The sequence below is a fragment of the Acanthopagrus latus genome, chromosome 16 (assembly GCF_904848185.1).
Source record: "Acanthopagrus latus isolate v.2019 chromosome 16, fAcaLat1.1, whole genome shotgun sequence".
NCBI classification, from domain to species: Eukaryota; Metazoa; Chordata; class Actinopteri; order Spariformes; family Sparidae; genus Acanthopagrus; species Acanthopagrus latus.
The window spans coordinates 645,001-857,500 of NC_051054.1; the positions used below are offsets into that span (position 1 = coordinate 645,001).

General features: G+C 46.5%; 12 protein-coding genes and 1 long non-coding RNA gene across 28 annotated transcripts in view; 6 read left to right on the plus strand and 7 right to left on the minus strand.

Annotated features, from left to right (window-relative positions):
* hectd1 (HECT domain containing 1) overlaps positions 1 to 14,058 on the minus strand; it is a 28,817-nt gene extending 14,759 nt beyond the window's left edge. For both annotated transcript variants that reach the window (XM_037071089.1, XM_037071090.1), the window contains exons 1-21: positions 13,830 to 14,058; positions 7,853 to 8,019; positions 7,190 to 7,339; positions 6,877 to 7,111; positions 6,038 to 6,265; positions 5,384 to 5,665; positions 5,001 to 5,271; positions 4,809 to 4,885; positions 4,390 to 4,488; positions 4,096 to 4,210; positions 3,616 to 3,790; positions 3,316 to 3,454; positions 2,972 to 3,142; positions 2,575 to 2,797; positions 2,224 to 2,487; positions 1,529 to 1,740; positions 1,288 to 1,434; positions 1,065 to 1,159; positions 526 to 631; positions 296 to 430; positions 75 to 214 (exon numbers count right to left, since the gene is read on the minus strand). In XM_037071089.1, coding sequence (XP_036926984.1) covers positions 75 to 214; positions 296 to 430; positions 526 to 631; positions 1,065 to 1,159; positions 1,288 to 1,434; positions 1,529 to 1,740; positions 2,224 to 2,487; positions 2,575 to 2,797; positions 2,972 to 3,142; positions 3,316 to 3,454; positions 3,616 to 3,790; positions 4,096 to 4,210; positions 4,390 to 4,488; positions 4,809 to 4,885; positions 5,001 to 5,271; positions 5,384 to 5,665; positions 6,038 to 6,265; positions 6,877 to 7,111; positions 7,190 to 7,329 — 3,254 coding nt within the window. In that variant the 5' untranslated portion in view covers positions 7,330 to 7,339; positions 7,853 to 8,019; positions 13,830 to 14,058. The remainder of the gene's footprint in view (positions 1 to 74; positions 215 to 295; positions 431 to 525; positions 632 to 1,064; positions 1,160 to 1,287; positions 1,435 to 1,528; positions 1,741 to 2,223; positions 2,488 to 2,574; positions 2,798 to 2,971; positions 3,143 to 3,315; positions 3,455 to 3,615; positions 3,791 to 4,095; positions 4,211 to 4,389; positions 4,489 to 4,808; positions 4,886 to 5,000; positions 5,272 to 5,383; positions 5,666 to 6,037; positions 6,266 to 6,876; positions 7,112 to 7,189; positions 7,340 to 7,852; positions 8,020 to 13,829) is intronic.
* Positions 14,059 to 15,455: 1,397 nt separating this feature from the next.
* On the minus strand, positions 15,456 to 38,049 carry heatr5a (HEAT repeat containing 5a). Of its 8 annotated transcripts, XM_037072678.1 has the most exons (43): positions 37,866 to 38,049; positions 36,803 to 36,865; positions 34,956 to 35,189; positions 34,667 to 34,878; positions 34,411 to 34,519; positions 33,054 to 33,203; positions 32,775 to 32,946; positions 32,314 to 32,477; positions 31,805 to 32,054; positions 31,356 to 31,511; positions 30,996 to 31,246; positions 30,797 to 30,908; positions 30,332 to 30,484; positions 30,124 to 30,223; positions 29,636 to 29,745; positions 29,132 to 29,301; positions 28,883 to 29,046; positions 28,176 to 28,281; positions 27,847 to 28,037; positions 26,429 to 26,588; positions 26,125 to 26,314; positions 25,869 to 26,038; positions 25,239 to 25,265; positions 24,272 to 24,416; positions 23,909 to 24,091; positions 23,294 to 23,533; positions 23,035 to 23,213; positions 22,597 to 22,665; positions 22,242 to 22,421; positions 21,875 to 22,109; positions 21,570 to 21,674; positions 21,357 to 21,491; positions 21,144 to 21,271; positions 20,611 to 20,758; positions 20,228 to 20,401; positions 20,038 to 20,139; positions 19,619 to 19,717; positions 19,316 to 19,492; positions 18,993 to 19,138; positions 18,703 to 18,810; positions 18,181 to 18,283; positions 17,866 to 18,019; positions 15,456 to 17,770 (listed from the first exon to the last, which is right to left on the minus strand). In XM_037072678.1, the coding sequence occupies exons 3-43, from the start codon at positions 35,082 to 35,084 to the stop codon at positions 17,611 to 17,613; spliced, it is 6,216 nt and encodes a 2,071-aa protein (XP_036928573.1). In that variant the 5' UTR covers positions 35,085 to 35,189; positions 36,803 to 36,865; positions 37,866 to 38,049; the 3' UTR covers positions 15,456 to 17,610. The 8 variants fall into 8 exon arrangements, with proteins under 8 accessions (XP_036928573.1, XP_036928575.1, XP_036928576.1 ...); XM_037072680.1 differs by lacking the exon at positions 36,803 to 36,865 and having other exon boundaries at positions 32,314 to 32,474; XM_037072681.1 differs by lacking the exon at positions 36,803 to 36,865 and having other exon boundaries at positions 19,634 to 19,717.
* A 306-nt stretch (positions 38,050 to 38,355) lies between these two features.
* hikeshi (heat shock protein nuclear import factor hikeshi) lies at positions 38,356 to 40,924 on the plus strand. Its single transcript, XM_037072692.1, has one exon. It carries the CDS (start codon positions 40,259 to 40,261, stop codon positions 40,853 to 40,855), a length of 597 nt encoding a protein of 198 aa, XP_036928587.1. The 5' UTR covers positions 38,356 to 40,258; the 3' UTR covers positions 40,856 to 40,924.
* A 917-nt stretch (positions 40,925 to 41,841) lies between these two features.
* Positions 41,842 to 45,566, plus strand: LOC119005149 (dehydrogenase/reductase SDR family member 13-like). The gene is made up of 5 exons (XM_037072689.1): positions 41,842 to 42,550; positions 43,501 to 43,619; positions 43,811 to 43,934; positions 44,219 to 44,545; positions 44,802 to 45,566. The coding sequence occupies exons 1-5, from the start codon at positions 42,427 to 42,429 to the stop codon at positions 45,062 to 45,064; spliced, it is 957 nt and encodes a 318-aa protein (XP_036928584.1). The 5' UTR covers positions 41,842 to 42,426; the 3' UTR covers positions 45,065 to 45,566.
* Positions 45,567 to 45,708: 142 nt separating this feature from the next.
* LOC119005150 (dehydrogenase/reductase SDR family member 13-like) lies at positions 45,709 to 49,917 on the plus strand. Of its 2 annotated transcripts, XR_005070396.1 has the most exons (7): positions 45,709 to 46,030; positions 46,719 to 46,837; positions 47,325 to 47,448; positions 47,546 to 47,718; positions 48,619 to 48,772; positions 49,176 to 49,853; positions 49,902 to 49,917. XR_005070396.1 is itself a non-coding variant. In XM_037072691.1 (6 exons), the coding sequence occupies exons 1-6, from the start codon at positions 45,904 to 45,906 to the stop codon at positions 49,433 to 49,435; spliced, it is 957 nt and encodes a 318-aa protein (XP_036928586.1). In that variant the 5' UTR covers positions 45,709 to 45,903; the 3' UTR covers positions 49,436 to 49,895. The 2 variants fall into 2 exon arrangements, 1 of the variants encoding a protein (XP_036928586.1); XM_037072691.1 differs by lacking the exon at positions 49,902 to 49,917 and having other exon boundaries at positions 49,176 to 49,895.
* A 3,134-nt stretch (positions 49,918 to 53,051) lies between these two features.
* ccdc65 (coiled-coil domain containing 65) lies at positions 53,052 to 58,247 on the minus strand. Of its 4 annotated transcripts, XM_037072686.1 has the most exons (10): positions 58,111 to 58,151; positions 57,791 to 57,927; positions 57,130 to 57,322; positions 56,537 to 56,704; positions 56,290 to 56,459; positions 55,251 to 55,401; positions 54,985 to 55,158; positions 54,579 to 54,797; positions 54,355 to 54,504; positions 53,052 to 53,722 (listed from the first exon to the last, which is right to left on the minus strand). In XM_037072686.1, exons 3-10 carry the CDS (start codon positions 57,268 to 57,270, stop codon positions 53,435 to 53,437), a joined length of 1,461 nt encoding a protein of 486 aa, XP_036928581.1. In that variant the 5' UTR covers positions 57,271 to 57,322; positions 57,791 to 57,927; positions 58,111 to 58,151; the 3' UTR covers positions 53,052 to 53,434. The 4 variants fall into 4 exon arrangements, with proteins under 4 accessions (XP_036928581.1, XP_036928582.1, XP_036928580.1 ...); XM_037072687.1 differs by lacking the exon at positions 57,791 to 57,927 and having other exon boundaries at positions 54,388 to 54,504; positions 58,111 to 58,247; XM_037072685.1 differs by lacking the exon at positions 57,791 to 57,927 and having other exon boundaries at positions 58,111 to 58,247.
* A 544-nt stretch (positions 58,248 to 58,791) lies between these two features.
* On the minus strand, positions 58,792 to 82,956 carry coch (coagulation factor C homolog, cochlin (Limulus polyphemus)). Its single transcript, XM_037071178.1, has 16 exons — positions 82,103 to 82,956; positions 67,659 to 67,899; positions 66,110 to 66,154; positions 65,954 to 65,998; positions 64,189 to 64,345; positions 63,364 to 63,497; positions 62,668 to 62,739; positions 62,004 to 62,060; positions 61,686 to 61,833; positions 61,502 to 61,605; positions 61,108 to 61,334; positions 60,877 to 60,991; positions 60,647 to 60,790; positions 60,410 to 60,566; positions 60,127 to 60,221; positions 58,792 to 60,053 (listed from the first exon to the last, which is right to left on the minus strand). Exons 3-16 carry the CDS (start codon positions 66,141 to 66,143, stop codon positions 59,881 to 59,883), a joined length of 1,662 nt encoding a protein of 553 aa, XP_036927073.1. The 5' UTR covers positions 66,144 to 66,154; positions 67,659 to 67,899; positions 82,103 to 82,956; the 3' UTR covers positions 58,792 to 59,880.
* Positions 78,568 to 102,061, minus strand: scfd1 (sec1 family domain containing 1). Its single transcript, XM_037071177.1, has 25 exons — positions 101,921 to 102,061; positions 99,922 to 99,992; positions 99,702 to 99,790; positions 99,486 to 99,576; positions 99,126 to 99,248; positions 98,755 to 98,842; positions 98,566 to 98,655; positions 98,026 to 98,081; positions 97,772 to 97,857; positions 97,399 to 97,498; positions 95,362 to 95,501; positions 94,837 to 94,927; positions 94,292 to 94,365; positions 92,437 to 92,518; positions 92,013 to 92,109; positions 91,864 to 91,934; positions 86,421 to 86,500; positions 86,096 to 86,158; positions 85,445 to 85,520; positions 81,981 to 82,034; positions 80,541 to 80,593; positions 80,394 to 80,427; positions 79,484 to 79,549; positions 79,152 to 79,220; positions 78,568 to 78,723 (listed from the first exon to the last, which is right to left on the minus strand). The coding sequence occupies exons 1-25, from the start codon at positions 101,949 to 101,951 to the stop codon at positions 78,700 to 78,702; spliced, it is 1,899 nt and encodes a 632-aa protein (XP_036927072.1). The 5' UTR covers positions 101,952 to 102,061; the 3' UTR covers positions 78,568 to 78,699.
* A 1,966-nt stretch (positions 102,062 to 104,027) lies between these two features.
* g2e3 (G2/M-phase specific E3 ubiquitin protein ligase) lies at positions 104,028 to 112,299 on the minus strand. Its single transcript, XM_037071176.1, has 17 exons — positions 112,134 to 112,299; positions 111,110 to 111,184; positions 110,590 to 110,687; positions 110,390 to 110,491; positions 110,127 to 110,251; positions 109,306 to 109,474; positions 108,966 to 109,072; positions 108,726 to 108,842; positions 108,432 to 108,556; positions 108,169 to 108,313; positions 107,798 to 107,968; positions 107,564 to 107,718; positions 107,293 to 107,477; positions 107,034 to 107,206; positions 106,718 to 106,757; positions 106,465 to 106,636; positions 104,028 to 105,824 (listed from the first exon to the last, which is right to left on the minus strand). Exons 2-17 carry the CDS (start codon positions 111,165 to 111,167, stop codon positions 105,505 to 105,507), a joined length of 2,262 nt encoding a protein of 753 aa, XP_036927071.1. The 5' UTR covers positions 111,168 to 111,184; positions 112,134 to 112,299; the 3' UTR covers positions 104,028 to 105,504.
* A 1,825-nt stretch (positions 112,300 to 114,124) lies between these two features.
* ehd4 (EH-domain containing 4) lies at positions 114,125 to 135,940 on the plus strand. Of its 2 annotated transcripts, XM_037072132.1 has the most exons (9): positions 114,125 to 114,257; positions 114,290 to 114,653; positions 119,282 to 119,458; positions 122,543 to 122,640; positions 131,409 to 131,575; positions 131,660 to 131,793; positions 131,880 to 131,991; positions 133,686 to 133,850; positions 135,152 to 135,940. In XM_037072132.1, the coding sequence occupies exons 2-9, from the start codon at positions 114,424 to 114,426 to the stop codon at positions 135,707 to 135,709; spliced, it is 1,641 nt and encodes a 546-aa protein (XP_036928027.1). In that variant the 5' UTR covers positions 114,125 to 114,257; positions 114,290 to 114,423; the 3' UTR covers positions 135,710 to 135,940. The 2 variants fall into 2 exon arrangements, with proteins under 2 accessions (XP_036928027.1, XP_036928026.1); XM_037072131.1 differs by having other exon boundaries at positions 114,163 to 114,653.
* A 3,417-nt stretch (positions 135,941 to 139,357) lies between these two features.
* sptbn5 (spectrin, beta, non-erythrocytic 5) lies at positions 139,358 to 176,891 on the plus strand. 2 transcript variants are annotated; one of them, XM_037071438.1, is made up of 79 exons: positions 139,358 to 139,474; positions 140,961 to 141,083; positions 143,357 to 143,524; positions 144,123 to 144,239; positions 144,593 to 144,747; positions 144,855 to 145,083; positions 147,049 to 147,135; positions 147,232 to 147,339; positions 147,551 to 147,635; positions 148,035 to 148,168; positions 148,283 to 148,503; positions 148,579 to 148,717; positions 148,790 to 148,924; positions 149,035 to 149,123; positions 149,217 to 149,370; positions 149,459 to 149,662; positions 149,950 to 150,165; positions 150,343 to 150,505; positions 150,816 to 150,952; positions 151,070 to 151,279; positions 151,372 to 151,524; positions 151,850 to 151,980; positions 152,070 to 152,321; positions 152,635 to 152,710; positions 152,846 to 153,057; positions 153,180 to 153,429; positions 153,514 to 153,653; positions 154,013 to 154,112; positions 154,332 to 154,502; positions 154,592 to 154,756; positions 155,011 to 155,100; positions 155,190 to 155,326; positions 155,408 to 155,594; positions 155,714 to 155,823; positions 155,916 to 156,006; positions 156,094 to 156,210; positions 156,409 to 156,566; positions 156,655 to 156,787; positions 156,888 to 157,033; positions 157,437 to 157,551; positions 157,630 to 157,740; positions 157,881 to 158,060; positions 158,149 to 158,352; positions 158,431 to 158,580; positions 158,684 to 158,788; positions 158,942 to 159,130; positions 159,214 to 159,561; positions 159,650 to 159,745; positions 159,822 to 159,943; positions 160,019 to 160,133; positions 160,211 to 160,324; positions 160,466 to 160,587; positions 160,670 to 160,832; positions 160,907 to 161,095; positions 161,518 to 161,595; positions 161,676 to 161,848; positions 162,540 to 162,630; positions 162,785 to 162,931; positions 163,294 to 163,431; positions 163,547 to 163,714; positions 163,842 to 163,930; positions 164,577 to 164,763; positions 164,857 to 164,925; positions 165,427 to 165,570; positions 165,643 to 165,839; positions 165,936 to 166,140; positions 166,276 to 166,455; positions 166,528 to 166,677; positions 166,803 to 167,020; positions 167,353 to 167,542; positions 167,619 to 167,795; positions 168,865 to 168,972; positions 169,050 to 170,162; positions 170,246 to 170,314; positions 170,549 to 170,632; positions 171,632 to 171,723; positions 171,934 to 172,050; positions 174,559 to 174,749; positions 174,840 to 176,891. In XM_037071438.1, exons 2-79 carry the CDS (start codon positions 140,970 to 140,972, stop codon positions 175,013 to 175,015), a joined length of 12,558 nt encoding a protein of 4,185 aa, XP_036927333.1. In that variant the 5' UTR covers positions 139,358 to 139,474; positions 140,961 to 140,969; the 3' UTR covers positions 175,016 to 176,891. The 2 variants fall into 2 exon arrangements, with proteins under 2 accessions (XP_036927333.1, XP_036927334.1); XM_037071439.1 differs by having other exon boundaries at positions 149,950 to 150,156.
* Positions 176,892 to 186,985: 10,094 nt separating this feature from the next.
* foxg1a (forkhead box G1a) lies at positions 186,986 to 190,344 on the plus strand. Its single transcript, XM_037125090.1, has one exon. It carries the CDS (start codon positions 187,286 to 187,288, stop codon positions 188,594 to 188,596), a length of 1,311 nt encoding a protein of 436 aa, XP_036980985.1. The 5' UTR covers positions 186,986 to 187,285; the 3' UTR covers positions 188,597 to 190,344.
* Positions 190,345 to 208,939: 18,595 nt separating this feature from the next.
* Positions 208,940 to 211,652, minus strand: LOC119004736. 2 transcript variants are annotated; one of them, XR_005070291.1, is made up of 3 exons: positions 209,916 to 211,652; positions 209,706 to 209,806; positions 208,940 to 209,633 (listed from the first exon to the last, which is right to left on the minus strand). It is a non-coding gene; the product is annotated as an uncharacterized LOC119004736 (long non-coding RNA). The 2 variants fall into 2 exon arrangements; XR_005070292.1 differs by having other exon boundaries at positions 209,479 to 209,574.
* Positions 211,653 to 212,500: the final 848 nt, after the last annotated feature.

A 212,500-nucleotide genomic window follows, 5' to 3' on the forward strand; every position in this document is an offset into this window, starting at 1 on the left:
GCTTCATGATGCTACAGAAGCTCCTCAGTTTGTCTTCAAGGTAGAAATAGTACAAAAATTATAAAATAACTTACTTGGCATTGGTTCCGACCCAGTAGATGATTCCGTTCTCGTCGAAGTCGTGTTGGTGTCTGAAGGTGAAGGTCTGTCCTTCCCTCAGCTTCCTCACGAAGACGAAGGACGAGCGCTCGAAGTCGTACCACTGCTTCGCCACCTGGAGGAGAGGAGGTGGAGGAAGGAGGTCAGACCTGAACTGTATCACACATTAAAGTAAAACAAGCGGAGGTGTTCTCACCATCTTCAGCAGGTACTGCTCCAGAGACTCCACAGTCGCGAGCGGTTCCATCTTCAACATGCGACCCGTCCGGTCGATCAGCGCCGTCTCGCCCGGCGCTCGCTCCAGACGGAACCGCAGCCTCCTCGTCAAGATCTGATGAGCAAAAGAACTCGTCAAGTTTTTCCCCTCTGACATCACCCACCAGATTCCTGAAAACACACCTGGATCCAGAGCACACAGTGACTCACCTGCAGGTTGTATGAGGAGCCTGGAGTGTCGTACAGGTGCAGAGGTAGACGTTCTATTGACTCCAGGACAGCTATCAGTTTACGGATTAAGGCAACAGCTGGTCGGCTGTAAACACACACACACACACACACACACACACACAGGTCAGTTGTAATCTGACAGTACTCACAGTAATCTATTACAACCCCCCTCACACCCTGTACATCTGTGTTATCTTAGTATTTTGTTGAACTTGTCATCTTTGTGATCATTGTCATGATTTTCTAACAGCTCCTGACAGATTCAACGTGTAGTTTAAACACTCTAACAGTAATCTGGATACAATCTGGATGTGTCAAAGGAAACAGATTTGGGCAGTCTGAACAAACTAAGTGTGTCTGTCAGTTTGTAAGATCATTTGTGAGATGCAGCCTCCCTGATGCCGATCTGTTTAAGTTTACTGACACAACATAATTCTAATCTGACCATCAGTCTCATTATCAGAGGAATCCAACACCTGTGGGGATCTGCAGAAGGTGGACATGTTTGTCACGGTTACCTTTCATCATCTTCATTCTCGCTGAAAGCCGCCTTAAAGACATTGATCCTCTCCATTAAAGGCTTACAATCATGTTTCAGGTCCAGTTCCACACTCTGCGCACACACAGACACAAGAACTCACTTTACAAGACGTCTGAGTGATTTTCACAGCCATGAATCAAGCTGAAGACACAGCACACCACAGGTGTGACCAGAGGATCCTGTTTAAGAGGATCACTCACACTGTTGAGGACAGTGAACAGCGCCTGGACCAGGCCGCTGCTACACATCTCATACGGAGAAATCGTGTTTTCATCCTTCAAAACTACGATCAGGTTCTCCAGGGCCGTCTTCATCAGGTCCCTCCATGTGTTCTCCCCTTCAATACACTGCAAACACACAGAAACAAACCACACAGCTGACCAGGATGATCTCTAAAACCCTGCGTTAAGTCAGGATTGTAGGCGGTGTGTGTTTGTGTACCTGTCGGTTGGTGTGCAGCTCCCAGGCGGACTCCAGCTGTGTGGAGATGTTCCTCAGGGTGACCACCACCCCTCTGGGCATGCTCTCCACAGCTTTGAAGTGGTCGTCGTACAGCTCCCTCGCCATGCTCTTCACCTTCTGCTTCGTCTTCTCCAGCTTCGACTTCAGCTTCCTGCCTCGCTTCCCCGTCCAGCCCGTCACAAACTCTGAGCCTGCACACAAAAACACACAATGTCAACACAAACCTGGACTGTCGTGCTACAACTTGATGTGAGTGTTGCTGTTGACTGTATTTTTTTTAGTGCCTTTTACCGCTTTTGTTTGTTTATTTGTAATTCATTATCCTTTATCATTTCTATGGCTCTTTATCCGTTTATATTTCCTCTCGTCTTATTACAGATCGGTGAACTGTTGAATGTTTGTGTCATATTATCTTCCTGCGTTTGTTTGTTAACGTACTTTGTGAACTCGTCTTTACAGACGCTGTATAAATAAACTTATGACTATTATTGTCATTATTAAAGAATTCAAGCGAGCGTGTGAATTAGATGAAACTAACTTAAACACAGCTGTTTCTGGTGTGAAGTCTAACTACAAGATTTAAAACGTTCCGTAGTTTTTACAGTTCATGTTGATGTGTTGCTGTAACAGCAGCAGCAGGACTCGTGGAGCGGCAGGGATTTGCTGACACACACCCAGTGAGGTCTCTGCGGTGAACGAGTGTTTGGTTCCTCTGTTGGACTCAAAGACGAAGCCCGGTAGGTCTTCCTTCAGGATGGTGGCCTGCTGCCCATCAGAGTTGTGGATGGCGATCTCTCCGTCCTTCAGGCAGGTCAGAGACCAGTTACCCACCGTCAGCTTAGTGGGACCCACGCTGGACAGGATGGGCTGACTGGCTGTGACCGGCTTCACCTGACTCCGCGCCCGCTGCAGCTTCTCCAGGAACTCACTGCGAGACTCTGCTCAGGAGGAGAGGAAGGAGACGTGTCAGCGAAACAAAGACGACATGAGATGAAAAGAACCTTCTGTGTGTTCTGTTTTCCTACCAGAACTGTCCGACCCGCCCTCTGGACTCCCACTAGAATACATGGTGGCCAGCTTCCCATCCAGGATGAACCTGAACCAGCCGTTGGAGCCGTTGGAGAGCTCCAGTGCAGCAGCGTCGGACCAGATGTAGAGACAGTCCCTCCCTCTGATGATGGACCAGTCCTTCCAGTGATACGGCTTCCCCTGCTGGATCTCCCTCGCGTCCTCCTGCACCTCCTCCTCCTGCACACACGACAAATGGTATTCAGTTCATTTCTGCTTCCTTGTTGAGAATCAAACAGACTCATTTCCACAGGTTTTGTTTCAGTAAATGCTTTTTGATTTATACAGAATTAGAGACTATATTCGAGAAAAGACACCCACAAACACACACACCCACACACAAACACACACGACCTTCTCAGGTTTAGCCTCATCCTCGTTCTCGTCATCAGACGCCGGTCCAGCCAGAGTGGACACCTTGTTGATGACTCCCAGTCGAGCCAGCTGATCGAGGAAAACGTCTCCTCCTTTATCCACCAAGTCTCTGATGATCTGCAGAGCCAGCAGGTGACCGTCGTCGTCGTCCTGACACACAATGAAAACATTTCACGTCACTCTACGTGGACATGAGCCCTCAGTTCTGATAGCAAGTTAAATGGCCTTAAGAATGGCACTGGAATCACAGATATACAATCTGGTCTGATCGCCTGTCGGAGAGCAGGAGGATGAAAAAGCGTCATGAAGTCATAATATTGTACCTCCTGGTCCAGGACAGTCGCAGTGATCTCCACCAGCACAGTGGGAAGGTTGTGTCCCGTCTCACTGTCACACACCTCCTTCAGCAGAACCTCACTGCTGTAGTGAACCATCTTCCTGATCAGAGCCAGACTGGCTTTCCTAAACACACAAAAACACACTCAGCTGCCATAACATTTCTTTTGATTACATCAACGATAGACGGGCTTGTTCTCCCACTTCAGCTTCTGTCTGCTCATTGACATCACCTCTCATCTCCTCTAAATAAATTAAGATTCAGTTCACAGTGACGGAGGGGTTACCTTATAGAAGGCAGCATGGTTTGCTGAAAGGTTTGTGCAAAAACAGGCAGAAGTCTCCTCAGGTAGATGGGAGCCATCTCTGGGTCTCCTTTGGGCTCGCTGCCCTCCTCCTCCTCCTTGTTCACATCTTTCTTCTTCTTGTCGTCACCCTTGTTCACCGGACACATCCAGTCTCCTGAAACACAAACACATTAGTGTGACCTCACTGGTGCTTTGTGAACAGCTCCAAGTACTTCACCTGATCTACAGTTCTTATCTGTGTCAGATAAGATTTACAGCTGTTTTCAAAGTGTTGACGTCTGAAGCAGAGTCACTGTAGGAGAAGCATTTCCATTCAAAAGATAATCAGGACGTTTAAGGATGAAAAAGAGTGCTTAAAGACTAGAAGAAGGACGAGGAGGAGAGGAGAGGAGGACAAGGAAGACAAAGAAGAGGAAAGGAGAAGAAGAAGACGGAGAAAGAGGAGGACTCCTCACTCACCAGGCGACTGCAGTATAGCCACCACCTCACTGTGTCCTCTCTCCCTCGCCTTGTCCAGAGGAGTTTTCCCGTCCTCGTCTCTCAGGTCAGGGTTAGCTCCGTGACGCAGCAGAGTCTGCACACACACACACACACACACACACACACACACACACACACACACAAACACACACACGAACACAAGAAATCAGAACGCAGAGACGATTAAATGTTTGTAAATCCAGCAGTCACGACTGACATCCATTGAGACAACTCTCAACTTGAGTCGCGTTCCTTCCAGTGTGTATGTGTTACCTTGGCTACTTGTGGGCGTCCAAAACAGGCAGCGTAGTGTAGTGAGGACGACCTCTGACCTCTGTTGACGTCCGCCCCCCTCTCACACAGAAACTCCACCTGGAACAACAACAAACACACGGAGATCACAGCCATGAAATAGAAGATAGAAGTCAGATCTGGAATATTACACACACACACACAATTTCTTTCATTTATTATCAGTTTACACCAAAAAACTTCAGCATCTCTCAACTGTAAAAGAGGCAGGATGTCTTTCTCTTCTGTCAAAATGTTTGATAATCACATTTGATGGATTATTGCACAAAATGTGAGTGCCATTATATTGAGTTCAGACCTTTTCTACAGCTAGTGTGGCTCGTAAATCATAAAAGATTTAGACGACGGTCAGAATCTGTGTTCATTGTTTTTGTTTTTACCATTTCCTGTGTGCCAAAAGCTGAAGCCCAGTTGAGCAGCGTCTGTCCAACATCGTCCATGAAGTTCACCTCAAAAGCTGCAACAGAAAGCAGGAAGGTGAACAAGAACCTTTACAACAACAAAACATGATTCATTAGGATGCAGATAACAATAACCATCAGTGATAAAGACGTCTTTCTGTGTGTTCGTACCTCCGGTGTCGATGGCGTCGATCAGAGCGTCGGTGTCTTTGCTGCGGATACAGTCTATGAGCTGTCGGTGTGATCTCTCCCCTGAACTGTCGAGGCGTCGCAGGCCGGGGATCCGGCCCGTCGACCCCGCCGTGGATTTGGGCAGCGCCTTTCGTCCCTCGAACAGGAGCACCAGCAGGAGGTCCACCAGCCGCATGGTGTCCAGCACACAGCGCTCGTCTCCTCCCAGAGCCGACTCCATCGAGTCAGGCAGGGCTGAACGCAACAGGTCCTGAGGACGAGACAAGAGAGAGATCACATCAGACGACCTGTAAATCTGAAGTTCATGTTCCTTCTGTCTGGAAATATTTGTTACTCTTCCTGTTTCAGTTGTTTCGACCTACATGTGTGACAAGCGGTGACCCTCTGCACAGCGTGGACAGCAGGCTGACGATGGTCGACACCTGGTTGCTTAGTTTGGAGTCGGGAGCCGAGGGAGCGGCGCCGGTTGAGGTCCGGCCAGGCTTACAGGAAGAGGCGGGACCCGACACCGTGCCACCGGCGGCAGCCATGCGGGACAGCAGCTCCTCCGTCAGGCCATGTTTGGCTAAAGGGGCGGGGTCCACACCCCGGCGTGTGAACCGGTCAGCCAATGAGGCGAAGCAGCGCAGAGCACCATCTGACACCTGGAGGACAAGAAGGGTTTAGTTCTTCTGAAACCTCTTTTCAATCCAGAACCAAGAACCACTTACATCTGGGCCTGGGGGCGGGGCTATTGTGACCAAGGAACAAATAAAACTGACATTTTTGAAAATATTTTTTTTTACTGTGTTCACTAACTGAACGATGTTCAGACACCATAAGCAACAACTAAGATTTGATGTAGTCGCTGTAGTTTGTCCAAACATTGCAGGAAACTGGAGACATGAAGTGACTGAATGAAGCAACTCTGTGGTGGAAAGCAGACTGGTTCTGAAAAGGTTCACAGGTTGATCCATCTCTGAACCAGCACTTGGTTTACTGCTGCATAAAAAAAACTGGGCCTCGTCTGTAGTCACCTGGTGGTCCTCGTGTTTGAGGAGGCTGGACAGAGACTCGACGCAGGTCTCCAGAGACGAGTCCTGAGGCTCCATCTTGCTGCAGAGTCGGGACACCACGGCCATGGCCGAGTGCAGAGTGTCTTTGTGAACCAGGTGACCGCTGTCTCTGATGAAACTCAGCACACAGTTCAGACCGCCAGCCTCGAACACGGCACCAGACTCCCGGGTACAGATCAGCTCCAGCACCTGGACCACAAACACACATTACAGTCCATTAGATAACTCAGGGACAGATGTCAAACCTGAGATCTGAATATAAAGAAAAAGCTTCAGTTGAAACAAATTTGTGTTTCAGGCGTCCCTGAATTCACAGTTTCAAATGAACAAACTCCTTAAAGACACAAAACAGGAAATATTGTCACTATTTACTGGAGCAAACCTAAGAAACTTAAAACACCAGGAGATGAAAAAGCACCTGACAAGATAAAAATAGCTGAAGAGATCAGCAGGACAGATCAGTGATCAGTGTGGAGACATGAGACACAGACAGAAGAAAGACCACGACTGTCCTGTGATGGTTATTAATAAACCCCTGGGAGCACATGCTCGTGGACCTCCTGCCTGTGGTGTGGCTCCGGTCCAAAACTCAACAACACAAACACAGGAGCCGGCTGAGCTCCGACCAGTTCTCGTCATCATGTCTGCAGTTCAGTACCAGGATCACACACACACTCTGATGACATCACGGCCTTCAACAGCACAATAACAAGAAAAAAAACACTGGAAAAAAAAACATGCATTCTCATCCTGAATGATGTCATCCCTCTGATCACGTGCAGCAGCTCCCTGTCACCCACCTTGACACACTGCTCGGCGAGATCTCTGCTGGTCCTGTTGTTGAGCTCCACCACCACCAGCCGGTTGCACAGCGCCTTGATGGCCCCGTCCACTCCCACAATCCTCCGGGTGCACTCGGCAGACACGTCCAGGTAGTAGGTGATAGCTCTGGCTGTGACCTCCAGCACGTTATCTGGAGCGCTCTCGTCCAGGAAGATCTTACAGAGCGCCGGCAGGAACGTCCGAGGAGGACACCTGGGACAGGAGAGAGACGGTCAGTCCACCAATCGCTGACCTCCAGACTACGCTCATCATTCGGAATCATATACTCACGTCTCGAAGCAGCGGTCGACGTTGTCCGACATGAGCAGCAGCATGCAGAGCTGCTCCAGAGCGATGAGCTGCATGTCGCGCTCATCGCCCTGACCCATCTGCAGCCACTCCAGCAGGGTGTCTGGGTCCACGTCCGCCATGATGGCTAGCCTAAAAAATACACAAAGTGCACCCAGTAACAGCAGTTAGTGCGAATTCTGTCAGTGTTATTATGATGATACATGTTCCATTGATATACGTCAGAATACTGCAAAGTAATGACAAGTTATCAACATCCGGTGGTGGCACGTAAATACAAAGGAACTTGGGATTTGGTCTCTTGTTGTTCCCTGTTTCTGGCTGCCTTGTCTGCAGGAAGTGGGAACAGGGTCAACAGGCAGGTTTAAAAAAAACCTGTGTAGAGCCGCTAATTCTGATGGAAAAGTGGCCTGTTATAGTGTTTCTACTGTAAAAAAGACACTTTACTGTGAAAACACAGTAGATTTAATGTAGCATCACAGGAAAAACTGTGTTAGCCTGCTGTCAGCATGTTAGCCTGCTGTCAGCATGTTAGCCTGCTGTCAGCATGTTAGCCTGTGTATCTTGCTGGACCACTTGTAGTTCTATGGTTTAATAATTAGATACACCTCATTACTGCACCAACAGCATCACATGACTTCTCACCTGGCTCCCCGTTGGCTACCCGGTCTGGCTCAGCGCCCAATCACTGCTCAAAGTTCTGTTGCTGTTTGGGACTCATCCAACCAACCAAACGGAAGGAGAGAGGAAATGAGGACGAGGATGAAGTAGCTGGCTCTCACAGGGGCTTCTGGGACATGTAGTCTCTTCACCTGCAGCAGACACAAAGAGAGGAAGTAAAGAAGACATGTAAACAACTGACAACACAGAGACAGGACAACATAATGATGTCATTCACACAGGGGGTAAATATTGAGTTAATCATTGTTTATACAGGGAAGTGGATAATTCCTGGATGACTCAAGCATAAATTTGTTTATGTAAAGGAACCGATTAATTCCTGGATAACTGTAGCTTGTGCAGTTTAAACAGGGCAGTTGGATCATTTCCGGACTACTGCAGCTCGTAAACTGGTATCAGATAATTCCTGGATGCCTGCAGCTTGTTAATGTGACTTCAGTTTGGATCCGGTTCCAATTTGGTGAAATCCGTTTTAACTTCTGAGGATCGTCTCCTGCAACTAACTCCTTATTTACTGTCAGAAGACACAAAGACAGATCAGAAGCTCTTCAGCCTCTCTCTGACTCTACAGGCGTCTGCAAAGAAAAGTAAACAAACAGGTGCTGACTCAGCGACACACAACATGGCCGACCACCTCAACTAGACTTTCACAGTGGGGAGACGCTTCACAGTCAAACAAGCAACCGACAAATATTGACTTTAGCAGCCGTCTATCACTGACTTGATATGTGGTCGCCATCAGTCTACCAGACTTGGTGACCTGCTGTAACAGTTTCCTGCATCAAGCGTCAGTAAATCTGATAGGCTGGGTTGATATTTGTGTGTTTGCTGCTGGGTTCAAGGAAGCTGGACTCCTTTGAGCTCAGCAGAGTCTCTGTGGTTTAAGTTTTAAACTGAGGGACACAAAAACACCACCAAGCCGACGAAATGACCTCGTCACTGTATATGGACGTGGGTAATTCCTGGATGACACCCCAGCTACCAAAGCTTCCAGGCAGAATTTATGTTCCTCGCATGCTGAGATGAACGCCTAATTAGAGCGTAGAGGTAATTATTCAGTTCAAAGGGTGAGCTGAAGCCGAACCGAAGGGAAGAACAGAACAAAGCGATCTGCGCTGAATGGTTACAAAAATCAGGATGAATAAAAACATTTTCCCCTGTTTGATTCTTGTGCAACAAACAACTGACAGAAGTTATAAAATGTGAACCGCAGCACGTGTGTGAGAGGAAGTTCAGGAACTGACGAGCTCGTTTAACTCCGTGTTGTCGTCACAGACAAACTACTGAACTCTGATGTGGTTTTTCCTTCAAACAGAGACAGACGGGAGGCGTTCACAGCTGAAAAACTCCACCGGCGACTGAAATCAGCTGACATGCAAATGAAGCACCTCGATATGAAAAGCTGGAGCTGAGCAGACAGACGCAGGCAGGCCTGAACCCTCCAGGACAAAAAACTGAAGACACATTTTATACTTTTATATTTTGTCTGCAGACACTGAAACGCTTCCTGGTCCAGTTAATAATGTCAGAAAAAAAATAAATCAACACAAAATGTAAAAGATCTTTCTGGGTCGGGGGATGTGGTTTGGCGGGCTGCCTGGGAAAATAATCTGACAGTCCTTCATGTCTGCGGTTACACTTCTGTTTTCATGACACAGAAACACATTAAACGTCTCTTCATCATTCAGAGACGCTGGAACATCTGACATCAACAAAAGGACCAACAACAGCTGCTTCTGTCATTTTTCTGATTGACAGAACATGGAAGTCGGTGTTGGGTCGGGAGAAACAGAGAGTTGGTTTAAAATGTTTGTTGAGACAAAATACATTTTAACATTATGTCCTTGATTAATGGCCTCGTTGTTTGGGCCATTAAAGGAGCAGAACAGGAGAAACTGTTTGTTATTTCAGTCATGAAAACAGATTTGATTCTTGGGTTTGTTTCAGGCGGTGAACATGTTTCTCTTCTCAGGAACATTCGACTACATGCAAGTGTCACAACATGTTGATCCGTCCACAACATAAAAGATGTTCAGTCAACTGTCAGAGGAAAGAAACCATGAAATAAATATTCACTTTTAACAAACTGACAGAATTATGAAGTTATTTCTCTTGTAAAATTGCACAAAAACATGAATTGACGACTACTTTTAATTTTAGTTGACTATCAGGGTTAGGGCAGTTTATACAGATGTAATATAGCTAAAGAAGTGTCCACACACTGTGGCAGCAGACAGCACAGGTAGACTTATTATCAGCTGATTGTTGAGGATAACATTAAACATTTTTTCCTGACAATCCGTATTTCTTGTGTCCAACTGCCAATAAAAGTAAGATTATTATGAATATTATTTAGATCCTAAATGATTCATGTAAAGTAAAACGTCCAAAGGTTTTCCAACATCACGTCTGTATCACAATTAAAGTCCACTCATGTTCTGAATGTTTGGACGGGCCCTCAGGACTCAAGAACACGACCGCAGAGTCTGTGTTGAAGACGGGACGTCTGGCAGCATCCCAACACTCAACGACCGCCTGAGACCGTCGACCACAACATCCAGTCTGCTGATATCCAGATTAGAACCCCCCAAACAACCCACAGGTTTTGAACGTCAAGTGACAATTACTGAATATCAAACATCCATTTTCTTCAACAGAGGATCAGACAGCAGTGAATCCTGAGGATATTAAGTTAAAATCACTTCTTCAGACGTCCGTCAGATACTCAGTTACTCCAACATGTGAGAATCTGTAACCGTCCACATGTTCACACACATCAATAACCAGGTGGAGGTGACATTTTTCCTGACGTCCCATTATATCAGGAACATGGCAGCAATGCATGCTGGGAGTCTGATGGTCCAGGCTAAGTTGATTAGGGCCTAATTTGAAGCCACCCGACCTGACAGTCTGTCTGTGTGTGTGTGTGTGTGTTAGAAACAGGCTGAGCAGGACAGATCCTCTTATCAACAGATTAATCATCACAGCGTCCTGACCTCCTCCTCCCCCGTCAGGCCCGGGGCGACACAGCAGGACCGGGTGAGCCCGACCCAGCTCGCTCAGTCACCCCTTTAACCCCTCACAGCCCCCAGTGTCCACTTTCTAAGTCCAGACTGAAGTCAACCATCAGCAGAAAACACACACACTAATTTCCTCGTCCTTTTACAGACGGTTCAGGTCTTATTGTGAGCAACAGAACAAAAGCCGTCATCTCACAACATTCAGCTGAGAGGAGAACCAGGTCCAGTTCAAACACACAGCGCCGTCTGCACAGAACCAACTGAGCCCAGTATGAATACTCTGACTGAAAACTTCGCCCTAATCTGATTTTAGCACATTCATTAATTCATTCAGACAGATTTCTGTGGCTAATCTCAAAGTTAGCATCGACCAGAAGCCTGCCGGATTACTGAACTGGATTTTGGAGGATTGCAGAAAATAATCTGAAGTTTATGATACTTCTGATCACAATGAACTTCACAGATGAACAACACTTTTGTGACTGTCGAAGGATAAATTAAATCTCTAGCAGTAAAAAGCTAACGCTCGACTCTAAACAGACGATCACAGTCACGATTTAAAACTCACCACTGAGTTGTTTCCTTTCCTGTTTCCTAAATCAACACTTGCCTTCGTCCTCACGACAAAATCTAGTTTTAATCTGTATAAGCACGTCTACAACATGGATAACTAACTAACAATTAACTTCTGCAGCGACTAACAACTGCTCATCACCATTTCAACTCAACTGGATTATAAACTGAAGAAAATACTCATCACCAGCTGCAACCAACCAATACTTTCATCGCCGACTATTCTGTTGATTGTTTTCTACATTTATTGATTATTTGTTTGGTCAAAATACTCACATGTAACAAGCTGACATCAGAGAGTGACGACTTCCTCTCTCAAACCAATAAATCAATTATTACAATAGTTTGCGATTAATTTATTAGTTAATAAGCAGCCAATTAACAGCTGTAGCTCTGATTCCTGAAGCCTCAAACATTTTGTCTGATGCAGATTAAGAACAAGATCCAGATGTTAAAGCAGCAGATGTTCTGATGATCGATGATACCGGGAGGGAAACTCATCAATCACAGACAAAAACAAACCTGTAAGTAGGTCAATTATGAGAAGGGTTGTAGGTGTTCAATAATATGTGATAATCACTTAAATTAACATTCTGTGATGATCACTTTGGATTAAAGGTTAATTTACTATTACAATACTGAAGAAATGTCTAGATTAGGGGCCAATATCAATAATCAATGATGGAGGAGATGCTAACAGGCAACAGGAAACGATACACCTTTACACGAAAAATAAAATTCAGCTTTGCTTCAGTATTTACATTTTCATACTTTCACTGCATTTCATTTATAAATCACCTGCAGAGATAATAAGCTGTGACGGAGCCTCAGAACTGAAGCCTGACATTTATTTTACCAGTGATCAGACAGCTGAACACAGGCCCTGGTAACAGGCCCAGTTCTGATGTTATAAGACAAAGTTTAAGTTTAAAACCAACTCGTACAAAAGTCCACAAAGTCCTCAGATAGAAACAAAAACTTTAACATGTATAATTCCTCTTTAACAGGAGGAAGTCATGACAGAAAGCTCCAGAACAGCTGACAGCTGGCTGAGGGTTTGAGAGGAAGAAGAGATCTGATGAGTACTGTCATTTGTCTTCAGTGAAGGAGGACGGTGGTCTGAATAAACATGTGAGACTGTTAAAGAAAACAAGATGATGGAATGATTAGCTGGATTAATTTTGACATAATTATTACAAAGGAAATATTTTTCATCTTGCTTGCTGTTCAAATATTTCTTCTTTAATGGCAGAAACGAGCTTCCACAGGCGTCTCTGTGTTTCCACCTCAGCACGAACCTCAATTATTCTAGATTATAAATCGTCCTGTGGCTGGACTCAGTCTGTCGGACTCAGTCTGTCGGACTCAGTCTGTCGGACTCAGTCTGTTGCCAGCTTAATGAAGCTGATTATGAAATCATACGACAGGCAGATGAATCAGCAGCAGCTGTTGTAGAAATCCTAAAACTAAGTCCTCTGTTACTCGTGATTATTTCCATATTCTGCGGCCCGACGTGAACAAACCTTCTTTGTTTGAGGCTTCGAACTTGTCCGACGTCAGAAACTGACGCCACAGACACACTTGTTACGAGCGAACTGGGAAAATTACATAGTTCAGTTCAGCCTTATCTGACAAAGATAGCTGTGTGACCCCGAGTTTCGTCATCTGTCCGGGGTATAAAGAGCCTAATTATTTCATCAGACACACATCAACATAAGAGGATATAGCAGGGAGACGTTACTGGTGACGTTAAGCCCCCCAGCTAGCTGTCCAGACGGGTAACCAGGCTTTAATGGCCAAGTTACACACAGTTTATAAGCGTTAGCTGTTAGCATTGGCGTGCTAACGTTACGCTGATTAGCAACAGCGATGTTGTCAGGCCTGTAAAACAAACTGCAACTCCTGGAAAATATCCTCAACATATAACCAGGATCCCAACAGTCCGAGGAGAAGTTCTCTGTTGGTTTGTAATCCAGCACCCAAATTAATGACGAGCCACGAAACCCGGCTGATGCCGGCTAGCACCATGCTAGCTCCTCCTAACACTGCCGTCAGCTGAAACAGCAGCGTCTTCATGTTTCTGAGATTAAACCGAGTTTGTTACCGACAGGAAACCTTCACTAACACGCCGCCTCGTTGATAAATACTAACGTTATCCCAGCGTGTGAGCTGTACGTGCGGCCTTACTGTCCACTTAATAAGCTACCTACATCCGCGGCCTCGGGCTCCAAACGCGATCCGCGGGGCTCGAGTTCCGGGAGATCCGGCAGGCCGCAGCTCAGCCGCGGACTCTCACCACGAGCGACACCGGCCCGGACTCGCTTTCACCTGCGGGATGAGCCACTCACCGTTTTTTTCTTTTCGGCACAGAGACGATGAGCAGAGCTATGAATCAGAATCTTCTGGGTCCAACTGAAGGGGGATGAGCTGTATCTATCGCCGATGCCGGGGGTTAAATCAAGGCGTTCCCATTTCTCCGGAACGGGTGTAAAAAGGTCAGAGTGGACGGCGAGGCGATAAACAGAGCGGAGCGGACTGAAATGGAGAGGAGCCGACTGCTGCTGCCGAGTTCAGGAGCCGACTGGGAGCTCGGAAAGACGATACACGACAACGTGCATCATTTTAGATCATTTATTTTTAATGTCTTTTCCCAGCATCTCCTTATTTTCTTTTTTATAGTCAGTTGTCATTGTGACTGGTACACAAGATAATTATTTGAACATTTTTTTCCCGATAATGGGTCATTCCATGCCAATCGCCCCAAAACAAAACTTTCCCAAGTTCATGTCAGAGATTTTCTTGAAAAATGCATGTTAAAACTTAACTTTAATTAATGAAACTCTGTAAAACCCAACAGCTGTGCTCCTTATTTAAGTTTGATCCTTTTAAATGTATGCCTTTTAGTGAGTCTCTGTATTCTTAACCTCACCAACATCCAAGAGACCCTGATGATAATTTACAACATGTATTCATTTGAGTAGTTGTTGAATGGCAACAATCATCAAATCAATAAGAGAAGGTAATTTTTCTTACCAGAGAAAAGGATAAGTCACTTTCTAAAATTCATATCTCCACTAGTTTTCACTTTCTGGCAACCAAATTTCACTTTTCATGTAGTATTAATGCAGTTCTGTGTAGTATTAATGCAGTTATGTCACGTCTCGAAGTTATTTGGTCCTGAATTAAAACCTGAGTGCCACAGATAATAGTTTCACATTTTGGGATATTTTGACTGTGGATTTTCCCAAGAATGATGATAAATTGATTTGGTTGAAGCTTAAGTTTGTTAAAGTAATTATATTGGTAGGTGTATGTATGTATATATTGTTATTTTTTACCATGCGTGTGTGAAATCCCTGTGTGAAGTCCCTGGTGGATTGATAATCTATCTAAAAAAAAAAAAAAAAAAAAAAAACTGTAATCACGCTTCATCTTGATTATTCCAGGGTTCACGACGGTACCTGAAGGCAGCACGTGGAGGCGATGCAGCTGACGTCAGGGGGCGCTGCTCCATGTTTGTGTCTCAGTCAGAGATAAAGTTTCCAAAAACAGAAAAACAAGTGGACATGGAGACAGTCAGCTGTGTGACGTGTTTCAAAATCCTCTTTTATACTTTTTTAATTATTATATTTATGATTAAGAGCTCAGAAGCTTCTGTAACTGCTGGTTGGACCAGAACTTTAAACTGGAGCTGAACTAGTCTCAGGTTGATACTGAGCCTCCACATGACCCAGATAAACAACTGAGAGGTCAGAGAGAAGATGGCTGGTTCTCCACTCTTACTGCAGTTATTCTTACTGTCTGATGGGTCGATTGTGAAATTCAGCCTTCCCTTTTCTCTCTTTGCTGTTTTTGCTGACCTGTAAAGTTTAAAAAGTCTCTTTATCTTCTATATCTGAAGATTACAGTAACATCATCATCATCATCATCATCATCATCATCACCACAACAAATAAAGACAAGTACAAACTGAATATGAAGAAAAGTTTTTATTCACTGGCTGCTGTTAGAAAACAACATGTTAACTCATTCCTACAGTTGCGAGCCAGGTGAGCTCACACACCTGTCAGAGAGGAGCTGGAAGCACACAGCTCACCTGGTCAACACCTGGTCAACACTGACTGCAGCAGGTGACTCGTTAGTGTTTGATTATGATCAGATATGAACATTAACATTTAGACGAGAAAGTTCCCGCTCTGACAAACATGATGTGTAGTGTTGTTAAACTAAAGTGCTGATGACCACTTTGTCCCTCACAGGCCACCGTACCATCACTAACCACCGCAGCCTTCACGTTGTGTTTGTGTCATTTGTCAGATGAAGTTAAAACACAACAAATTGACATTTTACTAAAAAAATAAAATCCTCTTCATCGCTCGTTCAGTTTCTCTCACTCGGGGGTCAGAAGACGATGCATCGCCGTGACCTCTGACCTCCGCTTGTTGTTAGTGACACAGCTTATTCAGATTGTTCTCCTACATTTAATCCATCAGGTACACACAGTTATCCTAAATAAAAGTGACTGAGTTTTCCCTTCCACTGACAGACCGGATCAAACTGCTGCTCTGCGTCTCATCTGATGATGAAACCAAACATTTTACTTTGAGTCTGTTTAAATCAGGCTGGGTGACGTATCGATACATCAGTACTGTGATATGAGACTATGTACACTGCTACATGTTGGACATGATTATAGAGATGATGTCACAACACCTTAATACAGGTGAGAAAAATAATGTTTTGATCCTGTTTGAATTGTGTCAAGCTATTCAATAGATTGATTGATCATCTTGAAGGTGCAATATGTAAGATTTTCAGTTGAAAACATTTAAAAATGATGCATGCTAACTGGCTAGCCCTGACCTGTCCGGTCAGAAGCTCTCGTGCTAGTGATGTAAACACAGAAGCTGCGTCCAAACCCCCAAACCTCAGACTGCTGGTCTGAGCTCTGGCTGGCTTCAGTCGTACGTACCGTGACGTGTTCACTGTCATCACGTCAAGTCTGCGAGTGTGTGAGACCACGAGGTAAATATACAGCGGACAGAAGCCCTAAAGACAGAAATGACATCAGTCTTCTTCCCTCTACAACCTTCACGTCTACATGTTTCTGTATCATGATGAGGTTGGATATTATTTCTGGCCCACACAGTTCAAGTAAAGTAACTGTATTACACATTCATAACAAGCTCAACAACCTCACGCCTGCATCACAATGAATTGTGGGTAATTAAATCAGTATGTCCCGGGAAGTCTGCACCCAAGTGTACTCTGAAAGTCCACAGCCCCCAAGACTCGCAAAGTCAGCAAGTGTGATGAAGTCCGGACGTTTGGATGCAGCCTCACACTCCTGTGGTGCTCTGAGCTGCCAGTCCAGACCGCTAACCGAGCTAACTAGCTAACAGCAGCTGCAGTTAGCAGCTGTGATGTGCTGCCCCCTTTACAAATCTGTCACATGGACTTTTATCACAGGTGGTAAAACAAGTCTCTTCTGCGATGCGTTCAAGGACACTCAAACATGAGACGTAATTATGAGCAGCTGACACTGATGATGATTAAAGGAGCACTATGTAATATTTACAATATCAATGAGGTAATAATACAAACTTTTCCCCATCAGTGAATAAACCAGCTGTTCTGAGGAAAATAAGGTCCCAGAACACTGTTTGAAGCCAGAGAGGTGGCAGGGTCCGCCACATACAAACACAGTAAAACAGTATAAACTGTGTCGTTTATTTCAAGATCTTCTCCCCCCCAAAACTACATAATGCTCCTTTAAAATTCTCATATTGCTATCTCATATTCCAGAAGTCAAAGACTCCTCCTCTTATTTTGATAGAGATGAACTGACAGCAGTGACTTCCTGTACAGAGGCAAATCTAAAACTGAAGGGTGAAGATATAAATCAGCAGAACTGATCCTTCAATAATCAAACGATCAATAACTCATGTGATTCAGTGACATGCAGAGATCGCTCGAGCGTCCTCTCAGAGAAACACACTACCATGTTGGATGATGACATAAAATGATGTCATCCTTCCAACACGACAGCGTGCTCAGATTCTGTACCATTTGTCTCAGAGGACAGTGAACGCAGCACGTCAGTGACGCTAACGTGTGGCGTTGCGTCTTTCACAGGAAGTTGGTTTTGAGTCTGATGCTGGGAGAGGACTTGGCCGCGCTGCGGGCGGCGGCATTAGCACTGCTAGCTTTGGCGTTCAGACTCTCCTGGTTTCCTTTGACGGCGGCTTCCAGGCGAGACTTCAGGTGAGGAGACGATGCGATGAGGGACCTGATGGACGCAAAGACAAATAATAAAACTGAGTTACACATGTTTTATATTTTTACTTTATCTGATTTGTAAATGCTAACTGTGTCACGTGTTACCTGAAGATGGCGGAGTGCTGCGGGCCGAGACGCATCAGGTCTTTGAGCGCCGCCTCATGGAGAGAGCGGGACATGGCGGGGGCGGAGCCAAGGGCGTTTTCATCCAAAAGGAAAGAGATGAGGAGGGGCAACAAGACGGCGACCAGCTGAGGACCTGAAGGGTCAGAGAGCAGAGAGGGGCTGCTGCTGAAAGTGTTTCATCTGAGTGTTATTGTGTCCATCTTCGAATGTCTGTGACCAGCTGCCACACCGGTTGTGTGTGTGTGTGTGTGTGTGTGTGTGTGCATGCGTGCGTGTGTGTGCGTGCGTTCTCACGCTGCGTCTCGTCTGCAGCCTGGACCACGGCCTCCAGGGCTCGGACTCCCTCCAGGACTCCCGTCAGCTCCTCCTGACTCTGAGGTCGACTCCTCTCCACCGTCTGAGGAACACACACATCAGATTGATAACCAATCATCTGATCAATACGATCATCTGTCTGATCAAACGGCAGCTGCACAGACAGACGAGGACGCATCGAGACTCTCTTCAAGATAAAATATTTGGATCTTATCAGGATTACATTTTCATTTCTTGTTTCTTTCGAAACTTCGAGAAAAAGATGCGACTTTCTTCGAGACCAAATCATGATAACGACCTGACAAACACTCAACGCTGTTTAACAACTACTACTGCATTAAGTCAGATACCACGTGTAAGATATATAATCTTTAGATGTTCTGGTCCTGTGATTCCTCCTGGGGAGTCAAAGACACATTAAAGGTATTTTAATCTATCTAATATCTAATTCCATCTGGGTGAAAAACTGAAACATGGACAAACACTCAGACTCTTCAGTACCTGCAGGAAGCGAACCAGCGGCGGTCCGAGTGCTTGGATGTACGGGACGGCCACGCTGGGCGGAGCCTGAAACACCGACGTCAACAGCTGATAACAGCGACTCACAACCTGCAGAGAAAGTTTATTATTAATGAGGAAGTGATCAAACTATCACACGTATCTGCGGAAGTGTCTCTGACGTCTGAGGCTGTTGGAGTCGGACTGACGCTCACAGACACTTTCTGTTTCTCAGTTAATAAATCATTTAGATTTTCTCTTCCTGTCTGGATTTTCCTCTCAGTGGTACTGACCTGCGGATCTTTGGCGTCCATGCTGGCGGTGAAGCGCTGCAGACAGAGCGTGTGCAGCGGCTCGACAGCGCAGACGTCCGGACCGGCAGACAGCAGGAAGACAGTGAGCACTGTGAGCAGGCTGACCCGGTCCACAGCACCGTCTGCTGAAACACACCATCAGTCAGAGGATGCCATGTAAACACATTTCTATCTTACTGCAGCTGATCTGTATTTCTGCGTGGATGTTATGAACACCTTCGTGATTTCATACTTTCACTCCACACAATATTTTGTCTCAGCTAATTGATTGTTGTGCGTTAGCGATGATTAAGGTGTGGTACCGGCGTCCCAGAGGCCCAGCAGAGTGTTCAGAGCGGATCTCAGCAGCAGGTTCCAGGCTCCTCGGCTCTTCTCCTGTCGACTCATCGGAGACGTCACGACTGACTTCAGGGCCTGAAGAACCGCCTGGACCACCGAACTCAGACCAGCGCCACCTGCTAAGCCAGCTGCCGGGGCACCTGGGAAAAAAAACACATATAGTGACAATGGCTCCGGCTCAAAAACACATTCCTCATTATTTTCAAATAAACCATGAGTGAAACCTCAAGCATCCTAACTTTAACGTGTGTGTGTGTGTGTGTCACCTGTGTGTGTGTCACCTGTGTGTGTGCTGGGCAGGTGGACCAGCTCTCGGAGGACTCCCAGCAGCAGGTAGAGGACCGTGGGGAGGATGGAGACGCTGCCTGCAGGACAACACAGAGGGGAAAAAATACAGTCAACTGATTTAAAATCAAAAGTAGAAGTAAAAGTAACTATAGCATGTAATTTGTAACTAATGTAATCAGATAAATGTAATGAAGTGGAAGTATAAAGTAGCAGAAAAAGGAAATACTCAAGTACAAATACATGGAAACATTTCTAAAATACGGTATTTCGGTGAATGTACTTACATTCCATCAATGAGGACAGACAACAAGACAGTCAAAGACATAAAAATGCTAATGCTAATGTTATTGCTAACATGCTAACACGAACATTAGCATATGAAGGTTTGTGCTCTGACCTTCAGGTGAGCAGACGGACGGCAGCTCAGAGAGGACGAACACAGCCGACGACACCAGCTGACAGTCGCTGTCCGTCAGACTCCAGACTGATCCTCCAGGACCTGAACACACACACACACACACACAGTTTAGCTCATTGATCTAATGTATATTATTATGTTATAATAACTTGACTTCTCCTCTTCGTACCAGTTGGACTGGTTCCGGCCAGTTTGGGGCTGAGCTGTGGGAGTTTCCGGACCAGAACACAGAGGCAGAGCTCCAGCGCTCCGAACACGAGCGAGCGCCCAGGAATCAAACCGCCGGTGTCCCGACCCTCACCGAACTCTGGCAGCGTCTCCTTCTCTGCCGCACCGTCATCCACTGTGGAACAATAAAGTTTGAAACATGGGACACATGGAGGACAGAGGACAGGAGGTGTTGGAGTGGAGTTTACACAGCCTGACTGATGAAGAGCTTAAAATCTGATTGAAAGCTCTGGATAAACCTGCCAGTGACTCAACAACAACCACATCTGAGTGTTGGTCCTCATGGGCACCCGTCCAGTCTCACAGAGTCGGTACAGCGCTCACCCTCGGCACTGTGGCGTTTCTCCCTGACGTGCTCCTGAGCCGCCGTCACAATCTGTCTCAGTAAATCCAACACGGCGAGCTGGACCGGCACCGACTCTCTGGTCACCATCAGCCTGTGGAGGACGCTCAGCAGCTCCACACTCAGCGCCTGCAGACGGACAGACAGGGTGAGACATCTCCGGGACCGACTGTCGGACCATGTCCTGATTCTGGTCAACTCTGAATCCAAGTCAAATTTCTGGTCTTTAAGGTCTGAATGTTACTTCATGCCTGGATTCTAACCTGTGCTGGTCTCTATTCTGAATTATAGCCCAGACTGTAGTCTGGATTTGTCGTCTCATCTCTCTATTAATTTGGCCTTAGTTGGAACTCTAGCCTGGAATCTGGTTCTGATTGATTTTTGCCTGGATTCAGATTCTGGTCTTGAATTCTGTCCTGGGTCTAGTTTCTATTCTAGCCTGGAATCAGACCTTGGTTCATGCCTTGATTTTCGTCTGAATTAATGGCAGGATTCTGGTTCAGGTGTGTCTCACCTGGTCATTTCCGATCTTGGCTCGGGGCCAGGCGACGTCCAGCAGCGCCTGCAGAGCTCGCAGACAGGAAGTGATGTTCTCCATCTGATCCTCGGAGTGCGGAGAACACAGAAACTCGATGCTGATCCCTGACAGGAACACACGACCAGCACAATACTGAAATAAACACACGTTTCCCAGTCTGGTCGATTTGTACTAAAACCAGTTTCCTACCCAGTATGAGATGCAGTCTGTCGGAGCTGATATCCTCGGGACTCTTGGCTCCGCCCACGGAGCCAGTGTGTCCCATGGAGGTGGGCGTGGCCGGTCTGGACAGGCTGGCAGGTGTGTCGTCTGCCATCACAAAACCTGTAAAACCAAACCACACATGAACCACATGTGTAGATCAAATACAGAACAGTGAGGAGGAGGAGGAGGAGCACTGACCGGTGCTGTGGAGCCAGAGGGAGGTGGCGTGGAGGATAGGAGCCCAGGAGGAGGAGTAATGAGCTCTGGCCTGGTTCAAGGTCTCTGCTGTGTAGAAAGAACCTCCTGGAGGAGAAACAGAACAAAACAAAAATGGTTTCTGTTGTTGAATCTCTTTAATTCAGTCATGATTACATTTTAATCTTAATTTTACTAAAACACTGCCATCAAAAAGCTGACCCCAACACAAATCAAACATTTTACAAGATCTGAACAAATGACAGAACGCCTCCTCCCTCCTCGTCTCCTCCCTCCTCGTCTCCTACCTGTTGTAGGTAGCTGTGATGCGTACTCCTGTGGGAGGGTCAGCAGGGCGTAGTCCTGCAGCGCCGCCAACCAAAGCCGGCTCAGCGTCGACAGATCTGATTGGACCAACTTCAGAAGGCCCGCCCCTCCTGACTCAGAGCCTGAGCTGTCATTGGCTGGAGAGGAGAGTGACGTGTCGGCCATGCTGCCGGGGCTCTCCTTCTGTCTGCTCCTCTGAACGGCGACAATGTAAACCTGAAGAAGAAGAAGAATCAGTTATTTCTTAAACATCTCTGAAGATATCGTGTTAGAACTTTTGAAATAAATGAAAACACAATCTCCATGGCAACAGAGATTAACTGAATGAAGACATCAAACAGTAAACACCTCAGCCCAGGCCTTCAGGACGGCCAGTGTTTCCATGGTAGCAGTGGCCTCGTTGTACAGCTGGCTGGACGTGTCCCTCCCAGCCTGGACTTTAGCCAATGAGGAGGCCAGAAGCTGATGGACGCGCCGCAGGTCTCGCAGGTCGCTGACCACACCGCTGGCAATCCAGGCACTGCACACCTGGAGACGTGTTCGGACATTTACATCTCAATACTTCAAATTCACCTTCAGCAGCTGTTCAGATGCTGTTTGGTTACCAGGACAACAGACTGAGTCAGCAGCCGCAGGTGAACGTTTACCTGAGACGAGCTGGATTCTAACAGTAAAAGTTGATTATTGATGAGTGATTGATCACCTGGCAGGCCTTAGCCGTGATGTCAGGAGAAGCATCAGCAGTGAAAGCTGGTCTGAGAGCAGCTCCGACCTACACACACACACACACACACACACACACACACACACACACACACACACACACACACACACACACACACACACACACACACACACACACACACACACACACACACACACACACACACACATACACCCACACACACACACACACACACACACACACACACGTAAATCTATTTAACAGTTACTGTTTCTGGTACTTTTCATACTTGAGTACATTTAATATCAGATAGTTTGAGATTTTTACTGGAGTACTCTTCATACGAGTGACTTTCACTGTCACCAAAGTAATATTTTAACACCATATCGTTATTTTTACTCGAGTACAACTACTGAGTACTTTTTACATCTGACTAACTCAGTGAGCATTCCTTACGTTTGCCTGGTACTGCTCCAGGATCACATGACCCGGGAACTCCGGTTCTGGGATGGCTGAGAAGCGTCTGATGATCACCAGCAGCGTCTGGAGACCTGCCAGCCGCAGCTGGTCGCTGTGGTCTGTCGCCGCCATGAACGCCATGCGGACCAGGTCACCAAGGTGGAGGACCAGGAAGTCTGTGGAGAGCGAGGCGAGACGGGTCAGCAGCGTCCACAGACACAAGGTGAAGGCGGCCGCTGCAGGTCGGGGGTCTTACCTGTGGACTCATGTAGGCGTCGCTCCTGAGCCAGAACCATGTCGAAGTGGGCCGGGTCTGAAGTGCCACACTGAGCGATGATGCGACACACACACTCCATAGCAAAGCGGCGTGTGGCCCAGCGCAGGGCCGTGAACGGGCCGCTGGATTCTGACCGAGCTCTGAAAGCAGAGGAGTCGTCGTCTCTGGCGGGGTCCGCCTCCTCGTCCTCCTGACTCGCCTCAACTGGAGCCAGAGAGTCTGAAGGAGAGTCCGCAAGAGAGTTCATTCATGTCCACAGGATTTAACTGAGATTTAAAGATTATAAGCCTCATAACTGACATCATCACGAACATGAAACCATCTGTTAACACTTCAGCTAATGAAGACCTCGACATGCAGTTTTCACCAAACAGACGCTGGTCAAGATTTATTTTTGCGTTTTACCCGGACTTGATCTGAGGTTTGGTACCAACAACAGCATCACAATCAGAACACAAACGAGTGAGATGAGATTTAACTTCCTGAGAGCCTCTGAGCACGGGACGACATCCTGCTGAAGATTTCTAATTTTCATGGACTCACGCTGAAGCTCTAGAAACACGATCAAACAAAAGCTCTGCCGACTCGACCCACCGGTGGTTGCAGACAGGACGTCCTTGCAGAGTTTGAGCCAGTGTCCCAGCTTCCCGCTGGTGGCGCTGGACGCCATCATGTGGACCAGAGTCTCCTGGATGTCCCTCCTCAGACCTGGATCTGACTCCCGGTCCAGCAGAGTGAACAGGGCTCCTTCCAGACCCACCTCCTTAATGGTGACGTCTGCAACAGGAAATAAACGGTAAAATCTAGTATTAACTAACATTTTTAGCAGAATGTGTCTGTTATTTTGGAGTTTGTGTCATTCTGAAGCCATTAATGTATTTAAATCTAAGCTTTTATGATTTCTTGATAATAACATAATCAATGAGCTAACTATGAGCAGCAGTGTCTCCGTCTCACCCAGCTGTGTGTTGTCTCGTCTCGGCAGCTCTTTCACCAGCGTCACGGCGTGTTCAGAAACCTCCAGAGCTTCACGCTGCACGAGCTGCCGCAGACACGCCACCACGGCCCGACGCAGGCTCAGGTAGGAGCTGCACAGGTTGGCCTGAAACACACACACACACACACACACACACGATCAATACGGGTGGGACCAACAGACTCGAGGTTTATCAGGAGGCATGCAGCTACACACTGTTTCCTCCACACTCAGACACTGAACAGGGTTTACAATTCAGTATGTTTTAATCAATTAATTACTGACTGAAGTTCTATAATGTCATAAAATAGTGACAAATGATTAAAATTACAGGTGATATCTTCAAATCTATTGTTATATATTCTCACAGCTAAGAAACTGGATGAAGAAATATTTGATATTTTTGCACATTTCTAGAAATATCTTAAGCAATTTCACTAATTGTTTCAGGTGAAATTAGAAGATTGTTATTTCGCAACTAACAGAAATGATTCCCATCAATTAATCCTCTGATTAACTTTTGAATACCTATTTATTCCATCTTTTAAAAAAATATCGTGTAACAAGTTCTGAAATGTTGCAGTCATTAAATTTTAATATATCAGTCGACTGATTTGTGAGGAAACACTGAGTAGTTTTACTGCAGGTGATAAAAACAGGCAGCAGGACGTTAAAGCAACACTGTGAGGAAGGTTGTTGAACAGCTGGTGTTACAGAGTTAGCTTCAACGTTCAAACATTAAGCAACAACAGTGAGTTAATAACGTAAAAAACAAACAGCAAGAAAATGTTAAAAAGCTCAACGGAAAACTGTTCGATAATCCTCAGATTGTTATGATGCATTAAAAAGTATTTCAGTGACAGAAAACTGTGTTAAAAACAGTAAAAGAAGCTGAAAACAAAGTGTGACAAACAGCAGCTTCAGGCCTCAGACAGACAGAAAACCTACCAACAGGGAATAATCCAACAAGATCTCCTGCAAGACACAACACAGGGTCAAAAACACACACCGGCCTCACTGCACATCAGACACCGTCAGGATAATGAACCGTCTTTATTACACAGATGCTTTAACGCCTCCAAATCAGTATTTAAATGAAGAAGACAGAAGACTCATGAAGACTGCGACACATGGAGATAAAAACTATCGAGGAAGCTTTTTTGCTACTAATGATCACTTTCTCGATCAGTCGCTTTTAGCTATTCTGGTTTTTAGTTTGGATCGTTTTGAACAGCATCATGTAAGCGATGTTCTCCCGTTTTTCCCTCGTACGTCACTTGATTTGATGACGTGATCAAACGTGTGCGACAGGATTAGACAGAAAACCAAAGTCTCCTGAAGTCTCCTGATATTTCAGATCCATTTAAACAGGATCATGTAAACAACAATCTGAGGCCTGTTTTCATCCGGTTCATTTAATGGTCGATTAATCGCTGCAGCTTTAGGCTCCGACTTGACAACTGTTGTGTTATGAGCACGAGGCTGAAACGAGCGCGAACTCCAACTGCTCAGCACTCGTCTTTCTTTACGATCAAATGTCCACAATCTGGACAAAAGATTGTAGTCGGGCGTACTCACACAGAGTGCAGGAACGAGGCTGGCCAGGTTGACGTGTGGCGGTGAGAACATGTGGAGCTGCTGCAGACAGGAAATGGATCGGGCCTGAACCAGACAGTCCGGACCGGCCTGCATCACCGAACATCCAACCAGACAGCTGGAGCGCAGAGCGGACACCGCTGCACCCTCACCTGATGAAAACACACACATCAGTAACACACACACACACACACACACACACACACACACACACACACACACACACACACACACACACCTTGCAGGTCAGGGCCCAGGCAGGTGATGAGGCCGTGCAGGCAGCGTCCCAGGCTGTGGTGCACCTCGGGGTGGGTGGGTGGAGCCGACAGCAGCAGGCGGAGCACCAGAGTGAAGGACGGCTCGGCGTGAGCGCGGTACAACCCTCCGGACAGGTCGACCACCAGAGACAGACTGTGGAGAGACCAGGTCTGTGGACACACGGGGGGACAGTTCAGAAACAGAAAGGCTCAGGTGACATCCTCAAAACAAAGTCAGGTTCAGCTCAGGTAGACAGACTATCGTGTGTGTGTGTGTGTTTGTACCTGAACCTCAGGTGAGGTGCTGTCCTGGCTCAGGGTGAAAAGGACTCCCAGACAGGTGGACAGGTGTTGAGGTGAGCTGATTCCTCCGGTGTAGCGGTACAGCGCCCCCAGAGCCAGAGCGTAGCCACTGCGAGAGGCTGCGTCCCGAGCCGTCTTCATCCTGAACAGTCGGGATCAAAACTGTCAGCAGCAGCAGGAAGAATCTCTTCTCTAAATCTGACCTGAACTACTTTCTCTCCTGCGTTCATAACTTCTGATCTGCTGGGGGAAAGTTTTTCAAGTAAAATCGTTCCACATTCCTTAATCACTAAATCTATTTTTCTTTGTGAGGCTCATTTTTCTTAGTGTTTGTTTTTGTAATTCTCATTTTGACCACAAGAGGCAGAAGGTCACGACTATCCCCACGTCCTAAAGAGGATGAAAAGCATCCATGTTCTTCCAGGTGAGTTTCAGCTTCTTTGTGCACGTCTGTTGTGTTACAGCAGGCGATGGAACATTAAGATTAGGATTAAGATTTTATGGCCTCATACACGTCGTATTACTCAGATTCTGACATAGGAGTGTTTCTTTCTGTATGTGTAGCAGTTTTAATAAGAGACGAGAACAGGAGGTGTGTTTGTGTAGCCAAGACAGACACCAGTCAGAATGCTTCACATGCGACAAAGACATGAAGAACCACACAAAGGAAACCGGCAACGAGGAATATCAGAAACAAGACCGACAGCATCCTTCAGTCGAGACAGGAGATGAACCTCCAGACAGAGCAGGAATCTAAAGAAACTGTCTAAATGTAAAAGTACCTCCACAAACTGACAGTGAATACAACACAAGATGTTTTAACAACTAACGTTCTACACACACACAGTTATATTTAGATTCTTCCACTCGCTGTTATTTAAAGCTTCTCTGGACTATTTCTGCTTTGTAATGTGTCTGACTGTTTCGTGAGGAATATTTCTGGATCATCATCTGATTTTGATTCTGATGTTACTGCCAGAGCTTCAAAAGTCCACGAGTTCAGATACTAAAACAGACTCGTGTAAAAGCAGAAGTTCTGATCCAGCTTGTTTCCTCCAGCACAGTAACAGAGTTCAGGCTCTGACATGGACTCAGAGTATCAGAGTAAAAAGTCTCCCTCTGAAGGACATTTGTGCTCAAAGCTAACTGAAGCTCACGTCATATTAATAGAATTCAAAGACTATTAAAGTTAAAGGTAGAATCAGTAGGATTTGTCCCAGCTGTTCCTGAACGCACCACAAAGACAGCTGATTGTTGAGTCTCATTCCCAGGACGTCAAATAGACACATGTTGGGTTGGTAAAGCGTCTGAATTTCATAAATAAACATCTTTCCATCGATGTGTGACGTGAATCTGTAAGCAAGTGCTCCCAAATATCTTCAGTGTTAACATCCTCCTACCTGTCGAAGCAGAGCAGAGAGACGGAGACGGTGAAGCCCGGATCACCGACCACCTGAACCAGCCGGGCCAGACCTTCTGCAGCCAGACAGCGCAGCAGAGGACTGCTGCTCTCCAGCGCCCCCATCAGGAGGGACAACGCCGGGGAACGCACCTCCTCCGGACCCAGAGAGCCCCGAATACCACCCTGGTGCTGAGGAAGAGAGGATGAAACTTTATAAGCTGATAATATGTCAGAGGTTTATGTTTTCCAGCTCGTTGTGGAGCTCTGCTGCCCCCAAGTGGACGTCAACAAACACACACTGGGTCTTTAAGCGGGCAGGTGTAGTACCTTGAGCAGACTGCAGAGGGCAGCACAGACGTGTGTCTGGACGCTCTGCTGCCGTTGACCCTTCAGCTGGTTCACAGTTTCTACAAACTGCTCCAAGATCTTCACTCTGACAAACACACAGAGAGAAGACGTTAGTCAGGTTTAGAAACAGATTCACCTGCTGTAGAGGTGTTCACAGGTCCACCTGAACCCGGGATCAGGGGGCTTACGAGTTCCCATTCGAGGATCAATAAGCCAATTCAGATTCATCCATCATCATGACAGCAGGCTATAATAACCAATGAATTAGCCGCCCTGTGTGAATCAGTGAGAGGACTAACAGAAACCCTGGAGGTAGGACGGATTACCTGCGTCACCGCTGGGCGCCGAGGACAAGATGGCTGACATCTCCTTACATCTAACTGCTTTCTTTCTCTCTCTCCGCCCCTTTTGTTTTCTCTTTTTCACTCCTCCTGTCCTTCCTTTATTCATCTTTACCTTCTCCAGCCTTCTCTGTCTGTCTTACTTTATATACTGAGGAAGTGGTTCATTAATAGGTATGATGAAACTATGAGTAAAAGGAAAACAGCATCCTGAACTTGATACATGAAAGACTCATAGATGGGTCGGGTCGGTTCTGGGGACACATTAATGATCCTTTTCTGATTTAGGAAAACATTTTTGGACCTGTGAAGACGTCACCGTCCAGCTGACAGCAGCTGAGTTACCTCTGAGCCGAGATGACGTGAGGGTAGAGCGACCCGAAGAGGCAGACGGCAGCGGCGGTGAGAGCGACAGGAGGAGGAAGAGGAGCGGGAGCTTCATCTCTCCGCTCACACAGACTGAAGGCGTCGTTGTCCAGAGAGCCTCCACCCACACTGCTGCCGTGGAGCTGAAAACAAACACACCCTCCTCCATCACGATGCTCTGTGGTGTACTGCGTGTGACATCATCAGGATCACCTCCAGCAGTCTCACCTGTTCCTCGATGTATCTGTGGTCGGTGTCGTGGAGCGCGGCGCCGACCAGCTGCAGGTCGTCATGGTGACAGAGAGGCGGCAGCAGGGTGAGCTCCGAACACGGGTGGTTCAGGTTGTCCTGGCCCGAAAGATCCGTCACCAGCTGGTTCATCACCAAACCAAAACTCTCTACAGGACGAGCAGACAGGAGACTTTAGTTCAGCTGATTGTTCTGAAGGAAACATCATGATCAATTATTATCATTAATTAATGTCATTATTATTGAAGTTACTGACACTAAAGGAAGGAGACAGAAAGAAAGGCACATTCAGGACTCGTGCACGTGTATTTATATATATCCAAAAAACCTGCTGATGTCCAAGTTTCACATTTAGCATCAATAACATGTTGTCAGTCTTCTTTAAAGGAAAGTAACAACTAACTGTTTAACATTTAAAGAGAAACAGAGACTGGAAAGACGCAGGAAGGGAGGAAGGACGGAGTGAAGGAGGCGTGTTGTTACCTTGGTAGTTGTGTGGCGGCAGCAGAGCGAGCAGCTCGTAGACTCTCAGTCTGTACACGACTGAAAAGCTACGAACTGAGCTGCTGTAGGATCGGACCAGAGCCGGCAACCTGCACACATACAGAACACGAGGTTCCAACTGACGCACTCAAGTAGGAAGTGATGGATCACAAAATACTGGATTTTAATGTGTTATCTTATATTCTACATGAAATACAGTATATTTTTTATTGTCAACCCACCGGTGTGTCACACCTTGAGGCTCTAACCAGATGTTAATATTAACATTCACTTGACGTAGATTATGATTATAAACAAAACAGTTAATTTCCTCAGAAACTCACAAATCTTTAGTCTCAAGTTTAAAAAGGTTCATGATGGAGTTGTTGGGATGATTTCCTGCTCAGGTGTTTGTGGCAGCAGGACCGTGTGTAGATAATCTCAGGTGTGTGTGTTCATGTGTTCTGCACGAGGTAAAAAGTACTGACTTGGTGAGCAGTGCCACGGCGCAGGCCAATGGCGTGAGCAGGCGGCTGATGATGTCATCCGTGACGAGCTCCCTGCAGTGCAGCAGGAGGTTCTTCATCGCTGTTCAGACGCAAAGACATTTTTAATTTATTTAACAAACGAAGTGATTGACAGGTGACAGACTGACTGAACTGAGACTCAGTAAGGGAGAGTGATGTGTGGACCGACCGCAGAGCGCCCCGGCTCGTCCCTCCAGAGTAACCTGCCACGTAAAGTAGTCCCCTCGCCGCAGCTCCATCTCCTGCTCCCTGAGTGAAGCAGGAAACACACACCGCCACAGGAGGAGGAGGCGGGACAGGTGGTGCTCCACTACAGCTGGGCCTGGACACACACATGCAAATAAACATCAGTGGCACAAACAAACTCCATGTTTCCACTCAAAGACAGAAAGAAGTTCATGTAGAACATTTGCTGAATTTACAAGAAGGTCCAAATAATGCAGAATGAGTCAGAGACAGAGTTTCACAGAGTTTATAAAGTGTCTCCAACTCAACAACTCACTAAACTGACACATTTGTTAAGGGAGTCTGGTGATATTGTGGTGTTGGATCAGTTGGAACAGACATGGCTGCTGCTCGTCTGCGATTGTTTCAGTCTCACGACAGTCAGGTCGACAGAGTTCTCATGTTGTACCTAAAGTGATGAGCGAGGAGACGAGCAGCCAGCCGGCCTGAGTCCTCTGCAGAGAGATGCGACTGTTCTGAGAGGCTGAACGCAGCAGGTCTTCAGCCAGACTCAGCACCACCTGCACACACAGGTAGATAAACTCACACATACTGTAGACACGTACTGCTACGTGGTGATGTCACACGTGCCATGGTCTGCTACCCACCATGCCTTTGGTGTGTGGTATTCCCAGGGGGCAGTGCTGCACTGAAGCCACCAGGGCGGCGACGGCGGCTCCGTACCCGGCCACGGCTTCAGGAGAAGACTTCAGCGCCACCAGCCGCTCCACACAGCGGTCCAGCAGCAAGGAACCTTGGGACGGCATCGCCATGGCCACACAGCGAAGGCACCAGGCAGCAGCCAGTCGGGCCGAGGCGACCGGGTGGAGGAGGACGGAGACGACTGTGTCAAGGAGGGCTGAACGAACCGAAACACACAGTACACAGAGTTATCATGTCAGTCTGCTGATCGGCTCTTATTGATCCAGATACGTGTGTGTGTGTGTGTGTGTGTGTGTGTGTCAGACCTGTGCTGCTGTCGGTGAGGAGGGGGGCGGCGGTGGAGCCCAGTCCCCGTACCAGCGCTCCCAGTTCCAGCAGGCAGCAGACCAACACGTGCTGAGAGGCTGATACGTCTGCAGACGAAACTCTGGTCTCTACGTTCCCATCAGTCAGAGCTGCATCTACACACACACACACACACACACACACACACACACACACACACACACACACAGCTGACTCACAGTTTATACTTACAGTAAATACATGGATCAGTTACTCTACTGATAGTTTTGATACATTTATCATCAGATCCTTTGAGACATTTTCTCGAGTTTGTTGGATACTTTTTACAACACTGTCAGTTTATCACAAACACCCAACACATCTGGATTTGAGGTTAAATGCACTTAATTATCAAAAGTAGTAATGAAAATAAAAGTGACTGTGATGTCTTTCTGTCCTCTCTGCTCACCGATGGCTCGTTTCTGTGCAGACACGACGAGGCACAGCTGTTTGGCGGCGTTGGTCTGAGCCTTCTCCCCCAGCAGAGACCCCAGGGTGCTCCTCAAAATGAAAGAGACGCAGCGGCGGGTCACTGCGGCGTCGCCCGGCGTCTGCGTGGCCCTGCCGTGGGATGCCAACTCCATCAGCAGGGACAGGAAGGCCGGGAGGTTGGCCTCCAACCAGGAGCTGCCCAGGGTGGAGACCAAGACCACACAGGCCTGAGGAGGAGGAGGAGGAGGAGGAGGAAGAGGAGGAAGAGGAGGAGGAAAAGGAAAGAAGAGGAGGAGGAGGAGGAGGAAGAGGAGGAGGAGGAGGAGGAGGAAGAGGAGGAAGAGGAGGAGGAAAAGGAAAGAAGAGGAGGAAGAGGAGGAGGAAGAGGAGGAGAGGAGGAGGAAGAGGAGGAGGAGGAGGAGGAGGAGGAGGAGTCATTATTCTGAGTCAAGCTCTTCAAATCCGACAGTTTCCACAGTGAACTACCTGTGTGACGCCGATTCGGACGTCCTTGCTGACCGAGCTCGTCCCCTTCAGCATGTCCCCGCTGGCTCGGAGGAAACCAGCCCCGCCCCGCAGGAAGCCCCCAGACAACAAATCCATCACCTCCTCCAGGGAGCTCCGACCACGCCCACTCTGTCTGGGGGCTGCTGGGAAAAGAGAGAAAGAGGAGGAAAAGCAGCAGGTGACTGAGTGCTTCTAGTTTTACTCTCAGTCCTCTCAAGTTGAACAACAATTCGGAATGTCAGAGAAAATGTTGGTCAAAGAGTTGACGTCATTTTCACTGAGTAAATGTTCACTGGGAGTTAAAAGGTTTCCTTTTGTTTCCATTCTTTGAGCTAAACTAGGCTAAACACAGAGAGTCAGTCCCTCTTTAGAGCTGCAGAGGATAACAGAATATGAACTCGTGGTGTTGTAACCCCTGCTCTCCTCTCTCAGGGTCGTACCGGTGTTCTGTCTGGGCTCCACAGCAGCAGCCAGCAGAGTTCCCAGCAGTTTGGAGACCGACACCCTGACGGTGTAGTTGGACCCTTCAAAGGCTCTGAAGCACAGCGTGGCCACGTTCTCCAACTCGCTGCTCCACAGGAACGCCGCCTCCCTCTGCAGCTCCAGCAAACACTGACGGGTCCAAACAGAAACGTTAAAACACTCAAGTCTGAACTCGAACTCGTCTGATCGGGGATGAAACTTTTCACTGAGGCTGAAGATGATCTGGTTGTGGTTACCTTGGCGGCGGCACAGCGGACCGCCATCGATCGGTCCGTCAGACACGTTCTCGCCGCCTTATAGACATCACGGTGACACTGCACAGCGCTGACACCCAAACCTCTGAGGATCTTCTCCAGGCTCAACATGATCTCATATCGGCCCTGAGACTGAGAGACGAAGAGGAGGAAGAGGAGGAAAACATTGAGCACTGATTTTTATGGATTTATTGGTCATATCTATGAACTTGAAGGTAACTGACCAGGAAATACAATGAAATAAAAGTAAAACTAGCTTGAAGCTTGTGTGTTTTCCTGTTTCAGGTCTCTGTGGAGAAAATTTGTGTATCTAAATAAATGTGTGGTTCCATTTTAATAACTGACAACTAATGTGACACAAATCTAAGCAAAATCATCTCCAAAATGTCCAAGTTTTTTCCAACGTCTTTTCTAACAGGGTTCAAAATTAAAGTTCAACATGATGTCTTTGGTCATCAAACCTTCATCAAGTAAGCTAATGTTAACACCTCAGTGCTACGTTGGGGCGGCAGAAGCTCAGTCAGTAGAGACTTGGCTTCGGGACTGGAGGGTGGCCGGTTCAAGTCCAGCTACAGACCAGAGTATGGTACATTACTACCGAGGTGCCCTTGAGCAAGGCTCTGAACCCCCCCATGTGTGCTCCCTGGGTGCTGACATAGCAGCCCACCGTTCCTAGCTTGTGTGTATGTGTATACTTAGAATGTGCAGCTAGTGGTGGGTTCAATGCAGAGGACAAATTTCGGGTGTGTTTACAACTAAAGATTCTTCTTCTTCTATTTTTCTGTCAAATCAATATATCTATATATATCTATATCTATATCTATATCTATATATCTATATCTATATCTATATCTATATATCTATATATATCTATATCTATATCTATATATATCTATATCTATATCTATCTATATCTATATCTATATATATCTATATCTATATCTATCTATATATATCTATATCTATATCTATATATCTATATCTATATCTATATCTATATCTATATCTATATATATATATAAATAATAACATCTGGACGACCAAATATGGAGTGTAATAAAGCTCTCCTGGTCAACGCCGCTGGGTTTGAATCCTCTCTGTAGTTTTTGCCTCATGAGGTAAAATTCGGCATCATAAAAAGGGGATTTTGAACTACAAGAAGTTCTTCAGACGTCTGAGGCTGAAGCTGAAAGACGTTAAAAATCAAACTGCGAGAACTTTGCTTCTGAACCCTGTCAGGACGTCAGCTGGGCGTCAACAGTCTACTGGCTGTCTTTTTCAGCGTCGTCACAGACACTCAGTGTTTTCGCTCAGTGCGAAAACGTTGCAGCAGACAAACCTCGGCGCTCTTCATGGCCTTCAGCAGGTTGGCGAGCGTCTCTTTGAAACAGCCGACGAGCATCCGACCGAGCTGCTCGAACAGAGCGCCGAGACACGCAACGGCTGCCCTGAAACACACAGACAGATAATGTTTATCATTTCAAACTCCACTAAACGGCCTTAAACTTGCTGGTAGGTTAAACGTTTATAAGTCTAATCTGGGAAGTATTTTTTCCCATCTTTCCCGCGTGCCCTGAACGCAGCCTCAGACTCACAGGCGGGTCGGGAGGCCTGACGGGGAGTCGTCTTTGCTGCGGATGATGTCATTGCACCTGTCCACCAATAGGCTGGAAGGGACGGTGTCTCCCAGGCGATAGAGCAGGGCCAAGCAGTGGGCCAGCAGCCAGCGGGTCGGTGGGCCCGGGGAGCCAACCAGAACACCTGACAGCTGGTCGCTCAGACGCCGCTGGTTCTGTTTGATGTCGGCCTGGAGGGACAGAGAGGTTAAAGATCAGAACATGTTCAGGTGGATTCTTCAGACTCGGGACCTCACACAGTTCTCACCCTGTCGGTGGCAGGAAGCAGCTTCTTCAGGTGGTTCAGCCATTCAAAGACAAACTCCGCCCTCTGATGTTCACTCAGCTCACTGCACGCCTCCTCGTTCAGCAGGAGGGTGTGAGCGCGCTCCATCATGAACCTGCTGCTCCTCCTCCTGCTCCTCCTCCTGCTCCTCCTGCTCCTCCTGCTCCTCTCAGTTCAACTCAAATCTTCTGTGCTGCTTTGCCATTCTTCTAAATCCTGTCAGACACACAGCGAGGGAGTGAAAGGAGGAATAAATGGAGAGAAAACATGGGCTAATGGGAGACACAGGATCCTACATTTCCCATAATGCCTTGTTAACAGCCACATACTGAACAGAGCTGTCTGCTAACAAAGTTAAAGCTGCTTGTGAGGGTGAAGGTGAAAAAGACGCATAGGAACAGTTAGGCTTTCATCCTGACAGACTGAAGTTAGAGCCAATCAGAATCCTCTGAGGCCCACCTGGCAGCTGTGGGCGGGGTTTATCTGTGACAAGCAGCAAGAGGATAAACATGGTGGCCCCTCCAGAGGTTAGCTTAGCTGCTGTAGCATCACTTCTATCAGAACTGTAGAGTTCAGAACACTGAACAATTTTCTTTTTACCATCTGGCCTCGCTTGTCTATTCTTGATCTGGTTGAACTTAGCCTGTGATAGATGACACATGATTCGTCCAATCAGCTACCATGATTTTTAAAGTGCCCGTCCTTCTACAAACAGCTTCTAGCAGCTCCTTCAGGACGCCCGGGTCCTGAGACGTCCAGAGACATCAGACAGATTGTTTAAGAGGCCGGATGAAAACCAGGCGTCTGTGACATCCACCTCAGCTGCTGCATTCATGTTCTGTGGGAAAAAACCCAACACAAAACAACCTGTTGGAGCTGCTGCGAGCTGCACCGAGACACGTCCAGCCTTTAAAACAGAACCGCTCAGTGTTGGTGTCCCATTGAGGGCTAACAGAGCGGATCAGACCGGAACAGGACGGGACAGAAGAGACGCTGGCAGCTCAGCCTGCCGTCACACACCGGAGGAATAACAGAGAGAGAGAGCGGCTCATCAATTATTCAACAGCACAACTCAGACTCAGAGTTCACAAAGACTAAAAATAACCTTCTGTCCCGCAGAAACACTCTTCACTGCAGAGAGCTGCGAGGTTCAATGAAGGAGGAACATCTTCACGAGTGTGTTAAAGACGTTCAGTAAAAACCTGTTTGTAATAAGACAACACTGTCACACACCACCACAGAAGGGAATCATTTTAAAAACACAAACCTCAAAATGATCCCTTTAGAAAAACAAAACAAGTTTAATAAGCTGGAGTTTCTTTGTCGCCATGGTTACGAAACAGATCACATCATCTTCCCTCACATCCATTACAGCCTCTAAATAAAATCAGTGTTCCATCGACATTTTTAAATCTCTTTAAAAGATCGTCACAAATCAAATATAATATTTTTCAACAAATACCACAATATTGATATTGTGACAGTATTGTGGTGCTTTGTCAAACTATGAACATGAACACTATGAATTTCTGATCGATAATCATCAGTAATGTGGACATAAAGACTCAGACGGGTATCAGAGCATGAAGTCATGTTGCTGTAATGAGCCTTTAAACGCAGGAAACACAAAACAGAGATCAATATCTGTCAGCATCTCACACCATGATAACAGTATATATTATATATATTAGAGGTGTTAAAGCTTCTCAGTTATAAGATGCATCAGGAGGTGGACGTGTAGACTATCGTTACTGATGTGAAGGATGTCAGACGACACTGGATGAGAATTCTGCCTCACAACAATTACTGATCATGTGATCCATTTTCACCTGAAGCTGAAGTCTGCAGCTATAAATAACAAGTTACAGCGAGTCCGACACATCAGCCGAGATCTGAGGAAGAAACAAACATCAGACTGTCACGTTCAATACCTGAGATTCAGCATCTCCTCCAATCACAACCTGAACCTGAACGCTGCAGACGCACAGTAATAAACCAGAGTAACATTTATACAGTCGTTAGTCGTTAACGGGCAAAAACATGGAAAAGTTTTATGTTCCAGCTCCTTTAATGTCTCAGGTTTTATCTCCATGAAAACTGAAAATCTTTAAATGACACATGTAAAGACACTTTACAGACTTGATTTATTAAACAAATGGTCGTTTGCTTAATGATTACAAGAAGCAATAGTTGCTACATCAAACTGAATCAATATATCGTATCAATCATCAACGATCAAATAACATCGCTGCAAATTGAAAACATCGATTCATATCGTCAATTTGTTAAGATACGCCTGAAGTGATGTCAGATCATGTTAACTGCATTTTGTTTTTGCTGCTATGATGACCTACTAATAAAGTTATCAATATATTATATAGATGTTTCTGATTGTGTTAAATGAACATATGATATCATCTCAAATCGATCACAGACTTTGTGATATCACCAATATCATATCCGTATATCGTATCGTTGTCCACAGAATCAATATAATATCATATCATGATGGAAGTTTTCTTGATTTTACAGATGACTTTAAGCTCTCTCAACACATCCGTCACCAGTGATCCAGATATAGTATCAATAAATAAAAACATGGATTATTATAGTTAATATTTTAATGCTTCAATTCCTCCTCCAGAACCACACAGTCCCACTTTAAATGACCCAGAACACCATAACAACCTTGTCCTGTGTGCTAACAGCTCGCATGTAAACACAGCTTCTTCTTCTTCTTCTTCTTCTTCTTCTTCTTCTTCTTCTTCTTCTTCTTCTTCTTCTTCAGCTACAGGCTCCGCTGCTCTGCTGCTAGCATCGGGTGGCTAACCGGTTAGCTAGTTAACGACCAAAAGTTTGGAGACAAACGGATTTAAAACGAAGACAGTTTACCTGCCGGCGTCCCGTGAAGCTCGTTGACCCGAACAGAAGCGTGTCGGTCCAGAAGGAAGCGGGCTCAAAGTTTATTTCAGTTTATTTAGATGCTCTTTATGGTTCCGCTCTGACGGCTGAGCTGCAACTGGACCGACCCGCTGAAAGTCACCGTCAAGATGGCGGAAAATACAGGACCGCACATCCGGTAACCGCTTTTCAAAATAAAACAATCTAGGTTTGTTTAAAAAAAAAAAATCTGAAATCAATCTGATGGATGAAGTGAAACTAACCAGGACGGCAGATTATATTTCTGTGTGTTAGAAATGTGCCATTCCTATAATAAAGACGTTCAGAGGGAGAAACTCAAACTCAGAATTTTAATTGCAACTTTAATAGTAATAAGGTAATAATAGCCTGCACTTTTTGTGTCTTTTTAATTGATTTTCTTTCAATTAATATTCTACACACAGACATATGACTTATAAAAGAGGAACAGAGTCTGTAATGATGAGGGAAACACTTCACAGATGCACACACACACTGTTAGTAAAGACAAACCAGCCATCACAGAAAGTGTTTGTCTGGTTGATTTGAGACAGTCAGTTTCAGAAGACGCAGCTTGTGTCACTAATCTGATCCATTCAGTGAATTCTGGGGTTCTGGTGTATTTCTCTTGCTCTTCCTCCTGCAGTAATGAAACCATTTACCAACAAACCAAACTGAACTTTACAGACGTCTGCTGGCAAGAAAAGTTTCATCCACCAACAAAACAACCGAGAGGAGAGATGCGTGTTATAAAGAGTCCTCAGCTGCCACCTATGTTCATCTGAACTGGAAACAGACATCTGACTTCACTCTGTTGTTAAAAGAAAAGTTAAAAGATGTTTCTCAGATTCACTTTACGAGGCTCTCTTGACAAACTCCAGAAGACTTGGCAGCTTTGTTTAGATTATGTACCGGCTGGGAGGTGAATATCCTCCTACACTTGTGGATCCAGCTGGATGTCAGTGATTACATGTGAAGCAGCCTTGTGCCTTTGTTAACATTTACCCTGGATAGAGTTCATGTTTCCTGTAGTTTGTGATGTTCTGTGTCTGAACTCTTCTAGAACTGAAGTGTGTGTAAACAGAGCTGACGTCAGCCAGCAGCTGAATGTAACATCTCAACAGTCCATGAGCCCGACAGTGTTACAGGAGTGTGACTGCTTTTTAAAAGCTGCTGCCTACATTACCCACAGTGCAACTCAGCCACTGAGTGACATCACTGGGAGCCTTATACCACTTTTACTACTCCCCAACACTTGTAACACACGTTAGTAAGAAAAAGCAGTTTATTTCATAATCTGAAGTGAGAATCCAAGTAAGTGTTCAGTATTCTACAGGTGGTTGTTTCTTGTGCAGCGCCCACCGTTAGCGACACAGACAGTCACTGAGAAGTGGAGACGGGTCAGAACCAGAGCAGAAAGATGGTGTACAGGCTGTGGATCATTGCAATGAACTTTTTTAACATCTTAAAATCTATCTAATTAAATATAAATAATTAACTAATAAAATGCAAGAATAATCAGTAATGAGAGAATAATGGTAATACTTGTTAGTCGCAGTTCAACATTATTCTGCATACAAATATCATTTTGATTAACATAAAACACATATTCTGAAATTATATACAAATATTTTCTTCCCACAGTTGGTCAACAACTCACTGATCAGTTTCTCGTGATGACGTAACGGTTGTATGTTTCCTGTTATTATTTTGTGTATGTGAAATTAATTAACTTTATTTTTTGTGAGAGAAAGTACCACTTCCGGTCTGATTCACGCTTCCTCTCTCTAACTTCACTGCCCTGCTGTCATCAACAAGTCGACTAACGAATCATCGAACGTGTAAATGGCCAACAACAAACCAGTGATCGATTAGTTCCCCCTGTGTTTGGTCTCCAAGGCTACAACTTCAACAAGTACCATCCACGCTAAACTCGTAAAGTGCTGAATGTTATGAGACGGTTTGGTTGGACTTCTGGTCTGTTAATGTAGGAGGAAAAAGCCCACATCGGACAGAATCGTGTGGCTGTCAGCACAAATATTGGGCCGAACTTTCGCTCTTACTCATCCAGGACGTTGGGTCGATAGCAGAGCAGCAGATCGGCAGAGGGCAGAACCAACATGTCAGACTGTACTAGAAGTTTCCACCGGTCTGGTTCAGCTTCCTTAACAAACAATATCAGCGGCAGAAGAATCGTCTGCTTCGTCTCGCACCAGATAAACAGGTTCTGTTGAGTTTCTCCGTGATCCGGATTGTTGGCGGGTCGGAGGACTGAAGCTAGCTAGCTAGCGGCGGAGCTACAGACCGTTGACAGCAGCGCGGGCTGGCTAACAGCGAGGCTAACAGCTAGCGGCCGGGCTGCAGGCATGTTCGGGTGTTTGGTCGCCGGCAGGTTGGTGCAGACGGACGCGGTGCAGGTCGCCTCGGACAAGTTCGTGTTCAACCTGCCGGACTACGAGAACGTGAACCATGTGGTGGTGTTCATGCTGGGCACGGTGCCGTTCCCCGCCGGGATGGGCGGCGCAGTCTACTTCTCCTTCCCGGACCCGGCGAGCGGCGGCCCGGTGTGGCAGCTGCTCGGGTTCATCACCAACGACAAGCCGAGCGCCATCTTCAAGATCTCCGGGCTGAAGGCCGGGGTGGGCGGGACGCACCCGTTCGGCATGATGGCCTCCTCCTCGTCTCCCTCCGTGGCTCAGGTCGGGGTGTCGGTGGAGGTTCTGGAGCAGCTGGCCCAGCAGATCCCGGTGTCCAGCGCCGCCGTGTCCACCGTGGACTCCTTCCTGCAGTTCACCCAGAAGATGCTGGACAGTCTCTACAACTTCGCCTCGTCTTTCGCCGTGTCGCAGGCGCAGATGACGCCGAACCCGACCGAGACCTTCATCCCGTCAAGCTGCGTCCACAAGTGGTACGAGAACTTCCAGAGGAGGATGGCACAGAACCCGAACTTCTGGAAGAACTGAAGGCAGAGAGCCTGAGGACGATAACGACTCAGACTGGACAGTTCGAATAAAAGTGTGTGAATGTTTTCATCCGGCTGCAGTTTGTCTTCTTCTCACAATCTGAAGCTGTTGCAGTGTATGTTGTTAGCTGTAGCTCATTAGCTGGTGTGTGTGTGTGTGTGTGTGTGTGTGTGTGTGTGTGTGTGTGTGTGTGTGTGTCTATATATATATATATATATATATATATATATATATATATAGATATATATATATATATATAGATATATATATATATATATATATATGATCCAAATAAGATTAGATTTAATAGTTTACAAGTAACACACTATCGGAGAATAAACTGCTAAAGAAAGAGGGAGAAGAAGGATCACGTGATCTGAGAGCTACAGAACAACATGCTGACTTCAGACGGAACCTCATGAGAAAAATGCAGATTTTGCATTCAGAATATTAATCAATCATGTGACTAATATTACAATCCAGTAAAAACATGTGTCTCATTAAACCGGTACAAGAACACATTTCGGCATGTGCCACGTGACCTGAAAGCTATTTTAAAATATTAATATATAATTTCTGGATTCTTGCAGGAGCTCTCAGGTTTCACGGGACAGTTTAAAGGGACAGTTCAGGTGTTTTAGAGGTGGAGTTTCATCATCAGCTCACCACCATGTTGTCCTCCCACCAGACTCTGTTCTAAAAACGGCCATTTTAAGCTGCAGAACATTATAAGTCTTATTGTGTGACTTAGTTCAGATTCACTGAAGTCTAATACACACACACACACACACACACACACACACACACACACACACACACACACTCCTCTATGTCCTCTGAGGGAAAGACCGAAATCACTGGAATGTTGTTGGGTTTTGTGAAATGTCATGTTTTGACCCTCAGGGACTCTGTGTGTGTGTGTGTGTGTGTGTGTGTGTGTGTGTGTGTGTGTCTTGCACTGTGCTGTAACTGACATTATTAACAGGTTGCTTGGCTGCAATCAACTGTGAAAGCGTTCAGAGTTTTAATCTGTCCAGTCAGAGAACATTTAGACATAAAACTTAAAACTGCAAATACAAGAAACTGAACCATTACACTGATGTCAGGAACAATTGGCCACCAGGTGGTGCTGCAGAGGTTCTGCAGTGGTTCCGTGGGGGTTCTGCAGTGTGTGCTGGAATTCAGGGTTCTGTCTTTGTGCCAACATACAGCAGCAGACAGGATTTATCTGCAGGAAGGTTCTGATCCGGTTTTTCTCTCCACAAACAGAATCCGTCCTTTTCCTCCTCTGCTCACTTTCGCTCACTGGTTTCCTGATGATGTCACCTCTGACCCGAGCGGGTCTTTCAGGTTTTGGTGCAGAAAGTTTGTGGACATTTGAAGCTTTGAGTTGAGCAACAGTGGAGTGAAGTCAGAGAGAAGCTGGCTGAGGGTGAAGGGAGTGGAGCTGATTATCTGTTACATAACACACACACACACACACACACACACACACACAGGCAGCTGCTCACACATCAACGGCTGCATTCTTCCCTCGCTGCTGGTTCTGATCCGCTGTGTCTGCTGTCAGGATGCTGCTGCTGCTGCTGGCAGTTCTGTTAGTTGGAGGTTATTTTCTTTTTTACGTGACTTTCATCAAACTTCCGCAATGTAAAAGTTCTGCTAAGCTGCACGGGAAGACTGCCATCGTCACCGGTGAGTTCACAGCCTTCACCTCATTGTGACACTGTTAAATATTCATGTTTACTCCCAGAAACTATTGCAGATACGCTGAGTGGAACCAGCTGAGGTCTCTGAGTGGAGACGAGTTTCTGAACCAGACCACAGAAGAGTTCAGAGGCTGTAAACTTTGAACTCTGAACCTTTTAGTTCAGCTTCAGCCTAAAGGAGTCGGCCTGCGGTGGCTCATGTGTTCACTGTTGTTGAAGAAATCACTCATGTCCTGTTGAGCAGTTTGCTGTGGTGAAGTGTTGATTCAGAGAGTACCTGAATTAACCTGCAGCATCTTCTACAGTGAGAACAAGGAAGGTTCAGACAACAGGTAGCAACAGACATGCAGAGGAGGGACTGTGAGCAGCAGGTGGGACTCAGGTAACATCCAGGTAACAACCAGGTCCAGATGCACTTTGATTAACTGTGTTACACACACGTGTATCTGCAGGATTCAGAGACAGACGTCTGGAGATCACAGGACTCCAACATGTCACTCTAAATGTGTGTTTTCTCCCTCAGTGTCACTAACTGGACCAGAACAGAACTTCAGGGGAGACACTGATCAGAATCAGAGTCCAGCTCCTCCTCTCTCCAGCAGCTGGACTTTGACTGTGTCGCTGCACAGAGAAGATAACAAACCTAATCGCTCAGATATCAGTCTGCTGTTCAGAGCTTCATTATCCTGAAACATGGGCAGCAGATGTCAGTGTTGGGAGAGAAACCTGAGCTTCAGTCTGCACACTGTGTTTATTCTGAGGACTAAACTGTTGGACAGAACACGATGAAGCTCAGAGAAACCCTCTAATCCTACTAATGATGAATAATGATGATTAACACTCACACTCAGTTCTAAAGTTTCTAGGTGAAACGTGTTTCTATAGTTACTTCAGCGATCACGTCGTCCTCCCTCTGACGCCGCCTGTCCTCTGTAGGAGCCAACACCGGCATCGGAAAGACCACAGCACTGGACCTGGCCCGGCGGGGGGCGAGGGTGATCATGGCCTGCAGGGACAGACGGCGAGCTGAGGCCGCCATCCAGCACATCGTCCAGGTAAAGACCAGAACCAGGTCCAAAATTCACAATGAATTCACCTCAGGGCGAAGTCCTCCATCCTGTCCTCTGAGGACACGCTGCTCATCTACGACATGATGCTGACGACTCACACTTGTTCATCACACTTACATCTGCACGTTCCAGTCGCGTTTACTGCTGTCAGCCCTGTCTTTGTTCCTTGTGATCAGGAGACAGGTAACAACCAGGTGATCTTCATGCAGCTCGACCTGGCCAGTCTGAAGTCGGTTCGCTCCTTCGCTGAAAACTTCCTGCAGTCCGAATCTCGACTGGATCTGCTCATCAACAACGCCGGTCAGTCATCAACAGTCCTGTATGAGATCACCTGGCAGGTTTTAATGTGGTCAGTTAGATTTAGATTTAAACAGGAAGTGATTTAGCTCGATTGATTATAAATGACTGATTTCAATGTTCCGTTGGGTTAGTTAGTCTTTGTGACAAAGGCTCAAAACTTCCCGGACCGTCTATGAACCAGACGCACGGAGACAAAACATGCGACTCAGCAGCTAACAGGAAGTTAAGCGTGTTTCTAAATGTATTCAGGTGTGACTCTGCTGTCCTGGTGTTTCTGTCTTCAGGTCTGATGAACGGTGGAAAGACGGAGGACGGCTTCGGGATGATCTTCGGCGTCAATCACCTGGGTCACTTCCTGCTGACGGTGCTGCTCCTGGACCGGCTGAAGGCGAGCGGGCCGAGCCGCGTGGTGACCGTGGCCTCCAAAGCGTACGAGTTTGGGAAGGTGGATTTCAACTGTCTGACCGCTCACAGAGATCTGCGTCTGGGTGAGAACGACTATCAGCTCTGGTGGAAGTACTGTCACAGCAAACTGTGCAACGTCCTCTTCACCTATGAGCTCGCCAAGAGGCTGCAGGGCTCCGACGTCACCTGCTACAGCCTCCATCCGGGTCAGTACACATCAGCCACGCTCACAGACCAGGAAAAGAAATAAATCAAATGAAATGTTAAAGAAAAGAGATCATTTTAACATCCACAGCAAGTCAAAGACGAGAGTTTTACTTCTGAACCGAAGTTATGTGAACATGTAATGTGAATGTATAGTTGGTGAATATTTAACATTTTAAACTTACAATCTTTTTATTTTAACTCATGAAGATTATTTCTACCTCGTCTGTTTGGTTGTTTTTCTTCTTCTCTGTTCAGGAGGCATCAAAACAGAGATCGGTCGCTACACCAGCTTCTTGTGGAGACTCTTCATCACGCCCATCATCTTCCTTTTCTTCGTGGACGCCGAGCTCGGAGCTCAGACCACGCTCCACTGTGCCCTGGAGCCAGGCATCGAGCACCTCAGCGGACACTACTTCACCCAGTGTGCACCGGTGCTGAACATCGCCAGGAAGGCGAGAGACGCCGCCGCCGCCAAGAAGCTGTGGGAGCTCAGCGAGAGTTTCTGTGGCCTGTCCTAGAACCAGACCAGAACCCCGAACATCCGTCTCACATCCAGGACTGAAACACTTTGTGCATGTTATTCTATTACATCCTGTTCTGACATCAGCATGTTAGCATGACTTTAGCATTTAGCTCAAAGGAATGTTGTGTTTATGTGTAAATATGTAATTCAGAGGACTTCATGCATCGATCTGCATCACTGAATCTTCTTCTGACGAGGTGTTTGAGTGTGTCGCTCTGTTCCAGCAGCAGGTTGTGAAGAGGCGTTACAGGAACGGTTTCAGACACGACGCCTCACAGCAGCCATCACGATGTCACGAGGTCATCGTGTCTGAGCTGGTGGACAAATCAGATTTCCTTTAAAAAATGCAACAAATGATCTAAAATTAAAATTAAAGGTTCTTTGATCTTTGTGAGTGCAGACTTTAAAACATGTTAATAAATCTCCCTCTGTATACTCTCACACATTAGATTCTACTTTAGGAACACAGACACTCACAATAAATGAGTCTGTCACTACCTGCCTGCTACTTGTGTTTAATATGAAGGTTTTAAACAGAAAAGTCCAGCCTACCTGTTTTATTTTGAAGGTTTGGACAGGAAGTGCAGCCTGTCTGTGGGGTTCAGGTGAATCAGTGGGTGAGAAGTCAAACAGCAGCAGAGTTTCAGACAAACTTCATTGCTGTTTGATGAGGAGAGGCAGCGGAACCGGTCGGACCGGCCCAAACTGTGACACGCCTGCCCGGCCTCAGGCAGGTCCAACTGGTCCGACAGGTGAGTCCCATCAGGTGAATAAAAGACAGAGCTGAGCTCAGAGCCAGTCAGAGATTCTCAGGAGGACCAGACAGTCTGAGACATGCTTCACCTGCTGCTGCTGGCCGGGGTGGTTCTGGGAGGATACGTCCTGCTCACACAGACGCTCTTCAAGAGGTCCAAATGTAAAGGGAACGCAGCCATGGCCGGGAAGACTGTCATCATCACAGGTGAGTGTGTGTGTGTGTGTGTGTGTGTGTGGAGATATCACTGCATCAGTGCAGGTAAATACAGTGTGTGTCTGTTCTTGATCAGGTTTGTGGATCACAGAGAGAATCTGGTGTCAGACAAACAATCAGAAGATGATTAAATATCTTGTTGACGTGAAGACGAACACACTGACTGTTCACACAGACACTTGATGATGTCACAAATGACTGACGACAACTTCAACATTTGGGACTTAAATACATATCTTTGATTTGAATATGTGCTGTGATCCATTGAAACTCTCATGTTACACTCGTTAGTCATTAGGCAGAAACACAGTGAAAGCTTTCCTGTCGGTAACGTCTCTTTACAACCTGCTGCTGGAACAGAGCGAGACACTCAAACACGTCAGAAGAAGATTCAGTGATGCAGATCGATGCATGAAGTCCTCTGAATTACATAAAGGCACTTTAACCAGTTTCAGAGTTCATATTCACACGTACACAACACAAAATTCCTTTGAGCTAAATGCTAAAGTCAGCACACTAACATGCTGATAGAAGTTCTGATTATGAGACTAACGGTCATAATTACCGGATGATGTCGCTGGATGAAGCAGAGCATCACCTCAGCTGTTCTGGTTCATCCTGAGGGGAACATGAACGTCTCTCATGTTGGTGCTGATGCGTTCATGTGCTCTCTCTGCAGGAGGAAACACCGGCATCGGTAAAGCCACGGCTCTGCACCTGGCCCAGAGGGGAGCCAGAGTGATCCTGGCCTGCAGGAACCGGGACAAGGCGGAGTCCGCCATCGCTGACATACAACAGGTAGAGAAGAAGAAGAAGAAGCAGATCAGCTGCCTCAGGCTGTTCATCTGCAGCGTGTGATTACTTGTTAACTGTAACTCTGAGATCTGCTGCTGGTTCTCACACAGTCAACAGGTCGGACAGAGTGAGGACTGTTTCATACAGAACTCGAGGTTCTGACTGAACTCTGGGCCCGATGATGATGATGATGTTCTGCTGGTCAGGACGAATTAGAGCTGCTGTGATACAGAGTGAACACAGGGAGGGAAACAGGAAATGGTCCAAAGTGTTCTGACGGAGAATGGACCGTCAGTTGTGATGTGAGGTTCTGACATGTGCCGGGTCAGTCAGGAGCTAGTGATTAATATGCAGACAACATTATGAGACAAAGTGAGAAATGATGAGATAAAAAGTCAGAATTATAATTCAAACATTGGAGGTCCGACGTCGTGTTCCCTCTAAAGTAAACCTCCCTCACGGTTCTGACCCGATGATGATGTTGTTCCAGGAAACAGGAAGTACTGACGTGCTCTACATGCAGTTGGACCTGGCCAGTCTGAAGTCGGTCCGCTGCTTCGCTGAGACGTTCCTGAAGTCCGAGTCCAGACTGGACCTGCTCATCAACAACGCCGGTACACAAACACACAAACACTCGACACGACACGACACTCAAGGACCCTTACAAAATAAAACCAGGATGTCTAACATGAGGCTCTGTGTGTCCTGCAGGTCTGGTGGCTGACGGCCGGACCGAGGACGGGTTCGGCATCCAGTTCGGTGTGAACCACCTGGGTCACTTCCTGCTGACCTGCCTGCTGCTGGAGCGCCTGAAGGAGGCGGGCGGAGGACGGGTGGTCACCGTGTCCTCCATGGCTCACCGCTGGGGACACGTGGACTTTGAGGTGATGACAGGAAACTTCAGCTCACACTTATTTCTTCTTCTTCTCTCCTAAATGATTCTGACTTCACCTTCAGCTCAGTCCAGTCTGAGTCCAGCTGCTGGAGGAACCAGAACTTTCTGTCCTGTCAGTGAACAGAACCTTACTGTCCTCTTCTTCTCCACATGTCAGAGGGAAACACTGAACTTTCTTCTGAACTACTTCTACTTAAAAGCATTCTGATCTTATAAAAACACAGCAGCAGGTAACTGTGTGTGTGATGTCATCATCTGATGTCATCATCTGAACCTGAGAACAGATTAAATCTGGACCTCAAGCGAGACATTTGAAAGATGTGGATAAGCTCGTCTCTGTCGTCCAGATTCTGAAACAGTGACAAGAGTTTGTGACTTCAGAGTCTCAGTCAGATATCAAACATCCTGCAGAACTAAATCTAAACATTTCACCATCCTTCTGGCTCGAGGTCGACTAAACTGGACTTCATCCAGCCGAGCCATGAAGCTCAGTACCGAACATCAGCCATCAGTCGTCTCCCGTCACGTTTCTGAGTTTCTGAGTTTCTGAGTTTCACAGATCAGACAAACATCCAGAAACTGAACCAAGTTGTTCCTTCGTTCCTCTCATGATCGGTGTGAGATTCACCTGTTGACACCTGGTGCTTGAAGCTGACTGTCGACTGTGACGATGTTCAGAATGCACACCTGGCTCAGACTCAAATGTCTGCTGATGTCACACCTGAGCACGCAGGTACATTCAGTTCCTGTGTTCAGGTGTGATAGTGCGTCATCACAGCTCACATGAAGGGATTCCTTCACACACATGAGGACATTCCTCTCATGTCTCACCTGGACAGGTGATGTAACTGAATGTCACCTGTGCTCATCAGGCTGTTTGTGTGTTCAGGCTCTGGCGGCAAACAAACACCTGGGCACCGGCAGGTACAGCTGGCAGTTCTTCGCTGCCTACTGCAGCAGCAAGCTGTGTAACGTGCTCTTCACCCACGAGCTCGCCAAGAGGCTGAAAGGAACCAACGTCACCTGCTACAGCGTCCACCCAGGTAACAAGACACACCTGCTGCACACACACACACACACACACACACACGCTCATGAAACACCACGTGGACCTGGACTCAGTTCAGGAGGTGTGACATCCTGCAGCAGTCGGTCCTGAGAGGAGCTGAAGTACTGATCCAAACTGAACCTACAGCTTCAACATTCAGACTACATTTCTTTGTCTTTGATTGAAACATCACTGTGACATGTTTTTAATCTGCAGGGTTAAAAATGTGTGTAACACCAGACGCTGGGTTGTGTGTGTGGTCCTGTTGGAACATGTGTTCTCCCTGATGACCTCAGTGTGTCTGTAATAGCTGTGGACCTGCTCACAGGTACAACAGAACACACCTGAGTCGATCCTTCAGTTTAACTCAGGTGTGACTCCGCCCTCTCGCCCTGCAGGTGTGGTCCGCACCCAGCTGTCGCGTCACGTCAGCCTGTGGCAGAAGGTTTTCATCGAGCCCATCGCCCAGCTGCTGTTCCTGGACCCGCAGGACGGAGCTCAGACCACGCTGCACTGCTGCCTGCAGCAGGGAATCGAACCTCTGAGCGGGCGCTACTTCTCCTGCTGCGCCGTGCAGGAAGTAGGCGCCCGGGCCCGAGACGACACCGTGGCCCGGAAGCTGTGGGAGGTCAGCGAGATGTACTGTGGACTCTCTTAAGGTGGAATGACTACAAAGCACTTTGTGTCCACCTTAACTGGACTGTGAGGACTGGACTCATTCTCTGCTGTACTGTGATGTTAGAGCAGAGCTGTAGAAGCTGTGACGCCGCAGCTCAGCAGCCTCAACCTGTCAATTTAATAAACACGTCAGACAATAAAGAACCTTTTCCATCATTCTGTGATCCGATCAGTCCGGCACACTCACAGCAGGTGGAGACCCGGCAGTGGGTCCGTGTAGGAGACAGGATGATGGACCGGAACCAAACAGATGGTTAGATATTCCACAGAAACATTCTCTCACATGTTTACAAGCTTTGATCAGTGATTTCACACTCTGTTAGACCAAATGATCCAGATGTGGATCTCATGACCTGCTGCATCTTCAGAGGGAGGACAGACAGGAGGACAGACAGCAGGTAGGACAGACAGGAGGACAGACAGGAGGGAGGGAGGACAGACAGCAGGTAGGACAGACAGGAGGGAGGACAGACAGGAGGGAGGACAGACAGGAGGAGAACAGACAGGAGGACAGGCAGGAGGGAGGACAGACAGGAGGACAGACAGGAGGACAGACAGGAGGGAGGACAGACAGGAGGGAGGACAGACAGGAGGAGAACAGACAGGAGGACAGGCAGGAGGGAGGACAGACAGGAGGACAGGCAGGAGGGAGAACAGACAGGAGGACAGACAGGAGGGAGGACAGACAGGAGGACAGACAGGAGGGAGGGAGGACAGACAGCAGGTAGGACAGACAGGAGGGAGGACAGACAGGAGGACAGACAGGAGAACAGACAGGAGGACAGGCAGGAGGGAGAACAGACAGGAGGGAGGACAGACAGGAGGACAGGCAGGAGGGAGGACAGACAGGAGGGAGAACAGACAGGAGGACAGGCAGGAGGGAGGACAGACAGGAGGACAGACAGGATGACAGACAGGAGGGAGGGAGGACAGGAGGACAGGCAGGAGGGAGGACAGACAGGATGACAGACAGGAGGGAGGACAGACAGGAGGACAGACAGGAGGACAGGCAGGAGGGAGGACAGACAGGAGGACAGACAGGATGACAGACAGGAGGGAGGGAGGACACCTGCTGGAGGTTTTACAGGTTAACTCAGGGGCAGAAACACGACTCCAGGAAAGTGAGCTGACGTCCTGGAGTTGTGCTTTAAATGTGGACAAAACAAGAGACGTCATGTGTGAATGTAATGACATCAGAACATTTTGAGGTCCAATATAAGATGGAAGAACTGTTTCTGTACCAGAACCGGCCCGAGGCTTCATGGGGCCCTGAGCAGGCTCTGGTTCCAGGTAAAGGCTCCACCCACCTCAGCACCGTCAGTCTGAACTCTTTCTGAACTCCATCGTTTGTCCGTCCAGCAGCAGCGTCATCAGGACCGACTGGTGACGACACGTTCACTGTCAACTAGTTTCAGAACAGAACACATCGTTTCTTACGTAAAGATAATAAATGTAAAGTGTGTTAAATGTCAGTAAAATGCAAATGTAAAGAAATAATAAACCATATGAAATAAATGAAACAGAAACTTAAATAATGACATTAAATGAGCTGAAATGATTGACGCAGCATTCGGACCTGCAGAGTGTTTTGGGCCCTCAGTCAGAACCTGAGACGACTGACGCTCCTCTGAGGATGAAGCCCGGCACGCCTCACATGATGTCCACGGTACAGTGAGAGGAAAATGGACTTTTGTGCTGACGGACTGCAGCAGAAACAGGTTCTGGTTCTGTTGATTTAATAATGAGCGTTTCTGTTTTCTGTGGCTGGAATTTGTCATCATGTTGTTTCTTTACTGAAAAGACAATAAAGAAAATGAAGAAGGCAGTTTGTGTGTGAACATCTGGTTCTCACAGGACTCTCATCCACACAGAGGAAGAGGCATGAAGAGTCTTCCTCTGGAGACTCGTGATGTAAAACCTGCTGTGCTGACGCCACCTAGTGGCTGATGTGAGACAGTTTGGACTCAGTTCATTTCTCCTCTAATGAGTCACACAGCTCCCACCTGAGCTTATCTGAATTTAACTGCAGTGTTTTACCTCTAAACCACTGTGAATTCAGCGCACTTATAATTGTTAATATTTTCATGTACTGCAAAACAAACAAAATTAAACTTACCATACTGGTCAGGTACCGTCAGCCGCTGTACAAATTAAATCTGATTGAATCCGCTGGTTCTGTTTCCCATCGCGGCAGAGAAGGAAGCTGCACACCTGGTCTACAGGTGAACCAGCAGGTTCAGCCTCTCCGTTTCTGCCTTTTTCTTTTGTGACTTCCCGTTCGGTTCAATCACAAGTAGCGTAGTCAGCGTGTAGTGACAGTAGCGGTGGTTTGTGGGCTGTTGGGTGATGAGAAGACACCTGACCTCAGACCCGCCATGTGGTCACGTGTTGACCATTAAATGAATACCGATGCTTGGCCTGGCGGTGGGAGAGCGCAGTGCACTGTGGGAGACCCTGTTCCCTGGTCCTGCTTCACTTACAGTCTGAATCTATCTAGTAAACTTTACAGATGTGTGTGTATAAACTGTGAGCTGTGCTCGACCAATCACTGCGTCTGATATTCAGCATCTTTCTAATTATTGGAGTCACTGTTTGTTTTTAATGAAATAAATGGATATGAAAATCATTTACTTTTGTCTCTGATGTTGCCTGTAATCTGAAAAGTAACTTAGTGGAGTGGAAGTAAAAAGTATGAGAAAACAGAAACACTCAGGTGAAGTACAAGTACCTCAACAATGTACTTGAGTAGATGTACTCAGTTACATTCCATCACTGTTTATAACATGAAATACTCAAAGTAAAATCTGTAAACTTGAGACATTACTGAAGTAATTTAACTGCCGTAAATGACTTTGATACTTGAACACCTAAGTATCAAATTACTTTGATATTTACTAATAAATGAATATTATTCCATGTAACCTTTGAGAAGTAACACTGTTTGTGGATTCTGTGAGGTCCGAGCCCGTCAGCCGCCTGAGCGGTACTGCTCATGTGCAACAATCAGAGATAGGAGAGAAGACAGATGTCTCACTCCTCAGCAGCTTCAGTGCTGTAAAACAGAATATTATCGATGAAAACTTTTTAAAACAAGCGTACTGTCGTCTGGAAGTGTTGTGATGACTGTCAGTACAGTTTCCTCTGGACTCATACTGCTAACAACGACTAGAACAAGTAGTAGAAAGGTCACCTGACTGATGCGGGAGAAGAGTCCCTGAAGCAGCTGCAGGTGTGCTGCTGAGGCTGCTCACACAGGTGAGTCTGCTCAGGTGAGTGAGTGCAGCTCTGAGCCCCACATGGTCTCCTGACTGCTCGGTGGGAAGTTTCAACATCTGATTTCATGTTTCTTTGTAATTAAACAGTTAATGACATAACTGAGGTCAGTGCAGGTGTTGGTGTTCTGGTTCTGACCCAAAATAATGTGACACCGGTACTGTTGGATGTTTCTTTCACTTGTACAAAACAGAAAGTGTGTGTTCCTCCACACCGGCTCAGCTCAGCTACTTCTATTAATTAAACTGTAAAAAGTAAGTACATCATTCAGTTTAATCAGTTCCTCTTGTAAGAAACCTGATTAATCCAAACCAGAACTATGATGCGTTCAGGAACACCCAGCAGTTTATTTGTTTCAGCTTTGATCAAACATGTTCAGATTTGAGACAATGAAACAAAGTTGGACACACCTGACGAAGGTGATCTGACGACGGCCTTCAGATGTTAATTCATAACCTTTAACATGAGTAAAATTTATTTAATACGTCATGAAAGAAAACGTTCAATCAAACTGAGTGTTAACAACAAACTGACCCAACTGTAGATGGTTGCTTGTCTCATCTAAAATACTGACGCTTTGGCCCGATCGACCAATCCAGAGTCAGTATGTGACGAGTTGGGATGAGACTCAACAATCCGCCATCGCTCAGTTGGACCTTTAACAGCTGGTGAAGTCGTGCTGTTTAAGTCATGGTGAACAGGAGTTCTACAGTGAGTGTTTGACGGCGTGGACGCCCTCGATGACAGTGTGGCGTCTCTTGTTGTCCAGTGGAGTCGTGGTGGTCGGCGCCTGGCTCACGGCGAGCAGACCGCGGGGTCCATCGAGGGCGCTGTCGCTGACCGTAATGTTGTCCAGGTGCTGACGCAGCAGAAGTCTCAGCTGCTGGTTCTCTCTGGTCAGGTCGTGTTTGTGTTTCTTGAGAGCTTCTCGCTGCAGCACGGCAGAGTTGATGCTCCTCGTCACCTGCTGCAGCTCCGGGAACGCTGGCGCCCCCTACAGGTGGAAACAGGTCATAGAGGACGACACACCTGCTGCTCACCTGCTTCTGTCTGTTTGTCTCAACTGTTCTCTCTTTGTTGCTGCTCGGGACGCTTTACCAACCCAACATGTGTCTATTTGACGTCCTGGGAATGAGACTCAACAATCAACTGTCTTTGTGGTGCGTTCAGGAACAGCTGGGACAAATCCTACTGATTCTACCTTTAACTTTAATAGTCTTTGAATTCTATTAATATGACGTGAGCTTCAGTTAGCTTTGAGCACAAATGTCCTTCAGAGGGAGACTTTTTACTCTGATACTCTGAGTCCATGTCAGAGCCTGAACTCTGTTACTGGACTGGAGGAAACAAGATGGATCAGAACTTCTACTGTCACCAGAGTCTGTTTTTACACTGTGAGGACTTTGTGGTAATCTGTCGATTATTGTCTCAACTCATGAATTAGTTGTTTGGTCTCTAAAATGTGATAAAAACATGTTGATCAGAGTTTCAACAACAGCACAAAGATCTTCAGTTTACTGTCACAGAGGACAGAAACCACTAAATATTTGGTGACATCACAGACTGGAGAGTTTTTGCTCCTCACAAATTATTCAAACTAATCAATAATTAAAATATCACCCTCACCGTTGAATGGTTGCAGCTCGGATCACGTCCTACCTCTGCTGGATCCTGCGTCTGTGTTCTATGATCCTCTGCAGAGAACAATGCTGAGAGGTTCCTCTGCCTGTTCTCCAGCTTCTGACACATGTCAGCCACGTTCAGAACCTTCTCCCCCTGCAGCCCACAGAGAGACAAGGTGAACGAGAGCAGACAGCAGACAGCTGACAACAAGCAGAGAGAGGCCTCACCTTGGCGATGACGGCCTCCAGTCTCTTGGTGGCGTTGTGGCCCTGGACGGAGAGGTCGACGAGCTGTTTCCTCGCCTCCTTCTGAGTCCGAGTCAGCTGCTCCCGGAGCTCCAGAGTCTTTCTTTTCATCTGGTCTCTGGCGGCCGTCAGGTCCTGCTCCACCAGCTGGTTCTTTTTCTTTCTGGAGTTCAGCCTGTCCCTCAGCTGGATGACAAGATCCTGACAGAGGAAGGAAACAAGATGGAGGCTGCGATTAGAAACCAAACCAACATTACATCATGCTAAACGTCTTGTGGACCCATCGCTGTTCAACTTCACGTCTGAGTCTGAAGATGTGAAGCCACGTTGCAGATACATTTGTGGATGCATCTTCAAACCGGATCACTGATTAAGCGGCTCCACCGACCTGCAGATTCTTGACGTTCCTCATGTCTGCGTTGGTCTTCTGGATGAGTCGTTGGTTGTTGGCGATCAGATCATCGACCTTCTTAGCTTCATCACTGCAGATCTGCACTAGCTCCTGGTTCTGGAGGTTCTTCTCCTCCAGCTTGTGCTCGTTCTCCTGGACCAGAGCAGCTACCTGTCCACAGAGAGGAGACAGGAGACACACCTGTCTGTCAGACACCTGTACGTCAGCCTGGAGGAGCAGAGGGAGCTGCTTCTGTCAGATACCCTGTCGTCATGAGCGCTCTCGTACGCCGCGATGCTGTCTTTGTACAGCGTGTGGATCTCGTCCATCGCCGCTTTGTGTTGCTGCTCTAAAGAGAACATGGCGTCCTCCAGATCAGCTCGCTGCTGCAGACGGCTGGCCTGCGTCTGTTTCCTGAAACACAGAGATTACAGATCAGCATGCAGCACAGTGATGCTAACTGAGGATTTCAGGTACAGCACCACCTTTTCTTCCTCTTGTAAAGAAGGATTTGACTCTGAATCTAAATGTCCTCCATCATCACTCAGAGTGATGTTACAGACGACCGCCACCTGCTGGCGTGGAGAGTTTTCTTCTTTCATGGTGCGTTTAGATGAACCATGAAGAAACATTTCTGTAACGTCATGATGTCAGTGTGAACATCAGCGCTGATACTTTCAGACACACCGTCACCAGAAATCCTCGACTGACTTCACTGTTTTCACCTCTGCACATAAACACGAGTTTGTGCCTTTTTGAGTCGTTATGACTTTGTCTGTAATCAAGACGCCTGAATAATTTGCCTCATGTTTGTTCTGGAGAACGTACGAGCTGGCTGACTATCAGCTGTAGTCTTTGTGGTGCGTTCAAATGCAGCTTTTTGGCAGAGACACAGGAGACATGTGTTCATTGTTCACTGTTGGTTTGGTGAGTTTGGACCCTAAAACTCATGATGGACAGTTTTTCAACACAGCAGAACCAGATTTCCTCTTTTGTATTCAACACATTGTTCTTGTCAACCTGGTTCCTACATTACCCACAATGCAGATGTGCTACAGAGGTCTGCTCAGCTCACTTCTCTCCACACCAACACACTGTTAACATTTCAAACTTGATCCTTCAAGTTGAGGCAGTCTGAGCCTTCACACGGCTCCTCTGGACACTGAAGGGTTAACAGTACTTCAAACATGGAAACAGACGGATCACTGGAGTGTTTAACCATCAGTGTGTTGGTGGTTCTGGTGCTGCTGTAATGGGCCCTGCGGTCCGTCTGTAGGTGGCGCTGTGAAGCCTCACACTGACCTCTCAGAGCTGAACATGGAGCTGAGGTGCTGCAGGCCGTCCTCCCACTGCTGCTGCACAAACATCAGCCGTTTGTCTCGCTGAGCACGCAGACGCTCCAAATGCTGCAGGTGAAGCCGCCGCACCTGAGCTGCCTGACGCTCCGCCTCCTGCAGGTCGCCCTCCAGATTCTGCAACACAAACAAACAGGAAGTCAGACCAGTTGATGTCCAGCAATTAGAGTCAGAAGGAGGAGCTGATCGTTCACCCTGATGATGCTGTCCAGGGCGTCCAGGCGTCTCTCAAACGTCTGACTGAGCACCGCGATGTCTTCACGCAGCTCGACGGTCCGAGTCTGACGCAGGATCGACCTCCAGCCTTCGTTCAGCTTCAGCAGGTTCACCGCCGTGTTCCTCTCCTCCCTCTGCAACTTGTCCTGGTGTCAGACACAGAAAATACTGATTTGGTTCTGGTTTTGGTTGGATAGTTTATTGGCTTCATGCTTGAATATGAAAAACTTAATATTAGTTTGATAGAGCAACATTTTATTCTGAAAATTTGGTGAGAAATTACACAAAACATTGAAACTTTAGATTCTTCATGAAACTAACAGTGTTTAAAATGTCACAGTTACATCTGAACTACTGAAAGGAGTTAAAGTGTCAGCTGAAGGTTGATCAGTTCGTTTCTTCATGTGAATTAAAGTGATTGAAAACAGTTGAACTGCTACTTAAATATTAATGAGCTGTTAAATCTAAGCAGACTGTCAGCTGAGTCGGACCTGAACACCAGTCGATGAGATGACAGCTGAGCTCTTCACCTGTCGGCTCACCTGGAAATACAAGTTTCCACCTGAGTTACCTTCAGGAACTGTGTGAGGATCTCCTCTTTCTGCCTGGCCATCTCCTCCTCCGCCTGAGCTTTCTGCTGCAGGTACAGCAGCCTCTCCTCCTCCGTCTTTCCTCCACCTTTACCTCCACCTTTCTTCGCTTTCTTCGGCATGATCCCTCCTCTTCCTCTTCACTCTGCTGCTTTATATCCGACCACAGAACACCTGAATTGAGTTGTTAAGGTTAATACTTTAAATGATTTGGACAAAATCACATTTCAGAAAACTCATTCAGCTGTTCACAGTCGGATTACATTCGCTCCACACAATGACCCGCAAAGAGAAAACATTTAAGAATATCTTATAAGAGGAATATTTTACATAAAATATAAGAAATGTCTCCATTTCTCTTATAAAAACACATTTTTAAGTCAAAAACGAATTAAAATTAAGTTTTCAGACTGAATTGATCTGATGTGTCTTGTTTGCTTTGATTGATGATGAAATAAATAAAAATGACAAGAACTAAATCTGAACTCAGTTTAAATTGTCACGATGAAACATTCAGACTAAATATCATTTACATGTTCTTAAGCTTTATATAAACATTTTCTATTTATTAAACTTTGGACCCAGAAAATCCCCAGAATATATTTTGATGAATGATGAATCTCTGGTTTCAGTGAAACACACCTGAAGGGTCCATACGTCATCTCTCAGGTGAGTTTCCACCAGGTGAGCGCAGCAGGAAACATATCAGACTCACATGTTCTTTATGACGTACACAGGTACACAAACATACCGCAGAGTGACGTCAGCGTCGAGCTCAGCTGCGTGCAGACCAACATTGAGAGCTAATGCTAATGTAGCCACCGTGAGCTAGCTAGCTACAGTAACGAGTCTTTTTGATGTTCATATTTAAATTATCCGACAGAAGGTTAAACTAAGAGCACGTGACGTCATCAGACATGAAGCAGCGTCGTGTGAAACACCTGAGAGCGTCTCAAACTCACCTGCACACCGGAGAGAAGACGAGCCGAGAGACGGACACGATGTTTGTGCTCCGTCTCCACGGCAACGGCTCAATGGACGAGCCGCCATGTTGGGTCCGTACCGACTCAGTGCATCCGCCATGTTGGATCCAAACCACCTTTAAAGTATTCGTATTTAATCAGATTAAAATGGACTGATTTTTTATATTCAGATATATTTTTTGTTTGTTTGAAGGTGATGAACTGTCATGGCGTCCAAACACGATCTGAACATATAAAAACAAGTAGTTCCTTCAGACTGATTACACCTGATGATCACGTCATGTTTAGATCAAGTCTGCATCAGTTTTTTATTTTCTTCTTGTTGAAATATTTATTTAAAACTTGATATTTATACATAAAGATAAGATGGATATAGATACAGTATGTTTAAATATATATAGCTATATATCAATATTAACAGCCTGTGACAAATGACAGATGAATTTTACATTTATAAACCATATGAAGAGATGATCAGAGTTGAGCCACATGTCTGATAATGTCTCAGTGTGTCTGGTCTGATCAGTTCACTGCAGTCAGACTGAAGCTGAACTGAACTTCTGACAGTTTTTATTCTGTAAAACTCATTATGTTCTCTGTGTTCTGCAGTTCAGTTCACTGATCCAGCTGCAGTCGGATGAAGACATCGACGTCATGACAAGGTGTAAAAATAACTACTCTTTATTGAGAGACAAGGAAAACAGGTAATAAATACAGAAAACAGACAGAATCACCATTAAACATCCAGATCGTATAGAAGGTTTAATTTACACAATGTTTTCTGTCTCCTCCACAACACCACCACGACTCAAGAGCCAGCGGTCGTTTAGACACAAAGCATCAGCTTCAGTTCAGTTCTACACAAAGCAACTCTTAGACAACTGAAACATATTTTTCCAAAGTTGAAAAGAAAAAGAGAATCTCACTCATGCATATGAAGTATTGAACTGTGTGGAGACGGTGAAACGAGGAGCCGGGAATCGAACTGTGGACGTTTCAGTGACGTGTGCTGTGACAACGTGTCTCCGTCAGAGACTTCTGTCAGACATCCGTCCAAAATCTGTTATCGATTGATTGTTAGTGATTCACCAGGGTCAGAAGAAGAAACTGCAGCCGTGAATCAAAGAATTTAAGTCGTCTAACATCCGGTTCTGTTGGCTCTGATCAGCAGTTTGTGGATCCGGTCGGGTTGGTTTCATCTCTATCTGATGTGAATTAGCTTCCTTAGCTTCAGATGAACTCTGCAGGACAAAGCGTCTCTGCCTCAGCCAATCACACGAGAGCTTATTCCAGTTCCTTTAAAGTTAAACTAAATTAATTTGAGCTACAAAACGTGACATTGGATGTTGACTGTAGTTTTTATTGTACATCAGGTGATCTGAGGATTAAACTCAGTGACAGGATGGTTTTATTGACGTCTCCTTCATTAAATAGAAAGAAAGGCTGTTTGGTTTATACGTGACTTCCTATGTTGTGTCTTTATATACAAGTGTGTGGTGTGTATCAGCACTGGTGTGTATGTGTGCAGGATATATACAGTGTGTGCTTCTAACTCTGTGAAAACATTTTGTCAGGTTTTAACTTTAAAGGTTGTTTGAAAGTTCAGACCGAGTTGTGCAGAAGTACAAACGTGTCCTCTCCCGCTCGGAGGACGTTTCTCTACCTGTGAAGTCGTCCGGCTGTTCGAAGGTTCAGACTTTAAGTTTTGTGTTACGTCATCATCACATGTACAGAAGAACACACGTGACCTCAGTTGTTCTCTGTGAAGTCTCGGCAGATGCCTCGGACCAGCGGGGGGACGAAGTCGGCCAGGCCGGTGAACTCTCTGGTGAAGAAGGTGTGGCTGTCCTTCGGCTCCGACGCCATCGCTCTGAGGTCATCCAGGGGAGCCCAGGCCACGCCCACCGAGAACATGGTGATGCCTGGTGGTTTGAAGGAGATACAGGTTTTAGAAGGAACCAACACAAACTGTCGTTTCTTTATTTGAACACGCACCTTGTTTCTGTGCAGCAGCTGCCGGGCGCGTGACGTCGTCGTATGATTGGCCGTCTGTCACAACAATGAGGAAGTTGCGGCCCGGTCCCGTTCGCCTGGTGGAGAAAATGAACATGAACCAGAACCGTCTCGGACCTCCAGACAAACTTCCTCCAGCAGTGAGAAGTCTCTCCAGTTATTTCAGCTCACGTCTACGTTTAGTCTGACGAGGTGGAGTTACCTGAACAGGATGGTGTGAGGTAATGGCGCCCAGGCGGGACGTGTTGGTGTGAGGTGGCGTTACCTGAACAGGTTCTGGGTGGCGTAGCTGATGGCTCCTCCTGTGGCCGTTCCTCCGCTCATGTAGGAGATCCTCTTCAGAGCGTTGATGGCGTCGTCCTTGGTCGAGTGGTCGTACAGGCCGAACTCTAGTCTCTGATCGTAGGTGAACTGCACCGCACCTAAACATCCAGCACACAGTCAGTCAGCCTATCAGCTCGTCAATCAGTCAATCAAATGGTTGTGATGGCGTGAAGCTGACCGATGCGAGCGCCCACGTCTGAGATGTCAAAGCTTCTGGCGATTCCTGCGAGGAAGTCCAGGACCAGCTGGAAGTTTCCGTCTCCGACGCTGGATGAGCCGTCGATGAGGAACCCGATGTTTACAGAGTTGTAGCAGGTTTTACCTTAAAAACACATTTTCTCAGCTGCACTCGACTTTTTACCATCGTGAATGAATCAGTACAGACGACATGTTGTGTTTGTGTCTTACTGCAGAGCAAGCTGTCCAGCGCACAGAGTCTCTGACTGAGAGGTTTGACATGTTTGGTGGTGCTGAACCAGCTGGGGATGGAATACGTGAAGAAACCGTTGTCTTTACACACGGCCTGCAGGAGGAAGAGGAGGAAGAGGAGGAGACGTGTGTCGTCATGGAAACATGTTAGAGATCAAAACCCTCAGCTGAACTTTAATAACTGACACAGAATGTGAACGCAGCGCCGACCTTCCTCGTGAAGTCTTTGTCTCGCACCATGCTGAGCTCCTCCGGCGCCGGTTTGGCCACCGACACCAGGAACACGTTGATGCCAGACTCTCTGGCCAACATGGCCGCCTGCTCCAGGTCGTCAGACGGCCAGCCATCAATCAGCACCATCATCACCCGCGGGTGGCCTCGCCGCCCGCCGTTCTCCTGGGTGAAGAAGGTCTCCGCCGTGTGCATGATGGCTTTACCTGCACCGGGACGGGAAGCCAGTCAGACATGTTCACTCAGTGTTAACATCATTAACATGCTCCAAAGGCTCATGGGAAGTGTAGTTGATGGATGTTAAAGTAATTCTTTGATTGAAGACGAGCAGGGGGACAGTGCTCACCTGATGTTCAGGTTGTCTGTGTCTCACCTGTGTTGGTGTCTCCTCCCAGGTAGGCGAGCTCCTTGATGGCAAACAGCAGCTCTTTGGGCTGAGTGAAGTTACTCAGTAAGAACTCAGTCCGGGGAGAGTCGCTGCAAACACACAGGACATACTGACAAATCTCCAATCAGCTGTGTGTGTGTGTGTGTGTGTGCGTGTGTGCGTCTCTCACCTGGCCTGGATCAGTCCTATATGTGGTCCTGTTTGTCCGACTCGCAACATGGCCGCCAGTTTGGTGACAAAGTTCTTCTGCAGGTTGAACCGCCGCTGCCCGATGTTGTTACTGCTGTCGATCACCATGGCGATGTCCATCTGACAGTCTGCACACACACACACACACACACACACACACACACACACACACACACACACACACACACACACACACACACACACACACTCTTACTTGCTGCTGTTTATCTTGACTGTTAATGCACCACAACACAAAGAAAACTCCCGTGTGTGAGAAGGCAGTAAAACTTCAGAGTACCTTTGTTTCCGCCGGTCGGAGGTTTCTTGGCTGATGTCTTCTTCACTGGTTTCTTTGCTGCAACACAAACACACAGAAGTCATCGTCTCACAGTCGTCTGGAGGAAACATCACACTCCTGTTGTGTCTGGAAGCTGCAGGAGAAGAAGGCGACTGACTGCAGCAGGAAGCGTCTGTTTGTTTCTCTCTGGCTCTCTGAGCTGGAGTCTCCAAACACTCCTGCTATTGAAATAAAGCCTCAGATAACAGAAGCATGAAGATGAAGGACTGATCTGTACTTTAACCTCATAACGCACATTGTCACCTCCAGCTGTTTCTAATGAGCTGCACTTCTTCACCTCTGCTGAACTATCACCAACTAAACTTCCTGCAGATGTTTCACATTAAAAGTTAAAATGCTTCTTGAGCTCGATGTGGTTTTAAATCCGAAATCTTTCAGCTCATTAACAATCAAAAGTTGGTAAACCTGCACTGGGTGGAGTTAATCACTGAGAACTCTGCTGGACTGATGGAATTTATCCAGTTGACAATTCATCACCAGCAGGTTGGAAAACAGGAAGGACTCTTATTAAAATACCATCAAACAGAAAGCAGGAAATCTAATATTCAAACAAAGGCCCGGTCCAGAAGAGTTCCAGTATTTACAGAGTTCTGTAACATCAGACCTGGTTGTGCAGCTGCAGGCAGAGCGGTGGTGCTGGTGTCACTGGTCAACTCCAGAGGAACATTAACTGGTTCTGGTCACACACACACACACACACACACACACACACACACACACACACACACACACACACACACACAATGTAAGGACCATATGAAACCATAAACAATAACTCCATCTGCCCAGTAGGAGGCAGTAGAGCTGATACACTCACTGGACACCTGATTGTTAATAATCCAGTTCAGATTTAACAGACGAACTTCAGCCATCTTTAATTTCATTCTTTCATTTTATAATCTTTGGACACAAACACTGAATAATGTTCAGGATTAGTAACATTCATATCTGTGTTCAGCTGAGCGTTACAGAGGCTGAACATGAGATAAACTCTTAAAGCTGAGTGAACTGTGTTTCAGCCTGCAGGGGGCAGCAAAGCTCCAACAACAACGTCTGCTGGAGCTACAGAGGAAGTCTGAGCTCTGAGGGTCCGTTTGTTTTTGAGCAAAATTCTGGTTCTGGAGTTTAAAAAAATTAATTTTTAATCTCAAATTTAAAGCAAATATGGACAAAAAAGTGAAGAAGTCGGTGAGAATCTGTTGGAAGCGTGTCCTTCACGACGTGATTTTATGATTAATCAATTCTTGATCTATAAATTATAAAACATAAATCCATTACTGACAGAAACAGCTCCACCTACTGCTGAGGCTGAAGGAGGCGGTCCAGCGGGTCAGCGCCTGTGATTGGATGCCATGTGAGAATGAGCTGACGTAGTTGATTTGTCCCTTCTGCTTGTGAACTCGGACCGGACCTCCGGACGGACCGAGCAGCCCCCTGAAGAACCCAGACACCAAACAGGAAACAGTTATCTTCTGGCAGTAAAAGTATCAAAGTATCAGTAATAACTGATCAATACATAGACGTGTGTGTAAACTGTGAGTCAGCTGATCAACACGATTATGTTGATCATATGTTGATCACGAGTGAATGAAATTTATCTCTGCTGGTCTGATCTGGATCAGAACACAGTCCGTCTAAACCAAAGTGACCGAGCTGAACCTTGTTGTGGCTCCACACTGATCTGGATCTGTGAGAACAGGAAGGTTCTGGTTCAGAGCGGTTTAAAACCCAGACTCAGACTTCAGAGTGAGACGTGTGGAACGCCAGCAGACGACTGCACAGGAGATGTGAAGGATGAAGTCGGTGTTTTCCTGTCGGGGGCCCGCGGGCCTCTGCAGAGGAGGAGGAGGTCGTTCAGGGTTGAAGGATTAATCCTCGGCTGCTGCACATTCCTTCATGGTGTTGGTGTTTTGTTGAGGTTCAGCAGACAGCAGGACTCACGCTGCTCCTTATTATGTCACGTCTGCAGCTGGCAGCTCAACAGTGTTGGTCCACGTGTCTGTAGAGCTCGACCCAACCGCACCAGAACAACTCCAACCAAACCTCCACACCTTCAGTCAGAACCTGGAGTCAAACCTCGCTGTGGAGGAGACCAGAGAGCGTGGACGGACCGCAGGTGTCTCACCTGTGGACAGCAGCTCCACAGACGGTGGAGATGGAGGCGTAGATCCCCGTCCCGAACACGGGCACTCTGCCGCGGGCGCAGTCAGGAGGACACAGAACCAGCACGCTGTTCTCCATCAGCTCAGCTCCGCGGGTCGCACAGGTCACCGGGTACGCCACTGATCAATACACAACAGCAACGTTAACCATCGACAGGAAGTGTGGTAAAGAATCTGTGATGAGTCAGCAGAAGTTGAAATAAGATCGTTTTATTTTATATGTTGGACCAGAAAACCCACCGCAAACCTTCCTGTTAATATTCAGGCTGAAGCTCAACTCAGAGTTTGATGTTCATGGTAATAACACCAAAGTTTAATAAATAGTCTCATACTGTCTGTTTACACCACATCACCAGACTCCCTTAAGAAAAGGCTTCATTTAGTGAGTGGCTGAGTTAAAGAGAAACGCCGTCTCTGATCAATTCTCCACAGTTTGTCCCAGTGATGGACGGGTGGACACTCCATCCGTCAGTGATGACACACAATTATGATAATTAATGAACTAAAACTAATTTACAGCTCACTGTAGAATAAACTGCTGAGAGTCTCCATTAGTGACGCGCCTGCAGGACGCAGCTTTATACTTTAAATTACTGCCACAGTAAAATGTTTCAGCAGGTTTTTAGATAGTGATACATTTATAGTTTATAATACACAGAAATGTAAAAAAAGGATAAAAGTGACTCACACTGGGAGAGATGAAGAGGATTTATGAGCGAGGGTAAAAAGGGTTTACTGTTACATAACAGTATTCATGAGAGACGGTAATTCATTGAAATAGAGTCAGAAAAACAAATGTGCTCTGTGAGCGACGGACGCAGGATGAAAGGAGCGATTCATCTGTTTCATCTATCAGAGAAAGACCGGAAACATTTTAAACCTCAGACAGCTTCATGATTCAGGCTCAGCATAAACACAGAAAGAAGTTCTGAGGACGAATCACACGGGAGGTTTAAGGTTACTGCTGGCCGTCCACAGAGCCACAGAGACAATCCATCAAAGAAGAGAAGAAGAAGGAGGGGAGGAGGAGGAAGAAGAAGAAGAAGAAGGAGAAGGAGAAGAAGGAGAAGAAGAAGGAGAAGGAGAAGGAGAAGAAGAAGAAGAAGAAGGAGAAGAAGAAGGAGAAGGAGAAGAAGAAGAAGAAGAAGAAGAAGAAGAAGGAGAAGGAGAAGAAGAAGTGTCAAGTCCTAATTCTGACTAACATGGTTTAAAATGTTTAAAATGTTTAAAATGTTTAAAATGTTTAAAATAGCCCTAATTTACAAAAATGTCTTCACACTCAGGCTGGCTGAAGCAACAAAGATTCATTTAATCTGAGATTTAAATCCAGATTTAACATGAAGCAGAACTCTGTTGCACCATTAAGAATGAATCATAGTCAGTTTATTATCATTTTACAGAGTTTAATCGGTGTGTGTGTGTGTGTGTGTGTGGACCTGGTGAGTTCACTTTCTGCTGCTTCTCTTAATAAAATGTCATGTTGTTCACTGTTTAACTAAAAGAGGCAGAAGTGAGTGAGCTGGTACCTGATGTAAAGGTTCAGCAGCATCAACACTCCTGTGGTTTGAGTCGTCTCCTCGTCTGATCCACTAACTGATTATTCTGCTCAGTTCATTTAACTTCGACCGCCTCGTTAAGAGTTAAACCTCCTGACAGTTTGAACTGGAGTTTAAATCAAATCTAATCTAGTTTGGTGCAACAGAAGACAGGCAGGCAGGTAACACTGACCGCTGGACTGTGAGCCGAACGTGGAGGACATCAGGAACAACAGGCCTGCAGGGAAACACGGAGAGACAGGTCATCAGTCTGCACAGTCACTACAGCAGGTGTGGAGCTGCTCCGTGCTGATTGGCTGACGGAGAGCACGACTGATAAACAGCGTACCTGTGAGAGGCAGCGAGACAGACAGCCGAGACATTTCTGAAGCACCTGGAACAAACAAACAGTCAGTAAACACGTCAATACAGCTGTCCCACGAAAACCAGGCAGCAAACAGTCTGACCAGATCGTAAACACACAAGGTCATTATTAGACAAAATACACAATTATGTTGTGAATGACAGTCAGTCAGGGAAGACATATAAAACTAGGCTGTAAACAGTCAGTAAACAGTCAGTAAACGATGATTGTTGACAGACTGTTACTGTCCCACCCTGCTGCCACTAGAGGGCGCTCTGACCGCAGCTGAATGTCAACACATTAAAACTGGGAATCTCATCAAACGTGAAGTTTTGGAGCAGATTTGATTTCATGTGACGTCGAGTTTCATCAACGTTCCTTCAACAAACCGAAGCTGAAGGACGAGTTCGCCAACAGAAAACACAAAATGGCCGACTCAGTGCTGCGTGCAGGCTGCAGCACCAACAGTTTCTGCAGGTGATGTGAAACATACCTGTGAATTTCACGCATGTGTGTGAAACCAGCTGCAGTGATGTCGCGCTGCCAGCAGGTGGAGATGTGACCGACAGTCCTCAGGTGGGTTTTTGTGATCGCAAATCAGATTTAACGAGCAAAATGTTCGATGGAAACAGATTCGCTGAATAAACTCGACTGACGCGGTGTGAAGCAGCCGCGCAGCTTCACCGCGTCACGCTCCACGTTCATTCAGTCAAACAGTTCACAGGTTTAGTTTTTAAATTTGCGTGACATCTTATCAGACGTCTCATTAACGTTTGGTGCAGATCGGAACATCGACAGCAGAGATTTGTTATCTAAAGGAACTTTTCATGGTCGGCTCATGTTATTAAAAATGATTCAGACACAACAAAGCAGCAGGAATCAAACAGGAGTCCAGTTCAGAAAGCTCGACACCACACGCAGCAGCAAACACTGATATCAGTCACCAAGCCAGGCTGCGAAACAGTCAGTCAGACAAGTTATTAACTACTGTGTTCACCAACAACCAGCCGACCGGCAGATAACTGGTTCACACACACGACACATGAGCTGAAGATGGATACACTGGATTTAAATCAGTCACTCACTCAGTGGGCAAACCAGCCGGTAACCAGGCAGTAAATACTTAAACAAGGTCAACCAACATAACTGTCAATCAATAATCAACCTAAAAATAATCATTCAAGTACAAGTACACACATGACAGGAGACTACGATACAGAAGGCAGTTCACTCAGTAAACAGTCAGTCACTGGCTAAACCAGTCAGTAAAAAAAGTGAAACACCAAGTTAGTGAACTGCAAACACTGATTAAACCAGCCTACAAATTATTGGTCAGTCAGTAAATCAGCCGGCTGGTGAACCAGTTAGTTAGTTAGTAGTCAGAGGTATGAGCAGGAAAGAAAACAGTCATTCAGTCCATTATGACACTTTAACTGACTGCCAGTCAGAAAGTCTCTCTGGATTTAAATCAGTCAGTCAACCATTAAATGAAAAAGTCACAGTCAGTCAGTCAGACAGACAGAAAGCTTCTTACTGGCTGTTTCTCCAGCAGACGTCTCTGAGGAAAACTGTTCAGACTTTATTCCCTGGAAGCAGCAGGCGGTAAACTGATGATGCTGAGCTGGTGTCGATCGCCCAGCGAGGGAGTCAGCCCTTTAAATAAGCTCTCTCTCTCTCACACTCACACACACACACACACTCACACACACACACACACACACACACACACACACACACACACACACACACACACACACACACACACACACACACACCTTGCAGTGTGACATCAGAGGAGGAGGTGGGAGGGGCTTCAGTGACAGGTCGACCTGAGAGAGAGAGAGACAGAGAGAGAGAGACAGAGAGAGAGACAGAGAGAGAGACAGAGAGAGAGACAGAGAGAGAGACAGAGAGAGACAGAGAGAGAGAGAGAGACAGAGAGAGAGAGAGAGAGAGAGAGAGAGAGAGAGAGAGAGACAGAGAGAGAGAGAGAGACAGAGAGAGACAGAGAGAGAGAGAGACAGAGAGAGACAGAGAGACAGAGAGAGAGACAGAGAGAGAGACAGAGAGAGACAGAGAGAGAGACAGAGACAGAGAGAGACAGAGAGAGAGAGAGACAGAGAGAGACAGAGAGAGAGAGAGAGAGACAGAGAGAGACAGAGAGAGAGACAGAGAGAGAGAGAGAGAGACAGAGAGACAGAGAGAGACAGAGAGAGAGAGAGAGACAGAGAGAGAGACAGAGAGAGAGAGAGAGACAGAGACAGAGAGAGAGAGAGAGAGAGAGAGAGAGACAGAGAGAGAGACAGAGAGAGAGAGAGAGACAGAGAGAGACAGAGAGAGAGACAGAGAGAGAGAGAGAGAGAGAGAGAGAGACAGAGAGAGACAGAGAGAGAGACAGAGAGACAGAGAGACAGAGAGAGAGAGGGGAGGAACGTCCATGAAGTTTGACTTATTAATTTAAACTAATAATTAAGTTTGTTTAAAGTTTGTTTCTCTGGTCTCTGGTCAGTTTTCTCCTCAGGAACGTCTCCTGGAGTTTTATTTAAACTGTTTATTTGACTGAAACACCTGCAGTCGTCGACGGTGTTGTTGTTGCCTTGACAACAGCCACTTTAGTTTGAGGACTGGCGTTTTTTATTTCTGCCGACTGAAACATTTAAAGGATCTCGTTGATCTGGATGGTTCGACCGGTCTGATTATTTTATGTTCCGTCTCACTTTCATGAAAATGAGAGAAAATGTGCTGCACAGCTTGACGACCGCTGTCTGATCGACGCTTCGACGTTCACTGTCCGTTTTGTTTTTGTGCGACATGAGGACGTCAGGCGAGCAGGACGTGGCCGAGGACGCCAGGAGGAAGAACAGCAGCCACAGTGACGTCAGCAGAGTCAAAGTACAGTTCAGCTGCACAGCTCCTGTCCACCCTCGAGGGACAGACTGGAGTCAGGAGACGTGACGTGTCAGAGCTAGCTGTTAGCATGCTAGCTTCACACGTCTGCAGTCAACATTATTGTGAAACTGTGATAATCAACTCCAGAGTCTGAGTCTGAGTCCGGCTATACGTGAGATCAGGTTAGTAATAATCAGGTCCGACTGGGTCAGAACTATCAACAGACTCTGAGGGCAGATGTTGGTACCAGAAGTGTTCTGGTTCCGTCTGCAGTCTGAGAGGAGGCTGAACACTTCTGGTCTCGTCGGTTCTTTATGAACTCGATCTGAGATCAGCTGGAAGTCATCTGGATATAAAACACCGCGTCTCAAGTTGCTGATCGGACTTTAGACAGTTAGCAACACTAAGAAGAGGAAGTCCAGGCCCAGATATCTGTTATCAGAACATCCAGTCCAGAGGATCAGTCATCTTCAAATGATAGTTAATGGGTCCAAAGTCGGTTCTGTTCAGTTGTACTGAGTCCTCTGATGGAGCTGGCTCAGGAGGTTTGATGTTGATTGACTTTGATAACCTGGAGGTGAACATGAGAGCAGAACCGGTGCTGCTGAGAGTTCAGAGGCAGCGAACAGAACCAGCTTCTGTTTCCTGTTTGTTCGGGTCGCTCTGTCAACGAGACGTCTGACTGAAGGAGGACAGACCGGAGACGAAACACGGCACAAAGGAGGACTGGACATATCAGATATCACCTGCAGGTGTTCTGCTGTCATGACATCAGTGACGCCTGAAGGTTCATCTGCAGTTACAGAACCTGCAGGCCCGGTTTATACGTTCAGAATCCACGTCTGAAGGTCCAGACCTCTGAGAGTGAGAGCAGCTGGTCCGTGTGCTGTCAAAGCGTCTGCTGGGATCATATTTGACCCTGACGCCGTCTCTAACGGATCCAAAGTGCTGGAGGTGCTGAAGGCCGAGTTCCTTTGCAGGGATCAAACTACACAACAGAGTAATCTCTTAATCTGCTCACTCACCAGATTAACTGATTACAGAAATACTAAATTCTTGTTGTGATTTGGCCAACAGACACGGCCGACCCAATCAGAGCTCGCCGTCCTCTGAGGTTTACGGAGGCGATCAGTCACAACGTCAGGTCTCTTTCTTCTGTCTGCAGGGAGTGTTGCTCTGTTCTCTGACAGGTGAGCTGAACTGAGCACCTGAGCGCTCATCAACAGGGTGGAGCTGCTGCTCTGATGACGCCAGCTGCAGCGGATCAACATCTGGATCAGAGCGTGGAGTCACAGGACCCGACACATTCAGGGATCCAAGTTTAATATCAACTCAGTTACATCAGGCCACAACACCTGCAAGAATAAGTCAAATGAGAGCAGCAACAATCAACTTAAAGCTTTATTTTGAAAGGTCTGTGTGGAGACAGAGGAAGTGCTCAGACATCTGGACCGAGCCGAGCGGCCGCCAGGATAAAACGTTGGCTGTTTTATTCTGCAAAACTTTAACGTGTTGTTGTATAATCATAGTTTTGACAAAGGATTTCTTCAGTCGTGTGCGTCAGTGATAAACTTTGGTATTTTTAACCAGAACATGTCAGCTGTGTTGGTGGTAACAGACGGATGTTTGTGACGAGACGTCGGGACACTCGTGTTTTTGATACCTCCTGATACCTTCAGCTGTGACGCTGACCTACAGGTGTTTCAGCCCACATGTAATACTTTCCTATCACAAGCCACATGATGTTTGTGCCTAAACCTGACTCGACCATAAAGCCCGTCGAACTGAACGGCCTGAGTAAATATAATTATCAGATGAGTTGAGTGTTGCAGTCAGACTCACAGCTGACCTCCATGTTTCTGTCCCGGACATTTAGCCTCACTCTGTCGACTCGCCGCCGCAGGACTCGTCACGTTAGCCTCATTCTATCACCTGTGAGGCTCGGCTTGGTGTGGAGGGCCAGGCGGAGCTCAGGGTCAGCTCGGTAACGTTACCTGTGTGCAGGTATACAGGCCGAGCAGACGGCAGCCGGCAGGAATTCAGCTTGGCCAGCTCCCAGCATGCAGCTGGTAAAATGAGAAGGGCGAAGAAAATGTCTCGGGGAGGAATGTAACTGGAGCAGGGAGAACGTTCCTGAAGGTTTCATACAAACATACATACGTACAGCTTCAGACCGACACACAGAGACGGACGATTAGATATCAGAGATTAATATCAACAACTCCTGAAGTCAAAGTTCTGCATGCAGCTCAGGTCTCATCAGGTTCTGATGGAAATCACTCACTTGTTGGACTGGAACTCAAGCACTGATAGTCTCTCTTCACAGGGGTCTGTACGATGGAAGCTCGGGTCGGAACAGTTCTGTTGCCAGGCAGATTTGGAGCTGATCGGTATCAGGACCGTTCTGCAGCTCAGAGGTTCTGTGGTGAGATGATATGAGAGTACTGGATGGTTTATTATATCTGAGCAGCAGGATGTGATCAGGCTGATTTCTCCTCCCAGATTAAAACAACATGCAGCCGCTAACGAAGCTGCAGACAAGATTCATCCAATCAGCAGTCAGCTCACATCAGACTCCATTTTGTCTGTAAGTTCAGTAGTTTGACTGTTTTGCCTCTTTGTGACATCACGAGGACAACGATGTCGTTTCAAGTCCTGCGTGCAAATAAACTCTTGTGGGAGCTGTTGCATGCTGGGATATTCTCCTGACAACTGTATCTGGTATGAGCTGTAACCTTCAGGTCAGACAGCAGTGGTGATCCGCTGATGGACCCGGTGGCAGAATCCCCTCCAGGTTCTGGGTCCGTCCGTCTGTCTTCAGAACATTTTGTTCTGCAGCACAGCAGCTAAACGGTCCTGCTACTAATCTGAAGCTAATGGAGAGAAGCTAATGGATCTGCTGTGTTTGTTTTCATGGACTGACATGTTGTTATTACCTTTACATAACTGGCTCCAGGCGCTCTAATTGAAATGAGGAGCAGATGTTGTGAATGTGGTATCAGATGGGCGTCCCGCGTGTCCGGGGCAGGAATGTGATCTCCCACCGAGCTGCTGCCGTCCTGCAGCTCCTCTCACAGTCTGAACGCTGCAGACGTGTTGCCAAGTGTTCAGTCAAATCAACAGGAACTACGAAGAGAAATGATGGAAAGTTAAACAGCATTTCTCTGTTTACTGCTATTTGTTGATGTAATATTACTTGAATTAGCTGCAGTGTTTTAATGGACCTCTGTTAGCTGCCTGCTGTCGTGCAGTCGGCAGGTGACACAGATGTTTTCTGCTGCAGTTTCCTGGTAAACACACCGACCTCTTCGGCCTCCTTCCTCTTCTTCGCTCGTCCTCTGGTGTCCACTGCTGCTGCCGGTTGTCCTGCAGACTCAGAATTTAGTTCTTGGGACAAGAAGAAGGAACCTGTTAGTTCAGTTTCTTCACTTTCTCACCTTCTCTCGACTCAACATGTTGGATCCATCACAACACCGAGCTACAGCTCAGAAATCCACCTCTATAAAATGGATGTTTGTTGGTTTATTTGTGTGTGAAATCAATGATACAACGTTTCAGAAAGTTACTCAGGAATCAGTCCGACAGAGGAAACTGGTTCTTTTGTAAAAATGCCTAAAAGTCTGTGTTTGCTTAGTTGGAGTGCCGTCAGTTTAATTTCTGTCAACACAACTCATAAATACATCAACAGCTGAATCACAAGCGCTGGACGGTCAGACTGTCCTTGAATGCATCAGCAGCTCAGTTGTGTGGACGGTCAGCGGTGAGACCAGCAGACAACAGAGCCGCTCAGTCCACAGAAACACTGCAGATCTGATGGACTGGAGGAGAGAAACCAGCCGCTGCCTGCAGGGAAGGAACCAGTCAGACGGATGAATCTGAACACAGTCTGAGCAGGTGGATCATCTTCCACCTGGATTAGTGTAAATGCTCCAAATAACTTTCCCCTGATATCAAAAGCTGCTCTCTCCTCATCACCTGAGACGATGCTTTCAGAGAGAGAAAAGCTGCCGACACCTGATCCATGTGTGTCACGGTCCAGAACAACAATCGGGTCTTTGTGCGGGCCGGACTCCGCCTGATCCGGCCTGTGGAAACCTGGTGTGGACAGTGTGACTGCTGAGCCGCCGCGAGCTGAAACATCAGATCAGGACGACAGATTCAAGTGTTTACATGGTTCAAAGAACACATCTGATGGTCAGCTGAGGTCAGGACAGGAGCCAGTCACAGCGCTTACATCAAATAAGGGGCGGGGCTACGAGGCTGACCACTGACGGCGGTGACGGCAGAAGGAAACATCCTGAATCCTGAATATTCCTCCAAAGTAACATCACAGAGTTCATGTGTAAAGTCACTTTCTGATGCAGGAAACTCATCACAAACCATTTGACACTTTAATGAGCTGCAGTCCATTCAACACATTATCTTAACATGTTAATTCATCTGCAGCTGAAGTTTATTCAGACCCATAAGTCAGTTAAACTGCTTCAGCAGTTTATGAAGGGCATTAAAGAGTTTAATCCTTAAATCCTGCACACTGGACCTAATGAAGGTTATTCTAAGGGACTGTGGTTTCATTGTGTCTGTGTTGTGTTTCTCTCCTCTCAGGTGTTGTCTCGGCTCTGAAGCTCCTGGACGACGTTCAGGTGAGAGACAAAGACGAGGAGGACGGACAGGAAGACGAGTCGTGAGAGCAGACGAGCAGAAAACAAAAGAAACTCAAACCTGACCTGGTTTGTTCCTCAGCAGGACGACACACATGACACAGCCATTGTGTCCGGAGTGAAGCTGTAACTGATATGACTGCAGAGACAGCTGACGGTCAGACAGGTGGACACATGTCACATTCTGCTGCCAGGAACAGTCATGCAGTCAAAGATGAACTTTAGAATAATGTGTATCTGTCTATTATAAATATATAATCACTGATGCATTCATGTGCTCATCAGCTCAGTGATCAGCTGAAGACAGTCAGACTGCTTCAGTTTATCTGCTGGGTTTCAGTTTGTTTCTCCTCAGAGAGACTAAACCAGAACCACGTCCTACAGAACCACGTCCTGCAGAACCACGTCCTACAGAACCACGTCCTGCAGAACCACGTCCTACAGAACCACACCCACATCCTACAGAACCACGTCCTGCAGAACCACGTCCTGCAGAACCACGTCCTGCAGAACCACGTCCTACAGAACCACGTCCTGCAGAACCACGTCCTGCAGAACCACGTCCTACAGAACCACGTCCTGTTCCCTCGTCTCAGTTATCGGGGTGTTGGATGCTGTGGTTCCACAGGCTGAACATATTCACATGTTTCATTCATCATTAATGTCCCACAGTTTAATCCTGAAGCTCTTCATGTGCTAACAACAGTTAGCGGTTGCTAACAAGTGTCTGAATGAGACTACAGAGGTTGTCGGGGACATTAAACGTCCTCACAGCAACACGGAGACTCATCTACTCACTAGTCCGTCTTTACAGGCCACTTTAGTTCCACACTGTTCTAACTCTGACTTTACAACTTGGACACTGATCAGTTTATAGAAAACCTGGATAGTAATTGTGCAGTAAGACTCTTAGTGGAGACGAGTGACTTCATTCAAACAAACTCTTTAAATCAACACTGCAGTTTAATTTCTGTCGCCTGTCGTCGGGCAGATTAACCTCTCAGTGGTCAGCCGGGTCAGAACTCATGTTTCTCCAGCTGATGAAGCAGAAAAGCTTCTCTACAGTTTGTTCTCTGATACAAGCAGAGCTCAGCTCACAGAAATCTGTTCATGTCTTTTGGATTTTCTGTTTGACTTTCAGAACCAGAACTAGTTTTGTTTTCATTCAGTTGTTTGAGGCAAAGTTCTCAGTTTCAGCAAAACAACACGCGAGTCAGCACATTTTTCTCTCGGCGCTCCTCGCGGTGTGATCTTTGGACGTCCTGACGGAAGCAGACGGTTCTGAAGGAAAATCTTTTCTCGTCTCTGATTTGAGTTCTGGAGATTGAAGTTATGACAGCTCAGTGACGTGACGATGAGCTTTAACCAACAAATACAAACAAGCAGATCAGAACACAAACTGCTGTTCTGATGATTCTGACATGAAGAAACTACAAAAACACCCAACAGATGAAACTAGAAGTGACTTAACATTTGGACCTGAGCAGGTACAAACTGTTTTAATTTCAGGTCGTCCTCACAGCTGTCGGGGGTTTTGGACTCTTCACAGATAATAATTCTTATTATCACGTCCTCATTCTGCTGCTTCACATCCAAGTCTATGTTTTATTTTATTATATTTTGGTATGAAACTAAAAGAAACCTGAGGCCGATGAAGCAGCTTCACATCAGTCAAGTCTTCTTCAGAGTCTTTCCCTCTTTTCTTGAATCTCTGTGACGTTGCTCGTCAGTGTCGATCCTGACGGGAGGAACGTTCACGTGTTGAGCTGTGAGGCGGAAAATCACTCAAACGTTTGTTCAGGCAGAAGAATCTTGTGCTCCAACTTCACCTCAGCAGGAATCTCACCAGTGTGAGCTTCACTTTGGTACCGAGACACAATCCAGCAGTTCTCAGAGAACTCAGATGTTCAGTTTCTTCTCAGGTTAAAGTCTCAGTTGTGTTCAGAAGCAGAAGAATCGCTGCGTTTCATCCATCTTTAGTTCTGTGGGCTGTACCGACCACGTCTGCCTCCAGGGGGCGCTGCTATAGTCTGTCTCTGACCCTGAGAAGACTCTTTTATCTGTTTTATATAACACTCTTATCATCAGAACTAACTGGATGAGATCAGAGGAGGAATTAAGAGAGAATTACAGAGTTTCTGATGTTTTTCCTCCCGTTGGTTCCGAACATCACAGAGAATTTCTGGACGTCTGAACGCCCATGATGAGCTGCAGGCGGCTGACAGTCACGAGGGTGTGTGTGTGTGTGTGTGTGTGTGTGTGTGTAGATGGAGATCAGTTTAGCTTAGCTTAGCACAAAGACTGAAAGCGGGGGGAAACCGCTAGCGTGGCTGTGTTGAAGGAGACACGCTGCACCTCCCAGCGAGGCCTCCTAAGAACACAGCAGGAGCCTCTCTGATTGGCTCTCAGGGCTGTGATGTCACTCTGGTCTACCTTCAGTCGTCAAAGTTTGGTGAAAACAAAAGAACCAGCTGAGAGTCTCTGAGCTCATCGACCTCTGCTATCCTCCTTTTTCCTCACTTTCTTCTTCTCCTTCTCAAATGTCTGTTTCATTCTTGTCCTCGTTACCTTTTCTCCTCCTCTTCATCTCCTCCTAAAAAAACCTCTAATTTCTCCTCCTCCTCTTTTCTAAACCTCCCTTATTTCCTTCCTCTTCTTCCTTTTGCTGAAAATCTGGGTACAGATAATGTTTAACCGTCTTCCTCTTCTCCTTTCTGTATTTTTCATTGTATCGATTCCATCAATCCTCCTCTTTCTCATTTTCCTTATTTTTCTTTCCACCTCCTTCTATTCCTCCCTTTATTCTCCGTTCCCATTTTTCCCCGATTTTGGCTGAAAGTTTCCCACATCTTTCCTCTTCATCACCTCCTTGTAAACCTCCTCCTCCTCCTTCACACCTCCACCCTGGTCATGTTCTCCCTCCTGTTCTCCTTCTTGCTCCTCATTATTTCAGCTCCCGGGTCATTAAGTCAACATAACAGAGTCAACATGGCCGACACTGAGCCAGGATTAACTCTGTGTGTGTGTGTGTGTGTGTGTGAGAGAGAGAGAGAGTGTGTGTGTGTGAGTGAGTGTGTGTGTGAGAGTGTGTGTGTGGTCTCTGCAGTAGGATAACAACAGAAGCACGTGAAGTTTCACACTGAGCTGAACTTTGTGTTTCTGTTGGAATATCTCAGAACTCGACGAGAAACGTTTCATCAATAACTCAGATTTCTGGTCGAGAAACACAGAAATGCTTCATTAATCTTCCTCTAAACATTAGTTAGCCTGTAAAACGAGTTAACGAGGCGTTTAAGATCGTCAGCAGAGAGAAACTTGAACCAGACGGTTGTTTTTCTGTTTCTGAGGAAAATCAGTGTCAAAATATTTCCTTTCTTGTCATTTTGAGAGATTATTTTGTCAGTTTAAAATAATAAGTGTTGAACTGGCTTCTACATCACCGAGCTGAAACTCTCTGCAGGCACAGAGTCAGAGAGGGCCGGGGCTAGCATTAGCATGCTAACTTCAGTTGACAGAGAACTGCAGTGTAACCAGCAGCACAGTGTTCACCATACGACTACTGAAACACACACACACACACACACACACACACACACACACACACACACACACACACACACACACACACACACACACACACACACACACACACACACACACACACACACACACAGATTAAAATGCCACGATGACATAATCCTCAGATTGATCTCTTTGTTTTGGTGTTGGAGGAACATGGCAGCAGCAGCTGTACCTCACTGTGCCAGGCTGCCTTTAAAGTGATGGATGAGGTGTGTGTGTGTGTGTGTGTGTGTGTGTGTGTGTGTGTGGTACCACAGTTGTCCTGCTCCTCTGAGTTGAGAAACTTTCCATTCTGAAGGAAAATTCAGTCAGCGAGAGTTAAACGAGGCGAGGAAGAGAAAGAAAAAAATGCTTCAAACTTCAGTTTTATCAAATCAGAATTCATTTACATTACAATACATCTCAGGGCTGATGAGAGGCGGGGCCTAAACAGAAGGTTCTGATTGGTCTGTTTAATGCATCTCAGTCAGTCTCATCCTGCTCCAGAGAGGATGAACACTGTGTTTACTGGTTAAACTGGGTCAGAACTGAGCTGAAGAAGAAATATATGACTCGCGCGTCTTGAAGATCGTCTCCGGTTTGATATCTGCTGCATCACTGTGGATCAGAACCAGCTCCAGCACAGTGATAAAACAGACCAGACATGCTGGAAATAAACCTGCGTGATGGCGTTAATACAAGACAAATGATTTCAGAGACGTTTGTGACTCTGCAGCCTCAGATCTGACGGGTCCTGACTGGTAAACCAGGTCTCTCATGTCTTTAGTTCTGATCCAGGACCAGCAGAGTCCAGCCTGAAGATCTGAGACTGTCACAGTGTTTCCACACTGATCAGTAAAAATGCACAAAAATGAGGCGTGAAGCTGCCGTGAGCTGAGACCGTTTAGCTTTATTAGTGCTGAGACAGAAAATACAACGAGGACAGGAAATGTTTTAATCAATTTACAGAAGTGAGTTTAATAAAAAACAGCTGGAATAAAGGGCGAGCGAGAGAGAGAGAGAGAGAGAGAGAGAGAGAGAGAGACAGAGAGAGAGAGAGAGAGAGAGAGAGAGAGAGAGAGAGAGAGAGAGACAGAGAGAGAGAGAGACAGAGAGACAGAGAGAGAGAGAGAGAGAGAGAGAGACAGAGAGAGAGAGAGAGAGAGAGAGAGAGAGAGACAGAGAGAGAGACAGAGAGAGACAGAGAGAGAGAGAGAGAGACAGAGAGAGACAGAGAGAGAGAGAGAGAGAGAGAGAGAGAGAGAGAGAGATAGAGAGAGAGAGAGAGAGAGAGAGAGAGAGAGAGAGAGAGAGAGAGACAGAGAGAGAGAGAGAGACAGAGAGAGAGAGAGACAGAGAGAGAGAGAGAGAGAGAGAGAGAGAGAGAGAGAGAGAGAGACAGAGAGAGACAGAGAGAGAGACAGAGAGAGAGAGAGAGGGGTTCACATCTTGTCAGGGTCCACGTCACTTTTGGCCAAGTTGGGAGAGCTGTGGAAGAAGTAATCAGATACTTTACTTCAGTAAAAGCATCATCAGCAACATGAACTTTATTACTCAACGTTAGAGTATCGATGATTTCCTAAAATGTTCCCGTCACACAATCATCATCCTCAGGGATCAAATATGTCTTCAGAGTTTTACAGAAATGAAAAAAGGGGAAATAAACGTTTTCTACTTCTTCTAAAGTGACGATATCGTTTCTGAATAAAAGACATTTTCAATGAGGCTTCATGTGAATAAATAAAGATGGAGAAGAAGAAGCGGGATGATCATTTAAAGGTTCAATCATAAACAATATCGGCAGTTTCTACAGTTAATATTCCAAATACGTATTTTGTTTGAGTCGGACCATTTAAACAGCCGTGTGGTTCCAGATGAAGCCACTGGTTCTGAGAGGCAGATGTGTTGTGACTCACCTGTTTGATGAACTGAGACGCGTTGAAGAGCTCGCTGCAGCCGTAAACCACCTTCTTCCCCTGTTTGAACTGAAACACAGGAAGTGACATCATCACGTTTCTGCTGCAGAACCAGAAGAAATAATTAAGCAAACTGAAACCGGATCAACAGGAAACCAGCATGTCGCACATGAGATCCAACATTTATCTAAACAGTCTGCAACATTTTATATTGTTAATAACATTTCTATAACAAACTGCTCAGACTGGAAGAAGAAGAAGAAGAGGAAGAGGAAGAGGAAGAGGAAGAAGAAGTCTGTCACAGTATCCTGCAGCAGTGGTACCAACGGTACCTTTGCGTAGTCCACCAGGTTCTGGTACTCGATGTAGTTCCCTCCTCCCACCACGAACACGATGGCCTGAAGACAGATCCGAAGTTTTTCAATGTTAAGAGCTTTTTCTGTCTCTGTTGTGGTTTTTCAAAATAAAAGCACAGAGAGGAAGATGGCTGATGGTGTCCTTTACTGTGAAGAAACCTCTTTTACATGTACGTGAACACAAATGACAGCTGGAGGTAACGAACATCTGTCCTACAGCTAATCACAGCTAATCACAGCTAATCACAGCTAATCACAGCTAATCACAGCTAATCACGGCGTTTCCTGACCAACACTGTGGAGGAACGTGTCCGGCTGCTCGAGCTGCTCAGGAGGAAGAGAAGAAGAACGATGTGTCATAAATAGGTTCTTCTCCCTCCTGTGCAGCTTCAGGTGTTTACAGTGGAGTCACTCCTCTGAGCCACAGGGGGCAGTACTGAGCCAGGAAACAACAATGTGCCAGTAATAACTGAGAAGAAGAAGACTGTCATCAACATGCTGTCAACAGTCTCCTGCCGACATGATGGAATAACCATTAACTGTTGAGTCATCATTTTATTATGATTCATCGAATGAAGTTTGAAACCGTGAATAAAAGTTCTTCATGTCACTTTTCCTCCTGAAGAAGATTTTCTGTTGGTTGTAAATCTGAAGTTACATCAGTGATAAACTGCTGATTTATTCAGACCGGCTCAAACTGTAAACTTCTACCTGAAGACGTGTTCTGAGTCTGAATCATGAGTGAAGAGAGAAAAAAATGTCTATCTGTCAGCAGATTTCTGCTGCGCAGCATCGTTTCCAGTCTTCAAACTCTGTTTGTCCTGGAAATACCTGAGACTGAAACTCATCCATCAAACTTCAACCCAGAGACAGAAACTCTGCTCACCTCCTGAAACGGGTTCTTGTTCCTGGGAATGGAGCTGCAGAAGAGGAGGAAGAGGAAGAGGAGGAAGAAGAGTGAGGATGGTGAGACATTCCTGAGTTTGATACAGACTGAGCTGATCAGAAGTGATTATAAATGTTGGAGTGGTACCTCTCGCTGCCTCGCAGCATCTTTGGGTCGAAGTATCGATAGTCGTCTGTTTCCTGAAAGATGAAAACATCAGTCAGCTGATTCATCACTTCTGCACACGAGATGTCTCCAGGTGAATCATCAGGACGAGAGCGGCAGAACGATCAGTCTCATGATGAATCTTTACATCAGAACATTTTAGAACATTGTAGAAAAAACTCAAAACTATTTCCCACAGCTCAAATTCAGCAAATCCTCACATATAAAGTTTGTCCTCAAAAATGATCGAAGTCATTTAAAGTTATTTAAAGTCATTATTTCACCTGCAGACAACATATCTAAAATAAGCGTGAAATGACATAACTCCAAAAATGTTTTTTTTTTGTATTTCAACATTTTCCTGAATGATTTCTTTTCAGTGACACTTTATATTATAATGCAGATATTTACAGTTAACTAGCTGCTCACTAGAATCCATATTACCCCTTTATTAGACATTATAATGCAGATATTCTGCAACACTGAGATGTTATTTACTACTTCACTTTACTGAACCTGATTATTAATCCTCAGAAAGTCTCTCCTCACATGTTTCAAGCTGCCAGCATGACGCTTCTACTCTTTATGCTGAGACAAACACAACCTGAATAATTTCTCATCAGAAACAGTAACCGAACAACACACACACACACACACACACACACACGCAGAATAGAATGTGCTCTTCGAATTTCTTTCATCTTCATCCCACTCCTGTCGACCCTCCTCCTCAGATTCACAACAACAGGATCTTTGTTGGTCGTCTGTAACTCCAGACGCTGAGAAACCTGCAGCGTGTGTGTGTGTGTGTGTGTGTGTGTGTGTGAAGCCGAATCAAACTTTTCACTCATTCATCATCTTCATCATCACTGACCTGTGTGTGTGTGTGTGTGTGTGTGTGTGTGTGTGTGTAATATAATCACTCTCTCACACACAAACAGGTTAATATGAAGATTTCCTTGAGTGCAGCTGTTTGTGTGTGTGTGTGTGTGTGTGTGTGTGTGTGTGTGTGTGTGTGTGTGTGTGTGTGTGTGTGTGTGTGTGTGTGTGTGTGTCTGTCACTGTCACCGACACCTGCCGGCCCGGTTCTACTCGGTCTGACTCGCTTCAGCAGGGTTTTGCATTTCCACCACACCTGGTCTACCTGCTTGAAGGTGTGTCTCAATAAATTCAGCTACAAACAAACAGGACGTTTCCTCCGACTCAACATCTCATCCAGTCACATCGCATCTCGCTGCTCCGTCTTCTTGTTTCTCATCTCCTCGTACAGATTCAACACTCAGTGTTCACGTCTAAACGTGAGGCTACTATTAATATTCTTTAAGAAAATCATCAACAAAAAAAGTTCTTTGTTCAAACAGTTCTCTGAAATCAGTTTATATGTCGTCTTTGACAAACGATGACGATGAGAAGAAAACTCACAGGGTTGGACTTCATCTCCATCAGGTTGTCCAGGATCCGAGTGACCGGAAGGTTCTGGAAGAAGAGCAGAAACAAATTATCACAGCGATGAGTTATTATTCATCACCTACGATAAAATCAACACACACACACACACACACACACACACACACACACACACACGCTGCAGTGGAAGAACTCATCAGTCTTTAGATTGTGTCCTTCATTTAGTGATTAGCTGTTCCTCCTCCTCTTCAGTCTCATTTTGTCTAAAAACTTAAAAATATTTAGTTAACTGTCAGCGGAGGAATGAAACCAGGAAACACTCAGCGAGCTGACATCAGGATCAAGGCTTCTCTCTGAAGATCACTCAAACTGATTCCCGACGATCAAAATAATTGGCCATTAATTCAGAAGTCACTCAGCGCTGCAGATCGACGGAGCGACAAATCTTAATCCACCAAAATCTCTTGTTTTCGCATGAAAGTTAATTTTGGAGGTCTGAAGAGGAGATGATGTCGACACGTCAGATTCAGGAGGAGCTGAACTTCAGATCTCAGACTTCACACACGTGAAACAGGATCAACATCACCTCAGATCCAGAACCTGTTCTGCTGGATGTAACACCTGACAACACGGCAGACAGAGATTCAATCTCTCCAACAAGAATTTAAATTTTAATAGCAAAGACAATATTAACAATGGTGACAACAGTTAAACCACCGTACACAAACATAACAGAGAGACAGAGTGTCTTTATCATGAAGGTTAATGAAACATGGTCAATAATCAATAATCACCTTCAGTATGTTTATTTTGTGTTACTTTCATGAATTTATTTGTATTTTTCCACATTAACAGTGAGGAGATTCTGATTCAGAGGAACGAGGACTGTGAATGTCAGGAGGAGCGTTTCACTCACAGTTCGGTTGAAAACAGCCAGAAAAACAACAATAAATGCATCTCCTCCCTCCTCCTCCTCCTCTCTCCTCCTCCCTCTTCCTCCTCCACCTCCCTCCTCCTCCTCCTCTCTCCTCCTCCTCCACCTCCTCCCTCCTCCTCCTCTCCTCCTCCCTCCTCCTCCTCCTCCTCTCTCCTCCTCCCTCCTCCTCCCTCCTCCTCCCTCCTCCTCCTCCTCCTCTCTCCTCCTCCCTCTTCCTCCTCCACCTCCCTCCTCCTCCTCCTCTCCTCCTCCCTCTTCCTCCTCCACCTCCCTCCTCCTCCTCCTCTCTCCTCCTCCTCCTCCTCCCTCCTCCTCCTCCTCCTCTCTCCTCCCCTCCTCCTCCTCCTCCTCTCTCCTCCTCCTCCACCTCCTCCCTCCTCCTCCTCTCCTCCTCCTCCTCCTCTCTTCCTCCTCCACCTCCTCCCTCCTCCCCCCGCCTCCTCCTCCGCCCCTCCCCCGCCTCCTCCGCGCTCCTCCTCCCTCGTCCGCATCCTCCTCCACCTCTCCTCCTCTCTCCGCCTCCTCCTCTCTCCTCCCCCTCCTCCTCTCTCCTCGTCCTCCACCTCCTCCTCTCCCCCTCCTCCTCCTCTCTCCTCCTCCTCCTCCTCCTCCTCCTCCTCCTCCTCCTCCTCCTCCATCTCTCCTCCTCCACCTCCTCCTCCTCTCCCTCCTCTCTCCTCCTCCACCTCCTCCTCTCCCTCCTCCTCTCCTCCTCCACCTCCCCTCCACCTCCCCCTCCTCCTCCTCCTCTCTCCTCCTCCACCTCCTCCTCTCCCTCCACCTCTCCTCCTCCACCTCCCCTCCTCCTCCTCCCCTTTCACCTCCTCCTCTCTCCTCCCCCTCCTCCTCCTCTCTCCACCTCCTCCTCCCCCTCCCCTCCTCCTCCTCCCCTTTCACCTCCTCCTCTCTCTCCACCTCCTCCTCCTCTCTCCACCTCCTCCTCCCCCTCCTCCTGCTCCTCCTCCTCTCTCCTCCCCTCCTCCTCTCTCCTCCTCTCCTCCTCCCTCTTCCTCCTCCTCCTCTCTCCTCTCCTCCTCTCTCCTCCTCCTCCCTCCTCCACCTCTCTCCTCTCCTCCTCTCTCCTCCTCCTCCTCTCTCCTCTCCTCCCTCCTCCTCCTCTCTCCTCCTTCACCTCCACCTCCTCCTAATTAGTAATTTCATTTCACGTCTGGAATAAAAAAGCAGAATCTGAACTATCAGCCGCTCAGGTTCGAGTCTAAATGTATCAATTTATCTCCAGTCTCAAGTTTCATCAGTTTAAACCAGAATCTTCTCACCTTCAGGTTCATTTAAGGTTTCGATGGTTTTAATCTTCAGAAGTCTTTGTTTTGTTTGGATTCAGTTTGATGAACGTCTTTTTTTTAAATATTGGAGACGTGTGCTTGGAAGAAGTGTGTAAATATCTCAGCTGTCAGAGTGTCAACAGCTCGTGTCTGTAATGTTCTGGCAGCTTCCAGGTCCGACTCAGCTGGTCTCAGTTCAGCTTCTGTATGAAGAAAACAGACACCACCTCTGTGTGTGTGTGTGTGTGTGTGATGGTAATAAATGACTCCATGTTGGTGCCAGTTTGACTCTGAAACATCCCATCATCCTCCTTGTTGTCATCGTCGTTGCTGCCGTCCAGGAAAAAAGACTGCCAACATTAGGTGCGCTTGATTTAACGTCCTGCCAGACGCAGGCGGGTGGAGCGAGGCATTTTGATGGTTGAGCAGGTTAAATAAAGCGCGCAGACGTATGAAGGAATGTTTGGAGGCTGGTTACAGGTGACGAGCCGTCGTGTTGGAGGACGACCAACAGAAGGAAAGACACGAAGAGGAAAGAAACGGATGAAATGAAAAACAAGGAAAAGTTCTAATAACTCATGAGGAAGCAGAAGAGATGAGGGATACAGTCTTCCTCCTCCAACATGGCGGCTCGTCACTGCTCAACCACTGATCATAAAACTGAGTTTCTGTTCAGCTTGACTGCTAGAAGAGAAAAGACCAAAAGACTAAATATGGACGATTTCAGATGAAAATATACAAGAATGAATTAAAAATCACCAGCAGAATGTGAGGAAATAAAAGTTTTGACGTTATGATTTTATGTTCTGTGTTGAACAGATATCTACTGAAGTTAGCATGCTAACAGCTAGCCCTGCCTGTCTCGGTCCACAGCGTCTGACCCCCAGGGCACCATGGGACTGCTAGCTGCACGGCTAACTGAGCTAACTAGCTAACAACAGCTACATCCAGCAGCAATTAGCGGTTACATTAGCGATAAGCTGCCCCTGACTGTATGAGAATGAATCCGACAGGTGGTGAACTCTCACGTATCGCAGCTTCAACATGCAGACCGAGCTGATGCTGTCGTCGTGATTTCATTTTTACTCTTCAGTGTTTATTTTTTGTCATCAACCTGCCGACAGAGAGCGCAGGTGGAAATAATCCTGACGATTAAAAGTTGTTTCAGTTTAATCAGTGACGTCCCTCCACGTTCAGTCTGACCTTCAGGTTTGAACGTGAGCAGGTTTGTTATTGTTTAATGTCCCAGTTTGACTCACATGTTGCTTGAGCACCAGGTTCTTCACTCCCTCCATGACGAACTGCGAGCCGGTATTCATCACTCTGGAAAACAGCCTGCAGAGGAAGGAGGGCAGGAGAGGAGAGGAGAGGAGAGGAGAGGGGGAGGAAACAAAGGGGACAAATAGAAGGAGGGGGATTAAGGAGGGAGGGAGGAGGTAAGGCAGCGAGGAGGAGGAGGAGGAGGAGGAGGAGGACAGGGTAAGGCTGGTAGTCTGAACACAAACACTGCTGAAACCACTCTGCTGCTCCTAGAAACAATAAGTAACAAGTCAAGTCTGGATGTTCTGGAGTTCTTAGAACTGATCCAGACGGGCTGACGTGTTCTGAGTGGACTCGACACGAACTGTAAAATATTCTAACTTCATTAATGAAGACTGTCGTATCAATGACCTGCTGAGTTTATAGAAGTCTCTGCAGCATTGTAACATTTCTTTGAATAAACAGAGAATAGAAACTTTAAAAAAAACATATTGTAAGATTAAAGGTGCCATCTGTAAGAAAAGTTGATTTTCAAACAGTGACTCAGGTCTGAGATAAGAACTGGTCATGGAACTTGCCATCGGTGCATCTCTATCTAAAACTCTTTCTATCAAACTGTGTCACAAAACTCATCTTGTATTCAAACTTACCCCATGGGTTTGACGCCACTGTTGCCGTAGTTGGCTGGGGTGGCGGCCATCTTGGTAAACGCCCTGAAAAAGTTGGAGGAAACCAGAACGAGTCAACGTGACGAAGTGTTCTGCTCAGCAGACACTGAATCACTCTGGACACAGACGACACATGACTGACGGTGCTTTAGTGAACGAACAAATAAAATGTGTGATGAAACAGATGAAAATAAGTCGACTGGAGGATCAGAAGATACAAAAACTGTTCAAGACTAAAGTTGTGGTTTTAAGGTTACAAAGACATTCGACAGTATGATCAGACGACTCTAACAGCAGACTGACTCACTTCCACTGCTTGATGTAGTTGAGAGGTGAAAGGTCACAGCCTGCGTCCAACAGAGCCGTCTTATACTGCTCCAAGTCCGACTGAAACACACACACATCAACACAAACCTCAACACATGGACAACATTCAGCAACTCTGGTGTTACGGAGCGATCTGAACAGTTAGTCGATCATCATGTCCGACAGAATTCACCTGTAACTTTGGTGGTTATCATCAACACTAAACTGGATACTCAGGAAAAGTTCTGTCAGTTTACAGATGGAATTTAAAACAGAGTTACAGTGATGAGTTCTTCGGTTTGTTCTCGTCATGTGACCTGTGACGATGATGAGTGAGATGAGTGTCGAGATGGCTGCCGCACTCCAAAGTCCTCGACATGGTTACAGTTAGAGGAGGTGAAGCACGAAGACAGCAGGAACCAGACAAACGTTGTGGTGATGCCTTTCAGGTACCAGTGAGATAAAGTGAAAGCAGAGTAAACACACTTAATGCTGCAAACTTAAACATCAGCTCAACTACGATGAGAAGCCCGGACGCTCGAGCTGCTGTTACTGCTGTTAAAGTTACTGTGACATCATCAGTCACGCCCAGAAAACATGGAGGAAACGTCAGAGTACAGTCTGTCTGATTCTGCCTACAGCGAGTGGAGGCGACGTAGATCAACTACACACCGTTTCCTCTTTAATAAGACTGGCTGCTCAGCGGGAGCCGGTGAAGGATTTCACAACTGAGCCACATCAGAGTGTGTGGAGGTGATTCTGTACCTGTGAACTCCCAACACATCAGTCTGAAAGTGTAGAGGGAGATCAGAGAGAGAGAGGAGGAGGAGAGGAGGAGAGGAGGAGAGGAGGAGGAGAGGAGGAGGAGAGAGAGGAGGAGAGGAGGAGAGAGAGGAGAGGAGGAGAGGAGAGGAAAGGAGGAGAGAGGAGGAGAGAGGAAAGGAGGAGAGAGAGGAGGAGAGAGAGGAGAGGAGGAGAGGAGAAGACAGGAGGAGGAGAGGAGAGGAGGAGAGGAGAGGAGGAGAGGAGGAGAGGAGGAGGAGAGGAGGAGGAGAGGACGAGGAGAGGAGGAGAGGAGGAGAGGACGAAGAGAGGAGAGAGGAGGAGGAGAGGAGGAGGAGAGGAAGAGGAGAGGAAGAGAGGAGGAGGAGAGGAGGAGGAGAGGAGGAGGAGAGGAGGAGAGGAGGAGGAGAGGAAGAGAGGAGGAGAGGAGGAGAGGAGGAAGAGAGGAGGAGGAGAGGAGAGGAGGAGGAGAGGAGAGGAGGAGAGGAGGAGGAGAGGAGGAGAGGAGGAGGAGAGGAGGAGGAGAGGAGGAAGAGAGGAGGAGGAGAGGAAGAGAGGAGGAGGAGAGGAGGAGGAGAGGAGGAGAGGAGGAGAGGAGGAGAGGAGGAGGAGAGGAGGAGAGAGAGGAGGAGAGGAGGAGAGGAGGAGAGGAGGAGGAGAGAGAGGAGGAGAGGAGGAGAGGAGGAGGAGAGGAGGAGGAGAGGAGGAGAGGAGGAGGAGGAGGAGAGGAGGAGGAGGAGAGGAGGAGGAGAGAGAGGAGGAGAGGAGGAGAGAAGGATAGGAGGTAGAGGAGGTGAGGAGGTGAGAGAGGAGGAGATGATGAGAGGAGGAGGAGAGGAGGAGAGGTGGAGAGGAGGAGGAGAGGAGGAGGAGAGGAGGAGAGGAGGAGGAGAGGAGGAGAGGAGGAGAGGAGGAGGAGAGAGAGGAGGAGAGGAGGAGAGGAGGAGGAGAGGAGGAGAGGAGGAGAGGAGGAGTGGAGGAGGAGAGGGGGAGGAGAGGGGGAGGAGGAGAGGAGGAGAGGAGGAGAGGAGGAGAGAGAGAGAGGAGGAGAGGAGGAGGAGAGGAGGAGAGGAGGAGAGGAGGAGGAGAGGAGGAGGAGAGGAGGAGAGGAGGAGGAGGAGGAGAGGAGGAGGAGAGGAGGAGGAGGAGAGGAGGAGAGGAGGAGAGGAGGAGAGGAGGAGAGGAGGAGAGGGAGCTGATGGAGGCTGAGCGGATGATCCCCAGCTGTCACACCACCCGTCAGCAGAGGAAGCCGAGGCCTCGCTGTGCTACGTCTCCACCCTCTTCACACTGTGATTGGTCAGGTGTGGAGATATTAAAGTGGGCGGAGTTTAACAGTATGTTAATCCTATCAGTGAAAACAACAAATGAATCAATCATTTCTCTCCGAATACAAAGTCTTATACAACCACCTGCATATATTTACAGAGCCACACTGTTAATGCTCCTGTTCATACAGAACGTCCATGTCTCGGCCAAAACGCTGCACTTGAACGCACCACGAAGACAAACAAGGGCAAACAAAGACCAGCGTGGGAAAGATGGAGGAAGACTTCACTACTATTAAAGCTTTTCACAAACCTCAGCAAAGATATCCAAAACATGAAACCTGAGCTCCAGCAGGAACTTTTGGACTTCTGGACACAATAAACAGAGTTCAACAGCTTCAAGATGGAGATAAACCACAAGTCCAGCCCTCAACCACGACACGAGGTTGAGACAGAGGACACGGAGCTGCAGGACGCTCTGCTTCACCCTCTCACACAGCGGTGACACTGACCTGAATACATCTGAGGTTCAACTGAAGACGTTTGAGGACGAGACACTGATCGACACTTTACATCATTTACTGATATTTAGACTGAACGACTAATGGAGGGAATAATCAACAACCTTTGACGTGATCAGCTGCAGCCTCAGAAAACTGAGCCTCAACTTCACAAAGTTGACCTGATATGCTGACGCGAGAATCAGACGGCCTGATTTGACTGTGACACAGAAGCGTGACTGATGTGACTGACAACAGATAACCTGAGTTTTTATTGGAGAGGTTTAACAGCGTCCCTGATAAATGGCCATGACTTCAGCTGCTGGCCTGCACCTGCTTCATGGATGTTGACTGATCACTGCCTGAATAATTGAGACAGATTGTCAGATGAGTTGTGCAGGCGCAGCAGCTGGAGGCCTGGACGTGGACACCGATTGAAGTTTGAGAGTTTAAACCTGCAGATCTCTTTGTGTAATGAGTGCAAACATTGTCACACAGTTCTCACACAGACTGACCTCCTGGTGCATCAGGTCTTTGACGCCAAACTCAAACTAATAGCAACTGCAGTCGCTGTCATGTCATAATGGATGAGAGGCGACTTCTGCCAAACTAAACCTGATCCAGCTGTGTTTGTTACAGTGACTCTGACCAGGAGGAACGCTGGCTCACACATCTTGGTTCCGCCACCGGCTCATAATGATATTAGAAATGTGGCAGAGCCAAGAAGACGTGTCCAAAACGATGCTATTGATCAGAACGATGTGGTTTTGAGGACACAGCTGACTTGAAACCATCTGTCTAAACCATTTGGACTGTGGTGATGTAAGCGTCCCCTGTGCTATTTCAGTTTGAGCGGAGGTGAAGAGGCCTGGCCGGGCCGATGGGAAGATCTGGAGGACTGTCATCTGAGACGCCAGGAGAATCTAGAATTGATCCAAACGATACAAATCTCAGGAGGAATTTCTACAATCCCAGAAATAAAGAGCGTCTTCACTCCAACTGAGGAGAAACCACCAAAGGCCAAAGCTTCACAAAGCAGATGAAATGTTTGAACGGCCGTCTGGGCGCAGAGATCGTGTCCTCGATGGCTAACAACGCGTTACAACCAGTTCCACTCAGCGATGTACCATCGATTTGATCTTCAGATGATGTGGGACACGTAGTCGAGGCTGCTGGGGGAAATTAACCACCCTAACCCTAACCAACCCTAACGTTTTTATGTCAACAATCAAAATGTAGATTAAAAACCGAGGCAGACACCATCAAAAAACCTTTGTATAAATTTTGGCCTAAATTAGACCACGTTCAGACAAAAGTATACAAATTCTGTGCTGGTTAACCATCACGACATGGTGCTTTCAAGTTCTTTTAGTGAAGACACAGTGGAGCATAATTAACCATCAGGCTGTACGCACGGACCGACCACCTGGGAACAGAAAACCTCCAGCCGAGGCCGGCGCTGCCAGAGACACAGTAAAACTAAATATAGTGTAAAAAGGTGATAAATGATGATAAGAGACGGACCAGCTGTCTGTGTCTACGTGACAACACTGAACTCAACAGAGGCTTTTGTTACGTTACAGGTTGTAAACATTGTGTGTGACAGAGCGAGAGTCTCGAGCTGGATGGAAACAACACAACACCTGTCGAGTTCGGCCAGAACGACATGCAGCAGTGTGATCATGAGGTGTGCTCGTCGCTGTGAGCTGGAAATATTCATCAGATCGACTCATTCAGCAGCTTCTGACCGTTCAGACGACTCTGATACTTCCTGATCAACAACACAACAGGCTCATACAGATGGTTTTGTTTGGAACATCTGTGTTTCTGTCGTCGACCTTTACTTTGCTTTAAAGGCAAAAGGAACAAAAGTTGCTCTATAAGCAGAAAGATGATGGTGAGATTAGAACACAGCTCCTGACAAGCAGAGGGTCTGAAGAATGAGCAGCATTGTTCTGCTGTGGTTCTGATTTCCCCGAGTCTGTTTTGTTCCTGAGCCACAGGACGATCACAGAACTCCCTCGACACTCATCTTCACTGTGAGGTCTGAACTGAACCAGAACCCTCACATCACTGTCACTCTGATGAGAAGTTCACCTCAGAACATACACGTCTACAGACTCCTGAACATCAGCTCCGGCTCCTCGCTGCAGCTCTGCTGATGTTGAAGCCCACCGTGACTGAAGATAACTGCTGTTTGTGTTCCTGCTGTGCGTCGGCTTCAGAGGTCAACTCCTCCTGAACGTTCTTCACTCGTGCGGCTCGACTTCATGACAGCAGCGAGACGTGCGAGCCAAGCGGTGAGGGTTTTGGTGAAGAGGCTGGTGCAGCGGTGGTTTGGTGACTCACACTGGTCTTCTGTCTCTTCACTGAATCAAACATGATGACAGATCCAGTAACACACATCTGAAGGTGCCCGCTGTCATCCAACAGAGCAGCGGTTTGGAAACACTCACAGTTTGGAGTTGCAAAGTGAAAACAGCTCATCTGTCTTGAAAAATATTTGAATATTTCCTCAAAGAGCCAAACTTTACTCATGGATATTATTAGCCACACTTAGCTTGTTGTCAAAGGATTCATTGTTAGTCTGCGAGGAACTGACAGATAAACTCCAAAACATTGTGACGTTAATGAAGGATGAGACACACGGGGACGTCTCCACGACTTCAAAGACTTCATGGAAACATTGTGGTGAAGATGAAAATCTATTTTCTTATAAATCTGCTGCCTGTCTGAACCCAAACCTTCAAAATAAAACTTGTAACACAGTCAGATGTCGAGACCTGCTCTACAGAGGAGAGGTCGGATCATCGTCAGATCTCTGATTCTGTCTTTATCTACAGATTCTGTCATGTTGGTTTATCAGTGGTCTTAATGTTCACGTGTGTTTTACCTCTGACGGCGCCTGCTGAGCAGTGATGTAGTAGATGATGAAAAGTCTCATTTTGTCTTCTGGAGTCCCAGCTGAGAAACAAACACGTCCACAGTTTAGTTCATCTGGTGAATCTACCTGTGTGTGTGTGTGTGTGTGTGTGTTCGTACCATCAGGGTCACTGATGATGTCCAGCAGCGATTTGTCTAAAGTCGACTTGCTCATCAGCTTCTCTTCGTACTCAAAGTAAACGTCCAGTTTACGACTCTGAGGACACAAACAGCTGCAGTGAGTACTCCAGCGTTGTACTGTTACTGTTACTGTGTACTGTTATTGTGTACTATGTACAGTTACTGTGTACTGTTACTGAGTATTGTTACTGTGTACTGTGTACCGTTACTGTGTACTGTGACTGTGTACTGTTACTGAGTATTGTTACTGTGTACTGTGTACCGTTACTGTGTACTGTGACTGTGTACTGTTACTGTGTACTGTTACTGAGTATTGTTACTGTGTACCGTTACCGTTATCAATTTTCTATTGATCGATAAATGTTGCTGCTGTACATTCGATCGGACGGTGACGGCGGCGTACCTTGATGTGGTCGAGGACGGCCGTGGCGACGTTGGTGTGCAGGTCGATGAGTCGTTTCTTCTCCAGCAGCTCCGGCAGAGAGCTGCGGGTCAGAACCAGAACACAGGGGACCTTTTCAATCTGCTCCTGATTAACCAACAATAAGTCTAATCTTCTCCAGTATCTCACAGTTTGATCTGCTGGAGGAGATGATTATCTGTCACACTCCTCCACTCTCCGGCTGCTGGTCCACCCAACAACAACATCCCTGTGCTGCAGTTCTACAGTTTAAACTGAGTTCTGGACTCGGACCGGCAGCTTGTTTGGGTTGAGCAGGACGAGAGTCTCTATCACAGTTTCACAGTTACATCCTGAGAGACGGATCACAACTGAAGATCCAGCCAGGTGTTGTGTGCCTCTGGGCTCGTCTGTCCTCTGGACGTCAGAGAAGTTCATTCTTTACTTATTGAGTTACTGAGAAACAGGCGATGTTGTTCCAGAGCCGGAGAGATTTTAAATCTGACGATCATCTGTGAAGATGTGAAAGTTTAATTTCTGTATGCAAACAGAAAAATGTGTTTCATTCGTTTTGAGTTCAGTGTTTTTTGAAGCCGTCTCTGGACGCACACACAAAAGATGTGGAGTGTTTCTATCCTTAGTCGCCATGAAACCAAATTTTATGGATTTGTTTTCATTTCTTTGGTTGAACTGAACTTTTTTTGTGTTCAAGAGTCATTCAGACCAAACATGAGGAGAATTATTCACACATCTGGATTACAATGAATTGAAAACAGTGAACTGGAGGATTTCAGGTGACGTCGTGTCTGAAAGTATCAGCACTGACGTTCACACTGACGTCATGATGTTAACGTCTCTGATGTCCAGACAGTCATGAACAACAATGGAGGACAACAATCAGTAATCATGGCCGCCTGCCGACACCTGGAGCTGTACGATGACACATCTGTCACATCTGAGCTGGAAAGTCTGAACTCCATTCAGTGAACAAACATTTTAAAAGTAGTTCATCTGTCGTCTGGCCGACAGACGTGACGCAGCATGATGTTGTTGTTATTTCAGCTTCTGACTGATGAACTGATCCCGATCACAGAGGAACCTCTTGGGTCTCTTGGTTCTGGTTCATACTGACGTGTTGAGACAGATTCACTCAGTCTACCAGGAGCAGATGAAGCTGCTGAACTCCATCTGGTTTATTCATGAGCTGATTTCACTTCGTGTAGATGTTTTCTATGTTTCTAACAAAGAAATCTGTTGAGCCGACTTTCTGTTTGTTTCTCTCGCTGGATCTTTGAGTAGTGAAGATGCTTTGGTAGTTTTAGAAAATAAATTACAGCCCTATCTTTTTAATTAGGAGGACTCACAGCTCTTTATTGTTGTTTAATGTGTCACTAAACTGTGTCGTTATTGTTTGTGTCTCCTGCTTCAAACTTGTTTCTGATCCTGTTCGTGTGAAGACTCGAGGACGACATGAGCAGAGCTGTGAAGTGATCTTGGTGTCGTGTTTGCCAGAAACTCCTGCATTTGTCCTGAGAGTCACAGCCGCCTCGTACTGAACTTTCTGAATTTACCTTACAGGAAAAAAAGCAGCTGTAAAAGAAATGAGCATCATAAACTACCTGTTGAGTCGTTTAATTATCACTATAACATTTGGAAGTGTAGCATGTTTGGTTAAATTACTTTACAGAGGAAGTTAAGCTCGGCTACAGAAACTGGAGACGGACTCTACTGAGCATGCCCAGTAGCCCTGAACATGTGGAGACTTTTTCAGTGTTAGTTTGTGATATTTAATGTAGAGAAATGTTTGTTGTAAGACTTTAAGCAGCATCAACAGCTGGAGGCTCTGCTGGATCAGTACCTGACGGCCGAGGTGAGCTTGGCTGTGTTGTCTGACAACATGCTGATGGCTCCTTCATCCTCTCCCTCTAAACCCTGCAGACACAAACACACACAGCACAATACAAAAACCTTTTACATTCAAACCATCATCGAACATCAACATAACAGACTGATAAACAAGACGTGTTCCGTGTTTTCACTGATTTCTGTGAGTTGAGATGACGATGATATAAAGTTCCTAACGTATCTCATAAAAGAGGCTCAGGATCAGTTGAGCCAACTTGTCGGTGAACAGTCGGTGTGTTAATGACTGATCCTGTTCGTATCTCAGGGTTTGTACACTGTAGAGGGACACAGTCAGATCAGATGATCTTTATCGTCGCTCAGACACGATGCTGAAGATCGTGAACATGCTGTTGAAACCTCAGACAGCTGATGAGATTACAAAGACACTGGACTCTTAGAGACTCTCATGTGGCCTGCAGGACTTTCAAGGGTCCTGCAGAGACGTCGGGAAGTTTGTCCCTGACCTCAGAACGAACTAGACGAGCTGTTGCGTCTCACCATGATGCTCTTGAGGCGTTTGACCTCGTCCTCCTGGGCTCTGTAGGTGTCCAGCTCCTCCTGGACCGACTCAGCCACCTCAGGGAACGGACTGAAACACACAGCACACACACACACGCACACACACGCACACACACACTGCACAGTGAACTTCTGACCAATCACTTCACTTAATCAATTAATCTGTTCAGTGAAAGAAAATCAACCGAACAACTACTTTGTAAATCTGTGAACTGGTCTGGTTGTTTCTGACACTGAACAAAGGTTCTTTGGGTTTCAGATGGTCGATCGGACAAAAGAAGTGACGTCTCTTTGTTCTCTGAGATACTGAAGAACATTTCATAGACGAACTGATAATGAAATCAACATTATTGTCCTACAAACTAAGATTCTCTTCTTTGTTATTTTCTGTCACTGAGCGTCGGAGCAGCTGAACTCTGGATGAATTAAATTCTTGCTGTTGGCAGAATGCAGATTAATAATGAACCAACCACATCACTGAACCTTTCCTCCACATGGACTGACCTGCCCTTGTGTTTCTGCCAGAACTTGTCGGCGGCCGTCAGGTCGTACATCTTTCTGTTCTTCTTCTTTGGTCTGGCGCCGGCAGGAGATGGCTCCGCCCCCGCGCCCTCTTCCATCACCACCCTGTTGAGCTGGAAGTCCTGGTGGAGAGAAAACACATTTATTAAGATTTATTCCACCTTCTGTCAGGTGATCCTTGACGTTGGCTGTTTTGGCAGGTTATCGTCGACACGTCTGCCAGCAGCTGTGAGGAGCTCGTCACAAACCCACAGCTGAGGCCATTTTCTCTATTATTAATTGTTTTTCCTGCGTTAAATTATCTAAATCATCTCTTCCAAGTTCCGTACCCATGATGAAACCACCAAGAAAAACCAAAGACGTCATCATCCACCTCCTATTTACAGTTCTGACTGATTTTGAGACACTGACTGAATGTGAAAGCTGATCCAGGAGCAGCGGAGGAGGCCTGCTGTGTTAAAGATATCTGGGATAACGTCCAGACCCGTCCTACAGCGCATCACTGCTAATTACAGCACGGTGGCTCCTGACTGAGGCTGACGGGGAGCAGATCCTCGTCCCAAACGCAGAAACCAACAGCAGATCATAATATCGCTGTTGCCATGGGAACCGGCCCGGGATGAGACGGGAGGTTTAGCGCTGGGATCGCATCTCCTGCTGGGTGGTAGACGGCGGCGTTCAGAGCCTGACATGTTTATAGGAAAGCGAGCATGCTGCCATCTGGACCACGTCGCACCCACAGAGACCAGAACAGAGTCTGGATTCTGGACCTGGACGACCCGACTGAGCGACGCTCAAAAAGTCTAAAAATATGGAGACATAATTTCAGCTGTTTTCAAAACAAATCAACTTGTTGAAGCGTCTCCGGACTTATTCTGAGGTGTTTCGAGGTGCCGACGCTTCACGTGGAAAACAGTTACATCACGTAATGAAGAAGAGAAAAATAATCTGGTAGCTCAGAATTTATTTCCTAAAGTGTCAAATGTCCCGTTAATAAAAACACTCTGCTGCGAGTCCTTCCTGCAAGTCTGCTGCGGCTCTTTACTCTGCTGCAATATTTACTGCACACGACCGTCTGACTTCACTCTGCTGGTGCTGCAGGTCTCCTCAGCAACAGGCTTCATCTGATATTTGGATCAAATAGCTCATCAAAAATAGGATGTGTCAGATCTATTAGCTGTAGCTGTTACCTTGATGTGTCAGATGCAGATTTAATCAACATTAATGTAAAATTAATTATCCATTTGAACTATCAGCAGATATCCAGTAAAAAAAAGAATCACAAAATGTCCAAGAAAAAAAACCCAAGTTGTGGATCCTGAGCTCAAGTTAATGTTTATATGAAGCTGTAGAAGATAATCAGATGTTTTCACAGCTCAAATATCAGCGTGAGCCTTAAAACCAGCGTGAGAACAGAAGAAACTCGACTTCTCTCTGATGAAGGAAAATTAGACCTGATGGACAAAATGAGATTTGAGGAGTTGTTAAGAGAGACGTCGTGGATTTGCCAAATTCTGGTCTGCTGGTGCCAGCAGCTATGTGTGTGTGTGTGTGTGTGTGTGTGTGTGTGTGTGTGTGCCGATGACATGTTACATAACACATCCGTGTAATTCTACATTCCAGTGCTGTCAGTATTAACCTCAGCACCTCCCCAGCTGACACGGCTATGCATGAACACATGAGTGTGTGTGTGTGTGTGTGTGTGTGTGTGTGTGTGTGTGTGCGTTCAGGTTTCACTACAGCACCAAATTTGGGGAAAATAGTCCCAAACAATGTTTGACTTCCTGTTTATTCTATAAGCCTTCAGTGAGCTTCAGTTTGAAGACACAAGTAAATGTTGAACTTTACACCTGATCTTTAACATTCATCTTTAAAAAGGAACCAACGAGCCACAAACAGGAAGTCAAAGTAACAACACAAAGTTGTTGATGATAAAATGTGGACAGAAGAAAATGTGCATCGATCTGTTTCTGAATATAAAATGTGTGTCGGCTCCATCAGAGAGGAGTGACTGCTCACCAGCACGTCGTGGATCAGCGCCTGATAGGTCCAGGTGTGGTGGAGGGGCGTGGCCATGTCCACGTTACGGTCCGCCAGGACGAACAGAGGCCTCTGGAAACTGGAGACAAGAGAGACCAGGCGATGAGTGTGAAGCTCTGATGGTCTCAACACTCGTTCTGCATTTTATCACTGAGCGTTTAAACAACACGCTGCAGCAGGAAACAGCTGATTCAAATTGTTGCTCGTTGGAAAAATGCTTCTCTGATTCTTCTGACAACACATGAACACACCAGAGTTGCACACAAGGCTGTGCAGTGATGCACCCTGGGAAGTTGTGTTTCACATGAGCCGACAGTGTTGAACTGTATCTTTCATCACAGGAGCTGTTTACCTGAACTGTCCGGCGGCCATGTTGTCTCCTGTGAAGAGACTGTTTCTGGCGTCCCGCAGGTTCTCACGGAGCTTCTTATCCAACTTCTACACACACACACACACACACACACACACACACACACACACACACACACACACACACACACACACACACACACACACACAGTCTGTTAAAACTGTAACTTTGGTTCTTAACTGGTTGAGACTTTAGGATGGAAACTACAAACATGGCTGACATTAGTATGAACTCACCACAGCGACCATCTCTGCTGCGTTTCCACGGGGACAGCGAATGATCGGCACCGCACCTGATCAACAACAACAACACAAGCTTTAATTTCAAATTTTATACGAACCTTGAAAATCTTGTGTTGATGTTGAGATGAACAGAAAGAGTTAAAAGAACAGCGGCTCACAGTCAGTATACTGATAAATAAAGATACTACAGATAATCAGATAATCAGCTCTGTAAGAAGATCGATCATCCTGCTGAAAAGAGAAGTTCTGTGTCGCTCCAACAGAAAGTGAATGTTTCCATCTAGTGGACGAGAACGAGTGAGCAGGACAGATGAACCACAAACATTCAGCTGGTTATTATATTTACACTTTACTGTATTCATGACGATACACTGAAGTCCTGAATCGTTCTATTTTAATCTAACCTTTGTTTCATCATCCAGACAGATCAGAGGACTGAAGACTTTTCTTTAGTTTTTCCAATAACGTACATTTCAATTTGTTTAGATTTTGACAAAAATAATCAGAATCTGTGAGAAGAAGCCGAGAACTGACCGAGAGTGACGAAGAAACAGAAGAGACTGTCCACGATGGTGTCCATGATGGCCTCCATGTCTGTGTCCTGGATGTCCGCTCTGTTGATGGCTGCAGGAGACACACACACGCACACACACACACACAGGTGAGACACACCTGTTGCAGTAGAGTAAAGCAGATGACAGGAGACAGAGGAGTTGAAGTTACCGTGGTACGAGATGAGCTCCTTGTTCTGATGGCAGAGGACGAACATGTCGTCTTCTAGAGTGATGAAGTTCAGGTACTGATCATACACCTGAGACACACACACACACACACATTTATCCTGTTTGTACGGATCAATATAATATTTAGATCTGAAATAGAATAATTTATAACTTTACTCAGATTTAATGATTTAAAACATAAAGATATAAAGTGCTAAGTAGATTTATGATCAGGAAGACTCCAAACAACACAATGCTACACTTCTAGTAAAGCAGCCATATGTAGCTCTGGTGCTCATCCATGACATTGCTCTATGATGTCATCACACCGTCAGCAGATCAGGGTTACCATGGTTACCATGGCATGGTTACCTTGGTGACTTGGGTGACAGCGTTGGCAGCCAGAGCAGCGCTGGCGATGTCCTCCAGTTTACTGCGACTGATGGCGGAGATGAAGTTCAGAAAGTACGACTCATACAGCTGGTTCCTCAGGTCCTACACACACACACACGCACGCACGCGCGCGCACACACACACACACTTATATAAACTACAGTCACAGGATCTATTTGATTATAACAAGAAGAAAAGCTGCATTTGAGAGTGGGAATGTGCTAAAACATCAACAACAATAGTGTGTGCGTGTGTGTGTGATGTGCGTAGTGTCTGTGTGTGTGTGATGTGCGTAGTGTCTGTGTGTGTGTGATGTGCGTAGTGTGTGTGAGTGTGTACCTGGCATATCCGGTCGATGTTCTCCTCTGTGGGCATGACAAAGTAGATGGCTGGAACATCTGGGATTGGATCTCTGTCTGAGTGAAGCAGACTGACACACAGACGGGTTCAGTCTTGGTTCAGTGGAGGAAGCACTCGAATACTTTACTTATATAAAAGTATTAATATCACAGTGTAGAGATCAGGTAATGAGGTGTGAACAGGTGAGTGTCTTACAGGTGCAGCGTGATGCCCATGTCTCTCAGCTCTTTGACCGACAGCAGCGGGGAGATGATGTCCTGACCGAACCGGTCGTATATCAGCACCTGCACGCACGCACGCACGCACGCGCACACACACACACATAAAACATTTCAAATTTATTCATGCATATGAAATTAATCATTTCCTGAGGTCTTGATATATGTGTGTGTGTGTGTGTGTGTGTGTGTGTTACCTTCCATACTGGTTCAGCCGCCGTGTTCTTCAGAGGAGGAGCATTAAAGTTCAGCATCCGCTTCAGAGCGACTGAGGGGACAGACAGACAGGTGTCAGACAGGTGACAGACAGGTGTCAGACAGGTGACAGACAGGTGACAGACAGGTGTCAGACAGGTGACAGACAGGTGTCAGACAGGTGACAGACAGGTGACAGACAGGTGTCAGACAGGTGTCAGACAGGTGTCAGACAGGTGACAGACAGGTGTCAGACAGGTGTCAGACAGGTGTCAGACAGGTGTCAGACAGGTGACAGACAGGTGTCAGACAGGTGACAGACAGGTGACACGTCTTCAGGCTGCTGGTGATGTCAGAGCTCATAATCATCTTTCATCGTCTCATAAACCAGCAAACAATCAGGAAGTGATATTTTATTCTCAGCTAAGTGTCTCAGCATCGAGGGGGGTTCCTGCGTCCCACTGTGAGACTTTACTGTCTCTGTTCTGGGCTGAGCTTCGTGGCCCGTCTGGACTGACTGCAGTGGATCCAGATCACCTGAGGGCAGCTGAGGACACTGAGTCCTGATTAATGAGTGGAAGCAGCTTGGAGTGTCGCCCTCACAGCCAATCAGGGAGCAACGACGCCCCTTTCATGAAGGCTTGAGTCCCGGCCACCCTGCAGACCTCATCCTGATGGATCACCAGTCAGAAACTTGGGTCTGTTTCGGCCGTCGTAGGATTCTTTCCTGCCCCATGTTGTTGTATTTGAGGGAAGTTGTGTTGATTCTTCAGCCCAGTTGAGAGAACGAGGCGACCTGCGTCAGGAACGTCTTCATTTTTGTTGCTCACCTTCCAATTATCAGGACGCCTGCAGTTTTATTATCTTCAGTTTATCTGACCAGAACACCAGAACTCCAGAACCCCCCACACATCTTCAGCTTTAACACTTTCCCTGAAGAGGCTTGAATGTTTTATCTGTATAGTTGACAGCTGGCTCTCTGTACATATACAGATTATTTGTTTTTATCTTTATGCTGATTTGTAGCTTTTTACTGCCACATTGACACTTGTGTCCCAGAACAGGTTCTGGCCCTGAAAACAAACCCAGATCTGCTGCATGTGCACACAGAACATTCATGTGGAGCTCTGCTGATTCAACAGTGTTTGAGTCAATCATTTAGGTCCCAATGAAAATATACTGAGCTGCCTGTCAGTATATGAAATAACTGTGGTGGTGGTTCTGGTTCTGGTCCTGCTAACTGAGTAAAGTCCTTTATTCAGTTGTTTGGTTGATGTTCAGCAGCAGATTCTCAGGATTTCAGCAGGATGTTGATGAAGCTTCTCTATGATATAAGTATTCTCTTCACATTAAAAATCTCTTACATACAGTTATTATCGTTACTGTTAGAACAGCGGACTTGAATTTGACCCTTTACAAGTTTTCTTGTAAAATATGAACTGAGGTTCATTCGTCAGGAACAGTGTGAAACAAAAAGTGGAGCAGCAAGCCGACAAAACCGGGATATTTTGTGAAACAACATGTATTAGAGATTAAAGGAGGAATGATCCAGTTTCAGTCAGATGGGCTGAAACTTCAGGAAGTCTCTGACATCTTCAGAAATGCAAAGAATTACAGAAAACGACAGATTTCTTCACCGATAGCAACAAGCTAGCTTAACCTAGCTAACACTGGCATTAGAGAGCTAACAGCACAGTTAACTAACAAGCTAAGCAGCTGGTTCGGTTTCCAGTTAACTAGCTGGTTAACAGCTGGTTAATTAACAAGTCTGTGTGGTTGAATATGAAGAGTTTCTGTAGTGAAACTGAAACACTCGCTAATCATCAGCTCCAGCAGCGGCTACACGAGATAAAGAGCGGTTAGTTAGCTGTTTATCAGGATGACAGTTCTGAATAAATCTCCTCCGACAGACTGAGGGCCGTTTAAACTCCCTGCAGCCGGTTCCCGCCGCTGTCCGCCGCTGAAAACAAGCTTTAATGAAGAAAAAGCAGTTAAACGAACCTGTCTGCTTCTCCCGGACGGACGCCGCCATGTTTGATGTTGTTCGTGGTGACGGAGCGGCTGATGACGTGGCAGCAGCCCGGCGCGAGGCGACCGCCAGAGAGGGGGGGAAGAAGACGAGGTGTCACTCCGCCGAGGTTTCCAAAGACCAACTGTCGTTTAGAGAGAGAGGAGGGGGAGGTTGAAGAGGTCTCACTCTGCCGCTGTTTCCAGAAACCAACATGCATATAACTGTCAGAGATTAGGGATGGATTACCGGGGAGCATACATACAGTACCATCCCATGAATGTACATAAAGAATCTATAAATCAATTGTACTAACAGTTAGAGAGGAGGTCAAATTACAGACGTCTCACTCTGCACACGAGTCAAGATAAATCCACTGTTTGATCCAAGAAGTTAATCTCTGAGCTCTCCTGTCAGAGAACTCTAATCACAGACTGCATGTCTGACGTTTCTATCGTTCATTAACAGTTTGACTTGTCTACTTGTGTGTTTGCATGTTGTTTATTTAAGTTCTCTGATGAATAAATGTTTAAAATGTACTCTGAGCAGATAAATATCAGTCAGGAAGTCAAAGAAACACATGAAGCTGCATTTCTGTGTGTTCAATTATTTGAAGTTGAAGAAAATCAGGACAACAAAATGGTTTGTTTCTGCATTTATGACCCACAACAACAAAAACAAAAGTTATATCTGAACAAACATGCAGCAAACACAGAGCGGATATAACAGATATACAAGGAGATACACTATATTACCAAAAGTATTCGCTCACCCATTCAAATGATCAGAATCAGGTGTTCTAATCACTTGGCCTGGCCCCAGGTGTATAAATTCAAGCACTCAGGCATGCAGACTGTGAAACAAGACATTTGTGAAAGAATGGGCCGCTCTCAGGAGCTCAGTGAATTCCAGCGTGGAACTGTCATAGGATGCCACTTGTGCAACAAATCCAGTCGTGAAATTTCCTCGCTCCTAAATATTCCACAGTCAACTGTCAGCTCTATTATAACAAAATGGAAGCGTTTGGGAACAACAGCAACTCAGCCACGAAGTGGTAGGCCACGTAAAGTGACGGAGAGGGGTCAGCGGATGCTGAAGCGCATAGTGCAAAGAGGTCGCCGACTTTCTGCACAGTCAATTGCTAGAGAGCTACAAACTTCATGTGACCTTCAGATTAGCCCAAGTACAGTACGCAGAGAGCTTCATGGAATGGGTTTCCATGGCCGAGCAGCTGCAGCCAAGCCACACATCACCAAGTGCAATGCAAGGCGTCGGATGCAATGGTGTAAAGCACGCCGTCACTGGCCTCTAGAGCAGTGGAGACGCGTTCTCTGGAGTGATGAATCACGCTTTTCCATCTGGCAATCTGATGGACGAGTCTGGGTTTGGAGGTTGCCAGGAGAACGGTACATTTCAGATTGCATTGTGCCAACTGTGAAATTTGGTGGAGGAGGAATTATGGTATGGGGTTGTTTTTCAGGAGCTGGGCTTGGCCCCTTAGTTCCAGTGAAAGGAACATTGAATGCTTCAGGATACCAAAACATTTTGGACAATTCCATGCTCCCAACCTTGTGGGAACAGTTTGGAGCGGGCCCCTTCCTCTTCCAACATGACTGTGCACCAGTGCACAAAGCAAGGTCCATAAAGACGTGGATGACAGAGTCTGGTGTGGATGAACTTGACTGGCCTGCACAGAGTCCTGACCTGAACCCGATAGAACACCTTTGGGATGAATTAGAGCGGAGACTGAGAGCCAGGCCTTCTCGACCAACATCAGTGTGTGACCTCACCAATGCGCTTTTGGAAGAATGGTCAAAAATTCCTATAAACACTCTCCTCAACCTTGTGGACAGTCTTCCCAGAAGAGTTGAAGCTGTAATAGCTGCAAAAGGTGGACCGACATCATATTGAATTCTATGAGTTAGGAATGGGATGGCACTTCAGTTCATAGAATGAGTAAAGGCAGGTGAGCGAATACTTTTGGTAATATAGTGTATATAATGTTCGATAGAAATCCACCAACAGAGAAAGAAATCAGTAGAAGAGCAGATGATGTATAATAATACTGCTTCTAATAATAATAATAATAATAAGAGCTGATCCTGGTTGTTCGGTTTATTGTGTCGAGCTAAATGTGAAAGAGACAGAAAACAAATCTCTTGGTCTTTACTTCCCATGTCCATTAATAACAACATAATCAGGTTGCTTAATTAAGATTCTAAGTGTTTAATGGATGAATGAGTGGACTGTAATATATTTGTCTGCAGAATCTAATGCTTTTTTTAAGAGGCTTTATATCCTCAAAAGTGACAAAATAAATGAGATTCATCCGTTCAGTTAAATCTTGATGGTGCATTTTTTCAGTTACTGTGAAACACACAGGTGTTTCCTCTGCAGTCAGATCTCAGCTGTTAGTGCCCAAAAGCTGCTGAAATAATCAGCTTAATTCATAATATCACAATCCATTCATTGACTTGACCGTAATTTTATCAACCAAATGTTTTTTTTATCTTCATCATAATTGCTTTGAGAAAAACACAAATGTTTGGAGGTCTAATCTTCACCACGAACGTTTGAACTTGATCACATGATGTATTTGAGCCAATCAGAAGTCAGCATGTCTGTAGTTTCAACCGCTGCAGAATCCTCTTTTCACACAGTTCTGAGAATAAACACAGTAAGTCTGAGATATCATGACATAAAAACCAGCAGTGTCAGATTGAAACATGTTCCTCAAAATCTGATCGGTGACATTTTAGCTTTTTCAATAAAAATTTGTAAAGAAAAGAACAAAAATAACAAACAAGATAGAAAAGCACATACAGAAAACCTCTGCATCTTATATACAACACAGAAACGTAAATAACAAAGTAACTCTTAAAGACGAACTTATAAAATCAGCACCATCGTTTTTAAACTGGAAACATAAAAGATTTTCATGACATCACGTTCAAGCTGGAGAAAAAAGGCTCAAGGTTAAAAAAAGGCAAAAGTGAAGAGGACTTTAAAAAGGTTTGAGTTTGAGTTTAAGGTTTTTGCTTTGGCAGCGCTCTGAAAATATTTTGTTCTTCAGCTTCATCAGTGACTAAAACGACACCTGAACACATGACAGGTGTCCACATTTAAAGATTCCAGTAGGAACCAATGAGCCACAGACAGGAAGTCAGACGGTATTAAGAGACGGACGAATGTGTCGTTGCTTTGAGTCTGAACATAAAGGACCCGAACCCGAAAAATCAAACTGAACCTCACTGATACAGAAACCATAACAAAACAAAAGAAATAGAGCAGAGACGGATGGAAACAATTTATTAAAGGAAGAGTTCAGACAAAAATGAAAACTCAGTCATCATCTCCTCCTGCTAATGATATAAAGTCTGTTTCACTGTGAAGCTCCAGAAATGTCTTGACTTCCATCAGCAGGAGGAGGAGAGGAGGCCTGAGTTTAGATGTCGGGGTGAACTGTTCCTTTAAATGAGTCCTGCTCAGGAATCATCCAACAGCTACGCTGATATAACGTCTGAATGTGTCTCAGAGTGTAAAATGATAAAACTTCTCAGTAACAGCTCCTCCTCCTCTAACTCTCTGTAGGGAGGAGGTGCACATGGTGACTGATGGCCTGCTCCATGGAGCTCTTGAAGGCCTGGTAGGAGGAGGTGACGGGCAGGAGGAGGTGTTTGGAGCTGGGCTCCCTCTGAGGGAAGAGCCCCTCGTCCTGAAACACCTCCCCTCCCGCTCCTCCTCCTCCTCCCTCATCCTGCTCGACTCCTGCTGGGGAGGAGATGACGGGGTGGAGGAAGGACACGGAGGGAGGAGGGAGGAGGCCGGCAGCTGGGACGTCCTCAGCTCCAGTGGCAAAACGGAGAAGGTCCTGTAGAGAGATGGAGCTCCGACCAACTGAGGAGGAGACGAGGAGTTTATCATCAGTGTGAAATGATTTGACAGAAAAAAGTAAAGATTAAAGTCTTCATGGCTCCGTCCTCACAGCTTCGACAGTTTTGTCCCTGATCAGCTTCCATCTTTCCCACTCTGAGCTGCTGCTCATACTCGTTATAATAAAGAATAAACCTGGACCCCTGAGTTTTGATGCACTGTACTTGGGTTATGTTCCTTTTTTGAAAAGTAAGAGAGAGATAAAGCTGCTGCAGATACTCCTGGTGGCAAGTAAAAAGACAATTACAAGGAGATGGTGAAGTCCGACTCAGCCCACCTTAGACAACTGGATTGGAATTACCTTGGAGATACTGTATTTAGAATGGAAAAATTGACCTACCAAATAAGAATCCAAAAGAACGAATTTTACCAAATTTGGAACAAATGGATCTCCTTCATTACCCCCATGAGAGCAGACTTTATTTGATCTCACTGGCAATAATATGTTGTACCCTAATCATTTGATCTGCCTGATAAGAAATGTATATTTTTATGTCGGCGGCGGCGGGGACCCCCCCACCAATTGTTTCTGTATATAGTCTTGTACTAACTGTTCACCAAAACTGTTTAAAAAAAAAAAAATAAAAAAATAAACCTGGTGTACCTTCACACTCCAGCAGGAAGTGTCTCCAGAAGCTGATGACGGCCGTCTCTCGGTTCAGTTTGTCCTCCTGCTGCGAGAAGTTGACGGTGAAGAGCCGGCTGACCGCCTGAGCCGTGAGTCGAACCGCCGCCTTGCAGAAAACAGTGCAGAACGCTGACGGGTAGAGCTGCACCTGGATCAGATTAAAGGGCCGATGCTGTGATAAACTGTCCGTCTCAGTGTGTTCATACGCAGATAAAAAAAGTTTATTCACCTGATCAAAGACTCCCAACGTCTGCAGACCCTCCCGAAACCTGCAGGAGGAGTTAATACAGTCAAGGTGTTTAAACACAGAGCGTCTAACAAACAGTGCAGAAAGATTCATCACCAGTACAGTAATTAAGGGCTGGGCAGTCGGCCTGATGGACTGTAGTGCTGCTACACTCACACAGACTCTCGGCTGAGTCTTGTTTGACATCTTGTGGTGAACTTCAGCATCACCAGTCCAGTCGACCTGACCCTACTGTGACCTCTCACTGTCCCTGGTTATCTCTGTAGCCACATTTAAAGCATCATTAACGTGTCTGTACCTCTGCAGTGGCAGCTGCATCCTGGTGATCAGAGTGAAGCTGACCAGATTCTCCACCAGAGCCTCTTTCTCCTCAAGGCTGCTGATTGGTTGGTTGCAGCCGGCCAGCTCCAGGAACTCCCAGCTGGCTGCCGTGACTTCTTTCAGCTCGTCCAAAGACGTCGCCTCTGCGATCTAAAATCAGACAAACAATCAATATCCAACCTCTGATTATAACCGAGTCATAATCTCTGGAGCTGATACTGACGTTCTTCACTCACCCTGCTGACTTGGCGTCTGAAGTGTGTGTCGGGGGTCATGTGTGTGACGGTGAGCGGCTGGTTGGGAGGGTAGTTGAAGAGACACTGGTAGAGAGTGTGAGAAAAGAAGCCAACAGGTGGACCGCCGTGAACCAGAGAGAGGGCGAGCAGGCAGCCAACGTCAAAGTACAGGTCGTCCCGCAGAGCTACAGGAAATGAGTCATGAGGACAGGAAATGAAACTGAGGCCGATGAAAAATGAAATGGCAAAAAAATGGAATATTGACTGATACCCTGGGAGTCCAGCGCCAGGTTTTTGGATCCGTCTGGACCCTCAAACACCACAGAGTCCTCGATCTGCTGCACCAGCAGCTTCAGGAAGTACTGCCTGGCTGTGTCGCTGTCCTGGAGGCTGCTGGGAAACGAAGTCCGTGTGTAATCTTTGAACCTGGTCAGAGACAGCAGAGTGGGTGAGAGGAGACAAATAAAAAAAAAACACATGAAGATGATGATTGTCACCCACTCACCTGACAGACAGAGTGTGTGTGGGGTCATAGTCGGACCTCCTCACCAGCTCCACACCTGCAGCCAGAGCCCGGTCCCCGCTCACCTCCACCTGGACACTGAGGGGGAGGAGCTGAGGCACCAACGCCTGCAGGATCTCTTTAGGTGATCCAGATGCGACCGGTAACGACGGCCTGACAGAGAGAGAGAGATTTCATCTGTCAGTCAAGTTTAAAGGGCCATTCTCGCTATTTTCTTCCTCTCAATTCCAGGAGCAGCCTCACGATAAAGCAGGTAACCACACAGGAGGTTTTTGTCCAGTAAAGGTTTTAACCAGGTAGGAGATTAAGTTTAAGTACGGCTGATGGAGGACAGGTGTGTGAGATCTGTGTACCTTTTACAGCTGATGGGGGTGTGGAAGGAGGACAGGTGTGTTAGGTTTGTCCTCTTGCAGCTGACCGGGGTGAGGCTGGAGGACAGCTGGCGTTTGGACAGCAGACTCCTTCTCTGAACTCCCTGAGGAGACGCGACCAGGGACGCTGCAGAAGACCAGCACAAACAGCACAATGACACATATAAATAACTTTAAATAAGACGGTGATGCTAAATGATTTGGATTATGTTGTGTTTATTATGCAGCAGTTCAGTCTGTCGGACCTTTCCCGTCTGTAGCCTGCTGACAGTCGCTGCAGGCCCAGTCTCTGGTGTCCAACTTCAGCCCCGAACACTTCCTGTGAGTCCCTCCAGATCCACACAGCCGGCAGCGAATCACCTCAAACCAGCTGAAACAAAGAAGAAGAGTCCTCCACAGATTCAGCTTCACAGCAGCTTCAGGCTTGTTAAATTCTCAATATTTCTCTGCTGCGCTACAGTGAACACTTTCACATGTGACCTCAACTTCTAAGTGGAATCTGTATTTAGGTTGTGATGGAAGAGAAAGGAATGTTGTACCCGGTCTTAGTGGAGTGTGTGCGTCCGTCGTTGCAGAGGCAGGTGAGAGCGTCACAGCGTGTATACACCTCCAGCAGCTCTGAATACGCATTTGCCTCCAACTCCCATGAGGCATCTCTGCAGACAAGAACATGTGGAGGATCAGAAAACATTCTGACAACCTGACTTCAGTTTCTGTCTACCCACAATCCCCTTGTCTTCTGTGGTCTTTCTTACTGTTAGCACCTCTGATGATGTTACCTCTCTGGGATGTATATTCCCATCCTGAGCATCTCCTCCTGGAAGTTCTCCTTGTTGTTACACAGAGTGCATCTGAAGAAGAAGAGGCCGGCGCTGTGGGCCTGACGCTGACACACAAACACACAAAGTGGTCAACTCGACACAACCTGACACACTTGAAAACCCACAAGAAAATAAATGCACGTGCTGTGAACCATCTGTGTAACCCAGTTCATCCAAATCACAAAATTCCAAAGAACCCAGAATAACTTCACTATCAGCTTTAAGCACAAAGCAGACAGTCTGCAGTCTGACGCTGAACATTACCAGGGTGACGGTAACACGGTGACAGAGAGCGTACCTGCACACAGTCCCTGTGGAACCAGCTCCCATGGCAGGACGGACATTTGAGGATGGAGTAGCAAAGGACGGGCTCGATGGAGTCCAGACAGATGGAGCAGGACTGAGGCAGGCTGAGGTCTGAGCTCACACACAGAGACTGAGTGGGACTGTGATCCGGACAGAAAGACCTGGACACAAACACACGGGGTCGGACTACTGAGCAAAATCTGTTTTTTGGACAAAAAAAAAATCTTTATTCATATTTCAGCATTGCAGATATAAAGGTAAGTAACTGATATGTGATCACAGAGGGAGTTAGTTTGCACTCTGCCAGCAGGTCAGTACATGTGTGAGGTAGAATAAAGTTTTACTTTCAGCGATCGGTTTTAAGATTTTCTCACAGAAGAAAAATAAATTAGAAGACGGATGAAAGAAATTAGATAAAAGGTTTGTAGTGATTCCAACCTCAGAAACTCAAATTTCAAACTATTTAATGACTTTTTATCTAATGTTTCTAAAACACAAGTTAAGGACCTGCAGTCACTCATAGTTCTGGTCTCCTGACGTCGGGTCGATGAGGTCAGACAGGACTTGACTCTGGGACTACATTCCCTTGGTAGTTCTCCTACAGCCACGTTTTTAATGTAACATTTTGCATTTTAAGACAAATAAAAACTTAACTGTAACAATCAGAGATTTGGATCATTGGAGCAAAAGTACAACACTTCATTTTGCAAGATGTGTGACAGTCTCAACAACTCTGCAGTACTTTGTCTCAAATCCACTTCAGACTGAAGAGATGATGACTGAAGTGTTGAATGTGTCGTAAGCAGAACTCACGGGAAGAGTTCTGTGAACTGAGAGATGAACTTCTGTTTCCTCCCGCAGGGGAAGTGGATCATCTTCTTGCAGCTTCTGACGTTGCAGCCGACACACGCTCCCTTCTTCTTACAGCAGCAGCACCTCTGAAACACACAGCAAGCAGAAAAGAAGCAGAAACATTTACTGTCACCTTCTGGTCCCAGCGGTCTGTTTCTTACTGGGTTGCTGGGGTTTTCACACGTTGTTCTTCTGTTTTGATGATAAATATAAAATGTTCTCACCAGTCGAGCCGAGCGGCGGATCTCCTGTTTGATGTCGTCCACCAGGAAACCAAAGACGCCCTCGTCCTCTTTTCCTCGCTGGTAAACGCCACAGGACGTCAGCTGAAACACACACACACACCGTCACAGAAACACGTGTGAGGAACTCAGATGTTGGTTGTTCCAAGTGTTAAAATGTCAAGTCTGTGAAAAGGCCTCACCAAACACAAGTAGTGAACGGAGAATTTGTGCTCTTTGAGTGTGACTTTCTCTCCAAACATGGCTGGATCATCATCACTGAGCCTGCAGAGGGCGCAGCCTGGAGGAGGGGCATCATGTCAGTATCATACATATATGTATTCATTATTTAATCATTTACAATATGAGACATCCTCATCTGGATGACATGAAGACTTTGACTAATAATCATCCCTGTACTAATTTACTTTATTGAGAATAAACCTTCTCAAAGCACCAACAGTCATCTGCAGTCTTTTGCTACATTGCTGTTATTATTTTTTATCACATTTGGTCACAAATATTGGGAAATGTAATTCTGTCAGTGTTTCCATAAATATGGACAAACTTTATAACATAACATAACTTTATAACAGTTCCCTTTCCATATGTTATCACTTCATCACACACTGCTTCTGAACTATAATTTCAGATTACAGATCTTGCTGCTCACTGAGACTCGTTCTTGATTATAGTGATCATCAGAAGCTGCAGATCACTCACACTGCTCCGGGCTGCCGCCGCCGCCTGAGCCCGGCGACCTCCTCGCCTTCTTCTTCATGCTGATGTGAGGCGACCCTGCAGGGGTCAAAAGTCAAAGCCACTGAGCTTTTCATCCACGCAAAATCATTATGACTCCCTGCTGGGTCCAACTGAAACCCCATCAAGTGAAATTCAGTTTGTTTAAACTCGTAGGAACTTTATTTTAAATTCTCCTGGAGGTCAAAACACTTTGGGAGAAAGTTTATGCCCAAAAAATCTACACATACATATTCATTACTTAAAAAATGTATTTTAAAAAGTTAAATACATAAAAATAGCAAATATATCACTGTGTTAATATTTATAACTTCAGGAGGTTGAAGTATGAAAGCGCACAGCCTGGTCATTATTTATACAGAGACTAAGATTATTTTAATTAGGTTTGATAATTATGAATTATAAGTGTCCTGGCTGCAAAATAAATTGCAGTGACTTTGTTCTTTAATAAAAGAAAAATCAACTCCAATAAAAAAATGTGACTGTGCAGAAACAACAGTGTGAAGATGTGTAGAGGAGGAAGATCAAAGATGATTCAGTTTACTGTGATATTAAACAGAGAAATCTTAATACACGATGATTTATATTTTCAATTAGTTTTGGCTGGATCGATTTATAATGATGAAAATGGTTGTGATGAACTGGGTGGTAGTGAGTGAATAAAAGACACAACAATAGCGAAGAAGCCAAGCTAAGCTAATGTTGTGCTAACTTTGAAACTGTTAATTATAAACTGAGCCAAAGTGAAATACAACGAAGTGACGTTAACGTTCAAATACAAACGATTATCATAAATATCTGAACAACAAGTAGCTGTATAATATGTGATTAACACGTATAAAATATAAAATGTTCAGATAATCGTTCAACTTTATCTTCGGGAGGCTGATGAAACTCAAACGTTCGGGGAGAAAATGTCGGATTTTCCTCCCGCAGACTGACAACAAGAGAAAACGTTCGTCAGGAAATCTTTAAATTAAAAACCTACTTTACAGTCAGAAGTGAAAAGTGTCAGGCTTCGCTCATTGTCGCGTTATTTTGTGGAGATTTAATCCGACAGTTTGTGTTTATTTGGGATTAACGCCGTCGAGTTTTAAATTTCCCTCTTTCAAAACAAAAGGACGTCTTTTCCGCTTCCGCTTCTTCTTCTGCGGCTGCAGGAGTTCTGCTGCGATCTTTATCCGGTTTGCTGCTTCAGCGCCGCCTCGTGGCCGGCTGGTTATTACCTCGTAGGTTTGTGACTTTTTAAAAATCATAATCTAAATGTTTATGTCATAACTTGAATTTTAATTCAAAATTTATTTAACTCATTTAATAACGTTGACTTGTTAAATTAAATTTCTTTTGTTCTTTATAAAATAGGTGAAATATGGTAAAGTATGATTCTGCACAGTGAATACTTTTACGTTGGTCCCATCAGAGTTTATTTTATTTGACTTTTGTGATTTAACTTGTGGTATTTCTACTTTTACTTAAAGATGCAGTATGTCATTTCTGCCACTAGGAGTCTCTCCATCCACATGACAGACATGCCGCATGGGATCATGGGATTCGTTGTCTTCATTGTTGATCTAGCTGATGAGGTAATGTTTTACAGTTTTACTCGCGTTAAGTTTCCTCTCTGACTCTCTTCTGAAAATTACCGTGACAGAAACAAAACACACTGTTACTGTTATCAGACATTTTATTGTGGAAAGTTTGTATAACTTCAACAAACACAAACACAAACAAGCTAAATGTTCCACATCGTGATGAGCATGAGGTTACTGAGGTCTTCATCTCAGCTCCTCTACAGGTGTTCACATGTGGAAACAGCCTCTCAGTGAAACACCATCATTTATCAGACCTGAGAACAGTTTCTGCCTCTGCATGATCTCTGGTGAAGACTTAATGCCAGACTCAATATTAAAATCTTCCTATTTTAATATCTCTTGCGCAGCAACAAGTTTAAAGTAGTGTGAGATAATAATATGAGATGTGAGACAATTTAATGTCATCTTATGGTAAATTCAGCTGAGACAAAATTAAGCAGGTCGGTCTTTATTTTAGGAAATTATTGTTTTTTGTGTCCATCTCGACACAATGAGAATTATTGCAAAAATACCACGAATGTTTTAAATATGATACATTTATTAATGAGGTTTGGTGTGAGTTTTATCCGTCTGTTTTAAGTTTAACCTCCAACATGTCGTCACAGTAATCAGTCAGGACAGAGCGACAGTGTGGTCCGGCTCGGTCCAGCAGGTGGCGGTACAGGACACAGATGGTAACCATGAGCAAAACCTCAACTCAAGTCCACTTACAGACTTGTTGGGGCCTTTGACCGCATCTCACGGTCTTCATCAGTAAATGGAGCTGACTCTGGTGAACTCACATGAGAATAACACCTTTACAATAAGACAGTAAAAAGATCTCAGGTCACTTGAGCCTTTTTCACAGCTTTCCACTGCACCTCATGGTCTTCTTCGCTGAACATCAAGTGCTCTAGTCCAGGTTCACCTGCATGCTTCATCTGAGCTTTCAGTCACATGTCACGGTCTTCATCAGCCAGCTGACCTCCAGCAAACAGTGGACACACATTCTCAACCTACAAGTTCACTTACTGCCAAATCTGTCAGTTGACGGCGCCAAGAGTCAAGACTGTAATATGTAAAAACTACAGGCAGATAACAACTCCAGACTCTGAGGAAGACACGAGCTTTGAAAACACAAAGTCATTCAGAGATGTTTGAGAAATACACGAGTGATGTCCATTCAGAACTCCATCCACAATCTGCCAACTTTTGAAACTGTGACATATTCAGAGACTCCACAGTCAGTCTGTGTTTCTAATAATAAACAAACGTGTGCGTGCGTGTGTGTGTGTGTGTGTGTGTGTGTGTGTGCGTGTGTGTGTGTGTGTTCCATGCTGCGTCACTGCGGGAAGGGCGGTGCCCCCAGGTAGGCGCACCAGCAGCGGTCACATCACCACAAACACACCGTCACACCCAGTCACACACACACACACACACACACACACACACACACACACACACACACAGAGGGGGCAGTGTGTTCACAGCAGCCGAGACTCCCAGGTGCCAAACACACACACATATACGCACACACACACATATATACACACACACACATATATACACACACACATATATACACACACACATCCACACACTCCCCCGGTCAGCCTGAAGGACGCGCTGAGCGAGCAGCAGCCTGTTTTCAGCCGGAACATTTGGAAATATCGAAACAGGGAAGTTGGAGCGGAGCGGCCGATCAGGATGTTCAGCTGGGTGAACAAGGAGCAAGGTGGACGCAACAAGGAGGGAGAGATGTACCAGACGGTGACGGAGGGACTGCAGACTCTGTACACCAAGAAGCTGCTGCCGCTGGAGGAGACATACCTCTTCCATGACTTCCACTCTCCGGCCCTGGAGCCGGCCGACTTCCAGAGCAAGCCCATGGTGCTGCTGGTGGGCCAGTACTCCACCGGGAAAACCACCTTCATCAGGTACCAACCTCCTCCTCCACCCGCTGGGCGTGTGTGAGCCTGCGTGTATAATCACCGTTAATAGTTGTAAAGTGTGCTGGGAGCGCAGAGAGCCGCACCACATGTGCTTAAACCACCTTTATCAGGTGTTAAAATCTGTTTACACCCCCTGCACTGTGTCAACACCAGGCCTCACAGGGAAATCCTCATATTTAAGGTTCCCGAGATGATAGAGGTGGATACAGAAGAGGCAGCGCGCAATGTGAGATGTCTTATTAATGTGTGGTGTTTGGTTGTAAATTCGGTTTACATAAAAACCACCAGAGTCCATCTGTTCTGGATGAGTCCATCTGAAATGCCTCAGTGTTATTTGGTTCTCAATGTCGGCTGGCAATCACCTCGGTGCTTATTTGAAGAAGGAAGCAGTGGAAGTAACGCAAACAACTTGAGATCTCATGTAATCCCCATAAGTTTGGTGGTTCCGGTGTATGCAGAAGTGAAGACTGTACGCTTAGTAAACACATCAAGTCTTGAGTCTATCTTTACAATGTGCAAAGCTTGGCCAAACAGCAAAGTGTCTTAAATGGGTCACTTTTCTAATGGAGTTTGGCATGGATTTTCCTTAAGAGTGTTGACAGTATAAAATCTTTGTAAGCTAAAACAAACCTCGTGGTGCTGCTGGTCAGCCAGTACTCCACCTGAAAAACCACCTTCACCAGGTACCAACCACCACCTGCTGGGGCGCGTGTGAGCCTAGTAATACTACTGCAAAGTCACCATTATTATTATAAGGCCCCCTACACTGTCTCAGTACCAGACCGCATATGGAAAGGCTCTCAAGATTATAGATGAGGATGCAGAAGAGGAAGCATGTAATCTAACATGTGAAATAAATGTCTCATGTTTTGTTGTTAGTTCTGTTGATATAAAATCCACCACAGTAGATCTGATGGGATGGAACGTCTGTAAAGTAGCAGAGTGTGATTAGGTTCTCAATGTCAGCGAGGAATCAACTTGGTGCTTAGTTGTGGAATGCAGAGACCTTGAGACCAATCCCCGATTGCTTAGTGACTTGGGTTAATGCTGAGGTGAAGCGTGAACCACAAGTAGATCAAAAATGTCTTGAGTCTGTCATTAAAGTGTGCAAAGCCTAGCCCAACAACAAAAGGTCTTAAATTAGGTGTTTTTCTAATGGAGTTTGGCATGGTATTTAATCTCGGCAAGCTGAAAGTAATATCCAGTGTTATATTTATTGTAAAAAGTGACAGATACAGTTTATATTTGTTGTTTCCACCATATTCTTGTGAAATCTGACTATGTTAGTAATTATTTTTTGGATGTGTTTTGAAGAAAATGGCCACAGCGACATAATGTGATAAAAATTTGTTTCAGATCATTTGTATGTTTACACTTAGATTAGTCTTCGAATCACCTCAGAAGTGTGCGTACAAATGAATGAGTGTTGGATGAATGAATGAATGAATGAATGAATGAATGAATGAATGAATATTATTATTATTATAACTGTCATTCAAACATTCATGTGAATGATTCTTCCACACAAACCAGTTAAAATATCTTTTTATTCATAAAAGTCTCATGTAGGACTCATGACCCTTAAAATCCTTGAGGCTGGCATGTGTCACAAGTTAAAGAGCTGATCACACACACTGCCAGACACACACACACACACACACACACACACACACACACACACACACACACACACACACACACACACACACACACACACACACACCCCGAATGCATACAGCAGCAACAGAGTCACAGTTGTAGTTGCATGTCATCAGTTTCCAGCCTCTCTCTCAGACTGTTTACATCACTCTGTTAATACTTTATTTCCTGATTACTCAATCAGACCTGTGACATCACATCCTGTTTTGGTGCTGAGGGTGATTGATTGATTCTGAAGGCTGGTCTGTCTTGTTGAGGAAGCAGAAGATGAAATATGATACCAGTGGTGTGTGTTCTCTCCTCACTGTTGTTCACCGATCTGGTGGATTTAAGATGCAAAAAAACAAAACAAAACAATTCATCAGTTTGGTTTATTGTTGAGGTGATTCAACATGTAATCACTCTGGCTCCAGCTTCTCCAGTGAGAGTGTCATGTAATTGTAAACCAACTATATTTGGGTTTTTAACTTAAGGGTTTGGGCCGGTAATGCCTCCATGAAATCTAATTCAAGACTTCATATGAAAATTTGCCTATTTAAAGCTTTCTCTTGTAGCAACAAATAAACGCAAGAAACAGAGTATACAAAGAGTCAAACAAATGAATCTGGTATTACAGTAAATTTGGCTTTCATAAAAAGCAAAAAGCAGGAGTATAGTCAAAGACAGTGACATGTTTTCAATGTGGTTCACAATTCATTCTATGCCTATTACCAGCTACCAGAACGGAGGCTTAAATCACCAGATTTTTCACTGAAGTTTGTTATGACTAAGAAAAAACAAACAGACCTTGATCTTGTTTTTATTTGTTTTGGATCATTTTAAACTTTGAGTTTTGGCCTGTGGAGGCAGAAGCTTGTGGCCAGACCTTGCTATTTAGAGTACCTTAAATAGTCTGATTTTTCAATGGAATTTGGCATGGCTATTGTCATGGCTTTCGTTAGTGTCTTGACATCATGTTTTGACTGTGGTGGCAGAGCGTTGTAACCAGATTTTAAATGAGGGGGCTTAAGTTGTCAGACCTTTCAGTGGGGTTTGGTGTGACTTTTGTTTGGGTCTTGACATGTTGAACTTTAAGTTTTTATGACTGCGGTTGCAGAAGGTTTTAGCCAGACTTCATATGAAAATCTTCATATTTTAAGCTCTCTACTTTAACACAGAAACTATACACATAGGAGAGCTTCATACAATATGTCAAACACATGAATGAAGTCTGGTGGTGAATTTGGCTGACAGAGCATGACTGGTATATGGCTACATTTGCATATAACCTTTATTTCTGTGGGTGTTGAGTGTGTCAGAGAGTTTGTCTTTGTTTGCACTGTGAAGCAGAGTTGCTGTGAGTGTTCAGCTGGAGCTCTGACAGCACAGACGAGCTGTGACCTGCACACGTCTGACTCAGTCACAACTCTGAGCATAGAACCACAGAGGATCTGTGCGCGTTGCAGCTGGACCAGGTTCACTGCATTATTGATCTCCAACAAGTGTCGTGTGTCCACAGATCTCTTAGAAAAAAAGTTGAATTGTACGGTGGCCTGGAAGGAAAGAAAACAAGTGGTGAGAGTGGCTTAGAGCTGAGGTCATCACACTGCATTTAACAGTTCACTGAGCTTATCTCATGTCTGCAGAAGGTGTGTGTGATTGTGTGTGAGTGTGTGTGTATTAGATATTAACAGAATGAGTTTTGGCGGCAGAACTGACCTGCAATCAGTTTATGTCCAACACACACACACACACACACACACACACACACACACACACACACACACACACACACGTGCTGCAGAGTGATTGTTGCTGCAGCAGCTTTGTGTGTGTGTGTGTGTGTGTGTGTGTGTTCCACAACTTTGAGACCCCACCCTGCCCTTAGGAATGCTATGAATCATGGGAACTGAAAAGAATGCAATGAATCATGGGAACAGGTTGCCAGTAAATTGCAGAGTCGACATATTTCCTTCTCCTTCTTCTTCTTCTTCTTCTGCTTCTGCTGTTCTGCATTAAAGAGTTCCCTGCTAACGGTCAACAATTAGCTGCTTTATCGAACAGATCAAAGAAGAGGGCTTAAATATGCAGATTTTTGAATGGAGTTTGGTGTGACTTTCGTTGTGGTCTTGACATGTTTGACTCTTATCTTGTTTTCTTTGTCTTGTATCCTTGTGAAAGCTAACTGCTGCTAGATGTAGCTGCTGTTAAGCGATTCTTCAACCCTCCCAATTTTCCTGGGAGGCTCCCAGTTTCCTCTCAGGGTCACAATTCTCCTATATTTCTTATTTCTCCAGATTTAAAACAAAGTTTCACATCTTATTCCTGATTTAGTGTCTAGGGTTCCTCGATTTTCAACAGTTGTGCATTTTGTGCCCATGTTTCACCATGGTGGTGCACGGTGGTGGTGTAGGATGGTGGTGCAGGATGGTGGTGCTGGGCTCAGAGGTGCAGGGTGGTGGTGCAGGGCTCAGAGGTGCAGGGTGGTGGTGCAGGATGGTGGTGCAGGGCTCAGAGGTGCAGGATGGTGGTGCAGGGTGGTGGTGCAGGGCTCAGAGGTGCAGGGTGGTGGTGCAGGGTGGTGGTGCAGGGCTCAGAGGTGCAGGGTGGTGGTGCAGGGTGGTGGTGCAGGGCTCAGAGGTGCAGGATGGTGGTGCAGGGTGGTGGTGCAGGGCTCAGAGGTGCAGGGTGGTGGTGCAGGGCTCAGAGCTGCAGCGTTTCACTCAGTCAGAGTCTGATAACAGCAGGTCTCGGTCCTCCGGGCCCACAGGCTTGGTGGTGATGCAGTCTCTTTGAAGTCCAGGTCTCTCTGAGGCAACAGGAAGTGAGAGGCGCTGCAGCCGTCTTCCATCTCTTCCTTCCTTTCTCACTTTTCTTTAGCGAGGGAAACTGTGTGAGAGGTCGACGATGTTCAGATGACATGACAGAGACACAAAGATCTCTGACCACCTCTCTCTCTCTCTCTCTCTCCTCAGGTACCTGTTGGAGCAGGACTTTCCCGGGATGCGGATCGGTCCAGAACCGACCACTGACGGCTTCATCGCGGTGATGTACGGCGAGAACGAGGGCGTCGTCCCCGGCAACGCCCTGGTGGTCGACCCTAAAAAACCCTTCAGGAAACTCAACGCATTCGGAAACTCCTTCCTCAACAGGTACGCACACACACACACACACACAGACAGACACACTCACACACACACGATGAATACAGACTAGCGCCTCCTGCTGGTCTGGAGAGTTATTTCCTCTCACGCAGGCGTTGAACGTACGAGCTAGTTGGTGTCCGCTGTGGTCGCTGTAGGCTGCGATTCAAGTGACAGTCCGCCTCCATCATGTCAGTAGTAATCAAATTAGTTCAGGGTAAAAACTAGACTAAAACAATTATAACATCTGGATCCGAAGATGAAAATCGATCATCAGTCATCTCGATCAGTGATCAGTTTCATCTCTTTCTTCTTCAAATCTCTGTTTTCCATCAGCAAACTGAACTTTTCTGCTCCACGAGGAGTCCAGCTGTGGTTCCAACGGCGTTTTAAAGGCTGCCGGTTGAGTTTTATTGAAGCAGAACTCAGAGGAGACTTTAGAGAAACACCGAGCTGCAGACTGACGAGACATTTTAGACCTCAGAGCTCCACCCGGCCCTGCAGACCTCCACTCAGTTAATACATTTAGTTTGAAGCTCCATTTTGTTTTCTTATTCTCTGCTGTTCTGATGACTGATGACGGAGCTGCAGAGCTTCATCTTTATAGTTTAGTTTCAACAGAATTCATGATAATCCTGAACCTGAAACATCCGTCGATGTGGAGTCTTTGTCTTCTGTGTGAAGATGCTGCATTCAGGACACGTCAGATCGTCTGTAGATATGAACATATGTACAAGAAACTTCATTATCTTTGATTATTGGTTAGTTTGAGTGTCCCTTTTCCCAAATATTATCCATAAACATGATGTTTAAGCCCTGAGTTGTGTCTATCAGGTCCAAACCAGCTCAAGACGTCTGAGTCTGAATGTTCAGACGATGAGGACGAAGTTTAAGAGATTTAAATAATAGAATGAAGTGGAAACGACATCCAGCACGTGGAATCACTTCATGTTTCAGTGTATAATCAGCTGCCAGTGTGTGTGTGTGTGTGTGTGTGTGTGTGTGTGTGTGTGTGTGTGTGTGTGTGTGTGTGTGTGTGTGTGTGTGTGTGTGTGTGTGTGTGTGTGTGTGTGTGTGTGTGTGCGTGTGTGTGTGCGTGTGTTGTGTCCACAAACACTCACAGGTGTGTGTTGCCCTGCAGTGATGTTATCAGTGTGAACAGCAGCGCCTCCATTTAAATGTTGAGGCTGAAATCTGATGCAGGAGGTGAAACCACACACACGCACACACGCAAACACTCACACTCACACTCACATACACACACACACACACACTCATCCTCACAGCTTTTCACACTCCTGTCACTGCGTTCCTCAAAACATTCACAACCCAGGAAATGACCTCTCCACCCCTTGACTGACATGTAAACACACACTCATACAGGCACACACACACACACACACACACACACACACACACACACACACACACACACACACTCACACTCACACACACACATGTCAGAACTGACAGTTCTTACTGAGGGTTTAAATTTAGCTAAAAACACTCGGGTCCAAACGTATTTCCTCCGTCCAGAAATATTTCTAAGAGCAGCAGCGCGGAAATGAACCCTCCAACTCTTTGTGTGTGTGCGCGCGCGTGTGTGTGTGTGCGCGCGCGTGTGTGTGTGTGTGTTGGTGGGTGTGTTAGTGCGTACCCTTGGCATTCCTTAAACCAGGAATCCCATCTTGTCCTGATGTGATGGAGGAACCAAAATAAGTTATTGTTTCCAGGGGAAGTGTGTGTGCGTCACCACGTGTCGGCGCGGCGGTTTTGTTTTTTCCCGCCTCGAGCGGCTGAAGAACGTCTGCTAAAATTAACTTTCAACTTTATATTTATTACACGCTGACAGAGAGGTCACACACAGACACACACACAGACACACACTAACCATTGAAGTAGTAACACAACATCACCAGACTCCATTCACAAAAGTAGTGATTTTAAGAATTGTTACATGAGGAGAAACTTTACAAACTTTATGACTACTGATTTCATTTACACTCCATTTATGAGAGAAACATGTTATTGATCTAAACATGTCACATGTTACAAAGACACTAAACAGGAACAATATAGGCGACTTCTTTGTCCCCGTGGAGAAAGTCCCCAGACTCCCTTAACAAATGTGTCAGTTTAGTGAGTTGTTGAGTTGGAGACACTTTATAAACTCTGTGAAACTCTGTCTCTGACTCATTCTGCATTATTTGGACCTTCTTGTTCATTCAGCAAATGTTCTACATGAACTTCTTTCTGTCTTTGAGTAGAAACATGGAGTCTGTTTGTCTCAGTGATGTTAATCTGCACACAGCAGCTCTGATGTTTTATTGTCCTGCTCGTAATGAGACAGATTAAAGATCATGAAAGATAAAGATTGATTCATAATCGAACTTCCTTCAGGATGGATCACGTTCTGCCCCCTCTTGAATTATGAAAGAATATTTAATTATCTGAGCTGTTTTGTGGTTGTGACCTTTGAGTCTGTGTCATATGATTAATTAATAGACGGGTAATGACAGGAATAGTTAGAAGCAGCCACCGACAGTCTGTAACTCCTCCAGGTCAGCAGACTCTGTCGACACTGTGACGATCACGCCCAGTTTATTACACAACAGAGACGAGCGGCTTCACCTCTGTGAAACGAGCCGGATCCTTCCTGACTGGAACAATAGAGCGAGCCGGGAGGTTCTGGATAATCACTCACCGCAGCACGTCTGATCTGTGGACGAGCTGTCATCACAGCACACAACAGGAAGATGATGTCAGAGCGATCAGACCCAACAACGCCATACTGATTAATGATCTCCTGGGACTGATTAGTTCTGGTGATCTGAGAATTGTGTTCATATTAGGATGCGAGCAGAACCGGGAGCCGTGCTGTTGGTCCGCTTCTGTCTCATAGATGAGCAGAACAAATCAGACGGAGACTAACTGTAATTAAACTCAGTCAAATGGTTGAAGGGAAACAAAAACCTGAGTGACTCAGTTAACAGTCTGAAGGAAGGAAATGATGGAAACCTGTCTCACTCTCCCCTGTGTGTGTGTGTGTGTGTGTGTGTGTGTGTGTGTGTGTGTGTGTGTGTGTGTGTTCAGGTTCATCTGCTCTCAGATGCCCAATGAGGTTCTTCAGAGCATCAGCATCATCGACACTCCTGGCATCCTGTCTGGAGAGAAACAACGAATCAGCAGAGGTAAGAGCTGTGTGTGTGTGTGTGTGTGTGTGTGTGTGTGTGTGTGTGTGTGTTATAGTCCTTGAGACTGGTTCACTTCCTCATATTGTCTGCAGTGCGCCTGCTGGGATCAGTCCGTCATCGTCAGACTCAGACTCAGGAACACATCAGCCAACAGTCGGTCGTGTTGATGATGTCATCATCAGACCTTAACGTCTCAGTAGCTATTGGACGGATGGACGTTCTCAGTTCTGAACTCGTTGTTGATCCTCTGACGTTTCATCTGGCACCATCATTGTTCAGCTCAGCCTGGCTGGACTCAGTGTTGTACCGTTATTCCTCCTGGTGGTGTAAAGCTGGATGAGTGTGACGTTCAGCTGAACTGATTCTTCTCTGAACAAGTAAAAGAGAAACGTCTCACACTTCCACCTTCAGAGACACGTTACCACAGTACGGTGTCAGCAGGTCGTGTCTGCAGCATCTGATGGGAGGAAATCATGCTGAATTTAGACGTGGTCTCACTTTCACCTGGAAAACAACGTTGTGATCTCAAGTAAAATCTGGAACCCAGAGGATGAACCCTGGAGACGTTAACGAGCCCCTGACCTTTCCTCTGACGCCTCCGTCAGGACAAACGTGACGGCCGGGCGGAGTCGTCCTGTCACACGACTCCTTGTGAAACTCTTCATCCCTGTTTTCTCTCACTTCCTGTTTCGCCTCTCAGTCTGTTTCCTCTGATGAACCACAGAGTTTAAAACTGAGGATCTGAAACCAGAGAAACTGATCAACATCTGCACATCAGCCAACCGCCACAAATCAGTCGGTTACAGATGTGTCACTGTGGATGAAGAAACTCCACGTTCCTTTAATGTAGCAAAGCTGAAATGTATTTTCAGGTCAGTCAGGTCCAGTGACGGCGCTCGGCTCTGAGCTGTGACGGTGATTCTCAGTTGTAGTTCAACTGAAACGATCAGTTGATGGTGGAAATAATTGGAGATGAATTTTCTTTCCATCTTCTGATCAGTTAATCTAGTAACACTTGCACCTCTACAAGCATTTATGACATATTTTGATGAATCTACCAAATCCTGGTCCTTAATGACAGAAGTTTAATTCAGCATCGTATTGTTGTTAATGAAACAGGCAGCGAGGAGTTTTCTGCCCTCAGTCCTGTCTGCAGGTGTTGATGTGTCGTACTGTACAGAAACTTCTCCTGCTGCCCTGTTGCTCTTGTATTGAGTCAGCCTGGATGACAGCATCAGTTTAAAGCCTCAACTGGGTTTAGTGAGGGTGGAGGATGGAGGGTGGAGGGTGGAGGATGGAGGGTGGAGGGTGGAGGGTGGATGGTGGATGGAGGGAGGATTAGAGGGAGGGACAGAGGGCCACAGGAAGCGGCGGCGGGGCGTTCCCTCCATCTGGAAGCATTTAGAGCTGCTCAGCTGAGGCTGAATTCCTCCTGAAGACGTTCACCAGGCCAACTGTGACTCAACACACACACACACACACACACACACACACACACACACACACACACAGGCAGGCTGACGTCAGCAGCATCACTGACAGATGAAACTCCACCTGAAGGTTCAGTGAGCTCACAGCTACTGATCTGATTTATTATCAGTCATCAGTCTGGATGAAGTCTGTGTGTGTGTGTGTGTGTGTGTGTGTGTGTGTTTTGAGGATGGCTGTGAGTGAATGTGTTACATGTTGTCAGGTGTGAATCCATTCCGTTACTCTGAGCACCTGTTCTTCATCATCATCGTCCTCACTGAGTTTCTCTCTGGGACGTTGTGTTTCTTCGCTCCTTCATGTTGCTGCTCTGAGTTTTGTGCAGCGTCTGTCAGCGACCTCATCACAGATGTTGATCTTGTGTCTCACAGTGTGAATGAAGCAGGAGATGTGGATGAACTCTCTGCTGTACCGGCAGATGACACATGAACGCTTCTATTAAAGCTCAACATGAATGACACGTTAGTGCAGCGTCCTGCTGACTGGACTCTTTCTGCTCCTCATCATCAGTGACGACGATCTGAAGGAAACAATTCTGACTTGTTTTTGTTCCCTGGAGATAAAAACAGTTCAGAGGCTTCGTCCTCGCTGCGTCTCTCCCTCGTCTCTCAGCTGCCCTCTAGTTAAGATACTATTTCTTTTTAGGAACTCCAGCTTCAGTTCAACTTCTTTAATCCCATCAAACTTCCAGTGAAGTTGAAACAGTTTGGTGGCCTGATTCAACATCAGACTGAGAGATTTATGAGTTGGACCTGAATCTGGTAGAAGGTTCTGTAGCTCAGATCCGCAGGTTGTGCTGGTTGTTGATGGCGGCAGCAGTGATTCAGGACCGTGTGGACTCGTGAAGGTCTCGTCAGAAGACATATTGTGTTTCTGTGTCTGCAGTGAGTCTCTGAGCTGTGAAGTGTTTCCTGGAGGCGTCACAGTTGCATGTTTGGCAGCTGATGGTCTGCAGGGTGGAGCTGCTGTTTGCCCGCTTGGCGTGTTGAGACTGATCTGCGGCCAGGCCTCCGCCATCAGAGGCGGAGTCTGACTGCAGCGTCAGCAGGGAGGACGCCGCCCCTCGGTGACGGGCTGCAGCTGTAATGCCCTCCATGTGTTGTTTGTTGCTCCCCTTTTCTTCATTTCATTTCTCCCTCTTCTCTCTGGATCAGTGAGTCGCTGCTGGACCTGATTCTTACTTTAAGCTTTCAGCCAGTAATCCCTCCCTTCATCCCCCGAATCTGTCCTCCGTCATCGCTCTGACTCAGTCCGGTCCTGGGTTCTGTTTCACGGGTCGGCTTCGTCGCCATCAGACAGTCAGTGAACTCAGTGACCAACATGACGTCGCTGCTCTGCAGCAGGAGGACGAGTGCTCGGTCACAGAGGACAGTTTCTGTGTCGACCAGGTTCAATTTATATTAAAGGAACAGTTCAACGTTTCTGTAGAATACGAAGTTGAACTGTGGACAGAGCCGTGCACGCTGCTCCCCCTTTGTCTAGTCTTCATGCTAAGCTAAGCTAACCACGTCCTAAAGCTCCAGCTCTGTACTGAGCCTGAACGCTCTCCACTTCCACTTTACATCCGCCTAGTTCAGCAAACTTTACAAACAGGCAAACGCCTCAGTGTAACTGTATATTCTTGTCATACATCATTAGAGAGATTCAACTCTGAGGTCACAGAAGTGACATTGTTCCTCCAGACAGCTGAATATTTCCTCCAACATGTGTGAAGTGTTTGTGATTAAATGTGAACCTGGACGTGTCAGACTACATGATGTGGCCTCACTGAGTTTCCAGGACCAGTTAGAGTTCGTCTGCAGGCTGACTGAATAATTAATTCAGTGTTTTAAAACATCTATTGATTAATGAAAGAAGCACTTACAGACATCAGCTCATGACCTCTCAGAGGAGGCTGAGATGTTTCCAGGCCTGAGAGCAGCGAGTCCACATGGTGAAGGACTCTGCAGCCTCTGTGTCCATCCTCTGTCCTCTCTCCTCTGTCCTCTGTCCTCTCTCCTCTCTCCTCTGTCCTCTCTCCTCTGTCCTCTCTCCTCTCTCCTCTGTCCTCTGTCCTCTGTCCTCTCTCCTCTGTCCTCTGTCCTCTCTCCTCTCTCCTCTGTCCTCTCTCCTCTGTCCTCTCTCCTCTCTCCTCTGTCCTCTGTCCTCTGTCCTCTCTCCTCTGTCCTCTCTCCTCTGTCCTCTCTCCTCTCTCCTCTGTCCTCTCTCCTCTCTCCTCTCTCCTCTGTCCTCTGTCCTCTGTCCTCTCTCCTCTGTCCTCTGTCCTCTCTCCTCTGTCCTCTCTCCTCTGTCCTCTGTCCTCTCTCCTCTGTCCTCTGTCCTCTGTCCTCTGTCCTCTCTCCTCTGTCCTCTGTCCTCTGTCCTCTGTCCTCTCTCCTCTGTCCTCTGTCCTCTGTCCTCTCTCCTCTGTCCTCTGTCCTCTCTCCTCTGTCCTCTGTCCTCTGTCCTCTCTCCTCTGTCCTCTCTCCTCTCTCCTCTGTCCTCTGTCCTCTGTCCTCTCTCCTCTGTCCTCTCTCCTCTGTCCTCTGTCCTCTCTCCTCTGTCCTCTCTCCTCTGTCCTCTGTCCTCTCTCCTCTGTCCTCTGTCCTCTGTCCTCTCTCCTCTGTCCTCTGTCCTCTGTCCTCTGTCCTCTCTCCTCTGTCCTCTCTCCTCTCTCCTCTGTCCTCTGTCCTCTGTCCTCTCTCCTCTGTCCTCTGTCCTCTCTCCTCTGTCCTCTCTCCTCTGTCCTCTCTCCTCTGTCCTCTGTCCTCTCTCCTCTCTCCTCTGTCCTCTCTCCTCTCTCCTCTGTCCTCTCTCCTCTGTCCTCTGTCCTCTGTCCTCTCTCCTCTGTCCTCTCTCCTCTGTCCTCTGTCCTCTCTCCTCTGTCCTCTCTCCTCTCTCCTCTGTCCTCTGTCCTCTGTCCTCTGTCCTCTCTCCTCTGTCCTCTGTCCTCTCTCCTCTCTCCTCTCTCCTCTGTCCTCTCTCCTCTCTCCTCTCTCCTCTGTCCTCTGTCCTCTGTCCTCTCTCCTCTCTCCTCTGTCCTCTGTCCTCTGTCCTCTGTCCTCTCTCCTCTGTCCTCTGTCCTCTCTCCTCTGTCCTCTGTCCTCTGTCCTCTCTCCTCTGTCCTCTGTCCTCTGTCCTCTGTCCTCTCTCCTCTGTCCTCTCTCCTCTGTCCTCTCTCCTCTGTCCTCTGTCCTCTCTCCTCTGTCCTCTGTCCTCTGTCCTCTCTCCTCTGTCCTCTGTCCTCTCTCCTCTGTCCTCTCTCCTCTCTCCTCTGTCCTCTCTCCTCTCTCCTCTGTCCTCTCTCCTCTGTCCTCTCTCCTCTGTCCTCTGTCCTCTGTCCTCTGTCCTCTCTCCTCTGTCCTCTCTCCTCTGTCCTCTGTCCTCTCTCCTCTGTCCTCTGTCCTCTGTCCTCTGTCCTCTGTCCTCTGTCCTCTCTCCTCTGTCCTCTGTCCTCTCTCCTCTGTCCTCTGTCCTCTGTCCTCTGTCCTCTCTCCTCTCTCCTCTGTCCTCTCTCCTCTCTCCTCTGTCCTCTCTCCTCTGTCCTCTCTCCTCTCCCCTCTGTCCTCGCTCCTCTGTCGTCTGTCCTCTGTCCTCTCTCCTCTGTCCTCTGTCCTCTCTCCTCTGTCCTCTGTCCTCTGTCCTCTCTCCTCTCTCCTCTGTCCTCTGTCCTCTCTCCTCTGTCCTCTCTCCTCTCTCCTCTGTCCTCTGTCCTCTGTCCTCTCTCCTCTCTCCTCTGTCCTCTGTCCTCTGTCCTCTCTCCTCTGTCCTCTGTCCTCTGTCCTCTCTCCTCTGTCCTCTCTCCTCTCTCCTCTGTCCTCTGTCCTCTGTCCTCTGTCCTCTCTCCTCTGTCCTCTGTCCTCTCTCCTCTCTCCTCTCTCCTCTGTCCTCTCTCCTCTGTCCTCTGTCCTCTCTCCTCTGTCCTCTGTCCTCTGTCCTCTCTCCTCTGTCCTCTCTCCTCTCTCCTCTCTCCTCTGTCCTCTGTCCTCTGTCCTCTCTCCTCTGTCCTCTGTCCTCTCTCCTCTCTCCTCTCTCCTCTGTCCTCTCTCCTCTGTCCTCTGTCCTCTGTCCTCTGTCCTCTGTCCTCTCTCCTCTGTCCTCTGTCCTCTCTCCTCTCTCCTCTGTCCTCTCTCCTCTGTCCTCTGTCCTCTCTCCTCTGTCCTCTGTCCTCTCTCCTCTCTCCTCTGTCCTCTCTCCTCTGTCCTCTCTCCTCTCTCCTCTGTCCTCTCTCCTCTGTCCTCTCTCCTCTGTCCTCTGTCCTCTGTCCTCTCTCCTCTGTCCTCTGTCCTCTGTCCTCTGTCCTCTCTCCTCTCTCCTCTGTCCTCTGTCCTCTGTCCTCTGTCCTCTCTCCTCTGTCCTCTCTCCTCTGTCCTCTGTCCTCTGTCCTCTCTCCTCTGTCCTCTGTCCTCTCTCCTCTGTCCTCTCTCCTCTCTCCTCTGTCCTCTGTCCTCTGTCCTCTCTCCTCTGTCCTCTGTCCTCTCTCCTCTCTCCTCTGTCCTCTCTCCTCTGTCCTCTCTCCTCTCTCCTCTGTCCTCTGTCCTCTGTCCTCTGTCCTCTCTCCTCTCTCCTCTGTCCTCTGTCCTCTGTCCTCTGTCCTCTGTCCTCTGTCCTCTCTCCTCTGTCCTCTGTCCTCTCTCCTCTCTCCTCTGTCCTCTGTCCTCTCTCCTCTCTCCTCTGTCCTCTCTCCTCTGTCCTCTGTCCTCTGTCCTCTGTCCTCTCTCCTCTGTCCTCTCTCCTCTGTCCTCTGTCCTCTCTCCTCTGTCCTCTCTCCTCTCTCCTCTGTCCTCTCTCCTCTGTCCTCTGTCCTCTGTCCTCTGTGAGGCTGTTTTCATTGTCTTGTTGTTTCTTTCTGCTGCCATGCGAGCTGAACAGTAACTCTCCTCCAACACCTCACAGCCTCCATTCTCTCTCTCTCAGGTTTCCTCTGTTGAACTCTGCACACGTTCTTTCCAAGACATAAATACGGCGAGTTAAAGCTCTGAAGAGGAAGCAGTATTGTTAGTCTGAAGGTCGTTTCCCTCTGAACAGGAAGTGGAACATGTGCAGTAATCACAGAGAACAGTTCCAGCTCGTATCAGAGGAACTCTCAGCAGGAGAGTCTCTGACTGCGTCTCTCAGCTGTTCTCTGGTCAGCTGTTCTCTGGTCAGCTGTTCTCTGGTCAGCTGTTCTCTGGTCAGCTGTTCTCTGATCAGCCTTGATGAGGCAGCTGATGTCTGTATTTACCCTGTGCTGTCTCCAGGAACATCACCTGAACCTGCAGGTGAAACCTGAAGCCGTCGGACGCTTTCTGCTGACACCATCACACATCTTTTATTCATGAAGAGACGATTTCAGGCTGGAAGAAGTCCAACAGAGTCAGAACCGGCTCACCACCCTCAGCACACAGCCTCACCAGGCTCCTCCCACAACACGACACACACACACTGCATCACACACCTTCTTACTCCAGCCCGTCCTGTTTACATCTAACGTGTTCGTTACATCACAACTTTGGACCTCTTGGACTTTTTTCTGTCCTTCAAGCACCTGAGCAGTGAACATGTTGTGATGCAGCCTGTCAGGGTGACGTTACATGTCAGTAGACCGTCTTGAGACCGTCATGAGTGTGCGGCCATTTTGTGACCACACACTCATGATGGGAAGCTCAAATGTGGTACGGATGTGTGTGTGACGACAAGGTGGACGGCAGTGTTTGCTGAGGGTGTGTGTGTGTGTGTGTGTGTGGTTGTGATCTATACTGTTGTATGTACACTCAGACAAGTGTGTGTGTGTGTGTGTGTGTGTGTGTGTGTGTGTGTGCAGTGTAAACTGTGTGTTTTAAAGGTGACCTTTAACAGCTGGACAAACAGCAGCGTGCGTCAGAAGGAAGAGTGGAGGTTTGTTTGTCTCTCTGTTGTACAGATTTGGTTTTATTTGCGACGTCTCATTCTTCAGATCATTTTCCTCTCAGCTGTCTCTCTGCTGGTTGCCCGGCAACCTCACAGCCATGACAGGACTCCAGGAAGTGAGCGTGTCAGGCCCCCGAGGAGGAGTGCTGGGCTTTGAAGCCAGTTTTCACTGACCGCGACTCTTTATATTAATATTTTGTAAAAACAAGCTGTCGGCCGGCTGGTTTCCTCTGACACTCATCACTAGAAATCTAAGAGAGTAGAGAGTAATCGGATACAGCAGAGCAGAGTGGAGTAATACTCTCCTTCTTTGTTGGAGTTTTCCTGCTGAAGTCTTAAAGCTTTTGTCTCTGTTTGGTTTCCAGTTCACAGCCGAGTGTCGCCCAGTTTAAGAGCAGCCACACCCGACTGCCACAGATCGCTTTACACACACACACACACACACACACACACACACACACACACACGCCGTGTGTGTGTGTGTGTGTGTGTGTGTGTGTGTGTGTGACACAGCAGATGTGATGTAAAATCCTCTCTTGTTGAAATATGATGAAACCTGCTGGTGAAGCTGCAGAAATCAAGCGTTTGTGCAACGTTTTCCTCAGAGCGGGTGAATGTGGCGAGCGGTCGCTTCACCCGAGAAGAGTTTCAACACAAACTGACGATGTTCAGCTTCTCTGGACGATCTGAGTCCATGTGGTTCTTGTTTGGCTGCAACGAGGGATGTAAACTTTAATTAGTGTTTAACTGATAATCACCTTCATCAGTTACTCATTAATGGACCTGATGTATAAAACATGATGGTTCATCAGCAACAGTTTTATCTCTTTATTTCTGTTAATTTTAGTTTTAGGGATCAGCTGATATGTTTTCTTTATGGCCGATAACTGATCATTAGTTCTGAAGAACAACAATAACTGCAATCGCAGACCGATGTGGGTCTGCAGTCAAAGTCCTGCTCACAAAGACGAGACAAAAACTGACTTAAGATGCTGATGATGATGGTGATGATGGTGATGATGGTGATGATGATGATGGTGATGATGGTGATGATGGTGATGATGATGATGGTGGTGATGATGATGATGATGGTGATGATGATGATGAAGATGATGGTGATGATGATGATGATGATGAAGATGATGATGGTGATGAAGGTGATGATGATGATGATGGTGGTGATGGTGATGAAGGTGATGGTGATGATGATGATGAAGATGATGATGATGATGATGATGATGATGGTGATGATGATGATGATGATGATGATGATGGTGGTGATGATGGTGATGATGATGATGGTGGTGATGATGAAGATGATGGTGATGATGATGATGGTGGTGATGATGGTGATGAAGGTGATGGTGATGATGATGATGAAGATGATGATGATGATGGTGTGTCTGCAGGCTATGACTTTGCGGAGGTGCTGCGCTGGTTCGGCGAGCGGGTGGATCGGATCATTCTGCTGTTCGACGCTCACAAGCTGGACATCTCTGACGAGTTCTCCGAGGCCATCAAAGCCTTCAAAGGTCAAGACGACAAGATCCGCGTCGTCCTCAACAAGGCCGACCAGGTGAGACTGGCAGGACGAGGAGCAGACGGCTTCATCGTCATCAGAAAGATAAACTGACCTCCTCTTCCTCACCTGTGCGCGCAGGTGGACACGCAGCAGCTGATGCGAGTGTACGGCGCCCTCATGTGGTCGCTGGGGAAGGTGATCAACACTCCAGAGGTGGTGAGAGTTTACCTGGGCTCCTTCTGGGCCAAACCGCTGCAGAACAGTGAGAACAGGTCAGAGGACGGAGGACTGTTTATTGATTGATTGATTGATTGATTGATTGATTGATTTACTCACTCGTCCACTTCCTCCTCCTCAGGCGTCTGTTCGAGGCGGAGTCTCAGGACCTCTTCAAGGACATCCAGAGTCTCCCGAGAAACGCAGCGCTGCGTAAACTCAACGACCTCATCAAGAGAGCGCGGCTCGCTAAGGTGAGACAGGAAATGACACGTTGTGTTTGGAGTTAACGCTGAGGCCACCGTGATGTTTAGTTTGGTCCTGGAATGTTTGGTTGAGTGTCCCGGACAGAAACGTGATCACTGTGGAGAACTGAGATGGGAGTCAGAGAGGGGCCTCTGGATGTGTTAGCTTAGCTTAGCACAAAGACTGGAAGTGAAGGGAAACTGTTAGCTCGCTCCTCAGAAGAGAAAATCAAAGCACAGCTCTTCTGTTTGCTGTCAGATTAACTAATCCCTGAATCCACAGTCTTCACTCAGTCTGATAAACATTCAGTATTGACTTTTATTTTGAAAAGCAGGACACAGGAAGCAGAGAAGCTTCTGCTTTCTGAGAATTAAGAAGCAGAAGTGAGACGAGAGTCAGATTCAGTGGAAATCAAATGTTAATCTCAAACTCAGAGACGCTTCATCGCTGATCCTGGAGCTGTGTTTGGACCCAACACGTGAGGTCCGGTTCTGGAAGCTTCTGTCAACCAATAAATCAGAACTCAGGTTGAATGTGTGTTTGATGTTCAGAGGGTGAAGGAGGAGGTGAAGGAGGAGGTGAAGGAGGAGGTGGCCAACGTTTCTGTTGTTTTAGTTCCTGAAGAAAAACAACTTCCTTCAGGAAACCTTCCTTCTTTTCATCGAGGAGTGATGGTTGTTTTCCACTCTGAAGCTCTGCTGACATCACTTCCTCCACCTCCTCCACCTCCTGCACCTCCTGCACCTCCTCCACCTCCTGCACCTCCTGCACCTCCTGCACCTCCTCCACCTCCTGCACCTCCTGCACCTCCTGCACCTCCTGCACCTCCTCCACCTCCTGCACCTCCTGCACCTCCTGCACCTCCTCCACCTCCTGCACCTCCTGCACCTCCTGCACCTCCTGCACCTCCTCCACCTCCTGCACCTCCTGCACCTCCTGCACCTCCTCCACCTCCTGCACCTCCTCCACCTCCTGCACCTCCTGCACCTCCTGCACCTCCTGCACCTCCCTCTTACACTTTGTTAAGAAAGACACATCTTGTGTTGATTCATAATAAATTACAAAGTCAAGATAATCCCCTTCATACATGCAGAATGTAACTGTGACAGGACACGCAGCAGAACACGGAGGAGTTCTGGCAAAGTTCTGGTGAAGTTCTGTTGAAGCTCGAGCTGAACAACTTTCAGTCAACAAACAGAATCTTTCTTTTTAAATCCTCGGTGTTGACGTGTGGACACTCTGACCTTCCTCTCGTCTGTCAGAGCGTATTTCTGTTTTTCCTCCTTCAGTATTAACTATTGATTAATGACTCTGATGTGCTCAGACGCCCCCCTCCTCCTCCTCCTCCCTCCCTTCCTTCCTTCCTTCCACCTCCCATGATGCCGTGGGCCGTTATGAGGGATTGATGGCTCTCTGCCCTCCTGCATTCCTTCCTCCTCCTCCTCCTCCTCATCCCTGTGCAGCGGTGTAGTTTCCCCTCTGACCCGGCGTCGCTCCGTCTCCTGTTTCTCTCTCCGCCCTCATCAGTTACATATTGTATGTAAACAAGAGGAAACATGTTGAGATCATTCATGTATGAGACACTCCAGCTCTCCGTACTTCCTACAGTTCATCTTTTCATACTCCAGAGTTCCGTTGTGCTTTTTCTTTTTGGTGCTGACTCCATTTTGACTTCACCACGTGACTCCTCCCCCTCCTGCAGGTGCACGCCTACATCGTGAGCTACCTGAAGAAGGAGATGCCGTCTCTGTTCGGCCGGGAGAAGAAGAAGGAGGAGCTGATCATGAGGCTGCCGGAGATCTACACCATCCTGCAGAGGGAGCACCACATCAGCCCCGGAGACTTCCCCAACGTCACCAAGATGCAGGTACGGACACTGACAGGAAGTGACATCATCAGATGCTGTTAGTCAGTTAGCTCAGTTAGCCGTGCATGCAGATAGCATGCTAACGTCAGTGGCCATCTCTTCTAATACACAGATGTGATGACGCCACAGCTGTTTGATTTCTGTGAAGTTTTGAATGTTTCCATCTCAAATGTTTACATATTGAAACTTTCAAGTTATTCTGATGGGGAATCAGGCCTGGAAAGTCTTTGAAAAGTCCTTGAAGTTGTTGTTTCAGACGGTGTGGGAACCTTGAAAGTGACAGTGCAGATTTACGTCACGTTTGTCTGAGAACAAACTGATCTGCAGATGACAGTAAACACATTACTGAGCTTTACTGATGTCAGAGAGGAACACACACACACACACACACACACACACACACACTCTGCAGCTGTGTGAGGCCTGTAGAGATACTGCACTGCAGGTGTGTGTGTGTGTGTGTGTGTGTGTGTGTGTTCCCCAGCTACACTTGCATTTATTGGATTATTGGCGAGAGAGGATGTTTCACATTTTTCAGTTCCCTGGTGAGATGTGAGCCCTCAGGACACACACACACACACACACACACACACACACACACACACACACACACACACACACACACACACACACACACACACGTTGTGTAGTGTCCTCCTGTGTTGTGTTCCTCAGAGGTCAGAGGTCATCACAGACTTTCTGTCCAGCTGCAGAAAGAAAACAGGAGGTTTGACTCAGTTCAGTTCATCACTTGTGCCTTCAGTGCTTCAGCCAATCAGGTTCATTCACCTGTGATGTCATCCTGCACTGATTTTATTTTTTGTATTTTTTTAATGAGCAGAGAAAGATTCTCATTGGCTGAATTTCTTCTGCCTGAACAAACCAGATCATAAACTCTCTTTGTGTTCATGACTGAACAAACAAACTGACCTTAAAGGAAAACACACTTCATACTGTTGCACTGTGTTTATGTGGCGGACCCTGCCACCTCTCTGTCTTCACACAGTGTTGTGGGACCTCATCTGATGGAGACACTTTGTATTATTACCACATTAACATTGTAAAGATTTAAGTTCGGACTCTGACTTGCTCTGAGGTCAGTTTTTGTTTGACTCTGGGTTTTATCGCCCTCTGTCTGTGACCAGCAGGAACTGCAACAAACACGTCTCTTTACAAACAAACAACCTTTCTCTAAATACAAGCAAAGAAACAACCAATCAGAGCAGAGAACATGAACATGTGTTTGGTGGCGAGCAGGTTGGTCAGGATGTTTCTGAGCTGACTGTGTGTCTCTCCTGCAGGACATGCTGCAGCACTACGACTTCAACAAGTTCCCGTCTCTGAAGATGAAGCTGATCGAGTCCGTGGACAAGATGTTGGCCACAAAGATCGCCGTTCTGATGACAATGATCCGGGAGGAGGAGTCGAAGGTGCCGCCAGCCATGGTGTCCGGCGGCGCCTTCGAGGGCTCCCAGGACGGGCCCTTCGGTCACGGCTACGGCGAGGGCATCAGCGCCGGGGCGGACGCCGAGGACTGGATCGTCAGCCGCGAGAAGCACCGCTACGACGAGCTCTTCTACATGCTGATGCCCGTCAACGGCAAGATCACTGGCGTCAACGCCAAGAAGGAGATGATGAACTCGCGGCTGCCCAACAACGTGCTGGGGAAGATCTGGAAGCTGGCCGACTGCGACCACGACGGCATGCTGGACGACGAGGAGTTCGCGCTCGCTCAGCACCTCATCAAGATCAAACTGGAGGGCTATGAGCTGCCCACCGAGCTGCCCGACCACCTGGTGCCCCCGTCCCACCGCAAAAACCCCACTGCAGACGCCCTGTACAACCACAGCGAGGACTAGAGCGCCGACAGGGCGGCGAGAGGACGATTCTGCAGCTGATGTTCAGACTAACATGAGAACCAATCAGCAAGTAGAAGGTCAAAGGTTGGAGTTCAGGATGAACACAGGAGGAGGAGCTCGCCACCAAGATGATCTTCAACCATCATTAAATAATCACATGTGAAAATCACACAAACAAACAGGGACTGAGGACATGCTTTTATTTTGGTAAGGTTTTATATATTGTAGTTGCCTTTAAAGCACCAAAGAAGAAGAAAAACATGTAATATCGCTTGATATGTTACTAATTCTGCCTTCACTTTTATTCAGCAGTATCTTAATATTGAGCCAATTTCCTGCCTTGTTTCCCTCCTGATGCGCCGCTCGGGTCAAACTGATCTCTGATCTGATTTCCTGTAAGCTGCATGAGCGTCTCTTGAGTTTTCTGTCCAAACTGAAACACCCACGAGTTTATTTTATGAAAGAGATTTAAAACTTTTCTTCAGAAAAAAGTTTCATTCTGGAATTTTTTACACCATTAAGCATATACATATATATATATATATATATATATATATATATATATATATATATATATATATATATATATATATATATATATATATATAAAAATAACTTTTTAAAATTTGTCTTTGAATATTTTACCCTCTAAGGCGTCTGAAGAACCACACAGACGCATCAATATATTTATATTTTAACAAAATATAATAAAATATTAAAATGACGTCACATCACAGAAATGAATCAGATCAGAGAAATCTTCCTGCGTCGAGCTGCAGAGTCGTCTTCACTTCCACGTTTGGACCAGTGAGCGTTCACTCAGCCGGTCCATCAGTCTCAGAACCAGGACGCTGAGTTCGCAGGGTGGTCGGAGGTCAAAGGTCAGAGTCTGTTGTTTGAACAGCTCTCAGTCGGAGACGGCGGTGGAAACGTCCGCCCGCTCTGCTGCTGCAGCTCGCAGCCGTTAACTCGTCCTCCGGGACCTCTGACCTCTGACCTCTGCTCACTGCGTACTCTGCTCCTGATGGAAACACATGGAAACACTCGAACGTATGTCGACACTCAAATTCTCTACAGCCGTGTGAGGAACTGCTGCTCCTCCTCCACCAGAACATCTTCCGCCATTTTGTGTCTCATTAAAACAACTTTTCTGCTTTTCTTTTGTCTTCTTAAGAGAAAATGTCGCTTGTGAGAAACTGTCAGGTGTTGTAGTATAAAGAGAGGACGGTGTCCTGTCTTCACGTCCAGTGTGAAACCACAAGTACTTAATAACATGATGTCATCCTGATGTAATCGTCTCCGTCTGCAGGTCCCACATTTCACATCAACGTCCACATCAAGTTTCATCCATAAACCTCCACAAAACCAGTAAAGAGCCACTAATGTTAGCCGCTAACGTTAGCCGCTAATGTTAGTCCCTAATGTTAGCCTCTAATGTTAGCCTCTAATGTTAGCCGCTAATGTTAGTCCCTAATGTTAGCCGCTAATGTTAGCCGCAAATGTTAGCCGCTAATGTTAGTCCCTAATGTTAGCCTCTAATGTTAGCCTCTAATGTTAGCCGCTAATGTTAGCCGCTAATGTTAGCCTCTAATGTTAGCCGCTAATGTTAGCCGCAAATGTTAGCTGCTAATGTTAGCTGTAAATGTTAGCCTAAACTCCTTAGACATAACTTTAGATTTCATTTCATTTTTTAACATCAGTCACCGTTAAAGGAAACGTTTTCCATTTGCAAACGTACAGACGTGAGTCAGTGAACGCAGCAGTGAATGTTTCTCTGAATGTGCCTTTATGTAGCCTAATAACAGGAAGTTCAGTTTGGAGGAAGTTAACGTCTCATCTTGTCGTCTTCACAGTTATTCTGTCGGGTCCAAACGGACGTGTGCAGTTCTGTAGCTGCAGCAGGAGCCTGCAGTGTTTGTGCGAGTGGGTTATTTTCAGATTAGCTTCCTGTTCCACAGCTGATATTAATGAATGTGCTTCCAGCTCAGATGTCAAAGCTACATTTGCACATTTCCCAGCAGTGTCTGTTCATGCAACGCGTGTCGACGCCCTCTGTTTCTATGACGGGACGGCCGTCGTCCTCGAGGACGCAGCAGACGGGCGGCTTCTGTTTTGTGCCTTTGACCTGCGAAATAAAGTTTAATGTGTTGATCAGAATCTGTTGAGCTCTGAGCATTTCATCTCCTCATGAGGGGACGTCTGTGGAGCGATGAGTCGTCTCCGTTTTGATTTAAAGTCCATAAAATTCAGGATTTCAGTGAATGAACGTGTCAAATTATCTGTCTGGTGGGAGGAGCCTCCATCTGGTGGGAGGAGCCTATCAGAGCGTCTTCTCACAGTCCAACTGATGGTTCAAATCTTCACTTATCAGAATGTAAAAGTCTTTATTTTTGTGATTTTGACGTATTTTGTATTCTTGCTGTGTGAATGTTACTGGTCAGCTGTCTGTTACTCTGTTCTGATCACGTGTTATTGATTATCTCATCTGATCGGCGAGATGGAGACTAATAAAGTTTATTCAATACGTGTACTCAACATGTGGTGGTGGTCGCAGAGTTTCTGTTTGTAACTGAGAATGTCCTTTCATGTTTCACAGGGAGATTTACATGAGATTTACATGTGAAACGAAACATTTCACCGCTGAGAAATGACTCGTTTCATAACATCTGGAGAGTCTAGAAGAGCTGAACGCTTAAATTAGGAAGAAAACAGTCGGTACATGAAGGCAGACGTCTCCCAGACTCTGCAGCTCGCAGCAGAATGATCAGGATGGACAGAAAGAGCAAGTACGAGGAAAAATGTGTGTTTTAGATTTTGGAGTGAAACTTCCCTTTAAGGAGAAACGTGATGAGGCACAAAGTCACTTAAGCAGCTTTGACTAGCTGCAGTGTGCAGGTCTGAACCTCATGACAGAGCTTTATAATGAAGGTTTTAAAGGACCAGTCCACTCAAACGATCCGGACACTCAGGAGCTGTTTTATCTTATTTAGCAGAAAATCGTTCCAATCAAAACTCTCCAGTCTCCGCTGGCCGTTGCATAACTTCCTGTTCCTGTGGAGTCAGGGTGAAGGATGGACGTGTGTCATTACTCAGGAAACACACACACACACACACACACACACACACACACACACCTCCTCTCTGTCCTCAGACGCAGCAGGAGTTCATGTTTTATTAAACTGTTCCTTCACTCATGAATGTGTCTGAATGTGTTTAACGTCTGATCGGACTTTGAAGAAGGTTTTTCTTTCAGCTCTCAAGTACAAAGAGACGTCAGAGTGAAGGAGACGCTGCTGTAGTTTTAACAAGCTGATGATGATGATGATGATGATGAGCCTGTTGAAGGTCGAGCTGCAGCCTGAGAGCTGATGTTTCCTGCAGACAGTGAACTAAACTTTCACTCTGAGACGTGACCCTGCTGATTCTGGTTTATCATAAAGCTTCATTCAGCTGACTGCAGAGAGACAGAGAGTGTGTGTGTGTGTGTGTGTGTGTGTGTGTGTGTGTGTGTGTGTGTGTGTGTGTGTGTGTGTGTGTGTGCGTGTGTGTGTGTGAACTTTGAAGCCATTGGATTTACAGCTTGAGCAGCTCCACTCACCTGACAGCAGGTGCAGGGGGTCAAAGTTCACACTGACATGTATGAACACACACACACACACACACACACACAGACACACACAGACACACACAGACAGCACCATCAGATCGTTCAGATTCCGTCACGTCTTTGGATCTCTCACTGTGTCTGAGGTTCTGCAGCTGAAGGTAAGAAGTGTGTTTGTGTGCTGGTCGGATCCGTTCGAGCCTCAGGAGCTGCTCCTCCGTCTCTTTGCTCTCTGAGTGAGTCCGGAGACTTTAGTTTACTGTGAGTGTTGTTTATTCTCCTCAGGTTATTTCTGTCCTGCGGGATTGTGCGTCTCCGTTTCCTGTTCATGTAATGAAGCTCAGAGATAATAAAATCCACAGCGTATCTTTATTTAAATCTGCAGGCCGACTTGATGCTTCTGACTACAGACGGATGTTACTGCAGCCACTTTGCTCTTAAGAGAAGAAATGAAATCAGACTGGATGAATCAGAGGTGTTGAGCCGTGATGTAGAACTGTAAACTGTGTGTATGCAGATGACGCCGTCTTATACACACATGCTGAACAGCAGAGCTCGCAGCTACGCAGCTAATAGCTGCACCAACATTATCTCAGTTACATCTGAGTCCAAATGAAACTCAGGTTTTCTAAAATCATGTTACAGACTCTGATATTTGCATCCTCATCAGAACGTCACATGTTGTTTGTACTCTACCTGTTTCCTACCTGCTGACGGACCACAGATGCTAGTTAGCTTTAAGCTAATCTGGTAGAGTGCATCAAATGGTGACGTTCATGTTCCTGGTAGATAAATGGGCTCAAAATAATATCAGAATATTTTTAGGCTGTAGTGTGATACACAATATATGTCATTGTGTTTTAAAATTAATACTTCATAAATAAATAAAAGAACTCTGCGGCAAAACAAACATCAGGACATTTCTGACTAAATCCTGTTGTGATGCTGCAAAATCAAAAACAGTCATGAACGTGGAAATAACGGCCCAGAAACTTTCAAAAATGATGTCACTTTACTGTAAATGAAGTAAAATGAAAAGTGTCGTACAAAGTACAACAGACACACACACACACACACACACACACACGGATTATGATGGCTGAGGTATTTTTACAGCGCTGTATTGAGGGTGTGACTGCTGCTGTCAGCAGGAAGTAAAATAAACTCTTCACTCTTCGTTCTGTGACTCGATATTCAAGTATAAATTCGAGGTACTTTACATTTCTGCAGATATTGTTCTTTGTACTAAACTACAGCTGTAGTTACTCGTCACTCTTCAGATTTCCGTCCTGTCCAGTGAAAACCAGATGTGTTGGATGTTTGTGATGAACTGACAGTGCTGTGAAAAGTCCCCAGCAGTACTGCAGTAAAAGTCTCTGATGTTAAATGTTACGTCAGTAAAATAATCAGCTGATTTAGATAATGTGCAGCATGTGATCTGTAGAGTAACTGATTACTTGATGGATGAATCGTGGAGCTCTTGTGATTCCTTCAGCTCCAGAATCAGAACTTAAATCTCCTCCAACATCAGAACTTGATGTACAGATTTGTGTTTTATGTCCTGATCACATTTCTGCTCCCCCCTTTACTTCTCACTGCTGAGTCTGATCACTTTTAACCATATTTGAAACGTGTGTGCTCTTCCAGCCAATCAGGATGGAGGGTGAGGAGGATGGGGCGGGGCGAGTCAGGGAGCTGCAGGAGCAGAGGATGGCGGTCCAGAAGAAAACCTTCACCAAGTGGATGAACAGCGTCTTCTCCAAGAACGGGGTGAGACGGCAGGATGATGAGAGGTTTTTATCTCACAGTGGAAAGATTCTGGTTCTGATCTTACTGTTCTATAACCAGCAGACATGAGGTTCTGAAGGATGTGACAGAGGAGTCCATGAGTCTCTGTGGGTTACAGCTGAACATGTTCCTCTGTTAGTTAGTTACTTTATGTCTGTGTCAGGCTGATATCTGACCCTGAACCAGATCCAGGCCCGGGAGGAGGAACAGAACAGTGCTGAGTCGCTGTATTAATGTTGATTACAGTAATAATAATAATAATGCTGATGTGTGCGTCTGCACACTGATGCAACAACAAACACTTACACACACACACACACACACACACACAGGTGTGTGTGTGTGTGTAACAGTACTGTTACACGTGTTTTGTGGCTGCAGTGATGATGTCACTGATGATGTCAGTGTTATTGTTTCCGTCTGATGAGCAGTTATTAACTGACTCTCTCACAAACAATAATCATCACAGACTGTGACGCAGCTGTTCTCAGACCAGCGCCACAGAACCTGACAGAACCTGAGAGAACCTGACAGAACCTGACAGAACCTGAGAGAACCTGACAGAACCTGACAGAACCTGACAGAACCTGACAGAACCATGTGGATCAGCGCTGCTGCTCGGCCTCGTGTCCTGCAGCAGCTCCTCCAGATGTGCGACGGCTCCGGGTTTCACCTCACGTGTTCTCTCTGATAACCGTCTGCCAGCTGTTGGCTGAACACTGAGGCCCGCCGCGGCTTCATTCCCAGAATTCCTCTGAGATTTCTTCAGGATGGCAGCAGGGAGGGAAACATGCAGAGCTCTCACTCTGTCACTGTTTGCACCAGCGTTTTTACTTTCCTCTCGTATCATCCTGCAAAACGTCTGCAGCGTCTGACTGCGAGCTCACGTCCCTGTGAAACATCTACAGCACGAGTTCCAGGATCAATCACTGCCCGCAGCAATAAAGTCTCATCTTATCATGGAGATAATAAAATTAGACATCGTGACCTAATTGTTGATCATTTTATGTATCATTACTCTAAATCTGGCTCGTAGGCGAACTGATAAGATCAAATCAATGTAGCATGGAGTCAAAAGTACAGAAATATAAAGTAACATGAACAGAAATACTCCAACAGTCAGAGAGCTCCTGCAGTACTGAGAGTTACAACACTTCATGTAGAATATTTTGATCCCACTGTCCTGATCGTTAATGTTTTAATATATAATCAGCTGTTTTCTTCTAATAGCTTGAAGGTCATGTGACCCATCGACTCACAGCTGCTGATCTCAGTTCAGGGTCTGGATCCTCTGAAGTCCTTCAGAGACCTTGTTAACCTGGTCAGCTGTTGTTAAATGTGATGGTCTAAACTTTGGATCATTTCCTGGTTGTGTCACCAGATGTTTTACTCTTACGTCACGATTTCTGCCACCCAGGCCTGCGAAAGTGACGATCTACGCCACGCGATGTCGCCATTTTCTCTCTTTCTTTCTTCTTTTTTGGGCACGCAAAGAATCTTGGGATATGTGAGGCCACGAAGGATCGAGAGTTGTGATGTAATTGGCCTTCAAATGCTCCTCAGAAGGATGTAGACTCTGAACTGAGACACAGCCAGTCAATGCTGAAATGCTGAAATGTCTTGATGTACAGGTGAAATGAGAATATGAATATTTTCAATGAAAAATCTGCATTTTTTTCAATATCTTCATTATCCAGAGCACCAGCTGAGGCCAAAGATGACGGATGACTTCAGATCCACTTAAATGATGAAAAGTGCCCGTCAGAGTCTGAAGTGGCGTCTCAGTAGTTTGTCTCGCCACACTAACAGTTAAACTCAGATCCTGGAGGATGTGCATGAAGAGATGCTGGACGTTCGGTGACGGAGAGTCTCGATTTAAAACAAACACTCCACTTAATGAATAAAGATGTTACCTGACCTGCAGATAACCAGGATGTCCTGAGATGTTATGTAACGTTCCTCGGTCCACTCAGGGTGATCTCAGGGAAACTTAGCCCTCACGGTGAACTTCCTGCCAGTCACAGAGCTGTAAACACTCACTCACATCCTCCAAACACTCAGAGTCCATCTCTGAACAAGAACCAGTTCTGTTCACGTCAGGAGAAGTGACGGACAGTCACAGTGTGTCTGAAGTCAGCAGATCCAGAGAGTAGAAGTTGTTCCTTACAGTTGTTTCAGTTCCTCATCGTTCACCTGCTGAGCATCCCAGAGTCAAAGGTCACCTGTCAGTCGTTAACTGTCGCCTCCTCCTGCAGGAGAAGGTGGAGCTGACGGATGTTTACACGGAGCTGAAGACTGGAGTGGTTCTGATCCGTCTGCTGGAGCTCATCTCCGAAGCGACGCTGCCTCCACCCAGCCGCCGCAAGCTCAGAGTCCACTGCCTGGAGAACAACAGCATCGCCATCGGCTTCCTCAAAACCAAGGTAACTCACCTGTCCGCCTCAGACACGGTCCTGACCCGACCAGTCAGACCCTCAGAACCAAGGTAACTCACCTGTCCGCCTCAGACACGGTCCTGACCCGACCAGTCAGACCCTCAGAACCAAAGTTACTCAGAGTCTGAGGACCAAAGTGAAGTCCTGTCCACTTCCTGCCCTGACTGATGGTTCTGGTTCTGAGACAGTGGGTTGTGGTTTCTGCTCCACGTTAATTGAACACACTGCTGATGTCGGCAGCATCATAACTACACATGATTGAACACATACTTCACTGAGTTCCAACTTCCTGGTGTCAGCACGATCCATCAGAACTGTTCTGTGTCTTCAGCTCCATCTTGTGTTCATGTTGGTGTACTGCAGCTCATCGTCATGGAGACTGAGCACACTTCATACTTCAAATATCATCATCATATCACATGTAACCTCCAGCTCGTATCAAAGCACATTTATGGTTTTAATGATTTGATTCATTTAAATCACAATTAACGGCTTTGATTTGTTTGAAGAGTAAATAAAAGTTCTCTGAAGGTTTGAAGTGACGGTCTTTAAATCTCGTCTTGACCAATCACTGTGTTTCTGTCAGATTCGGGTGGATCTGATTGGTCCAGAGAATGTGGTGGACGGGGACCGTACGCTGATCCTGGGTCTGCTGTGGATCATCATCCTCCGGTTCCAGATCGGACCCATCAACCTGGAGGAGGTAACAAACAGAACCTTCAGTGGACGACACACCTGTAGCTCACCTGTCGGCACGAGTCTGCTCGTTTAAAGCCTCATCTTATAGGAGCAAACATTCCTTTCTTCTTTTCCCTTTCCTTTCCTTTCCTTTCCTTTCCTTTCCTTTCCTTTCCTTTCCTTTCCTTTCCTTTCTTCTTTTTCCTGTCCTTTCCTTTCCTTTCCTTTGTTCTTTTCCCTTTCCTTTCCTTTCCTTTCTTCTTTTTCCTGTCCTTTCCTTTCCTTTCTTCTTTTCCCTTTCCTTTCCTTTCCTTTCCTTTCCTTTCCTTTCCTTTCCTTTCCTTTCCTTTCCTCTCCTTTCCTCTCCTTTCCTCTCAGGGGGGTGAGGGCAGTGTTGCTCATCGCTCAGCGAAGGAGGCTTTGCTGATCTGGTGTCAGAGGAAGACGGCAGGTTATCACGGTGTTGATGTGCAGGACTTCTCGTCCAGCTGGAGGGACGGACTCGCCTTCAACGCCCTCATCCACGCACACCGGTAACACACACACACACACACACACACACACACACACACACACACACACACACACACACACATGCACACACACCCCCTCCATCCTCTCTCTCTGTCTCTCCATACAGGCCTGACCTTTTCGACTACCGCCGCCTCCACGGTGACGACGCCGTTCGTAACCTGCAGCACGCCTTCAGCCTGGCTGAGCGGGAGTTCGGCATCATGCAGCTGCTGGAGGTGGAGGACATGGTCGTCCCCCGTCCGGACGAGAAGTCCATCATGACCTACGTGTCTCTGTACTACCACTACTTCTCCAAGATGAAGCAGGGCCAGACCATCCAGAAGAGACTGACCAAGGTCTGGAGCTCACACACACACACGCACACGCGCGCGCGCACACACACACACGCACACACACACACACACACACACACACACACACACATACACACACACACACACACACGCACACACACGCACACACGCACACACACGCACACACACACACACACACACACACACACACACAAATAAACGTTTTTAATGTGAGAGTGGAAACAGTGATGTCAATGAATTAAAAATATATAATGTTGATTAGTGATAGCAGAGGTCTCAACATCTGCACACTGAAGGAAGGAAAGGAAAGGAATCAAAAGGAAAGGAAAGGAATCAAAAGGAAAGGAAAGGAAAGATTGAAGATTTCTTGTCAAGTTAAAGTGTCCTGCTGCATGAACAGATTAATTCACTGCTATCCAGTTAATTCTTTAAATCTGTCATAAACAAGAGTCCACCTGCTCTACATGAGAGAAACAGCATTAGTTAGAGAGGAGGCTCAGGTAGAACACACTGTGCACCTGTCCGCCCTCCGCAGGCTGATCCAGGAACAGCAACACTCACTCTCACATGCTGACTGTCTCTAATCCTCCTGCCACCTCCTGGATTACTGCTGGATTAGATTCCAACAGGAAGTCACCTGCTGACAGAGCTACAACACACAGAGCAGAACACACACACCTGGAGGAAACACACACCTGGATGAAACACACACACCTGGATGAAACACACACACACCTGGATGAAACACACACACACCTGGATGAAACACACACACCTGGAGGAAACACACACACCTGGAGGAAACACACACCTGGAGGAAACACACACACCTGGATGAAACACACACCTGGATGAAACACACACACCTGGATGAAACACACACACACCTGGATGAAAACACAGCAGCAGAACACACAGAGCTGGTGTAGAAGACAGATGAGTCACTCAGAGAAACTGATGAAGGATTACTGGTGGTGATGTTTCTTGTCAGTTGGTCAGGTGAGCCTCTCTATCCTGTGTGGGTGATTGTGGGCGGGGCTAAAGAGGCTAAGCTAATCAGATGGGATCACACACACAGGAAGAGAAACAAGTGTTGAACCGAGCTGAGGCTGCACACCTTCACCTGCTGTCAGAGAGGAGACCAGACTGACCAGCCGTCTGATGGAGATTCTCATGTGGTTGTTGTCTCTGTTGGGTTGCTAAGCTACATGTTTGTGTTTGTCTTGAGAGCTGTAGCTGTGTTGTACCTGCACAGGTGAGAGACTGTTCAGTGATCTGAGGGAAGAACCACACGTGTGTTTGTAGAGAGTTGTTACTGATCTCCTGCTTGTTGGGTTGTTAACTTTGAAAGGATTAGAAGTGTCGATACCTTCAGTGTGTTGAAGTGTTTCAGTGATCGGCTCGTTGATTCTTTGGATTATTGATCCTCTCATCTCTTCATGTTGTGTTGTGATGGTTGGAGCTCGAACAATGTGGGCTGTGAATGTTCATGACGCAGGTGAACCAGGTCTGTCCAGGTCCAATGAGTTACCTGGGGTCACATAGTGATGGCTGCAGGTGGGTTCAGGTGTGTCACTGGTCCACTGTGGGTTTGAACAAAAGTTTAAAATGATTAGAGTGGAGTTAACACAGGTGTGTCCAGGTGTGTCCAGGTGTGCTTGATCCATCATCCCCAGCCATTCGGTCAGAACTCTTTTGACTACCAGGACTTATTCTCATCAGGTAAAGGTAGTTCAGGCTGTTCCAGGTGTGTCAGGTGTGTCAGGTGTGTCGAGCTGGCTGAGGTGAGAGTGCAGAGTGAACAGTATGTTGGTGGGAGGACGTCTCAGTGGTCAGTGGGTGAAGAGGCAGTACAGGAGAGAGACCTCCACCAGGTCCCTCGACAAGGTGTGTTCTGTGTGTCCACATCATCCCGTCCTGTCCTTTACTGATTGTTCTGAACTTCTTCTGCTGGTTTGTTGGATGAGAACTTGTTTGTGTCTTCAGATAGTCGGGATGCTGACGGAGCTGGACGGCATGAAGGTCCAGTACGAGAGGCTGGTCTCAGATCTGCTTCACTGGATCAAGACCAAGGTGACAAACACAGAAACAGTTCTCACATTTAAAGAAACCAGAGAAAGAGCGTCTGTCTCAGTGAAGTGAGTGAAGTTTGTGTGGCTGATCGATCAGGTGGTGCAGCTGAACGACAGACGGTTCCCGAACTCAGTGAAGGAGATGCAGAAGCTGATGATGACTTTCAAGACCTACAGAACTGTGGAGAAACCTCCCAAATACCAGGTGAGACCTCATCATCATCATCATCATCATCATCATCATCATCATCATCATCATCGGAGTCCGTCAGTCGCTCAGCTTCAGTTTCATTTCTCAGCTGATTCAGAGGAATTATTATTTTGGCAGTGAGATAAATCGAGGTTTGTCTTTGAGTGTTTGTTTATTGTGGTGCATTAGTGTGTAATTGTGTGATTTTGTGGTGGTGTGTCTTCAGGAGCGCGGAGCGATCGAAGCTCACCTGTTCAGTCTGAAGACTCAGCTGGCAGCCAACAACCAGTGGGCCTACAATCCTCCAGAGGGTATCAGAGAACACTCTCATGCTCAGACACTGTGTTGTATATACTGTTAGATAGATAGATAGATAGATAGATAGATAGATAGATAGATAGATAGATAGATAGATAGATAGATAGATAGATAGATACTTTATTGATCCCAGAGGAAATTCAAGCATCCAGTAGCAATAACAAACATTGAACATACATTGAACATACATGCAATATAAAAAAAAAAAAAACAGTAGAAATAAGAATATGGAATAAGAAAATGTTATAAAAATGTTTTGAGTGACGGTAGAGGTAAAATTTTTTTTAGATAGATAGAATGTTGCAGTTGTTATGTTGCAGTGGCACAATGACCCTGTCGGCCTCTGCAGCCTTCTATAACACTGCGTCCTGCTGTGTTTTGTGTACTTGAAGGTAAAACCCTGAGCGACATCGAGAAGAGTTGGGTTTTGCTGGAGAGAGCTGAGCATGAGCGAGAGCGAGCCCTGCAGGAGGCGCTGCTTCGCCTGGAGAGCCTGGAGCAGCTCGCCCAGAAGTTTGGGAGGAAGGTAAAAACCTCCAAACCTACAAGATCTAACGAATCTGTGAAGTAACACAGCTGAAGCCTACATGTTGCTCTCTGGAGGACAAAGACATAAGTAATCTTTGTCCTCATCTCTCAGGCGGCGCTGAGGGACGGGTACCTGGAGGACACGCTGCGTCTCATCCGGAGGCAGGACATCCGAGCTCTCTCCACCCTGGAGGAGGCTCAGGCGGCCGGCCGGCGTCTGGAAGCCCTCGCCACCGACGCTCATGCCCGAGAGCCTCGTTTCACCGCTCTGAGAGACATGGCCAAGAGCATCGAGAGAGGAAACTACCACAGCAAGGAGCAGATCATCAGGAGGTGACTGCCATAGATACTGTCACATCACAGAGGACACACTGCATGAACATCAACATTTATCTGTGTGTTTGTCAGGGAGGAGAGCATCAGTCATCGGTGGAAGGACCTGCTGCAGCAGCTCCAAGAGCAGAAGGTGCTGCTGGGAAATGTAGTTGAAAATCTGAGCGTCCTCAGAGACGTGGAGCTCGTCTCCCAGGAGCTGAAGGAGCTGCAGGTGAGTTCACTCTGAAACACATTCTGTTATTTAATAATTCAAGTGTCAAATCTCTACCGTCTCCGTCTCCAGTCCCAGGCCAGTTCGTCTGAGCTGGGCAAACAGCTGGCTGAGGTGGAGTCTCTCCTCCAGAAGCAGGACCTGCTGGAGGCTCAGATCTCAGCTCACGGTGAAACCATCAGCTCCATCAGCAGCAGAGCACTGAAGGTACAACACTGATATCATCCATGTTGCTGCAGACAGCACATCACTCCTGTTCGATTGACTGAAGGTTTGATGTAACCTTGAATCTTCACCTGTCTTTGTCTTCCCGTCAGGTGAAGGTGAGAGATGGTCAGCAGATCCAGAGCAGAGTGAGAGCTCTCGACACTCAGTACAAATCTCTGGTGTCTCTCAGCAGCAGCAGGTTTGTTTTCACCTCATCAGCTGCTGATTGATCACGTCACTGATTACTGAACAGCAGATCATCATGTTTCCTCTCCTCCTCTCCCTCCACCAGGAGGAGACAGTTGGAGGCTCAGTTGAGGTTGTTTGAGTTCTTCTACGACTGTGAGGAGTTGGAGGCGTGGCTGTATGAGCGCTGGCTGAGGCTGCAGACCGCCGGACTGGGACGAGACCTGAACCACATCCAGCTGAGTCAGCACAAACACAAGGTGGAGCACTCGAGTCTTAACAAACTGAAGTCTGTCTGATCTGAATCAGTTCCAATCAGTTCAATAATTCTGACTGATGCTGTGTCAGGTTCTGGAGGCGGAGCTTCAGGCCCAGGAGTCTCTGTATCAGGGGGTTCTGGCTCGAGGTCAGGACCTGCTGTCCAAACAGAGTCCGGTCAGCCAGCGAGCCATCCAGAAGTGGATCAAGACCCTGAGGAAGCAGTGGAGTCACATGACCGAGGAGGCGACAGGGCGCCGCGACAGACTGCAGGCCGCCGCCGCCATCAAACAGGTAGAACCAGGAAACAGGAAACAGGACAGAAAGACAGGAACCAAACAGGAAGTAAAAACAGGAACCAAACAGGAAGTAAAGACAGGAAATAAAGACAGGAACCAAACAGAAGAGGAGGGAGAAAGAAGTTTTGTTGTTATGCAGAACATGTTTCTGAGAGGGAGAATTAGCCGAGTGTAGCACTGAAGCTAAGCTATCGATTAAGACAAAGAAAAATAAAACCAGTGTTTGTACGATTCTCTCTGATGCTGAGACTTCCCTTCACTAACTGCTTCCTGTCTGTTCAGTACTTTGCAGATGTGGCGGAGGCCAACTCCTGGCTGGGCGACAGGAAACCGCTGCTGACCAGCGAGGATCATGGGAAGGACGAGTCGAGCACGGCGGCATTGCTGCAGCGCCACCTGCGGTTGGAGAAGGAGATGGCGGCCTACGGCTCGGAGATAAAGAGGCTCTCGGAGCAGGCGAGGAGCGCGGCGCAGCTGACGGCGCTGACGGTGCTGACGGTGAGTCCAGCAGCGGATCAGAACCAGGCTTGTTAACCATGTTCAAGTTTATTGTTATTGTTATTTACAGATCTATAGCTGAGATAGCTTGTGATGATTTTCTCCCTCACCTTTATAAAAACACATTTTCACTTCACAGTTGATGTTTTCCTTCTACACCTGCCTCTCCTTGTGTAGGCGGAGCCTCAGCAGAGTAAGATGATCCAATACAGTGACTCCTCTGATGAGGAGGAGGGGCCAGGAGCCATGACGCCATCGCCTGGCGCCAGCAGTGGGAGGAGCTCTGGGAGCTCTCAGAGTGACGACAGCAGGGCCAAGGTCCGCTTCAGATACAGCCGAGGTACAGGAGGTCACTCCGCCACCGCCACACAGCAGAGCATGATGGGAAATGACACAAACTTCAACATGATGATGTTCAGTCACCAGGACAGAAAGAACAGAATGAGTTTGATTTATTATAAAGTGATTCTGGGATCAGTTTTTACTTGAGGAGGTATCAACACAATACATCGTCATGTATCATCATCATTATATAACAGTTAGTTCTAATAGTTAGTCTTGTTTTTGCTGCCTTGTATAGATTTGACACAATTAGATGAAATGCGGGAGGATTGAAAACTGTGAAGTAATGTGATCTGATCTGATCTCAGGTCAGGTTCCGTGGGATCGCGGTGAGATTGTGACGATCATCAGCACCGAGCTGGATGGAGAGCGAGTTCTGGCCAGAGACGGTCGAGGAAACCAGCAGCTGATCCCCAAAACCTTCCTGTCGCTGCTGCCAGCCGCGGTACGATCAGTCATCAGTAACACCCACATCAGTCTCAGCCGTATATAAATCTCTGTCAGTTGGTACCTCGTGTTAAAGCCTTCTGCCCTCATCCTTCTTATTCCTGTCTCTGCTCAGGCTCCTCCCCCCGCCCCCCCCTCCACCAATAGTGTGGCAGGAAGCCCGAGCGGGAAGTTGAGTCGTCCGAGGCGAAGCCGCTCGATGCGTCGCGGCACGGCTGAGATCCAGACAACATGGCTGCCAGATCCTCAGTACCAGAGAGACACCGTGGAGAGCACGCGGGCCAGTCTGGACCAGGACTACAACTCCCTGTACAACCTGGTCAAGGTGACAGGGGCATCATGGGAAATGTGGTCTGATAACACTGTGAGAGATGTTGAATGAAAAGACTTCATATCTGTTTGTCTTTGTGTCTGCAGTCGAAGACGAGGACTCTGGAGGAGACGCTGCGTCTCCATCGATTCTACAACAGCTGTCAGGAGTTCGAGTCGTGGATGGAGGACAAGGAGAACGTCCTGAACACCTTCAGCACCGACGCCGACAACCTGGGAGTCGTTCAGGCCAAATACGAGGTAGGAAGACTTCACTCAGTGTGAGTGTTAACTCAAACCGGGTTCAAGTGTTAAAGGGACAGTACAACAACAAACAAGACGGATCCAGAGAGTCGCTCATCGGATTTTCTCTTTTCTGGACAGAGATCTTGATTAATCGGATTCAGCCTTGATTGACTATGTTGTTGAAGTTTTTCACCTCCAGTTTTTATTTCACTTCTAAAATAATCGACTGAACACGAGCAGCTCGACTGTAAGTGATAAACAACTGGGAAAAGATTTTAAAGAGGAAAATTCAAACCACATGAGCTCAAACATCAACAAACTAATCTGTGTTGACTTCCAGAACTTCCTGACTGAGTTGGCAAGTGGGCGTGGCCAGTTGGATGACATCATCAAAATGGCGGAGGAGCTGGTGAAGAGCCGGCACAGTAAACAGAGAGAGATCCTGGCCCGACAGAAGAGAGTTACCAGCAGGTACTGACTGAATCAAACTCTCACACTGATGTTATTGATCATGGATCGGTGATCAGGTGTCTCTGACCTCACGCCCCTCGTGTCTGCAGGTGGGATCGGATCCAGCAGCTGAAGGATGAGAAGGCGCACGAGCTGCTGAGCACAGCGGACGTTCAGTCCTTCCTGCAGAGCTGCGAGGAGGCCAAAGCTCAGCTGCAGGATCAGCTGACCCGGCTCGACACCGTGGACGTGGGCTGCAGCTCCTTCACCCTGCGGGCCGAGGAGAAGAACCAGGCTCAGGCCCTCCGAGACATCCAGGCCCTGGAGGGAAAGATCGCCTACCTGAAGAGCGTCGCCAAGATGTACGGCTCTCACTGAGTGACCACTTACCTCAGGATTCCTTCTCATGGAGCCTTGTTGTTAATCACTCCCAAATGAAACGTTATTTGTTTTGTATTGATTCTGTATTTCCTCGTGAGATTCTCACAGCCACAGTTTTACAGAAGACTTTGTCTGAGTGGTTGAGGATCTGAAAGATGCTGATGAAAGACTCTAAATATAATAACAGATATTTACTGATATGAGCTACATCTTTCTGGATCATTATGAGCTGCAGAGCTCAACTGTTTTCATCCTCTGGTTTGATCTCTTCTGACATTATTTCCTGTCCTGCAGGAAGAAGGACATCAGTCCAGCAGAGAGCGCCGCCATCACAGAGGAGGTCCGAGGTCTGGAGGCTCTGCTGAGTCAGGTTTGAGTTCAAGTCATCATCGCATTGCTTAACATGAATCAGATATGTATGTAGTGTAATGACCAGTGATGAGTCAGTCCATCAGAAGTCGTCCTGCCTCTCCTTCTTACGTTTCTCCTGCTTGTCGTGGACCAGCTGAAGCGCCAGGCGGCCGACAGACAGAACCTCCTGGAGGAGGCCCGCAGGCTGCAGAGCTTCCAGCAGCAGGCCAAGGAGCTGCAGCGCTGGGCCGGCTCGGTCCAGGATCGCCTCCTGCAGGAGGAGACGGTGACCGACGTGGCCTCGGCCCTGGCTCTGCTGGAGCAACACCAGGAGCTCCGGCTGGAGATGGAGGAGCAGAGGAGCAGGTAGAGACTGCTGGTGTCAATCAGAATTGATTGATTTGAGCCACAGAGAAGTCCAACATTAATAACCGCAGGTGGACGGGATGTGTTCTGGTCGAGTGAGTCTGCTGTGTCTGTTTCCTCAGGCTGAAGGAGATGCAGACGCTGGCGAAGGCTCTTCTGAAGGGCTCAGCTGACGGGAAGATGGGAAGTGTTGACATCCAACAAACCCTGGACGCCCTCACGGCGGACTGGTCCAACCTCGACAAGATGTGGACCAGCAGGAAGGAGCGGCTGGAGCAGGAGGTGGAGCTTCAGAGGCTGAACCAGGAAGGAGACCGGATCGAGGCGGCGCTGAGTGGACACGAAGCCCGACTGAGAGTCAAAGATGTCGGGGTGAGGACGCTTCACTCTGATGTGTCGTCGTGATGTTTCAGTCACACCACTTCTGTTTGTTAATAAATGTGTTCACTGGTGCAGGACTCGGTGGACGGTGTCCACAGTCTGCTGGGCCGGCAGGAGGAGCTGGAAGGTCTCCTGAAGGCTTTGGACCAACAAGTGGATCATTTCACTCAGCGCAGTCAGGAGCTCATCAACCAGCAGCACTACGCTGCCAAACAGTAAGAGAACAGATCCGACCTGAGAGAACCAGAACAGTCAAGTCAGTATCAGTAGTATCCCCGGCTGTGAGGAGCTCTATAATGTATTTTTAGAATATACAGTATGTGTAGATAAAAACAAACATAAACTCTCAAACATCATTTAATATCAACCCGAAACATCTGGTTTCGTTCAGGCCACTGGGTCCGGTTCTGCTGGAGGTTTCTGTGGGAAGTGTTGGGAGTTTGGTTTAGATGATTGTGAATTGTCTCTTTACAGACAAAGACTGATCGATTAATGAAGGTTTCAGTGAACTATGAACTATTCTTGCAGTATCTGACGACAGTCTGATGATGTTTTGTGTCGTGGTGTTTCAAAGCATCAAGGATCGGAGCAGGAGCATCAAGACGGCCAACAGGAAGTTAAAGGAGAGCAGCAGGCAGAGGAGGAGTCTGCTGCTGGCCTCAAAGAAATATCAGGTACCGTGATCTCATTACTTCATCAGACCAACGCCATCAGATTTAAATCTTTGCCCTGATGTTGCTCTGACCTCAGTGGTTGTAACAGTGTTGAGGATGAACATGTAGATTTTAATGACCCGTTCTGGTTCTGAAGGCAACAACAGCTGAATCATCAGTCCAGCAGTTTCTTTGTCTGGGAGCTGAACGACTCTTTCCTCCCTGGTGTTTGTGCTGCAGGAGTTCCAGAGAGATTCAGACGAGCTGCTGCTGTGGATGGAGGAGAAGTTTAAGGTGGCGGAGGACGAGTCGTACCGCGACCCCACCAACATCCTGCGCAAGCTGAAGAGACACGAGGCGGCTGAGAGGGAGATGCAGGCGAACCAGGTCTGGCTGGACAGACTGGTTCAGGTAAAGTTTTGCTCACTGGTCCAACGACCCGACTTCACTGAGCGGTCACGTTCTGTAACCACAGCTAAACCAGTGTGATGTGTGTTCAGCTGGGGCGGGAGATGCTTGCTGAAGAGCACTACAACAGTAAGAGCATCGAGAGGAAGTCGACCCAGCTCAGCGGCCGCTGGAGGAAACTCCAGGACAAGATGGCCGACAGAGGAGACAAACTGAGACAGGCGGGTCAGCAGGAGCAGCTGATGGAGCTGCTGCAGGTACAAACACTGACAGACTGACGAGTCGATCACTGATCACTCAGCCAAGAGATTAAACCACAACACTGACTTTCTAGATAATTGATCACTACCTTAATGAGCTGAGTGTCTCGTTGATCCAAATCGGATCCTTTGTAAAGAAGCTGACCTACTGAAGGAAATGACCAGCAAACAGAACGTCTGGTGTAACATGCTGTAGATGAATGTGGTCTAGATCTCTGACTCTGAGGTGTTAAACTCTCCGTCTCTGTCAGGACGCCAAGCTGAAGATCGAGGCCATCCAGTGGATGCTGAACAATGCTGCCAAGGGTCACGACCTGCGCTCCAGCCGACAGCTCCTGAAGGTGAGGTCGCTTCAGGCTGACAGTCCAGTGTCCTTTCATACGCTCGTTAGCCTGTTAGCGGTCGGTAACTGCTGTGTTTCTGTGTGAAGGAGCATCAGCAGCTGGAGCAGGAGGCCAAGGAGCTGGCGGAGAAGATCAACTCCATCGTCAGCAGGGCCAAACATCTCGCCTCCAATCACTTCGACTCCCAGAGGATCCTCCAGGAGACCGACACCTACCTGACGCTGTGAGTTCTCACTGACGCTGCCGGAGGATCCGCTGCAGTCCAGGTTGATGCGATGCTGATTTGTCGAGCTTTGTGCTGCAGGTTCAAGTCTCTCCAGAAGCCTCTGGACCGGCGTCGAGCTCAGCTGGAGGCGTCGGTGCTGCTGTTTGGGTTTTTTCACGACGTGGACCTGGAGCTCAGCTGGATCTCTGAACACATTCCTGCTTCTGGATCGACGGGATACGACAAGTCTCTGGCCGGAGCCATCAGCCTCATGCAGAAACACAAGGTACCAGCTGGACCTCAGCCAGTCTCATCCGTGTTCCTGTCGACAGCTCAGATTAATCGAGGTTTATCTGAACCTCTGTAGGTCAGAATAACCTGTTTGTTTGCTTTGTGTCCATGTAGGAGCTGCAGGCTGAAGTGACCGCCCACCAAAAACACCTGAACACTGTCCTGGAGAAGGGGCGGAGCCTGACAAAATCCAGCAAATCAGACGGAGAGGAAGTTCTGCAGAGGTGCCTCTTCCTTCTGTCCTCGGTCGATAGTTTTCTTTACATTTCATGTAAGAAAACACTAATTCTCCTTCTGGACTTTTTTTTTTTCTCAGGTGCAGGCACCTGAGTGCAGAGTGGGAGGAGCTAGAAGAGGCCTGCACCAGGAGGGCAGCTCACCTGAGCAAAGCCATCACCAGAGAGCAGGTGAGAGACAGCAGGATGTGTCTGGTCAGGTGTCATGTGACAGAAGGTTTGAGTCTGTGCTGAGTTTCCTCTGAATCGTCTCTCCAGCTGCTGCTCGACTGCTCAGAACTGGAGTCCAGGCTGACCGAGACCCTCAGCCTGGTGAGCATCGACGATTATGGCAAAGACGAGTTGGCCACTCAGAGTCTCATCACCAAGCACCAGGTACAACACGCTCATCCAGTCTGTATTTAACTGAAACACAAGGGGCCTCAGATCGTTCCCTGAGGGACGCCTACAGAGTCTTACAGACGGCTTTACTTTGTGTCTGTCCGCTGTGTGTGTGGTCACATTCAAACCTTTAAACTCACAGACAGGAGCAGCATATCTGTCAACATTACCCTGATGTGTCCTTTTCTGCAGGTGGTGGAGGGCCAGCTGGATGTGCTGGAGGTGGAGGTGGAGCAGTTAGGTGACCAGGTGGAGCAGGCGGTTCAGAACTGGAGCCTGGAGGAGCTGAGCCGGCCCTACAGTCGCCTCAGCAGTCTGAAGCAGGAGCTGCAGCACCAGGCTGCTCTCAGGTACACAGTCATACTACTGTCAGAATACTCTGCTCACCTGTCCGTCTGTGTACCTGTGTGTCATCACTGTCCACCTGTCTCCTGTCAGGGGTCAGAGGTTAAAGGAGGTCCTCCATCTCCACGAGTTCAGACGGGAGTCGTCAGACTTGGAGGACTGGATGAACCAACAGAGACAGACAGCAGAGTCTCAGGAGCTGGGCAACGACTACCAGCATGTTCAGGTAACATCTCATCAAACATCTCATTAATAGTGTCAGAGCACCACTGATGAGACCCAGCCTGTTGCAGATACATCATCATCTGCTCATGTGTCTGTTTCAGCTGCTGCGTGGGAAGTTTGAAGGTTTCCTGAAGCAGCTGGAAGTCGGAGAGGAGAGACTGCAGAGCTGCAGCGACCTCGCAGCTCGCCTGGTCCGCAACAAACACCCACAGAGCTCAGCCGTCAGAGAGACGCTGCAGCTGCTCAGGTACGACGTGCTGGTAATATTCAGCATTAACATCAAACTGCAGCCTTCAGTGATTCAACAATAAACCAAAAAGTTACAAAGTCCAGTTTCTCAAATCCATCCAGAGTGAACCCTCCTCACAAACTATTCGATAAAGGATCTCTGACAAAGACAACAAACCAACATGTCAGTGTCCTCTGGTACCAGTCAGCTGATCGTCTTCATCACACAGAAGAGTCTGGAAGTGACACTGCAGGCTAATGCTAAGCTAGCTGCAGGCTAATGCTAAGCTAGCTGCAGGCTATACAATGCATCAGTGTTTTCATGCTGATCATCTACACTGACAAACCCCCCAAACAAAAAACTCTTCCTGTCTCCTCGTTCTCTCTCTCTATGTGTTGATTCTGATGTTGACTTTTTGCAGTGCATGCTGGGAGGATTTGAAGGGCGTGGCCAAGGAGCGTCAGGATCAGCTGCAGAGAGCCGAGGAATGTCACCGCTTTTACCGAGACCTGACCGACGCGCTAACCCTCATCAAGGTTACAGTCTATAAATACATCACATCCGTCCATCATGTGAAGACACGTCTGCTGTAGCCTCCCTGTTTCTCTCTGTAGGAGCGACAGAAGAGCATCCCTGATGACGTGGCGAAGGATTTGCAAGGAGTGATGTCACAGCTGAGGAAACATGAAGCTCTGCTCCACGAGCTGGCGACCACGGAGCAACAGGTACACACACGGGCGAGAGTTAATGATCCATCCAGCAGGTCAGCGTGTCGGTCACACTGATGACATCACACTGATGTCGGTCACACTGATGACATCACACTGATGTCATTGGTGATGATGTATTGTTGTGCGTGTTGCAGTTGCAGGAGCAGCTGGACGCCGTCGACTCCATCCTGCACCTCTGCTCTCCTCAGCTGAAGCTCCGTCTGGAGGAGGTGCAGCAGGAAGTGGTGGAGCGGTGGGAGGAGCTCCGACGCCACGCAGAGAAGAGGGAGGAGGAGCTAAAACTGGCGTGCCAGAGATACCTGTTCCTCAACACGGTGAAGACAGACAGGCAGACAGACAGATGATTAATGATAATCCCATCATGCACCTCAGTTCTTACCCATGTGTCTTTGCACTCTCCAGGCGCAGGACTACTTCCTGTGGTGCAGCCAGCTGATTGGTGCGATGGCTGCCGAGGAGAGCATCAGCGACGTGGCGACGGCCGACCTCCAGCTGGCGCAGCACCAGCAGCTGTGGGCTGAGATGGAGGCCAGACAGGAGACGCACCGGCAGGCCGTGGACATGGGACAGGAGCTGCAGACGCAGGACAGGGCCAACAGGAAGGAGGTGAGAGTTTGAATCCCCGGATGCGTCAGTGCGCTCTGGTCTCAGATCAGTTACCTGCGATTGTTTGTGGTTCTTCAGGTGTCGGAGAAGCTGAAGGCGCTGCAGGCGGAGCGACACAAGCTGGAGCAGCAGTGGACCAAGAAGCAGCGCTGGCTGGAAACTGTTCACCTGGAGCAGGTGTTCTACAGAGACGCCAACAGCATGGACAAGACGTCCAGCTCACAGGAGGTGCACACACACACACACACACACACACACACACACACACACACACACACACACACACACACACACACACACACTCAGTGTCTGACAGCTGTCCTCTCCTCAGATCCTGTTGCAGAACAGCACTCTGGGAGACACAGTGGACGAGACGGAGGGTTTGATCAAACGCCACGAAGCCTTTGAGAAGCTGCTCAGCTCGCAGGAGGAGAAGGTCTGACCTGCTCCTGTCTTCTGTTTCATTATCAATACATGTTTTAATCTAATCAATTGATCGTTAACCTCCAGACAGTCAAAGAATAGTACGCTGACACTCATGACTGTTCGCCTCGTTCATTTAAACCTTCCCTCCGTGTGTTGGCTGCAGCTGTCGTCTCTGAAGGATTTGTCCGAGCGCCTGAAGAAGCAGCTGAGCAGAGAGAAGAGCGGCTGGGTCCAAACCAAACTCCGAACGCTCATCCAGAGACGTGACAGGATCAAGGAGCTGTCCGTCAAACGCAGGGAGGAGCTGGAGCTCTCCAGGATGCTGTGTGTCTTCAACAGAGATGTCGGAGCGGTAATCAGACTTTCCTTCTGTAAACAGTGATCTTCTATTGCTGCAGTGTGTTCAGTAGACGTGTCCGTCTGTCCGTCTGTCAGGCGGAGGAGTGGGTGTCTGAGCGGATGCAGAAGATGGCGGAGGATGGTAAAGCCGACCTCAGTAACCTGCACGCCAAGATGAAGCTCCTGCAGAAGCATCAGGTGTTTGAGGCTGAGATCCTGGCGCACAGCGAGATCATCAGCTCCGTCCTGCAGGCCGGGAAGGAGCTGGTCTCCCTCCACCACCTGAGGTCCAAGGAGGTGAAGAGGAGCGCAGCCGCCCTGGAGCTCCACTGGGAGGAGCTGAAGACGGCCATGGCCACCCGGGGGAAAGCTCTGGAAGACAACAGAGACTTCCTGGAGTTCCTGCAGAAAGTGGAGGAAGTGGAGGCCTGGATCAGACAGAAGGTGGGAGGTGGAGGAGTGGTGGATGGATGGATGGATGGATGGATGGTGTATTTGTACTATGTGTGTCTCTGACCTGCGTGAGTTTCAGGAGGTGATGATCAACGTTGGAGACGTCGGGGAGGATTACGAACACGGAGTTCAGCTGCTGAAGAAACTCAGCGAGTTCAGAGGGACAGGAGACGGGGTGAGAGCGCAGCGTCAAGCTCCGCAGATGTTTCATAGACGAGGAGATGACGACTGACCGTTGTTTTAATGCGCAGGACAAGACAGTGGACGACGCTCACATCACTGCCATCAACAGGCTGGCAGCCAAACTGGAGATGAGACAGAGCGCTCAGGAGCTGGTGACCGTCCGCCAGAGGAGACAGCAGCTCAACGACAGGTGACGCTCGCAGGTGTTCTCACCTCGCTGGGCTGAGTCTAAAGGTTTTACCCTGAACGTGTTTCGTCTCTGCAGGTGGAGCAAGTTTCACGGAGATCTGAACAATTACAAGAAGAAGCTGGAGGGGGCGCTGGTGATCCACGGCCTGATCAGAGAGCTGGAGGAGGTCCGAGACCGAGCCAACGAGAAGGTCGGTGAACTGAGGCTGCAGTAAGACTTCCTGTCAGACGTTCTTCTGAGACTAACAGGACGGTGATGTGTCTGCAGATGATGCTGCTGCAGGGTCAGGACTGCGGGTTCGACGTGGACAGCGTGGAGAACCTGATCAGACGCTACGAGGAGACCGAGAGGGAGGCCGGCGTCATCCAGGAGAGGGGAAAGGTGAGGATTTAAGTGGAGGAGAACTCAAAAACGTTTCAGTTTAGTTAGTTAACGAAAAGTTGCACATGTCGTCATAGTCCGGGACTGATGTGGAGCTGGTGGTCATCATGGTGGACTGTCTTCTGGCTCTGATCCTCTCAGGCTCTGGAGAAGGAGGTGTCGGATCACCTGAGGACTCGGTCGGGGATGAACGACAAGCTGAAAAACAAACAGAAGGAGGTCCAGAAAACTCTGAAGACTCTGGACAAGGAGGTGAAACTCAGGTGACTTTATTTATTATATTTCAGTTAAATTTGAATGACTTACTGTCATTAATGTCAGTTAAGTTGTGATAATGTGTTTTAGGAAGGAGAATCTGCAGGAGGCTCACCAGCTGCAGCTGTTCAAAGCCAACCAGCGCCTCCTGCTGGAGTGGAGCGTCAAGCAGAGCGCTGAGATGGCAGAGAAAGGACTTCCGAAGACCAGAACCGAGGCGGACCGGCTCATCGTCGAGCATCAGGACTGGAAGGTGAGTCGTCAGCTCTGTTTGTCGGATCAGATGTGACAGTAAAGTGCTGAAACTGATCTGGGATGTTTCTGCAGACGGAGATCGACGCCCGCGCCGAGCGCACCGACTCTGTCCAGGACTTCGGCCTGAGTTTGATCCGGTCTGCTCACAGTTCGAAGGCAGAGATCCAGAAAGCCCTGAACCAGCTGGAGGAGGCCAAATCCAGCCTGGACCGAGCCTGGGTGAACCGCAGCAGGACCCTGGAGCAGGCCCGGACCCTGCAGGTGACCACGTCGGGTTAACTTCAGAGAGACAATGAGAAGCATGTGTAACACTTACAGTGCAGAGCTAAAGTCATCTTCTGACCCGGGACCACATTCTGAAGCTACTGAGCACATGAACCAGTTTTTACCTGGTTGTAAAACAGTCTGTTTGATACTGAAGCCTCTTTATGATCTACGTAAGAAAACGAGACCATCAGAGAGATTTCTGATGTCGAGTTGCAGTTGGATCATTTTATTTCCACTTTATGAGTTTGTGGTTCTGACACAGAAACACTTTTGTCCACTGGGTCTCCACAATCAACGAAATATCAGAGTTTCTTGTAGCTTGAAACTTTTGAAATGTTTCTGTCAAATCAAATCTCATCACCAGTTTTATTGTTGTGGGGTTAATGCGGCTCGTTGTGCTCACCGGTCCTCCTCAGGTCTTCCTGGCCTCTGTGGAGCAGTGTGAGAGCTGGCTCAGCAACAAGGAGGCCTTCCTGTCCAACCAGGACCCGGGGGTGAGAACCAGCTCTGTGTTCTGGGTTTATATTTTAGTGGTCAGCATTAATCTGATCCAGCATCTGTGGTGTTGGTGCAGAACTCGGTGACGGAGGTGGAGACTCTGCAGAGGAAGCAGGCCCAGTTTGAGGAGGCTCTGGAGGCTCAGGTGAAGCAGCTGGACGAGGTGGACAAACTGGGACAGACGATGATCCAACAGAACCACTACGACTCTGACAACATCAGAGCCAAGAGCAGAGGGCTCGCTACCAGGTGAGGAGATCCGCTGACATCATCACACCTGTTCACCTCGCACACACCGCTGTGACAGAAACAGTGTGTTTACCTGTCTGTCTGATCACCTGTCTGTCTGTCTGTCTGTCTGATCACCTGTCTGTCTGTCTGTCTGTGTGTCTGATCACCTGTCTGCCTGTCTGTCTGTCTGATCACCTGTCTGTCTGTCTGTCTGTCTGTCTGATCACCTGCCTGTCTGTCTGTCTGTCTGATCACCTGTCTGTCTGTCTGTCTGTCTGTCTGATCACCTGTCTGCCTGTCTGTCTGATCACCTGTCTGTCTGTCTGTCTGTCTGTCTGATCACCTGCCTGTCTGTCTGTCTGATCACCTGTCTGTCTGTCTGTCTGTCTGTCTGATCACCTGTCTGTCTGTCTGTCTGTCTGTCTGATCACCTGCCTGTCTGTCTGTCTGATCACCTGTCTGTCTGTCTGTCTGTCTGTCTGATCACCTGTCTGTCTGTCTGTCTGATCACCTGTCTGTCTGTCTGTCTGTCTGTCTGATCACCTGTCTGTCTGTCTGTCTGATCACCTGACTGTCTGATCACCTGTCTGTCTGTCTGTCTGATCACCTGTCTGTCTGTCTGTCTGATCACCTGTCTGTCTGTCTGTCTGATCACCTGTCTGTCTGTCTGTCTGTCTGATCACCTGTCTGTCTGTCTGTCTGTCTGCAGGCTGAGTCAGCTGCAGCAGCAGAGCAGATCTCGTCACAAAGCTCTGGATCGGTCGCTGCAGCTGCAGCAGTTCCTGTCCAGCAGCTTCCAGGTACTGGACTGGACTCTGAATCCTGCTGTTCCTGTTCAGTCCCTAAACTTTCATCATCTGACTTCATGTGCTCTAAGTTCTCTAAATCTGCTGAACTCAGCTGAGTGTGTGTTTATTCTGTGTGTATTAAACGTATTAACGTATTAAACTCCAGGTGTGTGTGTGGCTGAACGAGCGTAACGCCGTGGCGTTGGATGAGAGCTGGAGGGAACCAACCAACCTTCAGGCCAAAGTGCTGAAACATCAGAGCTTCGAGTCCGAGATCCTCGCCAACCGCTACAGAGTGGACGCCGCCACCAAGGTGGAGAGTGTGTGTGTGTTTGTGTGTGTGTGTTATTATCTTCTCTCTCCAGTTTTGTGTGTTTGGCTGGAGGCTCGTCCAGTCATTGATTTGTTCAGTGTGCATGCAGAGGGAAAGCCTGCAGTGATTTATAAAGAGCAGAGTGTCGTCTGCAAAGTAACGTTAGCTGATTTGAATACTTTACTGACTGGAAGCCGAGCAGAGGAGCAAACGTAAAGTTTCGCACACTTGCTCACACATCTATGTTCCTCCTTTAACACGGACGACAGGAGACTCGTTAATCAGGCTGAACAAATATCTCAGTCAGCAGATGACAGTTTGGACTGAGGTGAGTTGATCTGTGATGTCACGTCTCGGTGCAGGAAGGAGAGAAGCTGCTGTCCGACTCGCCTTCAGTGGAAGTGAAGGTTCGACCTCGACTCAGAGAGCTGACGGACAGCTGGGACGCTCTGATCCACAACTGTAAGGAGAAGAAGACCCGACTGCAGGAGGCCTACCAGGTACAAACTGATTCAAACTGTGGCAAGACATGAAGTTCCATCAGCTTTCGATAAAATGTTCCTAAGATAACTGAATGAAACAGGCTTTAAACATCTGCTGTGTGTTTTCCTTCAGGCGCTGCAGTTCCAGCGCTCATTGGACGACATGGAGCAGTGTGTGGCGTCCGTGGAGAGCGAACTGGCCAATGAGGACTGTGGAAGCGACCTGCCGTCTGTCAACAGGCTGCTGAAGGCTCTGCAGGGTCTGGAGGAGGAGATGGACGGACACAGAGACAGGATCCAGGTACGCAACATCCACTTCCTGTCTCACTTCCTGTCTCACTTCCTGTCGCACTGCAGGAAGCAGTGTTGGAATATTTGACCTGGTTTTTAAATCAGCTGATATTTACTTATGTCTTTAAACTGAACAGGGTCTGGTGGAAACGGCGAAGAGCTTCCACTCTCAGGGGAACTTCCTGGCCGAGGAGATCCAGATCAGAGTGGCTCACACCATCAACAGGTCTGATGAGACATGGAGGAATTCAGTTATGTTTCCCTGTAGAACAGATTTTAGTTGGTCTTAAAGATTTATTTCCATAATCTCCATCTGGATCCTCTTTGTTCACAGTCAAGTTTTACATCCATGAGACAGTTTAACTCAGAGAGAACAGACAACAACAGACCGTAACTTTGAATCCAAAGAACTGAACACACAAACTGTCTGTTTCCTGATTTGCTTCCTGTCTCAACTTTTCAGCTGTGCAAACCTTTAGTTTGTCCTCCAGATAAAGTGGTTTAAATAGAATGTTTCAGCTTTAGTGTTGAAAACTGCAAAAGGATCAATACTCCATACTAGTGGAACAATCATCAGCAAGATAATTTTACTTTTAAAATGTTAAATCAAGTTGGTTTTGTCTTGAAATAAGTAGAAAATGATGTTTTTCAGATCAAATGACTTGAGATCAGATCATCATGCTAAATGTAGATTTTAAATCTCAGCAATCACAGAACTTGTTGCATTTAAGCTGCTCATGTTTATCCGACCCAGGTGCTGATGAACTGGAATAATCTGTTAACATTGTAGTCAGTCATCAAAACCATCATCATCATCATCATCCTCATCTCTGGAGCTGTTACTCACAGTGTGTGAACTCGTCCTCTGTCAGGTACAACAGTCTGGCGAAGCCCCTGCAGAGTCGGAGGGAAACCCTGGAGGCCTGGCAGGTTCTGTTCCAGTTCTACAGAGACCTGGAGGAGGAGGCGGCCTGGCTGAGCGACAGACTGCCCTCCATCACTGCTAAAGACCTGGGCAGCTCTCCGAGCGGCAGCCAGCAGCTGCTGCACAAACACCAGGTGCTCACCTCCAACTGAAACTACTACAGTTTGATTTTCATACTCACTGACTCAACTTCCTGTTTGAAATAAAAATGATTGTTTCTGTTTCAGGCTATGATGCAGGAGATCTCAAGCCGCGCCCCATTGGTCCAGGCGGTTCAGGAGGCGGGGCATAGTCTGGTGAGGAGACGTCACTCACTGCCTCAACCGTAGTTCCTGTTAGGATTCAGTCTCTGTCTGGAGCTTTTATTTTGAATGTCCAGGTTCTTCCCTGGTTTCCTGTTTACATACAGTGATTGTTGGGCCTTTTATTTTGAAAACTTAAGATAGTTACTGACAGGATGTGTAGTTTTTACAAATAAAAGCCCATGAGTTCCCTGGTTAGAAACATTACTACCTACCTCTCCAGTTCCTGTGAGCTGTCTGGATGTTTTATTTTGAAATATACCTCTATCCCTTGTTTCTTGTTACAGTAGAGTTACTTCATGGGACTTTTATTTGCAAAGAATCAAAGCAGTGGTTTAACTTTGAATTCTTGAAGTACTGTTTCTTGATTACACTTCAATGCAGGAACTTAGATCGTACACCTTTGAAGTGTAGTCGAGTTCTTCTAAATCTCTCTGAAGAATGAAATCACAAGCTGGAGAAGTCGTTCACTACAGTCATCATGTTGACTCGCAGGTCAGAGGGCGTCACTTCGCGTCTCATGACATCACGGAGCGTCTGGAGGAGTTGAAGCGTCTCCACGAGGAGCTGATGACGGAGGCGGAGAAGAAGGAGAAGCTCCTGCAGGAGGCGCTCCGCATCCACACCTTCCTCAGTGAGGTAAGTCATTTAGGTATTTTCTGTTTGCACATGAACACGTTTGAGTCGACTGACGTGTCCGTGTGTGTCGAGGTGTCCGAGCTGCAGCTGTGGTCGGAGGAGCAGCGGGCCGGTTTGGAGTCACGGGACTGTGGGAGGAGCGAGGAGGCGACGGAGGCTCTGCTGAGGAGGCTGGACTCTGTGGACGTGGAGCTGGAGAACCAGAGGAAGACGGTGGAGAGGCTGCGGGAGGGCGGAGCCTCACTGCAGCACCTCGGACATCCCAACAGGTAAACACACACACACCTGTAGGAACACCTGCACTCTCAGGAGGTCACACCTGGACAGAGGACTTCACACACTTCCTGTCTTCCTGTGTGTCTCAGCCACCTGGTCACTGAGATCCTCCCTGACATCCTCCAACACTTTGACGCTCTCCTCCGCCTCTCCTCCGCCCGCCGCACGGCTCTGGAAGACCAGCTCCGCCTCTACGTGTTTGAGAGGGAAGCGAAAGAACTACAAACATGGCTGACGTCAAAGAAGGCTGTGGTGGAGTCCAAGGACTGTGGTCAAGACCTGGAGGATGTAGAGGTGAGTAGAGATCGTCACACACCAAAAGTTAGTGTCTAGTGAACATTTCTAGAATTAAAGTGCAAAAGATAAAGTTGTGGAACTGGTGCTGAAACTCCGTCTTCATCCTCGTCTTGCTCCTCCCTCCACCTGCAGGTCCTTCAGAAGAAGTTGGAGGTTCTGGTTTCAGAGATGTCCGGTCTGGGTCGGAGCCGGCTCACCTCAGTGCAGCAGCTGGGCCGAGGACTGAAGCAGGACGGGAAGGCCCTGAGGAGGGACGAGGCCCTCAGCAGGCTGTGGGACGACCTGAACAGCAGCATCAGGACCAGAGAACAGGTCGGTGAAGAACAGTGATGTGATGCTCAGCAGGGAGGAGGAGAGGCTGACGGTCTGTCCTGTGTCCTCCAGAGTCTGCAGTCGGCGAGGGAGGTCCATCAGTTCAATCACGATGTGGACGAGCTGAAGGGTTGGATGGCCGAGAAGGAGGCTGTGCTGGACTCAGAGGACCAGGACCTGAACTCCATCCAGACTCTGCTGAGACAGCACGAAGCGCTCGAGGTGAGGCAACCCAGAAATCTGAATTCATGAAGTAGAAAGTGAAACGGTTCAGTGTCGGTCAGTTCAGTTTAATGATCATCTGTACGACTCCTGCGGACTTGCCTTATTGTACTTGTCTCCCTCAGAGGGACCTGGTTCTGATCTCAGAGGAGGTGACCAGGAGCAGAGAGGAGGGCCGGGCTCTGAGCAGACGGCAGCCTCAGGCCAGAACCGCTGTGAGTCAGAGGCTGGAGGAGCTGGAGGCCTGCTGGTCCAGCATCCAGAACAAGGCCTCCCAACGCCGCGTCAGGCTGGGCCAGGCTGAAGACGTGCAGAAATACTTATCCCACTGGACCGAACTCATGTAGGTTCTGATCATCAGTCGGCTGACATCGACACAAACCGATGAGCGCTGACATTTGTTTCAGTGCTACAGAGCAGTTTCAGCAGTTACAGGAAGTCAGGCTTTAGAATCATTAAAAGTTTCCTGTTGAGACACAGTTACTCTAAAGAAGCTCTTATTTTGAAAAACCATGTATAATCTTTAGGTTTTGATGTGTTACAAACAGATTTAAATCTTAAAGACACATCAGTGGTTACCTCCTGTCATGTGACAGGATGTTGATCATTCTGAACATCACAGTGAAGCAGATGCTGTCTGTGTTGATGAAACTGGGCGGCCATCTTGTGTCTCAGGGCCTGGCTGAGGGAGATGCTGTCCCTGGTCCGAGGGGAGGTTCTGACTGTGGAGGGAGCCGACCTGCAGCAGCTCATTAAGAAGCACCAGGAGTACCGCCTCCTGATTGACAGACAGCTCAGCAAATCAAAGGCCGTGAAGGAGGAGGGGCGGCGCCTGATGGACGGCGGACACTTCATGTCTCAGGAGGTAAGAGCTCAAATCTAATCTCTGACTCCTGACCTGACATCCGGATCCTCTGACTCGTCTCCTGTCGTCCTCGCAGGTGGAGGAGCGAGTCTGTGAGCTGGAGGAGCTGGAGCTGCGGGTGGAGAAGGTGTGGGAGGAAACCAGAGTCCTGTATGAGGAGGAGCTGGAGATTTCCCTCCTGCAGAGGGAGCTGGAGCAGGCGGAGCGCTGGCTGAGCTCCTACGAGAACACACTGATGGCCGAGGACTACGGGGTAGGTCCAGACTGTGTAGTCCAGACTCTGTGGTCCAGACTGTGTAGTCCAGACTGTGTAGTCCAGACTGTGTAGTCCAGACTCTGTGGTCCAGACTGTGTAGTCCAGACTGTGTAGTCCAGACTGTGTAGTCCAGACTCTGTGGTCCAGACTGTGTAGTCCAGACTGTGTAGTCCAGACTCTGTAGTCCAGACTGTGTAGTCCAGACTGTGTAGTCCAGACTGTGTAGTCCAGACTGTGTAGTCCAGACTCTGTAGTCCAGACTCTGTGGTCCAGACTGTGTAGTCCAGACTCTGTAGTCCAGACTGTGTAGTCCAGACTGTGTAGTCCAGACTCTGTAGTCCAGACTGTGTAGTCCAGACTGTGTAGTCCAGACTCTGTAGTCCAGACTGTGTAGTCCAGACTCTGTAGTCCAGACTCTGTGGTCCAGACTGTGTAGTCCAGACTCTGTAGTCCAGACTGTGTAGTCCAGACTCTGTAGTCCAGACTGTGTAGTCCAGACTGTGTAGTCCAGACTGTGTAGTCCAGACTCTGTAGTCCAGACTGTGTAGTCCAGACTCTGTAGTCCAGACTCTGTGGTCCAGACTGTGTAGTCCAGACTCTGTAGTCCAGACTGTGTAGTCCAGACTCTGTGGTCCAGACTGTGTAGTCCAGACTCTGTGGTCCAGACTGTGTAGTCCAGACTCTGTAGTCCAGACTGTGTAGTCCAGACTGTGTAGTCCAGACTCTGTGGTCCAGACTGTGTAGTCCAGACTGTGTAGTCCAGACTGTGTAGTCCAGACTGTGTAGTCCAGACTCTGTAGTCCAGACTGTGTGGTCCAGACTCTGTGGTCCAGACTGTGTAGTCCAGACTGTGTAGTCCAGACTGTGTAGTCCAGACTCTGTGGTCCAGACTCTGTGGTCACTGACAGTCCCACCCCAACTCAGGCCTCCATTTTGTTCAGACATGTATGGAGGAGGTCTGATGGTCAAAGTTTGACATGAGGAAATTCTGACCTGACAAAAGATACGAAGGAGGAAGAAACAGGAAGTTACTGTAGTGTTTCTGTCTGCTCTCTCGGTCCTCCAGGACTCTGTGTCGGATGTCATGGAGCTGCTGAAGAGGCAGGAGGACCTGGAGGCCATGATCCAGGCCCAGAGCGACCGCTTCATCGCCCTGCAGAAGAAGAAGACACAGGTTGGTTTGTAGCTTTAACAAAGACAGATATTTAGATACTATTTCCTCGTCAGTCTGAAAGTTGTTTTTCCTCTCAGAGGGAGAAGAGACTGGGTCTTCATGGACATGAGGACCTGGACCTGGAGGACAGAAAGCCTCCAGCCAGAGTTTCTTCCCTGAGGAGGAAACCTTCAGATCCAACAGGCCCGCGGATCTCCTCCTCCAGAGACCTCATCCACCGACTCAGCGGCAGGAGGCCGGACAGGACCATCAGATCCAGCACCCTGGACAAGAAAACCAGTCTCACAGACTCTGCTGGTACCCCACCCAGCCTGTCCCTCCACCTGGACTCAGACTCCAGGAATTGCTTCAGTGGCAGCAGGAAGTCTGAGAGACGGGAGGCAGGAGAAGAAGCTCTCAGTCCTCCTGATGGTCCCAGGTCCGGCCCGGCTGCAAAGCCTCGGAGGAGTCGAACCAGCCACTCAGACGGGACTCTTGATGGTCCCCTCAGATCACCTGACTCCACCTCTTCAAGACGTCCTCAGTCACCTCCACCCTCCCCCAAACGTTCCTCCTCTGCTCAAACCTCCTCTTCATCTGATGAGGCTCCTGAGGGAGACCACCATCCTGAACCTCCTTCCTCCCCTCTGACCTCCGTCTCCTCTTCATCTAAACAGACTCCTGAGGAAGATCGTGGTCCCACCTCCGTCCCACCCTCCTCCCCCAAACCTCCCTCCTCCCCTCCGTCCTCCATCTCCTCTTCATCGAAAGACACTCTTGATAAAAAACGTCGTCCCAGATCCAAACCTCCTCTGGCTCCAAAGCCCAGAATCCCTCCTGCAGAGCAGGATCCACTGATCCAGTTGGAGAAGTCCACAGCACCACCCGACTCTCCTCCACTGATCAGACAGCTCGTTGCGCCCACTGAAGCTCCGCCTCCACCTCCACCCGTCACACAGAGAACAAAGCGAGGACTCCACAGCCGGCAGTCGTCGACCAGAGAGCATCATGATGTTGCTGATTCTCCACCTGCTGCCACTGAGGTTACACCACCTGACCCCTCGACTGCTGCACCAATCACAGAGGAGGAACCTGGGTCAGCTGATCCCTCTCCTCCAACCGGAGAGCTGCCTCCATCTCCTCCACCTCGACAGAAGACGACAGAAGATGCACCAGAAGAAGAAGCCGGCCTCCCCAGCTCCACACCAGAGGTAAGAACTCAGATCAGATCACCTGTTCTGACTTCATGATGACTGAAATCTGATTGGTTCTCTCACACCTTTGTTGTTGTTAGGTCACAGCCATGCAGCCAATCAGAATGGAGGGAATGCTGGAGATCAAACTGAAACAAGGAGGCAACAAGGTGAGAAACAAACCTGAGAAGATTCACAGGGAAACATTCAGAAACAACAGAACAGACGATGGAACAAACACAAAAATAAAGAAGAAATATGAAATAAATGACCAACTTGATACATTCTGATTACAGCACATGAACACAGAACATGATCAACAGGGTGAAGAACAAACAAACTAAATGACATCTGAGAGATCTGACAGGTGTGTGTGTCTCTGTGATTGGCCGGTTCTCCTGCAGGGTCCGGACCACTGGGAGGAGGTGTTTGCAGTTCTGACAGGAGAGACGCTCAGCTTGTTTAAAGACAGAGCAGCTGCTGCACAGGTACCGGACACTCAACCAGAACCACACTCAGCGCCGACAACAAGCTGACCCAAATGTCACAGTGTGAGAGCGCCGGCGCCACGTCGTAATCAGCAGCGAATATTCAAAACTTCAGATGGACGACGTCACGCTGCAACATGACTTACAGTGTAATGAAAGGCAGTAACTGTTATTTGTTACTGAATAAAAAGGAATTAATCAAAGACGTTGGTTAATTCTAAATATCTGAGACCCAAAACTGTAAATCTGATACATAGATTATAGATAATATCAGAAGAGATGAATATTTGGGTCCAAACGTTCTCCTGATAAAAAACATCCCAGACTTTTAATTTTTAGGTGGCTGAAAAAATCAGTCCGTCTTTATTTGTGAAGCACCAGCTCATAACAGAAGTGATCACATGACACAGACAGACCCAACATGGCTCCTGTGAGCGAGCGCTGACGGCAGTGTCGAGAGAAAACTGCCTTCAACAGTCAGAAACCTGGAGCAGAACCGGGCTCACCTGCTGAGGCCGATCAGAACAGTGGAACGTTTGGGTTCAGCCCTCCAAATGTCTCAGACTGAAGAGCTCTTCATGTTGGAATCACGAGACCTTGATGTTTTACAATACTGTCAATAAAGCTTCAGTATTTGAATTATTAAGTATTGTGAAGGTTTCAGATTTACAGACGACCTGCAGGCTGCTGGGTGAGAGAGTTAAAGCTCAGCAGCACAAACATTTCAACAAATCGATCTCTTTTCTGAAGCCCAACAGTTCTATTGATCTGTCACAGATTAATATTGATTGTTACTGTCTGACATCACAACGTCCAGAACACTCTGATGGATATAAACACTTTGTGCACTGAAACAGAATCTAAACGAGCTCCAGAGCTTCTTTAAATGATTAATGTGTTGAAAGAGATCAACAAAATATGATTCAATCATCACACAGACAGACTGTGATGTCATCAGTGATGTCATCAGTGATGTCGTTGGCTCCTGTGTTTCCACAGAGAACCTCTCGGTGGCCTCCGATCAGCCTGGTCGGAGCTGTTTGCAGGGAGAACGTTCTGTACAGGAGGAAGGAGAACACCATCAGACTGACGTGAGTTCCATCTTCTTTATTCATTATTCATTTGGTTCAGATTTTTTTATTTTTCTATTTTCAAAAAGCCCACAAACTTAATAAACTTCTCCTTCTGAGTTTAGTGATTTGTTCACTCTTTTGTGTCAGAACTCATCAAGCAGTGCAATCAAGTGTTGAGTCTGTTGATGTAAACTGATGAAGAGTTTAACGTTGTTTCCTTCCCGTCAGTCTGGAGGACGGCAGTCAGTATCTGTTCGCAGCGTCCAGCAGAGAACTGCAGCTCCTGTGGATGAAGAAGCTCCAGAAGTGCAGCGAGACATCCAGCAGCGACTCGGATGACTCGGGGTGAACACACACACACACGCACGCACGCACGCACGCACGCACGCACGCACGCACACACACACGCACACACATATTCCAGAGTTTGCCGTCTGTGTGAAAGTTTCAGAGGTGGAGTGGAGGGATGGTAACAGATCCTACACTTGTCAAATTAAAGGGAAATGTCCCAGAGAGCAACGTTACAGAACCAGACAGTACTGTGGGAGCAGCTTGTGTCTTCAGCATCTAATAAGGAAAAGATACAGAAGTATTGCGTGGAATAGTGTCTGTCCTCCTGTCTGTCCTCCTGCCTGTCCTCCTGCTGTCTGTCCTCCTGCCTGTCCTCCTGTCTGTCCTCCTGCCTGTCCTCCTGTCTGTCCTGCTGCCTGTCCTCCTGTCTGTCCTCCTGTCTGTCCTCCTGCCTGTCCTGCTGTCTGTCCTGCTGTCTGTCCTCCTGTCTGTCCTGCTGCCTGTCCCCTGTCTGTCCTCCTGTCTGTCCTGCTGTCTGTCCTCCTGCCTGTCCTCCTGTCTGTCCTGCTGCCTGTCCCCTGTCTGTCCTCCTGCCTGTCCTCCTGCCTGTCCTGCTGTCTGTCCTCCTGTCTGTCCTCCTGCCTGTCCTCCTGTCTGTCCTCCTGCCTGTCCTCCTGCCTGTCCTGCTGCCTGTCCTGCTGTCTGTCCTCCTGCCTGTCCTCCTGCCTGTCCTCCTGTCTGTCCTCCTGCCTGTCCTCCTGCCTGTCCTCCTGCCTGTCCTGCTGTCTGTCCTCCTGTCTGTCCTCCTGTCTGTCCTGCTGTCTGTCCTCCTGCCTGTCCTCCTGTCTGTCCTGCTGTCTGTCCTCCTGCCTGTCCTCCTGCCTGTCCCCTGTCTGTCCTGCTGTCTGTCCTCCTGCCTGTCCTCCTGCCTGTCCCCTGTCTGTCCCCTGTCTGTAATCCTGTTACTGATGGTGATTCTGTGCACGCTGTATGAATCGGCTCTCTGGAGCTGCTCGGGTCAGTGTGAGCAGACGAGGGCGATGTAGAGTTGAACCTTCGCTGCGACACTTTTATGGAAACTCTGTCTGACAAGAGCTTTTGTCGTCTTTGGACTCCAACTCTAACTTTAAAGTAACTACAGAGACTGCGACTGAGCTTCGTCTGATGACTGCAGCTCATCCTGATGAACGTCGTCTGACCTGCTGTGAGCACAAAGAATATAAAACAGCTGCTTTGTTTTCTGATGTTCTGATTCAGATGCTGTTAGCTCTGCTTCTATTTCTACAGCTAACCACACAGACGCTCCTGCAGGAAGCACTCGATGTATTTCATGACTGCATTAGTCGTGTTGCTCTGTAGAGTTCACTTTTCATCTTCGTGCTACAAACCGGCGCAGGTGTGCCGGCAGCGTGAACACAGTCCTGCTCCACGAGTGTTTTTCCACCGTTGTTTGTCCGCTGAATGTAATTCACCTTGTCAAAGTATCTCATTAAAGAAAAAATCCTGCTGGCAGTGAGTTCCATTTCTTTGGCCTCTCACCCACCTGAGAGGAGCCCGGTGGCCCCACAGTGCACAGTGTGAACAGGTGCATGTGAAAGTCAAAGTCAAATTACCTGCCGCTGTTTGAAAGAAACCGCTGCAGCCTGAAACTCCATCAACACACTTCTGACCGACACACATCCTGCTGGACTCCACAGCAGAACCCCGCCGGCGCCTTTGTATCAGCGCCACTCATTTAATGTCAGGAAGTCACGAGGAGAAGAAGAATTCTTCAGAACCGGAGCCGTTCAGTCAGCGCAGGAGCAGAATCGCGACAAAGTATTTATGTTCGAGTCTAAAATCACGCCTGCAGCTCAGCCTTCATTTATTCCTTTATACGCTCTCACTAAAGGGTCATTCCACCTCAACTCACCTCTTATTATATTAATGTTGAAACTTCTGTTCATGTGGTCGTATTCAACCCGACAGCTGCTCTCTTCAGTTCTGGATTTTTGGGCCTTTGAGTGAAATTTAATCATTTTTTGTGATTTGCTGATTTTTCTCTGTATTGAGTTGAAATCAGTCCCGATCATCACGGAGGATGTTCCCTGAGGATCAATAACAACATGTGATCAGTTTAATAGCTGCTGCTGAATGTTTACAGTCATCAGATCAATAACAGGAAGTCATTTTATTTTATTTTACCAGATCGAAGCTTCGCAGATGAAAAACACTCTTTGACTGCAGATTTTCATTGTTTATGATTTGTTTTATAACCAGCTGATTTTTCTGTGATGTCACTTCTCTGGTTTTATTCATCAGTGGACATTTGTTCTGTGTTGACCCGGTCTGATACCTGCTGAGTCCGGTTCTGGTTTGGTTCTGGAGATTTGTAAACATTCAGGAATATGTTTTCTATATTTGAATGTACACATGTTGCCGGGTTCCTCAGGGTCTGCTGGATGTTCAGGACCGATGTGAACCCACTCCAGTGAACAATAACGATCACTGAGGTCAGAATATATTAAATCTGATGAGGAATCATCTCAATGAATTCACCGTCATGGTCTCGTTGTTGTTCAGGAGGGCGTCTTCAGTCAACCTCAGCCTGGAGAAGTTAGCCGAGGCTCCGGACGATCCCAGCAAACCAGCCGACAGGCGAGGTGAGAGCCTGGAGAGACAATCATCCACGGAGGGGTTACCTCCACCCAAACCCCCCCACACATACTACAACCGCCACCGCTACCCCGAGGAGGCCGAGGGCGGGAGCGCAGGTTAGCATGTTGCTAACGAGCTGGTCGTCAGTGAGCATGTAAGTGAATCTGTAAGTTCGTGTGTTCTGATTGTTGTTTCCTCCACTGCAGAGACGCCGAGCGATCGCATCCAGCCTCCGTCAGGTCCTCCGTCAGGTCCTCCGTCAGAACCTCCTCCTACACCGCCCGACACCCAGGACGCCCCCGCCGGCGCCCCCCAGGTAACTGACGACAACGGCAACAAGTCGAGGAGGAGCGTCTTCAGGAAGTTCTTCTCCAAGAAGTAAAGTTTGACTGATTCAGCATCTTCACTCGGCCACGTTAACGTCTCCAGAGACGAAAGAATCACATCAGCGCAGATTTAATAACCAGACACGACGCTGGAGGACGAGTCGACGCATCATCACGTGCAAACCTCAAATCAAAAAATCATAAATCAAAAATTGATCACGATCATAAAAGTAGAAACAGAGAAAATGAAACAGATTCAGAGTCGTTGTTCAGGACATGATGTTCCTGATCCTGATAGAAAATCACATCCATCAAAATCAAACCGTCTCCACGTCTGACGAGACGATGCAGCCGTGCAGGCGACAGCAGAATGTTTCCTCTGATCGACGAGCAGCTTCACTTCCTGTTCCACAGAGTTAATGAAGCGTCTGAAGCCGACGCGTTCGCTCGGCTACTCGTAGAGTCACGATCAATAACGAGTGTGACGGAGTGAAACTACGAGACATTTACTGACTCAGAGCTTCTAGTCAAAGCTGATTGATCGATTGACAGAAAATTGGTTGCTGACTATTTTAATAATCGATTATTTCAGTTATTTTTCAAACTTCTGATGCTTTTCTGTTCTGTTCTGTTCTGTTCTGTTCGTTTTGTTCTGTTCTGTTCGTTTTGTTCTGTTCCGTTCTGTTCTGTTCGTTTTGTTCTGTTCCGTTCTGTTCTGTTCGTTTTGTTCTGTTCCGTTCTGTTCGTTCTGTTGGACCGAGCAGTGTTCACAAATCTTTCTGCACTTTACAGACGTAACGATTAATCAGTTAATCATGAAAGTGACGGTGAGTTTCAGCACTGTTTGATTGTCAAGTGACTCTCTAGGTTGAAGCTGCGGTTCTGGTCCAGTTGTGTTGGTGGACCTGTTTACATGCAGTACTACAGTTATCACTGTTGTTCTGGATGAGACGATATTCAGACTAAGAAGTTTATTTGGTGAATAAACATTAATATTCCTGTTCAGTCGCAGCGGGTCGACCCGGGTCGGTGCCTTGACATCACGTGTTTCTGCTTCTTTGCATCAAATTTGGATCTTTTGAAAGTTTGTTTGACTCAAACTTCCATCTGTCGCCCGTCCAGACTCCTTCTAGAACAGTCGGCGCTGTTCAGGTCCAAGTTTGATGTTTACAAGTAGGAAGTGAACTGTGGACTTTAGTTCTGAGCAGCGTCTCTACATGAGACACACTGATACACCCGACCCGTATCAGTCTGAAGGGTCACACAGTCAGACACCCCTGCTGACCAGAACCAAACAGAAAAGAGGAACACGGGTCAGACTTTGAGGTTCTGAGACAGGAACTGATCCTGATGAGCTCAGAGTCCTGCAGCAGGAGTTTTCTCACTTTCTCCAGTAAAATGTTCTGGTGATTCTTCTGGAGCTGCGGTTCTGACCGTGTTTATATCGATGCATCGGATCGCTTTGAAAAATCTAGTTATTTATCCAGAATTTACAGCAAGCCTCGTGTCACCTCGTGTGTGAAGAGTTGAACTGGATCAGAACACATTTGTGACTCCTCAGCCCGTCTAAAGAGATGAACTCTGCTGTTTGTGGAGAAGTTTATTTATTAATGAGCGACGGATCCAAACACATGGAGACTGATCGTGTCATTCAATCAGATCAATACGTCGATCATTAGAGATAACGAGCCAGACGAAGACTTCAGACTTCAAACACGTCGTCAGTTTGTCAAATTAAAGTCAATTGAGGTGTTTGAGTCAGAAACACGTGACGTCACATCAGGACAATATTATTTAAATTGAAGCTTGAGATATTTTCTGTTAACTAATAACCTCATTCATTGATCTCATTGATTACTGTGACATTCTGCGCTGTGTTTACAATGTTGTGGATGATAAAAACCTTCAGAAGAAATAAACTCATTAATCTGATTGAGTCTCGCTGAATGTTTTAATTAAATGTTTCCTCGTCACATCGTCGACTTCCTGATCCCGTCTCTGCTCTCGGAGGAGCTCTGAGCGTGTTTGTGCTCCCACACCATCAATTTATGGAAATATTGATCCGGGATGTGACCGTACACAGTTCACAGGTCAGCTGTCCGGGCTGACAGGGTCCCAGAGGAGCTTCAGGTGTCACTCACAGCTACAGGAGGTGTTTATCTACCGCTGCTGACGCCACTTTCATCTGTTATACTGAGACTTTCATGATCTGCCTCCAGGAAACAGACACAACCGCAAACTCTGGACTTTCACAGTCTGCAAACGATGGAAGTTTGTCACCCTAGAACTGAATCAGAACTGACGGAACCAAATGTTCTCTACTTGTGCTCAACAGTCCTCACAGCTGCTGAGTCTCAGTTCAGGTCTGCGTCCTCTGAAGGACTCGGCCTCTGTGGTCTGTGAAGGCGAGTCCTTCAGAGACCTTGTTCACCTGGTCAGCTGTTGTTAAATGTGACGGTTGAGCCTCTGGAACATTTCCTGGTTGCGTCACCAGATGTTTTACCCTTACGTCATGATTTCTGCCGCCCAGGCCCACGAAGTGACGATCTACACCATGCGATGTCGCCATTTTCTCTCTTTCCCTCTTCTTTTTCGGGCGTGCAAAGGATCTTGGGATATGTGAGGCCACGAAGGATCGTAGCGGTGCATCCTCCAGAAACAGGGAGAAGAAGAAACATCTGGAGGAGCCTTCAGACTGGGACAGACTTCAGGTGCTCCTCTGAAGGATGCAGACCTGAACTGAGACCCAGCCAGGAGACGTTCAGGTACCTGTGTCAAAGTAGAAGTTTTGATCCAGCTTGTTTCCTCCAGCACAGTAACAGAGTTCAGGCTCTGACATGGACTCAGAGTATCAGAGTAAAAAGTCTCCCTCTGAAGGACATTTGTGCTCAAAGCTAACTGAAGCTCACGTCATATTAATAGAATTCAAAGACTATTAAAGTTAAAGGTAGAATCAGTAGGATTTGTCCCAGCTGTTCCTGAACGCACCACCGTCTCTCCGTCTGTCTCCCCCTGTCAGCAGGACCGGAGCGGTTCTGCAGTGGACTCAGGCTGTTCTGCTCTCCGGGTGCAGGCGGTGCTGCCGGCCGCACGGTGTCGCTGTCCCCGCAGTAATGCGCCTCCTCCCGGTCCGGTCTCGGGCTCCAGCCGGCAGGTTGTCGGTTCAGGAGTTTGTTTGAGCGCTTGACATTGATTGAACCATTAACCCCGCAGCGCCCGCACAGCGCCCGCACGGCTAATGAGGCCCCGCGTGTTCTGACTGCAGGACGGCCGGAAGTGACTCATGTTCTGGTTCCATTTCATAACCTGAGGCCGGTTCTGCCCCAGCGGTCCATGTTCCACCGCCGGGCCAGTTTCAGTCAGAGGCGACTCATAAAACATCATATTTACAGGAGAAACTGATAAATCAAGATTCTGATGTGAGAAATAAAGATTAATCAAATGTTTTTATGTTTAATTCTCACATTAAAAAACACAGCGTGAATATTTAGATCTGATCAACCGGGAAGGAAAATAAATACACGAATAAATAAGTTAGTAAATAAATAGATAAATAAGGAAATCGGAACCTTTAAATGAGACATGAAGAGGAATTTAAAGCTGTTTGAGATGTTTTAACTGGATCAGTGGTTCTGTGTTCTGAGCGGTTCGGAGGTTCTGTGTTCTGAGCGGTTCGGAGGGTCTCCATCAGTTTTTCTGTCGCCCTTCTTCTTCTTCTTCTTCTTCTTCTTCTTGTTTTGGTCCCTTCAGGCCTCCGTCTGATTCCCGTTTCAACATTCAGCTCACGGCGGCAGAGGAGAAGAACCCAGCGGGAGCTCCGAGCCGGACCGGTGTGATCTGGTCCAGTGGAACCAGTCCAACACCCCGTCTGGTTCGGCCGACCCACACAGGTCGCTACAGGACGAGTCCACACACACGAATGTGCTTTAATTTATTTCCTCTTTTAAACTCAAATGTGCAAATGAAATCTTCCAAATAAAACATCCGTTTACTGTCGGTACTCTGAACTCTGGATTTAGCTCAGTGATCTCAGCAGAACCTGTGTGGTTCTGCTGAGATCAGCAGAAGCTGCTACAGGGTCTAAAACACTTGTTGTTTATTTCAATGTGAAACAAAATGAAGATTAAACTTTATTCTGGAGGTTTGATATTTAACATAAGAGTCTGTACTTTATGAACATTTAGTTTATAAAAACATTAAAAATCTTAATCTTAATCTTTAACTGAATAAAACCAGAAACAGACACGTTTGATTGATTTAGTTGTTTCTAATAACACAATAACTGTGTGTCCTCTAACAGACTTATTATTTAACTGTCATTAGGCCTCAGAATACAGAAATAATATGAAGTTACTGCACAAGAAAATCTGTGAAGATTAATCAGATTATTCGATTAAATAATCAGCTTCATCACAGAAACACAAGGAGGAAGAATTTCAGCGTTGATGTCCGTTTTTATTTCGCTCCCTGAACGCATCTTCAGACTCATTGATCCGTGTGAACAGTTTCATCTGAATCTGACGATTTATTGAGATTATTGTGACGCAGTTAATTCATGGAACACGATCACAGATCAGATCAGATCAGATCAGATGGATCGATGACAGAGAAGCTTCAGGCAGGAAGATGGTGGAGTTCCTGACTCCGCCGCTGGGAGGCGCCGTCTCCTCCTCTCCTCTCCTCCTCTCCTCTCCTCTCCTCCTCTCCTCTCCTCTCCTCTCCTCCCCTCCTCTCCTCCTCTCCTCTCCTCTCCTCCTCTCCTCCTCTCCTCTCTCCTCCTCTCCTCCCCTCCTCTCCTCCTCTCCTCTCCTCCTCTCCTCTCCTCTCCTCTCCTCTCCTCTCCTCTCCTCTCCTCTCCTCTCCTCTCCTCTCCTCTCCTCCTCTCCTCTCCTCCTCTCCTCTCCTCCTCTCCTCTCCTCCTCTCCTCCCCTCCTCTCCTCCTCTCCTCCCCTCCTCTCCTCTCCTCCCCTCCTCTCCTCCTCTCCTCTCTCCTCTCCTCCTCTCTCTCTCCTCTCCTCCTCCTCTCCTCCTCTCCTCCTCCTCTCCTCTCCCTCTCTTCTCCTCCTCTCCTCTCCTCCTCCTCTCCTCTCTCCTCTCCTCCTCTCCTCTCTCCTCTCCTCCTCTCCTCTCCTCCTCTCCTCTCTCCTCTAAATCCAGCAGTAATAATAACACTGAGGTGTTTTCTCGGTGTCGATGTGTTCAAACATTCACAGACTCAAAGGAAATAAATACGCTCAGCAGATTATTGTCCTTCATCCCTTCACTCCTCTCTCTCCTTCTTTCCTTCTTTCCTCTCTCCTTCTCTCCTTCTCTTCTCTCCTTCTCTCCTCATGGTTTAAGGGAGCACTGAGGTTTTATTCTCCCTCCTCTCGGCCTCCTGAGACAATGAGAGGAAGCTTCTCTGCAGCACCTGAGAGGGTTCCAGGACTTCACTTTAATCCCTGCAGCTCCAGAAGAACCCGACAGATACCTCCAGTTCTCCCTTCAGAAGAAATAAAACCTTTGCACCCCCTGAAATCCTCACATAACCCGACAGAGCCCCAAACCCCCTTAATAACCTGTGGAACACTTTCAGAACCTCAGCGTTCCCTGGAATACCTCAGAGGAACCCAGAAGGATCCACGATCCACGATTCAAACGGACCTGAGAACATCTAAAGTGCAGCTGAACATCTTTAACAACCTGATAGAGCCGCCTCGCTGACAGCTCTGGATCCTTGATCAAAACCTCTCCAAGCCCAGAAGAACCCGGGTGCAGGAGTCCCCAGTAAAACCTGCGGGACTCCTCAGGATCCAAGGCCTGCTGGAACCCCTTCATGACCTCTGGAGAAGAAACTAAAGAATGGGCTGCTTGGGTTCCTATGAGAACTGCAGGAACTGCTTCATAGACCTCATCAGAAGCTGGTGGTCTCACTCCAGAACCCCCTTAGAATTCTAAGACCTTGTTGAAAAGAGGCCACAGGCCTTCTTCTAAAACCCCTAGAAAACCATCAGAACCTCCTCAACCCGTCTCTCTCTTTCACGGGACCAGAACAACCTCTGACCCCACTGAGAGCCTGAACCACGACAAGAACCTAAGAAAACGTTTGCTGGAACCGGTGTTAGAACAACAGGGAACCACTGATGACATCAGATTTGGCTGAAGAACCCATGGAACCTGTTGAGAACCCCTAGAACCACCTCACGGTCCCCCTTTGACTCACGGATCACCTTTAAAAAACCTGTGAACCCGAGGAACCCTGAGGCTGTTGAACCTGATGTTCTTCTTCTCTGTTTTCTCTCTGGGTCTCTAGCTGCCTCCTGATCAGCCCTCTGCTGATTAGCTTCATCGATCGATATTGATCACACACACACACACACACACACACACACACACACACACACACACACACACTGAACAGCGGGATTAAACCTTTTTGACGAGCGGCAGAACTGTAAACTCTTTGGTTCTCGGACCTGGAACTCTTGTTTTAGTTTGATTAAACACGGCAGCTAAAATTATCTGCAGCTGGTGTGAAACTGACGGGACGACTGACGAGTGGATGAAAACAGATGTTTGAATCAAATCAAGACAATTAATCTTCTGATGTCTCGGATGTTCATTATGATGGAGGTCAAAGGTCGGCTTCATGTTCGTTCTCCCGTCTGCGCTGATTAAATCTAAAAACTCTTCCTGTTCCATCCAAACACAAAAATACTTCACGTTAATATAATCAGAAAGTTTTTACAGTCATAATTACATTTGTTTTATTACCTTCAGTCAATAAATCCATTCTGTTCAGCGTGCAAACTGTCAAAACTTCAGATGAAGCTCGTGGAGAGTGAAGTAGATATTTTCTGCGTTTTCGTACCAAATATAAATGTTTGGATCTGCTAACAAGGCGGATTAAACATGTCGCCTTCAGGGACATCTGGAGGCTCGAGATGTGGTGGACAGCTCCCAGATGAAATGAAAGCAGCTGGTGAAAATGTTTTTTATCACTTTCATTGGAAAGTTTATTTCCAAACTTACTTTAGTCTCAGCAGATGTTTGTCACCACAGATGTTCACACACACCAAAGTATCATCTCTAGATTTAATCTTTTTATTTGTGCATCTGATGAAATCTTGGCTGGACGTTGACCAACAAAACGGGCCAGAAGAGTCGACCTCTCTCATCCTTTGCACTGCAGGCTCATGCAAACAGTGTGTTTTAAAATTCACAAGAAAATGAATGGAGTCTGGTGAGGTTTGACGGGAATACACGGTTGTCAATCTCTATGTTTCTCTTCGCCTCAAACCAAAAATTTGACTATGAAAACATTGAAATTAGAAGAAAGTGAATGGAGGCTGGTTGGTTTCAGTTGTGACAGTTAACTGCCCTCTGATCCAGTTTAAGTACATGATATGTTTTAAAATTCACAAAGAAATGAGTTTGGTTTGGTTTAAAGTTGCAGTTGTGACTCAACCAGCAAGTATTTGACTGGAGTGAGTGTTCAGAATTAAGGTTAAAATGAATGGAGTCTGGTTTGGGCTGAACTGACTTCCCAGAACTGCAAATTCAAGTCAACCTGCACCAGACTCCATTCACTTTTCTTCTAGATTAAAGCGCACATTTACATGGTCAAATCTGCAGTGAGACATAGAGATTGACATCCGGGTATTCAAATCAAACCGCACCAGACTCCATTCACTTTCTTTTGAATTTGAAACACATTAAACCTTCAGCTCTCTGCCGTGTTAAGCACGAGACAGGTTTGAGAAGGAGGTTGATTTTTCCCTCTTTTGTTGGTCAAATAACAACTGGGAGTTCAAATCAGCCCAAACCAGACTCCACTCATTTTCTTGTGAATTTTAAAACATATTAATACAGTTAAGCTTGCGGTGTCCAGGATCAGAGGGGGGTCAGCTGTTCTTTGCTCTTTTGTTGGTCGAGTCACAACTACAACTTGAAATCCAACCAGACTCCACTCATTTTTCCTCTGATTTTAGAAACATTTACGCAGTCACATTTGCAGTGAGACATGGAGATTGACAACCGGGTATTCAAATCAAACCGCACCAGACTCCATTCATTTTCTTTTGAATTTTAAAACACATTAAACCTTCGACAGTCTGCCATGTTAACGTGTTTGATAGTGTTGACAGGCTTTGAGTCTGGTGCCGTTTGATTTGACGTCCCAGCTGTTGGTCCTGTTTTTAAAATTCAGCAGAAACGGAATGGAGTCTGGTTTGTCTGATAGTTGGCCAACAAAAGAGGCGAGAGTCTACCTCGCTCAGGACCCTGAACATTACTGAGTGTTTGATGGGCTTTAAAGTTCAAAAGAAATCAATTGGAGTCTGGAGTGGTTTGATTTTTATGCCCACCTCGTCAGTCTTCGTCTCTCGTGCTTCACACCACGATGTTGATCATTAAGATGTGTTCTGAAATGAAGAAGAAAAATGAATGGAGTCTGGTTGGTGTGATATGCTGGTAGCAGGGACCCTCTCTTAGGTCACAATGCAACTCTGACCTTTAAAATCGGCCTAAAATTCAGCAGAAAATGAATGGAGTCTGGTGTGGTGTGATCTGTTGTGAAGTCCTGGTGTTTTTCTAACATTTACTCCTTTGATTCAAGTTTCCTCCTCCGACACCGTCAGAGGAGGTTCTGCTCCCTCCCTGCTGTTGGATCCACCTGCTGGTTCTGATTTTAAAGGTTCAGTCCGAAGAATTATTTCCTGAAAACATGAATCTGGACGTTAAACTAGCTTGAGGTTTTGTTTTTCTCTTTCTGAGGTTATATGGATGTTCCTCCTCCTCCTCCTCCTCCTCCTCCTCCTCCTCCTCCTCCTCCTCCTCCTCCTCCTCCTCCTCGGAGCGGAGCTGCTGATCTCTCCAAACCGCGCTCACATCTCCAGCTTCTGTGAGCAAACTAACAGCAACACCAACAAACCAGCAGTATGTTCAGTTGTTTAGTTCAGTGATGTCACAGAGCAGCGCGCAAACACACATCAAGATAAACCGTCCCATCAAAATAAAAGCATGACGCGTGACACAAATGTTAGCAAAATAAATTCATTTTACGCACGTTTATTATTATTATTATTATTATTATTATTATTATTATTATTATTATTATTATCATCCGAGGAGCTTTCCAACTCATGTGACTGAAAGCCGTATAAACTGTTGTTATTTCTTTTTTTGTCAGTTTTAATTTGTTCTTGCTGATTGTTTTTAGAAATCATCTAAATATTTATAAAAATATAATAATTGACGTTGTAAAAACAGTTTTCTATCGTCCAAACACCATTTTTTTTTGTTTTTAACGCGACAGTCAGTGCGGAGCTCGGATCTGATCTGCTGTCAGATTTTCCAGCTGAATGTGTCATTAATGTAAAAACTGCACAATTATAAAAACGTGTTGAAATATTTCCTGATGGATTATTACAAACACAGATAAAATGACAAAAGCGTTCAAACAAGCACAAAATGGAGTTTGAGGCAAAAATGAGTTCATGAAAAAAATCAACGAGCAAAAAAAGAAAAAAAAAAAGAAAAAACAAAACCTGAGAAATGAGATAAAATCTTCTTATTGCGACGTTTTTTTTAAAAACCGTATTACTGCATTTATAATTATTAATAATAATATTTCCTCAGTCAGCTGAATGTGACGGACTCGCTTCTCTTCTTCAGAGAAAAGCTTCTCTGCTTGTGGAGCTCCAGCGGATCCGAGACGCTTCAGTGTCTCCGTGCGTAAAACCGGCGGCCTGTGTCCGAGCCGCCGCTGCTCCGGGGGAAAGTTCCCGACAGAACAGAGAAGTCGCTTCTGTTGGAGCACAATACATATTGAATTTTCTAAACTGGAGGACATTTTTAATAAGCCTGAGCTGGTTACTGAAAGCTTTGTGTCACATTTACGCACCAACAGTTCAGGTTGTTTCTGAGTGAATTCACTGAAGAAAAATCTCCAAAAGAGTTGAATTGAGTTTCTTTTTCTCTACGTGTCTCAGATCAACAGTTCAGCTCGGGACATGTTGCTTCACACATCAGCGACATTTTGTTGTTAAGTGTTCAGAAATATTTTGCCCCCAAACCGCCTTAAACAGAGTTAAACGAGCTGTCGAGGAGCCGCAGCGACAGATTCCGCTTCACGTGTCTCAGATTAAACAGTTTGAGGTGAAATCCAGAGTTCAAATGTTCCTTTTTCTTCTTTTTTTCTCAAAATCTGCTGCAGACAACAAGTGCGGGGGTGCTGTGGCCTCAGACACGCAGACATGTTATCAGTAATATTAATAAAAGATGCTGGAGGCTCGTATTAATAGAGGTGTAGGAGCAGAAGTGTCAACTGTTAGTGGAGACGATCTTTGGAGGCCCCCTTCTATCATTTGGACACTTTGAATAACATCCTATATTTTCTTTATTATAGAAAATTAATATACGTGTGATTTCATATCTGAGTCTCATCATGTGTTTATTATTTGTGGTCACGTGTTTACAGCCTCGTGGTCACGTGGTGAACATAACACTGTCAGCAGCAGTGTTATCAATTAATACTAATAATAGCATCACAGAAATAAATGTGTAGTAATACAGAGTGTGACAGAGAGCTGCGGCACTGTAGTACTGTAGTAATACTGAGAGTATTTATTTATATTATATTCTTTAATTCAGTTTGACTCCAGAAAACAAACAAACCTGCATTTTGTTTATTTATCTGAATTATTCCAGTTTTATTCACTCGGATGAAAATAAAATGTTTCCGTGTTTAATCCTCTTAAAGGGAATTTAGTTTCCAGTGTTGGATAAAAAACAAGATTTAAATACATATTTGGTGGAAAAGATTTATAATTGAGTGTAAACTCTCACACGAGCTCCGCAGCAGCAGCAGCAGCAGGTTTTGGTTTAATAACTGAACGAGTAAAGATGTTTTTATTCCCCAAAGGAGAAAGTGAATTAAACCCTGCTGTGAAATGTTGGAATCATCCTTTAAAGCTGATCAATAACATGTGATGTTTGCTGAATGTAACTGAAGATGCGAACAGGATGAAAACCTGTTTTGGAGTTAGATGCGGACCATGTTTGGCGGCGGCCCGCAGCTCCTCTCACTCTGTTTATTTCATCCTCTGAGTTTCTGCCTCACTTCAGTTTGTTGTCAGATTTTCCTCCAACATGAAGCCGCCGGGAGGAAACTGACGACAAACCTTTCTGGAAGCCGCACGCTGACATGACACCGTGTTTACGCCTCCCGGCGCACATTTTACGCGCGTTTTACGCACGAAAATCGGCTTAGGAGAACGAGCTCCGCAGCCTGTCTGCTGCGACCTGACACACAGATCACCTCCGCGTGTCCTGCCCGCGTCCGCCTGCCCTCCGGATGCCCTCGCTGTTTATTTCCCCTCTGAGTCTGGATGTAAACAGTTTGAAGACGCCGAAGGGGAAAATATTTGAGTGTAAATATGAGGAGCGGCGGGGATTTGGGTGTACGCACGCACGGTGTGTGTTTTGCAGCGACGGTTTTAGTTTAGGTGGGGGAGAGAATGAGCGAGGGGAGGGGTGAGGGTGAGGCAGGCGAGTGTTGATAGGGGTGAGTGTGTTTCCTGCGCTGCAAAAAGTGTCCGTGTCGGAGAAACGATTGGGCGTGAGACGCTCCTAAAGTCTGAATTCTGTTCAGAAAATAACACGAAATCATGTCTGAAAAATCCACGTTATCAAATAAAGTTCAGTTTATTTTTTAGATCGAGTGTTTGTGGTTGGAAATGAGACTGAAGCGTGAGTCGGAGTCGCTGCTGTCAACATGAAAATACAAATAAAATCGACAAAGCTGTAAAAAAAACAAACGATTCTCCTTCAGAACAGTGGCGCTTTTTTCTCATCGGTCACATTTTCAGGTTTATTTTGATGAAATTCTGATTCTCGGGCTGAATAAGACGTGAAGAGACCCGACAGGTTGAGTATTTCTTGCAGCGTGCACGGCATTGGTGGATGTGTGTGTTTCCCTGTGCGTCATGATTGGCTGAAAGCGCAGAGGACGCCTTAATATTTAATACTAATGTTCCCCTGGTTGGCTGAGGACTGGAAAGGTCCAACCAATGTTTTTTACTTGCTTTAGTGGCTGTGGCTCCCTAATTAATTGCAGCTATCTGTCTCCTATCGATGTGTGTGTACGTGTGTGTTGTGTGTGTGTGTTTCCTTTTTTCTCCCCAAACCGAACATGAAATAGTTTGTTGGGCTATACTTTCTTTCTTCCTATCGTTCCCCCCTTCCTTCCTTCCCGTCCTGGTTCGCAGGCTCAGTCCGGACAGATTGAAACCCAGCTGTGTTCGTCGCTTTTGCTCGTTGCCATTTTCCCCCCTCATTGCCCGGTGATGTTGGATATGGGAGAGCGCAAAGAGGTGAAAATGATTCCTAAATCGTCGTTCAGTATAAACAGTTTGGTGCCTGAGGCCGTGCAAAACGACAACAACCACCACCAGACCCAGCATCACCACCAGAACCAGCACCACCAGCAGAACCACCACCGGCCCGGCGCCGCGGACGAAGCCGAGCAGAAAGCTCCTCTCTCGGCCGCGCAGCAGGACGGAAAAGCGGACCCGAAAAGTGACGCGTCGAACCAGGAGAGCTGCCCGGACGAGAAGGAGAAGCAGGAGGAGAAGAAGGACGGCAAAGACGGAGACGGCTCCGGGAAGGACGGAGAGAAGAAGAGCGGCAAGTACGAAAAACCTCCTTTCAGCTACAACGCGCTGATCATGATGGCGATCCGGCAGAGCCCCGAGAAGCGGCTCACGCTCAACGGCATCTACGAGTTCATCATGAAGAACTTCCCGTACTACCGGGAGAACAAGCAGGGCTGGCAGAACTCCATCCGGCACAACCTCAGCCTCAATAAGTGCTTCGTGAAGGTGCCGCGGCACTACGACGACCCGGGCAAGGGGAACTACTGGATGCTGGACCCGAGCAGCGACGACGTCTTCATCGGCGGCACCACCGGGAAGCTCCGGCGGCGCTCCACCACCTCCCGGGCCAAGCTGGCCTTCAAGCGGGGCGCGCGGCTGACCTCCGGGCTGACCTTCATGGACCGGGCCGGCTCCCTCTACTGGCCCATGTCCCCCTTCCTGTCCCTGCACCACCCGCGGGCCAGCAGCGCCCTGGGTTACAACGGGACCTCCTCGGGTTACCCGGCTCACCCCATGTCCTACAGCACCATGCTCACCCAGAACATGGGCAACAACCACTCGTCGTTCCCGTCCTCCAACGGGCTCAGCATGGACCGGCTGGTCGGCTCGGATCTCCCCTACGCGACGCACCACCTGACGGCGGCGGCTCTGGCGGCCTCGGCGGTGCCCTGCGGCCTCTCCGTGCCTTGCTCCGGGGCCACTTACTCCCTGAACCCGTGCTCGGTCAACCTGCTGGCCGGGCAGACCAGCTACTTTTTCCCCCACGTCCCGCACCCGTCCATGACCACGCAGTCCGGAGGCAGCGGCGGCTCCTTGCAGGCCGCCCGGGCTTCGGCCTCCAATTCCCCGCAGGCTCCGTCCTCCTCCTCGCTGACCTGTGACTCTCTGAGGCCGGCCCTGTCCGGCTCTCTGCCGGCCTTCTCCTCGGGACTTTCCGGGGGTTTGTCTGACTATTTTACGCATCAGAACCAGGGCACGACCTCCAACCCGCTTATACACTAACATCCCCGAACCCTCAGCCCCTGCCTCCCCCTCCGCCCGCCTCCCCCTGAAGGAGTGAGACCCTTAAAATGACTGGAACTGTAAGTGAACATTTTACACTGAACATTTACATTGTACAAAAAATACAAGATTATTATAAACTACCTACTATAGAAAAAAGAGGAGAGACTCAAACTGCAAAACAAAAAAGAGCAGCAGAGAAACAGAAAGCAGCCCTGAAGTTTCCAGGTATTTTTTATTATTATTATTCATTATTATTATTATTATTATTAATTATTATTATTATTATTATCTTCTTCTTCTTCTTCTTCTTCTTCTTCTTCTTCTTCTTCTTCTTCTTCTTCTTCTATTCTCTTTCTTTCTTCTTCTGCAGTTTTAATTTCTGTGTACATAATGTCTGTTCCTATAAGTGTCTCTGGGGTTTGTCTCTGTATAGTCGTGCAGTGTGAACACAGAGCGGATGCTGCAGATGAAGATGATGATGATGATGATGATGATGATGATGAGAGCTGTAGGCTGATTTGTTTCTGTTGTTGTTGTTGTTGTTGTTGTTGTCGGAGGAGGCATTACTTTTTATAGAATGTGTATTTAAAATAGTTTTGTCTAATTTTGAGATTTAAAAAAGGTAATAATAATAATAATAATAATAATAATAATAATAATAATAATGATAATAATAATAATAATAAGAATAATGTCTCTAACAGCCGGCCTCTGCCCGCGTGTCTGCAGTATTATCAGGTCTCATGTGGGTCAGAGAAGCGGCGGAGAATGATTTTATTTCACAAAAATTTAAACACTAATTTGTTTTATTTTATTTTTTATTTTCTATACAGTGAAATGTGTGTTTTTTTCTGGCTCCCGCCGTCAAAGTCCTGAGGCTGTTCCTCCGTTCATTCATTTGCCAGTTTAAAAACTGTTCATGTACTTTTTTTATAGACCAAAGAATCGGTTTGTAGGAAACAGTAGAGTCGGTGCTGCGCTGACTGAGGCCTCGTGTTGTAGGAATTAAGCAGTGAGTGGATGAATGAGTGAGTGAGTGAATAAAGGGGGGAATGTTTCCTCCTTCGCTGCAGAAAATGTCCATTAAAACGAGATTTTTATCGCAGTTTTCAAAACATTTTTTAAATTAGCAGAAATTTGAATGGAGTTTGGTGGCGCCGGTTTCAATTTTTCCCCCCAACGAATGTTTCTTGATGCACTTGGAGGCATTTCGCCTTAAACCGCCTCGCCTTTAGATTAAATGTTAATCTGCGTTGGAAACAGCGTCAGTTGAACTCCTGTGCTATCAGAACAATTCACATTTGAAGGTGGAAGTTTGAGCGTAAATGTCTCGTTTGCTGATGGATGTTTTCCGCGGTTCAGCCTGTGATGTGCTTCTTTGACTGTAAACGTGATCGCCGATGAGAAAAAAAAAACGGACGTTCACGCTTCTCCTCCTTTTATTTTATTTTTTGTATAATTAGTAACAGAGAGAGAAAAAATGTCTATTTGTAATTTGAATTTGGGTTTTTTGGAAGAATTGTAAAAACCCGTTTGTTTGACAGAAGAAAAAAATGCCTCATTATCTAATACTACTTGGAATGATTGTCCTTTAATTGTCGTCTCTAAAAACAATTTTTCATGGTTGTGATACTATTGTGGTCTTATTCTTATTCCCGTGTTTGTCGCTTACAGAAGTTCAAAAAGAGAAAAAAATGTTTTAATCATAAAAAAAATACAAATAAAAGAATAGGTTACATTCATAACTAACGACAATCCTTTTGTCTTCTTTGCCGTATTGTCTGTTTTTATCAACAGGTACCTGAACGCAACAAAAATCCTTAATTTTAAAATACTTATGAGCTGATTTTTTAGATTTCAGAAAATTCTGCTTTTATCTTAAATTTGAGTTTTTCTTAATGCGGTTCTGCACTGCAGTGTTTTCCATCCCACCAGACTTCCTTTTAAAAATCTCTGATTTTAATTCCAACAACTAATCTGTGCGTTTTATCTCCACAATGTCCCACGTGACTCTGATCTGTTTGTGTTTTTGGGACTTTTAGTTGTTGTTGTTGTTGTTGTTGTTTACGCACACAGTGAAAATTACACCGCAGCGCGCGCGTGCGTAAAGCTTTTACGCATAAAGATTTCCGCGTCTCGCTGGAAAAAACTGTGTCAAACGCTGAGAGGTCGCGTTCAGGCTCACTGACTGACTGTGGGACATTTTCCCCTCCGGAGCGCTGCGGGCTGCGGCCTCACTGAGCTGCGCTGCGGGTTCATGTGCGCAGAACCCGCAGATCCCGCAGAACATCCCGAGCGAGCAGCTGCAGCACCGCACATCAAGTCCGAACTTCAAAACCGAATTTTTAACTTCAACTTGCAGATTTTTTTTTAAATTATTATTATTATTTTTAAAAAAAATTTTTGACTCTGTTTGAGCGCGTGTCTGCTGTGTGTGTGTGTGTGTGTGTGTGTGTGTGTGTGTGTGTGTGCAGACTGAAGTCAGTGTGTGTCGCTGACTGGGAGCGTTGGTGTTGTTCTGGCTCGGTGCGCTCTCTCTGGTTCGGCTCCAGGCTCGTTCTCTGTCCTCGGTTCCGCTCCGTGCTGAAGGCTTCTGCGCTCACTGAAACTTGTCCCGGTGTGTTTCAGCTGTGCGGAGCCTCGAGGTCTCCACCGTGTCTCCGCTGCTGCGAGTGTTCTGTTGGATTTTGTTCTGCAGAATTTCCCCTTCTTGCTGACCAGAGCTGAGGCTTTCAGGCGCAGTGGGAGAGTTTCTCGTCGCTCTGATCTTGGTTTTGTTTTTTTCCTCGTTTCTCTCTCGCTCTCTCTTTTTTTGGTTTAATTTCACACTCAGAATAAAAATATGACTCAACCAGGAAAATAAATTATGTGAAGCTGGATTTTTTTTTTTAAAGGAAACATTAAAACTCTCAGCTCGTCTGATCTGATCCCCGCATCGTTCCCGCCTCATTAAACTTTGACTGATTCGTTTTACAGTTTAAATGTGATCTGAGATAAAATGAGCGGAATTATTAAATCTTCCTGGTTTATTTTCCCGCTGCTGTTATTTTGTGTTTCTGCAGTTAAAATCAGACGTGAGCAGATTTCCAGGAGCTGCAGAGAAACTCTGTGTTTTCCTCCGTCAGCTGAAGTGAAACCTGCACATTTTTCGTCTCTCCTGAATCAAAAACTGTTTCCTCTTGTTGCTCCTCATGTGTCTCAGCGCGGTGAGACGTGATGTCACTGCGTGTTGCTGCAGCTGGTTGGTTCTGATGTGCGGGCTGCTGCGGGCTGCTGCGGGCTGCTGCGGGCTGCTGCGGGCTGCTGCGGGTTCTGTCGGAGCTGTAAACTGAGCCGCTTCTCTTTGTGCCGCACAAATAATAATAATAATAATAATAATAATAATAATAATAATAATAATAATAAAAACCTCACAAACATTCGCAGCATTAAATAGTATTTCAGGTGTTTCAGCTTCCAGAAGCTTCAGTTTGTTTGTGCGGACTGAAGCTTGTGACTCGGCTCGGATCAGGTTCGGCTGTTTTACGCACAAGAACATTTTTATGAACGAGTTCCTGCTGCTGGACACATTTATATTTATATTTATATTTATATTTATATTTATATTTATATTTATATTTATATTTCCGACCCTCAACATGAACCCGCTGCTCTGTTTGTTCTCTCACAAGCTTTTTGTTACTTTATGTTCAGACGCTCGTTTCTGTTTCTGGAGGTCCAGGACGGAACCGGACGGAACCATTTTATTCTGTAGAACCTGACTGTGCTGTGTGTGTGTGTGTGTGTGTGTGTGTGTGTGTGTGTGTGTGTGTGTGTGTGTTGGGGGGGGGAATCAAAGGTCGAACCTTCGACCGGCAAATATATATTTTTTAAAAATCGGAATTTATTTTGAAGTCCAGAAAATTACAAAATAAAAGCTGCGACTCGTTCAGAATCAGAACCAAACGTCCGGATGTGTTTCCATGTTATTGTACAGAAACTCTCCGGTTCTAAAGTCCGGACGCTGTCGGAGGTCAAAGGTCAGAACTCGGAGCGAGCCGCAGCACTTCCGGGTGAGAAGCGGGTTGTTTTAGTGACTGTTCGGTTCCGACAGGAGCTGGAACCAGAATCAGGACGTGCAGATGATCTCTGGGTTTCGTTAGTGGTTCTGAGTCGCCGGCTGAAGCGGACCTGCCGCCGGATTCTGCTCCGGTTCGTTTCTGGTTTCACACGCGGAGAATTTATTATTTTATTTTATTTCTATTTTTAAGTTTTAAAGTTTGTCCGGATCTGGATCGGAACATCCTCTCCGTCTGTTTGGACTCTGACTGCGGGCATGGAGGTTCTGTGTGCCGGTCGGTTTCCCATCATGCTCCGCGGCTGCCTCAGAGGGCCCCGCTGCAGGTCCAGGAGTGTTAAGGTGGATTTTTAAGGAGGATTTGTGGCTGCAGGAAGTTTTCCAGGGTCGTTTTGGTAAATTTGCAGAATTTAAACAGAATAATTAGAATTTATTTGCTCCACATCAGAACCCGAGCGATGAGTCAGCGCTTTGTGTTTCCCCTCTGAAAGTGTTTGATGAGGAGAAACTTTCAGAAACTTTCTGCATGATGATGTGAACATCGTTCAGGTTCCGTCCGTGTGGTTCCGACCAGTTTGGATCTGTTGGTTCTGGTGGTGTCAGACCTCTGTGGCCCGTCAGGATCCAAACTGTCTCTGAAACAAAACTCTGACTCATTTGAATGTTTCTGAACGTGAATGGTTATAAATACACCAGAGAGCCGCTCAGACTTCAAAGTTCACAGAAACGATTTTTATTCTCCGACAGAAAATAAAAAACTAAAAATCAGATTTTTTGGCAGCGAGTCTGAAGTGAAGCGACGAGTCAGAGCTGCTAAAAATATCTGAACAAATCAAACCTGGATTTAATTTGAGAAGTTGAAGTCTGACGAGGCTCCAGAACATCTGAACCTGCAGCTTCATCAGAACCGAACATGAAGCCCGTTTGATTCTGGGTTTGTCTTCACATGCTGGTTCTGATCTCAGAGGAGGAAAACCTGAGAACTTTAAATGTTTCAGCTCCGAATAGAAACATGGAGAATTAATGAATGTGGTGGTTGGTTTTCATGTTTCAGTGGAAACTTTGCAGTGCAACTGTCACCGACCGGCACCAGGAGAACTGGGTCTGTTTGAGGCCTCGGCCCCGAGCTTCGGTCCAGTGGAAACTTTCAGTGCATTTAAAGGAAAAACTTAAAAAGTTTTTAATTTTCACCACCGAATAGAAAAAAAATAAAATAAAAAAAAAAATAAAAACAACTAAATATCAGAGTGCGACAGTAAAACTGAGTCCAGATGAATGTTTGAGTGAAGGTTCTGAGGATGACCCGGGTCCAGTTCAGACGCTCAGGGAAGAAAAAAGGACTTTTACTTAAAAATGTGAAGAATCTGAAGAATTTCTCAGCACCAAGTTGGAAAATGAAACTAATAATATTTAATGTTGTTGGAGATTATCTTCTTCTGAATCTTGACACCTTCAACGTTTAATGGGTCCAAGTTTCAGTGAGACTTTCTAGTTCTGATCCGTCCGACAGAATTCAAGAAGGAAAAAATCCTTTTCTGATTTCTTTTTCTGGCTCTGAGTCGTAAAATGTGAAAAATCTCTAAATGTTTCCCTGAAAAATATCAACAGGAGGCTTCAGATGTTCAGCAGGAAACATTAAAAAAAAGTTAAAATCTGGCACCAAATTTTAACAACCTGAAACGTTGTTTGTTTTTAAAATATTAATATCATAAACTGCCCAAAACCTGCAGAGTCACATGATGCTGCAGGTGGAGGGAAACTTTAAAACTGTTGGCACCAAACTGACAAACGGAAGAAAATAAAATGAAATGAAATAGAATAAAATAAAATAATATGAAATAAAATAATATGAAATGAAATAAAATAATATGAAATAAAATAAAATAAAATAAAATGAAATAAAATAAAATGAAATAAGAGAGTTGTCTTGAAGGTATCAGATTTCAGTGGTGATGAGTCCAGATGAAGATCCTGATCCAGTTTCAGGCTTCAGAACCAAAACAGGTCCAAACCAGAGCTGAGGGACAGAACGAGGAAACCTTCAGATTCACTGTTACAAAGATTTTTACACTAAATGTTGAAACATGAAAAATCACTGAATGTTTTTGATTTTGATGTCTTGAAAATATCAGATTGAAGCTTCTCATCAGGAAACTGAGGAAAAAGCTTTTAGGTTTAAAATGTTAATTTAAAAATGTATAAAAATGACTGAATGTTTCTGTTGAACTGAGTTCAGAATATCAACAACGCAGAACTCAGACGAGGCCGGAAGGAAAACATGAACCTGTAACGTGTCCTGATGCTCCGGATCACTTTCAGACTCTTAAAAGAAGAAAAACTCTGAATTTAAAATTTTTCAGTTTGTTGACACCAAATGAAAAAAGTGTGAAACCTGATCTGAAGTTTGTGTTCAGAACCGTCTGAGAAATGGACCCTGGTGATCCAGTTTCAGCCTCTTTGAAGAAGGAAATCTTGAAAACTTTCTAAAAACCTGAAACCCGTCTGGACGTTTGTGAGTCGAGGTGTTTCCGGCCTGATGAAACATTTCTACATTTCTTGGCACCAAATTGAAAATATGTGACACGTGACGGACGCTCGGGAAGAAAAAACCCTGAAAGTTTCTGAATCTTTTGTGCATGAAACCTGCAGGCTGGTGATGAGAGCAGGCTCAGTGTTCAGAACCTGATGTTCTGTTGGAGCAACATCACCGTCTCACTGTCACCATGTTTTTATCACAACTCTTCTACTTTTGGCACAAATGTAAAATCTGAAACTTGTTTCTGTGTCGGTGTCGAGTCGCAGCTGATCCGGTTCAGAAGGAAACCCTGAAAACTGTAACCGGTACGTGAAACCTGCAGGCTGTGATGAGAACAGGCTCAAATCTCAGTTTTCAGTGAACAGACCTGATTCTCTGTAGTGAGCAGCAGCAGATCTGATCTCAGATCAGCCTCGCGCTCCTGTTCTCTGTTTGTTGTCGCACTCTCAGCCGCTCTGAGATCAGCCGCACCAGCAACAAAGAGCGACTTTCAGCAGCAATTTGTTCGTTTCCTAAAAGAGGGCTGCGAGTTAAACGAGTCCGAGTGTAACGCAAGAACCCCCCCGACCCCCCCTCACCCCCCCTCACTCCCCCTCACTCCCCCCCTCACCCCCCCACACCCCCCCACACCCCCCCACACCCCCCAACAATGGAGCTGCTGGGGAACCCAATCTCTGTCAGCCTGATGCTATCTGTCCCATGTTAAATGGGGTGACCAGCAGTCAAAAGACAAAAGAAGCAACAGAAGGACACGGGGGAGGAGGGGGAGGAAGAGGAGATATCCTTTCTTTCTTTCTTTCTTTCTTTCTTTCTTTCTTTCTTTCTTTCTTTCTTCCTTTCTTTCTTGAAGTACTCAGATCTTTGACTGAAGTACTGAACCACTGTGCACTAACTCGACTGTTTCCATCATCGAAACATTTTGTCTTTAAAATGACAAAAATACCCAAAAGGCTATAAAGTTTTCCACCCGACGAGCTGGAACCAGTCCGGGCCTGAAGAATGATTGATTGTTTGTGTTCTGATCGATTAATCGATTAGTCGACTGATCGCTGCAGCAACATTTGGATCATCGATGCGTTCGTGTGCTCATCGGTATCATCAGGATCAATCAGCTGATCAGATCTGAGATCAATCTCTAGGAACTCAAGTGATCAGATAAATGGAACAGAGGATGAAGTCTATAAGAACCAGAACCAGAACAAACTGGATCCTTCATGTTTCCTCTGCAGGAGCTGAATCTGACGTGAAACTGCAACATGAGTGAAAGGTGAATGTGGTTCGGCTGCTGAAGTGATCAGAACCAGAAGAGACCAGAATCTGGACTCTGAGCTCACTTCCTGTTCTCAACACAAGAAGTCCAGAAGTTCTGATCCGACCACAGAGGAGGATCAGAAATCTGTCACATGACCAGGAGAGGAAGAGCTGACTGGCTGTTTACTGCCTGATTAATTATCACTTTCCTGGCTGGTTTTCAGCTTCATACTGACTGTTTACTGACTGTTTACCCCTCTGTGGGCGGGGCTGGTGTCAGGCGGCTGCTCTGATTGGCTGTTGGAGGGTTAAGTCTTGTGGGTCAAAGGTCAGCTGACTGACTGTTTCAGGCTGGGTCAGACTACTTCCTGGAGCAGCTCTGACATCATCAGGATGTTTCAGGCATTATTTAATGATTCGTTTAAAATAAACAATTCATAATTCATTAATTATTTCATAATATTATTAATGTAATAATTGATTAATCAGTTTTACTTCACCATTTATCTGACAAACATTTATATATTTTATAGAAACGTTAGAAAAAATGAAACTTTATTTGTCTCTAAAAGCAGAAAAACATCAGAACATAATAAATGTTATTGATTAAGAGTTCAAGTTTAATCATGAATAAAATATAAAACAACTGAAATATTATTTTAACTTTTATATGTGAAAAAAATAACAAATAAAAACGAATCTTAAAAAAGAAAAATTCCTCCATTTTATTTCCCTGCGCGCGCCCGTGTGCATGAGTGCGTGCATGTATGTGCGTGTGTGTCGCGCACTGTTTTTTTGTTTTTTTTTTTACCTTTCGCTGTGACGCGCCTCGGGCACCACGTGACCAGCTCACGGAGGAGGTGAGTGACGTCGACATGAAGCGCGCGCCTTTCGGTTAAATCAGCCTTTTTTTTTTTTTGTTCCGGTCTCGCGGCTGCAGAACCGAACCGGTCCTCTCTGTGGGTTCGGTCTGTTTCCTGTCAGTGATTTTTATTTTTCTCACAGAAACAGAGAAAATGAAATAACAGTTTTCATCCTGGAGACGAATCAAGAGGCCGCCGCGGGGACTTCCGGGTCCAGCAGAACAGAACCCAGAACTCCGAACCTCAGCTCCGGATCGAACGTGACATTTATTACATCAGTGTGTTTGACTCGGACGTGTCCAGCTGCGTTCAGGCTCCGAACCGACAGGCCGCAGCAGGCCGCAGAAACACCAACTAAAGAAAATATTTAGCAATTCAATTATTAAACTAAAATTAATACTAAATTAATTAATGTATTAATGTATTAATGTATTAATGTATTAATGTATTTATCCAGGACAAACGGCGCTATGAGGAGCAAAACAAAACAACACAATAACTTTATAAATAACCTCGTCATCGTTTTTACATTTAAAACTGTTTTTTTTTCTAATGGAGGTTTTGTATTGAGGCGTTCAAGCAGCAGCTCTGTGTGTTTGTTCTGCCCCGAGTTCTGCCTGCAGGTTCTCCTCCGGGCTGGAACAAACTGGGGCCTGAGGGCAGAACTTGGCCCGTCTTAAGGTTCGATTGGGCCGGCCACGTGTTCGTAGCTACGGAGAGAGAAATGTATTTAAAAGAGTTGTGATAGATCTGATTGTTTGTTTGAGATGAAGAAATGATCCTGTAGACGTTTTCTCACCTGTCTTATTATCTGTCATGATCCGAGCACACGGACAGATTAACAGGCAGGTTCTGGTTCCAAAGTGGGCCGAGGAACGACACGTGGGAGAGAGAACAAACAGAGCAACATGAATTCATGTTTATTCATTTATTAGAGACAAACTCAACACACAAATAACCTCAACAACAAACTGCTTAAATTGCTGTTTTTCTAATGGAGGTTTTGTACTGACGTGTTCGAGCCAGCAGCTCTGTTCTCTCATTCTTTAGAGGACACATGAAAATGGATCAGAATCCGTTTGTTCTGCCCCCAGTTCTGCCTGCAGGTTCGGCCCAAATTTGGGCCTGAGGGCCCAAAGTACTGGCCCATCTCAAGGTTCTGTTGGGCCTTGTGTCAAAGTAAAATGAGTTTTAAAGAATTTAACAGGCCTGTAGATGTTTATGAAGGTTAGAAAACGCTCCAGTAATAATCTTTATTTTCATATTGTGAGCTCACAGACCAGCTGACGGCAGGTTCTGGTCCAGAAGTGTGCAGAGGAAAGACAAGTGAAGGAAACAAAAGCAAAAACATATTGATTAATTAATCCCTGACTAATTGTCCCACAACAGAACTTTCTGGAGCAGGAAGTAGAAACTGTGACGCGTCCGTGTTGGTACCTCACTGAATAAAACACGTTTGTTCCAGCAGAAGTTTCGTATCATCAGTTGAACTCTCGGTGCTTTTTTCTTTGAGAAGAGATGAAAATAGATGACACAAGAAGACTTGTGCCGCCTTCAGCCCTGAGTTCTGCCTGCAGGTTTCAGATGGGTTCTGCAGGTTCAGAGCTCCAAACAGAACTTCAGCAGTCCAACAGATCGTGTTCGTCATGAACGCAAACTGCTTTTCAAATCTGAGCGCAGCAGGCGGAGCGACACTCGTGACCCTCGCTCCATCTTGTCGATATAATTTTCATGTTTAGGGAAAAAACATTTGGGCACCCCTGACCTTTGACCCGAGGCCGCCTGAGAGACGAGAACTGGGGCAGAACCAGTCGGACGAGTTTATCAACAAGAAATATCAAATATCAATCAGCTGCTGGCTTATTACACACAGGATGTACAGTGTGATCACACACACACACACACACACACACACACACACACACACACTTACTGCAGTATCACACAGAGGGAGTGTCACTTAAAGGAACAGTTCACCAAGAAGTAAAGTCCTCTGCTCCTCCTGAGGATATAAAGTCAGGTGAAGTGTCGTAGTCCACAGAACAGTTCTGGAGCTTCACAGTAAAGTTCTGCTGAACAACTGAAGCAGCTGGAGACTTGATTTAAAACATCAGATGGACCCGTCCAGCTCGTCGGCTCTGATCCGAAAAGAACTGATGTTCTCAAAGAAGAGAACGAGGTGAAACTAATGACTCAGGTGTGTCTGGCTGAAGGAGGTTCAGGTGTGTCTGGCTGAAGGAGGTTCAGGTGTGTCTGGCTCAGGTGTGTCCGGCTGAAGGAGGTCCAGGTGTGTCCGGCTGAAGGAGGTTCAGGTGTGTCTGGCTGAAGGAGGTCCAGGTGTGTCAGGCTGAAGGAGGTTCAGGTGTGTCTGGCTGAAGGAGGTCCAGGTGTGTCTGGCTGAAGGAGGTCCAGGTGTGTCCGGCTGAAGGAGGTTCAGGTGTGTCCGGCTGAAGGAGGTTCAGGTGTGTCCGGCTGAAGGAGGTTCAGGTGTGTCCGGCTGAAGGAGGTTCAGGTGTGTCCGGCTGAAGGAGGTCCAGGTGTGTCCGGCTGAAGGAGGTCCAGGTGTGTCCGGCTGAAGGAGGTTCAGGTGTGTCCGGCTGAAGGAGGTTCAGGTGTGTCCGGCTGAAGGAGGTTCAGGTGTGTCCGGCTGAAGGAGGTCCAGGTGTGTCTGGCTGAAGGAGGTCCAGGTGTGTCCGGCTGAAGGAGGTTCAGGTGTGTCTGGCTGAAGGAGGTTCAGGTGTGTCCGGCTGAAGGAGGTTCAGGTGTGTCCGGCTGAAGGAGGTTCAGGTGTGTCTGGCTGAAGGAGGTTCAGGTGTGTCCGGCTGAAGGAGGTTCAGGTGTGTCCGGCTGAAGGAAGTCCAGGTGTGTCTGGCTGAATGAGGTTCAGGTGTGTCTGGCTGAAGGAGGTCCAGGTGTGTCAGGCTGAAGGAGGTTCAGGTGTGTCCGGCTGAAGGAGGTTCAGGTGTGTCTGGCTGAAGGAGGTTCAGGTGTGTCTGGCTCAGGTGTGTCTGGCTGAAGGAGGTTCAGGTGTGTCTGGCTCAGGTGTGTCTGGCTGAAGGAGGTTCAGGTGTGTCTGGCTGAAGGAGGTCCAGGTGTGTCTGGCTGAAGGAGGTTCGGGTGTGTCCGGCTGAAGGAGGTCCAGGTGTGTCTGGCTGAAGGAGGTTCAGGTGTGTCTGGCTGAAGGAGGTTCAGGTGTGTCTGGCTGAAGGAGGTCCAGGTGTGTCTGGCTGAAGGAGGTCCAGGTGTGTCTGGCTGAAGGAGGTTCAGGTGTGTCAGGCTGAAGGAGGTCCAGGTGTGTCTGGCTGAAGGAGGTCCAGGTGTGTCTGGCTGAAGGAGGTCCAGGTGTGTCTGGCTGAAGGAGGTTCAGGTGTGTCTGGCTGAAGGAGGTTCAGGTGTGTCTGGCTCAGGTGTGTCCAGATGAAAGTTACCTATGACGGTCGGTGGGCTCCTTCTGGTCTCAGACTGCTGTTCTGATATCAAGTTGCATTCTGGGAAGTTTGTGATCAAGTGTTTGTACAGACTCAGAGCTGAATACTTTCACCTGTGCTGCAGTACAAGTTCTGCACAGCGTGGTGTCAGTACTGTCACACGGCGCTGGTCAGAACCAACAGTCAGACTTCAGTGACAGTAAAAGTTTGGAGCAGCAGATCTCGGTCTGGTTATGTTTCCTCCCTGAGATCAATAAGGTTTCACTGAATGATGGGAGCATATCTGACCTGTGGACTCACTGAGGTTCTGTAACCAGAGCTGGTGTCACTGCTGGTGACCGGGTCAGACTGGTGGTACTGGTCAGTTAAACCTGCTGCTGCCATGTGACCTCAGAGTGGAGGAGGCTGATGTGAGGCCAAAGAGCCAAAGAGTGGGAAATAAATCCCCAAAATAATTAGGATTAGTGTATACTGAGTGTGTGTGTGTGTGAGTGTGTGTGTGTGTGAGTGTGTGTGAGTGTGTGTGTGAGTGTGTGAGTGTGTGTGAGTGTGTGTGTGAGTGTGTGTCATTATTCTCTTCAGCCTCGTCGGGCCGGCTGTCGATCAACAACGATTAAAATTGGGAATGCCGACCGCTCCGTGTTTCTTTCTGCCTTAAACAGCTAATCTGGATTTGATTGGTCCAGATGAGGTCTGGAGCTCCTGCAGCAGTTTGACCACTGGACACACACACACACACACACACACACACACACAGCAGGAGTTGAACCTTGGCTCTGGTCAGTTAACATTCTTCGTGATCACATGTTTGATATAAACTTCTCTCTTTTTCTACGTGTTTGGTCAAAGTGTCCTCGAGCAAGGCACCGACCCTCTGACCCTCTGACCTGAACACATCCTGCCACTGAGACTGTTCAGAGGACTTTAACTGTTGTAGCTCGACTCGTTTGGTTGTAGCTCCTGGATTCTGTCAGCAGGTTGACCGTGAAGATGAAACTCGTGTCTGTCTGCTGCTGCAGTCCAGGATACTCGTGTATCTGTCGGCAGCAGAACGACTGATTATTACACGACAGTTTGTCGAAGAACTTCTGTCATGTGTGAAACCAAGAGGAAAAACATATTCTGGAAACTCGTGACTTTTTTTTTCCTTTCCATGTGTGAAATTAAGAAGACTTTTTGTTTTTTGTCAAAGAACAAATTAACTAAGAAACTAAGTAAAAAAAGAAACTTTAAGGAGAAAAACATTTTTTTAGAAGATTTTTTTTCCTTTAAAAAAAACAAAAAATGGAGATAAAAAAGATTAAAATCATAAATTAAACTTAATTAAACTTAACTTTAAGGAGGAAGATGAATTTCCCTTTTCATGTGTGACACTGAGAAGAATACTTTTTTCTCCAGTGAAAAGTGAAAAATATCATAAAATATCAAACAAACCCTTTCATTGGTGAAACAGGGTTATTTTTCCATGAAGAAATAAAAATATATTATGTATGAAGCTGAGTAAAAGTATAAACGAAATGTAAAAAATGTCCAGAAAAAAGTAAATATTCAGGGGATTTTTATCTCTTTCAAAAATTATGACATTTTCCCTTTCATGTTGTGAAACCAAGAAAATGTTTGGGTGTGAAAATGAGGAATAAAATAATTCCTGGGGGAAAAAAACAAGATTCAGTATGAACATTAATCTCAGGAGAAAATTGTTTCATTTATAAAGCCGAGTGAAAAACAAAATGGCAAAGTGATTCTTTTTCTTCCAGGAGGAAAATAAATCATGTATGAAACAGGATTTATTTTCTATAAGGAAATCAATATATATTAATATATTAAGTAACAGGAAAAAAAAAATTCTAGAGATTCTAAATATTTTTTTCAAAAACTGAAGAAATATTTTTTTTTCTGGATTAAAAAAGTCAACGTATGAAACTGAGTGAAAACAAAAACTTTAAGGAGAGAAATAAATTTCTCTTTCATGTGTGAAACTTTTTTCAGGGGAAAAAAATTTAGGTCTTAAAAAATTTCAGGAGGAAAAAATGTGGTGTGAAATGTGGAAACATGAAACAGATTTTTTAGTTTTCATGAGTGAATTTTTTTTTCCAGGAAAAATGAAGATACAATGTATGAAACCAAGAGAGAGAGAAAAAATCTGGATAAAAATGATTTTCTTTTCATTTGTGAAACTGAGAAAAATATTTAATTCCTGGAGGGAATAAAATTCATGTAGCTGTTCAAAGCTTCAGTTTGTAGGAACGAGTTTCTCTTTGTATGTATTTATTTACAGGACAGCTTCAGCGGTGACGGAACATGTATGTCTGAATTCTCCTGAATGTAAAATAAAACAGAAAAATATATGATGTACAGAACTCAGTCCAAAAAAAAAAAAAATTCACAAGTTTATTTCCTTTTGAAAAAACTGAGAAGAATTTTTGTTTTCTGAAACTGAAAGCAAAAAAAAAAAAAAAAAAAATTCAGGAGGAAAAAACAAATTCTGTATGAAACAAAACAAATTAAAATTTTTTTGCAAGATACAAAATCTTCTTCCTCTCACTTGTGAACTTGAAATTTTTTTTAAAAATTTTTTTCCCGGAATTGAAGACAAAATTATTCCAGGAGGAAAAAAAAAATTCATTTATGAAATACATTGAAAAAAATAACTTTGGCGAGAAAAATACTTTTCCTGTTTCCTGTTTTCCATGTTTTTTTTCAAGAGAATGAATTATATTATGTATAAAGTCAAGTGAAAAAAATTCAGGCGGAAAGATTTGTGACGCTTGAGTGAAAAAATTATTCTTTTATGGAGAAAATGTTTTTTTCTATGTGTGAAACAAAGAGAAAAATAAAATGTTTTTCTTATGTGAAACTGAGAAAATTTTCTTTTTCTGGACAATAAAAAAAAATCCAGGAGGAAAAAAAATCATGTGGAAAAGTGAGTGGAAAATTTCAGGAATAAAATACAATAAAATATATTTTTATATATATCTTTTATATATGAAACTGAAGACTGAGCCAGTTTAGGGCGTCTGTGGCTCGGGGGTAGAGCCAGCGTCTTGTTATTGAGAGGTTGCTGGTTTGATTCCTCTGGTCTGCTCCTGGTCAGTGAACAAATGAATTACTGTCAGTCACTTTGGACAGAAGAGTCTCTTAAATATAAATTTAATGTAATGACACTAAGTTAAAAAATAAAGGAAAGTCTGGAGAAATTATCCTGAATTATTATCTTCACTTCGTTTCACACATGAAAAAAAAAAAAAAATTCTCCTGAAATGTTTTTCTTTTTTGCATGAATTATGTTTTTGTGCCACAGATGTTTCTCCTGAAGTTTATTTGCTCTGTTTCAACTAAAATTAACAAATAACAAAATATTTTGGTAAAAACTTTTTCAATGATAGAAGATTAAAAAAAATTCTCCTGAAAATAATTTTAATAGTCAGAAAACAAAGGTAGAGTTACAGCTGTGTTCATGAACCTTCACTAAGTTGTTTTTTAACTATAAACCTCAACAAGTAAGTTTAAACTCTGGTTCATTAATGAGAGTCGCTGTGACGTCTGGAGATCAGAACTGATATTTGCTGTGAGTCGGGTCAGAACCACACAGTGACGAGTGTGTGAACGTCACATCAAACCAGAAGGACGGACCTACCATGAAAAGTAAGAGTGTGTGTGTGTGTGTGTGTGTGTGTGTGTGTGTGTGTGTGTGGGGGGGGGTTCATGTGAACGAGCAAGAAAACACTCGATGGGTCGTGAATAATCGTTTTAATGAGTGTGTGGAAGCAGGCGGCTCGGCGAGGGCCTGTCGGGTTAAACAAACTCACCAAATCCGATTGTCAAAGTGCAAAGTGGTGTCGTTTCAATTTGCCCCCCCGTCCTTCCTCCTTCCTCACTTCCTTCCTCGTCTTGGGCCGACCCGTCCTCCTCCTGCTCGCCCCGCTCCAGTCCTGCCAATTACAAGACATAATAATATTTTCTTAAACCCGGTGTGATCTTTGGTTTTGTTGTTTTAAAAAGCCCGCTGATCTGCGTGCGCTCGGCTGCTCCCTGTCAATGGAGCGTCGACGGGGACGGATCAGCGGCGAGCACTTCCTTTTTATCTGCTCACAGCGGCGCGTCGTGTGTTCACAGCACACAGCTATCTGATCAGAGCCCGGTTTATCTCCATTCAGCACCAGTTTCTCCTCACAGCACCGGGGAGGAGCGACGGCTCAGATCCTAAGTACTGAAGAGACACTTTAAAAATACTCAGTTACATTCAAGTCTGTTTTCACAATCTGCATGACAGGATCAACAATAACAAAATTAGAACTGTTCACAATTTTTACTTATTTTTCTCATAAGTCATAATAATAATAACTAAAATCTGAATTCCTCCTTTTTTTTGGTCATAATTCAGATTTTAATTCCCAGAATTCAAAAGTTTTATGTCACAAAATCACTTTTGTTCCCAGAATTCTGCTGTAAAAAATACAAAATAAATCTGATCAGATTTCTGACTTCGAAAAAAATAAACAAATCAGAATTTCAACTTTTTTCTCAGAAACGTGACTTTTTTCCCCAGAATGCATCAGTCTGTCTGACTCACATAAACCGGCACCAGAGTCCAGTTTGTGTTTCTACAGTGAAGAACCAGGCGGTGAACAATCGGACCAGAGATCAGAACCAACAGCAAATATCACAAGTGTAACATAAATCTGTCAGCACACACACACACACACACACACACACACACACACACACACACACACCAGCCTCTGCCTGCTGTGTGTGTGTGTGTGTGTGTGTGTGTGTGTGTGTGTGTGTGTGTGTGTTGTCACTGTGTTTGCAGACTGTACAGCTAAACAAGGCCTGGTGTGTTTAAGTGTATTTTTAGCTAAGCAGGGCTCAGTGTGTATCTCATGACCACACACACACACACACACACACACACACACACACGCACACACAACAGTGCTTCGAGCATGTTGTCGTCGTCTTGTATTCTCTTCTTCTTGTATATACAAACTCTTCTACTTCAAGACAAAATAACACAAATATTTACACAACAAGATGAAACACATGAAGGAACGAGTTGATGTTTGTTATAATAATAATAAACACGTGACATCACATGTGGAGACATTAAACTGTCACATCTGTATGATCAATGCTTCATGTTTTCATCTGTTATCATGAACATGTTGATATTGTGTCACCAGATTATTATATTATATTATATTTCACCTCATTAATGTCTTTTATCTCCTCACGTTGTGTCCAGACATCATAGTTTTACTTGTGTTTTAATTTCTCCTCTGGTGGATCCTCTTGATATCTTTTGCTGATTCAACTCTTACATTATATTTGTAGTAACAGAAGCTGACACACCTGGATGAGAGACAAGATCTGATGCAGGATCAGATCGTGAATGTTTGTCGGTGTGACGAGCTGCAGCTGATGATTCAGTCGGTGAGCGACACGTTACTTCATGGTTGGATTCTGTGAAATCTCTTTATGTTGAAAACAACGTGCAAACTTTGTTCTGCGGGTTGAAACAGCAGGCGGACGCATGTGGAGCGAGCTGCCGCTGCAGGAGCAGGGGAGAGTCGATTAAAGGGCCATTTCACATAATTCTTCTGATGTCGGCATCCAGAGGAAGTAGAGAAAAGAAAGGAAGGTGGTTTCTGCTCCTATAGACGTCCTGTATGTTCTGCAGTGTAATTATAACAGTGTGAGCTTCAGTTCATTACGAACACAACAGGAGCTCCGTCACACTGCAGCAGCTCTCACACTCTGAACATTTATATTATTATATTATTATTATATTATTATTATTCCTTTAAAATCTGTTTGATTCCTTCGACTGAAGAGTTTGAGGTGAAAGTGTAAAACTCAACGCCGACATGTTGAACTGTGCAAAAACTAGTTTTTATAAGATGATTAATAATCTGATCCATAAACTTAATCTTCACTTTTTAGATCAGCAGCAGTTTAATTATTATATTATTATTTTATCATAAATGGAAACAAAAGAAACAAAATCTGAATCCAAACTATCGTCAGTGATGAAGATTTAAATTATCTGTGAAATAAATAGAAACATTTTCACATTTTAAACTGCAAATACATTATATTCACAGTCATAAATCATTTTCCAATATTATAATATGTTCATGTTTGATATATTTTATATGTAAACATGATAGTTGATGTTATACTTGATAATTATTTTCCCATCGTGACATTTTTCAGTTTGTTTCTGGTTCTTCTTCTTTATAAACGATTAATTGACTTTATATTAAATCAGAATCTTAGAAGGACGAAAGATAAAACATCTACAATAGTTATTATGAAACTTTTTTAGCATCTGATTATTAATTAACTAATTAAATTAATTAGTGCAGTTTTTAATATCTGTGGAAAATGTAAAATTTCATTTCTGGACTTTTAGAAAAGTAAAACTAAATGAATCGTTTGACAAACATTTAATTTTTCTCCATCACAGAAGTTTTAGTCGGTAAAAGAAGTTCTGAGGAAAATTTATGGACCAAAACTAGAAAGAAAACTCTCCGTGGGCAGAATCACAGACAGTTCAGACGTGATACTGTGACAGCTGCAGTTCAGTGTAGAAACACTCCGGCACAAGTTCAAGTTCTGCATTAAAAGAACCAGAACCAGAACCAGAAGTGGTTCTTCATCTGTTATTAGTTATCAGTTATTATAAACAGACTAATGTGTTCAGCACGTTTTCATTTCACTCCATTTATTCTGATTTCCCTTCATAGATCAATGAAGTCTCATCTCAACCTGCAACATGTCTTTATTTGTGGTGTTTGTTGTATTAAATACTGAATGTAGCTGAGTTAAAGGACTTAATAATAATAATAATAATAATAATAATAATAATAATAATAATAATAATGATAATAATATTTCCCTCTGTGATGGAAAGATGAAAGTTTGATGAAAAGAAGATTAATTGTCTTTACAAAGAGAACCGTCCTCAGCTGTGAACCTTCCTCCAGCATCGTGCTTCTTAATCAGTCAACAGACGGTTATTGATCGGACTCTGGATCAGTTCTGATCAGGTTGTTTGGTGACGGTTCTCTGGGTCTGATCGTCTCCGTCCTCGGCTGAAGTTCTGTCTTTCCTGACAAGCAGCCGTGTTTTCTGTGCCATCCTTTGTCTGCAGTCCACTCTCCCTTTTCTGCCTCTCTGTGGGGGAGGATGGAGGGGGGGGGGGGAGAGGGGGGAGAGAGGGGGGAGAGAGGGGGGTGATGGGTGGTGGTTTGTTGCCCTCAATATGTTGTGATGGAAGACTTGGTTCTCCAGAAGGAGCGTCCGCCTGGCCAGACAGGAACCATCATTGATCTGTTTGGCATCAGGCGTCTCCACAGCTCAGAGTGCTGATCAGGCTGCTGGTGGATCCACACACACACACACACACGCACGCACGCACGCACGCACGCACGCACGCACACACACACACACACACACACACACACACACAGAGTCGCCTGCCCAGATTGAATGTTTCTGTGGACAGAGTGTATGGACGTGATGATACAGGCAGTCCTGATATATGAAAACAGAGAGACGGAGGCTGATGGAGGCTGACGGAGGCTGATGGAGGCTGACGGAGGCTGACGGAGGCTGATGGAGGCTGATGGAGGCTGACGGAGGCTGACGGAGGCTGACGGAGGCTGATGGAGGCTGACGGAGGCAGCTGAGGTGCTCCAGTAAATGTAGAAATACTCCATTACAAGGACGGATGTAACTGAGTACATTCACTCTGATACTGACTGTGTGTGAGTGACCCTGCAGGTTGAGATGATCCTTCCTGTCCCGGCGTCTCCTCAGCGGCTCCCCGTCTGTTTTTGATTGATTTGAGGTTTTGCTGATCACTGATGACTTTTAAAGCTCAGGTGAGCTCCAGTCCAGACCGACCACCCTGCTGCTGTCAGGACCCTGAACCCAGGTACTGAGGAGACCAGCTGCAGAACCAGGACCTCTTTTTAAAACCCACGTTTCATTTTTAATCCCTCTCATGTCTTCTTATCGTCCTTCATTGATTTTATCCTCTTCAACTCTTTATTTGCATCATTTTCTTTCCTTTCCTAGGATTTTGCCTCTTTTATCTCTTCGATTCCTTCTTGACTTCTTTTGGCAGTTTCTTGTTGTGACTCGAGCTCAGACGAGGCTTCCACCTGTTGATTCTGTGATATTGTCTTCCTCAGTTTCACGTGTCTGTTAAAGCACTTTGTAAACTGATTTTAAAGGTGCTCTATAAATAAAGTTATTATATTATCATAAGATTACGCCACTGTCTGCCTGAGCTGTCACAGTTTCAGCTTCAGAGATGTTACATGAATGTGTAAATAACCAAACGACCATAAAGATGAAGGAAGAAAAAAACAAAGGGAAGATTGAATTTTCTTGAAATCTTTTCCAATCACCAAAAATACCAAAGTTGAAGCAGCTATTCAGAGTTTCACTCCCACAAACGTAGAAACACAGCACATCACGTCTCCTCTGACAGGATACCCTGCTGTCTTTAGGACCCAGCAGGCGGTTGTCCCTGTCAGTGACAGTCACCCTCTGATGACGCGCTGACCTCTGATTGGTCGAGAGACTCCCAAAGCACTTGGGAAATCCAACATGTCCGATAGGCGTCCAGCTAGCAGGATGTGAACACGGAGGAACGCTGACAGACGATCGTTACTGATCAGCTGTACAAAGATCCAGTGACAGAATGTAACTGAGTACATTTACTCAAGTACAATTTAAATACTTTTTATTTGAGTGTTTCCATTTTCTGCTTCTCCACTACGTTTCTGTGATGGATGCAGATCGTTGATCCTGACGACACTCCGCTGTTGTCAACAGAGGGAAGACCGAGCTCCATCAGAGCCGACATCTTTCTTTAAAATATCTGCAATCAGACACGAAGTCAAACTGAAACGTCTTCCTGTAATCGAGACACTCAGCAGCAGAAATCACTCACCACTTCTTGTTTGTAGTCTGGTGATGAAGTGCCGACCCGTCAAAGGTGTAGACCGCTGCTGGCCCAGTGCCAGCTGGGATTGGCTCCGCCCCCCTGCGACCCTGCACATGATAGTGTAGAAAGTTAATGGATGCTTGTGTGTTTGAAACCTTTTAAATCCCTTTGGATCGTGTTTTTAATGTTTTAAAAACAGGTGAATAGTTTACAGACCATCGTCTTCTGAAGGAAACTCAGACAGATCTCAGGTCAGTCTGATGTTTTCAGACCAAAGTGAGGCTGCAGCTCTCGGCGCTCATGTTCGAGGCTTTCAGCCGGATGAAGCTCTCCTGTTCAGACGGTCCAGACCTGCAGAGATGATGGTTGTTGGGACGGCGTTTATTGTCTCTTCCAGATCCTTCCAAGTGTCTGGAGGTTTTAGTGGAGAGCAGACAGCTTCTCCTGTGTGTTTCTCGGTTGTGTTGAATTGTTGTTGAGTTCATGTTCAAACACAGAAAAGTCAAAGAAAAGAAACTCTAAAAATACAAAAGTGGATGAGAGAGCGTGCGTCTCCTCCAGAGGTCGGCTGGTAATCCCCGCAGTTCATCTGTCGACAGTCGTCAGGATGCTAAATTATCCCCGGCAACAGAAATAACACACTTTGTGGGTCTGACAGATCTCGTTCAGACAGGAAAGGTTTGAAAAGTGTCGGAGAAATATCGACTAGTCTGTAAACCGACGAGTCGGTCGCTCAGACGTTCATGAAACTGGACGATGTTCTGAACAGCGATGGAGGAACAACATCCTGCAGACGCAAAGGAACAAAACCACGAGTCGCTCTGAAGAGGAAAAACCGCAAGACTACGAATATGGTCCAAAAGAGAACGTCACTAAACACAGTGTTTAGTGTTACCATGGTTACCTTTTAAAATAAGTTTCACTTTGATCTCTTTCAAAGCCAGAAAACGATGTATGAACATTACTTTAACAACGTTGGATTGAGAAGCATTTGCGTGCCGACCTCGCGGCGTCGTGCGACTCGTCCAGCTGGTGTTTCCATCACAGCCAATAGGAGCTTACTGACCCAGGAAAGAGTTACAGATTAAACCACTCAGACAAAAAGACAGAAGTCAAATGTTTGTGTGTGTTTTAAATCTGCCGTATGACTGTAAAATCCAGTGTAAGCTGTGTTCTGGTTTGGCCCGGCTCAGATCTGCAGGCCTGACTCTGGAGGTGCCCCTGATCCTCCCACCTGGCTCCGGCCTGCAGGACGCCTGGATTTACCAGCCATTAAGCTATCAAGAGCTTTTGTTTGAGAAATATTTCTGTGGGCCTTTTTTTCCTAATTGCCTGTCAAAATCGACTGAAGCGCCGTGTGTGAGCAGCGAGCAGAACCACGACCGCCGCTCGCGAGTCAAACCAGCTCCATTCAGGCTGGACTGGAGTTTCAAAACCTGCAGACGGAACACGGCAACATGTTCAAACGAGCGCTGAAGGCTTTACATGGAAGGAATCAAGTCGACAGCTGAGTTATTTTATTATGTTACGCTGCAGTCAGTCAGTCAGCTGAGACTAAAAACCACTTGAGTAAAACACGAGTAGCTAAAGAGACGACTTGTGCTGAAAATGGTTCATTTCATAACGATGTTTTCTGAGCCTGCTTTTATTTCACAGAACATCGAGCTGATTACAAAGACAGAAACTACAAGTTACAGAGCGTCAAACATCTGAAACTACATGCTGATTAACTCAAACACCTGAGAGCTAATGCTAGCTAACAGACGTCAGGGAGATATTCGAATGTAGCTAAAAAAATGTATTTTTATCTGGCGTCAGAGCTCATCACGCACGGCAGACGCAGCGAGACGAGACAAAGACGTAAAAGGCGTAAGAAGCCGTAAACAGACAGAGAGGGAGGCTGGAATGTGGAGAAAAGGCGTGTTAGTGTCTCGTATCTGCAGAGAGTTTCTGATTTTCTCTCTTTGTTGCTGCTCGGGACGCTTTACCAACCCAACATGTGTCTATTTGACGTCCTGGGAATGAGACTCAACAATCAACTGTCTTTGTGGTGCGTTCAGGAACAGCTGGGACAAATCCTACTGATTCTACCTTTAACTTTAATAGTCTTTGAATTCTATTAATATGACGTGAGCTTCAGTTAGCTTTGAGCACAAATGTCCTTCAGAGGGAGACTTTTTACTCTGATACTCTGAGTCCATGTCAGAGCCTGAACTCTGTTACTGTACTGGAGGAAACAAGCTGGATCAGAACTTCAGAACCTGAACGTCTCCTGCAGGACTGTTGGACTGTTGACTCCTGTAAATGTTTGTACAGATAAAGTGAAAATGTTTCTGAGCAATGTGACTAAAAACGTCCCACCTGTTTATTAACCTCGTGTGTAAGATTTCATCTGATTTCAGACAGACGGCGTCTCTCACTCCTCCATGAGTTTCTTGGTGGCGGCAGCGGAGACGACTTGACCCTCAGCACCTGAGACCAGGTGTGCTGGCCCGGCCGTCTGCAGGTACATCTATTATAGATCAGGAGCTAAACCGACGTAGCTAAATGATGTTTGACAGCAGAAGCTTAAGAAGATAAAGGACACCACATGTACATGATAGAGCTGCAGGAGCTTAAGGAATTAGCCACCTAAAGCTAAAGTAGCTAAAGGATGTTTGGTGGCTAATGCTAACACATGTGAGTGTAAAGGAGCTGTGCAGGTTTCTGCTCCACTTCACCAGAGCTGAAAGAGGAGCAGCTCACAGTATCAGTGTCACTCTGCCTGCAGCGGCTCTCTTCATCCGGCCCGCTGCTCCGAC

What these genes read in the sequence shown, in the direction of transcription:
- heatr5a (XM_037072677.1), bottom strand. Translation starts at nt 35,084, where the DNA reads ATGATGGAGCGCGCTCACACCCTCCTGCTGAACGAGGAGGCGTGCAGT. An exon ending in GCCTCGTTCCTGCACTCTGT is followed by an intron (nt 25,266 to 25,868) that starts GTGAGTACGCCC and finishes TGTGTCTTGCAG; the next exon opens with GAGATCTTGTTGGATTATTC. An exon ending in TCCTGAAGGCCTGGGCTGAG is followed by an intron (nt 22,110 to 22,241) that starts GTGTTTACTGTT and finishes CTTCTTCTTCAG; the next exon opens with GTTTACATTGTCGCCGTTCA.
- hikeshi (XM_037072692.1), top strand. Translation starts at nt 40,259, where the DNA reads ATGTTCGGGTGTTTGGTCGCCGGCAGGTTGGTGCAGACGGACGCGGTG.
- LOC119005149 (XM_037072689.1), top strand. Translation starts at nt 42,427, where the DNA reads ATGCTGCTGCTGCTGCTGGCAGTTCTGTTAGTTGGAGGTTATTTTCTT. An exon ending in CCATCCAGCACATCGTCCAG is followed by an intron (nt 43,620 to 43,810) that starts GTAAAGACCAGA and finishes CCTTGTGATCAG; the next exon opens with GAGACAGGTAACAACCAGGT. An exon ending in CTGCTACAGCCTCCATCCGG is followed by an intron (nt 44,546 to 44,801) that starts GTCAGTACACAT and finishes TTCTCTGTTCAG; the next exon opens with GAGGCATCAAAACAGAGATC.
- LOC119005150 (XM_037072691.1), top strand. Translation starts at nt 45,904, where the DNA reads ATGCTTCACCTGCTGCTGCTGGCCGGGGTGGTTCTGGGAGGATACGTC. An exon ending in GGGGACACGTGGACTTTGAG is followed by an intron (nt 47,719 to 48,618) that starts GTGATGACAGGA and finishes TTGTGTGTTCAG; the next exon opens with GCTCTGGCGGCAAACAAACA. An exon ending in CTGCTACAGCGTCCACCCAG is followed by an intron (nt 48,773 to 49,175) that starts GTAACAAGACAC and finishes CTCGCCCTGCAG; the next exon opens with GTGTGGTCCGCACCCAGCTG.
- ccdc65 (XM_037072685.1), bottom strand. Translation starts at nt 57,270, where the DNA reads ATGCCGAAGAAAGCGAAGAAAGGTGGAGGTAAAGGTGGAGGAAAGACG. An exon ending in TCCTCACACAGTTCCTGAAG is followed by an intron (nt 56,705 to 57,129) that starts GTAACTCAGGTG and finishes GTCTGACACCAG; the next exon opens with GACAAGTTGCAGAGGGAGGA. An exon ending in CCCTGGACAGCATCATCAGG is followed by an intron (nt 56,460 to 56,536) that starts GTGAACGATCAG and finishes TTTGTGTTGCAG; the next exon opens with AATCTGGAGGGCGACCTGCA.
- coch (XM_037071178.1), bottom strand. Translation starts at nt 66,143, where the DNA reads ATGTCTCGGCTGTCTGTCTCGCTGCCTCTCACAG. An exon ending in ATAGGACTGATCCAGGCCAG is followed by an intron (nt 61,606 to 61,685) that starts GTGAGAGACGCA and finishes GTGTGTTTGCAG; the next exon opens with CGACTCTCCCCGGACTGAGT. An exon ending in ACAAAGACTTCACGAGGAAG is followed by an intron (nt 60,992 to 61,107) that starts GTCGGCGCTGCG and finishes TTCCTCCTGCAG; the next exon opens with GCCGTGTGTAAAGACAACGG.
- scfd1 (XM_037071177.1), bottom strand. Translation starts at nt 101,951, where the DNA reads ATGGCGGCGTCCGTCCGGGAGAAGCAGACAG. An exon ending in ATGGCCGCCGGACAGTTCAG is followed by an intron (nt 97,499 to 97,771) that starts GTAAACAGCTCC and finishes TCTTGTCTCCAG; the next exon opens with TTTCCAGAGGCCTCTGTTCG. An exon ending in AAGCTCACCTCGGCCGTCAG is followed by an intron (nt 92,519 to 94,291) that starts GTACTGATCCAG and finishes TCTGACCCGCAG; the next exon opens with CTCTCTGCCGGAGCTGCTGG.
- g2e3 (XM_037071176.1), bottom strand. Translation starts at nt 111,167, where the DNA reads ATGAAGAAGAAGGCGAGGAGGTCGCCGGGCTCAGGCGGCGGCGGCAGC. An exon ending in TCCGCCGCTCGGCTCGACTG is followed by an intron (nt 110,252 to 110,389) that starts GTGAGAACATTT and finishes TGTGTGTTTCAG; the next exon opens with AGGTGCTGCTGCTGTAAGAA. An exon ending in CCTGGCGCTGGACTCCCAGG is followed by an intron (nt 107,478 to 107,563) that starts GTATCAGTCAAT and finishes CATTTCCTGTAG; the next exon opens with CTCTGCGGGACGACCTGTAC.
- ehd4 (XM_037072132.1), top strand. Translation starts at nt 114,424, where the DNA reads ATGTTCAGCTGGGTGAACAAGGAGCAAGGTGGACGCAACAAGGAGGGA. An exon ending in GAAACAACGAATCAGCAGAG is followed by an intron (nt 122,641 to 131,408) that starts GTAAGAGCTGTG and finishes GTGTGTCTGCAG; the next exon opens with GCTATGACTTTGCGGAGGTG. An exon ending in AGAGAGCGCGGCTCGCTAAG is followed by an intron (nt 131,992 to 133,685) that starts GTGAGACAGGAA and finishes CCCCTCCTGCAG; the next exon opens with GTGCACGCCTACATCGTGAG.
- sptbn5 (XM_037071438.1), top strand. Translation starts at nt 140,970, where the DNA reads ATGGAGGGTGAGGAGGATGGGGCGGGGCGAGTCAGGGAGCTGCAGGAG. An exon ending in AGGAGCTGAAGGAGCTGCAG is followed by an intron (nt 148,718 to 148,789) that starts GTGAGTTCACTC and finishes CTCCGTCTCCAG; the next exon opens with TCCCAGGCCAGTTCGTCTGA. An exon ending in AGCAGAGGGCTCGCTACCAG is followed by an intron (nt 161,849 to 162,539) that starts GTGAGGAGATCC and finishes GTCTGTCTGCAG; the next exon opens with GCTGAGTCAGCTGCAGCAGC.
- foxg1a (XM_037125090.1), top strand. Translation starts at nt 187,286, where the DNA reads ATGTTGGATATGGGAGAGCGCAAAGAGGTGAAAATGATTCCTAAATCG.